General features: G+C 34.5%; 14 protein-coding genes and 1 pseudogene across 20 annotated transcripts in view; 8 read left to right on the top strand and 7 right to left on the bottom strand.

Annotated features, from left to right (window-relative positions):
* Positions 1 to 44668: 44668 nt before the first annotated feature.
* LOC115452132 (E3 ubiquitin-protein ligase CHIP) lies at positions 44669 to 49888 on the bottom strand. Its single transcript, XM_030180589.2, has 7 exons — positions 49579 to 49888; positions 48248 to 48446; positions 47690 to 47831; positions 46983 to 47085; positions 46253 to 46309; positions 45764 to 45880; positions 44669 to 45204 (listed from the first exon to the last, which is right to left on the bottom strand). The coding sequence occupies exons 1-7, from the start codon at positions 49696 to 49698 to the stop codon at positions 45079 to 45081; spliced, it is 864 nt and encodes a 287-aa protein (XP_030036449.1). The 5' UTR covers positions 49699 to 49888; the 3' UTR covers positions 44669 to 45078.
* Positions 49889 to 50374: 486 nt separating this feature from the next.
* On the bottom strand, positions 50375 to 60647 carry LOC115452129. 2 transcript variants are annotated; one of them, XM_030180588.2, is made up of 11 exons: positions 60551 to 60647; positions 59634 to 59838; positions 56472 to 56592; positions 55314 to 55517; positions 54707 to 54808; positions 54022 to 54177; positions 53529 to 53696; positions 53074 to 53280; positions 52411 to 52542; positions 51037 to 51164; positions 50375 to 50560 (listed from the first exon to the last, which is right to left on the bottom strand). In XM_030180588.2, exons 1-11 carry the CDS (start codon positions 60603 to 60605, stop codon positions 50413 to 50415), a joined length of 1626 nt encoding a protein of 541 aa, XP_030036448.1. In that variant the 5' UTR covers positions 60606 to 60647; the 3' UTR covers positions 50375 to 50412. The 2 variants fall into 2 exon arrangements, with proteins under 2 accessions (XP_030036448.1, XP_030036447.1); XM_030180587.2 differs by having other exon boundaries at positions 60406 to 60590.
* LOC115452135 (neprilysin-4-like) lies at positions 60577 to 69924 on the top strand. Its single transcript, XM_037437857.1, has 13 exons — positions 60577 to 61111; positions 61426 to 61560; positions 61958 to 62091; positions 62578 to 62746; positions 62828 to 63666; positions 63746 to 63896; positions 64280 to 64466; positions 64894 to 65012; positions 65557 to 65949; positions 66690 to 66862; positions 67694 to 67878; positions 68372 to 68515; positions 68795 to 69924. The coding sequence occupies exons 1-13, from the start codon at positions 60678 to 60680 to the stop codon at positions 68969 to 68971; spliced, it is 3240 nt and encodes a 1079-aa protein (XP_037293754.1). The 5' UTR covers positions 60577 to 60677; the 3' UTR covers positions 68972 to 69924.
* Positions 69925 to 77436: 7512 nt separating this feature from the next.
* LOC115452131 lies at positions 77437 to 78466 on the top strand (annotated as a pseudogene).
* Positions 78467 to 79007: 541 nt separating this feature from the next.
* LOC119189082 lies at positions 79008 to 91453 on the bottom strand. Of its 3 annotated transcripts, none has more exons than XM_037437856.1 (4): positions 91108 to 91453; positions 90403 to 90482; positions 85980 to 86142; positions 79008 to 79113 (listed from the first exon to the last, which is right to left on the bottom strand). In XM_037437856.1, the coding sequence occupies exons 1-4, from the start codon at positions 91436 to 91438 to the stop codon at positions 79091 to 79093; spliced, it is 597 nt and encodes a 198-aa protein (XP_037293753.1). In that variant the 5' UTR covers positions 91439 to 91453; the 3' UTR covers positions 79008 to 79090. The 3 variants fall into 3 exon arrangements, with proteins under 3 accessions (XP_037293753.1, XP_037293750.1, XP_037293751.1); XM_037437853.1 differs by lacking the exon at positions 79008 to 79113 and adding an exon at positions 83761 to 84089; XM_037437854.1 differs by lacking the exon at positions 79008 to 79113 and adding an exon at positions 83761 to 84089 and having other exon boundaries at positions 85980 to 86070.
* LOC115454943 (prostaglandin reductase 1-like) lies at positions 82879 to 90036 on the top strand. Its single transcript, XM_037437852.1, has 2 exons — positions 82879 to 83034; positions 88700 to 90036. Exon 2 carries the CDS (start codon positions 88725 to 88727, stop codon positions 89730 to 89732), a length of 1008 nt encoding a protein of 335 aa, XP_037293749.1. The 5' UTR covers positions 82879 to 83034; positions 88700 to 88724; the 3' UTR covers positions 89733 to 90036.
* Positions 91454 to 92503: 1050 nt separating the features above from the next.
* LOC115452134 (prostaglandin reductase 1-like) lies at positions 92504 to 93788 on the top strand. Its single transcript, XM_030180592.2, has one exon. The coding sequence runs from the start codon at positions 92718 to 92720 to the stop codon at positions 93720 to 93722; it is 1005 nt and encodes a 334-aa protein (XP_030036452.2). The 5' UTR covers positions 92504 to 92717; the 3' UTR covers positions 93723 to 93788.
* A 287-nt stretch (positions 93789 to 94075) lies between these two features.
* On the bottom strand, positions 94076 to 102596 carry LOC115452133 (histone-binding protein N1/N2). The gene is made up of 9 exons (XM_030180590.2): positions 102401 to 102596; positions 101432 to 101604; positions 101138 to 101238; positions 100795 to 100964; positions 100551 to 100644; positions 100234 to 100374; positions 100016 to 100090; positions 99637 to 99881; positions 94076 to 97382 (listed from the first exon to the last, which is right to left on the bottom strand). Exons 1-9 carry the CDS (start codon positions 102401 to 102403, stop codon positions 97194 to 97196), a joined length of 1191 nt encoding a protein of 396 aa, XP_030036450.1. The 5' UTR covers positions 102404 to 102596; the 3' UTR covers positions 94076 to 97193.
* Positions 102597 to 109082: 6486 nt separating this feature from the next.
* Positions 109083 to 157965, top strand: LOC115454314. Its single transcript, XM_037437851.1, has 7 exons — positions 109083 to 109235; positions 112550 to 112774; positions 137213 to 137351; positions 152672 to 152762; positions 152979 to 153086; positions 155383 to 155520; positions 155944 to 157965. Exons 2-7 carry the CDS (start codon positions 112683 to 112685, stop codon positions 156213 to 156215), a joined length of 840 nt encoding a protein of 279 aa, XP_037293748.1. The 5' UTR covers positions 109083 to 109235; positions 112550 to 112682; the 3' UTR covers positions 156216 to 157965.
* Positions 157966 to 158055: 90 nt separating this feature from the next.
* On the bottom strand, positions 158056 to 170320 carry LOC115451497 (small subunit processome component 20 homolog). Its single transcript, XM_037437736.1, has 14 exons — positions 170158 to 170320; positions 169307 to 169593; positions 168811 to 169144; positions 167424 to 168653; positions 163867 to 167342; positions 163511 to 163675; positions 161989 to 163036; positions 161328 to 161554; positions 160878 to 161043; positions 160411 to 160593; positions 159538 to 160086; positions 159148 to 159336; positions 158666 to 158926; positions 158056 to 158387 (listed from the first exon to the last, which is right to left on the bottom strand). Exons 1-14 carry the CDS (start codon positions 170200 to 170202, stop codon positions 158205 to 158207), a joined length of 8343 nt encoding a protein of 2780 aa, XP_037293633.1. The 5' UTR covers positions 170203 to 170320; the 3' UTR covers positions 158056 to 158204.
* Positions 170321 to 170425: 105 nt separating this feature from the next.
* LOC115451494 (hydroxyacylglutathione hydrolase, mitochondrial) lies at positions 170426 to 172803 on the top strand. 2 transcript variants are annotated; one of them, XM_030179836.2, is made up of 5 exons: positions 170426 to 170781; positions 171156 to 171384; positions 171697 to 171923; positions 172096 to 172328; positions 172528 to 172803. In XM_030179836.2, the coding sequence occupies exons 1-5, from the start codon at positions 170712 to 170714 to the stop codon at positions 172669 to 172671; spliced, it is 903 nt and encodes a 300-aa protein (XP_030035696.1). In that variant the 5' UTR covers positions 170426 to 170711; the 3' UTR covers positions 172672 to 172803. The 2 variants fall into 2 exon arrangements, with proteins under 2 accessions (XP_030035696.1, XP_030035697.1); XM_030179837.2 differs by having other exon boundaries at positions 170447 to 170577.
* A 124-nt stretch (positions 172804 to 172927) lies between these two features.
* Positions 172928 to 174234, bottom strand: LOC115451496 (HMG1/2-like protein). Its single transcript, XM_037437737.1, has 4 exons — positions 173988 to 174234; positions 173682 to 173916; positions 173267 to 173446; positions 172928 to 173099 (listed from the first exon to the last, which is right to left on the bottom strand). The coding sequence occupies exons 1-4, from the start codon at positions 174137 to 174139 to the stop codon at positions 173022 to 173024; spliced, it is 645 nt and encodes a 214-aa protein (XP_037293634.1). The 5' UTR covers positions 174140 to 174234; the 3' UTR covers positions 172928 to 173021.
* Positions 174235 to 174538: 304 nt separating this feature from the next.
* Positions 174539 to 177736, top strand: LOC115454895 (heparan sulfate glucosamine 3-O-sulfotransferase 3B1). Its single transcript, XM_037437807.1, has 6 exons — positions 174539 to 174883; positions 175258 to 175463; positions 175680 to 175760; positions 175849 to 176022; positions 176327 to 176549; positions 176707 to 177736. Exons 1-6 carry the CDS (start codon positions 174773 to 174775, stop codon positions 176941 to 176943), a joined length of 1032 nt encoding a protein of 343 aa, XP_037293704.1. The 5' UTR covers positions 174539 to 174772; the 3' UTR covers positions 176944 to 177736.
* Positions 177737 to 180277: 2541 nt separating this feature from the next.
* LOC115454951 lies at positions 180278 to 188053 on the bottom strand. The gene is made up of 6 exons (XM_037437806.1): positions 187878 to 188053; positions 187606 to 187770; positions 186524 to 186671; positions 185090 to 185627; positions 182863 to 184681; positions 180278 to 181540 (listed from the first exon to the last, which is right to left on the bottom strand). Exons 1-6 carry the CDS (start codon positions 187898 to 187900, stop codon positions 181378 to 181380), a joined length of 2856 nt encoding a protein of 951 aa, XP_037293703.1. The 5' UTR covers positions 187901 to 188053; the 3' UTR covers positions 180278 to 181377.
* A 1620-nt stretch (positions 188054 to 189673) lies between these two features.
* LOC115442790 (caskin-2) overlaps positions 189674 to 252146 on the top strand; it is a 219600-nt gene continuing 157127 nt past the window's right edge. For 2 of the 3 annotated variants that reach the window (XM_037437974.1, XM_037437972.1), the window contains exon 1: positions 190280 to 190585. In XM_037437974.1, the coding sequence (XP_037293871.1) occupies positions 190570 to 190585 (16 nt within the window). In that variant the 5' untranslated portion in view covers positions 190280 to 190569. Of the gene's footprint in view, positions 189973 to 190279; positions 190586 to 252146 lie in introns of those variants that run through there. The other variant, XM_037437973.1, reaches the window with a different exon arrangement.

The raw sequence follows: 252146 nt of genomic DNA, 5'->3' as shown, positions 1-252146 counted from the left end.
TTCCTATTATAGGTAAAAGCCAGATTATCCAGAGTCCAACTATCTAGATGAAACAACTCTCGCCACTTTAAAAAAATAACGCTTTTCATAGGCGAAATATTATTACTTTTTTCTAAATACAATGATATATTTTTCAATGATATTTATAAAACTCAACCCTCTTTCCGCTCCAACGCAGTGGGGCACAGAGAGCAAAGTAACACAAATCAAATGGACAACGTGCAAATGTAACGGAGAAAGGTACCGGCACCCGGGGACATTATTATTCACACCAGTCATGAAGCCGATAGAAATTCAATTTAACAGTTTTGTATCGCGTTTATTTTTAAATAAAGAACGCGTGTCGGCCTCACATTTTTCGTCGTTTTATTTCCCGATCACTTATTTTTAATTAATTATGATAATATTAGCTTTATATTATAATCGATTAGTAAGAATATTATCTACAATCCATAATATTATAAACAATAAACTCCTTTCTTAGAAAAGGTGTGGAACAGGCTGAATATTAAAATTTTAAAATTGGAACACACTTCCTGTGTGCGTAAATAAACAAATTTGCCACATTTAGCAATAAAGTGTATACATGTTTTACCGTCCGAACAATGTCCCACCATACAGAAAATGGCGTACAATTCCCGAAATTGTTTTATTAGCTTTTGATAAACGACTGCCACAACATAACAGGTGACTTGAAATTTTAAACAAGGCAAACAAAATACAGTTGCCGGATGAATATAAAATTCGTAACTTTTTTAGGAAAAAATGCTTTTATGTATGAATGGAAAAAAATAAAAATCAATGACCTGAATCTGAATACTGGAATATATATGAAATATAATTGCGATTTTGGTTTTCAAATTTTCGGTTATTTTTGTTTATTTTTTCTATGTAGAAGATAAAGAGACAGGACTGCATTGGACAAAATGCAGGCAACATGGTGAAACAGAAACATCACCAAAGCCACAAAGAGCAGGCTCGTACAAACTCTATATCACCCATATTCCTTTACACTAGTGAAATTTTCCAAATGAGAACCCGACACGATATATATGTGCGAATATACATAAATACAGTCTGCAAATCGTTCTGATGATAATTAGATTCTACATAAAGGGAAGTCGGTAGGAATCGGGTTATGTGGACCCTTCGCCACTGCTTTACACTGTAGAATAGTAGACGCTGCAAGACATTAAAAAGAAGAAGATAATACTTTAGATATGTGGTGCTGGAAGAGAATGATTATTGTATCGTGAGCCGACTTCTGCACAAATGCCTCGCTACTTCTAGAACTTGGTATCAAGGAACGTATATTCGCTTTAGTACAGTCAATACGTCCAGGACAAGTTTGAAGGCACCGGACTGCGATGAAGAATACCCATACATTGGACCTATAAGATTAAATCCGTGGACTGTCCTCTACATGAGTGCACTAAAACTCTAACAGAAAAATGTGGCGTGAGATCGTGGAGCGTAATACGTATGCTCCAGAAAACACTATATAACGGCTACTACCACTCTGTCAAGACTATTACCACCAAGAAGGAAGAAAAGCGAGTGTTTGTGACATTAGATGCTCTCCTTTGATTATAATAGATATCAATCCTCGAAAGATTGTGGTTGTATTCTCAACTCTAAAGGAATGAGGATTGAGAGCGGTAAATAGTAAATTATCAGATCAGCACTTTGTTCCACCATAGAAAACATTACTGCCATTGGTTTTCTATATTGTAAAGCAACTTTCACTACCGTAATATTCAAATTTCAGTCCCGAACTATATTAGCCCTTAACAACTAACACACAATAATCAATATAATCATTTTCACACTATACATAGACACGCGCCCCTATCGCTCTGTAAACAGTCATGAATCATCAATCAGGGCCGGTGTTAACAGCTACGTACAAAAACAAAATTAACAATACCCTCGTATTGGGAATAATCAATTTATGTTCGACTCTATGCCTATAACAATAATAGCCAATATTCGAAAATTACCTTCGAATTTACCGAAAACACAAAAGGTAGTTCGCCCGTATTGTTTGACAAAGCTAGGTTTCTGTGGCCCGCCTTCCCTCTAATGACTTATGCATTGTCTGTAGGTAGAACGTGGGGCGGTATGCTGATCAGGGGTCTCGGTATGCTGGTTGTGAAATTTTGACGCCTCAGTTGACGCACGCTTGCTGAAGTGGACACAAGCTGATTTTAACTACTTTCAATGTTACTGTTTAACGTAATATAACTAAAATTTTATTTGTTTTACTAAGTAATGTATTTAAAGAAATAGTTCATATTATAGTGCATTTATGGTTTTCAGATTTATTCGTTTACATGTGCTGTAAGACTGCTTGATAAATTTCATGATTCTTAGTCAACAGGAAATATTCTAAAGGTTTGATACCCTTTAAAATCACAAAATACTTATTCGAAACAAACGGTCATATAGCGGGAATTAAAGTAATTGATGAGAAACAAGTAAACGATACATATATTTTGATCGCGCTAACTTCCAAGTTTGATTTTTCCATATCTGAAAGAGACGACAGTCTTGAGTATCTGATATTTCAATTTGGTAACTCTACGCGTTGCTGAGAAAAAGGGTCTTGACAGACAGACAAACGGAACGTGATCCTCCAAAGATTATTTTTTAAGTTAAGGAACACTAAAAACCAAAACTAGAGGCCCATAAATTCATGATACACACCACAAACCCAGGATTTAAAATTTCTAAGCATTGACGTATATTCTATAGACACGAACATCCATATAAACTAATTGTTCAAAATCTGAAATTAGAACTACAGTTCGCTGCAGCGCTAAAACATCGATCATCGTCTAACCAAACTTTAAACATGCAGTGCTAAAGCGCTTTAAATGGACTATAAGTAAAATAGCTACCAATACCGGATTGCAGTACTCTCAGTTAAACACAGTAAGTGTTCGGAACACCAGATGTAGTACATAGTACATATATATCGATGTTTATAGGAAAAAAGTTGCGTATATGGCACCCTAAGAGATTGTACTTTAGGTTTCATAAACAGTTGATACTACCCACAATATCAAAACATAGAATCAGACTAAGCGATACATACGGTTGACTTCTCGCATACAAAATCCAGTAAACATTATTAAATTGTGTTCATTACAAACAGAGAGCCATTGAACGCTATGCACAACAGGTTATAGAGGTCTCTAGGGATGGCTTTTGTGTGGTAGTCAAGAGGTTTCAGTCAAAGAGACTAGGTATCTCTAAGCGACCGTCGGGATAAGTAAGGTTAGCATTCCTAAGATCTGTCCACATTCATGCAATATTCGAGTACGGGGACGATTACACATTTCGGAGTTAAAATAATGGATGCACATATTTTATATACCTAACTTTATACTTCAGATTATGTTCAGTGTTCTTAGCCTCTAACCGAAACAGTCATCTCACCATAATAATCTAAGCAAACAGACAACGATTGATAAATACCGATAAATATTATAACAATACAAACAAAAAGCCTAACGATTAATAAATATCTATTAAATATAATATATTCGAATTGCTCTAATTTGTTTCACAATAATTATAAACAAATTAAAATATAAATATATTTCAAAACATGCAAATTCGTACAAAAATGAAAATTTGCAAATATAAATTCAAGTTAATAAATATGCGATGTACTGTATAATTGAAAGGCAAATAAGCTTTTGAATATTTCGAGTTGTTATTACTGGAATAACATATAATTAAACCTCATATTTTGGTTTTCTGAATTAATGTTTTATACTTTAATCCGATTAAATAGCCACATGATAGTAATCAACCATAAATATTTACAATTACTCAAAATTGGTTACAATAAAGACCTAATAAAAGAAAATCAAATTGTAAAGCAGGAAGAATATTCAAAATACAGGAATTTATTTTGATTTATTCTCGCCAATCATACGAAACTCAGGTCGTTATTCTTTGTCGATTAATAAAGGCATCAAATCAAATTTTGAGTTATAACTTAAACACTGCTCACATAAACGCATAATCGATAAATCACAAACATTCGAGTATATTCACATCTGTAAGAATCAACAGTTGCTCGGCCGCATCATCAATCACTCGATCTTAACGGCCAATCGATTATAGAGTGTTCGATTGTTAACAACGTCTGCATGATGAGACTAACTGATTTTTGCTGACTAATCCGTGATCCGCAGAACCAATTTGTGAGGCAAATGTATTAATTTGTTGATATGTTCGTGCTTTGATGACTTAAGTTGCGTTGAGAAGCGATGCTTTGATTTATTTAGCTTCCTATCTAAGTAATTTGCTTTGTCATTGTACTCCAACATAATTGCGTTTTATTATTTTACGGAACTACGAAGCAATTTGTATAAAGTGCAAGTAATATTTTTAAATCACTGGTATACGCTGTCGTACTTAGTAAGAAAGTCTACTACAATTGTCACCAAAGTTTATTTTTAGTATCGCATTGGAATAAAAAAAAGCAAAAAAAAACGGTTTTAAATCCGAATTTCGAAGCATGAACATTTTGAATCAATTCACTTTTCACAAAAAACTATTTAATATTAGTATAAACTAAAGATATGCGAAATAAACGGTTAATTAAGTTATTAAAAAATTCAACGCAACATAAGTAAACAATTTAAATCAATTAAAAATTATAGAGTTTAATTATTTGTTATTCTGTATCAGGATACAATAAACACACACGATTTAACCCTAATTGCCCCCTTTAATGCGCATCGATACGAGTGCTCTGTTTGTCTGACCGTAGCCTAATAAAGCCGAGGCTCTACCACCCGCCTATATAACTGGCAATTACACGCTCCGTACGGTTGGCACCCCTGCATTCATTAGGTAGCGTTCGTAAGAACCAAGCAGAGCGTGCGATGTAGCGTATTAGTTTCATTAAAAGTTTTACTAATATAATAAATAATGCGACGATACGGTCGTTAAATATGTTTGTTTACTTCGTCGATAAATTAATGTTGAGGCAATATAAAAGTATAGTCGGAAGGTGTTAGATAAACAAAGATCAGACCATTATAGCACACACTAAGAAATAAACAATCATGTTTCTTCTTAAAATATTCTTTATACGCCTGATTTACTTATAGAAAACGTTGGCATCAGAAAACCCTTTGTGTGCATAGTTAGTAAAACTAACGACAGATTGAAGACTAAAGTGTGACGTGGCGTAAACGTGAGTCGTTACGGGAATTATTGGCTTCGTTACACATTTCATACGCTTCGCAGGGAGCCTTTGTGATCTCGATGCTCTACTTAAATGCACTGTGAGTTACCTGCTTTATTTCCTTTATGCATTTTTAAGGTTCCGGATAAAATTGAATAAATATTGGATAGGGAATTGCAATGGAGATAGTGTAATAAGTATAAAATATACTTCGTTAAAATTGATACACATATATGCCTGAACAAATATAAATAAATCATATTTTATTAAATTAAATTGAAAAAATGTATAATTATACTGATAAAACTAATATTGATTAAACTAAGTTAACGGAAAAAATGTCGATTCATGTCTGTGACTTTGTCCAAGAGCTTATTTTCTGTATGATATCTGAATGTATTATATCATAACTATATTAAATTTCATATTTTCAGCCTTTGTAAAAGTTAGGTGTAGGCATTTGTTTTGTTTTTGATTTTGTTAGTTTACTGGTGCGTTACATTTTTTTAACACTACAATGATTGTACTTCATTGATTATAAGAGCAGTAATACTCACATTTCAATGTTTAAACTTGTGCAACGTTCTTACCAAATTGATTGTACAGAACGGAAGTTTTTTTAGAAGGCAAAAAAGTAATTCTTCTTTGATTATAGTAATCTAAGCATATATGTATATGTACCATCAAAGTCAATATCAACCGCTAGCCTATAATTTAATAATTTGAATTTAACCTAATACTGAAAAATAAGACAATTCATCTATTCGTAGTAACTGATAACTATTTCTTATTGCAAAGACTTGACTGATAAGCCTACTTACACTCTGCAAATACATACATAGATATTTGTAATAAAGCTATTTTTCTTTGTTTCAACATCGCTTCCTCTTCCTCGCTTCTTATTAATAAATCCACAACCTAACATATGAACTGCATTCGAGGTCGCGCAACATAGGGCATGCAACAGTCGACAATAAACGGGAAACATTGTGCCCCATGTATAAAAGATTACTGACAAACGTCTGAATGTTCTTAGATCCTATACCACTCCAACCTATCCCCCTTTTAATTTTAAATCTATAATATGCATATACAAGCTGCATTCAAGTTATAGTTTTCAAGGTGCATTGTAAAATTTTAAATTCTCAAAGTTTTTTCAACTTTTCTCAGCTATATTCACCGCCCGCTTATAGAATTACGATGTAACATATAGTAAACGGTACTCAACGTCGCGTTATATTGGGGATGCAAGAATATTTTTTCGGGTACTACACATCTTAATGATTAGGTAAAAGCCAGTGTTTTGATGTGCTTTCTTCTCAAAATAACACAAATTTTATTCAAGCTTTGAGATATGCAATCTAAGTATCATACATTACAAAGGACAACATTAAAATATAACACGGTTTTTTCAAGGTTTTTGTTAGATTAAGCAGACGAGCTAGTGGCTAGCTTAAAGCTAAAGAATTTATGGATTTTGGCAATGTCAGAGACATTTTCAAATCAGCTCCGCTACTCTCTCCGCTCGCTAATAAAACCACAACCTATCACATGAACTACATTCGAGGTCGCGTAACACAGAGCATGCAACAGTCGACAGACGCGAATGCCATTGTGCCCCACGTCAAAGAGATCATAGACAAATGTCTTCGTGTATCGTTTCTCCTTTTATTAAGTATTTTTATACATGACCTACATTTAATGCACAGTCACTATTGAATTAATCTAACATTTTTCGTGTCTTCATTTTAAATGAAAGTAATTGAGTAAAACATAAATATTGTACTCTTTAGGCATAGTGAATATAAAGTTAAAATTACAAAGTATTATGCGGCACTGCACGGCATGGTCAGCCTTAGAAACAAGGGGTTTAGAGCGTGAATCTATCTAAAAAATATATATCTCTAGACCAGCCAGTCATACTTAACCCACAAGTGGACCACCAGACTTAAAAAAATACTATAAATAAAATTTACCCAAGATCACTTGAACTGTTTATGGACCTATTCAAAAAAAATGTTTATTTACAAATATAGATATATTGAATTTTAATAATGTTCTAAGACATATATTCATGTCAATGAATTTACTTTTTGGCCCAGGGTCTATACATCGACGCCGCGCCGTGGCCCATTTAAAATAAAAGTTAAGTGCCGCTGGTCAAGACTATCGAAATTGAAACATCCGAACGCAATATTACCATGTGAACTATGAAACTTTACTTAAATTATGGAACATAGTGCTTAAATCCAACCGTGTTTAGATATGAAATGAAATAAACAGCAATTATGCCATTTATTTTATTTCATACTATAACAATCAGGATTAATGTGGCTTCCTATAAATGAAAAAGAAACAAATCGGTTTAGTAGTTTATGGGATTAGCGCACACAAACAAACTCTTCAGCTTCATATATTAGTATAGTAGTGACGAAAGCTCCATATTACCTGAGTCCTGCCGGCTTCCGTTTCGTAATTTTAGTTAAATGTAATTATCATTAGAATGATTTGCAAAGCTTATTTATGCACATTTAATTTAATACCTATATGTTGTATCGGAAAACATCACCCTTCGCAACTGCAGTATAGATTTAAAGACGACAAAAAGTATGACCGTTAATAATAGCAATAATCCATACACCAATTTTCTGTAGATATATATTTTTTACCTACCAATTAATTGAAAGAGCTCTCGGCTGACGCTGAATGTGATTTCATTGCTTAAAATCAAAATGAAAACGATTCACCAATAAACGTCTCGTTATCTCCGATCACAGGACAGCAATAAAGAGTGGATCAATTTAAAAAATAATAATGATACGTATTAACATTTTAAAAATTAAATTGAACATAAAGTATTTTATGTTTTTATTCCGCTTAGCTGACGTATAATTAGGCATCGACTGTAAATAATGTTAAATTATTTAATTTGTAGTAAGTCTTTAAAACCCGTTTTATTTTTTGGAAAAAAGTTTTTGTATTTAGTTTTTTTATTAAATTAGAAATTAATACATATTCGGCATTACGAAATAGTAGTACTTTTAATGTTCATAATTTATTTTGTTTTAAGTGAATTAAAACGTTAAACTGATGTTGAACTTAAAAAACCTTATACATGCTAAAATTAACAAAAATCAATGACCTAGATACTTCATAAATGATATCTTGAAATTACACTATTACAACTAATAAAATACAACTATATTTTACGACATTAAGAGTAAGAAGGAAAAATATCATTTGAATTTTTACATTTAAAGCTACACTGTGGTGTGAAAAGCATCATCCAAAATCCGTGAATATCTCCAATTAGAGAACACCTGCAAGTGGATCATTCCCACCACCTCATTTTTCAAGAGCGCTTAATTTTCCTTTCGTTTGCGGATTCTTTCATTACTTACAGTTGCACGAATATTTTCAACGTTCACAATGCAAAATAAACTCTGTGCTCATTATAATATTGACTATTATGATGTTTATCTAAATCGATTTATGTAATTGCACTTTCTTTAATTTTGATTATTACGCTTTCATGAAACAATGTTTCAAAGGTTTCATATGTTGCGTAACTTTGGGAAATAGATATTTGAACTAAAAATATGTTTTTAATTAAAACGTTATTAGTAATAATACAATCATAATGGAAAGAAATCTCTCTGAACTGAATATTTTAAATATTGTTAAGATTGGAAAAATGTATTCTAGGTTCTCGAACATTCCATGCACACAAATTAAAATTTCGAAAAGATTTATGTAAGAGCTGTCGGTCTTCCGTGGACAAAAACATTAATCGCCTTGAATACATTTCGGCCGAGGCCAACAAATAAAGATCGGATAATTTATTACACCAGCACCAACTTCGAGGCAATCATGCACTCTTGAAGGTCTTTCAAAATGCACATTAATATGAATATTTAAAAGCATGATTTAAACTTCATATGCATATAGACAATTTAATAGATTTTGGAAGTAGATAAAAGCTGGTCGGCTTATCATCAATGAGGGGACATACACAAGCATATATACCTTTACTGTCCCACACGCTTTCCGCCGTGTTTTTACAGACTGGGCTGATACTGTGTAAAAAAAAACAATATCACTTTGCGGTCGGGCAAACCTGACACACTGCCGCTTGGTAGCAGAAATAGATAATGCATTGAGAGATCTACCATTTTTAATGTAACAAAATAAATATGCACAATATTAACAACTCAATAGAATATCAGATTAAATTTATTAATGCAATCTCCCGCAAATTGTTTGAGTAGGGAAATTAGAAATTCTAAGCGCCCACGGTCGCGGTTATATTGTAGTCTTCAATTATTTCATATTGCAAGGGAACATGAAATAATTGAACGGCCTCGATGGTTTAGCGGGTATGTAACTAGCTCTAAAACGAAACGCCACGGGTTTCAATTTCGTTAATTGAAAATTATTTGGCACACTGTTTCCAGTGTGTAATACAGAAGCCTTTGATAAAGCTAAACATATTACAGGCACTCCTCATGTTCTATACTGTCAAAGTTAATGACAATTGAGCATGTTTTTGTCACCAATTAAGCCATTGGGGGATTAAGGCTTAGACCATTCTAATAGAGGACGGCAGTACTCAAAAGTCAGCATATTATACAGAGTTAGTACTTATTTTTATTATTATTAGTCGTAAGAGGTTGCTGGATGCGGAGCGCTTCCAATAGGTCTTTGGGGAGGCCCATGTTCAGCAGTGGACATCCTGAGGCTGATGATGATTATAAATTATTATTTAATAAGCATTTTTTGTAAAACTATTTGGTATGTAAACATATTAATATAATAACATTACTTACACTTATATTCTAGCTTTCTATCGAATTATTAACCGGCGACGCAAAAACGGCATTATGAATTTAACGAATATATATTATACTCATAGTTAACAAGCCGTAAAATCATAAAATGCGTCATAATAAAGCAGAATACGAAAGGTGCGCTGTAAATGTCAAGTAATGATATTTCATCGTCATAAAGCGGTCATTTTGGCACCGAAATATGAAAGGGCGCATATAATAAACGTAACTGCTTCCTTACCCTTTTAATTCCAGAAAAATAATTGATTAAAATAGTCTCCAACATTTCTATGCAGATAAACGACTCATTAATAATAGTGTATTTGACTATGTTTTGGGCGTTTTTTAATATGTATCAGCAATTAGTACAAAAAAAAATCCTACTATGAATACTGCATCAAAATTCAATAAGAAATGAGAAAGTGATTCAAATTTCAAATATTGCTACGTACAAGAGTGGGCGTGAAGTGGGGATATCGCTCTATCTCTTTCTTACGTACGTATCGTAATGCCCGCTAACATCACATGCAAGTATTTCGTCTCTTTCTCTTAGTTGACACTCACCCCTATTACCAAATTTCAATGGCTTATAACCTACGGATTTTCTATCAGATTTCAATGATTTCTGTTTTAGAATTTATATGACGTACAAATTTTATAAAAAATAAAAAAATAATAAGTCAAATGCCCTATTGAAGGAAGTAGTAAACATATTGATAGAAATTGACGCGATTTTTATTAAAATAAAAGGAGTATCACTGAACACAGATATACTTCCACAAACATTACACAAACCAAACGACCGGTACGACTGTCTATCAACAACTACTCGGTACCAACTGCTAACTACCTCGGTCTGTAAAACGCTCAGTTTTTATAGCAAAACGTGTCACAAATAAATCTAGTGTAACTACTGGACATAATAAGACTTAACACCTCATGTCTCTGGATGGCAAGCGCAGAGGAATACCAAATACTTTGTAATCCAAGGTGTTGGATGGTGTTACTACTGTTTATGGGCGGTCGTATCGCGTACCATCAGGCGAACGACAAACTCGTCATTAAAAGCAATAAATAAAATACCCTCACAAAAATATTTTTATCCTAACAATATGTTGTAAATATGATATATGTTCTTAGTAATTAAATAAAGTTAGTAAAAAGATGTTATTGACATCAGTGTTTATTTCGGACTAAAGAGAAGTAACTATGGCAAACAAAACACAAATAGTTCTAAAAATAGAACATATAAAAAATAATAAGTCACGACGAAGGTTACAATCTCCAACACAACACAATCATTTATTACAATAATAGGAATCAATAACGCAATTCCAGGCAACCGGAGACGCATAACTAGTAAATGATAAAGTCCTATCTGTCCTACGATATAAGTTTTGATGATTGTAACCGCGTTATCATTTCTCAATATAAGCCTAAAGACGGGATTATCTCGTTCTATACCTGATACAAATTCAATTGGCTTTACATAGATTACGGGTGTAACATGAATGGTTTCCATACAATAGACTAGGTATTGACTGTATTTGTAATGAACATTGTGGTTAGTATATCGTGCTAGTCGGCTATAGTTTTGTGCAAAGTGTCTGGTTATTAACCGTGTGGTGCTTCGTTCGATTCTTGGAATCATAAGATTTTCCGATTTGGAGAAACTTATGCGACCTTAGAATGGAAAAAATAGAAATTCGTAATTAGATAGTTAATAATTCGTACTCTCACATTCATACATGTGTTAAGAGATTTCGGAAAACTTAAATTTTACTATTTATATTTATCTACATCCTACTAATATTATAAATACGAAAGTGTGTGAGGATAAATGTATGGATGTATGTATGTTTGTTCCTCTTTCACGAAAATACCAAGGAACGGATTTGAATTAAATTTTACAGTAATATTAGTTATACATCAGAATAACACATATTTGGTCATAATATATTGATACATATCAAGTAAGTCGGAAAAAAAATCCCGAAAAACTCCTTCACACGGGCGAAGCCGCGAGCAAAAGCTAGAATTATATATACGGTACGTACCTCTCAGAATGCACCGACTTTAGATTTCTTTTTCCTTTTTGCTACTGCACCAGTTAGCAGTCACTGTTAAGTAAAATTGTCCTCAGAATATATTTACACGTAAATTCTTTATATTCTTTATAAGCTTCATTACATTATTAACACTTACATACTGCATTATTGACTTAATATTTTTAGTATTGTGAGTACAGTTTAAAAAATTAAGAACACTTAAAAACGCGTAAGTTGACGAACATAATTCCCTCTTTACCATCATGGACAGAAACATCAAAATACCATGGGTGCAAATTAGTATCCAAAGCCAAACCCGATACTTCACCCGTTCCTAAAGAGAATACCTTATCTGCAGACCCAGGCTTAGAATGGATTGTACCTACCTCAAAATTGTCACACACAACTTTATAATCCCCCAGATAAATAAAAAAAAAACACGAACACGTCCGAACTAGCCGAGTACTTCCGTGTAATGAACGAAATCCCTCACGAATATCGTCCCATATGTTTTAATATTTCATAACTTGAATGCAGCGGGCTGTCACTAATCCTCTCCGATTGCAAAAGCAATAAAGCTTATGATACGAAAAAATAAATTGTCTCTGGAAAACTAAACAATCGAAACAAAAGAACATAAACAAGCTTACGTAATTGGACGCTTACGGCCATTTGCAAATGTGAGGGCGACATTTAGATATTGCATGCGACTTAGCTAATTGAATTTCCGTAACTGACTATAGGACCATAATGGGGGTTGAGAGTATGTTGAGAATTCTTTATGATACTGGCCACAAAAGAATTTAAAAGGATTCGTTCTCTTTTTAAATAAATAAATTAAAAAAGTTACTCCTTGTCCATGATCATATTGTCATAGTAAGCCAGATATGTGGTACCATTATATTTTTTTTATAAGTAGAAATCCCTTTTTGCCTTGAAAATTTCATTTAAATCCCAACATTGATTTTTATATCACCTTTTTCCTTGCGCTGTGGTTGAAAAACGAAAAAAAAACAATAAACCATCACAACCACATTGCCAGCCCACAGCGGAAGAAGCGCTGTAGAGCTCTAATCACATTGGAGACCGCAATCAAAAGGTCTGGCCGGATTATTATTTCTTTTATTCTTTTTTTAAATACAAGGCCAGAGATATACAGCTATTATTTTAAAATTATTTATTATCAAGGTTGGTGCGATTTGAAACTAATCATGGGTTTTTTTATATTAATGTATGTTGTCTGATAGGGAATAATTTTGTTTCTTAAAAAAAAGCTGTAGCTCATCGTTAGGTACGGTTAACGGATTTTTATTAGTAACAAAAATACATCTCATCTATACATAAAAAGATTAATAATATAATTACTTAAATAAAAGATTATTCCGCATCTAACTGCGGCCTCACAACTAACTGACCATGGATATCACGATTAACCCTGCCAAGAAGATAAAATTAGTCAAAATATTATTTCATTAATTAATAAATACTAATGAACGAAATTTAAATACAAGGCTGTACGGGTCAAAATTCCTTTGCTTAAATTGAGTAATTTAAAAAAACACAAAGAGAGATTGTTTAGTACATTAGAAATATCCCCTTTTAAATTAAAATGGCCGCTTTAGCTTTTAGCTGTAATAGTAAATTCAATTTTGCGGCGGCAACGAGGATGATGAAAAATTTAAACGCTGCACAATCTCAAGGGAAACTTGCTGCACTGAGAAACTTATAATTTATTTGTCCTCGAAGAAGAATGCTTTATAAAATAAAAACTCCCGTAGTTTATTGAAGAGTGTTTTAATCTGTTGGCTAAGTTGATTTAATTCTGTTATAGGCATGTTTTTACACCGCGTATCATAGTAAATTTTTATTTATCGTCGAATTGAAATGTTTTCATAAAAATAGTAAGTACCGTAATGTTTTAGATTGACATTTTGAGTCTCAAATGGGTGTCTATTTGTGTTATCTATAAATACCGAACGCCTGAATAAGTAATACTATTCTTAGTGATTTATAATATATTTAGTAACTAAAGAATCCATTTTATTAATGATATGAAAATTACATTAAAATTAGGGTTAATTAATCTTTCTAGTTGTTATACGTATGTGCGATACTCAAATATCATACAATACCCGGAACAAACTTTATACGAAACTCGAAAATTGCGCAAGCTCATAACAATAAATGCATTGTTAACTATTTCCTAACTTCATTACAGGAGTTTGCAAGAAATATGACTTGGTGTAGTATATATTGGTATTTCTAAGAATGTTTGAATTTGTTCCACTACTGAATGTACACGGGCACTTGAGAAATTTGCAACTTGCATTTTGTATTACTATTAAGGTCAGGGGGTCATATTCCGTCTACGAGGGCAAATCCGTCTTTTTGCAAATACAGGCTTTTGATAACAATATAGATGAAGGCGCCGTAATATCCCTAATTTACTTAAGCCACATATGAAAGTTGTCATATTAGAAGACCCGTAATTGCAAATAGACGGATTTACCCCCGTAGACGGAATAAGACCCCTAACCTTACCAAAGATTAAAGAAAAACGCCACTATAGTTAAAAAATGTAACGTTTTATTAATGTTAAACATTTATAATTCAGAAAAGGTTTATTAATCGCCAACAAAATGACGAGAGTTCTATGTTCTTAAAGAACTTCATTTGGTACAATCACAAGTTAAATAGAAAAATGGGCATAATAAAACAGTTAAACCTCAACTGCAATTCCCCCAAAAAAAGACATTCGCATTACTCAAATGAGAAAATATAAAACGTCAACAATTTGTATAAACATTTGTAGGAAAATTATTCAAATTCCAACGAGAGGCAATAACTCACGTTTCTGAGGGAAACGCTCGAGATGTAAGTAATCAAGAAATGAGCAAAAAAACTCTTTACATCGCAACAAACAGCGCTGGCGCGTTTAAAAAATGTTAAACGTGAAAAGCTCTAGAGTTTTAAGCCTAGATAATGTGAATTTTTGTTGCGGCAAATGCGCTTGCTTTAAGAACTCGCTTAAAAGTTTTGAACGAAAATTTTTCAGTGGCGCAAAGAGCTCGCGACCGCGCATGATTCTGAATGCATCGTTAGAGTCTCGAGGGCCGTGGCTGAATGAGAGCACAGACGATTTGTACCCGCACCTGACATTTCGATATTTTGCATTATTTATAAACGCTTTTGTTGCCTTGTGTTTTCTGTTACAACGAATGCAGTATTTGTGGAAGCGGGAACAGAAACCCGAGTAAACGTTTCGTTTCGCGACGTTGTAGTGGCTTTCAGCCTTCTTTATCAAACTTGCTGATGTCATATTTTGAAAAGAGAACGTATTTTCTTAAAGAATTCGTTAGTTTTGTGTTCTTTTTATACAAGCTAACAAAGTTGTATACATTTATCGTCTACAATACCTCCTGTTTAAAAACAAATCAAACAATATTTCTCAAGTCCCTAATCATAAGGTAAAAATAATTAGTTTTACATACATGATCATAAAATAATATTATATATTCATTATGTTATTAATTACGTTTTTAAACTCTATGTCCAAAATACACGAGCTGACTTAAATATATAACGCCATGACAAATGGTGATGTAGACCGTACATAACAGTCCTTGGGGGCCCAAGGCTGGTCGGGTATCATTTATTCATCATATTGTCTCAAATGTTTGCACTGGCACCGGGCTTGTAATATATCGCCGCGTATTTTGATGGCAATGAAAAGACTGCTAGTATTTATTTATAAGAGTTTATATTCGACAATATAAATGCTGTTATATAATTCAATGTAAATTGTATTTAAGTTAATTTATATTCGCCACTTTATAATTCTCAATTTGTGTAATTTGTAAAAAAAATTAGGAACCGCCAATCCTTGCGGGGCCCAACAGTCTCCTAATATTATTATAAGATGCAGTATATTGAAAATATATAAATGTTTTATGAATAAAACTACGACATTGTAGCCAGTATAACTGCTGGACATAATAAGACTTAACATCTCATGTCTCAGAATGCCGAGCGAAGTGGAATACTAAACAATACTTTATAATTCACGGTGTTGGATGGTGTTTCTACTGTTTATGGACGGTCATATCGCTAACCATCAGATAAACGGCAAGGTCGTCTCGTCATTAAAAGCAATAAAAAAAAGCATTGTGCATTAATTTAACGAAGAAAGTCTAACAACAAGTATTCCTAGGAGTGTCCCCTAGAACGAAACGGTGACGTCATTATCCTAAAGGCAGCAGAATGGGGAATATTCCGTAATCTAATAGGACATTGAAACTAAATAAATGATCGTTAGTTAGAGTGCACACTGCCAGCAGTAGCGTGGGCGAATGCAATTATTATTTTGAACTTATGTGACTAGTCTATGGGAATTAAAGAGGAAGGTAACTTATATATACGCCTTAGGGTTTTATTATGTTCTAGCTGCTACGACACGATATAATGTAAAAAATAATTCTGACCTTCGCAAGTCAATGTCTCCCTTAATGGTGCGACAATCATGCCGACATACATGACGGTATTTTTATAACATCATAGCGATCTGTCCAACTCGGTATAAAGAGAATATAAAGTTATTCTAATACATAATTTTAAGGGTATTGTAAATGTACCCTTACAATTATGTACAATAACTTGATATGATCGCTCTAGAGAACATATTGTTTTATTTATAAATAAGTTTTTAGAAAAACGCAAATTCTACTTTACATTACAAACATATGCATAACATTACCCTGTATACCTTTGACTTTATTATCACATCGTAGAGATATTATAAAACTTAAAGGAGACAATTATTACACCATATTCTACTATTATCTGAGGAAATTCATCATACCATATACCACGCAAATGAAACATATATTTCAATCAAATACTTTACATCAATAGCTCACAACTTTCAACAACAAACCTGTACCAGAAACAACAAAGAAAGAAAAACATATATCCTACAGCCTACATCTGTACTCTAGGTGCTTATAGTATATATTAATACTCCATCGCCTACATTTATACCCTATAACCTACTTATGCATAATAGTATAAAAATAATAAAAAGTATTCTTTACGCAATTTTGTGCGCAAATCATTGGTCGAAGCGATCATCGGTCATATCATTTTGCCCATTCTGTTTGCATAATGCCCGCTTTAATAAATCCACTTGTTTTTATATTTCCCTTTTTATATTAGCCCAAACAGAAGTTACGACAGTTTTACTGAGCCCGGACATATTTTCGCCATTTCCTACAACAAAGTAGTATATTTAAAGATATAAATCAGTGACTTTCTTTTTATTTGTTACGGGGTTTTTACTTTTATCAGTGACGATTGTGATTTGAAAGTTTGGTTGTAGAAATATTATAATATTCCTTTCGCATACAATTTTATCTCATTCCAAACGATCTGAGATGTGCGCAACACTTTTTTCAAGTGTAATGCAGGAATGACTTGTACCAGTTTTTATAACTTATTTTCGATTTGCCTTAAAAATTATACTTCAAATTCATGGAAATGATTATTAAAATAATTTTAATATTACGTGTAATAATCGTACCAAAAACTTTAACTTACACAGGGTCATTTTGACTTTGCGTTAGTAATATAAATATTATACTCTCCTTTTTAACAATAAACATTACCATAAGTTTCTCTAATGTTACACTTAAAATAAAAAACGTGTAAGTTTTGAACAACATACGTAATTATTAAAAAGTTATTTTAATTTCACATGCCATAAAGCCACTACTACACACGAAGAGAATTTGTCGGAGTAGCAACATCATAACTTCAACCAGAAATACACTCACGCACACGCCATATTCGCACTAAACTACAAAATGATCAAAATATCAGAAATCTTAACCGAAATTTTTTGCGAAAGTATTTGTAATTCATGGACGAATTTTTAACACAATGTTCATAGAGGTAAAGATGTAGATGATGATGGTTCCATTTAGTAACACAATGACAAAATGATCATCCATATTCCTTCCTAGCCGAATTTCGGCTACGGAGGCCAATCTCAACGGAGATCAGCTAAGTACGAGGAGATATTATAGTGCACAAGTGTGTGCGCAATACACCTGGGTATATGCACTCTCTGTTCCTTTACTCTCTTAGTCCGATGAGATGACATAACCGGAGAGAGATCAGGCGCAAAATCAAAGGCTTATTAAATTCAGTGACTACAATATTAAACCAGCTCGACACAAAATGAATCACAAAAAGCCTGAAAGCTCAACTTATTTCTATGGCTTCACTGAATCTATCCAAAAGACGAAGATCTTCGTAGAATAATGCTGATCAAGTCGAGTTTATCGTTTCCTACATTGTTGGCACCAACAGCGTTTGTTAAAATGAATTTCAATGAAAACGGTTCAGTTCTACCGTAATCTTCATTTTCCAATATTTTTTATGGCAAAAAGGACAAGCAAATGGATTAAATGATGGTAAGTAGTCGCTGTCCATAAATATTCACAACAGATATCGTCGATCTGTTGTCGCCCTGTGAGGTAGGAATCGTCGCGAAGGTTCCATGTGAGCCAATTCCTGCCGGCTTCCCTTTCGTAATCTATGTCAAGTCTAATTATCATTAGAACAATTCGCAGACCTCATTTATGCATATTAGTACCTACATTATGTTGTATCAGATTCCCTTCAAAAAATTTCACAATTCGTCATTGGTAGGAATAGCATTTTTATATGCAGCTATTTGCTTGACATTGTAGGCAACTATAGTTCTTTATTGAAGCTATGCTTCTTTGCCAAGGTATGAAAGAGTCGCCGATGGTATTTGTGCAGATAAGTCTTGTCATATCCTCGATACAACTGAAGCATCTTGGAGGTAACAAAACTAATTGTTATAACACAATAGCTTCATTGCCTTAATGTTGATTTCTGTGCGAAAAACTTAAATTAATTAAGAGTAACAAACATAGGAAATCAAATTAATCTATAGATACTAATCCAGTACAAGGGATAACTTTTACGTAACTTGGAAGGCTTTGATTAAGAAACGTAACTATTTGGAGTTCTATCATAAATACGGAACTTTCAGTAAAATACAATACGTATATAACCAGTGTATCTGATCCGGCTTCCGTACAGGTACGAAGCTAGAGGACCTGCAGGGGGAAATAAACCCACTGTCATTATTTGGTTGCTAAGTTAGTTTCATACTATTTGGAATCTATTTAATATCTTAATTTACTCCACTAAAATTACTTCAGCTTTAAATTATAAATGATAGTTTCATCACCCTTATAAAATATGCCATAAGATAAAGAAATTTTTTACTGCCATAGTAATTAACGTCAAGAACTAAACCAGTAAACACGCTCAAATTCTCCCAATATACATTTTTATAATCCATCATGTTAGTAATTATTACTCTAATGGCCTCCATGGTATAAATACAAGGAGACACACGCCTTTAGCGATAATGAAGAAACCGAACAAGGCAATCTGGCAAGTAATCGAAGGCTGGCTATAAAACATATTTAATGTGACCAAAGTGCTAAATCTAAGAACGCCCATGCTCCAGATCTTATAGATTTCTCTTCTTGTTTCAATATATTACTACAATGTTTCAAGACTCAATAATATAAAAAAAATAATATTGAAATCGTAGCTAGACCTCAATATACGTATTAAATTAAATTAAGTTTTGTTTCTTAGCTATTATTATGTTTCTTTAGTAGTTTTTAGTACGTATACGTAATGTTGTATGTAATAGGTATATGCTACTTTAGAAACTGAATGCAATCACGATTTCAATATCATGCAGTTGGCTGCTATCATGTGGTTTCCACGCAACTATCATGCGACTAAAACCAACTTCGAGCTGTTGAGTAAATACTATTTCAGAACTAGATACGTATTCTTGCTTTTGGCGCCGATGATATCACCAACATTAAACGGCCCAACAGAAGACCAGCACTGCCTTTTTTGCCACTATATTCTGAGCCTTTTTATAGCCAATATAGTTTTGAGTACTCTTTGTTAGTTTTTTGTTTTGTATATATCTTGGGTACAATTATTTCTTTCTTCTTTTAAACTGCTAATGTATTGTAGTCGCACAACTCTATAGCAGATAAATTCATGCTATTATATGCGCCGGTAGGAAGACTACAATCTGCCTGATCGAAGCTATGGAGTAACCTATATAAGGTAGCATTTTCAAAGGCTAACAAAAGACTCCATCGCGGAAACAAAGCCGCGAACAAATCTAATACAAAATATTATTTGCTGCCACGCGCGTTTCCTGTTTAAGTAACAAAGAAACTCTTGATAAGGCGCTTTAAATGAACTATCAAAGCATCAAAGGGGCTCGAACAACGCTTTAAGATTAGACTAAGATTAAAGACAAGGAAAATAGGACACAGATGCTGCTATTATGCACAAGCTCTTTAACATGGCCGTTTACTGTTTTAATTAAAAAACTAAAACTACACTATCTAATTACTAATTTAATCTCAGATAGAATACATGTTCAGAAATATATAAAAATATGCTAAGTTAAAAGTATGAATGAGGTAATAACTTAATTATTTAGACCCACACACATGGACCTTAATGCGATCCTGTAACAGTCTGTTTACGTGAAGTGTTTGACCTCCCAAAGCGAGTGTTACAAGTAAATAAAACGAATTTGTCACAGCCATCAGCATGTTATTTGATTACGCAATCTCACGGCAAGAGGATCTATATGTGAGACATCGAAACAATTTCTTTATTGTCGTAGAAGAATCTCGCGTGGCATAGTTTTTATATTCGCAAAATTACATAAGTATCTCTTTAATATTTTGGTGTTTTGATACCTTTTGAACTTTCGCACCTTTCTATTAAATTATCAAAGCTAGGAATTATGATGATATTTTTCTGCTTATAGATCTTTCGTTGCTTGCAGTCACTTGTTACAATTTCCATCTCACACATAAAGAAATTTCTTTCTTAAATGACAAAATATATCTTCAATTAACCTTTATTGTAGAAATCTGTTCTAATTGAAAATCATTTCAAACATCAATAAAAGTACATTCCTAAAAGTTAATACTCTAATTGCATTTAAAAACAACCTCAACACAAAACTTTGGCAATTCAACTAAATTAATCCACCACAAATTCCGAAACAACCAAAACTGCTTCGTCATCTTATCTAAGGGAAGCGCGCGCGATCGCAAATCAGTTAAGCGGAACTGACCACTCATGTGAACAATAACGGGTAACAGCCATCCATCATCGAAGACCTGATAAAACCAATTCCGGCCATTTCATTAGACGAAAATAATAAGTTAAACAAAGTTCGAGAATGTAGGAGTCTTGGTATTGACTGCATTGGTAACGTAGTTGTACTGCGCGGTGCGGCAGCGCTCTGCGGGCCTGACTTCGAATCCCGGGTCGAGCAATGATATTTGGGTTTTTCTGCTCAGTCTGCTCGGAGTCTGGAATTGTACCCGATTTGGCGATAGGCTCGCCCCCAATCACATCATGGGACATGGGATAGGAAAGCATTAGTAATTTAAACCTGACTTGATAAAAACTACCGTAATAAGCACAGCGTAAATACGTTACAGTCTCTGTTTCCGAGATCAACCTATACATACTATACAATACCACAGGCCGACATAATTCTAGTGACCATTGAAGAACCCATCGTCTCTCGTTGGTCTAAATTATATTTCGACTACAATGATCAAATTATACGTTTGGTTACTTAAAATAATTAAGTCAAAAATTGGTAACCTTAAATCAAGTAAGATTTTCATAAAAGAAAGAATTTTAAACGAAAACGAAACCCATCAGTATATTCGTACCTATAAAGTCAAGTTTCCCTTGAACTTCGTTCGCTACTAAAATTTACCTATTTATTATAACACGCCTCCGCTCTTTATAACACTCTAGCACTTTTCGATTATGCACACCTCATCAATCTAACGGCTGAATTACTCCCGAGTGCATTTTAAACTCTTTGGAATGGGTTTTCCGGGGCCATTTACAACAAGGTAAGTTTAACCACTAAGAAAGCGATCTAGAATGTAGTAAATTAACTTTGCCTTTTGCTGGTAACTTTGCCGGAGATTAACGAGCTTTGCATTGCATTTTTTTCTATAAAATTTTGTGGGTGTAAATTGTAAGGTGAATATTCTTTTTGCAAAAAGAATTTGCAGTTGTTGGCAAAGATCGAATATTATTGTTTGTTTTAAACTACTCAAAACTAATATATATATAAAAATGAATCCCTATTTCCCTTGATCACGCCATCAGACGTGAACGGCTGGACCGATTTCGCTATTATTTTTTGTTGTGTTTGTTATTGTCAGGAGAAGGTTCTTGTGAAAGAAAAAAATTAAAAAATTGCGCGAAAAATTAGAAAATTTAAGAAAACTTTACGAAAATCTTAATTTTATATAACTGTCAGTGATTGACAGAATGCGCGCTGCAAATTCATAGTTAAGACGAGACAACGTCTGTCGGGTCAGCTAGCTTAGATAAAGAGATGTCACACATAACCATTGGCATAGCAATACAATGGTATTACACTTATTAAGTTCACAAAATGAATCCTATGCAGCATATAGAGCAGTGGCGAAGGCTCCATATAATCCGATTCCTACCGGCTTCCCTTTATATAGAATTTCTTTAGAATCTTATTATCATCAGAACGATTTACAGACCGCATTTATGCATATGAGTAACATTATTAGTACATATATGTTGAGCCATGCTTCCTTTCAGAAAATTACTTTTCACTACTGATATAGAGTCAAACAAACAAAACTACTCTACATGCCCGTGCCAATATATAACACAGGGGGGAGGGGGGGGGCGAGTTACATATCAAATAACGGAACTCCCCTTGACACCCAAAAGTGAACCACAACCGATTGTCATTAAAGGTTATTATTATAATTTAGGCGATAGTACTGTGAAAATAAACATACCATCTGTCAAATCATTAGAGAAAAAAAAATAACACAAACAAAAAAAACGTTAAAAAATTCAATGGAACAATAACAGTATAGGTTACTCAAAGTATATTGCTAACATATCCAGGCATATGTGAACTTCTCCGCAATTTCTCTCGACTTGAGCGAAGTGCATTACATAAGACGTACTGTCTACACAGAACAACTTACCTATCTTCACCCGTGGCTTTGCTTGGAATATTTATAATAAATAGCCAAACTTGGCTATATTTTCTGTGATACATGAAGTATTCATCGATTATGAATGCTTACAAATAATTATAACTTTGCCTTTAAGAAGATATTTCAAATTCACTTTTACAACTCAAAGTTACATTTTAATATTATTCAAAACTTACAAGTCCCAAATCAAATCTGATGTTTTTCACAATTAAAACAAAATAAAATTACACACTGACACACACAAGTCCGTCTGGAAATCTTTGGAAGAGGCCTATGTTCAGCAGAGGACTTTATTTGGCTGATAATGATGATGATCATCATCTCACAGTAGATAAACAATATTCATATTTCGCTGGCTCACTACTAGAATGCCATATTAATATTTTCTTTTGTCGGAAAAATGAGAATTAAAATGTTCACGGTGGTAAAAAATCATGATGATGACACACAATTATAACTTTCATTTTACTTTACTCAATTATATTTTATACTCAACAATATTAAAATTCCATGCAAAACACCTCCAAAATTATATAAACGTACCGATAAAGCGTCACTGAACTATTGCCAAAAATGTCCCCGAAGAATCAGGTAGTTTGTCGTAGTGGCAGATAAACGCCTGAGTCGTATCCGCTGTATGTAGGTCACTAGTGTCCTTATTCCGAGTAGGGTGACCACGTACGCGTGCGGTCGCGGACATTAAAATTCGTAACGCAAACTCATTTACGTAACGTATTTGCTGTGTAAACGATGTTGCTAAAGAAAATATGGTTTAATGGGAATAGTGGCGAAGGTTAAAAAATTCAAAAGGGCGCTAAACACTTTTAATATAACTGTTGTATTTCTACTATTAGTTGTAAACTATTTAAAATATTCAAGGTTAAGCCCGTACAAATCCTTTTATATTATTTAGATATTCTCATATGGATATTTTGGAAATGTTTATAATAGATTCGAAGGTTTGATTCCAGCGGTAGAAAAAGTATTCAAGTAAGATGAAAAGTGCATTTGAACAAGTAGAATTCACAAAATGCTTTACTTACATTGTTACGTATGAAATTATATGAGCTACTATAAAAAGATTTCATAGTTCAAATTATATAAACTTAGATGCAGTAAGTTCGATAAAATCGAAAATACATCAACCTACAGTCGACATATTACCCTATTATCATCGAAATAAAATCCATTTCTTAATCAAACAAGACTATTGCAAACAAAATCTATATTTTAAAAACTTTGGTTGCCCTACATTCAATACGAAGTTATTGTATACTAGGAGTACATAGTTCGTAGAGTTAAGCCACTAGTACATCGCAAGAAGTGAGTCTTGCACGACACAATGCTGGATGCACTGACAATCTACTGAAATTTGTCCTTACGTATGGAACAGCAGATGCTTTGAACAAATTGGCTTCAAGATAGTTTTGAAGAGGATAGCTTCTTTGACGGTATTTTCGATGATATTTTTACAAATTTGTTTTTTGTAAACTTAAGGTTAAGTCTTCTTTTTCGTTATATATATAATGAACAAATTAAACTATTTACTTTTAAAAGAAAATTATTAAAATAAAATTAACTACTTTATTCGTCACTTAGACGAACAAAGTTGCACTTATGATACGTCAAAAGAATGTATAAAAATAATTATTATTATTTATAAACAACAATTAAAATTACTTATATAACTATGAACATTTTAAGTTAGGGATAAAATTTATAATGAAAACATGGTTCAAACCGAAGTAACTAGCTCTGGCTGGCAGGTAGGGGGAAATAAAAGGACATTCTACTGTCTTTAACACGGCACATGTATTTAAAACAATAAATTTCATTATCCAAATATTTCGTTTGCAAAAGATAATAAAAATAAAATTTATAATTAACAAAAAGCATTAATAATAACAATAAACTTAGTCAAGTCAACTAATACAAAGTTTAATCGAATTATTTGTAGAGTTAATTTTGTAAGTGTCGCGTCACGTGACATAGCCAAGCCATCATAATCAATATCGAATCTCCACAAAACCTATGCGTGAGTGTAACCTTATTTATACAAATAAAATCGATTCTACACCGGTTGTATTGGTGACACGCAATTTGAGTTACTAAGTTTCGCTTGATCGCTTGAATAAAGATTTTACTGTTTTCCACATATCTCGTATGCGAGATTCCGGCTTGATACCACCGTAATGTCTATTCCTACCAAGCATCATTGTGGGCACTGCTACAACTGTTTTATTTTGGAGAACACAGCAATGTAAATGATGGGCATTAACGGCGGTATTAGCAATGCATCTCAGTTTAGCTCTGAAGTGCGATACCAGCTGATGTTCTAGTTTGAATGACATTATAGTCAGTGTAATTGATGGGAAAGATAGTATGCATAGATTAAACTCAGTTTTGACTTGAAGTGCAATATCAGCTGAGACACTGTCTAATTAAAGTCAGCAGTTAAGAAACTCGCTATTTAATAAGCCCACATTAACATGAGCTCATATTATATCTTAAGTTACATAATGTGAACGGATTTTGACAGCTGAATTTTGTTTATTAACTGACTGACTTTGGCTAACTGCTTCAGTGGCGTAATTATACTGCATGCGCGGTACGGCAGCACTTTGAGGTCCTGAGTTATATATTTAGGTTTCTCTGCTCAGTAGCAGCGCGGAGTCTGGAATTTATGACTGATATAGCGATAGGCTCGCCACCTAACACATCGTGGGACGGAACATACTTAGCGAAAAGTATATGCCCTGGGTGCGCCTGTGCATACCCCTTCGGGGATAATGCGTGATGTGTGTTTTTGTTTTTTGTTTTGCCGACTCAACTACGAACATGCTCTTAAATATTTGCTTAAGCTTGATTTATTAAAAAGTTAAATACAATAATATTTATATTATACTTGAAATCCTACTCAAAGGTGTAATTGTTTTATAATTAAGATACTTAAAATCTATTGTACATGTCGTATATTGTATCCTGAAGTACAGGTGTTATTGCTGTTTATGGGCGGTTGTAGCGTTTACTATCAAGCGAATGGCTTGCTCGTCTCATCACTCAGTAATTTAAACCTATTATTATGAAAAAAATATTATTATAATACTTATATGTTTTTATAGTCGGTGGGCCTTATTCCGTTTACGGGGGCGAATCCGTCTTTTTGTAATTACGTATGTCCTAATCGATGGACAGCTTTGATGGCCAGATAAGTAAATAGGGGATTGTTTGACTCCTTTGCCGATATAGGTATAAATGTCCATCTATTCAAACGCCTTTAATTGCAAAAAGATGGATATGCATGCCCCCATAGATGGAATAGGGCCCCTGACTATAAAACAATTTATAGGTAATAAATGATAACCAACACAATAACCCAATGTATTACGAATCTAAACATACAATAATAGTATGTTCTTTTATAACCTCAAGGATGTTCAACCGACGAATTCTTCCAAAGAATATTTAAGCGGTTTATATAATATCGCTTTTCATGTCAAGAAAAATCGTGAAGGAACTCGTTAAAACTTAGTTTTGATGTGTATTTTCGGTTTCACAAAACAAGAGGCTTATATTTATCTTGAAAAGGGACCGTATATTTTGTTATCTATATCTATACTAATAAAGCTATATATATAATATGAAGATGAAAATTTGTTTGAACGCGCTTATCCCAGGAACTACTAAATCGATTTTGAATTTTCTCACTGATAGAAAGCTACTTTAGTCCTGAGTGCCATAGACTCGTTTTATTCCGGAACAATATACATCACGCAAGCGCAGCCACAAAAACTAGTTGAGGTTATGTGTAAAATAATTATACATATATTAGTTTAGAATTACATTTAATTAACAAACGACTGTACATGAAGAACTTTACATATTTATTCTAATAAATCTCAAAGATCTAATGTATTTCAGTATACTATTTTCTTCAATTATTAAAATAGATATTGTGATAATGCGCTACCCAAGCCTTCGTTCTGCATTACAATACATGTATATAATGAAATTCTTAACACTTACCTAAAATGTCAACTAATACAGGATATTTGAAAATTAACTCCCTAAAGAGGTTATCAAAACCCCAATGTTCCTAAACGGCTAATATATAATAATATCAAACAATTTTAAAAACAAGGGAAATATGTAATTTATATTATGATTAAAAGTGTCACAATATCGCTTAATTTGTGCTGTACGTAATTAATTAACAATATCAACTAATTTAATTAACAATTATTACTCATTTTATTCCATATTTAAACGCTATGTATCGAGCAAGCGTCCATAGAGTTAGAAGAGCTCTACATTTTATTGTATAAAAATCAAAATATTTAAACAATACGCAACCTACATCTTATTCAAACAACCTTAATTTATCAAAGAATAATGACCGATATGTCCACATCTGCAATCTCTAAATCTTTTTAATTACAAGAGAGAAAAAACACTGGGTCGACCCATTTCAAACAAATGCGCACAAGAAAACGCCCGAGGCGATCCTTTTAAGGGGGAATTAAAGTGTTCTCTTTTACAACGAGTGGAGATTGAAAACGAATGCCGCTATATCTCGGTCGCGTATAAACACAGACTAATGTGGAATCAGGTTTGTATTGTGGTTTATTTGATACTATACGAAAACAATGTCCATTAGTTAAGATTATGTAAAGTGACCCCGCTGCACCTGATGGTAAGTGGAGTTGGGTCCAGTAGAATGTCGACTGACGTAAGATGATTACCACTCGACTGACACTATTATGCCGGCCTGTTGGAACCGGATATACACAGGCTGATCCCGGAACGCGACACACTTATGTGGGCCATTATGGACGGTTTTAACACCTCGTACATTATACTATACATTATACTATTATTATTACATAGTATACCACTACTGGGCGCTTCTGGTCTACCATCGATATTTGACTGCAGTGGTAGATTAGACCTTCAAAATTCTTAAGTAGAGTTCTCAAATGTTTCAGTTTAATGCTTTCATTTACCACTAAAGCGAGCAATTAACTATTAATACATGCGAAACGACAAAAGATCGTGCCCTAAGGGTGAGGGATAATAATATAATATCGGCCTTGTCATATATACTTTCCAACAGCTAGGCACGGGCCTCTTCTACTGCTGAGAGGTATTAAGCCCTAGTCCACAATGCTGGCGTAATGCGGATTGGCAGACTTCACATAACCTCAAAATATTTATAGAGAACTTATCAAATATGCAGGTTTCCTCACTATGCTTTCCTTAATCGTTAAACAAACAATAATTCATAAAAGATACTCAGAAATAAATAAAAATGTTTTAAATATTTATTGAGTTATTCAATTACTAATCCTTTTAATAGATTGTACAAGTTTCATGACGTCATTAATCAATATACAATTGCCTATTTATTTCAGTATTACAGAACACTGTTACTCTTTATCTGTTTTTCTCTTTTGCCGCACTTCCTTATTGTTTATGTATTTTTTGCATGCCGGTCATATCGATATTTTATTTATTTCATCTATTGACCACATCCATTTATAGAGTAGTTATTCATGACTCCGTATGCTTACGCACTGCACCTGTTCCCAGCTTTTTACATTTCTCTTACAAAAATTACCCTAATTGTCAATTAATGTGTGTGGCAAATTATATCCAAGTGCGATCTGTTTATGACTTTATTTCTACAAACGCATTGTGGATTGTGGACTTATAATGTGGATTAAAAAACACATTAATTAGTTCACATTAAATTTTTTATGACAGAAAATAATCTGCATTTCCATGATATGAATTCCGTATGAAGATAGGACACGATGACGATCGCCACTCCCAGAAGAATACTACATTAAGAATGTGGATTAATTATTAAGAGGCAAACAGTAAGACAATATTAAAAAGTGTGACGACTTGTTAAACCTCCAAATAGCTAGTGTCTCACTGACCCTAATAATAATAACAATAAGCCCCTCACAAATCTAACTTCACGTCCGGCACGAACATCTGATGCCACGCGGGGGGCGGACATTGGCAGTTTTTAGCTATATACTTACCAATGACTAACGAAGCACTAGTATTAAAACAATATACATGCGATGCGTCTAAGAAACAGGACAATACCCCAGGCGGGTACCGGAGCTAACCGCGATGGAGAATCCCGCCCCGGGCCTTTAAGCCCGGGCTGCCCTGCGTATTCTGGGGGAGGGCACCGTATCGCACCAATCTGCCCGGTTTCAAACTGTTGCAGTCCAACATGACCCACCATCATCGTCATGTTCCTCACCAACTTCATTATTTTCATCCATCCCTTCATCACCACCCTCGTATCTTGATAGAATTGAAGAGTCTCATTCATCAAATTCATCACCCTCACCCTCATCATTACTTCAATCCGATTTGGATGTTGTGCAGGAGGCTACTCCAGCCAATGTTACTGCACCCGCCAATGACGGAAGGCGCACGCACAAAAATGGACTAAAGAAATGAACATTTTCATAATGCGCCACTATTTCATCCTCACTGATCTAGAAACAAACACTAAAACTTACCTCACACCATTACACGCACGCTTTAATGCACAATTCCCTAATATGGAAGTAGGAAAACAACGGGTAGGAGATCAACGCCGTGCTATAGTTCAACGAAACTTTTTGACTAAAGAGGAAATTAGAAATATCAAAGAAGAAGTTAGAAATTTACTGTCTAAAAACCCACACTTATCATTAAACACAAACACAGACATACAGCACACACAATCCAATAGAATAAGATGGACCAACGAGTTAAATGAAACTATAATGCGTAGTTACTATAGATTAACAAAGCTCGAAACTGACCTAACTACATACAGACCCCTCTTACACCAAGATATCGTTAGTAAATGCCCTTCAATTTCCCAACTCTCTGCACAAAGGATTGCTGATCAGCGTAGGTCTATTGTAAATAACCGATTACTATCAACTGATCAACTAAATAGAATTCGACAAGAAGTTCAAAACGAACTAATCTCTGACACCGCATGCGCTCTCGAAGACTCAACCCAGCTTGCACAAGACACATCAGTAATCTCTACAGACCCTATAGAAACAATAACCATACAGATAGACTTATCTCCAAGACAAACAACAAATAGCAATGATCAACCAAGTCTATCAATAGAATTACAACAACAATTAGAAGAAATGTTCTGGGAAACATTTCATACTTTCAAAGACACACACCCTACAAATCGACCCTACCTTCCAAAGTTAAAACCTTCAAAGAGACTAGCATCTATAATCAACTACCTCAATACTGATATACTTACAAAAATAGTAACTATTGACACTGATTTTAAAACGACTCATGCAATCATATACTGCGCAGCTTATACTGCTACAAAATTTAATGGCGTTAAAATCCTAGACACATGCAATCTAAACAGTAACTTAGACAGAAAACCCAGGTGGCAAAAACGGCTAGAAGGCAGAATAAGCGAATTAAGAGCAAATATAGGGCGTCTGACAGAATATATAAGGGGCGTCCGATCGACAGCTTTGCAAAAGCATATAAATAAAATAAAAGAACAGTATAAAATCCATTCACAACACGAGACACTAAATAATGACCTTAGCCACTACTTAGATACTCTCAAAAATTAAACGTTCTCGCAAGTCGGTTGCGCAGATATAAGGAGACTACACTCAGGAAAGTACAAAATAAGCACTTTGGTAACAATGAAAAATTATTCTATAGAAATCTCACATCGCCTAATAGCTCGCCAGAAAATAATTCACCTTTGCCAACTCCAGAAACTTTACACGCCTTTTGGTCCAATATTTGGTCGAACCCAGTTGAGCACATAGAAAACTCGTGGATTACGGAAGATAGACAAATACTTAAGAATATCCCAGAAATGGAATTTGATAATATCCCCATAGATCTTTTAAAAGCTGTAATATCAAAACCCATAACTGGAAAGCTCCCGGATCTGATAACATACACAATTTTTTGGTATAAAAAAGTTAACTTCCGTACACTCACTACTTCTAAAACACATAAATTCATTCATCAATTTACCTTATACAATGCCGGCCTTCATCACGCAAGGCGTAACATATATGCTACCAAAAGATTTATCCGATACTGAAAACCCCGCCAAATATCGACCAATCACTTGTCTCCAAAACATTTATAAAATAATTACAGCTTGTTTAAGCGAAACCATTTACAAATACACACAGGAACAACAAATCTTGGCAGAAGAACAAAAGGGTTGTCGAAAAATAGTCAGGGATGTAAGGAACAGCTCACCATCGACGCAGTAGTTTCAAAACAAGCAGTTATTCAAAAACTAGACATCCACACCATGTACATAGATTATAAGAAGGCTTTCGACTCAGTACCACACACCTGGCTAATATATATCTTAAAACACTATAAAATTAACCCTGCAATTATAAGTTTTTGGAAAAATAATGTTAAACTGGAATACTAAACTAAAAATATGTAATTCTGGCAAAACTACTGAAACCGAATCCATCTCCATAAAAAGAGGCATATTCCAGGGTGACGCCTTAAGCCCCCTTTGGTTCTGTCTAGCCCTTAACCCATTATCTAATATGCTTAATAAAAATAATTTCGGATACAAAATTAAACATGACACACATCAAATTTCACTATCTCATCTCATGTACATGGACGATATAAAGCTTTTCAGTAACACTCTAAAGGACCTACGCACCCTAGCTGACATCGTTCAAACATTTTCACACGATATACACATGGAATTTGGCGTAGATAAATGCAAGATTCAATCAGTCCACAAAGGAACAATAGTACCTGCCTCTTATAAATTGGCAAATCAAGAGGTAATAGATGCTGTAGACCCAGTGGAAGGATATAAGTACCTAGGATATCATCAGTCACAGGAGCTCCACCACAAGAACATTAAACAGCTACTGCAACAAAATTTCAGGACTAGACTACATAAAGTACTACACACCCACCTAAATGCTCGCAACACCATCAAAGCTATAAACACCTTTGCCGTCCCTATTCTAACTTACTCGTTTGGTGTAATACGCTGGACACAAACAGATTTAAAAAACCTTCAAAGAATCATTAACACTGCAATGACTAAACATAGAAAACACCACCCAAGAGCTTGTATACAGAGAATGACCCTACCTAAATGCGAAGGTGGCAGGGGTTTAATAGATATAACAAACTTACACAATAAACAAATCATGTCGCTCAGATCATTCTTCCACAATCGTTCACTGCATTCCACACTGCACAAAGCTATCTGTGAAGTAGATAAATACACGCCACTATTTCTCGCTGATCACACAAAAGAAATGCCTATAACCACCAAACAACAAAAGATTGACATCTGGACACAAAAATCTCTGCACGGCCGTCATCGTCACGATTTAACTAACCCTAATGTTGACAAAATAGCGTCAAACGCATGGTTAAAGCGTGGCGAGCTGTTTCCCGAAACAGAAGGATTCATGCAGGCCATTCAAGATCAGGTTATAGACACTAAAAACTATAGGAAACACATAATCCGAGACAGTAGTCTAAGTAGTGATCATTGCCGACACTGTCATAAACACCCAGAAACCATCCAACACATCACAGGCGCATGCTCCTCCATCACACAGACAGACTACAAGCACAGACACGATCAGGTAGCGGCAATCATACACCAGACACTCGCATACAAGCACAAACTCATCACAGAAAAAACAGCATATTATAAATATACACCTCAAATTATCCTAGAATCACCTGACTACAAACTATACTGGGACAGAACTATACTTACAGACAAGACCGTACATCACAACCGCCCTGATATCACACTACACGATAAACATAGTAAGACAGTTTACCTCATAGACATCACAATCCCCAACACACACAATCTCACGGCCACACATACTAATAAACTCACAAAATATGCAGACCTGACCATTGAATTGAAAACTCAATGGAGAGTGCAATCTGTGAAGACAGTCCCCATCGTTATATCCAGCACCGGCGTAATCCCTAAAACACTGCACACTAGCCTGAAAACCCTAAACATTCATCCACTCACATTCACGCTAATGCAGAAGGCAGTCATACTAAACACGTGCAGAATCGTCAGAAAGTTTCTAGCAATAGATTAACATATCAACCGCCGAAGTTGTTTGGCCAAAAGCCCGCAGCTCTGGTGAAATACCCCAGAAATGGGAGAAGTTTAAAAACTTAAAATATAATAACAATAATATATAAAAAATAAAAAAAATACTTTCAAAATAAAAAATAATATTATTAAAGTAGTATATATTGTGCCCCTGCCGGGCAGGGGCCTACTACTGAGCCTAAAAAATTAGGGGCTAGAAAATATCACAATCTTAATTTTGTAAGTTTACAGTGGTTCTGACTACCATTCAAAGTTTTACATAGATAACATCACGCATTTTATCCCCGAAGGGGTATGCAGAGGCGCAACTAGGGCACCCACTTTTCGCCAAGTATGTTCCGTCCCATGATGTGATAGGGGGCGAGCCTATCGTCATATCGGGTACAAATTCCAGACTCCGGGCTGATACTGAGCAGAAAAACCCAAATATCACATTCATTCAAAGTTTTGATAGTTATATAACTGATTATAATTATTTTTAAACACTTTTTGTAGCGGCGATAGCCTAGTTAAATGTGGATTGAACTGCCGAGACGAATGTCTGCAGGTTCAAATCCCAAGGGCCAACACCTTTGACTTTTCTAAAATTATGTGGGTATTCTCTGTGAATTATCGCTTGCTTTAACGTTGAAGGAAAACATCGCGAGGAAATCTGCATACTTGAGAAGTTCACTATTGTAATTTTGAGGATGTGTAAATTCTACCAATCCGCACTAGACCAGCGTGGTGGACTAACGCCTAATCCCTCTCAGTAGTAGAGGAGGTCCGGCTGTGGGACAGTATATAACACTGATATTATTAACATATTACCATACATTATAAGAAGTTTTTACCTTTAACCTGTTTACATAAAGTAATCTTATTAAGTACTTTCGGACATTGTAATACAATATGACTGCTGAAGTAACAAAATTGCCTTAAATATATGCATATTAAAATGTATTATTTTGTTCATCAAAGTGGGTCATTTTTTGTTCGCAAGTGTAGTTAGAGCAATTAATAGAGGCACTTTAATTACATTCGAAGACGGATATGGCCCACGATAAATAATTGACATTGGTAGGTACTGTACAAATTGTTTACACCACGTCCGAATAAACTAGTTTTATTTAATGGGTTCCTTTACATTTATAGGTTTTCAGTGGGTTTTATATGGAACTGTGTAATTATTAGGGGAATTATGAAACTGTAGTCCATGTTTTATAAGTTTTATCACTTTTGCCTTCCCTGTATTCTATTTGAATGTACGCGTAATAGTATGTAAGGAAATATACTTGATTATATATTCACTTTTATACATTTCAATGGATTTATCTAATAAAAATTTAAGATGGCAAGTTTACGAGTGCTCTATAGGACTGTTTCATAGCAATTGGAAATGTTTTAGATATTTGGCATGGTTTTAGACTGCACTAAGCTTAACATAAGAAACCGCTATAATCATTGAGGATAAAGAAATACGTCATGTTGTAATAGGAAAATGCTCGCTATATGAACGCAAAACAACCACATGACGACATCAAGGGTATGTTTTATAGATAAGCAACGCAAACAAGATACATTTTTGGCAACATCCGATCGTTTGTTATCATTTTATGAAAACATCGCGACGCATACCAAGAGCAATTACGAACCTAACGCAAACAGTGTTGATATTTATACGAGGACACTAAGTAATGATGCGGACTGGCATCGATAAAAAAGCCATTTGTAATGTTTTATGTAATGAGCGAGGCGTGCGGAGCCGAAGTCCCGGCGTGGCCCGGCGGCGAACCACCTCGCAGATAACTCCCGATAACAAACGAAACGCCTTCGGTTACGTAAACCTAGACAATTTTATAAATCCCTCACGACTTTGGACGATCGATAAAAAAACCTCCCGATCCGACAACAATTCCCGCAGCCACGAGCTGAAGACATCTTGGGCCCAACGGCACCAACGCTCGCAGTAAACACCACACGGCGCAGTCGCATAAATTGTCTCCGGCTATTAATGCTATCGGAAAAACCATTATTTACTAACTGATTCGGTGTGTGTTTACGCGCTAAGCGTCCGGTACTCACGCGACGGTGGAGGCAGACAGGCTCGCGGGCACCGGCACCGGTCACCTCGGGCAATCCATTGATGAGCGACGACAATGAGCGCGACACTAGCGAGGGCACAGCGTGCGCGGGCGGGGCGCGCGCGGGCCGGCGACCGCGGCGGGACTGCCGCCTGCCGGCGCGAGCGAGCCGTCGCCGCGAGCCGCGAGCCGCACGTGGCCGCTCAGGTATCAATCAATCGATGCGCGGCGGCGGGCGGCGGGCGCGGGCACGGGCGCGGCGCGGGCGCGGCACATTCATCGCGAACAGCTGACGGCCGAGCCCCGTAAACATGAATCGGGCTGCGCCGCTCCTCCGATGTGCCTCCGCCGTTCCGCCCTGACCTACTCTGCGCAGCGCGCCGGGACACCGCGGGAGCCTGGAACTACAGCAGCGCTATGTGCGACATTTAACGAATTCCGAAATCCTTTACAGTCTGTAAATGTAGTGCAGTATTGTTTACTAAAGCGCTTATTAATACAAGTGCTTTTAGGATATAAATTTAGCTATTATTATTTAAAATAATCTTGTTATCGACGTGAATATATTTTTTAGATTATTTTCGTTCACATCAGGAAGTGTAATTTAATTGTGTCATTTATCAGTAAGTAACTATATTTTCAATACCCAAAAACCATGTGTTTGCAAATTTTAAATAAGATTCAAATGGATGTTATTTTTTCAATCACCCCACTAAAGCTAAGGAACCTTTGGCAATGCATTATACAATTTCTCTGAAGTACCATTCACATCGCACCATAATCAAGCCCACGTCCTGTAGTGAAAGGGCGGTGACGGAGAGCGGGGCGACCCAAGGCGCCTGCGTGATACAGGACAATCCTATAGACCTCACACATCTCCACCAATCCAGGAACTACACTCTGCGAGTACATTCAGCTGGTATGCAACTGCGAGAGATGTCGGCCGAGCCAAAAAAGTTTTTAATAAACAGCAGGAAAAAGAAATGATAGTAAAAATAAATATTTGATTTTTCGGTTTACATTACTGACAGCACTGAGTTATGAAATCTTCATAATATTGCTTTTACATGTCATATATTATGTATGATCACGGAATTATAACCACATCAAATTATAAGCCATTTTTAAAGATAAAATTAACTTTGTACAACTCCGATTAAAAGTTTACCGTACAATCAACACAACCGTATTATATGCTACGCCGTAGCAGCGTAGCAAACTCGTAGCTAATTAAAACGATTAAAATGAGTTGTTCACGACATTGTTAATTACATTTTGAACATTTTTTTACAGAGTTATAATATATCCTAAACGTGATGATATAATTTATTATTAAAATTATTTTTAAACAATTTCAAGTTTTATTCTATTCGTTGTAAACGTATTTTTTAAATAATAAAACTTTAATATTTGCAGTGAAATGTAATACATAGTTACAGCCTTCTTTTAAATATAAAGCCACTTTATATAAAAGTACAATATGGTAAAATATAGGCCACGGCCGATGATACAAAAGTTCCGATGTAAGCGTGGGTTTGAGGTCTCGCTGGTTTTAAGAAAAGAATTTATTCTGCTTAACACTTCAACCACACAGCACGTTCTACGAAACACCCACGATGTTGCTTATTTTTCCATTGTATTAAATATTTTCTTGTTCTATTTTTAAAATATTGTTCATCGCATTAATTTCCACTTTTGGATCGTTTTGGACAATAAGGGTAATGAAACCTCTAATATATAATAATAGTATTGTAAGCTTACAATAATCGTAATTATTGCTCACAAAGGTAACCCGGAAAGTGTTTGAGTTGAAATTTGTGATTTTATAGAATTCGATGTGATTTTTCACTACTTTGCCACTTCATAGTAGTGCCACTTCATATCTTTGTCACGCCAAGGTGCTAGTTATATTATCTCAGTACTGAGTTAAAGGTATAAGCTCTCCAAATCTAACGTTTATTTTTCTCAGCATAGTAATCGTAGTATTTATTTATCCCAATTATAGGTTAAGTACATATCTTTAAAGGTGATATCCACACTAGACTATGCCTGTATGATAGACATTAGTTTTAATTTCATATACGTATATGTAGCTATTTTAATATCCTAAAAAAATATTATTCTAAAGTGTTGATATGTGTGAATGTGTGACAGTATGTGAGTGTAATGTTATATTTAAGTCTTAACGCAGTTTCAAAAAATAAATGAATCCTAGCCAGTCCTGCATGAAAATGAAAAGCACTATCTTATATCTTACTTGTTTGTAATATATATATATATATATATATATATATATATATATATATATATATATATATATATATATATATATATATATATATATATATATATTACAACTATCTTATATCTTACTTGTTTGTAATATATATATATATATATATATATATATATATATATATATATATATATATATATATATATATTACAAACAAGTAAGATATAAGTGCTTTTCATTTTCATGCAGGACTGGCTAGGATTCATTTATTTTTTTAATCGTTTTGGACAATATATATATATATATATATAGATATTACAAACGCGAATGTCCCTAAATATATTCATATGTATGTTAGAAATAAAAGCAGTAGTAACCTTTAGATGGTTTGACTAGGCTACTTTCATCCTGATTATATGCTTCCGCGGGAAATATTTCTTTTTATCTGATTTATGAAGTATAAGTCCGTGGCGACGTATTTAACAAGGACTGCCGGGAAAGCTTTTTCAGGCGAACTAAGCCGCGAGCAAAATCTAGTATATTTATAAAAATCATTATCGTACATTTATCACGTAGAGTTTAGATTTTAACTGCTAAAAATACAGTCGCGCCGCGTTAATCCTATATGCAATAAACCAGGAATAACGGCTTGGATTAATCGGTGCAGCAGCTTTGGCACATAGCAAATATTTCAATATATTTGACTAACGTGTTCACATATTTCAGGTATGGATACGGCAATATGTTTTAACTTTTATAATGCAGGCGGTATGAAACGGTAAGTATTGACTATCTACCACTATAAGATTTAAGAAGAATTGTAATAACATTGTAGGTTTGGAGGGGAAACTGGTAGTAATGAATTACGAAAGAGAGCGTTTATTGACTGTATTTATTGTTTAGCTAGTGAAAGGCTGGTAGGTTAGCTAGGTTAGGGCTCATGTCCTCGCCGGTGAGGATCGCGACGCGTTACCCTTCTATTTCCCCCTACTTGCCAGCCCGAGCTGGTTACTTCGGTTTGTACCTTGTCTTTAGTATAAACTTTATCCCTAATTTAAAATGTCCATAGTTATATAAGTAATTTTAATAGTTGTTTAGAAATAATTATTATTTTTATTCTTTGTTTTGACGTATCATAAGTGCAACTTTGTTCGCCTACGTGATAAATAAAGTATTTTATTTATTTTTTTTATTTATTTTTTAGTAATTTTAAATTTCTTTACATTACGTGATCATATTCGTGTTTGAAGAGGTAAATATTACGTTTCATCATCATCATCAGCGTATACCTTTGTCCACTGCTGGACATAGGCCTCCTCCAATTTGCGCCATTTTACCCTGTCTTCGGCCTGTTGCATCCAGTTCTTACCAGCGACCTTTCGCAGATCGTCACTCCACCTAGCTGGAGGGCGTCCTACACTACGTAATATAACGTTTAAAAAACCTATATTAGCCTATTCTTTGACGTTATTAGTTGGAATTATTTCTGATTTGAACTCTATTAAGCAGTAGAGGTGGTACTAATGTTTGCGTACTGTATTACGTATACTTGTCGATATTATTAAAATGTATTAATATTATTATATTTTATATAGTTTTAATGTAATAACCTTAAAATTACATATAAGAAAATGTATAGGTTGGTGCCTACAGAAATGACCTTGACCTTGAAAGGAGTGTGTTGTCATCTGAATGATTTTACGAGCCCACATTAGGGTCAATTTCAAGGAACTAAAATCATTTTTTTTATATAATAGATACCGTTATACAACGCAAATTAATATCGAGCACCTAAGTACATGACTTCTTAGAGTACTGGCAATTATTTTTTAATTTATATTTATTAACTAGGTTTTGCCTGCTACTCCGCCCGCGTGAAAAAGTTACCTGTAGCATTCAAGAGTAATATTAGTGAAACAAAATCAAAATCGGTTTAGCTATTTATGAGATCAACGCGTCCAAACATACTAACAAACTCTTCAGATTTATATATTAGTATAGATTCTAGTATGTACTATGTATCCAATAGATCGATCTGGAAATCTTTGCGTGAGACCTATGTTCAGCAGTGGACATCCTGCGGCTGATGATATTGTATTTAAGACAGTTATTTAAATAAATGACAAAATAATTGCCATGGCTACTATAGGAGCAGTTTTACTTTTACCAAACTTTGTCTAATATATCTGCATGAGTGTTGCCGCGAATCAGAAAACGTCAAAATATCCTCATAAACAATCAACATATTACGCAAAATTTTAACTGGCAAACTCATCCAATCATCTAGAGTATCTAATAATGATTTATTAAGCCGTTCAATTGAAATGTGTCCAATACTGGGCTCCGGCAAACTGCACTGTAATATATAATTGAATGATATCAGTAAACCGCGTTTGGATGGTCGCCAGGCGCAACAGTTCTAGTAATGTACACAGCAATTGTATTATCGTATGAAACCCACAGTGCCAATTTTTTGTTGACATTGCCGCTCATTGGGGGCTTTAGTGGATGTCGGGTTTGAAATTGTAGTACAACTGCCTTTATCCTAAATCGCTGGCTCACTAATACAAATTTCTATGTTAGATTTTGTGCACTAATTGAATTTATTTATCATAATTCTATGTATTTTTGAGTAAAAACTTCCAATAACCCCGAAAGATTTTAAATTTGTATTTTTTTAACCACCATGAACATTTTAATTCTCATTTTTCCGACAAAAAAAATATTAATATAACCTTCTATTAGTGAGCCAGTGAAATATGAATAATGTTTATCTACTGTGAGATGATGATGACGATGATGATGATGATCAGCCACACAAAGTCCACTACTTAACATAGGCCTCTCCCAAAGATTTCCAGACGGAACTATGAGCTTGCTATTCAACAATGCATATAATTTACAATATTTTATACCGTATGCCTTAAGTAGCACGGAATACAGACTATATTCATAATTTTTGACAGGTGGAAAGTAAACGAGTAATGTAGTTATCTTATAGACTGGTACTACGCACCTGGTACATATTTTTGCAATGCCTCCAGTAGTAACGAATGCTGAGATCCCTTTTTGTACCAACGAGTAAATCCACACCTAAACGCTAGTGGCGAAGGACAAAATTTTCCGAAAGAGAACCCGACACAACTTCTAACTTCTTCTTTGGTTCTAAGAATAAGTATAAATTTTGTCTGGAAAACATTCTAATGATAGTGATAATGGTCCGTGGCGGCCTTTTCGATTAGTAATATGTATGCTAGGTTTAAGAGTAATACCTATGTATGTAATATGTTGTGTAATTAATTTTAACATAAAATAGAATAATGATAATCAGATTTTACATAAATTACAAAAGGGAAGCCAGTAGGATTTGGGCTATATGGACACTTCACTACTGTTTACGCCATGTTTGCCTGTAAGGAGTTGCAACATTACTCAAGAATTAAAATTAAAACGCTCTACATGGCACTTAATTATACATATATGCGAAAACTCACAACTAGTTATATATAGCAGTTTAAATTATATTTATTCATTCACTCTTTTTTGCACACGACTATAAATATATGGCACAAAATGAGATAGGAAAAAACATAAAATTCAAATTGGCGCTTTTATCACTCTAGGCGAAATCTTTTCGTCAGCCAAGGTTTGGTTTGATATAAGGAAAGGAGAAAAAGAGCGTCTAGTGAATAGAATAATAATTTGGGTTAATAAAAAAAATATTTCAATTGATAAACAATAATATATATGCACATATTTTTTTTATGTTTTCACTATTATTATTCGTTAAAATTTTATAAGAAATTGTAATACTCCAGTCAGAATATTTGAACTCAAAGACAATTTTATCCTGGACCCTCGTCAATCGCGTAAAGATGATAAAAAATAGTGCGTCTTAAATAATTATGAAATAAAACTATTCTGCGGATTTTATCACGGTTTTTATATTCTAATTTTCTCCCGATGTTTCGTAGACTATGCAGCTTTCGTGGCCACGGGGCGGACTTTGAAACGTCAGGGAAAAAATATAATACAAAAACCGCGTTAAAATAGTTTTATTTCAATGTCTAACATTCGCGTAAACATAAGAACTAAGAAGTCATCATAATGGTTTACCTGAAAACCACTATATCATATTAATTTACTTTAAGTAATCTACACCCGAACTTTAAAGAGTTCAAAGCAAATCAATTATATAGAAGGTAAATGTCAAGCCACAGAATGCAGGCTGCCCAGCTAACAAGTTTGATTACGCCGACGCGACGTCGCATTCTCAAAGTGTTGTCTCCGACGTGATTCGGGCTTTGAGTTTTGATTAACTTCCGAGATTGATGTGTTTAACATGTTAATTGCTGTGGCATGGATGGCTTTCAAACTGAAATGTTGACTTAAGTTATCTTTATGGGTGCAAAATAGTTATTTTTCGTATGTATTAAGTAGAAATTTGCGGAGTCAAACCGTACGCTGAGGAAAATGCGATTGGAAAATAGATAAATGAAAGAATATATTATAGGTACGAGGTAGTAATTAGGCACGAACTAATTAACTACTAATGCCCATCTGGTGGTTTGTTTAGGGCTAATTCTACAACTCTACAAAATCATGATTCCGATTCTTATTGTAAATAATTCATGTGAAAAATTAATATACCAGCCTTCTTACCAAAACCTCAGCTGTCATCTGAATTAAAATTTAAAACTGCATCTGCAGTTCCTGAGGAAACTTAATATACCTCTTGATCTAGATTTTAGAAGTATTCAACTATGAAATAAGTAAATGCAAACTCTTTCTACTTTATATTTACTTTATTAATACCAGTTTCAGTGAATAATACATTTCTTACCATAACGATATAGAAATAAAGTTACATGAAGTTCTATTCTTGGTAAAACATGAATGTATTCAGCCTATTAAGCCTCTACCAAAAGCCTCTCAATTACCAGAAACTCAAATATATTTTTAATGAATTTAATTTCTATTTTTCAATACCGTGAATAAAACTTCTTTAGTGGTAGCTAAATACTACCTTGGTATTTTGTTATGAATACACACAAGATAAGATAAATAAAATATTCATGTTATTATAAACATGTGTTACTTAAAGTTAAAAAATAAAATGTTATTGAAGTTTAAAGTTCCATAATTAGTGTCATAAATATCCATTGATTTATGGTTAGAAGATATAAATAAATAAACTGAACAGCACAGTATAATAGAAAATGACAAGACGGAGAGAATTATTGTAAGTACTTTAATATAAAAACGAGATTAGGAAAGGCAAAATAAATATGCTGTGTTAAAATCTTATAAAAAAATCTAAAATTGATTTGCTTGGGACTTGATCTCCTAAAACGTTGTTCGTAAAAAAACGTTTTTTTTTTCTGCAACATATTTGTTGTGCTGACCTTACATCGCAATGGGATAGGGGGCCGGTTAGAGCTTTTTTTTCAGTATGTATATGTCATGGATGAATGTTCAGCTGATGGTTATTATGATAGTAATAAAATACTCGAATCCCAACTTGTGTACACAAGGTGTAAAACCCACCATAGTAACACCATAGTAAGTGTGTCGTCTTCCAGTAACCGGAGTATATCCGGTTTCAAACACGACGGCATAATTGTGTCGACTGGCCAGGTTTGACCTTTGTCAGTTAGCATTATATCTGGAACCGACTCCGCGCACCATCAAATACAAGAGGGTCGTTTTACCGTGCTTTATAAAGAGAAAAAAACAATACCATTCCACATTTGTATTCCCAGTTGCCAGTTATCGTCTATGGATAATGGAATTTTGTTTCAAACTTCTTGGATCTTGAAGTCAGATTTCTTGCAATAAGCCGCAATGAGCGACTGTGAAGGCGCCATCATTTTTCTTACATTTATGTTTTACACATAAGCTTTTGAACATACATTTTCACATTCATTGTTAACAACAAAATAAAAAAAAAATGCATTTCTTAAATTTGTATCCATTTTGCCAAATTAGCATGTTTTTCAAAAATCGAGATAAAACTTACGCTTCACAGCAGTATCGCTCAAAGGGTGGGTAAAAAAACAACTAAGACAATCACTGGATAGTCTTAAACTTTTTTTTTCCTCACAAACGTAATTATTAACAACGTGCCAATTTTACGAGATTTAAAACATACTTCCAAATGGTATTTATGAAATTGTGCTATTAAATATTACTGGTCCGATATCTCAGAACAATAACTTATAACTTTAGTTAAAAGTGTAAAGTTTGACGTGGTGATCTAAAAAAAACATTTATTAAATTAATATGTCGAATATTTATTCTTCGTGACGTGGGTTACGTATGCCGAAGCATAAAAGTGTGTTTTATTCTTAACAAAAACTAACGTTGTATTTTTTTTATTTACAGGCTTTAGAGGGGGATCACTTGAGCATTTGTCTATGGGTCAAAATGTCCGAGCACCTATTTGTTAAACGTCTTTAATAATAATAAGCAAATTAGTCTCTTAGCGTCTTAAAAAACCTAGCTAAAGTCGCCTTTGCCTACCAAAAGTCGCTTAACAAAGTTAGGAAAATAATACAATATCGGACTCCATTGTTTTTCTTGTCTATTCCTACGCTTAAGATAATGAGGTGCTGACGTGGTCTTTTTCTTCTTGAACGTCTAAACACAACCTTAATATTTAGTTTGTAGTGTTCAAATAATCTATTATATTTACTTTAATCTGCCTCTCCTTTCACAGCAATGCTTAAAAAGTGCATAACAGCCCCAAATAGAAATTAATCATTCCAAATTATCAAACTATATAAATGCTCTTTATGCAGGCATATTTTTTCATCAACAACTGAAATTATGTACGCAACTCTACATGATTAAACTTAAATAAAAAAATAAGTTTTTTTTTTAAATAAAGCATAATAACTCCACATAGACGCGATCCAGATAATTACAGAATAAAACCACACGGACTTGGGCCAATGATAAAAACATTTATTTCTGGATCACGTTACATATCGATTAATAAATACTGCCAAAGCGAAAATGTCACTTTTCATACATTCATGGATAACTTCAAGGATGAATACTTAGTGCACAGAATAAGAAGATGGCTACACATTTATAATATCAATACACATGTTTTCACACAACAATACATTGAGAAAACCGTATTTAAATTCTACTGGACGCAATAACATGAATTGGAATTTAAAAGACAGTTGATCTATTACTAGAACCTTACACCAAATCCTGGACAGAGGGCACAAAATTACTACGAATTGAAAAAAGCGACATCTATCGTGGCGTATTTGGAACTTTATTATTCACCAAAGAGAAGTGACATTTTCGCAATGGCACTAATGAGCACTTTGAGACGTAATTAGTAGTCGAGCGCCCATTCGTTCTCCTGGAGGAACGCGTCCACAACTTCCTTCATCGTGAAGTTGGGTATGAGCTGATCTGCAGTCAACTTCACTCTGGTGACCGGGTCAAAATGACCCACGCGCTGTGAACAAAAATACAATTTATCGCTATTAATAAAGATTCTATTTTCTATACAAATATAAAAGAAAAGTTTCTGAGTTTTTTTGTGTGTTTGCTAATCTCTGAAACTACTGAACCGATTTTAAAAATTCTTCCACTAATAGGAATCTATATTATTCCTAAGTGCCATAGGCTACTTTGAATCCCGAAAAAAGTTTTATACGCGGTGGGAACTGCAGGCAAAAGCTAGTAATTAATAAAAATAATTTAAATGAGGCTAGAACTACTCTTGTAATTATTATACAAATGGGTCGACATAATTTTAATCAATTTGACCATAATAGCTGCCCTATTCTTCCCAGTTGACAATGCTAAGTTATTTATATATCATAATATATCAATGACGCAGGGCGTTTTCCGAAGGGTAACCCAACGCAACATATAGGTACTAATATGCATAAATGAGGTGTGTAAATCGTTCTAATGATAATGGTTTTCCATTAATTACGAAAGGAAGGTCAACAGGAATAATATGGACCCTTTGGCAGTATAGTGTATCATTAAATAAATTTACTACCCACCTCTAAGTGTTCTTCAATGTCCTTCTTTTCATATGTAATACCGCTCGGTGTAATCACTGGCTCGTTCAAAATCTCAAAACTTATCTTGCCACACAAATAATCCGGTACATCGCGTTTCTGTAATAACAAATAAAAAAATAATTAATTACTACTAATGTAACTTAAAACAGAATATAGTAAAGACAATCAATTAAATCGCCTAGGGGCCAAACTAAAGTAACCACCCAGCAGCAAAATAAATAAGGTATAAAAAATACAAAGTTACATTAACATCAAATGTCATAGGCCTCAATGTTATCAAATTTAAATAATAATTTTATGCTTCAGCTATAGGACTTCCCAAGTAATAATATTAGACTTTAGTCTAGTTCCAGAAAATGTAACTGCCATTGATGCCGAGTGGCCTTGGGTACGCGAGAATAACCTTTATAATGCAGATGATATGTCTCACTGCAGAGTCCCAACACCTTGTAAGTTGTATTTACTTACCCTTCTTCTCTCGTCCATTTTAGAAAATAAGTTATTTAGTTCACTACTGTAGTTATTCTGCAACAAGAATTTAAATAGTTCTTAATTAAGATTCAAAAATGCATTGAAAAGTTTGTATTTTAAGCATACTTTATATAATTTTCACCACACACACACTCACGCCCTCTACCCTAGAAGGGCTAGACAGAAATGCAACCAGTTGCACCCACTTTACACCATGAGTATTCCATTCATTTGTGTTTATCGTCTTGAGTATTAAGTAATTTTGTGTTTAATGTAAGTAATGACATATCATTTCCTTCCTCGTGTCGAATAATTTAAGAATCAAAGTGACATAACACTGCTTAAATTTTTCAGTAAGTAAAGATGAAACCACATTAGGTGAAACTACACAACAGCGAAGTCGTTTTACCCAATGTTTTATAGCAATGAGTCATATTGCCCTACATAGCAGTGGAGCGACAAATCATAAGTGAACCAGTTATATCGTCAGACCATCAATTCTCGACGTTATATCCGTTAGTTGTTATAAACGATATTCTTTTTTTTCATATGTGACCTTGCCATTTGGTCCAATGCCATTTAGCGAATTACCACTTTAAAACTCTTATCGATACAACCCAATTAATTTTACTCCTACTCATTTATGTATGAGAAAGTAATAAATCCATTGTCCATATTTCTACAGTTTTAACACTCAACTTTTGAACATTAAATAAATGAGACTTACACACTCCTCTTCGATCTTTGAAGATTTCGCAATAATTTCCTCCTCATTACTGTTTTCTAATTTCAGCGCCTCTATTCTACGTTGCATATCCTCACTAATTAACCTGGAAAGATTCATAAAAATTTTAATTATAGAGAACGAAACTAAACATGCCAAATCCTATAAACATAGCAAGGAAAAATCATTAATATATCTCTTATGTATGAGTATAACTGACACATTAATTATTTTTATTGATTTAACAACTTACAGGGGAAACACTAATTAAAAAGTCATAGAGGAATGGAACAACTATTTATGACAGATATAATACTATTGTAGTTTCTCCTAATAAGCTTGTTATTCATAACTACATGTTGCTGGCGGTTTCGCCTGCGTCAATAAACTTTCGCGCTACAAACTCCTTAATAACTGCAGGAATCCAAGCATCTGTTTGACATTAGTGACCATCGAGACCATCTATTTAAAAAATCTGATAACAAATACAAATATTTCCTACAGGAGCAAATTACCAGAATAAAAAGTAGCCTATATAATAATCAAAGATATCATTTATTTGTGTGCCTAATTTCACCCAAATCCATACAGCAGTTTCTGCTTTTATTTCTAACAAACATACATACATTCACAGGTATATTAGTAAGAATAAAAGTAGAAAAAGGCACACATATCTTTAATTCTGGGTCAAGGCAACCACTAACATTTACCTATTGAGATATGTTTGCAATTCAATCTCCTGTGAGATCCTCTTTTCTTCCTGAACATTCCATCTCTTTTTCCTAGCCAAACGCAGTTGTGCAGCGATGTCATCACCAAAGTTCAACTTCTGTTCACGTGCCAGATCATTAGCTAAAAAAATAATAGAAAATTATTGTCTCAACAGATAACTGTTGCTGACACTAAAGCAAAATCAATTAATTGGATTAGGATCCAATAATATATAATATAAACGGTAGGCTGTTTGAACAATTCCAGAGTGCTACAGGTAGTAAATACTACTAGTGAAGATAATGAGTTTTAATAATTTAAATCTTATGTCGAATATTTATTGTAATGAAACTAGCTCGATTTGGGCATCACATCAAGCTATAAACAATAACAGAAACATTTTCAAGAACACAACGAAGTTTAAGCTAATTTAAGGATTAATAAAGTACATAATAGTAACACATATTAGTCACTCTAGACAATATAATAAACTTAATTACCATAATTCTTTAATATTATTAGCAAAACTTTTGGGATGTCTTAAAATAGTTCATTACCTCTGTGCAAATGTTTTATGGCTTCATCGTAACATTCAAGCTCAACTAACGCCTGTCCAAGAAAGAAATGGCCTTTAACTTGATTGGTGTCTATGTCAAGCGCCCGTCTGCAGTCCTGGCATGTTGCCTCCCATCTCTTCATTTTCAGGTGGCATAATGCTCGGTTTGTGAAATATGTTGCAACTGATGGGTTCTTTATCTAAAAATAATAAATAATATGCTATGTTATAAACTAATGGTATTACCATTACATGGATAAAGGAAAATGGAGTAGATAAAATAATTTGTCAGCAGTAACAGGAATTTATGAAATTTTTGTTCATGATTCGATACAGCAAATATGAATATTTTGTAAAAATTTATATACATATTCAATGATCCAGGCTATTCTATTATTAAATGTAATAATATTAGTGCTTTTACTTTTAAAAAACTAACACCATAAATTTAAGCACAAATTTTGTTAGTATAGTAACTTGATTGCGTTTTTGTGATATTAAACCCATGTTCTAAATTCAAATGTCTGTCCGATACACTTTTATGGCTGATTCACTAAATCAATTTCAATTAATTTTGGTATCTTTTGTGACCCTAAGAAGGGCATACAATACATTTTAACTCGGTAGAATATATAGTGAGACTTTTATACTGAAAAACTTGTTAACACAAGCAGAGCCATGAGCAAAACCAAGTACCCATCTAATTTTGAGTTGTAATATCAAATGTATTACAATATAGTTCTCAGACTTCTCCCGTTGCTTACTAACTATCATGGTTTTTCATGCCAATGTATTGAGAAAATATTTTTCTCTACATATTCTAATATAATTCTATTAGTTACATACTACAATCAAGCAGGTGGGACACTATGATTTCAGATAATCATAATATAATCGTTTAGTGCATTTAAAAGATAACAATATCCTTTTACCCATTTGGCTATAGAATTAGTTCTTTTATTATAAAAAATATAATACAACCTCTCAGTCAATTAAAAAACTGTGACTGACCAAGGTCATCAACTTTGGAATTGAACTCATTATTAGAAGATTATACGTTTATCAATAAAAAAGGTTTTATCTCTGTCTAAAATACGGATGGAATGTTTCCGATTATCATAGTCGAGAAAAAGTTTTTACTACAAGACATCGAAAAACGGGACATTAAATACGATGACATGATTACATCTAAATTGACTTTGTTTACGCTATTGTGGTTTTCTGAATATCTGCATGCAGTTTAGCTATTTAACACAAACTAGGTCGAGGAATTGCAAAATATTTGTATTTATAAGAATACATGACGCAGAGCTATTTTGGTAATATACTCACAATTGCTTTAGTGTAAAAGTTCATAGCATCTTCATATCGCCGTAAGCTAAATAATCTATTGCCTTGCTCCTTCAATTCTTTATCAGTAAGGTTCGCAGTAGAATACATATGCTTACTCATTTTGCCAAACGTAGTACCAATTATTTGTAGTCAAATTCACTTCTGCATTACATTATATGAAGTGTGATTGAAATTTTACGCGTTTTTCATACGTAAACAATTCACGATATCCTTTTCACCCACTTCAAAAAAAATATTTTGATGGAAGATTTGACATTTCTTCAACTTGCAATTTTTTTGACGTATCTGCTGTCACCATTGAGTTTGACACATGTTCTTTCAAGTGGTGCCATCTCGTATCAGTTTCAAGCACAATACCAAACATAAAATAAAACTGCGAATTTATTCCGCTAGAGGTGCCACAGTAATTTAAATAATGTAAAAACTAAAAACGCCTCTATATAGGTTCATGTGGAAAGACATGTATGGATTGCATGTAGTTCGTACTAGGTGCATATAAAGAAACTATAAGTTATATGTAATGCTGCGGGAAGCGGTGTAATCTATAAAATATTGACATTTGGTACAAAGTCTGAATGTCCTATAAGTAGATCAGTATCAGTGTTTTCCTACAGGCCAAGGCTGACCACAGTGCAATACCTTAAATAGTTTGCAGCAAAAAAACTCACACAGTGCACGAATTATCCTTTTTCATTCGACATAAACTTCCTGATAATTATTTTAAAAAACTTACTAAGTAATTAAAAGTAGTTTAGAAACAATGAGTAACAACATAATTGTTTGAGTTATTTAATTTTTCGAAAACGAAACACTTCAAATCGGTGATTGATGTGATGGTATTTTAAAAACAGGATAAAGACCGGAAAAGTCTCGTGTCCATAGACTATAACGCTTATTGCTTTGCTCTTTTGGAATGTGCAATACAGCATCCGAAATATTTCTTTTAGGCTTCATAGAATTACTGAAAATAAGTAATAAATAATATATTGAGGTACATATTATGTAATACGGAACACCTATTTTAATATTGAAAGATATGTATTTAAAAAAACTATTTCAAATTCCACTATATGCAGCGAGGCCCTTGCGATATAATGATTTTTGTTATAATGCACACACTCAAATAGTAAGGTATTATCACAGATTGTGACAGCGCCCGAACCCATAGTGTCATTATGGGTTTCATATTTTTCCTTAGCTTTATTAAATTTCTTTTTAATCGATAGTCAACTTAAGTACAGGTATATCAATATTAGCCAATCACGGCGCCCATATACTTAACACGCTGCGAAGGCAGTCATGCCGAAATTATTAGGAAACAGATTTATATTACACCAATACTCCGTTTTTAGCTAATCTATCTTAATTATATTCGATTCCTTCATTCCTTTTTTTTATTCCTTCTTTTTTAATTAATAATTGCAATTCTTAACTAACGTAATCGCTGGATCTTTGTACAGAGGAGGATCTAGTGGCACTTCTAGGGTTTCTTTCATCATCGGACATGGGAAGTGTACGTTGCCGAGAGACAAAATTCCTTCTTCCGCCTTCTTTTTAGCCTGCAACTATACGAAAACGATCCTGGGATAGGTTTAAATTATAATAATATTTTATAATTAAGATACATAATTCTAAACTATTGATTGGCAATACTTTTAATTTATTCGATGAAAACTTATGTTTTAAAAAGCATCTTGCATTTCTCAGTTGCAGAATTAGAAAATCCATTTATGTTATTAAAGCTCTACGACACCTTCCTAGAGACATTCTATTGATGATATACAAGGCGTTTTCACAGTCTCTGCTGTACTACTGCATTCTTGCGTGGGGTGGTGCGATCAAAACTAAATACATGGAACTCGAGAGAGCTCAGCGATCTGTTTTAAAGGTGATGTTGCGGAAACCTTTAAGATTCTCTAGTCTCTACAGACGAACTTTATTCCGAGTGTAAAGTACTGCAAGTACGCCAAATTTACATACTCAAAGCTGTTATTGCTTCACACAAAAGAGCAAATAACTCTGAGGAATTTGAACACATGTGTCAGCGCCGTATTTATTGTATTCCAACTGTCACGATACACACTGCTTTCATCAAACGACTCCCTTCCTTTTTGCTGCCTCACATCTACAATGAGGTATGTCGCCGAATACCTAACATTAAGCTGCTGCCGTTGAGCAAGTTAAAATCTAAATTAACTGAGTGGCTTCTGACACTGTCATACCAAGTAACCGAAGAATTATTAACTACTTTGGGTGACTAACACACAAGCGCACGCACACGCACGCGCTCTCTCACACACACACACACACACTTACACATACACACACACATACACAATGGTTCTTATTGTCTAACCCTGTCACTGTTTTTTCTACATTCGTATTGATCTCAACAGTTTTGGTTATGTAATTAATTTTAAGAGTTTATAGTCATATTATATTTTTCTAGATGTTAACAGCTAATTCGTGTTGTTTTACATTAGACGTTCATTCTTTATAGAGAATTGTTGTAGTTATTCTTTTTATTGTTATTTGTTTTCTTTTTTGTAACTTTGAGACTTCGAACTAGAGTCTGACAAATTTAATTATTGTTACTGGTTTGTAAAGGATACGCGATACAAGTTCTAAACTTAATGCGCATCTTAACGCAGTTGTAATAACCCACATAATGTAAGTGCTATGATTTGTAAAATAAATAAATAAAATAAAATAGTAATATGGGTAAACCATGCGGCACGAAGTACTAGACAAAATGTTACATTTATTTCTAAGGAGTGACCATTCATAATAGCGGTAGTAATGAGTGCTTACATTTTGCTCTGGATCTTTCTTCACCCGACTCAGTATGTTCTCACACCATTTCCAAATATTTTCATCAGCAGCACCACGTCGCTCTAATCTTTCTGATAACTCGGACATATTGCGTATTGGTGTTTGGTGAACCTCGAAATTGAAATAAACATGATGCATAAGGACACAGACGATCAGGATTCAACAGCGATACATACATTACAATAAGCAACTTATTCTACAATTCTCATGAATCCACACCTTTAGTGAATATAATCTAAAACTACCCACGGAATAAATGGTTCTCTTTCTTCAGAAGTCAGTTATTTCTAGTTACCTTAAACGGCATGGCAATTACAGCCAATGAAAGACCAGTATTATCTATCATCATCATTTGACGTAGCAATTCATTTGCCATCAGGTTGCATAATGCCATTTCGCATCAACGAAGATATGTGATCACCGCTTTTGAATATATATATATATATATATATTGCCAGCGGATTTCCTTTTTGATCGATTTCAATAAACATTTCCTATCACGAACATCGGATGTCCAGAATGAACCAATCGAAATAAGAAACTGATTACCGAAGCGAATGTAGTGGCTGGATCGTTTGTTACAATTAGCCGTAAATAGTCAGCATCTAATGTATGTTTTGACCAACGACAATAATTACTTACAATACCAGGCTTAGACAACTTTTCTTTCAAGAAATTCCTCAAAGAGTACGCGCCACCAGATTTCTCACTTGCTTTCGTGCTTGGCAGTGGTTGCTTTGCTTTGATTGAGGGAACAGTGCTCATAATACCTTGGGAGCTAGGTGGGGCGCCTTGCGTGTCCATGTGGGCTATCAAGTCCATACTAGTGTCGTGGCGGAGCATGTTATCCTGGGAAGAAATAATATAAGGAGACTATTTATTAATGTGAGTTATGAACCTAAAGTATGAAAACAACTCGTGTTACTTTATGGTATAGTAGAGTACTTCATTTGGCAGACCGCGATTCGTCTTCCAGGTGTTTAAACAAGTTTACGTCAAGTTACTATACTCACTTCCAATGGTACCTATTATTAAAGTCCAATAAAGGCAGAAGAAAAAAGATGCATGTACCTATACCTATATAATAAGTTACTTACGTGTAATTTCTCAAAATCGATGGCGATTTTGGCTCGTACAGCGAGCTCGGCTCGAAACTCATCAACGAGATAAGCCCAGTACTTATTGACGCGAGCGTAGTCTCCAAGTTGAGCGCGAGGTAGGTACGACAAAATCCGCTTACCTATTGACGATGGTAGCAGTTGAACCTGTAAATTGTATTCCCATAACTGATAACATAAAAAGGAACCCAAATAAAAACACCAATTTCATAATTTATATTGCAGTGACATGAGATACTTCTCAACAATGAGAACTACTGTTCTTACATTTATAGATTGGCCATAGATTCATATTATCTTTTAAATCTATGACGAGAATGTTCTTAGTAGTAGTAGTACTTTCATAACGATGGCACTATCATAATCCATATTTTACTACATTATTCAATTGGTTTAAATTACTTCCTAAATTCACATTGTTAATAGCATAAGTAGATAATTCATCTGTTTCTAATAAATCATTATCACGTACAAAATCTACTGTTTCAATCGCTTCTGGTTTCGGTCGGTTAACCTTCCAAATCTTACGTTTGGTGCCATCGTTGAAAATCATTTCGAGTTCCTCTAACTTCAAACTATCTCGCAATGATTTGATGGTCGCGTTCCATTGGGCTAGGTGGATTTCCAACTGTAACCAAATAAAAGCAGAAAATACCCTCGTTTTATCGTTTCGGTCTCTTTTATACTTAACTAAATGTTAAAAGTTAACTTTGCACATCGAACATAGACTGGGCTATTTTATATTTCATAAGTAGTAAGACATAAAATAAACTTCATAATAAATATTTTATTTAACTGTAATTAACAAGGATAGATTATTGAAATCTTATTTTACTTCTTACTTTCTTACATATTGTATAAATAGGAAAGTTTGGCAAATTGTTAGAATCTTTGTATGTTTGGATGTTTGTTACAAGGAAACGCAGAAACATCTTAATGGATTTGATGAAGTTTGGCATACAAGTAGACCATATCCTGGCTACTTTTTATCCCGGTAATTTGTACCCATAGGTTTAAATATATGGTACATGTGTCGTAGAATGGTGTTATGAATCGTTACAGTGATTCTGGGACTTTTGTAGTGGGAAAGACTTTTAATGCGGGCAAAGCCACGAGCAACACATGTCAGTCAAAAATATTATAATATTTATACAAACCTCCTTTTGCGCTTGGCCAGGCGGCGGGACCGCTTTTCCAGGATCAGCTGTCGACATTATTCCAGAAGTCTTTCCCCGGGCCGCATGAGTATCCTTTTTAATCTATCATATGTTTAAAACAATTGTAATAGCCAGTTGTTTTATCAAAATCTTAATATCATTTATCAGTCGACCGTAAATGCCTTATTTCAAATCATAGAGATTTCCATTATTAGATACAGTAATAAGTATAAAACGTCATCACTACCTAGTGCGAAAACAAATAATTAAATATGATGTGCTGAATTTTCAAAGAATTCCTCTTTTGGAATTAGTTAACTAATTCTAAATAAGACGTAGGCACATCTATGGTAAATTTCGAATCTCTGGGATTTTTTATACCTTCCCAAGGCAAACAAGCTGACAGCCTACCTGATAGGAAGAGGTTATGGTTACCTATGGAAACTTTTTAAAATCATCAGTTCATAATCGTTTGAAGGACAATTTACCATAGCGCCGAGGAAACACCGGAATTATACAAAACACTATTTATAATCATGGATATAACAAGCACTGACGTATTGTAATTTCTAGAATAAAGCTTATTAAAAAAAATCTTTCGAAAGACCTTTTCTGGTGTTACTGGTTGCGCAGATTGGGACTGTTGTGTCTTTTCCGGAGGCGGGTCGTTGACAACAATACACTCCTGCAAGTTCTGGAGCTGCTGGTTGCGATACCGTTCGTATAGGATTTGCGCTCGTCTGAGCACTGCCCACATGATAGGACCACCGGATATTGTCAAGAGTTCCGATAACACCAATGCTTGAGTCTCCTGGAATGTAAAGGTAATTGATTAAAGCAAGAAGCTTATAAAGGTAATGGATTTCAGGTAGCTAGTTCATACTTTTTAAAGAGTTGAAGGAATAATGAAATTCGTGATGGATCATATCCAATTTATTAACATTTTTAATAAAATATGTTAAAACAAAAGCTGAAAATATTATTTTCTTTACTTATATAATGCGATTCTTATAAACCGATGATTCTACAAGCATAACATTCCTCGCACCTTATGCGAGCATTTGGGAATATTTTTTAAAACTTGTTCAAGCGAGTTAAAAGTAAATCTAAAAGAAGTTATTCAAATTCAAACCATTTGTTGACGCTGATTCTACTGTTTGGAGTACCTATGTAGTATGTACTTAAATAATATATCACAAAGCTAGTATGACAAACTATCTGCTCTTGAAAAAGTATCTTGACCACTAGACCTCTTATAGCCCTCCTAGAGAAGCTATATTTGGAATAAATGGGAGTACTTTGCGATCTCTAATGTAACACAGTTCGCTCCGTAGCGTTTACTGATTCTTTCAAGCATTGGTATACTTATCATTTACTATCATAGATGTTTAAGGTCACCATACGTCTTTGTCTTCCCAATATCGTTTTAATTTGCAGTAGGATTACTTAAAGTAATATTCATAAAAACGAAAGTGATTTGCCTTTTTCATTGTTTTTTTAAGATAGCTAAATAAGTAGGTGTATAATGTATATGTTTCCAGAGACACAGGCAGAAGTCGCAACGGAGGTAAAATTTAAGTAGACAGGTGCATTTTTCAAATAATATTGGTATATTTCAGTCTGACTAAGAAATCCAACCCAGAAACCATAATGTATATTTATTTAAATCTAACCAAAAAATCCCAGAAACTCATGATTTACAAGGCAGGTATGCTGCCTCCATAAATGATATTAAAAATCGTGTAACTTTTCCAAAGGGACTAACCGGGTCTAGCGTCAGGAACCAAACACGATCACTCTTCATAACTTGCGCCAACGTTGTTATGGGTAGAGCGGTCCTGTTGTGATCTATTGGTACTTGGTCGTAGCTACTCCACACATTTTGCCTATTATAAATACATAAGACATCTTTACACCTTTATACATACATACATAGCATCACGCCTTTTTCTCTGTTTAGTGATAGGCAGAGGTATAACGCACCGACATTTCATGGATTAATACCGAGCAAAAACCCGATATCACTACCTGACTCCGAGACCTCAACGCGATTGTCGTACCGTGCACACAATAAAACTACCCCATTGAGACATTCTAGTTTCGACTAATTCTTAATTGAATAAGTAGTGTTAATGAAGGTAGTATTGCTGATCAAGTAAATAACTCAAAAATAAGTTAAGATTTTAAAATGAACAGGTTGAGTTTACTCTCTAACGTATTAGCGACGGGTCCATATAACCCAATTCCTGCTTACTTCCCTTTATGTAAAATTTCTGTAGAATCTAATTCTCATCAAAACTATTTGCATGTTAGTACCTACATATATGTGGGATGTTGAAATTAAAAAATAGCGAACTTCTGAATAATTTTATTATTAATAATTACACATCTTTTTTTTTTTCTCTCTCTCTCTGGCAAGGCGCGGTTTGCGCATCTGCCAAAATTACACATCTTATTCGTCTTATTTTCTTCATACGCAGTCTGTCGCAACTTCATAGTAAAAAACAAATGTATGAAACGGGGCTAAATTTTAATGGCGACTATATTTGTCTCGCTCACTTTCTCAGTGTTCCTCACTCTCTCCACAATGTCATTCAAATCATTCTGTTTGCGCTCTGTTTCAATCAAATCTTACCGGTGGTACCATATTTTTTAGGCGAAAAAGTGTTTATTTACCATGTGTAGAACTGCAAATAGGTGTTTGAAAGTGTTTATTTGGATTTAGTTTTATGCAGGACATTTTATTTATAACAATAGCTTATAGGAAATGTGAAATATGTGGTTTGAGATCGGAGCGTAAAGATGGCATAAAACATTATTTTATTGCTAGATTTCCCCTAGATGAACTTCGGTAAGTTGGAATTTCTTTATTTAACAGATCTTTGTTTTAATTTTCATTCATAAATCTTAGTTTTTTCTCTAATAAATTAGTTTTTGAAAGTTTTGAATCAGGGAAATAGTGTTGGGAAACAGAATATTTAAATTGTCGATATTTTTACTTTCAGGTGTAAAGAATGGGTAAAAATGGCAGGAAATGAGGATCTAGCTTATTTGCCTATTGAAAAACTTCATCAATGAAAATTCGTTTGTGGAAAGCATATTAAAAATAACGATTTTAAGAAAAAAGGAACATAGCTGGAGATGTTACGTGTGACTAAATAAAAATGATAATTGTACTCACTTCTTTATTTTACCTTATACTAGATGACCGTCGTGAAAACCGCCAATGACAGTAGTATTGTCATAGCCTTTTCGTGATGACAATAAAATATATTTTATTTTCATTCTGTTGGATATTCTGGATATGCAGATTATTATCGATTTCGATATTCCTACTAACTGCACATCACTATTTCATTTTTAATCTTATGTTGGTAGCACTTTATGATGCTCGTTATTGTCGTTATGTTGCCTATGCTAACCTAGCCCTGTTTTGACGTTTCTTCCATATATATTTTTATATACAGAAGTCCCGTCTCTTCTTACGTTGTATTTGTATTCTCTTTGTTCATACGTCGTAATTTTTAACTGACAATATTCTCTGTCATTAATTTTCTTTTTTTATAACCAGCCAGTAACTCAAACAAACTAAAACCTTCTTAGATTAACTATTCCCACATAAGTATGTTGTGTCGGGTTCCCTTTAGGAAAATTTCACTGGACTGCGACCTAGCAAACAGCATTCCGAATCGGAAACAAGTTTGACTATTCATAAACACTTTATAAGGAGTATAAACTTATGCATTCCCTATAGCACTTTTGATTTCACAATCACAAGAATTTCATGCTCAGAATAATTGCTTGTTTGAGGCGTACAAAAATTCTTCAAATCATTTTATTACATAATGCAAGTCTTACTATCAATGTCATTATATTATCGATGCATGCTTATTGCTTAGTAGGTGCCTACTAATAATATTTTAAATATACGAGTTTGTAGTGGGAAGTACTTTAGAAGTTTGTGAGATATCGCTAACCTGATTTATATGAAATTTCATACATAGATAGCCAATATCCTGGTTTATCTTAATATAGTCAACTTTAATCCTAATATTTATATCTCACAATAATAAACACGTAGAGAGATTTTATACCGGGAGAATATTTTACTCGAGCAAAACCGCGAACAATACCTAGTATTTTGACAATTAAAAACTAGCGGAAAATCTAGCCAACTAATCAACATTCCTTACTGTGTCATTCAAAAAACTGTATTCAAAAATTAGCAATAATTACATTATTGTTTTGTTACAATAAGATTTCGTCCTTGTAGGAAGTATTCGTAGGCGATGCAAACTATTTTAATTACTGTGTTAATATTATGCTTAATTACGGAATTCAGTAGTTATCTAATTACTGAGTATAACTAGAATTTAAGTACTTATATTTTAGCTCCTTCTTGTCGAACCGTAAGGGTTTTCTATTCAGACACTATATTTACTAAGGCGTGTGCTCAAAGTTTAAATCAACTGCTTCATCTTTAGTATGAATTTGTTTAAACATTTTGAGGGCAAGCATTCACAACGTAGTTTTCACATTGTATAACATAACGTCTCATATCCCAGGATTGCGAGCGCAGTGGAATACCAAACGACACTTTGTAATTCAAGGTGTTGAATGGTTATTCTACTATTTATGGGCGGTCGTATTGTTTACCATCAGACGAACGGGGCAGTCGTATCGCTTACTATTAGGTGACAGCAAGCTCCTTTCGTCATTCAAAACAATGAATAAAAAAAATAAATACAATGTAGTGCCATTAATTTTCTAGATATCTACCGAAATGCTACGGCCCTCTATTACGTCCCACTTATGAAGTGATATAATTCAGCTTAACCACCTCTGTCTACTCCTTCGTATAGAAGGCGTGAGGATGTGTGATATGTTTTAATTTGCAGAAATCTTATTAAATGTTCAATCAACTCACTCGCTAACAGACATTACTGCATCCTTAGGGCGACAATTCCACAAGGATTTCAATAATAAAGAAAGAGCCCAAGCGCTCCTTACGTCTTCTAAAAGAGCAAGGACGTATCGCTTCTTATTTGCCCAGGATATGCGCACAAACCAGTATTTAGTTGCAAGTAAATGTCTGCTGAAGGAAACAGCCTCTTCGGAAGCATCTTCGTTACCTACAAATGAGTTGAAAGATGTTAAGTTTGCTTATTCTCTCCCAACTACCTTTTCCAATTCCAAGGTGGCATAGGCCCTAAAACTAAACTAGCATGTTGCAGAAACGACTTAGCTCGATATGAACACCAGCCGCAAGATGTCAAACCCTTTCTGTAGAAAAAAAAAACCCACTGTAAATATTGGCCGGTCTAGAAATAGAATCCAAAACCTCCGGTACCTTGCAATAAAACTTATAGTCTTGTTAACCGCCTCCTATCACTTCGTATTTGTTCTACTAATACTGTTTTAAAGTCTTAGTTCATTAGTATGCTTTTCTGCTTGTCCCTTTAAGGATGATTAATTAAAGTACCACTGTACATAGAACTTGTGGAACACATTCACATGACATCGTTTTCCGTACACGAAGGTTAAGATGCCTAGAAAACCTACGTTCAATTAAAATATACACAAACATGTTTACGACTTGCAGGTATATAGGTATAATTTAATTAACCCTAATTTTTTTGAATCATAATTAAATCAATTATTATAATTGCTATCCATTTCTATAATCAGTTTAAACTTACCACATGTCATATCAGACAATATCAAATCATTAATTAAATGCACTTGCTTCGTTAACTCGGCAAATGATATCGCCTTCATTGAAAAATGTGTAAATATGAAAAAATCCTATAAAAAATCACGTTAGCATCAAAATTATTTATTTACCTCCGTGCAATTTTCTTGACATTATATAATTGAGAAACAACAAGGTCAATATCATAATGAGTGCGTAGTTCGTATACGATGTTCCAGTTACGAATCTCTGTCGTCGATTTGTCAGTTAGAATCTGCCATGACGCGGGTGGAGACGCGAAGTCCACAAGCCTTATCCGTCAAGACGAGTCAAAAAAGTGCTAATTTCTGTCGATTTCTTACCGCGATCGCTTTATCTGCTTTCCTAACTGCAGTATATTTTGTTGTTAAAAAATCCGACGAATCTTTAGGCGATCCATCTGATCAATTCGTGGTGAAAAACATTCCCAAAGTCTACACTCAGCTAGAAGACATCGATCCTGAGGATAGAGAAGTATTTCAAGGATTTAAAACGTCGTTCTTGCCGCCAGAAGAAATAATCCTTGCTGGCACTAATTCAAAAGTTAAACACGAAGTTTATGAAGGAAATGTTACTAGTGATATATTGATATGGGGAGGTCTGAATAAGCACCATGGGACACCAACTAGAGTTAAACGCCTGAGTCACTTCACATTTACTTCACAAAATTATGAGTAAGTAAGCAAATAGGTTACATAATAATAATATGAAATATTATTTTAAATTTTCATACTGAAATTGAAAGTACGGATTGTGAGATCATGTTACAGTTTGCCGGTTATGTGTTCAAATTTTTAAAGTCATCATAGCTTTTTATTAAATGTTCTTGATATATTGCACTCCTAAATAGATCAGAGCTAAATTTAAGTATTTACAAGCGTGCCCTTAAAATAATACCTTAGAAAATTTTAGTTATTAAGAAAAATAATTATTATAGTTTAGATAAATTCAAACTTTGCGTTTATTTACATTAAAAAGTACGTTATAGCCAAGATGTGTCATCATATCGAAAACTCAAAGATGACGTCCGAGAAGATGTCGAAGACAATGAAAGTGAAATCGACGAGGAATATGAATCATCAGACGCCAGCGAACAGTATGACGATGATGAAAACATTGAGAGGTATTCTTTTATTTCTTAAACTTTATGTTTACTAAATAAAATTAATGGTAAAATTAAATTCGAAAATGATGAGGGATGATGAAAGAACGGAAAATTACACATGGTTAGATAAAATGCGAAAAATAAGTTCTTAACGTAACTTAATCTTAATTTTAATTTGTTTCGTACTCATGTATTATTTTCTTAGTCTAATGTTTATTTCTTTTTATTTTTATTTCACATAATAATTTTTACTGGAATGTAACTGTTGTTCAGACTGGCCGGAGTAAAAAATTATCTCCCAGGCATCCGTAAACAGCCAAACAGATTACTATTATATTTATTTACGTTTCTATTCATAATCATGTATATAAGTAAATGTTTTGGTGAAATTGCTTATTAAATGTTATTATTTAAGTATGGTGCCTGAAACCCACGTAGACCGGGGTCCCTTGGATGATGTGGTAGAGCAAGTTAGAGGACAACCAGAGCTTGAAGAAGGCGAGATGGGATCATCGGCACGACTTTACAAGCCATCGAGATTTTATACAGGTACCTATGGATAGGAACTAATATTTTCACTTTTCAGTTTTTTTTATATCACAACTCTGTATATAAATGGCAATAAAAACATTAAAGAGAAATATAATTTTAATATTATTTTAATAAGTAGGATGGTATATATACCTAAACAATAATATCATTAAGAATTAATACGAAATAGTCTTGTAAATTTTACACCATTTACTACAATAACAGCAAAGCAAAATGGCCATAATATTCTTATTGTTTCTTTAAACGTGCTAATAAAACACGACCTTTAGTTGTTAGTGTTTGTGTAGCGGCATATAACTATATTGACCAATTTATAAACTGTCCCAGCAAATTGATAGTAGTTTGCGAGTGGTAAGACGAATTATTCAATTGACCGTTGACCAAAATGAGTCAAGGTTATTGGTCCATCGATCTGTGCTCCTCCGTAATTATTTTTACAATTAGAATTCCTATTTTATTATAATTATGCCTACTTTCTTACAGGTATTCATGCGTTCTGGAAAGGTCAAGGTGACAGAGAAACAATTAGAAAAACACAAGCGAACATAATGAGGCAATACATGGACGCAGGGGCTGATCCATGCTATGACTTTTATCAGTACGCCTGCGGTAATTGGGCTGCTCTTAATCCCATACCCGCAGACAAAGCTGGGTATGATTAAAATTTATTTTATCTTCAATGGTTTTTTAAAAATAAACCATATACAATAATATATACTTATCTTGATTTCAGGTATGATACTTTTGAAATGTTACGAGAGAATCTAGATACAGTTCTCAGAGAACTATTGGAATTTAAACCGAATGAACGGATCACTAGCATATATCCAGGGAAAAATTTAGACATCCAAAACAATTTAATTAATGAAGTTAACAAAGCTTCATATAACTTTGTCCTAGATGTAATAGATACACATTCTAAAGTAATTAATGATACAGCGGGGGATGAATATCGCTATGATGTTAATGCTAAAGCTGAGAATTCAGAAATTGTAAGTCGTATTCGGCGGTACTTGGATAAAAAATCGAAAGAAATAATGAAACCTATATCGAGATTTAAAGATAAGTTTCACAAAAATAACAGACTAAAGAAAGGAAGGCTAAAGAGGGATACAAGTAATAGTTTTACAAAATATACAGGATCTAGAGACATTAATAAAAATAATGCGAAAACTCAACACACAAGATTTGGCAGAAAGTTGCAAATGTATACTAGGAGAATCAAACGTAAAAAAGAAAGAGAACCTACCGCTCGAAGAGCAGATCATAAACACATATCTCAACACGATCCTGCCAATGGTGACGCTGCATTAAAAGCTAGATTTTTATTCAAATCATGCATGAACAATGAAATCTTAGACAGACGTGGACATCAACCCTTATTAGACTTGCTAAATTTGCTAGGTGGCTGGCCCATATTGGATCCAAATTGGAATGAAACAAACTTCGACTGGCTAGAACTAATGGCGAAACTGAGACTTTACAATAACGACATACTCATTTCTGAATGGGTGGGCCCTGATATCAAAAATTCTGATGAATTTGTCATTCAGTTTGATCAAACAAGTTTAGGTAAAGATGCATATTTTAGGGGCCATTTTTTTTCGAAACCTACGTGTTGTAAGGCATATAATTACATTTATTATTGCAGGTTTACCCACAAGAGATTATTTTTTACAAGATAGTAACAAAATATATTTGGAAGCTTATAAAATATATTTGACAAAGATCGCTTTGTTACTTGGAGGGGATCCTCAACATGTTAAGACCAGTGCAGATGAATTGATTAATTTTGAAATCAAGTATGACTTTTAACCTCTGTCAATACCATATCTTAGTATAGGTAAATACTAGTTATAGTAAAACTAGCAGTAATGAAGAAAATATAATTGTAAAACAGCGAATAATTTATAGATATTGAATAATAAATTACCTACAATACCTGTATTGCAATTACGTATATTAACATAATTTTATGCGACTATAAATTCTTAGAAATCTACAGAATTTGTATGCAGTAAAGATACCAGCCGATAACAATTAAAATTTATTGTAATTGGCATAACTTAGATTACCTAAATAAACAAGTGTGTACACAAAGATATTTATCAAGATGTTTGCACCATTCTTATAAACATTTTTTATGGGTCTAAATCTAATTTATCCACATAATTTTTTTTCGCAGACTGGCGAAAATAACGTCAGCACCAGAGGACAGAAGGAACGTTTCAGAGTTGTATCGAAGGATGCCGCTGCGCAAACTCGAAGAGTTGGTCCCGAAAGTGAAATGGCGTCGATATCTCTGCGTTGTTATGAACAGAACCGTACATTCTGATGAAACTGTTGTTCTTTTTGCACTTAACTATGTGCGGGTAAGTTGTCATCATGGCCAATAGGCCTCTCTCAAATTTTAACGTTAAAGGAAAACATAAAAATGTATGATATATCTTGTCGAATAATCTATCGCTAACATATGCCATTCTCATACATAACGTCAGCGTTAACAATCGTAGGCATCTTATCTACGGCCCTATTTATTTAACCAAAAATAACATTACGACTTGAACAGTGACGTCGCTGTTTTGGTTCATTTAAAATATCATAGCTTCGAAGTCACATTGAATTTATTCCAGATTTCTGTATTTTGTACACAGCCATTAGTATACCATTTCATTTGATATTAATAGCAAAATTATTAAAACAAATACTTTAGATTCAAATGATTTACCTAATAGCAAAATTTAAATAAAAATGATTCAGACTCAAATACTCAGAAACATTTCATTTTTCAAATTGCAGCACTTAGTCCAATTGATAGAGCAAACGAAGTCGAGCACTCTATCAAATTACCTAATGTGGAGATTTGTGAGGCACAGGGTCAACAACCTAGACGACAGGTTTCAATCGGCCAAACAGCAGTGGGTATCACATGATTCCTGTATTCCTGGTAGAAATGGTCTTGATTCGCTTATAAGAGTTAACAATCCTTTCGTTTAGGTTAATTTACTTGAACACTGAACAATGAAGCGAAAAGGTCACTTTGTTCTTTAAGAATTGTATCCCTTTGAATTTATATTTATGCATTATTACCATTTCTTTATTGCTTTGAAAGACTAGACGAGATTGCCGATCGCCTGATAGTAAGCGATACGACCTATAAATAGTAGAAACAATATCCAACACCTTGAATTATAAAATATTGTTTGGTATTTCACTGCGCTCGCCATCCTGAGACATGGGATGTTAAATCTCATTATGTCCAGTAGTTACACTGGCTACAATGTCCTTCAAACCGCAATACAACTGTGACTACACACTGCTGCTTGGCAGCAGAAATAAACATTGCGGTGTTACCTACCCAGGCGGACTCTCACATATGAGACAACTACCACCAGTATACAACACCATATTTAAGGTCGCATTTAGGAACAAAATAAAAATATATTAAACCTCTCCTTACAGGTTTTATTATTTGTTATTCGGCCGCGAACAAGCCCCTCCTAGATGGAAGAACTGCATCTCCCAAGTAAACTCAAACATGGGTATGGCCTTAGGTTCGATGTTCGTCAGAAAATACTTCGATGAAATAAGCAAAAACGACACACTGTTCATGACTAGAGAAATACAACAATCTTTCAAAGAGTTACTACATCGAACTGATTGGATAGATGATAAAACAAAGAAATTAGCAGCGCACAAGATAGATGCAATGATGCTACGGATAGGTTACCCGGACTTCATATTAAATAAGAAAGAACTAGACGAACGGTACAAAGAAGTAATCATTTATCCCGATAAATATTTTGAGAATATATTGAATATATTGCAACATTTGACGAAGATGGAACAGATGCGGTTAGTATTTAACATAGTTTAAAAGGTTATGATCATATCTATCAATATTCATTCCACTATAAAATTAATAAAAATAACGGCGGCATTAACCTTTCGACAGAACTGGAAGGGATATAATTGAGCAAATAATCATGTAAATACAATCATTAAAATAATAACGACGTTTGGCACTAAATAAAACATAATATATGCTCATGTATTTATCCTGCACAGCGACTAAAGCGCTTAGTACGATATAATATATTAGTTATAAGCTTCGCTAATGTAGGTACTTATAAAGAAGTACCTAAACTTATAACTTTGTGGGTTTATAGAGGTAATCATTACAACTAATTAATAGATTATGAATATTATTCCAATTAATGAATGTGTGTTTGTTTGCTTTGTTTTGTATTTAATAGAATACCACCGTTTCACTAAAGAATATAAGCCATATTTTTACTCACACTCATGCTTTTTATACCTGAAGGGTTAGGCAAAGACGCAATTAATGCACCCACTTCCCGACGTATGTATTCCGCCCCATGATGTGATAAAGGGAAGAGCCTATCGCCTTATCGGGCACAAATTTCAGATACTGAGTAGAAATACTCAATATCACTATGTCCGACTCGGAGATTGAACCCAAAACCTCAGCACTGCAGTCGTACCTTAACACAACTACGCCACCAATCTTAGCTACATTATATTTCGACTTAAAACGTATGAATCATAGTACTCATTTTCCTATAACATTCCAGTATCGGACAACCAGTAAACAAGACGCTATGGAACACAGCGCCAGCAGTGGTGAACGCGTACTACAGCCGCAACAAGAACCAAATCATGTTCCCAGCTGGTATATTACAACCGCCGTTCTACCACAGGCATTTCCCACGCTCCCTCAACTACGGAGGAATTGGAGTTGTTATTGGTATGCAATATCTAAACTAGGTGTCAAATCGAGCGCAACGTCGGGGCGCGTTGATGCGTCAAATTGTTCACAAGGTGTACAAATGCATGCGTATTCGCGTGGATTCTTAATCGAAATCGAAAGAAAAGATCTGCACATGCTTTTTCATTTATACGAGTTTATAATATAATAATATCAGCCCTGTATTATATACTGATCCACTGTTGGGCACGGGCCTCCTCTACTACTGAGAGGGATTAGGCCTTAGTCCACCACGCTGGCCTAGTGCGGATTGGTAGACTTCACACATCCTCGAAATTCCTACAAGTTCGAAATTATACGAGTTTAATTTTTTTTTAAAGAACATTTATATTTCTAGCATAACGTCGCTGATAACTAACTCTTTGTCATTATTACGGGCGAAAATAAAATTATCTTCCATATGTTGTTTGCTGCTGCTTGTGCATACCCATGAATTGTACCATTTATGGTGTCATTTCATATGTTATGAGATAGTTATAATATTTCTTTTTAACATTGTCGATCTAAGGAATTGGTATTTTGAATGTTATCTTGATAATAAATCCCAAAATACAATAAATATAACTCAAACATTTTAGTAATTTTCAATAATATTTACATAATTATAAAACATTATCAATATCGCTTCCTTGATAGATAGTAGCACTTAATAAAATAAAATAATCAATGTGTTCAAAATTCATTGTAATATGTAAAAGGGAAAATTAGTAAAAATGTTTGAATGCTTGTTAGAAGTAAACAAAGAAAGCACTAAATGGACTTAGCTCCCGAACGGCAACACAAGTAAAACCTTATAAAAAATTATTGCAGGACATGAAATAACCCATGGCTTTGATGATAAAGGCCGACTGTTCGACTGTGATGGTAACCTGCACCGCTGGTGGTCAGATTCTGCCATTGAAGCGTTCCATCATCGAGCGCAATGTCTGATAGATCAATACGGACAATACGTTGTGCCTGAAGTGAATATGAAGTTGGACGGAGTGAATACACAGGTACAATATGTATAAAGAGGTACTTACTTAAAATTATTTAGGGACGTATGCGTATGTGACGAGTGGGTACTGTAACCGCTCTAGAATTGCATGGTGCCCACCAAAGGATTTTGGGGCAGCTACTACTGCTACTACTATACATTATTAACACGAGCAAAATTATAAAATTATAATTCATATTGTAATATTCCGTAAGAATCCCGAGGCCTGAGACTATTTCATAATGGGATTTGATGGAGCGTAAATAAAATATGTCCGGCTCGATGACAGATGCAAAAAAAGAGGCGCACTAAATTTAACTTTATTAAATAATAAAAGTAAACACAGGATACATTACACATAATATTATTTATTTACTTTAGGACACTGAATAACACTCCAATAGAAAATTATTAAGCTATTGCCGCTAATCTTGGTCTACAGATGAATTTTGCAATGTATGCTATATTGTATAAGTATAATAAAATAGCACCTATATGTGTGTGTTACCCAGGGTGAGAATATAGCCGACAATGGTGGTGTGAAGCAAGCGTTTCGCGCCTACTTACACTGGGTACAACGACACGGCACAGCTGGAGAGACCTTACCCGGACTGAACCACACGCACACGCAGTTGTTCTTCCTCAACTTTGCGCAGGTGAATATGAGTCCTAAGAAGATAAAGTTAAGTTCGCATTACTCTTAAAGCAGACGCGAAAAAACGAACGAATTACTGACCACCCATATTTTCATGATTACCTTTATTTGTAAATTCGATTTTCATTTCGATGATTTTGATTGATTCGGTCGAGGAAGCATGGATGCAAACTGGGTCTGATTACCTATACGCCTATTGCGAGTTAAGCAGTTTTACCATAAATATTTACCGAAACTCTCAATGAATTATATGCTAAGTGTGATTAACATTTTTTTCTAGGTTTGGTGTGGAGCAATGCGACCTGAAGCAATGAGAAACAAACTTAAAACGGCCGTCCATTCTCCAGGACGCTTCAGAGTTATTGGCACTTTATCAAACTCACACGATTTCGCGCGAGAGTTCAAATGCCCGCCCGGATCTCCCATGAATCCCACTGACAAATGCACTGTTTGGTGATCAAGATGACTTATTCTACTGTAAGCGAATACGTAATAAACTAAATCGAAGCAATTTCGGAAGTGGACCAACTATAAAATTTGTTCAATAGCTTGATTTTTAAAAACACGCATATTACTTACACACTTATATAAGATAGTGTTCGGTATTGAAGAGATAAGCTTTGAAGCAGTATGAACTTTAAGTAAAAGAAATATGACTTGAATTACTATACATAATTAAGTGAACATAAAAGCCTGCGCACACCGGAACGGAGAGGCAGAGGAATTCGCCACCGGTCAGCCCACATTAGTCGCTTAAATGCTGTAGTATTCCGGAAACTTACCAAGACACCACAACGAACCGCGGCATTCCACGTCACGTCGAAATATACCTCGACAGCACCTGCTGTCTGATAAACATTTTAGTTATAAGTTGCGTTTGCACGAGTATTGTTCTTGCTTGAAGTTTTAAAATGGTAAATTTTTAATATCGATTATTGCAAATAAAAAAGATGCCCATGTTAATGCTAGGGTTAAAAGATTAGTTGACACTCTATGGAAAGAAAGAAAAATGCACTGCCTCACTTCGCGGCATGACACGGCGTCCTTCGGTGTGCTGTTGCATATCGCAGTGCGCCCCGGCATTCCTTAGCGCACCTTCCAATGCCATGTCAAGAAATCCATTACGATACCACGGAATCAATTTAAACCTTTGAAATTTATTTCGTATTCCTACTAAATAAGTTTGAATGTCCTTTAGTAATAATTTTAATACTCTACCATTCAGACCCGGTGTGCATAGGCTTTAAATATATTAATTACTGAATCGGCAACGTAATCCCGAAATATTTACTAAATATTTTGTAGATCCTATTTAAAGTATAATTCAACAACAAGCTCTATTGTGATTCTTATAGTAAAATATTTAAGATGTTGTTTATAATTATTTACCGTGTTATTTTCAATAAATAATTAAATAATAACTTTTTTTATTGTATCATCTATACTGCAGTATAACGAACAAATTTCATGTGCATGCAATCGGCGTTCGAAGCTGTTTACATTACTAAATTATTGTTTATATGTATTTTTTTAAATATATATTTTTATTACATAACTACTTTCCGGTAAAAATATTAAGTGATTCGTCACTCACTTTGTGCTCATGACTTTGTTCAATAACTGATGGTCAGTGCGAATTTTGCCTCGTCTCTCGACTCACGGATGTTCTATGACCAATAGGAGCGAAGCATTTATAAAAAATGTTGAAAAAACTGGGGAAATTTATTCCTCTTGAGAGCTTCCGTTGCGTGCGCTGCGTAAACGATTAAAATTACGCAACAAACATGTATGATGTAATTGTTCGGCTTAATAAAATTCAGAAAAACTACCCAGCGGATTTCAATGAAATTTGGTATGGAGATAATTTGAGACCCTGGGATATGGCTGGATTTTTATCCCGGAAAACTTTCAAACGGGCCACACCACGAGCAAATGCTAGTTATTTATATTATGGGAGTTACGAGATAACGTCTACCGATAAGAAGCAACTTTGTTGAAGTGAATTGTAGCAAGTATCTATCTTTAACTGAGTTGTAAAAAAAAACAATTTAATAAAGAGAACAAACTTTTTATATTTTTCATGAACTTTCGATGAGACATACTAATTTGTATTTAAATGTTCTACTAAAAGTTCATTTAAATTATGGTTTATATCATCTATAATGTTTATCCTTATAAAAGATTCTTTTAATTTCTAAAATAAAATACAACAACCGAAACAATGATATAAAAATGAAACAGACTACTACCAAAAATATTGTCATAATTACGAGTGTATAACGATATATTGGGACAGTATTAATATAAAATCGACGCCAGTATCTATTTATTTAAGTATCGCAAGCCGTCTCTCGGTGTTAATACAATTGTTCGCAGGACGCGAGACAGACGTGTATTGATCGATTATTTAAAATTCACGTACGTATTTAATTTAAAAAATATATTAAATCTTAGTTTTAGAGTTGATTTTTTAACAGACACCGAAATATTTTAGAGAAAAGTGAAGTTATGATTGAAGTATGATATTTGCTGTATATGTGTTGTATGGTTATATTTTGTAAAATTTCGGGTGAACCCTGTAATAGCTGTTAATGAATCTGGGGTTGGAGGGAGGGTAAAAATAGTTGATTAGTATCGATTATTGTTACAATTTTTATCGATTAGATACATGTCAGGGTTGATAATTAATAGTACCTAAGTAATAATGTTTCAAACAAACGAACCAGCAGCATTGACGTATATTCTATAGACACAAACGTTCATATAAACTATTTGTTTAAAATCTGAACTAAAATAGCGACCGAAACGTCACTGTTATAACTTATTTACTCACTTGAGCAATAAATAATTTTATTGTACTTATTTGGCTAATGTTTTTTATTCTTATCCAGGTTTACACTTAGACTCGAGTTTTTATATCATGAGCGGCACTCCGTACACAACCACAAGCTGTCAATAATGACCTTACTAAAGTAAATTTTTAATAGCGGCAATAGCCTAGTTGGGTGTGGAACGGACTGCCAAGACGAATGTCCGCAGGTTCAAATCACAAGAGCACACACCTCTGACTTTTCTAAAAATCATGTGTGTATTCTTGGCGAATTTATCATTCCCTTTAACGGTGAAGGAAAACATCGTGAGGAAACCTGCACATCTGAGAAGTTCTCTATAGGAATTTCGAAGATGTGTGAAGTCTACCAATGCACACTAGGCCAGCGTGATGGACTAAAGCCTAATCCCTCTCAGTAGTAGAAGAGGCCCGTGCTCAGCAGCGAGCAAGTATATAATACAGGGCTGATATTATTATATAATTTATTATTATAAAGTCACTTTCAATAAATTACAGTTCAATGCAGTTGAACACCGTGAATGTTCGCATCGCCAAATCTAGTACGTAGTAGATATACTTATATAAATGACCAGCACTAATATGTTGTATTCATTTAAACTATACGATATATTTAAAGTATGTACACATACATTTTTAATTTAAATAATTATTATTCTATTTAATTTGTTTGCTAAATCGATAATTCAACGGTCAAGAGCGTAACTATGACTGCAATTGCTCGTTGCATTGTACCACTCAAAAATACAAAATTTTCTTTTAACATTTTCATTAAAGTTACGAAGCTAATTGTTTTTAACAAAAAAGTACAATAATACTGATAATTTTGTTGCAATAAAAAAATCTCGAATAAGTCTTCTACTTTCTTAAAAAGAAAACATTTAATCGTTCAAATCGAAAATTCTCAAAAATTGAGAAAAATATTCATAACTCGAAAACTATGAAAAATCGCGGAACATGCATGGGGGTGATTCGAATACCTCAAGGGGTACTCTATCTCTGGACCTCCGCTTGACACTATTTTCTGGGACACCCTGTATACTTATTGATGTACTTCGATAATCGCGCGCTGTTTAAAAATAAGATGACACCAAATCATTATCTATATATGAAAACCTCGGTTTCTCAATGGCCGATCAACTAGCCAATTTCTCAGACAATTTAATTAAGATTGTCTTAAATCATCCTGCTGATAAATTTGTGGTTTTTGGTGACTTCAATTTGCCGCACATAAACTGGGTCCCGGCAGATGATAGCATCTCTCTGTATCCTGTTAACATCTATGGTCATGTCCAGGGCGACTTCTTTGTCAATCTCAATGCATGTAACTTGTTTCAATACAATTCCTATACTAATTGTAATAATAGGATCTTAGACCTAATTTTCTCTAACAATGATATAAATGTAACAAGTTGCATTGACCCACTTGTTCCCGAAGATCCACACCATAAAGCATTATGCGCCGTGGTTGACTTTGTTCAACTTCATATGCTTACCGAAAATCCACGTGTGAAGTTTTTATATAATTTAGCAGATTTTGATGCAATTTGCACGGAATTAGATAAAGTTAATTGGCTGCAAGAATTTAGTGCGTTGACCTTTGAGGAGTCCTTAACCTTCTTTTATGACGTCCTCTACAAATTACGCGACTCATATATTCCTACCAAAACTATTGTTCCCAAATATAAGTACCCTATTTGGTACAAAAGCCCTCTAATTAAAATTTTAAAAGAAAAAACTAAATACCACAGTAAATTCAGAAAATATGGTAATGTCTCCGATTATCAGTCTTTTGTTCTATTACGTGAAAGAGCCAAGATTCTTGAAAATGAGATGTTCGTAAAATATATCTCACTTATCGAAAATAACATTCGTAAGAACCCCAAGGCGTTTTGGTCCTTCGTTAAATCCAAGAAGCAGTCACATTGTTATCCTTCTGTTATAAAATATGGAGATCGGTCCTCTGAGGATGGAGTGGAGATCTGTAATCTGTTTGGTGATTACTTTCACTCAAATTTTCTCTCATGTTCGTCAGGCACTTACGATATCAATGAGTCTGCCAATGTTTGTGCAGATTTACCATCAATTGAAGTGCGTGAACTTGAGGTGTACAGACTGCTTAAATTTATCGACTCCAATAAATCGGCGGGGCCTGATGGCATTCCTTCATCTTTCATTGTTAAATGTGCGAAAAGTCTCAGTGTTCCTCTCACAATATTATACCGCCGGTCACTTGATCTTGGCGTGGTGCCGAGCATATGGAAATGCGCACTTATTACGCCTATTCATAAAAAAGGAGCAAAAAACTCTGTTGAAAATTATAGACCGATTTCGAAGCTTTGTTTATTCGCAAAAATTTTAGAAAAAATTGTTTATCAACAACTCTACAGTGCTCTCAAACATAGCTTTAGCGATTATCAACATGGTTTTCTAAAAGGGCGTTCCACCACTTCAAACTTGATTCTGTGCAATGACTTCTTAACACATCACATGTCTCGATGTGGTCAGGTGGATGTTATATACACGGACTTTAGTAAGGCCTTCGATCGTATTGACCACAAAATTCTACTGCATAAATTACTATCCCTGGGAATTAGAGGTAACCTTTATAGATGGTTTTCGTCATACGTTGAGAACAGGTGTCAAACTGTTGTTCTGAACGGTTTTTCTTCGAGAGCAATGTTTATTCCGTCAGGGGGTTCCGCAGGGGTCCTTGTTGGGGCCACTGCTGTTCATTATATTCATTAATGACATATCTCACAGCTTTATTCATTCCAAAATATTATTATATGCGGACGACATGAAAATACTTTGCCCAATTGGCTCAGTTGCAGACTCCCTTCGTCTCCAGGACGACCTTGACAGATTTCAAAGTTATTGCTATATCAATAAGCTAGATCTCAATGCCAGTAAGTGCTACATTTGTTCTTACACACGGAAGCATACACCATATCTTCATAACTACTTCTTGTTAAACACCACTGTATCACGTGTGAACTCTATAAGAGACCTTGGAGTTACTTTTGACACCAAACTGTTGTTCGATGCTCATGTTGAGAACATAGTTAGGAAGGCCTCCATGGCACTTGGTTTCGTTTTTAGACTGTGCTCAGAATTTAGTGACATCAAGACACTCAAAATAATTTATTGTTCTTTCGTCCGCAGCCACCTTGAATATGCCTCGCAAGTGTGGAACCCTATATATGATGTTTACATTAACCAAATTGAAAAAATACAAAAAATTTATACGATATTTGCAATACCGCTCAGGCAATTATTTTAATGACTATTTTACTCGATGTAAGAAATTTCATATTCTTCCATTGCAGGAGCGTAGGCGAATAGCCGATCTAGCATATCTTCTCAATATTCTCAATAGCACGGTTGATAGCCCTGAACTATTAAGCAAAATCGGACTGCGCACACCTTGTACTACGGTTAGAAAACCGAACCTCTTGTATGTTCCATTTGCTAAATCAGCATATCGGCAGAACTCGTACCTAATAAGAGCGTGCAGATCATTCAATGATGTTTCCTCTAATGTTGATATTGATCTCTTTAACTTCAACTGTACTAAATTAAAGAAAACTTTGTGCAATGCATTTTTTCACATATCGTAATGTACATTTAAAATATGTAGGTCTCTAGGCTGGTTATCTGCCTATTATTGTTCTATATTATTGTATTGTATTTGTGAAAACTTTTAATTGACCTTTATCTTTTTTGTTATATTTACTACTTTTTGTTATGCTAGTTGTAAGTTTTCCTTAAATAAATAAATAAATAAATAAAAAATAAAATAAAAATAAATATATAAAAATGAATTGCTGTTCGTTAGTCTCGCTAAAACTCGAGAACGGCTTAACGGATTTATCTTATCTTGGTCTTGAATTATTCGTGGAGGTCTAGGGAAGGTTTAAAAGGTGAGAAAAATTCGAATAATTGCCGGGAAAATCCTCAAAACAGCATTTTTCTATTTCCCATACAAACGTTTTCTAACTAATACGTAGAGTCAATTTGAGCTTTATTGCTATTGTATAAAGTTCACTGTTGTCTAAGCAATGTAGGTGTGTTCCTAACATCAAAGCAGTGTGCGTTGGAGCACAGAATATAATAATGTAATGTCGCGTTCTGAAACTCAACAAAAGTGATATCGCGGACCCGACTAAATTGAACAGTCACAAAATTTAATATATCATTAGTTATTTGGTTGGCTTCACGATATTATTTCTTTTGTTTTACTTTAAAATGCCTGTTTTCGTTATGGACAATTTTTGAGCTACTTTTGCATATCTATACTTATAATAAATCTGTAGAGAGGTCAATTCTGTACATGAAATATATTTCCAAAATAACTATCAGAGGGTGATTAGGGATCGATACTGATGCGAAAAATGCAATTAGTAAAATTTTTGTCTGTCTGTCTGTATAACCGTTATAGAAACAAAAACTACTCGACGGATTTTAACTTAACTTGGTACAATTATTTTTCATACTCCTGAGCTGGTTATAGTATTCTTTTCATCACGCTACAATTAATAGGAGCATAGCAGTGATGGAAAATGTTGGGAAAACGGGAGAAGTTACTCCATTTTTAAGCTTCCGTCATTTCGTGTGCAACCTTAATGGTTAAAAGTTCCTTCGATTTCACCAGGATCCCATCATCAGACCCTGACCGGACAATCGGACCACCTGCATACCATCATAAATTAAAAAAACATCCCGACAAATTGAGCACCTTCTCCATTTTTTAAACCCGAAATCCACGCGGGCGAAGCTGCGGGCGGAAGCTAGTAAACAATAAAAATCTATTTCTACCTAAGCTTTACCGAATACCGAGAAAATCGTTACATCCAAACGTATTTAAGCACTACGCACGTTGCAATAGGTTTTATTCTAAAGCAACAATAATTATACAATTGCTGAGATAATATTATATTTAGAGGACCTTGAATTCCCCGAAATACGATTACATCACGAAAACGCGGATGAATTAGAATATTCACGTTTATAAAATTGTGCCGAGTCATCAAGATCATCAAACTATACGCTGCCGTGTAATAGCGGGTATTGGGAGAACGTTTCAAATTGGTGAACAGTCATGTTATCTTTTAAGATCAGACTGTATCTACACAAACAACTATATTGTGCGATAAATGCTGCTAGTGCTAGAACTAAAAAAAAAATAATTATAATGCTTCGTAAGTTGCAATTAGCTAAATAAAGTGCAGGTTTATTCTGACTTTTTCTTCATGTTTAATATACAAAAATAGTAGTTGGAAAGATAGAACATCTATAATGTTTTTTTTCAAATTAGGCTTCGAGCAAACTTTGCCCCGACAAAAACGAACACATCAAAAAAGGTATTAGCCAAATCAGTCGATATTCTCTTATATAAAGAATATAATGTATTTAAGAACGGCTTATGCGGTAATTAACCTGTATTTATATAGATTTCCATGAGATGCTTTATCTATTGTTATGTCTGATCTAGAAGTATCTTGTATGATAATTATAAACTGTGAACCGGTAATGCCTCGGGTTAGAATCGCTTGGAGTTGGGCCACACTTAGTGTGGATAGCACTTAGGACTGGATCCCCCAGAAAAGACGGAAGTCAGACCGGCGTGGAGGTTTACGTTATAAAAAATAAGCTAATTTCTTTCTTCGACATTGTTAAAAAGTATCTTGCGGCGACGCTTGATTATAGTATGAAATGTGATTCATTCATCATTTAAGCAGTATATTTTTGGGTCATAATACATATTTCTATTGACTGTATTAAATTGAAAGACTACTGTTGCCGTTTTTCTATCTATTTTTCTTTTAGAGGGTTTTGTACCGGGAAAGGCTTATCACGCAAACGAAGACCTAGTAGAATATGATGGTAAAAAAGTAGACAGAGGGACTTTTTACCCGACAAGGGAATAGCGCGTGCGGAACCACAAGCAACGCCTGATACTAAACATAGAGTGTAAAAGAAATGATATTATTATCTCTTTGGAAATAAAAAGACAATAACTTAAAATAACTTGTATTGTTTTATTACAGATCCGTGTAAACATCATCACCAATATGGTAAAAGCACGTAAATACGTCGTAAAGAAACTCAAAAAACTTCGATGGTGTACCGAAACGTGATGATTTCGAAATAGTAGAATATGAACTGCCACCGCTTAAGGACGGCGAAATACTTATCCAAGGCGAGTGGGTCAGCGTGGACCCCTACCTGCGGGCCTACAACAGCTCTAAACCAATTCCTTACGACCAGTTCAGTTTTCAAGCAGGAGTAGTAAAAGAGAGTAAGAACCTTACCTACCCTGTCGGCACTAAGGTAGTCACTCACAAGGGGTGGTGCGATTACTGTATCGTAAATCCCAGCTTACCTACGGCTCCAGGCCAAAATATCTACAAAATGCCTGATATGCAAGGCCTTCCTGAATCCCTGGCTGTTGGAGCTATAGGAATGCCTGGTGCTACCGCGTACTTCGGATTCTTAGAAATTTGTAAGCCGAAGCCTGGAGAAACTGTTGTGGTGACTGGCGCTGCAGGTGCGGTCGGTTCGTTGGTTGGACAAATCGCAAAAATTAAAGGTTGTAAAGTAATCGGATTTGCTGGTTCTGACGATAAGGTGCAATGGCTTGAGCAAGACCTTGGTTTCGACAGAGCGTTTAACTACAAAACCGTAAACGTAACTAAAGCTCTTAAACAAGCGGCTCCGAACGGAGTTGATTGCTATTTTGATAATGTCGGAGGAGAAATCAGTAGTCAGATATTAGGTCAGATGAATGTCATGGGAAGAATTTCTGTATGTGGAAGCATCAGCTCGTACAATGAGGATCCTGCTCAGATGCCGAAGGCCACAGTAGTGCAACCGGCCATGGTGTTCAAGCAATTGATAATGGAAGGTTTCATGGTGTGACGTTGGGAGGCGAAATGGCCAGAGGCATTTGTCCAACTTATTGAATGGATCAAATCCGGCAAACTGAAGGCGCGAGAGCACATCTCGGAAGGTTTCGAAAACCTATATGATGCTTTTGTTGGAATGTTGGCTGGTAACAACTTCGGCAAGGCTGTTATCAAAATCTAAACTTTTTTGATTTCAATAAAAATTTTCGCTTTATACATAATTAATTTATTTAAATTATTTTTTATTTACATACACACAACGGCCTTTTTCCCGTTTCAAGAGTACGCGGAGGTGTAACACATCCACATTTCGCCAACATACATTGTAATTTTTTACTTATGTTGGAATAATATCTTGGTCTCTGAGTAGGATCACTTCCGCAATACTATTAAATCACGAATAAATGATAAAACATTATTTATGGAATTTTATTTTACATTTTTGACATAGAGCTGTATACAATCAATCGTTAACACTAACGTTATGTATAAAAATAACATATTCCCATACATTTTTCTGTTTTCTATTAGCGTTATCAATTATAGAAAGACATCTTAGGTACGGCCCCTGTGATACTTACTTATCAATATTATATTGAATCGTAGTATCATCGTATCGTAAGTATCATGAGTTTTATTGAATCTAAAGAGATTCAATAACATTTAAACACTATCAGTTAAGCCTGGTGGAGTTTAATCCATTTATGGAGACATATTATTTTTTAAACAAAATCTACAATTACATACCTGAATCATCTTTAAATCTATGAAGCACATATGTATTCTAAGCTGATAATGACGCGTCGTCTTTTCTTTTCTCTTACGCAAAACTATTATGGAAATCTAAAAACCAATAAATATTTGTTAATTTATCTGCTTTCCGAATTGCCCCTACGAAAGAATTGTAGGCAAAGTTGGTAATCGATAGTAAGTAAAGTTAATGACGAACATAGATGGTAGATGGCGCTCGGTGTAGTATATGGTAAATTTATAGATTACTCGATAAGTACTTGCATACTATTTGCAGCAAAATTGTTTGTAATCTTGGCAACATTTAAATTTTAAATATTGAATGCAATATATAGCTTGAAACGGTAATCCTAAAATTTATAAATAAAATGTACTTAATCTACTAATGTTTTCGACGTTTTATACGAAGTCAACCGGAAGCGATAAGAAACAAACTCAAATAGCAATCAACTTCCGGGACGTTTCCGAATGATTGGCACATTGTCAAACTCGCATGCTGTCCCGCGAGAGTTCAAATGCTCGACAGGTCTCCCATGAATGACAAATGCACTGTTTGGTAATAGGTATCACTTATCCTACTGTAAGCGAAACCCTCACAATAAACTAAGCCGAAGTATTTTCGCGAATAGGTCTGAATGTATATATTTTTTCATAACTTAATTCTATCAGTTTTGTTAAAAAAATTGCAATTTTTGTCATTTTTTTTTCATTTCAATTAACAGCGATGCATGCAGCAGTCGATATAAATAATGAGTGAGCAGCTGATAGTTTTCTTTTAAAAACATTTTTCGTTAATTTCTCACGAAATAATCTTAACAATTATTGCACCAGTGTGTCGTAATAAGTCAATACAATCAGTATTAGTACACGTTAGTGTATGAATGAATTGCCAATTATTATCGACTGTTATTGATAGTGTTACAAACCATTTTATCGTCATCTCTCCACAACACCTTACTACCACATAAAAAGTCCTTTTTTGGTTTCGTGAAGAAAATTATTTACTACTACTGCCCAGTCTGTAATCGCTGACCTTTTGACCTGGCGTTGAGCCGCCCAGAGATAGAAAACGTCGGGAAAACGCCAGACCGAAGCCCTTACACTAAATACAGCCAATGTACGGTAATACCAACTAAACCTCCGCAATGGCTATCTTTGCCGAATTAAGGACGGGTGCGGGTTCCTCTGACGGAAAGTATCTAGTTGTCGTCTACAACCGCCCCATGACGATGCCCCTTTTTGCAGCCTGGCTCTTTTTGTGCGGGTGAGCTTTAAAGCCCACGCGCACTGACAGACGCCCTCGGTATCAACAGCAGTGTGAGGATTACGACCCTCTCTGCTGTGCACCCCGAGGATCACAATAACGTAGACTAAAAACTGGCAATGAACACTAACGACAGACAGCCCCCTACCAGCTGCCTCTGACCCCTGATGGGCCCTATTACCTGCATCTGCGTCAAACGGAACGTAGCGTGCCTCAATGAAGCGAAGACAGGATGTAATAATAGGATAACGCCGTTGGCAATTGTCCAAAAGGTACTTTGATTTATGAAATAGTAATGTATGGAATGGAAAACATATCGAATGTGTAATCGGATAAAAACAATTTTATCACAAGATTTAAAGGCGATTGATTAATTAAAGCGTACAGGCCAATATTTTAAATGAAAATTCGTGAGGCGATAAGGCGATATGTTTAGTAAATTCTTACTTTATCCTGTTATAGTTTTGCTAAAACGATTGCTCAGTATGGTGAAATCGTGAAAAAGGTTAGCTGAAATGTGATGACTTTGTAATAGTTGAATACGAAGAAAAGACAATAAAGACTTGCAACGTTTTATTTTTAACTGAGCATTTATCAGTCAGTTCTGTTTTTGATAAACAATTTAACAGTATCTGCGTGACCCCTTATGTAGAAATATATTTCCGTTTTATTTTATTCATTTCATATTCACGAATATTTGCAACGAGATTAAAACTCACCGTCTACACTGGTTTGGCCATCTTGAGAGCATAGCAGATCGGAAAATAAAGGGTGCATATGTGAGTCGACCAACAGGTCGCCGGCTTGGGGGACGGCCCAGACACTGCTGGAGCGATATGGTGGAAGGTGACCGGCAACTTAAAGCTAGTTACTGGCGAGAGCTGGCGCTGGGCACAAACAGATGCAAGACTCTCGTTTCGGAGGCCAAGACTCACTGAGTCGCTGAGCCACCGGAATGAGTAAATGAGTTCACGCTCACGCAAGTGTGCCACCTTCTGGTATAATCCTGTGTATCCGATTTCGAATAGACTAGCATTATTCTGCCGTGCTAAGCGCAAAACTGGTATGTCAAGGAACCCTTATTTCGAGGTATAAAGTTTTGTAAATATAGTTTTAGAGTTTTGTATGTAAAACTGAGATAGAGAAACACATTTAAGGTTTTTTTTAAAAAGTTCTAAACAAGATACCTTTAATTAGGTAAGTTCATTGTATGAGTATTTCTTTAAGTTATCTGAAGATATAAAAATCAAGATTTACCTTTTTTTTTCAGATACCGCTTTTGAGCTTAGCACGACAGTATTGCGGTCATATAAAAAAGAAAAACAAAATAATTTTAGCAACGACACAAACAATAAGACTTGGTATCCAGGATCTATTGTAAACAAATCTGGGAAAGTAAAATGTTTTTCAACATTGACAAGGTGACACCCCGCCCTTACACGAATACCTATATAATTAGCATTATTTGCAATGAAAATTTCCCTAGTAAATTAATTAAACAAAAGACATTGTAGAATTACTAAAGCGAATAAGCCATTATTTATTTCTATAAAATAAAATTCGTTTTACTCAATATTCATAACTCGCAATATTATCAATATTATCCAATACGATTTATTTTTTTTAAGCCAATTTTATTCCAGGCGCAAATGCAAGTTTTTCTTACAGAAGAGGAATTGAATCAGCGTTTAAATAAATGTATGATAACCCGTAATTTTGTTGCTAAACTTCCCAGAAAGGAGTAATTTAGAATTTACTGTACGTTTGACACCCTGTGGTACCATACATGGGATAAAAAAATACTAAAAAATGCATCTTAAAAGATTTGGAATGAGTTCGAATTTAATTGTTAACTCTAACCGCTCATTAAGATTCTCTCCCAAGTAAACAACTGTGAACATTCGTTCCCTACATTTATGGCGAATGAGTACCGTGCGGGAATATGCAAATATTTACGAATAATTTACATATTTTATAATAATTATAGGTCTTTTCAAAAATTTAAAACATCCAAATTATTCGTTATTGAATTGTCTACCTAAAAGTGTGGGTGGTAATTAGAATAATGTGTACTTTACGAGGTGATAGACGGTATCAACAAGTTAAATGATATTTTCAATAATTAAACAATATCCACATAAAAAAAAATTAAACAACCATTTTGTAAAAATATAATGTTAAATTTTTTCTTCATATGTATTATAAATTTCGAAAAAAACGTTTTCTAAAAGTGTAAAAAGCAATGCTTTGGATAGAACCTCAATCAATTTTCTATTCAATCTCCACGACTCTAAACAATATTTATTTAAATATTTTGCATCTAAGAATTGTCAATAAGTATTATAATCTGACTTTCTATTTAGGTAATCAATTGTTCAGTGATTAATTTTTTTTTTAATATTTGATAAGACATCATACTTATTTGTATTGAAATAATCTAATATAAATATAATTGAAACTATGCTTGATCTGTAATGATTTTTTGACATGGAAAAAGCTTCAAAATGATTAATATAATATTTAAAAAGACAATATCGCAAACATAAAAGTACTTTAAAAATAAATAAAATAAACAATTACTTCCCACAATTATCATAATTACATAATGATAACGTACGTGCAGTATTAACACTGACGCTATAATCAATTCGCTTGAGTATCGTAAGCCGGTTCTCTGTATTCATTCCATTATTCGCAGGACGCGAGAAAGACGTATTATAGGTGTCATCGCTCGACTATTGGAAACTCACGTACGTAATTTATTTTAAAAATATTTAGTGAACGTTTTGGTGTAGTATTTTTGTAGACACTAAAACATCTTACAGATTAGATAAAAGTGTTTATTACTGTAGTGGTAAAATGTTAGTGAATTTGTGTCGATTAGTGTATAGCGTTGCTTGGGTGTTTATTTATCTATATAAAATAGTTTATGATAATTTACACAGCAAAAGTCTTTAAACGACGATAATTAGTTTTTGTGTCGAATAAAATTTGTATAGAATCTGTTGATAAGCAATTATCGTATTTTATCCGCGAGTGTTCGAATCTCGAGATAATGTAAAAATAAAATCACCACAAAACGTTATACGTGAATATTCTTACGAACCAAAATCGTATATCATGAAGGAGACAAGTTCAATATTACAAAGACCGCTGTAGAACAGTATGAGTGTCCGGATACACTCATTTTACTGTTGATTGTAACAGATAGTCGTCAACAAACCACTTGTCGGGCTCTATATAAGCCGGTCGAGTTATAATTTTTCTCCCAATGTTAACGACCCACGAGTACATAATACCTACATATAGATAGCCATATTGTACAATACAATCTATTCTTTACGTATCATTATTTTACGACTAACTTTTGTTCGAAATCGACAGATGGAACCACTGCTGCAAATAATAACATCAACAAACGCACTTTCGTATTTAGGTATAAAATTAATGTACTAAAGAAAACATTGTACTTTAATTTTTTTTAATACTTATTTGTGTCGTTTTATCATACTCAAATGTTATCGTGATCCACGCAATCGTTATCAATAAACAACAATTTACTTTAAAATATATTTTACGTAACAAATCGTGCACAAAATAATCAATATAAAAACAATACAAAATTTAAATAAAGAATATGTAAATCAATAAACGTAATTGCGAACTTCGACGCTCTGCACGTCGTCATTGCTCCACAGAGTCTCGAGTTCGTACTCCGAGTCATGGCTCGGGTCCGCTTGCTCTCGACGATCCCAGCGCGCGCGCACCAGACGAGCCACCTCCAACCACATCCGCGCTTCTAGCACTAACAGATCAATTTATTTACATTTTATATTCCCCTGGCTCTCATTTCTGGGCCAGTTTGGATTATCAACACAGTGCGAGCTGCTGATCTGCGTGGCTTTACTACTAACGTTAACTCATTTATTATGACAGAAGTTCAACTTGCTTCGGTCAGACACACGATGCTTCGGATGTCGTTTACCTTGAGACAAGGTAGGAAAGATTAATGAGTACTTATAAACAACAAAAAAAATACTTGCTTACAATCATAATAACTTAGCCAATCGCATGCTAGCTCGCACTGTGTAGGAAAATATTAATAAATATTAAAATTAAAATTGGATTGCCACGATCGTAACAATTGGCATTGATTTCAGCATGTAAAAGTAAAAAACCACCGTAATATTAATATTAGTCAAATTTTATGAGATAAATTTAGCATCAATTTATAATTTACCATTTTATACACTAAGGAGAGAAGAATAGTGTTGTTCTTCTCTATATTTTAATTTAGTAAATAACACTATCTTATTTTAACAAGAACAGACCAAAACTGCAATAAAAACAAAACAAGCAGGTGTTTTATCGTGATAATAAATTCTTATTTTCCTCGTAAAGTCAACAGGTCACAGAAGTCGAGAGGTTATATTAATTTAAAGCAATAATTGGTATCTTTGTACTCTTTCTTAAATTACATTTGCCTGATATAAACATATTCCATTTATCCCGATACTCAAAGGTCAGCTTCACAGGTCAACAAGTACTTATTAACAACTACAAAAACAACAAACACAAATACAAAAACCAAATACCTTACTAAAATAACATTTATTATGTATGGAGTCGTCATTACACACTATATTGTTTTATGGGTTCAGAATAAACAACCTAGTAGGTGGAAAGATCACTGGCAGAGCTATATTTGTACACCTAAACAGCAAAATGCACGTAAAGCCATAGGTCCTACGGCTAATCTCTCTCCGGTCATGTCGGATTACTCTCTCAATGGATTGTGAGAGTGAAGGAACAGAGAGCGCATGTTTATTGCACACAAACTGATGTACTATAATATATTCAGCGTACTTGGCTGATTTACGTTGAGATTGGCTGTCGTGGCCGAAATTCGGTTAGAAAGGAATCAATTTGTATAAATAATACTGCACGTTGTATTATCAACGAACTGCTAATTTCGATCGAGATCTAACCACAGATCAGTAAATCAATTAAAGTAAATGATCTGTAACGGCAGGTCTCAATAACTTACTAACATATAACTAGTTTGGTATCTCAACTCCACAGTAAAAGTTACGCGAACTGTAACTGCTGTTTCAATATCTAAAACTTTTAATACTTAAATGAGATCAAGGAAAGATAACTCTAGTGAGTGCTTCCGGCGAAATGTTTTATTTTAACAATGAGTATTAGTTATGTAATTTAAAAAAAAATACTAGGTACATTTTATATTTTCAACTACAATTATGTTCACTATTTTTACATTCGATTTTACGAAAAGCAATAAAAATAACACACTGCATAAATTATTATAATCGTTGACAATAACGCACAAATGAAAATTGCATATTCGACCCTCCGAAAGATAGTTAAACCTCACGGACAGTTACCTATACTTATCTGTCCTAGTTTATATAAACTCATATAACCACACACTATTCGTAATCTGGCAATAAGATAATGAGACCAGATGTACTTACGTAAGTAAAAAAAAATACTATTTCTCTATTTTTGATTGGTTCCTTTCAAAAAATAGCGTTTAGAATCATTTATTAATATCGAACGTGAAAAGTGAGTCATCGTTTTATTACTTTTGCATTTATACATAAAAAAATAAGAAAGATAATTATTAATGGTGACTCATCATCTCCATTTCTCCTTCTACTATAACAATACTTACGAAAGAGAAAAGAGAATGCCGTCAAAAACAGTGGGTTGATTTCACCGCTAACCACCGCCGTGGTGTACAGCAAGGCTCCGGCAGTCGGCGCCTGTCGCAGAAACAGCCCCCGCAATGTCATTCCGAGCCACGGCAAGAATAGATACTCGCTCAGTGGTGACCTCTGGGGATGATAACGCGGGTTAATGTATACAAAGCGATACTAACAGAAAATGACTTTAGGGTAGGTCAAGTCAAAATGTTAAGTCATCGACGCACTAGAGTTTTTTTTTATACCACCTTGATAAAACAATTTCACCCAAAGAACGCCTGGTCAGAACTCGATTTTAAAACTAAGACCGTTTGAATACGCGTACCCATTAAAATACTAAGTGACAGTCAAAGTTTGTCACCATCAAACATTGAAATCCATCTGGCCCGAGATGGTTAATCTCATTTAAAATAGTCACCTAGAACAAAATTTGATCATGATTATGGATTAGATATCAGTCTCAAAGTCTCTTAAATAAACACGAACGAAAAATTGTAAACACTACACACGTTACAATAGGAATAAAAAAATATATATTTAGGCGACCTTGGATTCGTCGAAATACGATTGAAGCGCGGAAATACTCCATTATAAATTAGAATGTCCACGTTTCTAATATAAATAGTGCTAAGTAATTTACATAGTCATAATATAGGTATGTTGCTCTCGCTCTTGGCTCTACCCGCCAAATTGTTCCAAATTGCTCAAACGTCAGGCTCTCCCCTTCGATAATATATGCAGAAAATATGATATTAATTATAGTACCATATATTACACAATTGACCTTTACATTATAGATTAAAGCTTGTTTTATTATACCTAGATTAATTTGTGTTAAAAATAAATTAATATAATGTATGATGCATAATGTATGTTTAAATTGAATAACAAATCAGTGCAAAGAACTCTTTGTGGCTGCTTAGCTGACTAAAGAAAAAAGATAATAATTGAAAAGCGAATTAAATCTATAAAAAAAAGAGAAACCACTTGAAACGGTGCATATACGCTTATTGACAAAAGTATGTAAGTGTACCGTGTAATCTAGGTACATTATCTTGGGATTTGAACAATTGTTTTTAAATAAATTTGACTATAATAACAAAATGTTCATTACACACTAGTGAAGTAAAATAAAAAGTGGAACAGATTTGGGTATATTATAATAGAATCGTAGCATCATGTTATTACTAGGGAAATATTAAATTTAAATTGATTACGGAATGGATTTTGAATATTATCAGCGTAGAATAATAGAATGATAGATAAATCTTAGATTCCAATCGAGCATACATTGAAGTCATTCTAGTAATCAAATTATGCCAATTTCCTTGAGTTTTTAAAAGTAGTGGTACCTTTTATGTGATGAGTTAGAATTTTAGGTCGGGAAACGATCTTAGCGGTTTGCAGTGGCGAAGCGTCTATACAATTCGATTCCTACCTGTTTCCCTTTAGGTTTATTTACGTTTGTGTTAATTTTTATTTTCTGTTAAATTCGCCGCGATATGTTAACTAAGGTAATTTATTTTTGCCTTGTGTTATCTTTTGAAAAATTACATCCTTAGCCACTGGTAATTTGACTATTGTTATTTACCTTAGACTGGATAATTTCTTCTAAAATTTAGAGACTATATTGAAGTAATTTAATGATAATATGTTGTTAAGTTTGGTATGAAACTAGGTACGCTAGTTTTATTACTGGACGAGCAAACTACACGGCTACTACTACTACTACTACTACACAACAATACTCTAGTTTACTCCTTACGTAGAAATTGTAAAGTAAAATTGTAGTTGAGATTTGTTTAAATTTCTTACCATTGCGAGGCACAAATTCAAGTGAATTAATAACTGGTGCACTAAGCATTTCGTCAATATGAGTAGTAAAAAATATTTTTTAATAATATAAACTCCAAATTCGCGAACCTACTCCCTTAATAAACTACCAGCAATATTGTAATTAGCGTGAATTAGATTTCTTATTACAGTAAATTGAATGTTTTAAAGTATTTCAAGACATTTATTTAGGTAACACCATTCCATAAGGTGATTTAAGTCTGATTTTATTTTTTCAGTCAGGAATGCAAATCATTCCTCATCACTTGTAGGTATTAACCTCAAGTTGTCTGCAACTACGTAACATTAGGAATATTTAAATAAACTAGTGATGTCCTTAATAAAGGTTAATAAATTGTACCGATATTCGTATCATGAGGTGCATCAGAAGATGCCACATAAGGTTTAGACGCGCAAACATTACTTGAACATCACAGTCAACAGGCTGTGCTACCAAATACTCCAAAAGATTAGAGGTACTAGAACGTTTAACGTGATAGATGATTTGTTAATTTATAGATATAAGGAAATTATCTTATATCAGTCACCTCTTACTAATATAATAAATGCAAACATTTGTGAAGGTGTTTGGAAGACTGAATACAGCTGAACGGATTTGGATGAATTTAGCACTTAGATAGTAGATATAAAGGTAAAAAGTACAAAGAGGGATTTTATCTGGCAAGGAGCTATAACCCGTGTGAAGCCACGATCAACACCTACTTCCAAAATAAAAACAAGTTTATCACTGAACGTAAAATTGCTACTGAACGTAGGATTGGAAAGATAATGATGTTATCTCTTTGGATATAAAAGGACGATAGCTTAAAATAACTTTTAATGTGTCTTGTTACAGATCTGTGTAAATATCGTCATCCAATATGGTGAAAGCGCGTAAATACGTCGTCAAGAAATACTTCGATGGTGTACCGAAACGTGATGACTTCGAAATAGAGGAATATGAACTACCACCGCTGAAGGACGGCGAAATACTTATCAAAGCCGAGTGGGTCAGTGTGGACCCCTACCTGCGGGCCTACAACAGGTTTAACAAAATTCCTTACGACCAGTTCAGTTTTCAAGTAGGAAAAGTAGAAGAGAGCAAAGACCCAAACTATCCTGTCGGCACGAAAGTAGTCACTCACAAAGGATGGTGTGATTACTGTATCGTTAATCCCAGCTTGCCTACGGCTCCCGGACAAAGTATCTACAAAATGCCCGATATGCAAGGCCTTCCTGAATCCCTGGCTGTCGGAGCTATAGGAATGCCTGGTGTGACCGCGTACTTCGGATTCTTAGAAATTTGTAAGCCGAAGCCTGGAGAAACTGTCGTGGTGACTGGCGCTGCAGGTGCGGTCGGTTCGTTGGTTGGACAAATCGCAAAGATTAAAGGTTGTAAAGTAATCGGATTTGCTGGTTCTGACGATAAGGTGCAATGGCTTGAACAAGACCTTGGTTTCGACAAAGCATTTAACTACAAAACCGTAAATGTAACTGAAGCTCTTAAACAAGCGGCTCCGAACGGAGTTGATTGCTATTTTGATAATGTCGGAGGAGAAATTAGTAGTCAGATATTAGGTCAGATGAATGTCTTGGGGAGAATTTCTGTATGTGGAAGCATCAGCTCGTACAATGAGGATCCTGCTCAGATGCCGAAGGCCACAGTAGTGCAACCAGCCATGGTGTTCAAGCAGTTGAAAATGGAAGGGTTCCTTGTGTGGCGTTGGGACGGAAGATGGCCTGAGGCATTCGCTCAACTTACTGACTGGATCAAATCCGGCAAAATGAAGGCGCGCGAACACATCTCCGAAGGTTTCGAAAATCTATATGATGCTTTTGTTGGCATGTTGGCTGGTAAAAACTTCGGCAAAGCTGTTATCAAAATCTAAACTTTTTTGATTTCAATAAAAATATGTGTTCGCTTTTTATAAGTTTATATAAAAATATTCTTTACATGCATACATAGCTGCCCGCCTTTTTCCCCTTTTCAAAGGTAGGCGGAGTTGTAATACATCCACATTTCGCTAACACACATTGTATATTTTTTATTTATGTTGCAAGTGATCTTTATATACACCTTAATAAATGTTAAAAGACATGCAATGTTACCTTCTTTCCAATGCATGTTTTTATGTTTATATACACAAATTTTTTGGGCCGATTTCTCAATAAATGAAATATTTAAATTGAATATTTATTCGTGTATTTACTTAGCTTAGCTAACAATTTCAAAAAAATTTGTACCTCCCTAGTATTCTAAATGTAAAAAATTATGAAAGTGTCTGGATGTTTGTTGCAAGTAAAAGCAAAAAAATGCTTAGTACGTACGTACGTTTTCAATAACGCCTACAAATTAATTATTGGCAAAGTAAGTAACCAATTATTATGTTTTAGTAATATAAATGATAAATACTTCTTTGTTATAATAACAAATTACGACTTAATAGCCGTAGTCTAATGGTTATAATGATGCTCTATCACGATAGTGTGTTTTTCCATACTTCTGAGTATTTCAAACCCAGTTTTAATAATAATACTAAACATATAAAAAGTACGTACAACATTCGATGAGTTCCAAATTAGTAGGCAACTTATAAACAAGACAAGTACATCCGAAGCCTCTATACACCACATGACACCTGGAAATGAATGGATATAAATTTGTACACCCACACATCACGCATTTATCCCCGAAGGGATATGCAGAAGCGCAATCAAAGCATCCACATTTCGCCAAATTCGCTCCGTCCCATGATGTGATAGAGGGCAAGCCTATCACCAAATGGGCACAATTCTAAACTCCGGGCAAACTGAACAAAAAAACCCAAATATCACTGCCCGACCCGAGGTTCGACCCCAGGACTTCAGAGAGCTGCCGTACCGCTCATGCAGTACAACTACGACACCGAGGCAATCAGCATATAAATACATAGAAATAATTACTAAAATACAGAAGCAAATTGTATGTGCTGAGTTCACAAACCATGAACATGCCCCATTAACAAGCTATATGTGCTTTCCGAGGCACGGAGTATCACCACCAATTCCTAACTCCGTGCTGAGACTGAGTAATTTTTTAAGATGGAAAAACCCACTCAATTATTTTCGCCCAACCAGACATTCGAATCTAAGACTTCAGTGCGGTAATTTGTACCGCGTAGCGTTCCATACTACACCACTGAGGCAGCCACTAATACATGGCTAGAAATATACTCTTACGAATATTCAAACCAATATACGATATATCGAAATGGATATACTAACGTGTGACGTCAATATCGTCGATGTACAATTTATCGTCCTTGCTCATAAGCATGAAATGCAAGTCATTGGCCAGAGGCTCTTCATCAAAGGTCACTACTTCGAACTTCACGTTACTAACAAACCCCAACATCAGGCATACCGTAGTCATGAAAGTAGCAGACAATGTTACCCTCGAAGACTTGGCATTTAGTTTTTCAGCTTGGACAAACGTCTTATGTTTTATATATCGGAAGCTGGTTTCTATGAAGTCAACCATTGCCCCAATCAAAGGTAGGTCTGATTTCGCGTAAGTCAAATGTTTCGGTGTATCAGAATTATCACCGCTAGCCATGTCTACCACTTAATTTATTGTTCGAAGAACTATTGTTGAACTATTGTAGTTTTTGTGTAAAATAAAAAAAAAAATTATCAAAAATTTATCAATTGCTGAAATATTGTCATGCTGACATTCACCAGTTTAATCCAAAGAGAATACAAATACTACGTAAGAGTTTAATCTTTTATTTATTTCCATATATATTATAATTCTCTTTGCACAGTACACTCAGATGTCATAGTGTTACTTCTATGCTTGTCATTGTTCTGAGCAATTAGAGCTTACTATCAATAATTTTATGACCATATAGGTACACATATAGACAAATCAATAAAAGAGTATGGTTATTAGCACGCTTAAAACGAGCATGCTCATTCATTTGCTTTTGAAAAGCATCCCACTGAATAAGTATGCTCAAAGTGAATGTTCCAAACACACGCCACTAGCAAGCTCTCTGTCAGTGCAGTGAAAAATGGAAAACCAAGTGAGCTTAATACAGAACTAAATAAATTCACAGTTTTGCTTGCAATCCAATGCATCCAAAGACTTAGCATTACGAAAGAAAAAAAGGAAAAAGAATGATTTGGGTTCGTGATTACATGAGCAGAAGAGAAAATCTTGAAGCAAGTAGGTACTAGATTATCATTTATCACAGGCGTATGTAGAGGGCCGGGTGGGCCGTGGTCTCCTAGAATTGCTCGGCGACTCAAAGCATTTTGAGGCTACTACTACAATATTTATTTAAAACAACCAAATTTAGTATCGGAGACAGAAAATGACTAGTCCGCCCATGTCGATGGTTAGTAAAAATGCATTTTTTGTTCTTCCATCTGTGCCGCAGACAGCATGCGCGAAAATCGAACGACAGTAGACTTTTGAATACACTAGTAATTAGCATGCTTATTTCTAGCCAAATACATACACATATGGTGCTAAGTGGCATTTGGTCATTGATAGTTTTGAGTTAATAATGAACATGTATATCTGTACCTTAAAGAAGTAGAAGTCCTGGAAAATTTCAATGGATGCTCCTATATAATGTTAGTAAAAACCTTTAATAATGTTAAATACAGAATATTATACCCGTGGCATATAGCTATCTAACGTATATTAAAAAATAATTAGGAAATGATTAATTCAATCAATGATAACACTGGCTTATGTAAAATAGATTCCTTTTCGATAGTTTATTTACGTGGTGACTAGTACTTAATAGATAACACAATGCGATATCATATTTTTATTGGAATTATCAAACTCGTATCAGTCTGTTACGATTCTGTGGTGGATAAAGATGGTGAATGCGCGTAAATATGTTGTCAAAAACCTGTTCCAAGGTGTGCCAAAACGTGAGGACTTTGATATAGTGGAATACAAGTTGCCGCCGATCCAAAATGGAGAGATCCTTGTCAAGGTTGAATGGGTGAGTGTAGACCCGTATCAACGTGCATACAATTCCAAGTACCCGACGCCATACGACCAATTCGGTTTCCAAGTAGGCACGGTTGAAGACACCAGAAACCCCAAATTTCCCGTCGGTTCAAGAGTCGTGTCCCACAAAGGCTGGTGCGATTACTGCATCATCGACACCAATAAACAAGGTGCCATGGCGGTGGACCGCGTCTACAAATTGCCTAACCTGAAGAACCTTTCACCATCTCACGGCGTCGGTGCCGTCGGCATGCCTGGAGCGACCGCTTACTTCGGGTTTTTGGAAATCTGCAAACCTGTAGCTGGTGAAACGGTGGTAGTCACGGGAGCGGCTGGGGCAGTGGGATCCATTGTTGGCCAAATAGCTAAGATCAAAGGTTGCAAGGTAATAGGTATTGCCGGCTCGGATGACAAAGTGAAATGGCTTGAAGAAGAACTGGGCTTCGATAAGGCTCTCAACTACAAAACAATGGATATAGGCGCTGCGCTCAAAGAAGCAGCACCAAATGGTGTCGACTGCTATTTCGACAACGTCGGCGGTGAAATAAGCAGCACTATAATCAACCAGATGAATAACTTTGGCAGGGTCTCCGTGTGCGGAAGTATCAGCGCGTACAACGATGGTCAATTGCCGAAAGCGACCGTTTTACAAGTAGCCATTGTTACCAAGCAATTAAAAATAGAAGGATTTATGGTGTACCAATGGATTAACCAATGGCCGGAAGCGTTCAATGAACTGACAAATTGGATAATTACCGGAAAGCTGAAAGTACGGGAGCACGTCACTGAAGGTTTTGATAAGATTTATGACGCGTTTGTCGGAATGTTAGCAGGCGAGAATGTCGGCAAAGCTGTGGTCAAGATCTAACATGACTCAACCGCATGTATATACTAATTTGTTTGTTATTTATTAAATAAACAGATGTATGTTAAATTTGTTTGTCTATAATATTATTAACAGCCACTTTTAATAAACGATCCTAATTTTTATCGTAGCTCCGATCCCGATAGTAAACCAATCAGAACAAGTGATTTGTAAACTTGTCAAAAACCTTTGTTCCGATTGAGTCATTTTCGCGATTGATCGCAAAAGGGATCGTTTGAAAACGACGGTAATTAATTTAACAAAACTGAGTATACCTTAAAGATGAAATTTCCATATAGATCATTGCCGTGTCAATTCAATCCGTAGTAGCTGATATAGCAACAAAAACACTTCAATTATGAAAATTACATTTTATTAAAAGTTGGAGATTAAAATACGATTACATAAATTAACAATATAACCTAACAGTATCAACTTATTAAATCCTCTTAACTAACAGACGTTTTCAATAAAAGATCTCAATCTTCAATCCGATTCCGACAATGAACCAAGCAAAAGAACTCATTTGTAAGTCACAAAAATCTTTGTTCTGATTGGTCAATTTTAAAATAGATCGAAAAAAAGCGATTGGGATTGGTTATTGAAAACGGCGGTATGTCGCAATCGACCAACATTTGTGAATGTTCTAACAGCTAATTACCAACGTTAATTGATTTATCTAATTGTACGTTTGGGTTTTATCTAACGATTTCCTAAAACTAACAAAAGCGTAATCAATTAAGTGCGATAAAAAAAATGTGTATTGACTTAGTCAAATTCAATAGAAATAGCAACACAAAAATCTTAAATCTATTAATGGAAATGAATGTAAAATTACTGAAAAATTATACACCCTTTTGAAGAATATTATATCCTGAATGTATGTTGTATGTTTAATTATGCATTCAACATACAACTTGAATGATTTTGTGGTACATTTCCTTTTAACAAGTATAAGTGCAATGATACTGGTGGCCTACCATGCAAAATATTTAAATAATTACCAACATTCAGATCAATGATTTAGGCTAATAATTGTCCTACATTTTGTGCCGATACACTAGAACGTATTGTATTTCTGACCTGTGGCCGTAACCAAAACGCCTTCCTACAATCATTTATGCTAATAGAAAACAAAAGTGTCTAAGGGAGTCTCATATCGCACCCTTAGAACTAAGATGATCTTACACAAAAAGACAATTTGTGAGAAACTAATAAAAAATATAAAAGGCAGTTAATTGGGCGGTCACGGCCAAAGGAAGAATCTCTTTCTATTTTTTGCCTTTTTCTCGTCATAGGGTTATAGAGCAAGCTTTGGAAAGTAGATTATTAACAAAATTAGAAAATATATACATTTTGGGTTACGTCACTTTAGTTCTAAGGCAGTGCCAAATTATGCTAGCAACAGACTTATGATACATATGGCATATCTATACATATTATTATTTTCTTTTGATATTAACGATTGCAGAAAGGCGTCTTGACTACGACCCCTTTTAAATCCTTAATCAATTTATTATAATTACAGATGAGTTGGAAAACAGTTTAATAATAATTCCAAATAAAAAAAAATAATAAGTTGTTGAAACAGATCTCTAGCCCATCCACCATAAATCTTTACGAGTGATACTAATCAAATAACTTCTATACAATCTTATAGCATATATCTACTTATTGGGGCTAATTTCAGTCTGTCGCTTATTATTTAACGGCAAAAGCGATACAAAGAAAATAATGCGTGCAATTACAATACTAATTAAAAATAAGACATTTCCATAAGTACTAAAGTTCAAAATGGATTAAGTTTTCTTATCAAAGATCTTTAAGAAATGGAAACAAAAATGACGTACGAGTTATAACTATCAACAAGGAAAAATAATATTGGAACTTCGCTATTTACGATTGACTAATCAAATTAATGAATTTACGGAAGGAGAAAGCCCATCTGTGTATGGAAGTCCTGCGTAATTTGATTTTGTATTAAAGTGAAAATTGCATATAAAATACAAGAAATAAAGTACTTTCAAACAAAACATTAATCATTACTTATTATGGGGTTTTCGCATATTTACATTATATGTTCATGTTTATTTTAAACAAATTGTTTTTCCTAGAGATTGGAAAATAAAATAAAAAAACGTCTCATTTAATTGAAAAAATAAACCCCGACATGGATGTCTGTGAAATGAATCTAGGAAATTTCTACAAATATTTCGAAAATTATTAATATTTCAAGGCCATACACCCCTTTTTAATAAGTAGGGCAGATTTAGGCATTCTCCTTTTGACAATACAAAATATTACCGTAGAATTGAATGAAGAGCAACTAACATATAAGGATTACTTCGAAATTATTTATACCAACAATGTTCTTAAATATTGCATGCATTATGTTAAAAATAGTGGGCAGTGTAGATATATGGACCAGGAGGGAATTCTCATCAAAGAAATTTCGTCATTGACATACTAATAAAGTGGCAGTAGGCAAGGTAGATAGCTCGCAGTACTAATGGCCAATGGGGCAAGAAGGTTCTGGAGTGGAGGCCATGAACTGGCAAGCGCAGCGTCGGACGTCCACCTACGAGGTGGACAGATGACCTCATAAAATTCGCAGGAGGTCGCTGGAGGCGGGCCGCTTCCAAAAGGTCGATCTGGAAGTCTTTGGGGGAGGCCCATGTTCAGCAGTAGACATCCTGGGGCTGATGATGATATTAATATTTTTTTTTATTTCGGACGTAATATTAAACATTGCTAGTGATGGACCATGTCTTACATTTGGAATAGGCAAATGCCGTATACTAGATACTGAACAACGAGCATAAAGAATTAAACTTTTTATACTACACCCCCTTTCATTTCGACATAAAGGTATACTTTGTAAGAATTACCCCCAAACTAGTCAGAGCCTGCATTACTTATAATCTAGATGACAAATCATTTCGAAATTACCTACAAATAAGTCACGGAAACCAAAATGAGCACACAAACATCCGTACATATTTCGTCACTGCATATCTTGAGTACGAATATAAAATGATTTTTCAACATTATACCTCAAATCAATACTGGATCCTAACGAGACGTTTTTATTAAATGTTTCGATTTAAAAGACGTATTTTTTAAGTAACTAACGCACCTTTTCCTATAATAGTATTGACCATGAAATGTAGTCGCATTTTGGAACATAATAATTTATTTGAATACCTAGCTGATTCAGTCCATCTACGCAGGAACGATTTTTTTAAAATACATATACAATAATATCTGTTTAAGTTGCCTTGTTGTGCACACCATACCTATGAGGCCGTACCAATGAGCTGCCCAAGATAATATTCCGAAATGGCGAATTCCATTTTTAAAAACAAAAAAAAAATTTGGACATAGAGTCCAACGTCAACTAGACAGCTATTACGGGAAAAGGAACGCATTATACTATTGTCATTCGTTCATTTTAAGACCCACAGCGCTTGTTGTTCACGTGTTCACCCTCTTGGCAGGCGAGGCTCCTTCGTCTTCCGCCTTCCGCTTCCTCTTGATGAGATGCGAGATGTCGGAGGCGGCGGGCTTAGGCTCGGAGCTGGCGGAGGAGCTCGGGCCGGCGCCGTTGTGGCTCGAACTCTCGCCGTTCGACGGGCAGAGAGTTTCGCGTACTCGTTTTATTGTCTGTGGAGATTGGGTTGTTTAGTTGTATGTGAATTTATTTGTACTGAATTGTTGGATAATGTTGGCATTATACTTAGCGTATTTGAGTTACAGTTGACACTCAATTATCTTGAATAATATTAAAAATGGATGTACCTGTTATCGGATTCGCGATTATACTTCCCAAATACGAGTTGCAACGGGATTAAAATTTGTATGAAATTGAAAACGTAACCAATTTTGAAAATTTTTACATTAATAAGAAAATACATTACTCCCGAGTGCTAAAGCCTCCCTTTTATACCGGGAATTATTATTCAAGCGGGCGACGCCGCGAGCAACACTGGTTGATAATAATTCACATTATAAAGACTACTTTTCTTCATTAATTTAATTAACCAGATTTTCGATTATCCGAATGTCTTTTATTTTTCTTATAAGGCTAAACTAGAAATTAAAAAAACTATTTCTTAATAATGTACGCAGGTCAGTACCATTTTTGCATTGTGTACACCCGGTAGTGGTATTTCTGTTTATGGGCTATCGTAATGACTACTATAGGCAGCCAACACGTCGCAATTTCATAAGAAAAAAAATCTTACGTTCAATATAACAGACCAAACCAAAGCATTATATAGACGTTAGTTTCGAAAAACACAAAACATTGCTACCATGAGGATCTCTTTCTTTGCCCTTTCATACATCGTACTGATACCATAAGGAATGTTGTAATTATGTAAAAAAAACTCATGGATTACATCAATGGCCATGAAAAACTACACTTAAATAAACAATAAAACCACATGGCCATTAATGTATTGGGTTTGAGCTGAAATGATACAACAGTGTTCAATTTTGAGCAATTTTATTTCAAGTAAGCATAAACGCAGTACAGAAATGGCCTTGTGGTAATATTACTTACATCTAACATATCAAATTAAATACACAATGATTAAAGTCTGACAGTATGGCATGGTCACAAAATAATTATATAGAATAGGTATGTAACTTAATTTTTTATATGTTTTTAGAAATTCACAGAATAAATAATCCACTTAGAAATTAATTATAGGATAACCTAATTTTTATTTATTTTATTTTTATCATTAAATTTCGAGTTTCTTTTGAAGATATTATTTGTTGTAAATAGTGGATATAAGTTTAAATATACTTAGAATACTTATTATCTGGAACTTGACCATAAAAATAGTTGCCTTACTGTCTTACTTCACTGTCATGTTAAAGTAAAAACATCAAATGTCGATTTTGCCCAACAAAATCACAATCCAAATTAATATTACCATCGCATAATACAAAAATCAGTCTTCCAACAGTAGCAATTAAGGCACTGACATTAATTATCAAAAATTTTAAAATAATACTGGCTTGGCAGTCAAAGATAATATCACAAATTTTGGCAAGTTTAGAATTTGGCACTTATTGTTACAACTTTACCTACATTCTAAGTAAATATTCAATAGCTACCACTACTAAAATTGAGATTTACGATTACAAATTTATTATGAGTATAAAAATGTCGAGTTTAAAATTATGAGTATATGGAATGTAGAACTTAGTACCCTTGGGATCATTGCTAAATACAATATATGTATAAAGAAAAAAAAATAACTAGGTTTACTAATTTTAGATTTTTTTTTTGAATCTAGTATAAATTTGTTCTGACGTTTTTGGTTACTACACTACTATTTTTGCCAGCAATAACTATGTTGCATGACAAAATATGTCTGATTTTTTTTTGTGACTACATCTTCCTCCCACTAACTGTAGCAAACTAATCTACTAAAAAAAACATTGGCCATAAAAATCTACTTTTCTCCACTAAAAGCGGGGCTACACCAACAGTTTTAGTGATAAACCTACTATATTTATGTATCTCATTATTAGTGAAATGTATTATATTTCTTATGAGAATAAAGCTCTTTAAACCTATGTTAGCAACACTTGTCACATTACAGTATTTCAACAATGTTATATGTCACTAAGCCTTTTTGATGAGATGTAAATGCTAATTAAATTTTTGTAATCAGATTTTGTTTGTTTGATAAATGAAGTAACAATATGTCAAATGTGCCATCCACATTTTCACATGTTATGGACAGAATATAAACACTAGCCATTTTATACAACAGCAATGATCCCAAGACACTACTTGAGTAATTTAAGACTGACAGTCGACAAAACACTTATTCTGCTCTTTCAATATCATTCCCCTCAACATTTTCCTTGTCTCTTCAATACAATCACAGGGCCTTACCTCTGCTTTATAATCCATCATATCCTGGATTTTCTCCTGTATTTCTGGCAGGAGCTCCTTCAATTCCTTAATCTCTCCTTCGATGGAATAGAATGGATCAGAAGATTTGAATTTCTTGACGGTCGCGTCTTCGTTGGCTGCGGTGGGATTTTCCAGAATCTTGATCCTCGTCTCCAAGATGTTGGCGGCGTTTTTGAAATGTGTTATGGCGTCTTCGAAGTTTGATGCAAGCGAGTTGGCTAATCCTGCAAAAAGGATATGAACTTACAACATTATTATTACCAAAAAAAAAGAAAAAAATCAATAATAAAATACAAGTCAGCACTTTTATATTGTCCAATTAGGATTTGAAAAATTTTAGTCATAACCAGTCTCATACCAATTTGGTAGTGTGTTTCTGCAATGCGCCTGTCGTCACTGCGATACAATTCCTTCTGGAGGTCCAGGCAGCTTTCTATATAACAAAATATATTTTTTTTTAATATTTACACAAAAATGTATACTACAAAATAATAAAATATACACACACACACCCTCACGCTCTTTTATACCTCAACGAATATGCAAAGACGCATATAAATTGATGGTTATACTCACGCATATCAATAACAGCCTTGTCGTAGGTCTCGCTCTCGAGCGCGACCTCCCCGAGCGCGAGGTGCACGTCGGCGAGCAGCGCGCGCGCCGCGTCGCCGCCGCCCTCCTGCACGCGCCGGTACAGGATGCTGCGCGCCAGGTCTGAACAGTACACATCCGAATAATGTATGGGGACAAACGCATATCAGTTTAAATAGATGATGTGACTATATGTTTTTTATGTGTAAGAAAGTTGGCTGCTAATGGGATGCTTTTAATCATAATATAATATATAATCATTTAGTATCTCACTATTCCAAATGATTTACAAAACTCACCAAGCATCTCCCAGGCGAGTTGCAAATTGTCCACCTCGTCTTCACCATCCACATTCATGGTTGATTCATCATTTGCTTCACCATTTGTGGTACTCTGCAGAAAAAATAATAGTTACAAAACATTGATCATAAATTTAAATATTGTTTAGTGACAATTAAACAAATTGCTATATGTTACACTAACGTATCTAATAAAATTAGGGGATCTAAAATGCCATTTTAGTCAAATTGTACAAGGACTTACTGGCTCTGGTTGGTCCATGGCCTCGCTGCTGCTACCAGCTGCCTCGTCTTTAGTGGTGGACTCCGGCTCTTTTGTAGTTGATTCTGCCTCGCTCTGCTCAACACCATTCTCCTTCTTGGATGATTCTCCATTCTGCTCTGCTGCCTCATTTTCCTCATTGTCATCTTGTTCTAAGGAAAGTAAAAGCAATTCAATAAATCTAACAACTATATTTCAGCTTGACAATCATTAATCATTTTTTAGAAGCAAACACACTTATGTCTACATACACATAGTTTAAATTAAAAAACAATTTGTATTTTATAAATGTTAATATAAAACTATTGTAATTCTTGGATTTTACCTTCATTTTCTTCATCTTCATCAGCATTTCCCGAGCCTGGCATGCCATCACCAAGGACACCACTCTCTTCTCTCGACAAACCTAGTAGAGCTTTACCATACCTAAAAAGTGTAACTAATTAGACTACAGCATTCATATTAAAATAATTAATTCTAAATATTTTTATGTATCAACAAAAAAAATGTTGGCCTTTTGAACTGCATATTTTAGAATGCATTTCATTTTAATACTTACTAGATTTACCTCTCTATTAATAATAAAAAATACATACATAAATTAAAAAAAAACATTCACCATAGATAAGCCTCAGCGCACTGATCTGCTGTATCTCCGTGTTCCTTAGCGAGCAACTCGCAGGCCTTCGCGAGGGCCTCCGCTGCAGCATTGAAGTCTCTCACTGCCAGGTTACGCCTCCCAACACCTAGGAGCTCAGTGGGAGTTGATGTCACTTCAGCAGAGTCAGCCATCTGGTGGAAACATTTTATGTTAAACTACATAAGTTTTTTACATATAAATTATGTCACATTATTATTGACATAGAAGAAAGCAATAACCAGGTACCTATTGCTGGTATAAAATTAATTAACATACTAAAAAGGATGTAGCCTATTGTTATTCAAAAAAAATAAAAACTTATAACTAATGAATAATGAATAATTTTAACCATTTTTAATGGATTGCTTTCCATGCAAAATATGTAAGTATAATTAATTATTTTTCCATTTCATTGCCCTGTTGTTGTTTGTATCTTTATAAACAACCACTGTGCTACAATTTGTATGAATCAATAATATTATTTAAATATAGAAGAAAATAGACATGTACGAAAGTATGTATATTTCATATTGTTTATTGTTTATAATTCATTTACTTTAACATATGTCTTCCAAGTTAGACTTTATCCAACATAAAATCCTATGTTTAATATATTCCGTAAGGAAATTAATGTTCAAGATATTGTTTATAAATATGTATGTGCGTAATGAATTATAAGTATTTTAAAAATATTGTTCTAGACCCACGTTTTCAAACATACACAAAATTCCCCAAACATGTATACATCAAGTGTCTATTATGTTTAGAGTGTTGAAGTGAAATATATGAGGAAAATATAGTTTTCGTTAGAAAAAAACCGGCGGGGATTACTAAACAAAGTAAAAATACCCAAGTTTCAATTGAACAAGATACCGACATGTTTGATTTTCAAACTACAATGACAAGGTAAAAAAGTTTATAAAATATTTAATAACAAAACAAACATACCATTCCGCTAGTAATTCAAATTCGTAGTTGTAAATTATGAAGGAAATCTAGTTGTTTTCTAGAAAAACCGTAATTTAGCAACGTACGCGTGTCCGCCAAAATATGTCCGCTAAATCCGTTGAAAGACAACTGTCAATTCTATACTTAAAATGTCAAAGTAATTAACCACTCCAGATTGTCTATGCGTCTAAGGTTGCCCGCATTTAATCTTCGAGATACTACTGAACGATTACTCGCTTTGCTAAATATTATCTTGGTATAAAATTGTTATAGTCCATTGGTGTGATAAAATAATGAGTCATCATCAGTGCAATTGACGAAAAAAGTGGTCAATTTTTTTTCAAGATAATCACACTTCTTACCTTACTTATTCTGTACCTTAAATTTTTAGCAAGGAATAGTGTAACATACAAATATAGATCAAACACAACTGGATGTTTGTCACAACAGTTACTGCTTTCTTTAACAATTGTTACTTATAAATCAGTTTCAGTTTTTTTGTTTATATTATGGTTTGTTATATTTATATTATGGTAGAACCTAACCCCATTTGTATTTGATCTTTTTTGGGCTTGTTTGTCTCTCTTTTAATTCTTCGATGTCGATAGAAAATTTTCGGTACTAGCATATCACTATTGTAAGGGGCGGAGTCGGCGCCATTTTATGCATTAAATGTGCCGCATGTCACGTGACCATATCACTCATCCTCTATACTCTTTTATCATTGATTTTGGATGGCGCTAGGCTGACGGATTATGATAACTCACTACTTTTTTTAACACGAATGGACTATAATAATATGTTTATCTCATTATAAACCCGTGAGAGGATCCATAGTAGTTCCGATGTCTATTTTCTACCTTTCACAAAAAATCTGACATACGCGACTGAAGCGTTAAAAGAATGTTACAATAGAATTAGACATAATACAAATAAAATACTAATAAACAGAAGCTTTAACAGTAAAGTTAGCAACCCTAAAAGGAACCACAGAGAAATCACGTAATAATTTTTATTTTATAGCTTCGCGCTTCATTAGCCAAAAATAATATTACATACATACATACATAAACATACATAACATCACGCATTTATCTCCGAAGGGGTATGCAGAGGCGCAACTAGGGCACCCACTTTTCGCCAAGTATGTTCCGTCCCATGATGTGATAGGGGGCGAGCCTATCGCCATATCGGGCACAAATTCCAGACTCCGGGCTGATACTGAGCAGAAAAACCCAAATATCACTTTGCCCGACCCGGGATAAATAATAATATAAAAAATAATATTATTTTTATAAAATTAAAAATCATTGAATGCAAGAAATTTATTTTTCTCTAGTCTTTAGCATTCATCATATTTGTGCATTATTCAGTACCTATCAGCTTTCCGTATCTAATAAAATGCTCTTTGAAACTTACATACCCAGTGTTGTGAATTAATCCATTAGTCATATTACTTGTTTCCCGCCTAATCTCTGAAACAGCTGGATGGATCTTCGTAAGACTTTTATTGAAAGTTCAGTTTATAGAAAGTAAGTATCTTATGTTACTTTTCAATTTTAATTTAGAAAATTTTTAGGTCAACAAACCTAAACTTTTTACCCATTTAATTTTTTGTCAATTCCGACTCCTTCTCTCCGAGTCCTTCCCACATCTGTTGAAGAAGGCAATAATGAATATGGATCAATAACCACAAAAAACAGTTTTAAGTGATAAAAATATAATGGATCTCGGAAGTAAACGTTAAGACTAATTAATATTAAGCTAATGTTACTTTATTTTCTTAAATATTAATAACTAGCGACCCGCCCCGGCTTCGCACAGGTGCAATGCTGATACTAAATACACTACAGAAAAACTGTGAACGTTGTATATAAAAACATAGGGGCCCGCTCTGGCTTCGCACGGGTATAACATAACAAAATAACAGTATTTCTCCACTATTTAATGGATGTTATTATACGTATAAACCTTCCTCTAGAATCACTCTATCTATTAAAAAAAAAACCGCATCAAAATCCGTTGCGTAGGTTTAAAGATTTAAGCATACAAAGGGACATAGGGACAGAGAAAGCAACTTTTTTTATACTATGTAGTGATAAAAATTTGATTCATCTCGTTTTTAAATATAGTCAATAATTAACCAACAATTAAATTCACCCCTTGACTGTAACCCCAAAAATATTGAAATCGCAATATTACCTAAACGATAGTTTCTAAAAAAATAATTCTTTTTGATTTTTGGCGTTTATCGGGTTTTTTTTTTCAATGGAATAAATAAAAGAGTGGGTGACAAAATAGCCCCATTATCAATATAACTTTGATGAACAGGTATTATTATTTTTTTTTCTGAAAAAATATTTGCAAATTTATATTTTTTGGTTGCAATAATTAATTTACGTAATGAGTCTACACTACAGTTTTTTTTTTACATTTTTATCGTTGAAATTGCAAAGCGTGGCATCCATTTATAATTTAAAATTAATCAATGTCACCCCGTTTTACGGTACTGAAATCCCCTGGCTTAGCGACTGCAAGGTCTTGGAGGAAACTTGGGATGGGATAGCTGGAAAGGAAGTGTGGGCGAAGGACAAGGAAACCTCTTAGGATAGGACGAGGCTAGGAACTGTTCGCGAGCCCTTATAGGCCTCAATGTGAATTGGCAACTATGGGGTATACACACCCGCTGTGTGTCTAGGGCCGCGACAATTCCCCCCGTGCATGGGCGTGCATTCGGTGTGGAGACCAAGCACACAAGACTTGCCTCAAGACATTAAAAGACGAGACGAGTAGACACGAACGTACAAAGGATAGCCAGAAACTCGAAAGCAGATCAAATCTATACTATTATATAAAGCTGAAGAGTTTGTTTGTTTGTTTGTTTGTTTGTTTGAACGCGCTAATCTCAGGAACTACCGGTCCAAACTGAAAAATTATTTTTGCGTTGGATAGCCCTTTGTTCGTGGAGTGCTATAGGCTATATATCATCACGCTATACCCAATAGGAGCGGAGCAGTAATGGCCAATCTCAGGAAATAACGGTCCAAACTGAAAAAATCTTTTTGCGTTGGATAGCCATTTGTTCGTGGAGTGCTATAGGCTATATATCATCACGCTATGACCAATAGGAGCAGAGCAGTAATGGCTAATCTCAGAAACTAGGAGTTTGAACTGAATAATTCTTTTTGTGTTGGATAGCCCTTTGTTCCTGGAATGCTATAGGCTATATATATCATCACGCTATGCCCAACAGGAGCGGAGCAGTAATCGCTAATCTCAGGAACTACCGGTTCGAATTAAAAAAATATTTTTGTGTTGGATAGCCCTTTGTTCCTGGAGTGATATAGGTTATATATCGTCACGCTATGACCAATAGGAGCGGAGCAGTAATGAAACATGATGCAAAAACGGGGACAATTTATTAGTTTTGAGAGCTTCTGTTGCATGCGCTGCGTAAACGGTTAAAGTTATGCAACAATAATGTATGACGGGATAGTTCCCCTTAAAAAGTTCTACAAAAATATATCATAAAACAAAGTCCCCCGCTGCATCGGTCTGCCCGAACATGTTAAACTCAAAAACTACCCAACGTATTAGGATAAAATTTGGTACGGAGACAGTTTGAGACCCTGGGAAGAACATAGGCTCCCGGGAAAATATATAGCGTGACTTTTATAACGGAAAACTTTAGCCCGAAAAACTTTATAACGCGGGCGGAGCCGCGGGCAAAAGCTAGTAAGTTCATATAGATAGGTACCTACTGCAGTTGCGAAGCGTCCATACAACTCGATTCCTATCGGCTTCCCTTTTAGGTTTATTTACGTTTGGCTTAGATTTTGTTTTCTGTTAAATTGGCCGCGATATATTAACTAAGGCATTTTTTGTCTCGGGTTACCTTTTGAAAAATGTCATCTCTTGCCACTAACCTATTGTTACATTTACTATATATTTTATTATATATGGGTCATATTATATACCTATCACATTATGAAAACTTTTCTACATGCACAATAACTATTATGGTTAGACAGGGTCATCGTTCTAAAAAATATTATTAAAAGAGAAAAGTTCTGTTAAGGATAAAGTAGGGATCGTCTGACAGTCGGTTATACAAATAAGATCCTCTCACGGTATTACTTTATGTATGCTTTCACAAAATTGTAGCAGCTGTATAAGAATTATACCTAGTACTACGTCCAACATACAAACTTAAGGGTAGATACAGACTGTAAAGTCAACAAAGAGTTAGTCTATTATGACAACGTAACTGCTGCCAGAGAAGCACGCAGTCGTCTCCAATGCGCCGAAGAAGTTTAGTTTTAGTTGGTATTGAGCGTAGGGCGGTATGAAGTGTTAGATATTCGGCCGCTTACCACCTATCCGGGTGGCTCAACACTGGCTCGTAAGGCCAACGAACTTGACAAAACCGCTCAGTCGCCCTTTTGAGGCTAGGCAATAGTGGATTGCATATTTTCCGCGATACCAAAAAAACGCTATTATGGTCTTTTTTAAAAACTTATTTAGTCACTATAAAACGATATATGGGCTTCAAAGCCCGTTGCAGGTTATGTGCATTTGTCAGGTAGATGCCTTTTTTACATTAGGTTGTCACACGCCATTTTTTGTCACTACCTTTTTGGGGGCACTCTAATTCTCAAAAGCTGTAAGACCATAATTTTTTGTACCCTCCCTCCTATACTTTATATTGTCAATTTTTGGATATTTTCGAAATTTCCTTTCGGGACACTGTGTGCCCCCGCATGTCCCCCAAAAAAGTCCTAGGTTTACAAAGTATTTGATTCAACATTACAATATTTATTTAACTGAATAAAATTAATTTATTCCAACTCAATATAGTCTTAAAAAACAATGACCATATTTAAACTAATTGAGAAACCGTATAACAGCATCAATACACAACGTTAAAAGTTAGAAGTTAAATTTTATCGGCAATCAATCAATGTAACAATTGGGTCCAATCTCGGCCGACAGCACGTGCATTATGAATGGATGCCGGCACTCGCGTTGACTGATGGCGGGAAAACCGTAAGCTGATGCAAGACATCAGTCAATCCTGTCAATCTTTGTCATGTGCGATATGATCACGTGATAGTTGATTTTGTCTGCTTTTTCGTTCGTTTCGCGGAGTCGATACCTGCATCGGTTTATAATTTTGTCTGGCCCAGAACTTTTATGGTTTTAGTTTTTCAGTCATATAGGTATAGGAATAGATAAATTATAATCTATACTAATATAGAAAAGGTCTTTTTCAAACTAACCAGTAAACTCAGTCCCCTTGTAGTCTATCCATCCTTCGGTTTAAAGTCACCATTTATCACTTTATTAAGCTAAGATAAACAATCATGAAAACTATTCTTAACCCAAACTCAGTTCCTTAACTTGATGAATACCTAACTCTACCATACACACACAAACTCGCACCTTTTATCACTAAAGGGGTAGGCAGAAGCGCAACTGATGCACCCACTTTGTGCCGTGTGTATTCTTTCTTTACCATGATGTTAGGGTAACTCTACCAATCATTTAAAACCGTTGTTTGAACTCTATCTCTCATAAATACTATTTATAATATTTATTCGTCAGTTCGACTGCCTCGGCGGCGTAGTTGTACTGCATGCGCGGTACGACAGAGCTCTGAGGTCCTGGGTTCGAATCTCGAGTCGGGCAAAGTGATAGTTGAGTTTTCTGCATAATATCAGTCCGGAGCCTGGAATTTGTGCCCGATATGGCGATAGGCTCGCCCCCTATCACATCCTGGAACGGAACACACTCGGCGAAAAGTGGATGCCCTGGTTGCACCTCTGCATACCTCTTCGGGGATAAATGCGTGATGGTGTGTGTGTGTGTGTATTCGTCAGTGTATTGACAAAGTATTTTTTATTTCTTTACTTTAATTATTATTTGAAAATCAAAGACTAAATAAGGTTATAATATTGACTAGTCAAATATATATTCCAACTCAATATTACCGATCAAAACAAATCTCCAATTGGTATATTATATGCTCATAAAATAAATCAACAATTTCTACTAGACAATTTCCATTTTCAATAAACGTATGCGGTTCTCGATCGCTGGCATATTGTTATGAATAAATAACATATAGATGTGGCTAATTAATTATGGTGCAGTGTGCATCGTGTAATGACACGAGGTGGTATCGACTTTTCCCCCGCCAGCCCACAGCGGTTGTCCGCCCAATCGACCTCTAGTGATGTCACGCGGTCGGTAAGCGATACTGTCGTATTGTATATTATTATTTGTGTTATTCATGATTAAAGAGAATCAATATTGGTATATTTCTGTGTTATTGACGTCATTAATTAATGCCTACGTACGAATACTTTGATTGTACATCAATTAAAATAAAGTTTAAAAACAAAATTAAGTGTTTTCTATCATTATTCAAACTTTTTGTAAGTAAACATAGGCTTTTTGTTAAGTTCCCTCCAGCTGATATCAACGCTCCAAAATTTCCAAAGCCAAATGATGTTTTAAAATACTCCCAACGCCTTGCTAGAAATATTCCAGATAAACTTACAAAGGGCTGGTATTCATATTCGTCCAGAGATAGAAAATATCTATCGATAATATACGCTCAATCGCTCCCAGGTCTAGATACCGCTTCATTTTCCCATTTACCCTCAGTATGTCTGCGAACTCCACAGAGTGCGGTCACGTCGCGTCTCCCCTTTACACACCAACCCTTTATTGTGTTAAAAGCACGCGATACAATAACTTTGAATAACACGAACTATGTATATGAAAATGTGACGAGCAAGCTGATTTGATGCTCTACACATTTGTTTATTACGTAAGTAATTATATATTTGTTTTGTAGTAACAGGATTGGTGTCTAGGCTTTTAGTATTTAACGTGTGCGCTATTCGAGTAAGGGTAATGAGAAATTCCTTTATATTTTTTGTATCCTGTTTAGATTTTGTTCATTTCACAATGTATAATGTCTTTTATGTGTATGAATTAGAGTAGATAATTAATTTTTAAGAATATCCATTGCGAAATAGAACAGGTGGTCGAACCTCTTCTATAGGTGATATGTATTATAAAGAAAGACTCTTCGCTTGCATATGCCTAAAATGTCGTCTTAATTAATCTAATAAATAAATCATAAAGTTATAAGCTATGTCATGTTACTAAGGCCTACTAACAATATTATGGGTATATCTTGAACTGTTTAAGGGTTTTTGATAAAGTTATACTTAATAGACGGCATTTTATCATTTCAAGCTGTTGATATGATCTAAGAAGCAGCAAATACCACCAAATTAATAACAAAATATTTAATAATCGACTTAATCGATATACAAATGAATATTATCTAAAAATCTTACAACAAAACTAAATCGGAGTAACTAAAATAATATAAGGCGTAAACACTCAGTAGTAGAGGCCCGTGCTCAGCAGTGGGACAGTATATATAATACAGAGCTAGTATTATATAATTATTAAGTATATTTAAAATATAGTTAATCGTGACTATTTTGGTTCCCTTAGAAAACTTATCCAAGAAAACGTGCAATAGAAAAGGGTAATACTCTCGTTTTATACGAAAAATAATTTTTACGCGAAATATTTGGGTTGCCTGGGTTACGAGAGGGTCTAGTCAACGCCCGCATAAATATAACACATAAATATAATTTATGTTAGAGTACCTGAGATAGGTGCGATTACTGGTATTGAAAATTTGATTTATGTGTTATGTCTTGGATTAGATCCTTTGTTTATGTTAAAGAAGAGAAGAGAAGTCGTTAGGAATTTTATAAAATATATTCTGAACTGAATACAGAAATCAAAATGTCAGAATACCACATCGAATACTAAAAACCCAAGTTATTGTTAGAAAACTATTTAAAATGACTTCTCCGAAAAAGGACAAGAAATGGTAAAAAACAAGCAAATACTTAATGATAATATAAAACTATGCATGTTTTAATATTGAACTGGTAAATCTGTAACATGAACTACATCATTTGTGATATAAAAAAATCTGTTTAATATCTTACAGTTTCTTCCTCGCAGCAAAAAAATTTATATGGACGTATATACTTTGTGAAAGTTGTTAAATTTTTTGCTTATATTAATATACTTAGAAAAAATGATTTATGCTTATCACCTTTTTGAAGTTCTAGGAGATGTCTATCAATAAATATGAAATACATTTTGCTAATGTTAATTATTGTCAAATCTCAGCTCGATTTCAAATAATAAGGCATCTATACCACAGTTACCCTAGTAAGCTTACCTATTGTTATTGTTAGTTATTTTTTTATTTAGTAACTAGCTTCCGCTCGCAGCATCGCCCGCGTGGATTTCGGACTTTAAAAATGGAGGAGGTGCTCAATTTGTCGGGATGTTTTTTTAATGTATGGTGGTATGCAGGTGGTCCGATTGTCCGGTCAGGGTCTGATGATGGGATCCTGGTGAAATCGAAGGAAGCTTATAGCATGATCCAGTATTCACGCGTGATGGCTTATTATTAGCGTATTTCATGTATGACTTTGGTCTTTCTATACCGATTTCTATGATTCTTTTTTATGAAATATTTAATAATGTTAACTTTTTTAATTAGGGATGACTGAGAGTGTTATAAACGTAAGAGTAGACAAATTTAATGAGAAAGCTTCGAACTGCTAAGCTATCGGGAGTTACACGTGTTATTGTGAGTCAACCATAAAAGATAGACATATGCTGTCGTGGGATATTTTTTACATAATTTTAAGGAGAACATTTCCGTCATACATGATTTCTGCGTAGCTTTAACCATTAAGGTTGCACACGCGACGGAAGCTTAAAAAATGGAGTAACTTCTCCCGTTTTCCCAACATTTCCCTTCACTGCTCTGCTCCAAGTTTCGTTAAAATCCGTCGAGTAGTTTTTGTTTCTATAACGGTTATACAGACAGACAGACAGACAGACAAAAATTTTACTAATCGCATTTTTGGCATCAGTATCGATCCCTAATCACCCCCTGATAGTTATTTTGGAAATATATTTCATGTACAGAATTGACCTCTCTACAGATTTATTATAAGTATAGAAGTAAAGAAGATAGATAAAGAATGACATAATTAAAACTGCGCTCTAAGCTATAAAACTTGTTCTTACTCATTAGGAGATGTAATACTGAAATCGGCAGGATAAGTAATATACCGACGTTTAATGCCAGGGCTTAGTTCCAACCTTTATAAAAATAGGGAAAGAACAAAATTGGTTGTTCTAAAACACTCGGTTTGAAATTGGTTTTCGTTATTGTTGCAGCTTAATATAGATTTTTTTTTCTTAAAAGTCGAACAGAATTTCATTATGCCGCTCTATTTTTCAATATATTCAAAAAAGAGGTAGAAGAGAATGTTTTTGATTTTTTTTTATCGCCTGCACATTATTGGCTTGCAGTGGCAAAGCGTCCATACAACCCGATTGCTACCGGCTTCTCTTTTAGGTTTATTTACGTTTGTCTTAGTTTTTTTCTGTTAAAGTGGCCGCGGTATATTAATCAAGGTATGTTTTTTGCCTTGGGTTATCTTTTTTTAAATTTCACCATTCGCCACTGTTAACTCGTGCGATTTATTTCTTTTATTTACCATTTAAACGTTTAATAATTAAGTATGTAAACTAGACTACTATCGCATATATGCTGTTGTGTGAGGTCAAAGAATACGTAAAGTATTAAAGTTTATGAGGGTCTACGTGTCCAATATTAGATATTATAGGAGCAGGGACGCCCTTAAAGCATAAAAGTATCGTGGATCTTCGTTGTAAACACGATTTGGTTCTAAATATCATAGAAAGGTGATTTCTTTTAACTACGTCAATGGACATGTGTTATAATATTTGCACGTGTCCACACTCTAGACAACAGCAAACCACGAAAATCTATAGCAAAGAATAACCTTTGCCATTAGTCTTCATAAATAGCGTGGCGGTCCACTTAGCCTTTAACAAGATAATTATGATAATCCGAAAGTATTTTCTTTTATTCACGAAGCAAGGAAACTAGTACTTGGAGGCCTTTACCCAACTGATAGACCTAGTAACATAAAAATACACAAAGAAAGTAATAAACACTCGTATGAGATAGTTCAGACAAAACCATATTAAATTATACAGGTGAGGAGCCCCTACTCCTCGGCGACCAGATGAGCAGTTTCAGTCGGTATCGGTGCAAGAGAAGGCCACGAAAATTGCTCCACACGGCAGTCCCGCGCGCGCGTACATCGCCTATCACAAGCTCGGTGCCGGCATGGAGGCCCAGACCGCCACGCCGCAAGCCGACTGCGAGTGCGGTGTGCATCCATCAATATTCTATCTGCTGGCCACTTTGCTGCTCACCAGGTACCTATAGTTATAAACAGATATATTATTTAACTAGCTTCCGCTCGCAGCTTCGCCCGCGTGGATTTCGGACTTCAAAAATGGAGGAGGTGCTCAATTTGTCGGTAGTATAAGTTTTAATGTATGGTGGTATGCAGGTGGTCCGATTGTCCGGTCAGGGTCTGATGATGGGATCCTGGTGAAATCGAAGGAAGCTTATAGCATGATTCAGTATTCACGCGTGATGGCTTATTATTAGCGTATTTCATGTATAACTTTGGTGTTTCTATACCGATTTCTATGATTCTTTTTTATGGAATATTTAATAATGTTAACTATTTTAATTAGGGATGACTGAGAGTGTTATAAACGTAAGAGTAGACAAATATAATGAGAAAGCTTCGAACTGCTAAGCTATCGGGAGTGTTATTGTGATTCAACCATAAAAGATAGACATATGCTGTCGTGGGATATTTATTACATAATTTTAAGGAGAACATTTCCGTCATACATGATTTCTGCGTAGCTTTAACCATTAAGGTTGCACACGCGACGGAAGCTTAAAAAATGGAGTAACTTCTCCCGTTTTCCCAACATTTCCCTTCACTGCTCTGTTCCTATTAATTGTAGCGTGATGAAAAGTATACTATAACCAGCACAGGAGTATGACAAATAATTGTACCAAGTTTCGTTAAAATCCGTCGAGTAGTTTTTGTTTCTATAACGGTTATACAGACAGACAGACAGACAGACATACAGACAGACAGACAGACAGACAGACAAAAATTTTACTAATTGCATTTTTGGCATCAGTATCGATCCCTAATCACCCCCTGATAGTTATTATTTTGGAAATATATTTCATGTACAGAATTGACCTCTCTACAGATTTATTATAAGTATAGATAGATTATATTAACTTAAAAAGCGGCGATAGCCTAGTTATTTGTGGAACGGACTGCCGAAACGAATGTCTGCAGGTTCAAAACCCAAGGGCACACACCTCTGACTTTTCTAAAACTATGTGTGTATTCTTTGTGAATTATTGCTTGCTTTATCGGTGAAGGAAAACATCGTGAGGAAACCTGCACACCTGAGCAGTTCTCCATAGGAATTTCGAATGAGTATGAACTCTACCAATCCGCACTAGGCCAGCGTGGTGGACTAACACCTAATCCCTCTCTGTAATAGAGGTGGTCCGTGCCCAACAGTGGGACAGTATATAATGCAGGGCTGCGATTATTATTATTTTTTATATATTAACTTTATTGCAAACTTGGATATCAGAAAAAAATATCACATGGTATAATATTCACTAAATAGATTACAACTACATATTTATTTATCTTGTCACTCGAGCTAATTCGAGCCAATCATAGTATGGCAGAAGGAAAAAAACGGGTTGTTGTTTACAAGACAGGCTTCAGGTTTATTCTTTTGTCTCCCGTTTTGCTATGTAAAGCAGTGCAGAATTGATATTTCCAACTCCTCCCTATATTTGTACTTGATCAATTTCGTTGCGGGATAAAGACAGATTAGTGTTCCCTGAGACTTGCCGAACTTCACCGCATCATATAATACATGCCACTCCTGATCCTCGCTTATAGGAATTGTAGTGGTTGGTGTGAAGGCTAGAAAGTCTCGAAAAGAGAGATGTGATCTGAAAACTGCACTTTAAATTGTATTTTTTTTCTCCTCTAACCCAGCAGTAGTCTTAGCAGTAAAATCTCTAAGAAAACCAATATACCGAGGTTTAATGTTAAGGCTAAGTTCCGAAGTTATTATTCAGGGGTACCTTTATTAACACCTGATAGTGATTGATTGATATAGCAAAGATTAAGGTAGACGACTGACCGACCATCTAGCTAGAATACGATTTAACAACCTCGTTTCTAAATGACATTACCTAACAGAGAAACAAATATTGAACCATTAGATGAATATAGTATTAATTTGATTAAAATGTTAAGAATACAAATAATACAAACAGAATAATTAGTGAACTTAACATTTTAAATGAAATACTTAGGAAATTGTTTATATCCACTGTGAAAGAACACAATAATTATACAAGCTTCTGTTCACATTTCCGACAATAACAACAAAGGAAAGCTAATCAAAAACTCTCTCGTTTAATTAAGACTATAGAATAAACATTAATCAACATTAATATAGGTGTATGTTTACTTATACCGATGATTATGCAATCTTTAAGGAGATATATCAGTGGCGAAGCGACCATACAACTATATTCCTACCGGCTTCCCTTTTAGGTTTATTTACGTTTGTCTAACTTTTTGTTTTCTGTTAAATTGATCGCGATGTGTCAATTCAGGCAATTTCTTTTACATCGGGTTACCTTTTGAAACATTTCACCCTTCGCCCCTGAGACTACTTTTGTTCAAACAATAATAGAAAGGTACGAATTGCTATAATACCGCAAAAATCAGCCTCAACACCTTTGTGGTTCAAGCGTTGATAATCGGATACTTACAATGTAACTTGTAAGCTGTCTTTATAACACATCAAGAGTGTCACTAGGGTAATATATTGCACCTGCTCGTGTCATAACGCGTTTGCAGGGCTTCTGTCCGTGCATTTATAACTCGAAATGCACATGTACATACAAGGTCAGCAAGATAGTTGGTAAGGTTTGGATTTAGTCTGGTTTCTTATTGGTTATAGGTTTCTAGTCCTCTAGAAACCCTTTAATCCTTAATGGGTTATGGATTAGTCATATCTTTGAATCGGCGTTATATTTTTGTATTACGCAGCCTTTTTGTAAATATTTAAAATTTTAGGTCAAAGAGAATGAAAAAATCGTTGCTTTTATTTATACTTTTATTCAATATTTACTGCAATTTTGTCCGAACGTTTTGGTAGGATATATTTTATATCCTCCCGGATAGCGACCAACGTACACAACGTACACAAGGTGTTAAAACCCGCCATAGTGACCCACGCAAGTGTGTCGCGTTCCGGGATGAGCATGTGTATATCTGACTTCAACAGACCTGCATAATTGTGTAGACTGACGAGAAGTAATTATCTCTCATGAGTCGGCATTCTATTGGACCTCTCCCATTACAATCCAAGGCAGTGGGGCCACTTTGCATGCACCTAATATTAACAATACATTTTTGTCTTTCTTTGTTCCTATACGTAATATGGCACTGTTAACATGGTCTTATAAACTATTATCTATAACATCAGAACTACTTATATCTACCTTATTGAAGTGATCTATACAGTTACCCATTGATCAAATTCAACTTTTCATATAAAGCCGTAGACGCCTGGAATAAACGTCGGTGGCTCCGTTATCTGATATTGGCAATTTAATTGAAAAAGTAGGGACGGACGCGAAATTAATTTGCAGCGTTTACTAAAGGAAATATGATTCAATTTGGTTTCGTCTTCTTTTCTTCCAATAAAAACAGTTGTTGAACTTTTATTTGATTATGGCTGTATAGTTGTAATTTGTTTTCGTATCAATCTAAATAATATTACCAAGGTATTAGTAACATTCCAGGCACTTCTTTTTGGGTTCTATAATTTATTTTGTCAACATCAATACTGTTCTAATATAATTTGACTGTATGTCAATGGTATAAAATTTATTTATAGTGATTGATCTTAGACAATATTGAACAAAAAATAACATTGTTTTCAGCCAAAATGTAATCGAGTCCAGACGCCGATGGATTTCTTAACACAAATCGGTATTATGATTTACGTCTTCTAACCCTTCAAAGGAAATTACATTGTACAAATCCGTATAGAACTCCGCAATGCACCATTGTAATACCAAGGGAATCGCCAAGGGACCCGCTGATGATCTCAGAACCTCGTCTATTTTATTCAGTTACATTGAAATGCTCGCGTTAACTGAGTTATCTGGAACTTTTAAGTTTGAATTTATTTCTTTTTATGTTTGTCGGATTACGGAGAGTTAAATGCACTGTTGAAGTGATATTGTTACTTTGTGGATGATTCTTCATCATGCTGAAAGTTGGAGTAATGGAGCATATCTTATATAAGAACCTATGAATGTGATTATTTTATAACGAGTAATTTACATAAATATGTTTAGTAGACTCTAAGAAAATTACCAATAAATCAATATTCAAAATAAAAACAGTGCGAAGAATAAAACAATAAAAAATAATAACAGCACTTGACCCCGTTGCCATTGTTGACATTCATAATTGATGAAAAATATCACAAGAATGGAATTAATTCGCGAAACTCGACAGCATTCAGCTCGTCGTAAGGACGTCGTGTCGGGTACAAATTGCCACTTGGCGCCACTTCGGCAGATGTCATATTTCAAAGAATTCATTTAATACTGCGAAATGGTGACGCAGTTAGCGGACTGTATTTTGTCAGAGTCTAAGTTAAGGCATTTATTTTCGCGATAGTGTTTCTTCTTCGGAAGATATCTAAGGATACATAGTTAACTACACAATTATGCGGTTGCCAACTAAATTTATCATGTAAATATAAAGAGATAACCACAGTGTTACGTGGACTTGTCAACTCGACTGATTTTGAAATAAGAACGGTAATTTATAATTTATACTTATCTTTTGCCCGAGGTTTCCCCCGCGTTGAAGAGTTTCGCCGGAATAAAAATCCCGCTTAATATTTTTATGGGTTTAAAAGTAGCCTATGTCCTTCCCAGGGTCTTAAAGTATCTCTAGGTGAAAATTAAAAAAATCTATTCGGTAGTTTTTGAGTTTATTGTGTTAGACAGACAGACAGACGCGGCGGGGACTCTATTTTATAATATGTGAGGATTATAACCAAATTGTATTATTGTGTAACCATAAATAAAGCAAATATAATTTATGCTTCTTTTGGATATGACTACATTTTATTCATAAAATTGAATAAAAAATATAATAGATTGCCTTAACATTATAATAGCCATTTTCCTTAGTTCTGGGTAGTCTAAAGAACACAGTCTTTGAAATATTATTCAGTCCCATTGTAGGACGTAATAACCGTTGGCATATCTCATCCAGCACCTTTCCCGCAGTTGGGAATGGACATGATGAGTCGTTTAAACATTCATGTTTAAGCTTTGCACTTACCTTACTGTTCATATAAACCTTGCACCATCGCAAATGTAGAGAAAAGTAGTGTTTGATGACATCTTATTGTGTCGCAATATTTACAGAGAGTATTGTATTCATATCTTGAATATTTACTGTTTAACTACAATACCATTGGTTTCTTTTACCTTGAACTGATAACTTTATTATTTTTATAGATAAAGGTGAAAATGCTATCAAAATAATCTTATAGCATGAGGTAAATTATCGTGCCCAAAATGCATTTTCATAAAAAATTGGCTATATATAACACGTAAGAATGCATCTAAAGGTAGAAGAACGACTATTGGATAGGTTAGCAATACAATCTTAATCTAAGTTGAATATGCGTGTCCAGTGTTTTGCTTGCAAGACGATAGTTAGCAGAAACAAACTTATTCTCTAAATTACTTTACATCATCTACCAGTAGATACATAATATTTAATCAACTTCGCTATTCCAATAAGGCAAGCCACGCTACTTTTTAATTAAACGGTATTCCAACCGCGCTTCATAATACGTGAGTCGCCATTGCCTTGTTGGTCGGTCAAGATGTACCCGACATGAAGTTAGTTATGAAGTCTAAAAGTCTAGACTATCAATTAGAAATAAGACTGAAAAGAAACAAAATAAAAGAAAAAAACGAATAGAAACAAAACTGTAACATTTATTCCTATACTGATATGATTATATATTAAACATCGATAAATATTCACTTTGACAAGAAACACTTCTAAATTGAGTCTGAGAAGTTTGATAAATAAAAAAGTAACAAAAAACTCAACAAATTCAATAAAACTTTAAAAACTCGAGAGTGGCACTGCAAAGTTCGTATTATATCACTCGAGACGAGAGGTTTTCAAGAGGTTTCGAGTTCTAGAGGAAACAAAGCCCCTACAGGAGGGCCACTTTGCACGCACGGGAACGCTATAAAGCAATATAAGGAATTAATATTACTTTATTGTTCAAAAACTTATGATCCTGGTTCTACTTGAGCTAAAGTTCTCGAGAGCATATGCAGATATTTTTCAAACGATTCAGTAGCTCCAAAGATAGTTATTACTTACGCACAAACCTTATTTCTTTGTGAATAAGGTGGGGTTTCATCCGTGGCCAGGTAAAGTTAAAGCTCTATCACACTGGACAATGGCAAGCGAATTTACTGCGAGGCCAAGATGCTACGCATTCGTCTGTGCTGATAAGAACGTTAATTTTAATTAACCACAAATAAAACAATATTAATACATCTATCTCAACTTAAGTAGGATCTCGGGCAGACCTTTAATGTATTGAACTATTTAATCAACAAAGCTTAAGTTGTTATGTAAGAGCATGTTGTTAGGTGCGTCGGCGTTTCTTAATGAACAAAGCTCAGCTGTCAAAGTCTATAATATGCTGTGAATTAAGATATCAATGAGATGTTATTGATATCTGTTTATAAAATAGCGACGAACTCAAGATGCTGACATTAATTTGATAGCGTCTCAGCTGATATCGCACTTCAAGGCAAAACTTAGTCATATCTATTAATACGGCCCAAGAGTACATAAGACTGTCATAAAGCTGATGTGCAAAACAATCGTAAACATAAGGGGCTTAGGTTAGTTTTACGGTTGCTTCCTCTCCTTTAGCTGTTACGATAATGCTCTGCGTTTTTTTCATGTAATCGCTACGCTTTATTCTTCTTACGTCTACCAGTCACGGATGTTTTCAGTAATATTTATAGACGTGTAAAAATCTCTGCGTGGAAGTAGTTTTAGTGTAATATACGCTTTAGCGGCGTCTAATAGGGACCTTATTTAAGACAGAAGTGTAACGATTTACGATTGCACCCACATTTAATCTAGGTAAGAGCGACAAGGCGGAAGCTCGCCTGATGTTTAGCATAAACATCAGCTTCACACAGAACTTGGGTTTATAAGAAACTACGAGGCACCAAACTGCACGCATCATCATAAAACATCAGATTTGACAGTTCCCAAGTAACTACGGGACATAGTAATTGACTGAAAGTGATTACAGTATACCGATCTGATGTCTTCTGATATAAAACTAAAATCCGATATTGATTACCAAAATAATAGGAAAACTACCCTCAAAAATCCATTAACAGGTCATTTAACCTACGACCGAATATAAATCCATGCTTTCTCGACTAAAACTTCTCATAAATATTTAAGATGATGCACCATTTACGTCACTCGCAAATAAAGCGAAGAAAAATGGCTAAACGCCAAATGTTGCCTTAACGTTACCAAAGCGGACAGCGCTCTTTATTCTCCCGCCCGTCCCCTAATCCATAAAGCTATACTGTACTGTAGTTGTAAATACAGTGAACATTATGTGGCTGCAGTGTTTTGTCTTTATTTATATAACACATGTTGTGTTCACACCAAGGAGGGTACACACTTTAAAGGAAAAGATATTCATTATAATGCCACGTATATAATTGTCGGTGGCACTGTGCAACTCTTTGAATATAATATACAATAAAAACCGACATTCTGTTAATTTATTATGACAGCCAACCATACTGTTCGTAGTCTGATAGAAATTAGTTAAATAAAATAATAGTTAAAATCCTGAATCCAGCGATTTTTATAATTCGGTTATATTCAATGATAATATGACATATTCGACTAATTTAATATGTCAGTTATTAAAACCCAATTTTATCACATGCTGAATCAGAATACGCCCCTATCTCGATGGAAATATTTACTTAAATGTTGTTTTATGAACACGAGATATGAAAGACACCTCTTGCATATAAAATTTTAGTATCATTCTTATCTAAATCACTTTTTATCGATTATATTTTAATGTTTTGATGTGATAATCGATTGAACGGTTTCTATATTATCGTACGAACAAGCAAATGTTTACAAATATCTGTTACTATTCTAAAATTTCCATTGACTTTTTCTATGTCCCGATGAATATTAAGGACACGACTGGCCATTATTAATAGTAAAACCAATCCAAATGTGAATTATCAAGCACTATAAAAATAATTTTAGGTTACTATCTTCATTGATAAGCCCAAGCCAGCATCCCTGAAAGCGTAAGCAGAAGTGTAATTAGCGCATCCAATGTTATACCATCTATGACGATTACAACTACAGTCTATGATACCTACTTGTATTCAAAGAACGAAAAAACCAAATGTAATCAAATGGTATATATTTCAAACATAGATTTTCTTAGATTCTATGAATTCAGTATAGCTATTACTTTTCCATATTTTGTTCACAAAATAAACGTAAGGCGAAGTTTTTAGAATTCATAATTTAATTTTCCACGTTACACAAAATTAATGTGAAAGCCATCATTCGTAATTTTCGTTGTAATATACAAATTCCAAATAAAACATTCAGTAGCCCCATTCATTCAAGGATTAAAAGTAATACGTTTGAAATGAATACAAGCCGAAAGCTCGTTAATGTCGAAAGGTTTTGATCCCTAACCCTTTGTTTACAATCACCACTTCCCACATGTTGACGTACAAAGTAAATTAATGTTGACACGGTGTACGCTTGTTCATGGAAAATATGAGGCTAACCGTGTCCATACAACAAAATTATTGTTTATTTTTCGTGCTATTGATGTTTATTGTTTTGATTTTCATTGTACTACTCTTGTGACGCTCTGACACGAGGGTAAATATTTATGTGTCAATAAGCTATTTAACAGTAAATAAAATAACTTATATACTGCCATACGCGTAGCTTATGAAGTCAAAAAAAAAAATCTGTAACATATATGAAAAGATGATGAATATTTTTATCAAAAAACCTAAATTCAAAATTATTTATTTTTAGTGATTGTAAATGGTTTTCACATGCGAAATATATGATATCACACGCTTGTAAACATCTACTGCCATCTAAACTAATATGTTTAGTGTTTACAAACGTGTGACGTCATGTCATTGAATTAACGCCATATTGCCGCAGATAGCTGAGTTTATTTTAGTGTTTTTATTTTGTCCCCGATATGATGGAAAATCGGCATTACAGTATTGTAAGATATAAGAGGGGTAAATGTAACACGTTTTAATTGAAAACGGCTTAATAACAATCAGCTCTCGCGGCATTATAACCTCTTACCAATTTTTTTCCCACTTGACGGCTTGTAGTCAAATCTGATAGGTATTTGAAAATACCTGTAACAAAACCGGGTATACGTCATACGTAGCATAAAGGGTTCTGGCATTGCTTTTGTCAACAAGAAAAACAAAATCCGTGTTAACAAAACTAAAGTACAACGTTAAAAGTTAGCCTTAATAAATAGCGTACGCTTCGTACAAAAGCTTTAATTCTACACTAATTCGTATTTTCGTCCCTCGAGCTAGATTAAATATTTAGATAGACCGTTGATTTACTTCGTGTTAGGGTTTCATTTGAATGAAATACTTTAAAGGACAAAGCCCCGGTTTGTTTGACTTTGTGTACAGCATAAATAGAAGGGTTTACCAACGAACCAATATCATTTTTATTGCAATTGAAGGATGAGAATATACCAATCGCCTGATGGTAAGCAATACGACGCCCATAAATAGAAGTAATGCCGTACAGAATTTGGATCACAAGTACTGCGTAACATTCTAATTTGCTGGTCACCCTGAGACATAAAATGTATGCCTTGTAGTTATGCTGCAATGTCCTTGAAATTCGAACACAAAATGCATGCACACTGCTGCTTGGCAGTTGTAATAGACATTGCAGCACCTACTCAGATTGTCACGCGGAGACCAGACTACCAGATATCTACTACCAATACATCTTACAGAAAACCATTTGTAATTGCGTTGCGCCGTGCTTTTGCGTTCTGTAGATTTCTGTGATTGCTGACCGACCATCAAAAAGGATGGAGGCCTTTGTGATCGCAACGTATTCATCATTAATCATAGAAAGTAGCTCATTCACCAAGGTGAAACTGCTGATATCCGACTCTACTACATTGAAATAGATGTTTTTATTGTTCAATCCGTCTATATTATTTGAATACCAAAAATCACGATGTAGGTGACTATGCACATGAGTAAGCCGGAAAAATAGGAAACATTTTCTTTCTTTGAAATCCCACGAAATCATTTGTTAATGGAATACCTTTTATGAAATAGCGTAGAATTTCGGCTTGCGGTCTGCAAATCATTCTAATGATAAGATTCTACATAAAGGGAATCGGGCAGGAATCGGGTTATATGGACCCTTTGCTACTGACATCGAAGCTATTGTTTTCAGAGACCAGACAGAAACAAGTGGCATAATGGCAATTAATTGCAGGTCATACAAAAAGCTTAAGCCTGACTGTAGTGCGGTATATTAATGAAGGTGGTATTGATAGTAAATTAAACAGTTATAGCTATACCAAGAAAAGGAATGAATTCTTTATTTATTCTCCAATTTTTGTGGTAGAGCCACGTCGCAGACGGTTTCCTTTGTAGCATTGATTGGATCGACTTAAGCGGGTTCCATTGTCTTAGTTACATCCATTAGCTCCTTTGTTTACATTATAAAGTATTTTACTTACTTACCTACCTACGTTCTTTCTCTTAGTATGAGCCATTCTTTACAGAATATTTTTTATTAGTACATTATTTGAAATGTGTAAAAATAAAAAGCATTATTTTTACTTTACCTTTTATCGGTGTTGCCACAACTAAAAGCTTTCTAGCCGCAAGCGTTTGTTTTTCATTTCCAAATGCTATTATCCGAAAACTGTTATGTAGGATGACAATAATTGACTTTGCTGCCTATTCCAATACCAGGTTGTAAATCTCGATATTAATATCTATACTATACTAATATATAGAGCTAAAGAGTTCGTTTGAACGCGCTAATCTCAGGAACTACAGAACTGATATTGTTTTTTTTTAAATGAATAGGTAGCTCCTACTTAATAGTAGGAGCTACCTAGTATACTGGTATAGAGTAATCTCTATACCAGTATAGGACTCAGGAGTACTGTAGTTTCATATTAGTCAAAGATTTTTTTAAATCGGTTCAGTAGTCCCAGAGATTAGCCCCTAGTCCCGACTAAAAAATAAAGATGAATACTTTTCCTCTTTATAATATTAGTGTAAATAAATTCGTACATTGAAATATTTGAATGTACGTCGAATAACACAAAAAATACATAAAAAAACCGCTATTCACTTAACGAACCGTATTTGTTACGTGTAGCATATGTGGTTCTTTGCGTTACAGTTCGCGACCTATTTCATATTTTTTCCACTTCTCGACCCAATTGCTTTGCATTCATTCGATTTCGAATAAATATAAAAATCTTCCGAATTTATTTCGGTTTGAATAATGGTACCCTCACAGTTACAAGTGGTGGTTCTCGACATAATTACAACGACAAAATTAAAAAAGATTTTAATTAATATTTTACAGCAGTTTGTTACACAAGTACCAGTTTCATTTTTATAATGTTCCTGGATGAAGTTTTGCAAGTCGGTGTACAACTGTATCTGCTTTCTTTATAAGTTTTTTCTGGTTTGGAAATTCTTCTGGTTTTTTTTTTTGTTTGGAATAAAGAATTTTAATATACAAATTGATCCCAGGCAATTTGAATAAAAAATCTCAAGAACAAATCTTCCTATAACAATAAGTATAATCAACTTATCTATTTCATTTGTTAATGTGACATCTTAAAAATTGCCACAAGTTTTTTTTTATTGCTTTTAAACACGAGACGAGCTTGCCGGTCGCCTGATGGTAAGCGATACGCCTATAAACAGTAGAAACACCAACCAACACCTTGAATTACAAAGTATTGTTTAGTATTCCACTGCGCTCGCCATCCTGAGACATGAGATGTTAAGTCTTATTATGTCAAGTAGTTACACTGGCTACAATGTTCTTCAAACCGGAACACAACAATGACTAAACATTACTGCTTGACTGCAGAAATAGACATTGCGGTTGTACCTACCCAGGCGGACTCTCACATGTGAAAGACCTACCACCAGTTAAAGTAGACTGCCAAAACTCAACCGTCATTCCACCTATACCTTATCTGGCCTTCGTCGAAAACAATATAAGAAGCAAAGTATTCGCCACGCCCACAGTATCAACAGAACGTGTCAGACAAACAGTATAGCTTTGTGTACACGCTCGTGTGGCGCGGCCATTAGCATGTACCTTTTTAAAACGCATTAGTTCGACCCACACTCGTGGTTTTGGAGCTTATCGCATGATCGCAATTACGAGGCGTATTTTTTTCTATCTCATTTCGGCGATCAAACGTTTGTATTGTGTCCATTATCTTTAGTGCTTATTCGAAACCGAATAAGATGGATAATCGAATGTGTCTCACAGACAATTGTTTTTATTAATATGCGTGATAATCGATGTGTAAATTGGATAATTATTATTATTATCTCCGAGGTAAAGAAGTGGAATTTATTTTGCTTAACGTGTTTATAACGTTATCCTTTATACTTTCAGTTCAAAAAGAGGTTAAGTTTTATCTTAATCCAATATCAAGAATGCGGGTCGGCTATAAAGCAAAATGGAGCGAAGGCTCCCGCTCTGAAACAATACTAAATAAGATTTTTATTCCGTTGAATTATTTATCCTTGTATCCAGTTAAAACTACAAATAACTTTGAATCTTAAACGAAAGTTTTAAAGATTTTTATCCTATGTTTTTTAAGAGTGCAAACGTTGATTGTGATATTGCCAGGAACGTAACTAGAGCGTGGTAACTTGGCAAAATGCCAGGGGTCCCCTGGCTCTCTCGGGCTCGTGGTGCAGTTTGCAATATGAAGACAATAATTTATTATTGAAATTAGCTTTTCGCACAATTTTTTTTCTGATTAAATTTATATATATTACCAAAAAAAAATTAGTTATTTTTTATCTGAATCAAGAAACCTACAATGATTACTGGTAGAAACTTATTATCCGTCGCTAATACCTTTCAACACTGTCAATAGAAATAAGGCTTCAAAGGCGTAAACGGATGGGTTTCTTAAGCTATTTCCCGACACGGTAAATAAGATTTAAAATGTAAACCTATAAAAGGAGAAACGTAAAGAAATGTTATGTCTACTCGGAGCAAAAAATCTGCTTACCTTAGATAAACCGTAGTTTTTACGTAACAAAGAGACGTGACGTAACCTGGTACATGGAAAGCAAAATGGCAGCGATAAAGTAAATAAAACACGACTGATATGATGAACAATACTTATATATTGCGAAAATGTAAATATTAAACTATACTAAAATGTGATTTCGCATCCCTAATACTTATCGAGAACTAATGCTCATAGAATTAGAGTTGAGACACAATTTGCCGACAATTATGTGCCCAAGGTGGTACGTACACCGTTAATGAAACTATCATCTGCATCTAAATATAGCAGATCACCCCATTAGTCAACAATTCGAAATGCAACTAATCCTCGATTCCATTAACCAGATAACTAAAATATCGGTAAGCTCAGTGAACCGTAAATGAACTACTTTTATTTCTACTAATGGCAAAGGGTCCATATAACCCGATTCCTGCCGACTTCGCTTTAAGTAGAATCTAATTATAATTTGGCAGCGGCGATAGCCTAGTTGGGTGTGGAACGGACTGCTGAAACGAATGTCCGCAGGTTTAAATCCCAAGGGCACACACCTCTGACTTTTCTAAAAAATCATGTGTGTATTCTTTGTGAATTTATCGTTCGCTTTAACGGTGAAGGAAAACATTGTGAGGAAACGTGCACATCTGAGAAGTTGTCTATAGGAATTTCGAAGGTGTGTGAAGTCTACCAATCCGCACTAGGCCAGCGTGGTGGACTAAGACCTAATCCCTCTCAGTAGTAGAGCTGGCCCGTGCTCAGCAGTGGGTAAGTATATAATACAGGGCTGATATTATTATTATTATAATTATAATTTGAACGAGTTGCAGACTGCATTTATGATATTAAAACCTCAAATAAGTGATCTCCCTAAAACGAGTCACTGTATGTCAGCAATACATATAACGTATAAAGAAATTGAAAACTCATTAAACAGTCTCCAAATAAACAAGGGTCCTGGTCCAGATGAATTACCCCCTATATTTATAAAAAGGTGTGCCAAAGTACTTATCAAACCACTTAATATAGTCTTTAACAAGTCCCTAGTTGAAGGCTATTTTCCAGACATATGGAAATTATCTAAGATAGTACCAGTGTATAAATCTGGCTGCAAAGAGGATGTTTGCAACTACCGCCCAATTAGTATTTTGAACTGTTTTGCCAAAGTCTTTGAGTCTTTAGTGTACAAACATCCCTATTACCATTTCAAACAAATAATTAGCATCAAGCAACACGGTTTTGCCAACTCCAAATCAACAACGACCAATCTCCTTACGTATACTAATGTGCTCTGTAAAGTTTTTTGCGTAAAAGGACAGGTAGATTCCATCTACACAGATTTTGCAAAAGCGTTTGATAGAGTCGATCACAATATTCTCTGTGCAAAAGCTGAATACTTGGGTATACATGGCTCTCTACTACGTTGGCTAGAGTCGTATCTTCTGAACCGCAATCAACTGGTCACTGTACATGGTTATGAGTCTGTTCCTTTTGAAGCTAAATCAGGTGTTCCGCAGGGTTCTAATCTAGGACCGTTATTATTTAACATCTTTTTAAATGATCTGCTGGAACTATTCTCATGTGACTGTCTCGCCTATGCCGATGATTTAAAAATCTTTAATATTATAAAAAGTCTTGATGATTGTCATAAGCTTCAGGCTGATATTAATAAACTTGAGACTTGGTGTAAATTAAATAACATGTCTTTAAATATTGGGAAATGTCAGTGTATTACGTTCACTAATAAATTAAAACCTATAACTTTTCAATATAGCGTTAAGAATACACACTTAGAACGTGTAAATGTTGTAAGGGACTTGGGCGTTCTGATTGACTCTAAGCTCAGCTTTAAACTGCATTATGAAACAATTTCATTGAAAGCCAGAAAAATGCTGGGTTTCATAAACAGGGTAACACGCCCTTTCATACATCCCTCAAGTCTGCTTACTCTATACATATCTCTAGTGCGAAGTATACTGGAGTATGGCAGTGTTATTTGGTCACCATTTTATAAGGTCCATATAAATAAATTGGAGTCGGTCCAAAAACGTTTTGTCAAACAGTTGAGTGCAAGATTTGGTTTGAAGCTTCTTAATTATCAGGATAGATTACATGAATTTAAACTAGACACATTAGAGTTTAGACGAAAACTATACGATCTTATGACATTATATAAAATTGTAAATTCGAAATTCGACACCACTTTGTTGGGTCAGGTGTCTCTCAGAGCCGCTAGCAAATCTAACCGTAGACAACACTTGTTCTCAGTACCTGCAGCTACGATCAATGTAGTACATAATAGTCCGTTACGTCGTATGTGTAATTGTTACAATGAACACTGCAAGGAGTTGGATATATTTCACCAGAGTATTTATCACTTTAGAACAAATATAAAAAATTTAAAACTACTTTAAAATTTATATCTTGTATGTACCTTTATCATTTTAATTAAAATTTAGCGATACCGTTTGAATGTTGTGCGCGGGTTTTATCGATGTACAAATTTTAAAATGTTATTATGTAAACCTACTGTATATTAGATGATTAAGTATCTTTGTACATTGTTTCTGTGCCTAATAAATAAAAAATAAAAATAAAATAAAATATTAATACTTATATGTCTGATCGGGTTCCCTTTAGGAAATTTTCACATTTCGCCACTAATTTCTACCTGTCCTTTCAAGGATATGGAAAATCTCAATATGAACTTTCATTAGGCCTAATCTCACATTCATCCATGCGCGCAATTTACTTAAAAAGTGAGAACAAAGTTTTTCTTCACATAAGGTTTTAATAATCGATCTCAATCCTATCCCGAGAATTTATTCTGATTTTAGATGACTTTATTCTGAATGGTAAATTTTTGCAATCGATCGAATAAAGAGATTTAGACTGCTTAGAAACAATGGCGAATATTGACCAAATCAAGCCCCTTCACTAGAAAGTTTTGTATATATTATGACTACAGTATATTCTATACATATTTGAGAAAATTATCTACATTTGGAAAATTGATTACCGAGCGTCGTATTCCGAATTAGCATGTTCACTCGCAATGGCTTAACTAAGTGTAACTAATTACTTAACTATTGCCTCGACACGAACGCGAGGGTTAACTTTAAGAATAGATGCGGCCACACTACGTCGCCTTGGATGTAGGCCAGTTGTTTAGAACTGGTGATGAATTGTTATCGCGCAATACATTTAAAGTTGGTTTTCCAATCATTGAAAACAGACATATATAACGTTTGAAAAATCTGTCCGAGCTATAAGTATAGTAAAAGTAACTTTATGCCATGGTAATAAAAGCAAAGCTAGCCATAACATACGCTGCGGTAATATCTGTTAATATAATAATTAAGGACATCAAATAAAGTCCGATGAACCGATGATACAAAGCAACCTACTTTTGGAAGGAAGGAAGGGGCGGTTGTCGTTCACAAACAGCATTCCATTATGTACACAAAGTAAAAAGCAACATAAAATTTAGGTTTTACTTACCCGAGAAACCTATTTTTTAAGGCCAAGGTATTCTCAGCGTGAAACAAAGCGCTTTTACGTGTTCCACTCGTTGCCGTTTCGATGTAATATTTAATTTTATTATCCAAAATGCTGCAATGTAACGAAATAACGTGAAATCTCCGCCCTTCGTCCGATAAGAGAATTGTAAAAGAAGCCGTTTATTATTTTGTAGATAAGCTTGAAATATATTATTATGGACTCACGAGATATAGTGGTATTATTTGAAATAATTATTGAGTACTAGGTTTCGTTAGCAGCTCATTCTTGGGATGAAAATAAGTTTGTAGTAGAGTTAAAGCTTTTTTTGAGAACTTTTTAAAATGTCAACCATGGTATGACGATCAGATTGATGTATTTAAAAAACAAGGAAACGATCATACTAACATAACACTAACATAACATAATACCTTATCGTTTTTCTAAACGTGGGCGGCAATTGATCCTTCTACTCTTGATGGTAAGCAAAGCGAAGTCTAGATAGAGTCTCGAATGACAAAGAATGATTTTTCTTTCCTAGTAACCATAACTATGTCGGCCTGTTTGAAACAGTATATACAAATGGCTGATCCGGCAGAACGCGACACACTTACGTGGGTCACTATGGCGGATTTCACACGTTGTGTATGGCTGCTATCCCTACAAATGTTTAACCCAATTTTTATATCCCTACCCATAATTATCATTATTTTATACTTTACATATTGTTCTCCTTGTGTCTAAACATGATAAGAAAGTTATTACGGTAACTATAAATGAAATAGTAACTACATACCAGACAGACCCAAGTAATCTTGTAGCATTTGCGCGAACGAGCGTCTGGACTGTCACGAGGGTATTATGAGCTAACAAGACTTGCCAGCCGTAGATCTCTGTCTTAGTTGTCATTATGTTTGTAAAGGAAATAATGTTCCAACTAAACCGTTTTGATTAAACATTGTTGGCTAGTAAATTAGTTAGGATTGATTTGTGTCACCGAAACTTTGTCTATAAAGGTTTATTTTTATATATTGAGGTAAAGTGAAGAATAAGAAACATTTTAAACCCTTTAGTCACTTAGAAAATACCTACGAGACATGGTCACGGCGACTGCCAAAAATCTATTTTTTAAATCATTCAGGAAACCTGAATAGCAAAAATAAATTTGTAAAAAAAGAAATAAACTGTACAGAAGCGTCAAAGGGTTGCAAATACAGGAACTATGTTCAATTTCCTTTGCCTTTGTAATTTTAACGCTATAAACCCTTCGGAACTTATGGCCGTAGTTAAATAACTCTTTCCAGTCCCTTTTCGCCGAATTTCGAAGTAAACACGGTTAGTAACAGGGCTACCAAAGTAGAAAAGAGTTTTCAGTAAAGAAATTGGTAGCGCGTGTATCAGGAAAAACAACAATAATAAAATATCTACAATGCGCAATGCAAATAATTAGTTGTTGAACAATATAATAACTAATTAAATATAATACAAAGATGCAAACAAATTCATGTCTGATCGCAATTACAGGAATTTCTGAACATTGATTAACTTTAACCTAATAATATTCTACAAATTACTTTCCTTTATCAAAACTCTAAACGTAAAAAATATCAATAGTGCCACCCCTAACCTGCCGGTTACGTACACAGGTCACGAAAGCCACAAAGATTCAGTCGAGCTTTATTAGTTGGGCGCGCGGCGTTCATCAAAATGAACGGTTTTCAACCGCGCTAGTTAACAAAGAGATATTAAGGTTGCGGCATCGGTTTTTTGTCGTTAGGTTTACAGTTCCTGGACTAAAGATAAAGCAGAGAATACTATATAGCATATTGTTTAATCAGAATGAGAGATTCTATACTTATGAAACCTTTTTTTTTTAATTTGTAAAAATATTATTGCGTTTTTTTTTTTAAATGCACCCTTCCCTTATTTTTAGGGAGTAAGTATGCCTTTTCTAAAGTTTATCTGTGTAGTTTGCTTTTATTAATTGACTAATAATTCCAAGCTACTGCAAGCCTGCTGACGTTAGGCATGACAGTACCATTATTGACAGTATCTCGACATTCTGTTATATAATTGGGACAGTTAATTAATAAACCGTTTTCCAGTTAGCTGATAATCCGTTTGAGCGAGAATGTAATCCATTCCACGCTGGCACACATTCGATTCACATTAAAGGAGATTATCGAAATGCAACGCAAAACGCTACTATAATATTCTTCTGCAGCAATCTAGAAGGTTGGATACATAATCAATTATGCCATGAAAATTAACACAGAAAAAAATCTGACGAAGAACTTCAGAAGAAAACACAATATAATGATTTGGTTTATGGTAGTATCAATATCACTTGTGATTATTAGAATGTCAAAACATTAAATGGCGAGAAAATCGAAAAATACACAATAACCGTACTCAGTATCTTTAATACTCCATCTGAAATAAAAATTGCGCTTACCAAATGGTTAAATGTAATAAACTGACAGCAGACACACTCGCGGAATAATAAACTTGATCTATGACTCCTCAGTCGAGACATTTTGGCGCCACGCTCCGTCGGCGGCCGATGAGGCTGAAGCAATTATTTTAATTATTTGAGGGAATATAATTGTATTTTCTAATAAATTATTTTAATGCTTAAATACTTGTTACTATTATTTTAAAATAGAATATACTTATATATTTTTCTTTAACGACGAATTTCTTGTTTATGTTCTTCTACTTTACCAGACTTTAGATTGCTTATAATCACCCTCTTGGCTTTTTCTAGTAGATCGAGTTTGCAGTACACGTTTTAATCGTCTATTCCTCCCGTCATCCAATTAATACAATCTCTCTAACTCTATCTTGGTACTCACCATCTATTATATTTGTGCACGATTATCTACATTGTCATTACTAAAACATTAAAATTAAAAATTGCTCAACCAATCCGTCTATATACTTCTCTGTATATAAAGAGTATAAAAAAATTAAAAACCTTTGACCTCGACCTAATAACCTGACTCCGGATAACCCTGTAAAGGCAACTCGCTGTGGTTACGTCACCAATGTGACAGTAACTATCATCGAATGATCAAATAATATACGTTTTGAGCTGGCCTATTACTCTTTAGAGGGCATCGTCCAAATTACCTAGATACAACAATAGCAAATTTAATGGGCAAATCGACACGTTCTGCCAACTTAATGTACAATTGCTAACTGTCTGTCCATCGCCATAATATAACCACATGGTAGCCATTTAGTAAATAACTGGAATCATATAATAATGCCCTAGGGGCCGTTCAAGTATTACGTAACGCAATTTATGAAGATTTATGAGAGCCTCCCCCCCCCCCATGTAACGCATCGTAACGCTTTACAACACCCCCACATCCCCTGAATAGTTAAAAAGACAACAAACTGCCGTGTGCTATTTTCCTTTGCCAATCCACTATAAAGGTAAGCTTAATTATTGGCAAGCCGTATTAACAGCAGATCAGCCATACTAGAGTTTTTGGGGCGAGCTCTACTAAACTATGTGTGCCAAATAAAGAACGACTGTCGTAATTTAGTATTTTTTATGAACAAGCAATTTTTACATTAGATTTCTTCACGTCTACGGCGTAGTCAGTATTCTACCGTAGCGACACATGCTACGGAAACAAAAGATTTGTGGCGTAGTAGATTGCGTTGGTTCGTAGTAAACTGCTCTACGCTGTTATCTACACAGTTTTTATACGCTAGTCGCTACGATGGCAATATTGTCACCGTAGTTACTATAATAATAATATGAGTCAGTGCTAATTCACCCGAAGCAATCTACCGCAGGCAACCAAAAATTGCCACGTATCGATGTAAATTAATTTACTTAATGGAATTTTCAATTAGACTTCTTTCCAAACTAACTCTCAAAGGATTAATTTTAGTATGGTGAGATTGCGTGTTGGAGTTATTTCAAATCGGGTAGATGTTAATAATTTTGTTTTTGTTTGGCTAGACACGAATATTCTGCGTGATATTCATAACGCAACCTCATTTTAAACCGTAATGTAAAGCAAACAATGTAAAATATCAAATGCGCAAAGAAATACCTGGCACATGCGGGATGGTTCCAGTTTACGGAGCAGTAAATTGGGTGTCGGGACTCGGGATTGCGCAATATCCTAACAAAAGGTAAAGGTTCAGCTCTAGGAGTTACCTGCATAAATCAGAGCCTTCCAAAAGGACAAAATATAATTCTTAAGTAGAACAGTTTTGCTTTATGTTTATTTTGTTAGACTATACTTTCCAGTCAGTTATTATTTATGGAGAGCTCTCGTTGAGTAATGACAACGGCGTTGATTAGCAAATCATTCCTAGATTCATTTTTGTATCAATAGCTTACATACTAGAAACTTCTACGAAACATAGTACTTCTACGAAAAATATACACTCGTATGAAGATGGCATAGTTGTAAGGACGCTATAAGAAGGAATGTTTTTTTTATTTGAAAATATTTTTTTATCGTGAGCAGGATTCATTCGTGTAATATAAAACAAATTATAATACATACATACTACGAATGATGTAATAATTTCTCACGCGTGTGTAGAAATAAATTGCGATGTTTGTAAAATATGCAGATTGCGTGCGCAGTACGACACCGCTGAGGTTCTAAGTTTCGGCGAAATGATATAGGGTTTACCTCAATAACAACCCGCAGTCTGTAATTTGTGTCCAGTACGGTGAAAGGCTCGGATCCTATCACATCATGGGACGGAACATATATGCCAAAAAGTGGGTGTCGAGGTAACACCACTGCTTACTCCTTTGAGAATAAAAGTATGACGAATGTTTATAAAAGGTACCCATAATTGAGTAATAATATCCTTATTAGTCAAGTTACAGTGTGTTTAAGCTATGAACTGTGAGGCTCTATATTCGATTTGCAAATAGAAAAAAATATAATATATAAATATAAAGTATAAGCGTGTCAATAAGTAACATTTAGTTTGTCAATTGAATAAAAAAAATACATATTTAGCAGGATGTGGCAGTAGACACTTTTGTCACATCATGAGACGAATATGAACTAGGTGAGGTATGTTTGTATAAATTACTAAACCTTTAGAGGATAAAGGCACGGGCATGTTATGCTCATACAAGAGTCAACACACAGATTTACAAACAACCCTCGTATTTCAGATTTATTTTGAAACATTACCTTATCCTACCTCAGCGTACTCTCAATAAATAGAATTTTAAACAATCAAGTTATATATGAAAAGATTGGAGACAGACAAACAAGAGGTTTCCAAATTACGACACTCCTTTATTTTTCATGTTGTTAACCTTCATGCTAAATTACGTTGAGTAAATTATTACAATTAGTAAAGACATTATGTAAAAGCTCTCGGGACGTTTAATCATGGTAACCTTTCTTACCCAAGAGGGTCAGAATGAAATTGTTTTTTCTTTCATATTTCTACTATAATGTCAGTGTTATCACTCCTACAAATAATTATAGTATAACTGTTTTCTTTTATAGCAGAAATGTTCGTTATACAGGGTAGTTATTGGTAAGTGACAAGCACTAATGAACACATTCGAGGCCGATTTCGATTTGATATTATTCGATAAACGGTGGTTGTGTTTGTAAACTTTTCGGAAAGAAATTATGATTAGGACAGAATGGATATTAGGACTTTGGCAATCAAAACCAACCATGAAAACAAGTGCCACTTATCTTCATGAACCCAAATATGTTAAATTCTTAATTAAGTAACAATCATATCACTAATCAAATGAACGATGACATCAATAATAATCCATGTGGCATGTTTATATTACAAATTTGGTGGCATAGTTGTACGCCATCACTGCCGTACCGCGCTTGCAATCTCAGGTTCTGGGTTCGAATCCTGGAAAAATATGTATCGGGAAAACCGTAGAAACTTTTTCACACGGGCGAAGTAATTGTCCACTACTTCGAAGCTTCAAGCCAGTATTTTATTTACTATGTATGTTCATAGTCTACTTATTTAGAATATTACCAATGCCATTACTCGAACTACATGCCGTTGGTACTTACGAATCCAATATTAGTAAAACTATCGTTACCAATTGGCCTTGAAAATGACAAAGTGTATCCATTAGGTAAGTACCTGACAACCGTACAACGTGAATAATATATTAGAATACATTTATTGTAATATAACAGTATAACGAATATTACGTGGAAACACGCCGTACCCTTTGTATGGCAGTAATTAAGGGCCCTGGAGACAAAGAATTTGTCTGTTTGTCAGAGCGTAGGGTTCGGGTAGTCGCGCATTTGTACAAACTATGTCTCATGGCAACTACCACGGAGTTCTGGATATAGTACTAATTTAGAATGTAGACGTACTTTAATTATATTCAAGGATGGAAACCTGTTTTGAAATGTTTCGATGCTTTCTATTTTACGTAAAAAACTCATCATTTCAGAATATAAAAGATAATTTAAAAAATAACGTAATCATCAATGAAAGCACTCGGCACAGTAATGTTTGGAGGAATGTTTAGAAAAAATTGAGGCAGACGAAAAAGATTCAACTCACGAAATACATTTTACATAACAACCTTATTTATAATCAAAACAAAATTAGATATGCTAATGCCGTACCAATTTTCTTAGAGTGTTTCCATGAGATAAACAAGCTGATATAGGAACGTTCAGGCCAACGACTTGAGATAAAATTACGTAAAATTCAACGACGTAGAAACATAAACAACCAAACAGAACGAAGCGCTTCATTTCAGTCACTGAGAAACATCGCTGGGAAAACGTAGTTTTAGTTCAATAAAACTTTATGTTCTTAAGTATGCCTGCAATTTAATAGTTATCACATCATAAAACAGTTTTAATTTATTAAAACCAACTACCTAAGAATCGACAATTATTTCCTTTTTTTATAAATAATGTTTGTCATCCAAAATCTAGTAGAAAAATTATTTTCATATCCACGTAATAATAAACAAGTTCCAAAACTTTGAAACATGGTGGCATAGCTAACTGTTGAATAACATAAATAACAAACTGTGACGTCACCGAGTGTTAATGGTAATAACCCTGCGTGCGTGAAAAAGAGATAGCGTAATGAGCTTACCACGCACGCACTTTAGGTAACAATAATATTTTAAATATGAATAACTGCTTTATTTTACAAGCAAGTTGGAACGTCACTTCATAAAAGTATTTGTTTTTCGTACTATTTTTTGTTACATATAAAATAATGTACTAAATCAAACATAAGAAAGTAAAGATCCTATTCCAAATACAGCTTCTATCTTACATAACCACATTATGTCCCAATCGTTTCCCATAATACTACTAATATTACTTTAGTGATGCGATATAAATGTAACCAAGCAATTTACGGATGTATAACATTTCTATTCTCAGAATTAAATTACACGTATTATAAATTGGTCGAGCACATAAGATTTGTTTACTATTATGAACTTTAATGAGCAACTTTGGCGGGTTTTGCAGCTTCTGTACCGTAGTCGGTATCTGGGCGGATAAAAATCTTCTACCAGGATAGCATGCATGACACTACAATGTTAAGCCTCCATAATGCTCAGTAAATAATGGCTTTAATACATATGCCTCCCGTCGTTGTCTAAAGCAGTAAATCCACGAGCTCTGTCATCTATACCTTAACTGTGGTTTTGTCAGTGTGATGACAGTTGTTATACTGTTATGATAAACTTATAATAAATATTATATAACTCGTCAACGTGTCCCTGCTTTCTGCTATACTCTCCCGTTGTTGCAGCTGTTCGACGGCGATGCTGTGCGCTGCCATCATGACAGATCACTGGGAGCACGTGGTGTGGGACCGCGCCGCCCTCACGGCGCTCGCCAACGCCTCCAACACGCCGCTGCAGTGGCTACTAGACGAGAAAGTTGCTAAGGTAAATTACATTATATCGACGGCTGTAAAGGTCGGCGACAGCCTAGTTGGTTGTCGAACGGACTGCCGAGACGAAATCCACGAGAACAAATCCCAAGGGCACACCTTTGACTTTTCTAAAATTATGTATGTATTCTTTGTGAATAATCGCTTGCTTTAACGGTGAAGCAAAATATCGTGAGGAAATCTACAAACCTGAGAAGTTCTCTATAGGAATTTTGAGGGTGTGTGAAGTCTACCAATTCGCACTAGGCCAGCGTGGTAGACTAAGGCCTAATCGCTCTTCTCAGTAGCAGAGGAAGGCTTTGCCCAGCACTAAAACAGTATATAATACAGGGCTGATATAATTATTATTATAAGGGTCATCGACTAGACTAAACTCGGTTAAAAAATGCAGTAAAATACACAGATTGTCGGATAAAAACATTTCGCTCCAGATAAATAACTTTACAACCATCGATATGGACTTTTATATAGTAGCGGGGGCATACAAGCATCTAGGTCGCCTGATGATACGTGATTACTACTTCACATACACTTCCACAATACCAAAGGAATAGCGTTACCAATCTTTGCCGACTACTTTTCGTGGTCTTATCTCACTCTAATGGGCGTCGCCGTGAAATATTATGAAACATGTTGAAGAAATGAACAAAAATGACGTGATATAGAAAGAAACGTAGGGATATTGCGATACAGAATTATTGAACATTTTCAATATTATTTTAGAATGCCTGAATAAACCATAACCATCGTATAAAAGGCGACCAAATACAAAAGTCAAGCTCCCTAATAAATAATAAACAAAAGAGTGCATTCATTCATGACTTTTAGCAGGGGCTGATAACATTTTCTTGAACATTTTGAAACAAGCCCTTAATGTCTTGTCCCAAGGGAGTCTACAGTTTGATGTTGTACTCTCGGGATTCAAAAATCTTAATGTTTTTGTTAAGCAGGTTTTTATAGCACGATAATGCTGTCTAATAGTACAATTCTGTTAAACAAAGAGTTCTAAGTCGGTAGAACATACGTCAATGGTTCTAATATTATATAGAGCGTACATTGGGAAGATTGTCATACAAAAAAAAATGTGCTCATGCGATTACTAATCTACTATGAAATAACAAAACACCAATGTAAAATACTTAATATTCTCCATATAGTGAGATGACCGTTTTTAATGAGCATATTATCATATTTTCTGTAAATATGTTATTTTGTATCAATATCTAAGTTATAACATCTTGTCACACGGGCATTTCAAATAAGACAATTGGTAATAACTTTTGGAGCACAAATTTGGTCTTGATATCCAGTCTATAACTAAGTATACTTGTTTAATCTCTTTGTTTTAAAAATAATAGCATGTTAATCTCTGCATAATATGAGCCGAGCTCAATACATTTTTGGTCGCGGGAGTTTTTAGACGACCGTTATATCCGGTGACCTTTTTTCTTAAAGGCCTGACAAAATCATAAAATTGCAAGAGTGCCCTTTAAACAATGACCTTTTTTATATACAGTTATGTGTACGATATATTTCTTCAGCGCTCTTAGTACTTAACTGATTGAAAATATCATTTTTGTGAAAGGAATTTCACTTCTTAAAGCAACCATGGCGGCGAAAATCTTTTATAAGAAATTTCTAATGAATTTCGCGTTGGCAGTTCAGGCACAAACTTTCTAACAAGTTTCCTTGATAACATTTCAATTTACTGTAACTGACACAAACTTTTATTAAATACTAGCTTTTGCTCGCGACTTCGCCCGCGTGAAGGTGTTTTCCAGGATAAAATTCCACTGTTTGATAAAAGTCTTGCTACATATTTTCCCGGTACTTATAGGTTCAAACTAATTTTATCCCCAATCTATAATTTCAGTTCAATCAGTCGAAAATCTAAGAACATTTATACAAACTTTCATCCCCTATTTTATCCCCTTAAGGGTAGAATTTATCAAAATCCTTTCTTAGGGGATGCCTACGTCATAGTAACTTTATGCATGTAAAGTCTTAGCCCGATCCGTCCAATGGTTTGGGCTGTTCCTTGATATATCACTGTCAGTCACCTTTGAGTTATATATTATATTAACAACTGAAGTTAGCTAAAATTGAGTTTCTCGAAGCCGACCACTATTTATGTACTATGTATTTTGAGACTATGCAATTTTGTCGCGTTCGCGATTCACTTTCACTTTTGTTGAGTTTCAGAACGCGATATTAGATCCTCCAACGCGCCCGCGAATTTGAACTTTATGCAGCGGTAATAAATTACAAATTGACTCTCCATTTTATTTAGAAAACGTTTGTATGGGAAATAGAAAAATGCTGTTTTGAGGATTTTCCCGGCAATTATTCGAATTTTTCTCACCTTTTAAATCTTCCCTAGACCTCCACGAATAATTCAAGACCAAGATAAGATAAATCCGTTCAGCCGTTCTCGAGTTTTAGCGAGACTAACGAACAGCAATTCATTTTTATGTATATAGATTTCTCGAACATAAAACAAAAATGCAAAAGAAAATATTATATTTTATTTTATATATTATTTTATATATTTTGAAATAGCAACAGAACATTTACTCATGTTTTAAAATAATACTGAATTATCAATTTCATATATATTTATAAGAATCTCATTTGGGAATGAAATTATTTAGACACGTTCAGTCTTACTTATAAGCTTGTTTTAGCGCTAAGAGGTGGTTAAGAATTGCTTAAATAGCTGTCAAAAACATCACCGGTTCCTAGTTTAAACCTTATTAAGAGCCCAGATGGCGGGCTTGACTTACAGCGCGATCGAGTAAATTTGTGTTTTAACTAAGCATAGCTTTGCAAATTTTTTATAAGACTGGTTATGGTTATGTCATACTAAAATCGGTCTGATAAGTCATTAGTCATCAGCTTATCGAACTTCACATCTCCACAAAAACTCTAATTGCTAATATTAATGTGAATGCTTGTGTGTACACATTACTATTATTTATCGAATCAGTAAGCAACTCACTAGTTGCGAACTCCGCACATTACTCGCACGTTAGTTGCCACGTATGTCGAGTTTTATGATAATTGGAATAGTTTCCCACGAAATGCTGCGGCTCAATCTGAGCCTTAAGGGATATGTAATAGTGACGGGAATAAATCTTATATCGATAATTGTTGAATGGAATAAATCAGGTTTAAGAGATATGAAATGATCTGAAATTTTATGCAGGATAATAGGTAGTTACGTTGACTGCAATTTTTATTTACTATCGATAAACTTACGTAATTTTCTAACCTGACCTAACGAAGACCTACGTGACTTTAATTCACCTTTAGATCGAATTAAAATATTAACCAAAGGCTCCTCTCTAAGGATTTATATAAATCTCTATAAGATGGAATAAGTATTAAATATATTTTTTATAATTTAGTTTCTCGTAACCGATATATCATTTTTTACAACTCCGTCTCACTACATTTAGGTCAGTATCTTCTGCTAAAAATAAGTTTACGAAATGATAAATTACATTTCACCACATCTTTACTTGCCCCTTGTCACTCCGATTCAATTTATTTTCACTTAGATTTCTTTTTTTGTGGATATAAAGGGTAAAAGCTGCGGTAACACGCAAAATCTTACTCAAGAAAATCGAATAATTTCGCTACTTGACACTTTTTGGAAAACTGTTTTATAAATTGCACCTGTTTATTTTATACAATTACCCAAGGGAGGTAGTTGGGGTAGGTAGGTAGAGGCATACCTCTAGGGGTAGGTAGAGATGCAACTAGTACACCCACTTTTCGCCATGCGCATTCTCGATAGACCACAATGTAATAGAAAATAAAACATATTTTATTAAATATCGCGCAAAAACAGTCACGTGGTGTTTGCGTTGTGACGTCATAATTAAACAAAACAAAAGTTACGATCATAAAAGAACGAACATTTTTGTGTTAAATTTAAATCGATCATAGCCATCGCGTTCTGGTTCTTGTAATGAATAGATAAAAAAACCTCAGGAAAAACCGCTATTTTATTTAAAAAAAAAAAACAAAACATTCGTCATTTATATTAATCCAAAAAGTATATACTGTATAATTATTAATAAATATTTTACATTCATAATTTAAAAAATTGTTTACTAAAATCGTAAGTCAAGACTCAAGATTACAGTTATTCGATAAAAATTAACAGTCGATTGAAATTTCAACTCTGTATAAAATACTAAACTAATGAAGATACAGATCAAAACGATAGATTTTGCGATCCACCAACAAGATACGCATTTTTAACCTAAATTCAGTACTTTGGAATAGCATAAGTTCATGATAATATTATGTAAGTACATATGAATCTGATGTTTTATTTTATACTGTATTGAGTGGCGAATTAAGTATTATTAGTTATTTTTGGGTGTTGAACCTGCCAATAACCACTTAAAATCTTTGGCATAACGAACTGCCAACAACTTAATAGTTGCAGAGTCGTGTTCGCTGTAAAATTTTGTACTTAATAAATTAAGCTTAATTTGTTTGTTCAGAACACTTAGTGCAAAAATTAAATCGCTGAAACTTTAAACTTTCGCATTCTCGCATAATGCATTCTTCGACCTAGTTTAAGCTACTCCGAAATAATTTTGTGATCTTACTTTTACGATCAAAAGTTCGTATTGCGCCATAATTTTATTAATACTTTACAACTAATCTTATCAATAATATCTCTGTATAAAATATAATTCTTCATTTCACAATAGAGCTTTGTTTTTGAGGTGCTATAAAACCTTTTAAACTGTGGAAATCATTTTATGGATATACGTATAGGATAATTTATAAATTTTATTAAAAGAGCACGTATGCATCATCTCACCACACAGAAAGGGCAAAAGAAATTTTAAACAAATAGTATATAATATTATACTCTTTGTTAACATTATTGACTATATTTTAAACATTATAGAATTGATATTTGAGCAAATTTTTAATATTCATTTCATTTCATAGTATAGAAAATGTATTCCCTAACTATTTCAACCCTAATACTATCCAATGTACGGCCAATGTTTGTATGATGTGTCCAACGCAGTGACAAGTTCCGCCAACTGTCATATTACGGAAATAAACGAAATAGGGTTTCAATAGAAAATAATATCAACGAGCTTCAGTATTGGACATTTTACATGCTAAGGGTTTGTACTATAAGTTTTTTTATGCAGACACGGAGAATTGGCCCCATTGAACCTAATAGTAAGGAGTAGTAAGATCGTAGTGCTGGGAAAAATTGTTTTTGTATTCTGAAATAAACTATATCATAATTATCTCATTAACTGGTATTGGGAATGAAAAATTGTTACGACTTGCTTATTTTGTCATGAAGTTGGAAATTTTTTCTCACTGCAAAATGAGGATGTGTTAGCGACTAACGCTTTTAATTATAATGTATAAACGTCTATTAAAAAAAATTTCGTTGTAATGGATACCGATGCTTATAAAGCAATCATATCTAAGCGACAAATATACCGAAAATGAGTTATGTACATATTTGGAATCGACATACTTTTCTGCGGCATTTGATCTGGATTTTGTACCTCTAGGGCAATTTTTTATATTATTAGGCTTTATTTTTATACAGTAAAATGTTTAATTGTTATTAATTTTCTTTTTACTCATTGTCGCTTAGATACAATTGCTTTCAAGAGTAAAAACGAATCACAAATTTAGTAAAGGCTTTTCATTACTCCCTTGCTGAAATCTTGAACTTGATACACATTACTTGCTACCAATTAAGGCCCACTTGCTTCAAGGAATATTTTATCGAGTCATAAAAATAAGTTAAATGAGAAATATCGCCATAAATATTCATGACACCTTTTCTTCTACGAATGGCTTATTTTTCAAATAACCTTGACGATGTTTCGCACGCGATCCATTATAATGGAAATTAGTTCAGAAGCGGTAGTTTTATGTTTGCAAATACAGTAATACCGGGCTATAATCGTAAAACTGTGTTCATTCTAAAATTTATTCGCGTCCGAAGACGATCTACTTTGTGTTTTAAACTTTACTGCTACTGCGGTAGACCAAATTTATTGGTTTGTATTTGGTGTTTGTGTTTATAAAAAATATATTACTTAACTAAACCGACATACCGTTATCTCTTTGAAAGTTATCTAAACCCACGTGCCCTAATCTTATCACGTTTCTTCCCACATCCGCGCCTTTCTACAAATAATTACTTCAGAACACGTAACCACACATTCATTAGAGAGAATTCCAATTTCAAACTTCAGAATTGAGTCGTCACATCCCTCTTTTAAATCGAACGTTTCAAACTTCGTCTAATCACCTTGCCGAACTACGTTGGATTTTCGAGCACGATTCGTTACTAGTAAAGTTTTATGTCGAACCTTGAGCTCATCGTGTTCACATCTTTATCAGGTGGGGATATGTGACAGAATTAGAACTTTAATAAAAATATTCAGACCTATTGGACCATTCAAACACATCGGAAATATTTTAAAGTAGTATGAAAAATGATTTCTTTTTATTATATATCCATTCGTTTATAAATCGCACTCTTAATAAAATAATGACCCATTCCAAAATTGCCAATTTGTGGGAATCGTCAAACAACCAATTTCTATTTGCGACCTTTTAGTTTATTCCCTTTTTTTTCATGCTATAGGTTTAATTTTTTACCTATCTTTAATAAGCTCATTTGTATAGCAACTTCAAAAAAATGGTAGCAAACAAAAATTAGTTTTCCGACGACTGCCAAAAATTAACAATTTTGAAATAGATCATTATTTTATTAAGAGTGCGAAATAGTTTAGTACTTAGTAATAGATAGTTAAACTTATGTTTCTTTATATTCTACGATTTATTCTTTAAATTTAATTAAATTTAGAGTTATCTAATAGTATGACAACTTCGAAGCTTCACATACACACCAAAAAACATTAGAGTAATAAATAACTTTAACAAAAACCAAGTATTCCTTAGTCGTAACAGGATAAGCCATTTGACGACACAGTTCGGGATTACCACTCCAGAAATCTAGGTCTAGTTGAGAACAAACGTGACTAATACCCAGGTCGTCGTATTTCTGCGGAAACCATTTTATACGTGTGTTGAACTATTACATAATTGTATTGTGAAGTAAATGCTTATCTTTCCGACCTACTTTTTTAATGCTCTGCGAAGCTGGTGTTGTTGGTTGTAACGTTTATTATAATTTTCCGAGCTTTATGTCTTATCACGTCAGACGTTGAATCAAATTAAGGAATAAAAATTGCTTTTAGTGACATCATTGGACATACAAATAAAGTGCCTAATTGTAATGAAAAATGTTCTATATTTTTTCAATTTAACTCCTAAATCAACCATGTTGGAAGTTAATTTACTAACTTTATATGTTTCATCGAATTTGAAGCAAACTTACGTGTAATAACAGCTTTTATGATGAGTTTAGAGTAGATATCTAAAAAAAACACGGCCTTAACAGTGATCACATAGCATAACAACACTTATTACTCTAACTTAGGAAATAAAATACATAAATCAACCCTAGATTATTTTATAAATTGATCCTATTTCCGTGCGACATAAGCCCTATTAATATTCGATAATAAATCTTCTTGCCTTAAACTCGGTGCCTAAATATTTAATGAACATAAATTTTGTGAATCCAAATGATTTATCTGACTTAATCTTTATTGGACCTATTAATAAAGCTTAGACTTCGGTGACAGGCTCAAAGAATATTCACATTATTTATTTAAAAAAACGATGAATATCGTTTTAAAATTATGTAGATAGTTTAAGCTATTACTCATGTCAAAAGTTATTATTTTCCAAGATGAGTTTTCTAAGCCATGTCCATAACAGGCGATAACTGCGTCATTCATGTCAGTAATAGTTTAAAGTTGTTCCAGATCATTGGTTTCGTGTTTAGTACAATAATTATGCTGATAAAAGATCTACATAGTGTTATTTACCTATAACAGTAAACATACATTTAGTTCATTTAATATGCAAAATGTTAATAGAATTAATGGCAAGCGATGGCGCATTCTAATTAATTGTACTCCGACGTTCGTGTCAAATATTATGCAATCATAAAAATAGGTCACGCCATACACGCCACCGACACGAGTAATAAAAATTAAAAAGCTATAGATTGTTTTTGCTTCAAAGCTTTGATACTTCGCTTTGGCACCGTCCGCGCCGAATTGGCGAGTTTTCAAACGATAAAAACTGTTTCCATTCAACAAACGTTGGATCTGAAGTCTGAACAGACTTGTAACCCATTCAGAATTGATACTCAATGACGTATCTATTGTAACTGTCAATAATAAGTGTCTTTGTGTATTATTTATACTCTCTGTTACGCTACACTGCATCGCAATGACTATATTTTCAAACGAATTATGTATCAATTTTATTATGGACATTAGGCAAAGCTTGGCAATACTGCCTCGGTGGCATAATTGTATTGCGTGTGCAGTAACACCGCTCTGAGGTCCTCAGATCCAATCTCAAAAGTGATATTGGGTTTTGTATTCAATATCAGCCCAGTGTCTTGAATCTGTGCATGATTTGGCGATAAGCTTCCCCATATCACATCATGGGATGGAACACACAGCCGAAAAATGAGTTCCTCTGGCTACCCCTTCAGAGATAAAGGCGTGATGTGTGTGTGTACTTTGCAATAGTTTGAAGTTAAATTTAAGTCATAATAAATAGTATTAAGCTAATTTCGCAATCTCTACTGGAACATCGCCAATGCACAGTTAATACTACATAGTTTAATATTATACATATAAACGAAGTTTGACCGTCTACTTAATATCTGTAACGGTTGGTTTGCTGCGCCATTTTTCAAAAAAGGCAACGCGATATCTTAAGTCAGAATACTTACTTACTTTTTATCTCTGCATAATTATTTTTTCTAGAAACAGACAGACATAACAATACTACAGTTATACCCCACAAAACTGTATTATTTTATAAAAGTGTATTCCTGGCATATACAACTAATTGGCAAAACCTATTAGAGATTTAAAAGACATTAATGACTATAAAAAGAAATTATTTAAAGTTTTGCATGATAAATGTTATATTTTTTAAATGATTATCTTAATGATGCTAATATATATAATGTATTTAGTTTTTCTCCAAAATGTTAAATTATTACATGCTATTATAACGGGGCCATAGCTGTACTATAATTATAAATGTATAACACCATAACTACCTTTGTACCACAATAAATATCATTTGAATTTGAAAGCCTATAAGCGATATTGTATACAAAAGTAACTAGGGCAACTAAAAACTGTTTCACCTTTAATCCAACCCAGTCGAAGTATACCATCAAAATTCCACTATAGATGAAATTATCTTAATTACCATCGGCTTCGTAATTGCTGGTTCGAAGGTGGAACCATAAATCTCCACTTTAGAAGTGGTTGAGGGCACAAGGTCTTCTGCTGTCGCCTTGACCGCTCCGTGAATTACCATGCAACCTTACTGCGCTGACTTTCTTTACTTACCTATTGGTAGATAAAGTTCCTGTTCTGTGGAATCTATTTGTAGGTGTAATAAATTTATTTTATTGTTTAAATGTTTTAAAACCTTTAATACTATTGTTTCGTTTTACATATTACCATGTCTTCTTTTATTGGTAAATAGCAAAACTTCGGTCTAAGTTTTAAAAGTGGTCACTGTTTTTTCATTTCTTACCCATGTTAGACAACGGCAGCCAATGTCTTGGCTGTGATCTGGTATTGCAAATACATGGGCGATGGATGCTGCTTACCATTAAGTGGACCACGTGCTCGTTTGCCTACTAAGGCAATAAAACAACACGTTTTCTTTAAGCACATTTTTAACTAATCACATGACTTTCTCCAACTCTCTTATACCTAGTCATTTATTTAACCATCATCATTAGGCAATGTCTAGTTACCTTCAAACATGACTTAGGCAACTAACGTGTTGTACAAACATAAATGTGGACACATATTAGCTAGAATTAAACTTGTAGAGAATTAGGTAACGTCTCAGTAGAAGAAATTAGCAGAACAGAATTTAATTTACTTTTATGAAACATGTATGTGCAAACTAGATACCAGCATGATAATTTGAAAACATTAATTGAATTACTTTTCGTAGCAAAATGAATGTTAAAGTTTTATAAAACTTCTAATGCTTTCGAAACTCCATAAGATAGACTTCGCAATATGTTAATCGAAGCGTATGAAGTTATATGACTTATAACATATTTATGTGTTAAGTATTTTTTATCCGACTTCAAAAAAAGGAGGAGGTTATCAATTCGACGTGATTTTTTTTTATGTTTGTTGCCTCAGAACTCGCTCATTTATGAACCGATTTGGAAAATTCTTTTTTTATTCGAAAGAATATCTCTAGACACTACTACTACACGAAGAGAATCAGTCGGAGCGACAACATCATACTTTCACTTAGAAATATATACATCATATTTGTACTAAATTACACAGCGAAAACAAAATCAAAGAGCTAAAACTGAGATTTCTTACGCGAATATTTGTTCTTCACAGATATTTTTAGGACAATGTTAGCAGATGTAAAGACGAATATGTGGTTTCATTTAGCAACGTAATGTAAAAATTACCCTTTATAGATTTTCAAAATGTACATCCAACTGCCAGATATATAATTCTACATCAAACAGAATTATAATATATATGGAAAATTCTACATAAAGAGAAAAAATAGTTCCATTTTAAGTTTGGAATCGCTGATTTGATTATCAAAAAATGTTTCTTTTTTACGTTGAAGTAAAAGAAAAATGTAATTTTTTGATTTCACTCTAACCTTTTTGATGTATACAATTTTATTCACCTGGCTGTACCAAGACGTGTACGACAAAACTCGATTTGTAACTCTTTGGAAGCTACTATAGTGAGTTCAGAAAGAGAACGGTCGTGGCCCGAAAGTGAACTAACTTTCGATTTTTACATAGCAACCCTTCTCCGCCATTTGGTAAATGTTAAACTCATTTGTCATGTCATATTGCTTTCTTATAAATGATCTTGCGTGTTGGTTTTAGGGATTTTTGTATAGAAACATACTAAAATTAAACAAAAGAGGTAATAAAGCACAGCAGCGACCTCAAATCCCACGACGGTTCTTGTTCTGAACAGACTATATGATGGTGTTTTCACCACGTGGCTGTCTTTTCACCAGCGCTCTACTTAACTTTACCGTGGATATATTTTTAATTCTAATTTTACTTTATCGCTCATAACTTTGTTTTTTTAATTTTTACATTGAGGGTAGTTTAATAAAATGATGCCGGGTTGTAATGCTTTTTGTTCTCGACATCAGACGCCCGTTATGATGTGATTAATAACGCGTTTGAGTGAAATTGAATTATGAACGAATATATGGCGAAGTACTAAACTTAGCTAAAATATACTTCGTTTGTAACGTGAATAATATTAAAATTCATACGAGATATATTTTAACTAGGTGGATGAGTATAGAACCAAAGTCAAAACTGTTTTCTCGAAATATAATAGGCTTTCCGATAACCTAGACAATGACAATGATTATGATGACAATGATTTCCGTTTAGACGAACTTCAGATATTGAAAGAAAACTATTTTTCGGATTTTGGCCCAGTTTATTTTTTTCTTCGTGGTCATGGGGCGGACTGATTTTATTTTAATAAGTAGTTAATGACAATCTTTTTCTTTTTCTTCTTGGTTGTAACACTCTTAAGGGTTTGTTCATGGCCGCCATGTTATCTCGCGCTGAGTTAATAAAGTAGGTAAATAATAATAATATCAGCCCTTATTATATACTTGCCCACTGCTGAGCACGGGCCTCCTCTACTACTGAGAGGGATTAGGCCTTAGTTCACCACGCTGGACTAGTGCGAATTGGTAGACTTCACACACTTTCGAAATTCCTATAGAGAACTTCTCAGATGTGCAGGTTTCCTCACGATGTTTTCCTTCACTGTTAAAGCGACCGATAAATTCACAAAGAATACACATGATTTTTTAGAAAAGTGAGAAGTGTGTGCTCTTGGGATTTGAACCTGCGGACATTCGTTTGGCAGTCCGTTCCACACCCAACTAGGCTATCGCCGCTTTAAAGTAGGTACTTACTAATAATTCGAATCGATGTCTCTATTCAAGCCACGTAACAATGCCATAAATATGATTAAAATAAATTTAAATAACCAGTAATATTCATTACTTTAGTTTTGTGTTTGAAACAAATAACAGAACATTGTTTAGTCGCTTGCGGTTTACGACCGCTGTAAACCATTAAATGAATGTTTATTAGAACTTTTTTAATTCTAACTATTAGAGTTTTGACTACGGTTTCATACAAAGACTAGTAGAAAATGTTTTGTTCATAGTTACAATTGAGATATAAATTATTCGACATTAAAAGGACCTAAATATTATTTTAATGTGATACAGATTGATGTTTCTATCGATATTTATATTTATCTAGATCCTATATTTTTAAATCCAAGTAGTTTGCGCGTTTAGATGTAAGAAGTTATTTTCGGATTTAGGTATTAATTAATAATCCACTTGAAAGATCATTCACTATTGGTGAAAGGAAACTTCATTCAACATACATTGATATGATTCGGATACCCCAGGATGTGCTCTATATTTGGACCTCCGCTTGACACTACTTTCTGGGACACCCTGTATGTATCCATATAAGGTGACCATTATGAGCAATAAATAAGCTTCTTAAGACTTTCCCGAAAATGTAATAGACATAATAAATACTTAGTTAGATAAGTAACAAGTAAAAGAAAGTGTCTAAGCTTCGTGACAAGTTAGAAAGTAGAAAAACAGATTGATACAATTCGGGCCAAGGCTGTTGTTGAAATGTTAACGTCACTTGTAATCAGCCAATTGTATGCAATGCAACTTAACATGAATAGACAAGGCCGCATAATGAACGCCTTTGACTTGAATAGCTTTTGAAGTCTTTGAAAAGAAAAAAGTTAATGCTTCGTGATTTAAAGTGAAAAGGGTCTATTATAAATATTTCATAAATATGTTAAATATTACCTAGCTATTATGGGGATGAATAAATATGGCTGTAGTGACGAGATATGCAAAATATTTGATTTATATGAAAGCTTTCGTACTAGGTATTTGTTACGTTTCAATAAACGTGTTTAATCAGAATCTTTAATTAATCTTTGAATTTGTGTAATATTTGGTTACATCGTGATTTTCACTATCGATAAAAAAATAATAATACTTAAGGTACTGTTAAACCACGTACTTAATTTCAAAATAATGTTCTTTGAAATAAACATAACATAAAAAATAAAGACATTTCAATAATTTATATTTCAAATTCTTTTAATGGGGCTTGAGCTTCAAGAAATATAAGATAACATCGGAACATAAAAAGATTATTTATAACCTTTCAAGTCAGAATGTTTTTGCAAAACAACAAGATGTACGTTGCAGAAGTTTCAGAAGTTCAGTGAACCGAGAGATTACTTCGATTCGACGCAATAAAAAAGCTTAGAACGTATTTTTGATGTTTTACAGAATACATTTTGCGTAAAACATTTGCCCTGTGTGACAGCGTGCGCGTAGAATGTTGCCTGTGGGATCAACGCCGTAGCTTAAACATTTCTCTCGGAGGATGTGATGTTCAAAAATATATTCTTCTGGGTGGTATTTAGATTGGTAATAAGATTTTGATCTCTATCATGCTCAAATTAGGTTATACTACGCTAAATCAATAATTAAAAACTTGATTTTAATAAATAATACACAATCTAACTTACGAGATGAATAGAAACCTCATTACTTAAGGTATATACATACATACATAACATCACGCATTTATCCCCGAAGGGATATGCAGAGGCGCAACTAGGGCACCCACTTTTCGCCAAGTATGTTCCGTCCCATGATGTGATAGGGGGCGAGCCTATCGCCATATCGGGCACAATTTCCAGATTCCGGGCTGATACTGAGCAGAAAAACCCAAATATCACTTTGCCCGACCCGGGATTCGAACCCAGGACCTCAGAGCGCTATTGTACCGGACATGCAATACAACTACGCCATCGAGGCAGTCATTACTTAAGGTATATATTGTTTATCACATTGCCGAGATGAAAAGTGGAAACAATCCGAGAATAGAAAAGAATGAATAGAGGTCGCGACCCTTTACAGCGAAGAGACGATGCACAAAGACTAATGTGATTAAACCGGGTGTGTTGCACACACGTATGAGATGCATGTATCCGTTGTATTTTACTTTTCAACAAATATTTACGAAAGACTCTGCTGGAGTTAAATTTAATTTTATATTTGCTTAAGTTGTGACCACCAAAAGGGAAGTCTGCACGAATTAGAAGTACTGCATAATCGGTCTGATATAGTATTTTCGTATGTCAAATTCATCCAGACCTATGGATCAATTTCAAAATTTATTTCCATCAATCCATATTTTTTACAAACTTCGCTATAGTAATATTAGATAGGTGTTCTATAAATGAAAAACGGACAAAATTAATCACTCGAAGGTACTATGTAAATAACAGGTATTTTTTCACGTCCCTACATTGTATTAACAATTATGTTAAGATCCCTAAACCAAACACCAACAGTCTTACTTATAAACTTGTTTTAGCGTTAAGAGGTGGTTAAGAATTGCTTAAATAGCTGTCAAAAACATCACCGGTTCCTAATTTAAACCTAATTAAGAGGCAAGATGGCGGGTTTTGACTTACAGCTGATCGAGTAAATTTGTGTTTTAACTAAGCATAGCTTTGCGAAATTTTTATAAGTAAGACTGTAAATAATTACCCCCTTATTCATAGACGTTATTTATCTAAGGACAGAGCATTGCTATGATAACAAGTCTGTTCCTCACCTTTGTTTATCTGACAGCTGGCTGTTTGTTCAGCTTTGTTTATCTGACAGCCAATTAGATTCAAGTTGTATCTCAATATTAGCCAATCACAACGGCTCTATGTCTACGCACTGCTAAGGCTGCCATGTCGTCAGCACTGAGAATCAGACTTACTATCACAGCAAAGATAAAGCTTAGATAAATAACTTCTATGAATAAGGGGGTTAAGCTTTAAATCCACGTTAACCACAACATAAGTAAAATCCTACCTTTACTCGTGAATAGCAGTTTAAATATTCAGGTCCCGAGACTATTTTACATGAAGCATGGCTTTACCATTTAACGCATGAATGATTTATTAATCGCCACCCAGAATGACACGGCAATTCCTTTGATTGCTCGAGTTGGCGTTAAACCATGTTCCTTCGCAGATCGAGGACACGACTAATCGAAAAGGCGGCGGCGGCACGTTTCTAGTGCCAATGAATGGTGGGATTTGGACTATGTGCGTGTCTTTAGAAGGTATTTCCTTTGTTATTTATGTAGTTTATAAATAATATCCTTAGTATAGGTTTAAATATTTTCTAACTAATCCAGTGTAACAGAGTTTACTTTTGTTCGTAGAAAGAAGTACGGATATATTTTTTCTTATTTTATAGAGAAAGCGTTCTATTTTTGATCTTAATAAATTTTTAAATCTATTTAAGACCTTAATGTCCGTGAAATATTCTGTTATAGAGGAGGAAGCTTCGATATTGTCCAGAGTTGGTTTTCCATCGCAGCCGACGTGCACAAATTACCTTGCAGACAGCGATTACGACGAACCCAGGGCTGATTGGCAACATCGTAAGTTTTTTCTACCTTTAGCGATCGCACAGACCCTTTTAAATATAGATATAATACTGTATAAAGGTGTGGCGGTAATAAAGTACATAAAAATCCCCCAAAATCCTGTAATATTTTCCAATATCTTACGTTTATGTGAATGTTAAGACATTGAAATAAAACTATTTTACGGATTTTATTTACAATATTTTTTTTATAATGGTAAAATGTATGTACCATGAAGCTTGCAAAGTTTTCGAAACATCGGTAGAAAATTATTAAAATTATAATATAAATAAGCACGATAAAATCCATAAAATAGTTTTATTTTAATATTCTCCAATTGTTTGTCAGCTATTTTGCACAAAGATTCAACGTAGATACCACGTCCACCCACATGACCTTCTAATATTCTATGAGGACACACATACACATTATACTTTTCAGATACTATTTGATAAACAATTACGTATATAATAATTACAATCGACAGCTTCTAAAAATATTATTTAACTGTAAAAATTTGATACTGAAGAAGTCATTGAGCGCTGTCTTGATAGACATGTATTAGTGGCGAAAGGTGAAATTTTCTGAAAGGGAAGCCGATACAAAATATAGGTACTAATACTTAATATAGTTAGTTTTAGTTTTAGCTATAAATATTAATTATTTATTTATTAATAATATCATTTATTTTAGTAGATTGCTTATATATTACAAAAGGGAAGCCGGCAGTAATCGGCTTATATGGGCCCTTCGCCACTGACATGTATTGTATATTAAACCCTAACGAGTAGTGTTTAAGTTTAGAATTCACTTGCTCGTAGACCTCCTTAAAGATGTAGTGGTGACTGGGTTGGATCGATTGACTAAATTCAGAACCAATCCAAACGTTCAAGACGAAGATAAACTTGAAGGGGATTAGAAATTGCCTAGACTTCGTTAAACGTAGGTATACTGGGTCATTTAGATATTACGTTACTAAATGAAACCAAGTGTTTATGTTCAATTAAATAACAATTTACAATATGTTACTGTAATATCAAATAAAAATTTTAAGTTTTGAGCAAAACATTTAGCAATATACAGTAATTTTAATTTAACAACGCCTTATATCACACGGGACCTACATTCTAAATAAATTATAAAATAAAATTTGATCATCAAGTTTCAGCATTATTTTAACGCTAAATATGCCATAAGCCTTTTAGATACCTTTATGAACAGTTTGACCATCCATGAATATTCAAGGTCATTGCAAATTTCTAATTTGATAAATTTGTCGTACACAACCCTGCATAAAGCGTCCATTATGGAAACTAAATGATAAAATATTCAAGAGTCATAAGTCAAGGAATGAACGATATCGGAGTTAACCCTGAACAGCACTTTGCCATTCCACGTTCATTGTTTTCATATAACTGTGAGAAAAATTAATGAGCTGTTGAAATGTTCGCCAGTTCCAGCGCTGGTAAACAAGCGCTCTCAAAACTGTTTCAAAGGAATGTCTCGTCATTAGAGCGGTGAAAACAAAGCCTGTCTTGTTCATATTTCGCAATTAATGCGCTATCCGTTTGAGATAGCGTCGGTTTTAGTGTAAAATTACAGAATTAATGTTTGGAAATGCGTATTTTATTTTAATTTCTTGTCTGAATTTTTGAAACAAGGTAATTTATAAGTACCATTAGTCGATACGTTATAGTATGTGTACTTTAAGCACCAATAATTATTACCTAATCTATACTAATATATAAAGTTGAAAGGTTTGTTTGCTCGAGAGCGTTAATCTCAGGAAAGTAAACCGACTTTGATTTTTTTTTACTAGTAGGAAGCTATTACGCATGAGTGATATAGGCTACTTTTTACCTCGGGAAAATATAAAGCGGGACTTTACTCCGGAAAATAGCTATAAATAATTTTAAAAATCCCGCTATTCTTCAACGTTATAAAATAATATTCGACAATATCTTGTTCTAATTATAATTTACCGTACCCAATTCCGATTTCTTTACATTGGCGAAGGGTCCATATAAGCCGATTCCTGCCGGCTTCCCTTTTGTTATATAAGCAGACTATTAAAATAAAATATATTATTAATAAATAAATAAATAATAATTGTAGCATAGTGGACTAAATAAAATTATAATTAGTATTAGTACCTATATTTTGTATCGGCTTCCCTTTCAGAAAATTTCACCTTTCGCCACTAATACATGTCTATCAAGACAGCGCTCAATGACTTCTTCAGTATCAAATTTTTACAGTTACCGAAAGGGAGGTAAATGTTACCTTAATAGGACTTACATTGATATTACAGGAATGCAAAATCTGTCCATATCGTGCGCTCTGGTGTGCCTGATAGTGCTCGGTAGCGCGGCTCTGGTCGGCGCCTTCGGAGTCTGCAAGCATCAGATCAGCGCCGTTCTCATTACAGGCGTTATGTACCTTTTAGCTGGTAAGTTACTTGAATGAATGAATGGAAACACTTTATTGTATACACCAAATACAGAAAAATGAATACAATTATTTTCATTATATAAAAAATAAAGTGTACCGATAGTATTGCTAAAATACTTGCTTAGACTCGAAAATAATTTAGGAATATTTGTATGGTTATCATTCCCTAACTTCGACCAATCACGGATCATAAATAACTACATATAAAAATAAGTATAAATCACGCTTTTCTCCCCGAAGGAGTAGGCAAAGGGTACCCACTTTTCGTCATGTGTGTTCCCTCTCATGACGTGATAGGAGGCCAGTCTATCGACATATTTTTAAAGAGACCCCTCTGCACCTGATGGCAAGTGGATGGTAAAATAGCAAGTTCTTGCAGAAATAAATTGCGCAAGAACTTCAAGATGCCGTTCATTTCCAGGTCTCTTCGCGATGTTCACGCTAATGATAATACATTTTAAACGTGTGCAACGAGTTTCCACCCGAGGTAGTTCCGCCGGTGATGACACAGGAGACGGCGTGGTGGGCCCGCGACCACCAGCTCTACCACTTCTCTCGGCACGCGAGTTCTCCACCTCATGGTCTTTGGAGCTAGGGTGGGGCGGCGTGGTACTCGCTACCACCACATCCCTACTTTGGATAATGCTATCGAAAATTATGAGATATAATCCCATATCTGCTATGCTGTTGTAATTCCCTAACTACGGCTTGGTTTCCAGAATCTTCTAGGGTTGTAGTTGGAAGAATTCATTTGTATACAGTTTTGATGATTTATATAATCGATGGAAAATATCTGTCGTGTTAAATACGCACTTGTAAGAGATGTACAGTCAGTCACACAATAATCTGAACAAATTCAAGACTAAAAAGCTTCTACATATTAACTTCAATTTAAATATTTTTCTGTATCTAAAATAAAGTAAAACCCTTGAAGTTTATATAAGCCACGAAAAAAACGATTGCTTATAAGGACACAAAAGTATAACGTCGATTTAAAATTTTTAATTTATTCAGTCACTTTTGTAACTGACTGTACATACCCAAAGCATATACCCAATTCTTTGTAATGGTTAAAAATTAACATTTCTAAATATACGTTAAAGATCTCTGGAAACCATACAGCAAATATACAACGTAGTTGTCAATTAATTTTCAACTTTCCATTTAAAACTATACCGTGACTAAATGTCCCAAACTCAAGTCAATAGCACTAAGTCTTTTAAAGTTCACTTTCCTTAAAGGCCTAATTAGTAATTTGCTGTGCACATTTCCATCCATCCCTTGAGGCAGACTAAACTTAAAGTAATATTCCCAAAAAAAAAAAAAACAATATTAAAAAGTCCAAATTATTTTTTCCATTATGCTTTGAACTTATAGCTTTATATAAACCGCAGAGCTTGCTGCCGTCCATTGCTATTATACTCCTTTCTATAAATTATACCTACATTGTGTACCTGTTTCTAACCAATTCCTTAATTATACAATTTTTATGATCGTTTAAAAGCTTTTCTTACTATATTTGCTTAAATTTCGGAATCTAGGGTATCGGAAAAGATCTGCCACCAGTCAAGAACAAAATCGCATCGAATTGCGAGTCTTTGATGTTCATAGATTAAAAATACATTTGTCATTTTTGAAAATTGTCGTCACTTTTTCGAAATGAAATCGATTAAGATTTAAGAATGACCTGAGACCCTATTTGAGGCTTCACTGAACTCTTGAAAGCTTTGTTAAATTTCTCACTAATGTAGAGTACACAAATAAGTAATTTCTAAAAATTCTGAGTGTTACAGTCGATACTTAAAAATATATGTAAAAATAACAAAAAAATCGGAAGTTGATGGTGCTGCGAAAAATAGATTAGTCAAGTCATAGTTGAATTTAGATGAAATAGTTGAATTATGATAATCAGCGCTATAACCTATCCAATATTTCAATTCTTCAAACACATGCTTACTAAAAATGTACTTTAATGCAAAGTACAAATATCTTCACGCTGTTTATCTAACGTAAATTGTGGTAGAATGTAATTATAAAAATGCTCTAATTTAAATTTGACGTTCTCTGAAATGTGCGTCCGGCATGTCTCTAATGCTAAATATTTCGTAACGTTATTAATAACATATTGTTAATGTTATAATTAACGCACACAACCCTTAATGTTTTCACGAGAGATTTGATAAATCAAAATTATTCTTAATTGCGAGTGTTTGTATTGAAAAAAGATTGTGTGGAATTTATTAAAAACAATTGAATAAGTTACGATTACAAATTGTGCACATATTGTAATTTGTTAAATATATTTTCGGTATACGCTGTAAATATTTTTAAATGTAACGCTTTACTTTTGTAAAAGGTATATTCATGTGATAGTGAAATTAATTCAAATAAATGTTGGATGTTTTATTGTTTATTCTTTTATACTTTGAACGCATAAAGCAATATTATTTTGTATATAAGATGTTGTTTTATTTATTATTGTTAGGAAATAAAACTAAACATAAAATATGGTATGTTTTATTAAACGTAAATCCTATCTAATATTTACATACTTATATTCATAAAATGTAATCAGTGCTGAAAAGCTTATAAAAGAAAACTTTTTTTAAGATATTTATTCTTATAAAATTTTTCATCGTTTATACCATTTTTAAGATTCAAAAGGATATTTATCAGCCATATTCATTCGTCATTTAACAAGACATCTTCAAGATCAACATCTTCGGCCTTGCGTTTCTTGGCACGTGGTCTCCTGCCCTGTAACATTTCTAACTTCATTTTCTTTGACTGTTTCTTCTTTTCTTTCATCTGTAGTTTTCTCTTAGCTGCCTTTTCTGGATTGTTCACTTTTTCTTGCAGCAGTATCTAGAAACAAAGTTTACTTATTTACGATAATGTTTTCATAATAATAATATTTAGGTACACTGCGTTATCAATTATTTTGAGAACAGAAAATATTCCCATTGCTAAAATTGATACGAAACGGGTATTTTAAAATTATAATTAGAGCTTATCGTTGGAGCGACAACAAAAAAAAAACTTTAAACAAAATCAAATCGATAAATCAAAATAGAATCGATAAATTCATCATTAACCGATGTTTTATTACGGATAAAAATGCTGTAATAATTATATCGGCTTACCTTTTTCCTCTCTGCTCTCTTAATATTCAGCCGTGTTTGCACCTCAGCCACAAGTTTACTGTACTCAATGTCTCCTATTTTCCTTCGCAATCGTCTTCCAAGGCCTCTTGCAAGTTGTTTGGGGACCGACGGTGGCGCTGTCGCGTCGCCGGTGGACATTTCCCGAACTATCGGCGGTAGTATCACATCTATTATATTGTTTATGTCTTGAACTTCGAAGGAATTGACCACGTGCTTGAACATTGTGAATATCGCTATTCTCTGGAATAGATTGATTTTATATAGCTTGAGAAGAAGTTTATGTATGTTCGTGTGATCAATTAATATGATTTAATATTGACTATTTTATGACGAAATCTAAAATATAACTAGAAAATTGAAAGATAAAGTAAATTATTATAAAAAATATTTACCATGTGACCAAATTAAATCATTCATTTTAACTTTAGACTAACCTATCAGAATGTATACACCATACTTACTATATTCATAGACGTAGGTGCTCTGGCTACTTCGACGTTAATAGCTCTTCTCAATTTAAACAGAATCCATCTAATATTTAGTTTACCGCCGCCTTCCGCGTCTTCATTCTCTTTGTCTATTTTTTTTCCTAGCTTGAAGTATGGCATAGCGTGAACTAACTTTAATATCAGTAAGAGTACTGCCGTGACCTATAAACATAAAACAAAATTGCAAAAAGGTCTGCATGACCAAATTAAAATTATGTGTGCTACATAATATTCCACATAAATATGCTAGAACTACAGAAAGGCTTTATATTAATTTTAAACGCATTTGAGACGAAACGTCGATATAACCACGTATCTGATGTTAGACTAGTGTAGGCCCAGGATTAGTAAACCTCAACTCACTTGTTCAGCCATATCTTTTGACACCGACGGAGTGTATTGCGCACATAAGTCCAATATCAAACTCCTTAACGTTGCCTCTGTTTCGTTGTAAATAAAACCTCTCTCATTGTCATCGGTATTTCTTACTACTTCCTCCAATTCTGCGGCATCCACTACATTGATTATATGAGTTAAAATCCTTGCAGCTTTAAGCCGCACCCACGAGTGTGGATAAGCGAGTAACGCTTGACATTGCTGGCCTATTTCATCAAATTCAGTAATGAATTTCTTATTCTTCATACTGGACTCGCAATGAATAGTGATTTTATCGATAAGGTTGAGTATTTGTATCAAGCTGTGATCTTTTTCACTCTGTTTTTCTTCGTCGGTTTTTTCTTCGGATTCTTGTAGTTTTAATTTAACGAATCTACCTTCAGTTATATCGTTACTTAGCAGCATTATTCGGCTACTGGTAAGCGATAGTACTGTACTGAGACGGTTCTTGAAGTTTTCACCTTCGACGTTCACAAAGCGTGTGGTTAATTGTGCGGCTAATTCAAAATGCACTGGCTGTGGGAAAAATAAATTGCTAGTTATGATACATACTTTGTAATAAGTTGGTATACAAAATACCAACTTATTACCAAATATGGTAATACAAAAATGCTGGCATGACAATGGTATTCTTAATTGGTTACAGAGTATCTAAAGGTTTTTAAATGAAATATTTGAAACTATATAAATCATCGTAGAAGCAAATCATGTGTGAGGATGGTAACATTTATGTGCAGTTAAAGGACTTAATATTTATCATTAGTCGACAATATTATATTTATACTACACTATATTTAACAACAAATAGTATTATAGACACTTTACAATATATCTTCATACCTGATTATCCTGAAAGAACGTGAGCACCAGTTCAAACAGTTTAGTCCTCTCCGGTGCTGGGAATCGTTTGAGCATCGCCTCGATGCAGTCTGCAGCCGACGAGCGACACTCCGGCGCAGGGTCGTTGACCATGCACGCGCCCAGCGTCAGCAGGAGATGATCACCGAACTTAACGAGTTGTACCTGATAGCGACAAATATATTATTATTTTGTTTATGTACCTTATATACATAATATGTATATCGGCGAACTTAATGTCGAAGGCATTCTCTCCCAGTCAATCAAAAGGTGGTGCAGAGATAAATAAGGTAGGTATATATATCCAAGCTTGAGAGGCAAATCACATCTAACCGACAATTAGGATACTTTTTATTAAAAATATCTGTAACTATTGCCTGTATAAATATAAATATACATACATATTATGTAATAGTTTTTTTATTACATTATTATTAAAAAATACTCACCGACGGCAACTTATTTATGATCATCTCTAAGAACTTGAGCGACGACTCTCTGCCGTGTTGCAGTTCGAAGTTCAGCTGCGACATAAAGAACTCTATGTATTTCGGCAGCCGCTTGCCTTGCGAGTAATTTGTTATGTAATTTATAAATATCACACGCGCTTCTTCCCTGAAACAGACAAAATAACTGTCATTAACAATCATCTTGCGTGGCTCCTTGCATTGTAAATGATAAAAAGCACACAAGTAGGTATACAATAGTCTTAATATAAGTTTTTTTATTTAATTATCTATAATAATTTCTTAGGTTTACGGGAATGTTAGACATCGAAATTAATTTTCGGTTTCGTAGACTGCACCCTTCATGGTTACGTGGTGTGGCTCGTCCAAAAAGTTAACGTTACAATAAAACAACAAACTTACAACGTAAAAAAAAGTATAATTATCGATTACCTGGACTTCGCTGAAACACTCAAAATACAAATCCTGGCCACTTTCTCCATGACCTCGTGCAGTTCTGGAGACACGAGTTTCGCTTCCAATATCGCCTTTAGTAGCGGGAAGGAGTTTACTTGTCGTTCGTCGCTTTGGCAATCTTCCTCCGCGTATAGAAGAAGGACTTTTAATTGATCCGCTTCTATTTTGTGGTATTTCACGTTGCGTATTAATACTGTTACTGCCTAGAAATTAATAATAATAAATATAAATGATTCAATGTTTTAATAAAATTATTATAGTTCGTATATCATCCGAAAGTTAGAGAAAATGTTTGGATGTCTGTAGGTTTTTTAGAAGTAAACTCAGAAACAACTGAACGGATTTGGGTGAAATCTGGCACAAGTAGGCCATGTTCTGTAGCACATAGGCTTTATATCCCGATAATTTACCACCATGGAAAAATAATAGAATTTTTAAATTTTATTTTTTAAATAAATGGCGCTGGTATCTTCCTTTGTTTCAGGAACTCTCATAGTGAGAAAGGTCTTACACGCGAACAACATCTACATAGTTAATAATAAGTTAATTACATAATATAGGAACAAAAATAAAGAGTTTATATGTTGACAGCAAACTTAACGCTACAAAATATTACACGACATGTGATATCACCCACCTTAAAAGCAGTCTTCACCAAATTATAATTATCGTTCTGCTTGCTAATTTCAAACGTAGCGTACTTGTGTAGAATTGTAAATATGGTTTTCACTACATCCTGTATCATTTCCTCTAGAGTCGGTGTGCTAATTCGAATGGTCCATAAAGTCGATATACATTTCAAAGAGACTGTGGTCACTTTAACGTGGTCGCTTTTTAGCGCATCCACGAGTAAGGGTATAAGAGGATCTACAAACGCTTTACAATCCATTCGAGGCACTTTCTCCCTTTTGAGTATTATGTACAGGATGTTCAAACTAAACTCAACCAACACATGGGCATTGGCTTTTCCAGATACTTTTACGTGTTTTGCTTGAGTCTCTTTGTTCCTTTTTGGTGTTTCAGGGATTATGAAACAATCTGGTTTAGCCCTCAGCATTTTTTCTTTCTGTGCTTCAGTTATTTCTCTTTTCGGTGCTCCCAATACGAATTCTGGGATACTTTCTGAAGCTACGCCGTGTAGAAACACGAACAGAGATTCAATGTCAATGAACTTATTAGTAACCAAACCACTAGAGATGTGCATCAATGCCTCTTGAACTTTTAAAACTATTTTCTTCGAATGGTGTTTCTGCAATAAATCTTTAAACGGCAGTAGGAGGTTTATCAAACAACTCTCTGTAATATTCTGAGACACTATCATCAGTGTGACGTAGCTCTTTTTACTCGGTTTCGCTTCTGGCGTCTTGTAATGCAGCTTATCTACTTCCTTTTCTTCAGACAAAGCCCCGAAAAGATCATTAATGCAAACGTCTAATATGTAATGTAAGTTTTGATTCAGTTCCCCTGGTTTAAAATCTGCTTTTAAAGCATCAAGAACTGTGTGTATTGTGGAAACAAGCACATGGACTTGGAAGCCTCTAGTGAGTAGCAAAGTTACATGTTCTAGAAATACTCCCAAGTACGCTGTACCAACTGTCAGCATAATCTTTTTGACGATGTCACGAGCTGCGATACGGACTTGCTTCAGCGGTGATTTTAGGAATGAGCATAACTTGATCATGATCCTGTGTAAATAAATTAAAGAAAAATATAATATTATGTAGAGCACATTTTAGAGGTTAAACTTTTTATGACCTTTGCAAGAATTATATAAGTGCTTTTAACACTATTCATATATTATTACATTACTAAATAAACTATATCTATACTAATATTATAAAAATGAAAAGTTTGTAACTTTGTTTGTTTGTAGGGGCTAATCTCTGGAACTACTGAACCAATCTAGAAAATTCTTTCACTAATAGAAAGCTACATTACTCTTCACTGTTATAGACTATCCCGGAAAAATGTTGATTACACGGGCGGAGCTAGGGGTAAAAGCTATTATGCAATAACTGTATAGTAAGAACTATTAAGAGCCAATTTTAAATTCATAAAACAAATGTAACAATAGTTGATGTTGTTGATGAAAATCAAAATACCCTTAACAAACATTACATAAGGCGACGCTGTAAGAATTTGTTTATCTACAAACTTACCCAGGCAGTTGATGCCGCAACAGATCGCCGGGCAGTCGTTGCAGCAGTTTCACCAACGCTAGCGCTATCGGGACACGCAACATATCCTCTTCTTGTCTTTCAAACCCTGTGCGCCGTCGGTTCACTTTATGCGATTCTTCGTGTTCGGTCAGTTTGCCTATCGCCCTGAAATATTGAATAAATTCAGAAATTGCTAACAGTTTCTCAAAAAGATAGGTAAAGAAGATCCATTCATAAAGTTAATTTCATGCATTTAAAATAATTTCTGCACAGAAATTTGGAGTAAAAAGCAACCGATTACTAACGATATCATAAATTCTTATTTAAATTATATTCAGAAAAAAATATTGACTTACCTGTTCAATTGCGGAAGGAGTCCAGCTGATAAAGACTTGATAATTCTTTTAGCTACAGAAGGTGACACGCTCGTCACTCTTTCAAACGCAGGAATATTCGCCACTTCTTTAGAAGTCTCATCTTCCGCAGCCTCTTCGTCTGCTGCTTTTAACTCAGTTTCTATATCTTGTTCTGTTTCCCCATCATTTTCTTTCGTATCTACCTCTTCAGTATCTTTAACGGTCGCATCATTTTCTTCTACCTTTGGTTCATCTTCAACAATTTCTTCGTCTTTATTTATAGTGTTATCATCTTTTTTGTTCTGTTTAGATTTATTTGTTACCACGTTAACAAGCAATGATTTTGGCAGTTCAATATTTTTTACCTTCGAAAAATCAAAGTGGAAAGCGTCTATAATCCCAACTATTATACGTGTTAATTGCTTCTGATGTTCAGTAGAGTGACGCATTTTGTTCAAATATAACTTAAGTATGACTTCGTAGTGATACCACGGTAATAATCTACAGCACGTAGATACAACATCTATGGCAGCATCGATCAGAGTATTCTTATCTGTGTATTTGTCATCACAGAGATATGTGGAGGCAAGTGGGAATATAAAATTAGTTAAAGTTCTTGGTGATGGACATTTCGACATTTTCTTTGCAACCTTGCAGAACTTCAATAGCGCTCTAACACGGCGATGCATTTGCAAGTGACACATGTTTTCGAAGAAATCTACCTCCATATCTTGTTTATTAGTTAAATGAGCTAAATCTGATAGAACTACATCTGCATCAGGACACTCCCGTGCCAACTCTCCGAGTAATGCTATAGATTCATTTTTCAGTAAATCATTTTTAACATCCCGTATACCATTGGAAATAAGTGATAAAACTGTGTCACGAACTAAAAATTGGCCATCTGTTGCCGACCGATACTTCATCAGCAACTTTGGCAAGATTCTTTTCAAACACAGTCCTGCACTATCTCTCAACCCAATATCTTTTTCGGTACGGATGAAATAAAAACAATTGTTCACTATTAGTATTGTTAAATCAACGTCCATTTCACCATTGTCTACAAGCTGGTATATTTGCTTATATGCATCAAGTCGTCGATCAAAATCAGGCTGTTCAATCCATCTTTTATTATAAGCATTCATTTCAGTGACAACATTTGCCATTCTAATTAATACTTCCTTATTAGATGGCGCATTATCGGCAATAGATGTAAGCAATTTTATAAGGAGCTTCCTAATCTCGACAGGGTTGATTTTATTGAATAGAACTGCAATATTTTTTATATAAACTTGTGGGTTTGAGCTGTGTCCCAAGAGGTTTATGATTGTGTTGACAGCGTGTTCCATATTTTCCTCTGCCATATTCGTACACACTTTCTTAACTAAAATTGGTAGAAGTAAATTCAAAAGTTCGTCACAAATTTTAGGATTAGCAACCAATTCCGTAACTCTGGATAGAATCAATAAATCTCTTTTATTGACCGTGTTTGATTTAGCGGAGTTCGCCATTCTTCTCTTCATGACTTCCAGTATACTTGGAATGTGTGGTTCCAAGATCTTACTTCCAAAGTTTATGTTGTTGACATTGCATGCTTCAAGGTTATCGACTTCTAGAGTACAAAAAGAATCAATCGGTGTTAATTCTTTATCTTCTTCACTTTCCGTTAACATTAATAGTTTTTCAATCATGTCTAGAATCATGTTAACAACTCCAGGTGTAGTTTTTGGAGCCAGTAATAGCTTAAATATTGCTGGTAAAGGACTTATAGAATCCCTCTCTGATTTTGTAACCAGTAGGATATAGTATCTGGGATTTTGACACCATGTGTTCAATAATTTCAGAAGAGCTGTTGGGCTGTGGATGCCTTCAATGTGGAGTTTTGGGATCAACGGCCACAACAGCGTTTCAAAAACCACGTACAGTTCATCTTTATTCCAAGGGTATTTATCGAATTGCTCAAAAAGCTTCTTCGTTATACCGAGCGCAATTGTCCGCAGATTTTTCATCACTTTGATATACCCAACATGAACTTTATCTCCTTGGTTCAACACGGCAGCGAAAGTTGAGCAAATTGCGAAGAATATCGTAAATAACTCCGATAGTAACTGTTCTTTCATGTATCCTCCAAAATATTCACGTACTACTTCGAAGAGATTTAAAACACTATGTAATTTTCCTGGACTTGTAATCGATTTCAAATCTAAGTTAGATACAATATTGTCGTATATTTCTTTAGGTTTCATTGTCATGTACTGTTTGAAATGTGAAAAGGCCATTTCTATGAACATTTTGAGTTCATTTTCATTACATCCTGCTAAATACCTCATGACTAGAGATCGTCGCGTTTGACCCCCGCCCTTTTTATCTGCTCCCAATTTCGATGTCATTTTACCATACAAGATTCTTAAAATTATTGGCACCACATGCTCTCTATCTTCTGGTTGTATACTTTTAGCATCTTCTGTTATTTTGAATAATGCCAGTTCGTCTTTAAACTTTTTATCATCCACTAAATTGTACAAATTACTTTTATATGGCGTTACACTTTTGTTCTTATAATTCAAAACACAATCCAGTGCAAATTTTTGGAGGCCTGGATTTTTGTGCTTTAAAAACTCCATATAAAGTTCCCAAAATATTGGTTCTTTATGTAACGCTCTAGGGTTTTTAAATTGCGCTAATACTTGCATTACATTTATTAGTGTCTTAAATACTAATTTTCCGTTAATTGTATCTTTAGGTTCTTCATATTCGAGCATTTCTTCGGTATTTTCAGCATCTTCTTCAATATTTTCTTCATTTACGTCCATTTTTTTATCATGAAGCTCGACATCTATTTTTAAAGCATTCGCATTATCGTTCCTTCTATACTCTTCGTCGATGAAGTTCAAAAACAATATTACAACATCGCGATTCTTTGCTTCGCAGACTTGTATACAATTTGTCATCACTTTTAATAGCAAGTTTCGGTAATTATATAAGTCTGGTCTTTCTGCAATACTGTTATAATCAGAATATAAATCTTTTAGCGTCTCATAATCTGTATCAACTTCGTTATCAAATTGAAAACGCTTTAGATTTCTCTTTGCATTCAAAAAGGCAGTTTGCAGAGCTGTATGGAAAGTAGGCCAGAATTCATCAACTGTAAGAGTATTACCAAAACCAGCTACAAATTCAGATACTGGCTCCCACAATAGTTTGAAATTAACATACAAAACCCCAAGCATATAATTTAAAGGAAAAAGATGAAATTCCGTGTCCTTTGCAAGTGTATACTGTGTTGTGTTGAATGTCATCTTTTGTAACATATTTATCTGAGCTCTGTATTCTTGGATAGACGGCGACATTGATTCAACAGCGTAACATCTACTAAAAATGGAGAATCTTTCTTCTTCCCCGCCCACAATTACGATTTTGTTGAATTCGCTTAAATTTTCAAATAGTTTGTATATGTGCGTTGTTAGTAAACGTACCTAAAAATTGAAAAATATGGCATATTACTTATTTTACTTAATATAGAGAAAAATAGCATTTTCGAATAACTAGATACTTACGATATGAAAGGGCGACGATACGTTGTTCTTCAAATAAGAATCGACTAAAGATAAGAATGGGAAAGTTAATCCATTTTCTTGCTCATATGCTGTCAAATATAAATCAAGCAAATGTAATGCGCATAAATAGTTAGGATCCGCCGCACAGGGGAGAATTGTCGGCAAGAGTATGTCAATGTCACAAATCTGACTCAATTTCTTGCAGTTCGATATGTGAATTGCGCTTTCCATTGCATTTGCTAATATAAAGAAGACTTTTCTGGCGCATCGAGATAGCGCGTTCGTCTCACAATGATACTTGTTTTCCTCAGTTTGATTTTCAAGATTGTAGCTTTTCAATACTTTCAGCAGTTTCGACATCAGATTACTCAGTTCAGTAATGCAGTAATCAACATCTACCTTTTCTACATGAGGCAAACAGAATAACACATTTGCCAGTTTTACAGGATTCTCGACAATATTTTCAATGTCTTCATTAACAACTAATTGAAAATGTTCCATAAAATCAGGTAAATTTTTACCAAAATCGATAGGATATTTCACCCATTCAAACAATTTGATACCATTCATAGAAAGAGGTGACTTTCTCAAACATATTTTGCTTAGAGTACATATTGCTTCATTATCAAATCCTGATTGAATTACATACTTTACAAATGCAGGCAATATGTGCATATCAAACTGGGAGTAATCTATTACATTTTGCACAAAGTTTATCAAAATGTTTGGGAATGGTAAAGGCAATAGTACTTTGACAATAATTCCAGCATGCTCCTGAGAAAGGGACAAATTAGGAGATAAGAGTAAAACAGCACCAATCTGCGAACAAACTTCGAGAACACTCTCTGATGACTGTTCACATATTACTTTTACCAACAAAAGCACGAACTGTGGCGGATTTGCTAAGTATTTGCCTCTTTGATGTTCAATGACTTGACCTGCAAGTCTTAGAACATATTCCAAACCATTACTTTCACCATCATCATCCTTTAGGATTTCTTCAGTGTATTTCGTCACATTATTCCAGAATACACCAAACTCTTTATGTGAAATGGTCTGTAAACTGTCTTCTACTGTTTGTGTCAGTACTTTGAATAGCAGCTCTTGATGTTCCTTCTTTTGTTTAAAATTTTGAAGGAGTAGGGGCAGAAAAGTTTCTATGCAACTATGGAATTTGCCAGTCACTCCCCTAAGTATTTCGAACATTAGATGACCACATCCTGTTATAGCCTAAAAACAAAAATATATATTCGAGTTGTAAAAATACTTTGAAATAATCCATCGTAATGCTTGCGATGATAACTATTTTTTATTGTGAAATAGTAAAAAAAATAATTTACCCAGAAAGAGCTTATACTACTGGAAAAATAAACAAAAACACACTCACATCTTCATTGTCTTGTAAGTAATTGAGCACCAGTGAGATAAATTTATTCTTATCTCTTACATCACGGGCAACAAATGCAAAGCTCTCTGCAGCAAAGTTGTTTATGTATTGTGGATGACTTTCACTCAATAAAGGTATAATCCTTTTTAAAACAACAGCTAAATCTTTCTTTAAATGTGGTTTCAGGATTTTGAACAAGAATGCAAGGCAAAGTAATGTCCATTCTAATCTTTCGGCATCTTTTGTGTTTAACAATGATATGAGTATATCAAGAAATTTAGGAAAATAGGGATAAAAGTCTTCACGCAAATCTTTTGCTACTGCTACCAAAATTCTGAAAAAAACTTAATTCATAGTTAATACTACCATTAAAAATATAATTTCATTATTTATGTGTGTTTAAACAACCTTAATATTTACAGCAAATTGTTTACATATAATTACTGTGTATAATTAGTTTAGTTACATGTTTCATCATTATCATAATAACACTTACTCCAATAAAGGTTGTAAGCACAACTGATCCTCCAATTTCAAATATCTCTCCAATATTTCAAGAACTATATCTTTCTTATGCACCAGGTAAGGCACAGTCACAATACCAAATACTTCACGCCTAAACTTCTTGAAGTTTTCTGTCAAGTTGAGTGCGTACCATTTCCGTATAGTTAGGTGGAAGTGTGTTACATTCTCCTGTGGGTGTTCTGTGTTTGCATGCTCAATGTGGTAGAAAGCTGCATGGCGGATGTCTATGGAATTTATCCGTTCCGCAAAAGGTACAAACTGTAAAATAACAATATATTCTTACCTTGTAAATATATTTTTGTGCTTATATGTGAGAATTAGTTTGTATTTATTTTATTCAATGAAGCTGTATTAAAGGAATAATTTCATTGTTTACGATTTTGTTATTATAAAGGATAAAAAGTTTTTATGAGAAATCTTATTACATACGACTATTTATAACATGATGTGGAGCAAAAGATAAGTAACTCAATCTTTGATGATACTATATCTATTACGATCATTATAACACTCCAGGGTGTGGGGTAACGTGTCGATGTAATACATATTTTGTTTGGAGTTTATCTATTACCCAGATTAAAATATAAGAAAAATACGAATCTAACCTTAAATTATACGAAACTAAAATCTCTTTTACTCAGTGGATATGCAAAGGGACTCTATTTCATATTTCATAAGGGCCCATTTTGGGCAGTGTGAATTTTAGTGCCCCCGCTTATTTAAAAGTATTTATGGGCCAAGAGGAGCATCTGAAGATCGGGGACCCAGTACCACAGATACGGGTGATACAGCAGTACCTAAGCCCCTGCTGTTATTACTCACCCGAAAAGTGTTGGTAGACTTGTGTTTTACAGGTTTACTCTTCATTTTGCTATATTAAATCTTTAAATGATTAAAAAATAACTTTTTTCATCACATCAAAATAGTAAATAAACCCACATGCAAACTTACACATGACTTTTTTGACGTTTCTGTAATATACTTTTTTGACGTACGTAAACACTACTAAAATAAGGATGTTTAGAAAGAAGTCATAGGTAATGCTTGAAATATATATTTATTTCAGTAAGGACACGGAACATACAATTTCCAGAGATGAATGATAATAAAAATATTTATATTACCTACATACCTACTTTTTTTACGAATTATAGAGCATTGGAAAACCTTATTCCGAAACCCGGCTGTCAAAAAATCAGTTAAAATAATAATTTGTAGAGTTAAAAGAAGAAAATCGAATAGGTACTTTGTTGTTTTTTTTATATCTTCGTTATCAATAGCAATAAATAATGTGTTTGTACTGATAAAACGCACAGATAGAATTACTTAACACTTGTAACATTTTCTTTTTACTTAGAACTTATTTATTTTGTTCAATGCTCGCTAGAATCGTTAATTCATTGCCGTTTGGGCTGTCGCAACAAATTACCAAACTCTATTTTCAAGGTATGTTTTTGTTTTATCGAAGCTTGTACACTGTTGATAATTTTATGTTACCGTAAATAATTTTACACATGAATTCTTCCTATTTTTGGAACATAAACCCGAAGGTTTATGAATATTTTGCAATTTGAAAGGAAGTTGAAAATCGGTCACAAATTTAAAGTAACCTTTGGGTTGGCGTGTTATACTATTAAGGGCCTAGTAATAATTTTTCATCTGGGAAAAGTTCGCAATAGCATTTTGTTGAAGAACAACACGTTCTCGTTGCCGCTGTGGTGAACAACAGCTGGTACCTATCTTATAAGATGGTTGTGTTTACATATAGATAAATTATCATTTTTCAAAAAAAGGTAAAAATGTAATTTTATTTTTCAAAGCGCTTATTCGCAACCAACGGGGTGCTCATAGCAGTCAAGAACACTTTATATACAAAAACATGGATGTTAAAATATTGCCAGCACTTCAAGACAATTACATGTACTTGATTGTGGACAAAGCTACAAATGAAGCTGCCATTGTCGATCCCGTTGAGCCTAAAACTGTTCTTGAAGCAGTTCAAAAGCAAGGAGTTAAATTGACCACTGTACTAACTACACACCACCACTGGTAATTGACTTTATACTTATTCTAATGAGCATACCATGAGAAAAGTTTTTTAAATTAGAAAATAGCATAATTATATATAATAGTGGGTTTATTCTAAAATGCATGTTGTGTCTGAAAATCTGTTAATTATGAAGCATTCTGTATTTACAATAAATACACACCTTTTTGATTCCAGATATAAAAGGCAAATATGACTATCAAGTAGATTATAATATATGAAATGATTGTAGGTCTAGTATAGATTGACTCAAATGATGTATCTAGTTGGTAAATTTGTATAAGGTTAAGACTTAACTTCATTTAAATTTACAGGGACCATGCAGGTGGTAATGAAGACCTTGTCAAACAGCACCCAGGTCTGCAAGTATATGGAGGTGATGACAGGATCGGTGCCCTCACACAAAAAGTTCAGCACAACTACAAGTTTAACGTGGGAAACCTTAACATACAGTGTCTGTTTACACCATGTCACACATCTGGACATATCTGTTACTTTGTCACTGCTCCAGAAGAAGGCAGTGAACCTGCTGTATTTACAGGTTATTACTTGTCCAAAATTTAAAAAAATATATATTATTAATCAACTATAACAATGTAACGAATTTGTCAGTAAATTTGTGCAATTACAAAATGTAATAATGAATAGTTTTAAGAAATGTACTCAATTAGTAGCGTTAATTAATTAGTATATTTTTTATTCTACATTTTCAGGAGACACATTGTTCTTAGGTGGATGTGGCAGGTTCTTTGAAGGTACTGCTGATCAAATGTACAAAGCTCTCATCACCATTCTGAGCAAACTTCCGGATCATACCAATGTGTTTTGTGGCCATGAATACTCTTTACAGAACTTAAAATTTGCTTCCCATGTGGAACCACATAATGAAGAGGTCCATAAGAAGATTGCTTGGTCGAAACAGCAACGAGAAGATGGAAAGCCTACAGTATGTTAATTGCTGATATTGGGTATAATATCTTAGTTTCAAAGTAGTCATGGAGTCTCAAAATTAAAATTAGACCATATGAGTTTGAGATAACTGCTTTTTAATAGCCTCAAAAACAATTAATGACCACTTTTATGTGCAATTTGTTATGAACTTCATATTATAAAATGAAATAATGATATTTTTGAATTCATTACAGGTGCCTTCAACTATTGCTGAGGAAAAGTTATATAACCCATTTATGAGAGTAACTGAACCGTCTGTACAAAAACATGCTGGTAAACAAGACCCCATAGAGGCAATGAAAGCCATCCGCCTTGAGAAAGACCATTTTAAGGGTTAAAAATAGTCTATTGTCTATGCAATAGATTCATCAATCTTTCAGTTATATTGGTGTATTGTGTAATGTGGATTTGTATAATATTATTTTAGTTTCTTATATTGTTATGTTATTAAAATAATGTAATGTATAAAATTAATTTTTATTCATTCTAGTCCTGTTTGTATGAAAATTGGGGCACATTGGTAATACTCAGAACATCATTGGTTGGAAATATTTTCACAATATTTACAAAATATATATAAATTAAAAACATGTATCAATAAAAATACTTATAATTAGTTTGAACAGTATCCTAATTTTAAAGCTGACTATCACAAGAGAACTTAAGAGCTAGTGTTGTCTGATGACTGTCATTGCTCCTTTTTAATGTATGCTGACATCTGCTCTACATATTTCTCCTTTGATCTCTCAAACATAGCCACATATACCTGAAAATACAAATCAGTTGATATAAGTAGAGTTCAGTAAAAAAGCATTGTTCTTTGTCTACAGAAACATAACTTATGGTTGATGACAAACATAATTTTACTTCAGCTACAAATCATGCAATTATTTTATCTTGCTGGTTAATGTAATTATTGTTTACAACACATACCCTCTTCTCATCACTGCTTAGTGCCCTCCATCTTGAAGCTAACTGCCTTGTGACTTCCTGCTTAGATGGTTCGGCACCTGTGTCTGAATTTGACTCTGCTACTACCAATGGCCTTTGCTCTTGGCAGAATTGGAAAAATGCATTACATGGCTTCTTGGGTGCATTGGGGTCCTTTTCAGGCTGTAAAACATTGCTAAGTTAACATATTGGAATAAAGGAAAATAGAAGGAATTCTCTTGTGAGTGTAAGATGCTTCATATTTGACACAGATTTCATGTGTTGCAGTTTTGAACAAAAATTAAATGTTAAAATATAGCCCTAAAAACAATTGTAATCATTGTAAAACAACACTAAAACTTACATACCAAATAACTGATCTACAAGAGAAGTTAAAATATCCTTTGGAAGATTTTACCTTGTCAGCTTTACTCTTTCTCTTTGAGGCAGCTTTTTTTGTGGTAGCATTTTGTTTTTCCTGTTTAACTGGCTGTGTCTTAACACTAGGGCGGCTTGGCCTGGTATTCACATCAGACTTCGTTTCTATCTCCAGAGCGACTGTTCGGAAAGGATCACCATGTCTGTCCAATCGAGCTGCCAGTAACCTGATATCTTTACGATATCGTTTGGATATCCTCTTCACCTCGTGTATTCTGGAACAACACGAGTGCACATCACACACAAAACACATAAAATAGCACCAATATCGCGTCTCAACACAAACCTATTTATGATTCTTTCGTTATCCTGTTGCAATACTTCACATCGTTCCAATAACAACTGATATTTTCGCCTATAAATCTCCTCCTCAGATGGTAAACTAACCATATCATCAGAGTCGTCAGAAATATTAGAGTTGAGCTGTTGGACTGTCATTTTAATTTATTTCACGGCTTCAAAGTTCAACGCGATCAAATTTCTTTATATTTTCTTGCGGCTGTCAAAGTGTTTTGCTGCGTTGTTATGTTGGTATTTTTTACTCTACGCGTGTTCATAATCTATGGTTTCTCAACAAACTGAAACTATGAAATACCCTAAATAAAAAAATGATAAGAATTTAATGAATTTAATAAATAATTAGGGGAGCTATATTGGCAGAGGTTTATAATAACGAGACGAAACAATAATACTAACTGATCACTTGCTTGTTTAATCTTATAATAAGGCCCTCTACTGATTTATAAATAAAAAAACTTGAAAGTGTTTGACAACCCTAACTTGGGAAAATTTTCTTTCTACCAACATTTAAGTAATCTGTAAACTGTCACATAGTTTTCCCGGAAAATTTCATTCATCGATTATCGTTTTACGACTGTGAAATTGATAAACATTACATTTATATCAACAATAATTTAACATTCCAATGAAGAAAATGTTCAATTATTTTCTCCAAATAATTAGTTCGAAGGATTTCAAATGAATAACTAGTTTTCTCAAATTTAAATTGCGTAAGTGTGGTGAAACTCTGCGAGCACAATTAATAAATACTTCAAATGAATCAAAACAGAAATGAAATGGGTTCCAGTGCTCTCGAAGCGAACTATGTTTATATATTTCATATTATTATTTCTATTATATTCATTATATGCACTGAATACCTGTTTAGTTGACGAAACGAGGGTGAGTATAATTTGTTACATTTAGTGCGAACATTTTACCATGAATATATTTGGTATGGTTTTAAATAATGTTTAAAAAAATATTATATACATGTATTTATTTCTTGTATACATTTAGCCTGTATTATAGACTACAAGTAGCATACCTTTATAAACCAACCCAAATATTTGTTATTGGTAGAGTTAATTATTAAACCTCTTTAATTTTGTTATAATAACAGTTGAATATATAGAAAGACTTTTAAGTACTTACATTATAAAAAAATCTGATATTCTGAGTTTAGAACAATAAATTGTTCCTAATAATTATACTAGAGTGGAATTAATTTGGCAAGAGAAATTAAAATATGTTATTATGAATATTCTTTTTTCTAGTTTTCTCTAAAATATGTATATTTAAAAAATCACATATCAAAATACAAGAGTGCTACTTTTCGTTTGGCTTCCCTCCTTGGGTTTAACTTAGAAGAGGACAAGTATATGAGACTGAAACGTAACTCTGTGTCAGTTAAGAGATTACCGGACGCACTCATCATTGGCGTTAAAAAATGTGGAACTAGAGCACTGTTGGAATTTTTAAGGTAAGTTATTTGGTTATAGCGAAATAATAAAATTTACATTAAAAAAAGATAGATTTATTACAAAAAAAATAAGCTATTTTTTTTTAACAAAACATTTTCTCAGACTTTATAATTACACTAAATGTATAATTTATTCAAAAAGGGACCTTGTTATTAATAAATTTAAAATATGAAATAACAGTATTGTAAAGAAAAAGTATATTACATAATTTTCAGACTTCATCCTGATGTTAGAGCTGCAGGTTCAGAAGTGCATTTCTTTGATAAATTTTACCATAAAGGCTTTGAATGGTATAGGTAAGTTTTAAATTGTTTAACCATTTTTTTTATTTATTTATGTGGCATCTCAGAAATTTAAATTAATTTAACTTATTCCAAATTCTAGGGAGAGAATGCCACCTACATTGGAGGGTCAGATCACTATGGAAAAAACCCCATCATACTGGGTGACTCGATCTGCACCAAGAAGAGTTTATGCTATGAACCCTTCCGTGAAGTTGTTAGCTGTTGTCCGTGATCCTGTCACGCGTGCCATAAGTGACTATACGCAGTCTGCAAGGTGATATTTTAATAAATATTTATTACATAGTCAGATAACAACAAAATTGTGGTTTACGTAGGCGCGCATACGCCAGTGGCGTAACTATAGCGCGGCATGACAGGCGAAATGCGTCGAGCCCCGTGGCTTCAGGCAGATATTTTTCTTTTAAATGTATTAAATATTTTTGTTTTTTGTTTATAGGTACCATTCTTTTTTTTTTTTTTGAAACGGTATTCATTAGTATAAAGCAGTGTGTATATACGAAAACAAAATCCCATTCTTCCTAATCAGTCAATTGACCATGTGATTAATTTCGTTCTAGTAAAAGACCTTCTTTGCCGCGTTTCGAGGAGTTGGTACTGATTAACAGATCGGCGGGGTGGGACGGCAAGACTGCTGTGGACGCACTCTGGGCGCCGGTGAGGCTTGGGGTGTATGCGAGGCCATTGAGGAGATGGTTACGTCGGTTCCGTCGTCGAAGTCTGCTGCTGATCAATGGGGAACAACTTATCAGTGATCCCGCAGCCGAAATGGCTAAAGTTCAGGTGAATCTTTTGCTTTGATGATAAACAACCCATTAACAAAATAGGTTGCATTTTAAAAAACAAACGCGACAGGTATTCTTTTATTCCTTATTATACTGTACCCACAGTGTCTCACAAAACTACATCTGTGGTTCTCAAACACTTTTGTGGTTTTCAGGAGTTCCTTGGTCTTAAAAAGGTGATAACGGAAAAGCACTTCTACTTTAACTCGACAAAAGGTTTTCCATGCCTTCTGAAATCGGAAAGCAGATCTACTCCACACTGCCTGGGGAAAACAAAAGGCAGGAGTCACCCACATATAGACCCAAAAACTATAGAACAGTTGAGAGATTTCTATAGGCCCTACAATGAAAAGTTCTACCAACTGGCAGGGATTAACTTTGGTTGGCCTTGATATATGTCTGTATGGTAATGTATTTGTTACACACAAATTAATTTAAGCGAAACACTATTGTTATTAAATATTTATTTATTTTAAAATTATTTATTAATATGTTATTTATTGCATCCAAAATATAAGAGAAAATGTTGGACTTTAGTTGAATGTAAATCCTGAAAAATAGAGCCATAATTGCATAATAATTTTTAGCTTTAAATTGTCAGGATTAATTTTATTAAGAATCATCGGGTCGATTACAATATAAGTACAAAGTTACCAATGTTTTATAAGTTAAGACATGATTTTAATTAATGGATCTCTATTGCTTTATAATTATGCTACTACTTATATATATTTACCTACTTACTATATCTTCCACATAATCACTTAAATTAATATTTAAATTATAGTTTGCAAACACACTATAGTGTAGACGCTTTCCTGTTCCTAATTTAAATAAAAACGTTCCTACTTGTTCCATATATTATCATGCTTCATAATTTATACGATTGTGAAGTTTCGTTGAGTAAAGTATGGGGTTTATTCAATAAAAAGATTATGGTCATTTCGGTCTAAAAAGATGTCCCTGATATTCTGGTTTATACTTAAAAGTTTTATGATACGAGTGAAGTAAAATCTGAAGCATATTCAGAAATAATCTTTTCAAAATTTGTGTTTAATTTTTACATCAATATGAGAATCATTTAATTGGTCTAAAGATGTTGATATTATAATATAACCAATGGCGACGGGTTAAGTTTTCCGAAAGGGAATCCGACACAACATATAGGTACATTATATTTAACACAAATTAAGAAAGGGAATTAGCGGCGATAGCCTAGTTGGTTGTGGAACGGACTGCCGAGACGAATGTGCGCAGGTTCAAATCCCAAGGGCACACACCTCTGACTTTTCTAAAATCATGTGTGTATTCCTTGTGAATTTATCGTTCGCTTTAACGGTGAAGGAAAACATCGTGAGGAAACCTGCACATCTGAGAAGTTCTCTATAAGAATTTCGAACTACCAATCCGCACTAGGCCAGCGTGGTGGACTAAGGCTTAATCCCTCTCAGTAGTAGAGGAGGTCCGTGCTCAGCAGTGGGCAAGTATAAAATACAGGGCTGATATTATTATTATTATTTATTATTAAGAAAGGGAAGCCGGCCGCGATCGGATTATATAGACAATTCGTCACTGATGTATAATTCCTACTGTGAATTAGCTGCATTACAGATGTAAGGTACAATTTTTCATGTAATCAGTGAGACGATCTAATGTACCTACTTGTAACAATTGTACTTTTTATGGCAAAATTCAAATATTATATTAAACATTATGTTAAACATTCGCTAAAATTAGATCTGAGGCGTAAATCGATCTGAATAAGTTAGATGAAGTAATCGAATACAATCAATCGTCGATTGTTGATTGATCTATTATAATATCAAAGGAATTTGAAACTTGAGTGAAATAATGTGCTAATGTAATTTAAATAAGTTTTATCTAAAAAGCATATCTATAGGCAATGTTGCTAACATAGAATAATTGTTTACATGGCAATGTAATTAACAAGCTTAAGAAGACTGAAACTATATTATGTCGCTTATCAAGATGGCAATGAAGAAATTGATGGGATTGTGATTCAATCATATTTTATATGCGACGTAATACCCTTTGTGTTTGCTGTTGTCTAGCTATTGATTTTATTATTACAAGATATTTGTTTTATATTTTATTTTAAATATAAAAAAAAACTATTTTGCATTTAACGTTACCTACGTAATACACTTCTTAAAAATATAATTACCTAATCTTAGTTGTTTTTCGTTAAATATTATCAAACACATTTAATAATAAAATATATTATGTCTTAATTTTTTAATAATAATTAAATAAAAAGGACACAATATTTTATGAATCAAATAATATACAGAGTGTCTTCTGCACCAAAAACTGTAATCATTCCTTGAGAGTATCAATTCTAAAATGAATATCCTATTATAAAATAGTCCACATCCATGTACAATATAGATCAATTGTATATAAGTGTAGGATAGATTAAATAGTCAATAATAGTGACATATGCCACATTGCTGTTATATGCAATCAAATATAAGATACAAGTTACAAAAAAATATGTTATTTACTTATTAGAAACATTGTGCCAATAAACTTCGCCGCGCCTTATGAATTATCATTGATACCGCTTTTTACAACACCTGTAGATGAGTTTACAAATTGGAGTTCTAATTGAAACTAAAAATAATTACACTATTACATAAAGCTTGTATATACTGTGTGAAATAGCAGCAGTTTCATAAATTTTATTTATTATTTAGAAGCCAGTGGATACATATTGTCACTATTATTGTAGTTGTTTGAAAGTTTTGCTAAATGTATTTAGCAGTACGATGGTTGTGTTATGTAAACGATCAGTATTGTAGTCTAAGTATAGTGCCATTTTAAGGGTATAGAATTGCCTCACAGACTAGTATGTAGCCTTAATTATATCTACCTACTTAATAATGTATTAGTATATTAAATGTGATCAAAATATGTTATAGTATAAAACAATTCAGAATGCTTAAATTTGTTTGAAATTTTAAGTAGTTAATTAATCTGTGTAATTTTTGTTTATTTGCATTCTAAGTCCTACCAAAATTATTTTGTGAGTGGACTAGAGATGACGCTTTCTACCAAAGATGTTAAAGGGAGCTCTAACAAGCTGTTCCAACATGCATGGTAACGCTCTTAACGAGTTTGACTTTCTGTTAATCCCTTTGCACCAGAGCTACGCTAAGCATTGGTAAAATAAGATGATAATATTGGTGGATTTGTCCTAGGGCAATGCATAGCTACCTCTCATATCTGTTGGATACGTTCCCTAAATGGTGTAAATTCTAATAGAAAGCCAAAAGGTGCAACCATTTTAATATTGATGCTAAATAAAAACGTGTCTATGGTCTTTGATTTTGATAGTGCTATTTTTAACGGACAGGATTTCATTATACTTGGCTGTAGCCTCCGTCCGCCGCAAAAGAATTGGTTATGCTTAATTGCAGAAAGCTTTAAGTATGATGTAGGTAGTGCAATATTCTCTGTTTTAGGTGTTAAGATATTACAAATAAATGTTACAAGTAAATGTGTTATTATAATTTCCCCTGACTTGCATGAAATGCCAATTAGTTACCTAAAAATATTGATCTCTACTCCTAAACCGATTTTTCGAAAACAGGAGTCATATCATCTATAAAATGTTTGTAGGTATCCACTGAAATAATGTTTTTTTTTTTCTCAAACTATATTTCTAGGTTATACAGTAATGCGGAATATAAAATAAATAAAACATTTTAAAATACTTACACACATTTATTATCATGGAATAAATAATTTTACATCAAAGATGTAATCACTAATGCCTTTGTTAATCTATAGACACAAAAGTAAAGTTGCAAATATTTTGGCAACATTTATAATAAGTTAATAATAAATGCCCATTCCTTGCAAACTTGGGATTAAATTACTCATAATAATAAATATGGTTATTTATTGCTTACGCTATCTGCTATATGTAATGAGACAGTAATAAATCAAATATTTAAATAGATTTAACCTCTGAGGTCGGAAGGAGTACGATAGTAATAAAAGATAATGATGTAATCTCCATTTTCGACTAGAACATCAAAAATCTTCATCTTAAAAATGTAATGTGGTAGTAAATATAGTATTGAATAAGGCCAGCTTTCCAATCTGTCGTTTTCACATCTCTCAGTAGTGGATACAGGAAAAGGGCTAAGGGGCTGAAGCCGCCCATCAAAATAAACCTGACGAATTTTAAATTTAATTTTAATTTTAACCTACATTCTTAGTGCTATAATTTTTACAGCATTATTTTCATCAGTCCACTTTCCATATTTAAAATTTTAAATTTCTATAACAAGGTGTTTATCGGTCAGGCCCTTTGCAATCCTGGATCCGCCACTGTCCTCTCGAATCAATTATAACTAACAGGCCTATTCAGATTTCAATATTCGTACCATTCCAGACAGAGAAATAACGAATTTAACATACTGTGATTCGTATCAAATACTAGTAAGCAGTACTTTATTTCAGCTCCGGACTACATAGAACTTGGTGGTAAGTACAAGCTTATAAAATGTTATACATCGAGAGACATATTGCTCGACGCTTGAAGAGACGATAGCTGCCTGCACTTTGTTTCTGAAATTAATTATAGGACCGCTACATTCGGTATAGAGTTCAAAATTAATGACCTTACAGTCGCGAATACTACGCCTTCCATTTCTCCTTGTATTCAAATCATTCATCCATCCATACCCACACTCAATGGTTACTGCTAGCGGCTACGAATATTGCGTTTCTGAATAGGCCTTAACACTTATCATAATTAGCTTCGAATGTTGTAGTAGGAAAATATCAATAAAAATTCACTGGATGTTGGTTGGTAAGTATACGGGTAAATCAACAGAGTTGATTTGTAAATATGATACTGATCCTACACCCACAACAGCGAATACTGTAGGTATTTTGTCATCATACTTGGCGTGGAGGGAGGCTATGTCGCTTCCCGACGGTAACTTTGATGAGTCACTGAAAGTAAGAAAATGACTTGCTATTTTATTATGTAACAAAATCAGAGAAGTGCGAATCGGACACGGGCACCGAGGATTCCCTAAAAACTTATAGGTAATGTATATAAGTGAAAAATTGACAAACTGAACTTTACCGATCGATGCCTAGACACGGTTATTGCACTAACCGAAAATATAACTTAGTAATAGTAAATTAGCTTTTTTGTTAAGTACATGGTTACGGTTTTCAAATTTTTACATGTGCTGTAAGATATTGCTACTTCCCATGTTTTATGATTCATGACCACGAAACCCTTAAATTTAAATTCTCTTTGTGAAAAAGAAGTTCAAAAATATGCGCCATAAATGGTCCCATGTTTTGATCGCATTGACATAAGTTTCATTTTTTGACAGCTGCAAGTGTCCGTCCTCCACTCGAGTATTTGATAAAAATTTCAACTTGATAGGACTATGCGTTCCTGGCTTAAAGGGTCTTGTCTAACAAATTGACGCATAGATTAGCCAATAAGGGTCCCTTTCGAGGTATGGAATCCTAAAATCTATTAATCCATTACAAACTCAATAGCAATTGCGATCGTTACAACACATATTTACCCAGTAGGGATAAACTAAGCGTATAATGAATACACGTCTATGAAGCTACGCCGATGTGGACAGAAGGCCTAATTGATAAAGAGCTTTATATATTCAATGTTACCATACAGCAAAATCTGATTCTTCAGAATATAAAATAGTTAAAAAAAATCTCATCAGTTCAACAAAGCTATAATACTGAAAATGCTGTGCATAAAGCTCAATGATTATGCTGTAATGTACCGCCATTTTGCATAAACAATCCCAATCGCTTTTTTCGATCTATCTCAAAAATGGATCAATCAGGATAATTTTTTGTTTGACATGCTTAAAAATACGTTATTTGGATTAGTTCATTCTCGGAATAAGATTGAAAATTGAGATTGAGATCGTTTATTGAAAACGGCTGTTAACAGATTAACCCCCTTATTCATAGACGTTTTTTATCTAACGACCGAGTAAGGCTGTGATAACAAGTCTGTTTCTCAGTGCTAACGGCATGGCAGTCTTCGCAGTGCGTAGACGTAGGGCCGTTGTGATTGGCTAATATTGAAATAGAACAATAATAACCAATCACAACGGCCCTATGTCTATTTCTCAGTGCCGTTGGGCACTGAGAAACAGGCTTATTATGACAGCTTTACTCCGTCCTTAGATAAAAAAACGTTTATGAATAAGGGGGTAAGTTTCTAGAACTTAATACAAACACCAAATATAGTAAAAGAGAATACCATCAACAGTACTCACCTGTAACAAACAACCCTGAAATGTGGCTTTGGTAGATTAGACTTCCTAAAATTTGGTACATCTCTATTATAAACATCGAAGTCAATCTTAACATTACTCTCTGCATCCACCGATCTGTTAGTTTTAATAATTCTTAACTTTTTTAATAATGTTGGCATGTCTGAGCAGTCTTCTGGGCCTATTATAGAACGTAAATTAGACTGATTTTCAATTGTCATGGCTAGGATATTTGTATGTTCAGTCTCATACTGTTTATTTATTTGTTTTAAATATTTCGCAAACGCTATTTTAATTTCAACCCAGTCCTGGTAGTTTTTCTTATGACTTTTCAAAAAATCATACAGAAGTTCATCTTCTTGATATGTCACGCATAAATTATCTTCATTGTTTGAACATAATTCTGCTTTGGCGAGTTTATTGTCTTCAGTCCACCAAGTTGTATCGATTTCTTCATCCATAGAATCCTCATCACATGATGATGTCCTTTTATTGGTTTTGGCTACGTATTCAAATTCAGATTCTGTGTTATCTTTACTGGTACTAGCATTTCCATTGCTTTGTTTTTCAGAAAGATGTTTTAATATGTAAAAAGGATTCTTCAATTTCTTTGTTTTATGACTTTTCTTATCTTCCTGCACAACACATTCACTATCGGAACTCGAGTCGAGCGTTATGTATCTCCGATCGATCATTTCATATTTATCATTTAAGTAAACATCGGCATTGTATGATTTGTTGAATGTTCTAATAGCTGCAGATAAAGCGCGCCTGTGGCTTGATGTAGAAATACCCGTCATTTCGAGATTCCTTAATTTCTGAGCTATCAATCGCAATTTGTTGAAGTTCTCGTTAAATGTATCTTCTTCCAATCGTGGCTTTTTACTTTGTGTTTCTTCTTCAACATCTAATTCTATTGTTTCTACAACATTTGTTTCATCTACTAACTCAAATTGCGGACTAAGACGTAATTTTGCATTAAATTTTACATTATAGGCATGCAAAAGCTTTTGTAGCGCATGAACAGTATGCATTTGTGTGTTGCCAGGCAATACCAAATTTCCTGACAAAACATGGTTTTTCACTTTGGCAGCAAGATTTGTAACTGCTTGCAAATGAAACTGCTTAGCATTTCTTGGCCTTTTCGGCGCTCTACGGAATGAATTATCGTTAACATTATTTGAATCTAAGATGTTTACGTTTGGAAATGGTCTTAAAAACGGATTTGGCCTATTAAAAAAATGTAATCTGGGCGGAAATTGGCTCTGAAATCTCTGATGATATGTGTTAAAGTTGATGAAATTGAAATTAGTTTGCGGCCTCCACAATAGAAAGGGTCGAAATTGCTGGTTGATTCTTGGCAACCTTAAATGCGGATATAGTTGTACTATATTATTATTTTGCGGTGGAACAGATTCAACATTCCTTAATTTTTTAAGACATCGTATTTCATCTTCTGAATCACTGCCTGACGAATTTGTCGACAAAGATTTCAACCTCTTTCTTTTAAGATTTTCTAAATTTAATTTGTATGTAGTTTTGTTAACAAAAATATTTCTAGGTATATAGAAATCCTCAGGTGTGTTTACATAGACGAATTCTTGTCTCACCATTTCAGGTAATTCGTCGTAAAACCTATCGGTATCTTTAACGGCTCTCAACGTTCGACTTTGATGTTTTTGTATTTTCATTTCAAATTTATTTCTTTTGTTACTTTTTTCTGATTTTGATGTATTTGTGCTCTGATTATGTTGTGAAGTTGTAATATTATGTTGAGAATTATTTTCAACATTACTTACTTCAAAATTTGGTGTCTTTTCACCTGTAAATATTTTATAAAATTAAGAAATATCAAATGTAATATATTATTATAGCTTTTTGCATTATGTTATCTACTTCTCATGCCAAATTATTTTTTTTTATATAAGAAACTCTCACAAGAAGTTTTTTCTGACAATATTATTATATTGTATTAAAATGAACAAGAAGTTTTCTAAACATTTACTATTACATTTATGGAACCAAAGCAGTGTATCTTGCAGTATTAAGTACAAATAATATTTTTTTTATATATTTTTTTATAATTTACCTAAAATTGTAAGGGAATATAATTTGCGACTGATTATAACACCAGGAATTAAAGGAAGCGCTGCATGTGGATTAAACACCACGAAGCCTTCAAAACGAAATTTGGAATAAAAAAAATTGTTAGTATTTGTATCATTCATACCTGAATTGTTATTATTCTCTGGTGAGCTTTGTTTATTCGTTACTGTACTATCCTGCTCTTCATTACTGTTACTACTGGCACAAGGACTTTGTGTACCTTTTTTTGTTGTTGATTGATTATTTTCTTGTACAGTTTTTTCAGTAAGTTCAGTACTATTTTCTTTTTCATTAATATTTTCCCCTTCAACATTCTTGTGAGGTTTTCCAGCTACATCTAAAATGATTGTAGCTTCTGCACTTTCTTGTTCTGTAGCTATTTCAGTACTATTTTCCACCTTATCAAATGCATTTGATATGTCATCTTCATTTTCTGGACTGATACCTAGTGAATCACTTTTAGAAGTCCCTGGAACTGCTTCAGATTGTGTTTCCTTTTCACTAGTTATATTTATTTCTCTGTGTCTAAATACTTTATAGCCCAACCGACTTAGGGAAGCATACACTTTGTATTGATTTATTGAGAATTCATCACCAAGCAGCAAAGAATATGCTTTCTGTAAGGATACTGTAATTTCATTGTGCTTCAATTGTAAGCAATTCTGGAAACAAATGAATTTATTGCTTATTAAAATAATCATGTTTTAAAAGATTACTATTGATCTAAAGTTCTCATTTTTTGTAATAAATGTTATTGTCGGATGTTATGGCTTTTATTTCTTCAAATAAATCATATTATACCTAATATTTCCCCGATAAAGCATTACAACACAAAAACAAAGTAAAATATCAATTTATACAAAAAAAAAATTCGTCATACTAGCACCTGACATAGATATATAACATCTTTGTGAGTATGAGGTTCTGGTGCAAGATTATGTCATTTTATAAATCTTATGGAACATGGAAGGTTTTGATGGTCATTTACACTTAATTTTATTTTACACAAAACATTTGTTAATTTGGGTCTTTCTTATCAGTAATGTGAAGTAGTCAATGAATTATCTTTTAGTATTTGGCAATATTTAACTAAAACCAGATTTTAAAATTTTCAATATTAAAACACTGCAATTACCCGTAATAAAAAAAAACTATTTTTTTTTATCAAACCTCAGGTTTCAAAGGATAATAGTTAAATTAGTTTTAGATAAAAAGGCAAATAATTGGCCCCTTACATATAATACATTATTTATACCTTATATAATTGATGAACAATAAATTCAAAAAGCCAGCGGTTTGATTGTGATTTAGGTTTGGTTGTGAATTGGCTTGTAGCCTAGTTGGGAATAGAACTTATATAATTGTGCAACTAAAATTATCTGAGCATTGATAATTATACTGTTAAAATAATTAAAGCAAAACACTAGGCAATTTGAAAATCTTTCTTCATTATTCATCATATCTTATGTACAACACTTTAACACTAAGTATGGTGTTTTGAGATACCATCAATATTGAAATAAACAAAAACATTTTTACAAACACTTATAACACTTACAACTTCCATTAAAAATAATGCTTCTTCAGATCTGAGATACAACTTTTTTCCAGCATTATGTCCAAAGAATTGCCAATAGCTTCCCGTCTGCTTTGTTACTTCGGCAAGTTTTAGATCATCCCTCCATTCTGCCTGGCTTAATGTACCACTGTAAATTATTTTTACCATTTTAATAATCCATATTATGGAAGGGATTGGGGCAATACACTTTTTCAAGTATACTACGGAAAGAATTTCCTTTGATTTTACGACCAGACGCTGAAGACTGTCATGCACACCATGTTATGGAATAAGTCCAGAATAAATTGTACAATATATAAAAAATAATTGTAATGTAGTAAAAAATAATTTTAAACAGGACAAATATCATGCAACACTTCTCAGATCTGGTTTGAAAGGCATTATAGCCAAGATGTTTATCAAAACAGAAAGCATATAACATACAACTGATATTGATAAAAGGCAGACCGCTTTTAGTATGTTTTGAACAACATCAAACCAAACACAAATTTATTGGATAATAAAGGGGCAAAACTATGGAGCTTGGAATCATTAAAAGAATAATTTTAGACCGCTCCATGCAAATATTATATACAATATGCACTAGGATATGATTCTCATTCCTATCTGTATGTTAGTTTTATTTGCCTACTAAAGTATATTTATTAATTTTTGCACAAGTTTGCAAAATATCAAAATTAAGTCTGTCAACTTCTGAACAAGTTGTACACATGTGTTACAGAAGTCAATATCCTCTTCCTTTAGTTACAATTCTCCATGTGAGGAATAATAATATTAAAATAAATTACCCAAAAAAAAAAAACTACATAAATATTTGTATGATATTTTGTTTTTTGACAGTATGCAGTGCATTTAGAACAAAGATAATATGTGCTAATAGACAGTAATTCCATAAACATAATATCACTAATCATGGTATTGTTCTATCTGCCGTTATATCATTTCAATATGGGGTCACATCACTTTTTCCGCATATGTTGCAGAAATGATTCAGCTTAGTTTACAGAATTGACCATAATGTGGTCATGATGTTTAGCATATCCTATAATAATATTACTTACAACTTCTCTATCCTTTCTACTTCTACCAAATGTTTTCTTGCTTCTAAAGCAGCTTGAATTTGCTTTTGCTCCAACCACGAACCATTAGGCGTCACATCTTTCGCTCCAATCTCGGGGAGACTACCAAATGTTTTCGTAACTCCCCTGGTTACCAGGTCTTCTCCTCTAAAAGGTAAATATACCATTTTACATGATTTTAAATTCTTCCCAGAAATTGTGAGGCTAATTATTTATTTCTTCGTAAGTAGCATTTATTAGTTTCAGTTACTTACGATAGTAGTTTTGGAGTATCCATAATTGTTCAATTTATATTCTAAGGCTTTTTATCAAAACAGTATGGCCCTATGAAAATAATCACAGTTTGCCATCAGATAAGATATTCTTGCGTGTGTTCAGTTATGATTTATGACTGCCGTTTCGATATCTCGATTGACCTGTGTCAAATGACAGCACTCAGAACTACTCAGAAGTTAGTAGCTAAAAGCTGGTAACTGTAACATAGGCTGGAACACAACTAAGTGACAAATAATACCGTCAGCCACGCAACAGACAAAGATAGAAAATTCATTGCATAAGAATAAAACTATATCCTTTATTGTTCGATTGGGGATATATATATCGATAAGTTGTTAATATTGAATAACTATTCGATATAAAGGGAACACCAAGTTATTATTTTGTGTCACAATTATTCCATACTATGATACAAATTCAATTATGCGCACATTTAGCCATTAAAACTATTTTGAATAAAGTGGACACTTAGTATCTACTTATATAAACAGTCTAACTCGTCTCGGGAGTTTTTAGATTGCTTTAATTTGCGAAAGATTTTATGTGGGTATTGAACGCAAAGGCTAGGCCCTGTCTGATTTTCGAATATAAAATTTTATTGAATCTTATTTATTACCTAAATAGATACTTTTAAATACTTACATTAAAGTCTTTAATATTTATATATGCCTAATGTCTAGTTTCAAAGTACCTATAATATACTTATACCTAGTCACAGCATCACCTCGCTCCAGTATCGTTAAAATGAAATTAGTCCCAAATCATCTTTATCTATCCAGAATTTAGTTGTTGTTTACGCTTGATCGAGAGTCAAAAATGTATTATTATTATTATATTGTTCATACGACAACTTCTAAACTTACTTGGTTAATACTTGCAGTATGTAGCGTAAAGCGAAGTCTGTCTTGTAGCAGTAAGCATAGGTTGTAGCTTAGCGTAGTAGCTACGTCGCGTCGTAACGTAGCATGTCGGTAGTCAGAGATGTACCTGACGCGTATCGATTAGGTCCCCGGAATTATCCGAAGCCGTCCGGTCAAAGCCGAGCACCACCGACGTCAGCCGAGACCCACGTCCATACATAGCGGAAGTAATGAAATGTACAGAAAGATATGAACCGGAAAAATTGTCGCTCTCTTTTTCTTCCCGTTGTTTCTTATCCCAGTCCCTAAAAAGGTTTCCTGTGACGGTTTTCCCTTTCAGCGCACTTTGCCTCGAGCTGTACAAATGAATGTTTGTATTGAAGACGATGTTTTATTGGCGATGATTACATTTGCGTGTTAATTTTTTTTTATTTTAACCCTATCATCCACATCTTAAGTAAACATTACACACACAAAAAAATTATGAATAATATTACATATAATGAAGATATTTTTCTTATAGGGTAAAAATACAAAAAAAGGAATCAAGGTGTGGAAGAATCGAATCTTGATAAAGTTTCAAAAATTTTCTAAGGTAATGTAATAAGTAAAATATATTATCGGATAACAAATTCTATAATTATAAACTCGAAATTCCTTTAGATATTCATAAAATATTTATAAATGCCTCCCGGTTACGATTGGATAGATATCGTAATTTTATAAAATTTAAACATGATATTATAACTGAGCTAAGGTTGTTCTGTTTACACCACAGGCCATTGCGGGGGTGTGAGTAGGGTGTCCATAGGGTGGCGCACCCCGCAATACGTACCACGTTATTTATGGTATATTTTGACGTGCAGGCTCGCTGCTAACTTCAAGTCGCAAAGGATAATGGGGTGATGGATAGTGTTATCGGGCGCTTTTCATGGTGTGTCCCGTTGAAATTGTGCATTTTATATTGCAGTGCTTTGTGGAAATCCCCGTAATATGCCAACTATGGCAGAAGCGTTGTTCTTATAGTGTCTTAAATTGGTTGCGACCGGCGTTTCATTCAATGCAGTTGTACGTGTACGTACTGAGAGAACTATTACTGTAAGCAGCACGATGCTTAGTTGAATAAATGCAGTATTGTGGTAAATGTGAAGTGCATTTATTTTATTATTTCTGCATTCACAGTGAGTTTTTTCGACGCTGTTTAAATTATAAGGTAAGTTTCCGCATTGTATATTTTAATTCATGGTAATTTGTTTGCAGTGATCATTTTGAGGGCACGAGGGATCTTATTTTTATTTTATTTTTATTAGCTATCTATGAAAAATTATAAATAACACATTTATTGAATTTAATAGGTAAGTTTCCTTATAAAACAAGTTTTATTTTTCATTAGCAGCAAAAAAAATTGTTAGTAATGAAGTAAACATTAGGTTCATATTGAGTATAACGCCATCTGTGTAAGAATGTGCTTAAACATTTCGAAGTTCCTTGTTACACCGTTAGTGACAGCGCCAAAGTGTCAGCCGGCGACACGCCTGCAGTCACGCGGCGTTGACGCGCGTCGCAACATGTTTGCGTGGGTGTAGATCGCTTCGTGATAAACAATATAAGTGTTTTCTTTCTTATCAACTAAACAAAATTGTGTACTATTGTTACCTGTATGAATAAAACGCGATCGTTCCGTACAGTTGAATGTTTACAAAAGTGTGCATTGTGGCGTTAAAGATAAGTGTTGACTGGAGTGCATGTTTTGTTGTTGCCGACTCAAAGGACAGGATTTTGGCCGTGCTGTTGAAGGTCTAGGGCCGGCATGAGGAAAATAAACGGTGAGGACCTAGACTTAGATTAGGTTTAACAATTTGTTTAACTTTTTTTAAAAGTTTACAACTGATAATTGTGTCAAATGTCACTGGTGTTTAACATCGTTTTAAAGTAAAATAGGCATCGAAAGATAAGTATCGAGGTCGAACCTGAGGTGAAGGATGATAACATAGCATTTTTGGAGCGAGTTCAGACATTTTTTTTTGCAAAGCGTGCAAACAGGGTAGCCATTATGTCGAGAAAACTGGGCGCTTGTAATTTAATAGGGGAGCACCTTTGGTTATAATAATAGCAGGGGTCACTTTTGAGCAGTGAAATAAATTATTATCCACGTCCCTAAAAGACTCGACGAGATTTTAACCGACATTTAACCAATGTTGTTGGTGTATTGCAAGCCATACTTAATTATAAAACAAACCATACACTTACTTACCTCGGTACCTGGGTTCCATGCTTCAGTGTTCGAAATAAGCTAAAAATGGGCGTTACACATAATATAAGGAGAAGAATCATGATAAAAAAATAATAATAAATGATTTACAAAAAACACCTAGAACGAGAGGCGAGGACGCAGGATGATTATATGGGTTTGAACAGAACTAATTAGTAATTGTATATCTTTTAATAACAGTTTAATAGGTACCTAGAATCATGCTTTGTAAATTTTCATTATCTTTACAAGTTAGACTATCACTTTGGCATACTTAGAAGCTTCCGTCAGTCTCAATGACATCACTTCAATGTGACGATCTGCGTGCGTATCAGACATGTAGTCCATTGGAAACCAGTTTTTTCGTGCTAGCAAAGGACAACACGGACACCCGATAATGTCGAATATCGACATTGCGCCTCTCGACGGTCGTAGGAATTATGACGGCCTTTTCCATGGAATGTATACCTGCTGTCACCGGAACATGACTCATCATGACCATTATGCTGGTTTTCACCACGTGTATGGGTAATGTAGTGTGTTACTGGGCCCTTATTCTGTATGATAGTGTAAACGCGTAACGCGGCCGTGTCATGTTATCTTCGAGAAATGTGCGTGGAATGGTATTCTGTAAGCCAAATTTCTATAGTCCTAAACATGATGCGTTGTGTTACGTGCTTGTTACGCACTGTTAAAATAACGTGCGGGATAGAGAATAAGGCCCCTGGTTCGACAAACATTTGAGAAATGTTTACGGCAAGCTTCCCTCAGGCGATATAAATACCTGAATGCCTAGTAGGTGTTGGCGTACTTTTATCTGATACGACCATAATGTGAACTGCTTTACAGTATAAGTTATTTCACAACACGGGGTCAATAACTACACATCGAAAGTTGTGAAAAGAAAAATTCGTGATCGCCGTAATCCGAGTCGACAAAAGGTGCACCGGCACCGGGCGCGCATAAAAACTTATTAAGTAACTGTGTATCGAAATAGAATTGCCCAAGAGACGGCGGAACGGCCGAAAATCATTAACCGTAGCAGATCCCATACAAATGGTCCATAAACGTAATCCGACGATGGTTGATGGGCTGCCGACGCGGCCCGGCAGAGGGCCGACTTGCGAAATCAGACGACTGCATCTGTCTATTCAACGTAGACAAAAGGATGCCTCGTGTCGTTTTAGATGATCCGAATATTGAAATTACTATCTTGTTTACCTTCCTAACTAATTTACGGACGTGTTCTTGAATTTTATAGTCATTAATTTTGTGAATTACTGGGTTTAAATTCCTGACTTTAGCACACAGGAAAGTATTAAAAAACGCTATGCAAATCTACAAACAAGCAATAGACAGCATGGAACTATCCATTCTATAATTCCGGTATTAAGTATTCTATTTGTATGTATGGTTATACATTAGTCATGTGTTTTGTGAATGTTTGTCTATGTATTAGCATTTAAGTGTGAATGATAATGTCATTATTGTATATATATTTGTTGCTAATATATTCTATAAACATACAAACGACCAAATTACGACAATGTAGTTTATTAAGGCTATTATCCACAATCAATTAAACATTTAATGACAAAAGAGAAAAAATATTCAGCCACAATAAAAGCGATATAATTTCGCAATCGGAGAATCAGATGAAGTGAACGGTTGTCAAGGTTGACAGCGCGATATTAAAAATAATAAAAAAATAACGTCTTATTGGATACTCGATGGAGCAATCGCATCTCCCTTGTTTGCGGGTACGGGTTTTAATTTTCGCATTTCTCGTTTCGCACTTCGCATTTCACGCAGTGCGTTGGCAATATCCATTTTGTGAGTGTGACACGTGAGCGGCCGTTTTCGGTCTGAGTACGAAATTTATTGTTCCAATGATTGCGACACAGAAAACGCACAGTATAACTATTTATTTTAATAACACGGCTCAATGAAGAACCATTTGGCGTCTACGTACAGTCATTTGTCATTTTAAGTCATTGTCATCGTTGTTTTGATGTGACCGTCTGGAGCGAGGTTGGAGCTTGTCTTATTCGTAATTCAGAATTAAATACAAAGGCCTTCACTGATGGAATTATTATTCCATCGAAATTAATTTTGTAGATTCGGCGTACGCTTGCATATTTATAGATGGAATCTTGTTTCAAGTTAAATAGTTTTTTCTGAAGCAAAAACTGCGTAAGCCGTAGCATATGGTCACGTAGCGACAATTAAAAAGAATCATGGGGCGTGAAATAAAACACGGAAACAACGAAACGTGCGATGATTTCGTACAAATGAGCAGACGTCTCAGGTTACTGACCGTTGCTTAGTTAATACGCTTGCACGTACGTTGTATAAGCAGAAAATCAAATAAACAGACGCTTTCATCTCCGGTTTATCGGCGATGCACTCCGCAGACCGTAGCCTTGCACTTTGTGTACTACTGTTCGTTTGCAGCGACTACGCAGGCGAGCGGTGCCGACTCAATAACAGTTCCTACATTATTCAATTTGCATTCCGATGTGGGAAATACATACAATGTTATGTCGCGTGGCTGTGACGTTAGAACCTTCGGATTTTTATTTATATTTGCGTAATAGTAATTTAGTGCTTAATATAATATATTCGATTATTATAATAATATTATGTTCTACTTTTGTTGCCAATAAGCCTGATATTGTGATAGATCTATTTTCACGCCGAGCAATCATAAGCCTCGCCATTGGAGGGTGATGCATTTTTTATATGTTTGTATGCTTTAAGATATGTAAAAATACTAACTTTAAAAATATAAGAATAATAATTAATGTTCTAATATTTCGTTTTTATATGCTAAATTCCGCTATGAGATAAAACGACGCTATTTCAAATGCAAATAATAAATAATTGACATTCCGCTCAAACAAATCTATAACAAATTTCCAAGAACAATTTCACGTGGGTACTCAAATCCGTCAACGCTCATTTACCTCGGCAATGTTGGCAGCGCGTCGCTCCCGTCGCGTCGCCGTGTTTGTTATTCATTAGCCAGTAAAACAATTTCAAGCAATCATACGTCTAATAACCGATAATGGCTCTATTGATTTTACCAGTGGTTCGGCACAGCACTCCAATATTGACAATGAGCGGTAGTTTAGACGCGTCTACGTGCTTCGGCAGCTGATGAGGCCCCTACGTGACCGCCAGTTCATTGCTCCAGTTTTTTGCCACTTGATCTCGTGAATGAGTTCGCCAGCTCCGGAGACATGGATTTTGGCAGGATTTATGGCTTGCGAAAACACTAAGACGGTCAACGGTTCGTTGGACGATAAAAAGTTTGCCCCTTTATTGAAGGAAATGAGAGAAATTGGATTAAATAATTTGTGTGCGGAAGTTATCGGTCTGGTGTCGTTGATAAATTATACACGTGCCTTGTACACGAAATAACGAGAAGTATGTGTCTGTAAATCTGTCTTGTAGTTTAAAATATTCGCGTAAACAACAATCTGGGCTTTAGTTCTTATTTGTTTTTAATAATTAATGTGGGTATCATTAACATCGTTTTCAAAATTTCTCACGAGAACAGAAAGGTCAAAATTAGTGTCATACAGTCAATAATAACCAGTTCCGCACAGTCGATTTCCCACTAGCGAGAAGACCGTCGAAAAAGGATTTCCTCTATAGCTTAGAAACGTAAACTATCGCCAGCATAGATCATTGTCGAGAAATCAACGAGCTAAACTGGTCATGCGGTGTGGATCGCTGCATGAATGTTGATGGCCACGATGGCGTTGGAACTGGATGTGGCGCCGCGCGTGCTCCTCATGACGATGGAGCTAGCACGTATGTCACAAATTGTCGCTCCAATTCGCGTGTGACGGGAATAATGTTCGCTGCAAATAATAGGTGTTAACGCGTGTTGTTGCAGCTGTTTTGGACTTCGAATGATTCGGTTTTCAAAAACGTGAAGGATTTTTGGGTTTTAAGCGTGGTAAAACTGTTTTGGAATTAGTCATTGTCTAAAAAGTTGTGTGCAAGTTGTTATTCAGGTTGGTTACCACACCTTTTAAAAAACATTTTACTTTTAGGTACATAAATAAAACGTGCACATAACGCTCGCAAGGTCATTGAATTATTTTCGGTACCCGAATAAGCACCCTCTTTTTAAGCATCGTTCGCGTTATGGGGGAAATTATGCTTAGTTTGCCGTCGACCTCTCTTAAGCTGTCCACTCTGTTTTTCTCTTAAGTGGTCACCGACTACTTGACTTTAATAAAGTAACATACTCGTCGGATTTTGGTTCACTTAAGCGCTAATAAAATCACGATTAATCGAAACCAGAATTAAATTCAATTCGGTTTGATCCCTATACAAGAAACGATAATGAAATCTATCTTGTGGCTTGAGACAAGAAGTTGTATTCTCGCCTCTTCACAAGCTACCTAATCAAAAACCTTAAACGAAACATTCATTTACTTCCTAATGAAGATATAGTAATTTATATTCTCAATCAGGAGCAGGTAAACGCGAATACTTGGCCTTTCGTTTGTACGGAGGGGTGTGATATATTCGGGGCCCATTTAAATATTCCCAAGGGTGATAAGACGAAGGGATGCTCGTCGGTTAATCAAGTAACGTGATCCATTTATCTGGAGCACACTTGATATGGTGCCGGTGAACTTTGGAATATTGTAGCCTCATTTCGGTGCTGGGATTGAGATATTGAACAGGATCGACGGCGCGTTGTCGAGTGTTAAACTGATTATGTATCTGTATGGGTTTTTAATCACTTGGAGATGTTTGGGACGGTGCTGGTATGAGTCAGTTTTAGGTGTCATTTTCAGTATAGCTTTTTTTGTTTTGTAGCTTATGTGTGACTTGAAACTATGGACTAAACTGTTAGTAATGGTTTGTAAGGTGTAGTCCAAAAAAAGGTGAACAATGGTGCTGTTTTAACATTGTTAAAGGCTCGTGGTTTTTGTTAGATTACATTATAGAGTTGTTTGGTATACAAGTATTGTTTAACAATGAATTTCGAGTCAAGTTACCTATACTTTCCAGTATATGCAAATCCATTCATGCCTGCCGATTCCTACAGCTTTATAATTTATCATAAACGATTTCTCTCAGATTCTATCTTTGCGCGTTAAACTAAGTTTCGCTTAACCTGGTTTAGCTATAAACTAACTATACATTCTGTAGTCAATAACAATGTTTCAAAAATTATAAGCTCACGAATTAAAGTGAAATTTTGTACTCGAATTAAGGATTTACATTTCGGGCTGTTGCCCTCGCGAGTTTTAATTATAAAACTAATTAAGTAAAGCCTGTAAGGAACTTTCTCATTATTTAAACGTTTCAAGTAATCGCAAGACATTTATATTATTTCCCTTACATCTCAATCACTTGATGCCTGATTGTAGCGGTTGGTCGGCTGTGCGACGAATCATAAGACGATTCTTAGTTCTGAGTGGAATACATGATTTTTATGGTATGGTTTACAGAGGAATTATTTGGCAAGTAATACCTTCGTATATGAACATTGAACACTGATGTTCTATTACTCTAGCCCCTAGAATTCAACATTTGCGCCACTTATGACAATACTTGGGAATTTCACATAATGCGACGGAAGTACTGCGCGTAAAATGTTATTTCGTTCGTTGCACCTCTGCCTATCACTTCAAGGATACGGCCATAACGGTGTTTTATTTTTTCGCCCGAATTCCGGATGTCGGTTTTGCCGCATTCACATCGGTTACTAGTTTGACTGCCGCGGGGTTTGCTCTCTTTTTTATTATATTAGCTATTTATCTGTCACTTTTATCGATGACTTGTCTATATTTATTCATGGATAAGTTTTGCATGCTTGTTAGTAGATTCCCACGCTGTCTTCATGTGTGACATACAATTCGACTAAATTAGAAACTACCGCTACTAACTTGAAATGTGAAATTGTGATTTCTATTAACGACATGTCCTAATTGTAAAAACGAATATTTACGTGTTAAAAATATAATATTTATCATTTTCGATTTACTTCAATGTAACAATTTAACTGTAGAAAACCTTACCGAACTTCGTTCAGCAAATAAAAATGTTGGCCGTTTTATAAATGTAAAGCCGTTTTTCCGCTTCCTTGAACATCCTAAGCCACAGCCGTGGAATTCTATCGATCGCAATGCAGTGGAAATTGGAAACAGCCGTGTGGCGGTCCGGCTGCACTGTTTTACTGCATTCGATCTATTTACGGTTTTATGAATGTCGATAAACTAAACGCGCGTTGAACCATGCGCCGGCCTGTGTACATCTGCGTTTAAATTGACACCTCGTATTTGTCGATACGATGTCGATATCGGTGCTAGTGTTGTACATTCACTTCGATAACGCACAGTTGTCTTGTTTATTATGTATTAAATTTGAATTTAAACGCGTAGTTATGTGTAAACGTTTACGTTTTATAAATATGGTTATATGTAACATATTTTTGAGAATGGATCGGAGTGTGGCGTTTGTCGATTTATTCATTTTTTATGAGGCTTTTTGTGAATGTTTAGAATTTTATCTCCTGTACACGTTACAAAGTGAGTGAGAAGGCCATCTGGCATTTTAAATGTTGTTAAACCTGTTAAGTTATAACAGTCTTGTTACCTAGTTGTTATATAAAAAGTTGTAAGTAAAATGCGACAAAGAATGAAACAATATACTCTTAGGTAGTAACTGAAATCATACACAAAAGCATTTTTAAAATGACAATTCGAGTTAATAACTGTCCATTCCTTCGTTGTTTGGAGATATAAATTCCCATTAATTGTTGCTGTCTTTTGTGTGTTGAGACTTCATTACTCATTAAAAAGTTCTTTGGATCTGCCTCGACGTACAATGGAAGTCGCTCTTACAGATTGTGATTTTAAGTATGTTTGAAATATTATTTACAAGTAAACTCATAAACCCGATATTACTAAAATTTTACGCACATATATTAAGTCCTGGATCAACATTATATAAGCTAAATTTTATACCGGGAAGTTGTATTAAAGAAATTTCTCACAAACGAAGCGGCGAGCAAAAGCTAGCTAAAAGATCTGCTCTATTACTGTTTAATATGAACTAGAAAAAATCCTATGCATTTTTGTCTTTATTGTCAGTTTAGATTTAGATAAATGTATCTAGACCCTGAAATGTTAGTCATTCGCGGCCGTGGCTCACTTTCGCTTGTTTTAAGCGTCGATTCACACGGAATGCAAATGAGTTTGTGTTAGTTCATCAGTATTTTGGACGGTCGACGTGAGTGCAAAAAGATCACACTTCCAACGAGGCTTTTATCGCTGTAAGGCTGTGTGTGGAGCATTCGGACATAAAATTCTCAATAAGGCACCTAAGGGCTGCATAAATAGCACCCGCCTACGTCGATGTAATATCTGCGAGGATTTTCATGTGCTTGAAGAGGTTTGATTTGTTATTAAATACTATATTGTATGTAATGTATTCACTTAGAGCCTGTACAGGCGGCGATTACGTTCATGCAGACAACGCGCTTTAAGCTCAATTAAATTGCAATTCTATAGACATATTAATAAAGTCGTAGTTGGGCAATAAATTTGATGGCGCATGTTACATAATGCCATGTCACTAGTCAGTTATAATTCGACTTGCTTTTATTCCTTTAACACGTTTTAACTAAAGCTACAAAAATATAATCCTTTTTAATATTGAGTTATTTGAAAGTAGAAATGATTAGTTGAGCAGTTTTAATTAGTTAATCAAATAATAAACTAAAAATCATAAGTTGTATACAACAATGTCATAGAAGAATTAAGATAAATATTCTTCTTTTTTGTTTTATATTATGGCTGCCACCGTCTATACCGAGTAATACTTAATAGCAGATACGAAACAAAAAGAGACTATAAAATCCAAGATAAATATTAAATATGTACGTTAATTATAATGTCAATCAATATGCATAAGTTATGTTGAGGTTTCAATCCCACAGAGAAGTAAAGATTTGTTTACACGTGACACAAATGTTAACCGCAACCAAATGTTCATAACGATACCGGCTTGTGTTACTCGGTAATGCTTAAATTATATTTAATTAAACAGTCTTCAATACCGAGCTGAAAATATAAAATAGCAATCGAAATTGGTTCACAATTGTTGTGCTTTAAATCGCTTTCAATGGTGGTATGATATATTTTATCTCCGCCCGGATAGCGATCACTGTATACATGGTGTTAAAACCCGCCATAATGACCCGTATAAGTGTCGCGTTCTGGGATCATCCTGTGTGTATCTGGTTTCAATAGGCCGGCATAATGGTGTCGACTGTCGAGGGGTAATCATCTCTCGTCAGTCGACATTCTATTGGTCCTCTCTCCACTATCAGATGCAGTAAGGTCACTATGCTAATAGTCCTCACTCCACTAACTATCAGGTGCAGTAGGGTAAAAACTTAAATATATCAATGGAAAATGAAAAATCTTCAACGCAACCCTCTAAGTGTTATTCATTCACAAGTGAAGGAATTTATCCGTCAATCAACAGTTAAAATTAGTACCGAGTTTAATCGTTAAAACCACTCTAATACCAGTTTACACAGCGTGTTATCGGCACGAATGCCGCGGTACAGTGTAACCCGTTCATCGGCCCAGGAAGTGACGTCATGCGGGCGCTTCCTGCAACTCTTCTCGACCTTCACCTAAAAGCCTCTTTGGCCTCTTTGTGCGGTTGTCTATCGCACACGCGTCTTTTGTCTCTGCCGGTTTAAGTACAAAGCTTTTTATGGTTGAGGCCGTCAGGTGAGAAGTGGGATATCGCAAAGTGTGTCGTCAGGTGTTTCAATTTCACGTACGTGTGCGAATTGTGTCTTTGTTTTGCAAAATATTTAAGTATTTTTTTTATATTTTAAATATAAACAGGCTTATAATATTTTAGCGAAGTTTTTTACCCCGCTTAGATTAAAATGCGGTTTGGTTTAGTGTTAGTTTCGCCAAACTTTGCATTAAAAACATATTAGACACCGCTTTTGTCACATAAAACGGCGCAGTAGTAAATTATTAAAGCTTACCATTCAACAGGTAGAGATTATTGCTTGACATTTAAGTATTTCTAGTATTTTTATATTTAAAAATTCACGATAACATGTCACTGGTTGCAATGTGGGCGTCTAAGCCTTTAATTAATTCTTTTATGAATGAGCCAATTTTTTTACTAACACGATATTATTAGGCACGATTATTGCACGATTTATCGGTTACATTAACAGATTTGCACTAATAAGTCGTTGTTATTAATGTGCTTATTTATCAATGACGTACTAGGACGTCGACCTTAATGTCGGTAGTGACGTGAAATGACGGACATTTGTTTATTCGAAAGGTTGTGGGAGTGATAGTGAAACGTAACCTCGTTCAAGCCCTGTTCGAATTATTCGGCATTGATTTAGAAAAATCGATTTATTTAATTATTTTAATAAGAGAATGTTAGTTTATTATTATTGTTAATTTTAGCCAGAAATTCAATTGCTAAGTAAATTTACATTGTGATTTTTTTAGTTTCTTTTTTAAACAAAAATGCACACGAATAAATCGTTTTAATATAAACATATATTCATTTATAACTTGTGATTTTTTTCATCTAAGTAAAATAAAGTATTGTTTTTATCAGATGAACAATTAATATCTGCATCAAATATTAATCCTTTGGAACGTTGTACCCATCACTATTTTAGTATGTAGGTCTCGGCTCCGATAAACCTCTTGCGATCGTTAATGGCGAAAATCAATGTCGGCGCAGACAATGCGGCGGACTCGGAACGGCGACCTGTGGGTCATGTTAAACAAATAAATAAGCATTTTGTATGACTTTCGTTGGTTGATTAAGCGTGGGTCGTGACTCACGAGGTTGTCTCGTCCCATCTCGCTACCGTCCACGGCACTATGTTATGGTCCACTAACAATGTGTGCCGTTTCGACTCTGGATCTTTGTCTTTAATGGCGACGTCAGCTGTGTTTCATTCAGTGTTTGTTTGTGTTGAATGTGTTTTGGTGTATTTGCTAATAGTTTTACTTTAAACAGTTCTGGTTTGCCTTTGGATTATTTTGTATTTCCTTACTGATGACAAGGGGAATTAGGTTTGTAACCAGCCGAACAGTTTATTTAAAAATAATTATAATTGATGTAAAATTATTATTATTTTTTTCCAGTTGTAGGACGTATCTTTATAACTCACAACTTAATTAGTTAATAAATAAAAATATAACCCCAAAAGTGCTAACAATGTGTCCCACGAAAATCTATTTGAGAACTTATCATTCCTCCGCCCAGGTCCTAAATGATAATTAGAGAGAGTTAATCACGTACATTGCCTTGTGCTTCCCACGTCCGAACTGAAACATTAACAATCGTCACAATGGCGAATTCGCAGATATTTGCATTAAATTACCTGCTAGTTTCGTCTACGAGCTTTGTTTGCGACTTGTCAGACGAGACGCTTTATATGGAAATTTCGAGAATTATGTGACACTTGTGACATTACGTAGGATACTGTTTTAAAAATCGATAGACGGGAAATGCGTGATTTATATCTTGTTTACGATTCTGTATGTTTGTTTTTAAATAGTATTTTGTATTTCTTTGTTTATAAAATCTTTTGTACAATTCATGTTATATGTAAATGTGCTATTGGAATTTTTAAACTTTCGTTGTTGGCGTAATATTTCGAAGACAAATTGACAGCTATATTTTGCGCTAATCCTGGTGAAAATATAATATAATTATAGTCCACAAATTCGCTTCTAAACAAATATACATTTATCGCACAGTAGCAGCCCTGCAAAAGTTAGTGCAACTTAAGTCTTTGACGCGGAGTCTCAAGTTGTTGAGACAGCGACACCCACGCGGCTCCACTGAGCCTCTACCGTTACTTTTTAAAGCTACATTCGCGTTACGATTTGAAATCGAACAATTATCAGAAATTTGTAATTTTATACAGTTAAAATGTATGTTAAGTGCTGTTTGCAATTTTGTAGCTTTTAAATGTATGGATTTAGAGTTCTTTTTTCGTAAGCGAATTTTATGTATGACGATCAGGAGGATCAGATCCGCTAGCGAAAAAGTAGGTTACTTGACCGTGAGTAGTTACCACCACTGATAAAGATTCACAAAGTTAGAAGAAAAGATGCATGCGGTGTTGAGCTTTTAAAAACATACAGTCGAATTGAAAATCTGCTTCTTTTTTTGAAGTTGGTTAATAGGGAATCGATATTGAGAGTCGAGGAGGTCGTCACTGCATGTCCAAGTTGCTATATTAGCCTAAGAAAATAAAACTGACTCCTACATCTAGCGTTGTAGAAAAAATTGTATCATTTCCATTGAGTCGTTTTTCAGTAATCGTGCTATTTTTACTCATCGCATATTTATTTATTTTATTTATTACACTTTATATACAAAGAGTATAAAGGCGGACTATTAAGTCCGCCTTTCGACTGGTAGAGAATGCCTTCGGCATTAGCCGAAGGCATTCTCTACCAGTCAACCTTTAGGTGGTGCAGAAACTAAAGAGGTAGGTGTACACAACGAGAGAAGGTAGTGGAGAGAACATTAACAAACAAGACTGAAATCAATTAAAAATATAAAAGGTACGCCATATAAATATACCCACATACATACATACGTACATACATATCGGTGGCAGATTACAATAAAAGTCCTACTATATACTTTGCAGGATAAAAACTATCTACGTGCATAATTTCACCAGAATACGTTCAGCGCTTTCCACAATCGATTTAAATTTGCGCATTTATGATATCAAGAGGATTTTACAAACTAGTCGATAGGTATTTAGATTTTATATTATCAGTACGCAAATTCTAAACGGAAACAATGAATGTCAAGTAAACGTTGCACACTTACGTAGTGTTTCAAGTAAATTATTTCGCCGGCAGTATTGCAAGAACGTATGCATGTGGTTGACAAAGCGTTGCGGATACGCGTACTGTTTCAAACAAAATTACTGTTTATTTTATTCAGTTAGAGTTGCTTTGTGTGTGTTTACAGTTTTTGTAGGAAGGATTTGAATAAAGTATCTAAATTAGTATTTAGTAGGAAACGGTATGTTTTTTGTAAGGGGGGTCTTCCAGGTAGTACAGTCATACTTTTTGGTTTGAAAACAGAGTAATCAATGTAATTACAAGTATTGTAAGTATTAAAATTTGATATCGTAGGATAAATAATGCAGCATATATTGTGTATTATACACTTCTGAGAGGTACTGTATAGGCAGTTAGAGGCGTTTGCCATGAAGTGAATAATTATTTACTCCTCTCTTCGTTTAGTTGTAGGAAAGGGATTATCTAGCCAACATAAAAATAAACTCTAAGTCATTGTGAGAAGTTGTCGTATCATATAACACGAGCATTTACTAGCCTACGAACAATACATAATTATACAATATTTAATTAAATGTTAGTCCGGCCGCACGTAGTTGAGTTTAAATATTACTTCCCTAGTAAAGTTTGCATGTTTTGTGTTAATAAACTAATTCCCGTTAGAGTTACGGCCCAAAGAGTAGTAAACGATCAATAAAATACTAATAGAGGGCGTCCGAAGCGTCATTAAATAATTTTATAACAGGATAAGCCGTTACTAAAAAGGGATTTGTAATGGTACAATCTTGTGCAAAATGTGTCTTACGCATTGTTTTCACACTACGGATTGAATATTAAAATATTATGATAAACTTTGGATTGTTCTTTACTATTCAGTAACATTTAAGCTTTGATCGAAAGTAAGAATTGATTTTGAGACAAAGCTGTGTGGTCTCTAGGAGTGACCTATATGTGTCTAATGCGTGTTGGGAGCAATATAAAAAGCTATAAAAGAAATTAGTTTCGTTTATGAATTTACGATAATAACAAACAGAAAAGTGACCTGACTTAGATACATCATTTTTGTATCTTCCAATGCACTTTATATAACCATGTGGTGTCTGCTATGTTTGGTATATTTCCCGAGGCGGATCTACGAAACGCTTCTGTCGCCACATATACATTGTAAGTTGTCACTTTCGAGTCGTGACTCAAAGACAACGGAGCGAGCTTTCGTTGCCTCCTTCCACCACGCAGGCAGGGTCACGTTGCCGTCATAAATTAACGATAGTTGGCTTTTATCCGAGCTCCTTTATCTATAAGGTGCAAATTAGCTGTGAAGATATCCCTTGAAATATAGCTTTAATCTCCTTATTAACAAACTGGAGCGGCTAATTTTTAAAACTGTCACTCGAATGTTGGCGATGTTCGATGTTGGGACACGACTTTTCGATTATGAGTATTAAATTTTTTATTGCTCGACATAATCGATTTGGATTAAAAGATAACGAATGAATTCGGTTATCGACATGAACTGAAAGCATTTAATACGATATCAATGAATAAATTGGATTTGGAACAATAAAAGTCTTAGCAGATTAAATGAGATGTAATGATCGCTTATAAATTTTATGCTTAAAAGTAGTACTTATACACGTAAATATTGTAACCATATTCGCTTGTATTTCGGTTATGCGATTAAATAAAATCGATTTATTTTGCAATTCCTTTGCATGCTTTCGCCAACGAATTTTCAATAATAGGCAATATTCTCTTTCATTTGCAATTAAAGTATCTCGTCCCTTCCGATTGCGTTTCGCTCGCTTCGAAAATACCCCGTCGACAATTTTCGATCATGTTTCCGAAATGATGTTTATCTAAAATGCAAAGTCATAAAACTTTTCTAATAACCATCTTTGCGTGGCGTGCGAAATGGCGAGTTCCAACGTAAATAATTTCCATCTCAGTTCTATCTTTGGCTTCGTAATCACATTATATTGTGGCGCCAATGGTAAGGCAATAAGGTTTGACGTGCCTTGGCCGGGACCATTCCAAATCCGTAAAGTACTTAATGTTTTCAATTCAGCATAATCGGTTTAGAATTTCCAGAGTTCCGCGTCCATAATTGGATTGGCCGAAGTTGGCCCCAGTCTGGGGTGAATTTTTCAACGGACTTAACCGCTACTCTTGCTTACGATTTGTTGAGGCTATGTTTTAATCTCTGTAAATAAACTGCTATAGATTTTGTTTTGAGATAACGAGTTTGGAATTTTTCAAGTTATTTGATGGAATTAGAGGACAGTTTAGTTAAGTATTATACGTATTATTTTACCACAATCGAGTCAGTAGTCCTCCGTCACTAAATGCTCGGTGGCCACGTGATTATGTTAAATGATCTCATTATATTTTTGCTGGGGTGACGTGAGGTACCAGATTTGAATTAATTGGTAATTGAATATAGGCATGCCAATAAATCGGAATGGTTATTAACCATGAATTGTATATTACGCTAGACAAGCAATGATATCATTCCCAGGTTTATAATGGTTACATCACCTATATAATTTTGGTGATATAATTCATTGTTTTGTCAATTGAATTGGGTCTCCTTTCATGAGATCACAGCATTGTGCGCTAGAAGTTAACTTTTCGAACCGATTTAAGATCATAGATTTGGTGGATATTAAGTTAAATGCGTACCTAAGTTCTCATGGCATTCTAAAGTTATAAATTGTGAATGGTATTTTGTTGGGTTTATGTATTTGTTTGCGATTGTCCAGTATAAATCAGGATATGATAGTAAGTCTTTTAGGAAGTCAGCCTCTGTGATTTAGTCGATAAAGAGAACATAGATGTCGCGGGATTAGACCGTCGTCTCGGTATTCTAGAACCTAAACTCCTCATAGTACTTGACAGTTGCGTCACAGAATTTACATAATAATAATTGGGGTCAAAACACACACATAGTCTGAGTCAAACGGCTTAGAAGTTAATATTATCTATCAGTGAGTTGGTATATAAATTGGCGTAATAGTTATGTTTTAATCACAATAGCTTGTTAATCGACTTTAAGAAAAGGAGGAGGTTCTCAATTCGATTGTATTTTTTTTTTGGTTGTTACTTTTGACTGGGCGAACCGATTTTGATGATTCCTTTTTTATTTGTAAGCTGGTACTTCCCGTGTGGTCCTATATAATTTTAGTTTCTGTTGGATCCTTGATACATCAGAAAACTATTAAATGATGCCATCAACGTATACTGATTTTTAATAATACAAAAAGCTAAAAATAAAAACTTTTTAGCAAAAAAAAAAAACATTAAAAACCAAAAAAAGTTAACATTATTTTTCAAATTTGCTTAGTATTAAGCCAGCACTAATATGTGAACTGTTCTATATTTTAAAACTAGTTCAATAATGTTCAACAAATCGTCTAGTTATTCACTGCATCTATTATTTACGGCGTGCAAAGTTTCACGACCGACAGAATAACGTACCGAGTTTTTGTCAGGTCTAGTTTCGTGGGAATACAGAGTATTATTAATGAAATTAATGTTGGAAGTTTCGTCCGCAACTAGCATGAGTGGCCGCTTAACTTAGCCAACTTTTCTCACGGCTGGCGAGATAAAACGGTGATTTTGTGAACCCATTCCGGGTTGTAAGTTTGTTATGAAAATTACTGTATGCGGTTTTGTGCGGTGTGGATTTGGAGGTTCTTGATGATAAGTCGTTTTTTGAGGTGCGCTAATTGTAGTTCTGTGACCGTGGTCTTCTATTTGGTATCAGGTCAAAGCTTTTACCAAATATTTTCTTGTTTTACTCTTAAATCTACTCGTACAATCTTACATGCAACATCTCCAACAGCAAGATCACAAATTGAATTGATACCACATTGATGCCGTAGTGATACCTTGGAGTTCACAAGGCAAAGTTAGGAAAAAGCTCTTCGCAAGAATGGATAAAATTATTGAAAGCTTCAATTAGGTCGGAGACGGCTCACTGCAATGCCAATTTAGTGGAATATTTTCCAACTGAACTTATTTTTATCTTTATTAAAATCCGTTCCCTTCTCTAGTCCAATATAGACGAGGTATATGAGCAAATTAGAAACATACTTCGCTGTGCCCCGGTAATATTCCCCCTCGACAATACCTTTTTATAAACTCGCACCCACTCAGATGTTTAATATAGGGGGTTCAGATGTTTGAAACCTTTTACTCCGCTCGCATATCACTGGGGTAGGCGCTAGCTGTAATGTGCTCTCTACGACGTGCGACAAAATGTCGAGTGCTCTTCAACGGAGCGTTTGAGAGACGCGTATTTCTTGATTTACTGTTAAGATTACTCGCGTCTAAGTGTTCTGCGCGTAATGGTGAATGGAATGATGATGAAAGTCGTGTAATGTTTTGAGCTTGGCTTCGTACGTTGTTGCCTCGGTTTGGCGATAGGGGATAGTTGTTGGGATGTCTGTTTTGGACTTGTTAGTGACGTTTCCAAAAGGTTACATTTTGCCGCGTGCATGATATTTTATTTCCACTTTACAAAGACTCGGTTCGCACAAAGTTGTATTTTCTTACGTCCTAGAAAGCTATTGATTAATTTGATGGGATGTGGCGCCAGGATATGGCTTTTATCCTACGCATTGAGAGGTTATCAACAACACTATAAACATTGAATACAGTTCAAACAAACTTTCCCAATATGTAGCCATAATGCGTATATAGAAATTGTTAGTATGTAATCCGAAGAGAATTATCAAGGAGCAACCGTTATGCTAATTAACCAAGGTTTTGTTTGTTTGACTTATTGATAACTTCGCTTATCAGAAACTACGCAAGAACGCATACTGATTACATAATGTGGAATTAACCAGTTTGTGTTCCAAGATGTATGTTTATGTTGGTTTAGATTTGGGCTTTGAAGCTAATGCTTCAAAGCGTATCAGATGGCTCTGATCTTGTGGGATGGTAATACACATTCAAATTAATTTGATCAAATGTTCAATTTGATATTAATTTAAGTTATGCGTCTTTAGTTTGTACGATTCAGTCCAAATATTTGCGCTTGTTATCGAAAATGTTAACAACATAGCGGTTTCGGCATATCATCTTATTTAACCGAACAACTTCAACATCAATTTTCGAGACAAATTTTTATTTTGTGAAGATGTTTAAAAATCCTCACTATAAAAAACTTAGATGAAACCTATATTCTGAAAGATAACATTGAATTACAAAACGTCTGGATGTGGCGTGAACTAGTTCATGTTAATGTCAACCGCAGAGATTAAGTTGCCGACGAGAATAGTCGTCCTCGATCGCGAAACGTCTCAAAATTCAAACTTTTAAAATGAAAAATGTCTCGCTGTAGTTCGTGGGTGCGCGACTCGCCCCTTGTTGCAAATATTGTTATCGATTGGTACCAGTTTCGGAGAGAAGTTCAAAGAGCCGTCTTTGGCGTGCGTTTAGTGGGAAATACTCAAGACCCTTTGGGTAAGTGTGGGGGCAAGGGACGGGATTTAGCAAATTAAAATTGTGCAGGCTTTGTTACAAAGTACTGAAATTATAGTGTTAGATTAGACGTCTGTGTAGAGGATTAGTCTACCCACGGTTATGAAATTCGTTAGTTGAAGAGGTAAACCAAGATAGAAATTTTATAGTGGAAGAGTTATATTCACCGTAATAGAATATAAACAGAATATAGACAAGTATGAAGTATGTTCAAATAATAAGATTAAAGACATCACGGAATGAGAACGTGGGTACTTATATATTAGCTTGATTAATATAGTTTTGCCCTTTCCTATAGTAAAATTTAGTAGAAGTGTATAAATTTATACCTCACATGTGTCTTAAAGACTTCACTAATCACATTACGTGTTACACACCGCCCCAGTCCTACATTACTTGCTTCAACTGCCTGTTCTGGGTCGTTAACTCGGTTGATTATTTCGTCTGTTTGTCACGAGGCACGTGTGATCGATATGTCTTGACTTTTCTCTAACCTTGTTATTTTCTAAGTGCTCGCTCGCTCAGCGTACCGTGAATGTTGTTTCGCTCGTGAAATGTGTATCCGATCTGCGTAGATAGGTGTAATTATTTATTAATTTTGTGAACAGTTCGTTTTTTAACCGACTACAAAAAGAAGAGGTTATTAATTCGATGTGAATTTTTTTTATGTTACCTCGGAACTGGGTCATTTGCGAACGGGTTTGGATTTTTTTTATTTTGTAGTCTTTGCACAGATGTATTAGATATATGTTACGCAAGATTTAATTTGGACATTGATATTCCAATTAGGGTGTATTTTCTTGATGAGACATATACGTGAACTTGACACATTAATTAAAATAAAAGTTATTCCTTGGTATGTACGAAAATATTTCCTGCAACGAAATTGCCCAAATATTCCCTTATTTCGGCATTACCCTAGCCTCGGTCCCTTCACTTTTAATTCAACACCTGCGAACATACGGAAAGTATACAAATAGGGAACCCCTTGCGAGCCGCGTCTCCGCCTAGCCTCTCGAGGAACCCTCGCAGACGCTCAGTAATTCATATCTTTTGAATTATTACCACCTACTAATTACAGGTGATGATGCCAAGTTCAAGGGAGTCCCGACACGTTTCAAATATTCAGTGCTGCGACCTAATTAGACGCTCTTGTCGAGGATTATTTATGGCTAGGGGAAGTCCGAAAGTCGTATACGGAATGCGGGAGGTGTAATGTATGTAAGAGTCGGACGTTAAGCACCCTCCCTTCTTGACCGGATTGAATTACAAGCGAGTAGGGACGTGCGTTGGATGTATCGATGAAATTTTCATGTAATATTTACACTGCATTTAATTCGTAGTACTTTTAGTTGTGATAATGTGTGTGTGATTGTTGTAGTAAGCTGTAGCTGTGTAATTTTAAGTAAATAAATTATTTTGAAATGGTTGTCATTATATTTTTAACGTCAATCCTGTTTTAAACTCTAGAATAAGTAAATAAAGGAGAGTTTACCTCGTACGCCTCACCCACTATCACACGTTTTTAATTACCTACACATTTTGTTATCATTGTACACGCGAACTTGTTATTCGTTTTCGACCATCCCGCGTGTATTCTAATTACCATAAATTAACACAATTACACCTGATGTTAATTGTTACATGTGGGCCAATGAAGTTTTGGATTTCGTAATGGCCACGTGCCGTATTGTTTCTTCTGATTAAAATCAATGTCACTATTGTGAAACCCCTATTGTAGTTTCGCTTTAATTAATTATTATGATTTTACAGTTGTCAACAAATGGAATCTACGGCTTAATAAGTTTTAGTGAGTTTTAGTTATTAATCGTCGTCGAATCCAACGCGGGGTTCTTTCCCACGACACTCCTGCGTAATTTGCTATCAACAGAACTGTACTGGCCTAGATTTCCTTTGTTGACACCTCCAGGCGTTTACTTGTTTGTTAAGTCCAATCGACTAATTGCTACAACGTAGTATGTGTCTAATTGAATTGTTACAAGTGTTTCGTGTGCGCAATTTGTGATTCTGAACGGCTACTAGCGGAAATGCGTGAATGTACCTGTGTTTACATGCGTCGACCGATTTGTTATGAGAGCCGAGAATGTATGCGTTTGTTCTTGGTCGTAGGTTTGTTGTAGTTTTATGAATGGACGTTTGAAGTGTTTATTTTATTGGTTTAATTTATATTAAATAATAATGTATTGTTCATCATCTAAGTACTTCCTGATGTACTCAGGAGCGGACTTGCTCAGTTGCAATATAATAATTTTCATAAACTAATTCCCATGATCAAAATATGTAAACCACAAAAATGTTAGTTCATAATATAAAACGTCATAACCATGCCAATATAAATAATATCTTTAGAACTATACATACTAGATTTAAAAAGATTCATATAACATTTGAAAACCATCGATAATATCGATAGTTTCTATCCCGTCACTAGCCTGCTCAGCCCCTGTGTTACAGGGCCGTGATCGACGATGGCCAGTTACATTATTTCCTTCTCGACTCTACACTGACACTATCTCGACTTGTTGCGTTTTACAACTACATACTTCGTTTAAATTATTTACTTCGCAGATGTGTTGTTTAGCTTCTTAATCATCAGTCAATGGATATTATCATTAGACATTAATACTTTGATTATTGAAGTATGGTCAGTTCTATAGATAGTGATGTGTCGCTTCTGGAGTTATAAGGATGTGAACGATGGGGTCTTGTTTAAACCATTGTCTCTTCAAGGCACACCACTTATGCGAGCTTGCCATAATGTTGAGTGTTTATTCTTTGTTTTTATTTTCTATTTTTTATTTAGCAAAGTATATTTGCAATTCTTTTTGCCTGTATAAAGAAATCGATTTAAGTGCTCATGAAATTATGTGGTCACATAACTTTTAAAAATTCAATTAATTTGGTTTACAGACAATACTGGCATTAGCAAATTTGTTTAGCCAAAAACGACGTGAATAACTAAAAACATGTTATTAAAATATTCATAAAATCCGTCTACGCGAGTTTTTGTGGATTCCGAAATGTGTATAGAAACAAAAATCCAATAAAACGGATGCGAGACACAAGAGTTGCGAATTTTTTAGCGCAAATAGAAATACCGTCGCAAATATTTGCTCCGTACATGGCTTTGGATATATTAATACGAAGTTGCACCTCGTTGTGTACGTTTTTATTACTCGTATTTTAACGAAGTCGGCTTGGCTAATGGAAAAATTAATATTGTGTAATTAGCTTCACATACACCAGACAAATGGATGAGACTTTTTCTTGTAACATTGTTTAATGTATGTCGAGTTCTTTTTCTGTTCACTACACATTAGCTATGGGTTGGATTATGAGCTTACAATAATATATTTAGTATAAACATATTGTATCGTAAAATTTTTAATGCATTGCTGAGTTTGCCTAATGACTAGCCATTTGGCATCAAGCGGGCGCGGGGAGTTATCGCATTTTCCAAGGCTCGAAAGGCTCGGAACGTTTGTTCGTTAAACATGGTATCTTTGCCTCCGTTCATATTTTCTATCGCACAGCAAAGCCTCGGCCACGGATTATTTAAAATAATTCTATGTAAGTACACATACACACATTCACGCCTTTTATCTCCGAGGGGGTAAGCAGAGGCGCAACTGGGCCACCCAACTTCCGTCGTATGTATTTCATCTCATGATGTGATAAAGTTCGAGCTAATGGCTACATCGGAGTGACTGACTGATACCGAGTAGAAAACCCCAATATCACCGCTCGACCTTGGGATTGAACCCGAAACCTTAGTGCTGCATTTGTATTGTAATACGACTACGCCACCAAGGCAGTCAATTTAAGTACTTTTAAAAACCGAATCTATTAGTCCGATTTACTAATACACTATTAGTGTAAATGGTAACTTTATTCGCATTTTTAATACCAAACAATACTTTATAATTCAAGGTTTTCGATGATGTTTCTACTGTTTATGATCGTATCGCTCACCATCAGGTGAACGGCAAGCTAGTCCCGTCATTGAAATTAATACAAAAAAAATTGTGGTGTTACGTCCCAAATCGACAATTATCGAATAATTACATCACTAGTCCAATTTTTGGCGACAGGTGTTTTTATACGTAGACTAATGGGACGGCTCTTACAAAAAGTTTCCCGCTCCTGAATTATATATCAAGGGTTTAAGGGACGCCGCGTTCGCCGGACAGATTACGTGAGAATCTCGCTTGAAAAATATATTTTGTCGACAAGTAATTGTTACGTTCTTGACAATTTAACGAGTCACTTGAACCTTTCTGGGCTAGTAGTTTATGGTTTTAAAATATTAACAACTGAGGATATTAAGGAGGTATTCCGAGTTGTTTAAGTAATTGTATTAAAATGTGAAATTTTGATAATCAATTATTAAAACTATATCAAATTAAATTTAAATTAATATAATTTTTTATTCAAAACATTACCTTCCATTTTTAGAAGTCACGGACAACAATAACGTTTTTTCCAACACTCGGGAATTATGGTAGGGAATAAAAAAAAATCTCGTTTACCATTCAAACAATGGTCGCGGCTGAATGTTTGCGGTGCGATTAGTATGTTTGAGGTTCTCGTGTGATTCATTCATGCGCTGTTTCTGTCACTTGCACTTGTGTTTGACTATGAGCTCTTCACCGAATTATCGTTAGCGTATTTTTTATTTTAAGTTATGTATACATATTATGTATATGTATTCTAGCACACATAGACACTAACGCCTTTTATAGGTAGAAGTGCACCTACTTTTCGCTATGTTATAAATCGTCCCATGCTTTTATATGCGAGCCTATGGGCACCAATTCTGGACGCATAGCTGATACTGAGAAGAAACATCCATGATATAACTTTACCCGATTGGGAATTAAATCTGCGACCTATTTGAAAACCTTTTGCTTATAATAATATCAGCCCTGTATTATATACTGTCCCACTGTTGGGCATAGGGCCTCCTCTACTACAGAGAGGGATTAGGCCTTAGTCCACCACGTTGGCCCAGTGCGGATTGGTAGACTTCACACATCCTTGAAAATTCCTATAGAGAATTTCTCAGGTATGTAGGTTTCCCCACAATGTTTTCCTTCACCGTTAAAGCAAGCGATAATTCACAAAGAATACACAAATATTTTTTTTTTAGAAAAGTCAGAAGTGTGCGCCCTTGGGATTTGAACGTGCGGACATTCGTCTCGGCAGACCGTTCCACAACCAACTAGGCTATCGCCGCTATTCGCTTTTGCTTATTTAATTTAAATCACATGTTTTTTGAGTTCGGACAATGTTGGAAGCTAAGTGGGTGGTCTTGCTAATGCGAGAGCTCACAGCCTGTCTGAACAGATAGGTGCGACGGCCTTTTCTATGTCCATTGTGAAACAGTTAAATGCAGTTATGGTCTCGTTTGAAGGACACTGAAGCCAGTTTAATTACGCGGTTTAGGTGATTTAGTATGTGAGCCTAGTGTTGCTGGGAATTGTTCTAAAATTTTTAGTATTGCTGCTCTTTATAGCCCGTTGTGACAAACCTTTAGCAACATTATCTGGAAAGCAATTCGGTCGAGAGTCCTATGCATTATGCGATTATTGAGAATGTTAGAAACCATTTTCTTTATTAAATTTTTACGTATTTTTATATTCCGAATATATTTAGGATAGTTAAGGAATGAAGACACTTGATGGATGTTAGATATTCTTCTAAATATTTTTTTCCCTGTGTATTGTAAACGATGTATTGATTAGTATAATCAAGTACTAATTCTTCAGCAACATTGAAGTGTAGTGTTGTAAAATCAATAAAACAGAAATATTGTGAGGTATTTACTTGCGTCTGCGCAATGCGTAGTTTAAAAAGCTTCGTAAATGGATTTCAGTAATAAGACCATAAGTACATTTTGATAGAGGAAGTAATCTTATGTTAAACTCACAAACTTTATTTCTTTATAGTTTTATGAAAGTAGACAATTTTATAGTTATCCGGTCTTTTACGGCATATTTATAAAGAGAAATGATCTCTGCTATATGTTATCTTATGGTTAATATTGGTATTTCATCATCAATACTATGTTTTCTTTGTAATGTATCAATTATAGTTTTGTTAACAGCATTTCTTACATGTTAGTTACATATGCAAAGTTAATTCAAATATTTTGAGAACACATTCAGTGTTATTAAAAAGCAAACATTTGCTGTTTATCTACGTAACTATGAATCATACGTAGTTCTAATGAATTTTATCTTAACGTAACAGTGTGTTTAACGAGGACTTTGCTCTTGAACTATTATGATAATTTCTATAAGTGAAAATGTTTACGTTTGTTAATAATACTTGAGCGAATATTTAAATATTACTTCATTTGCTTGAAAGGATATTTGTTCCGTATCATAGAGATAATCAATTTGTTCAAAAATATGTAACAAATATTTTACATATAAATTTAAAATCACTTTCCGGTGGCCCATCAATTAGCATAATATCTTCTCCATTTGCCGATCATATGGGCCTATCCTTATAGGTAACAAACATCTTGAACTTACACACAAACGTATTTGTTTCATAGATCAAAAGCAATTGTTCAATTGTCTAAATTGTCCAACTAAAGGCGTGTTACAATTATGACATTGATATATTATTTTACAATGGTCACATTGGAGTCATCAAAAGACGATTTATTTGGTAAACGGCTCCACCCACTTACGTGGCGGTGGTTTATTAATTTTAATGGTTTTCGGATAGCAGCCGTGCGTGGTTCAAGATCCCTCTCTATCTCAATAGTTTATCAAAATTATGTTTATGTACGTAATAGGCATAGATGGCGTTTATGTTATTGACATATAATTTGCGCTAACTGTTTGCAGGACTTCAAAGGAATGGCTTAACGATGACGTCAGGTTTGCGTTGTTCATTATAATTTGCGTAATTCAATTTGATATTTAATTAAAATAGCAATGATGAAGCATAACTATAAAAATACGTCTAGAATGTTCTGTACTTTTATTTATTATATTTATAGTTACATAACCTAAGTTTCCTTCACATTACGGATAGACAATTTATGGGATGTGGAAAAATTACGCACCAACACTTCCTAGCTGTATTTTCTGCATAAGCAACGTTCAAGAAATACCGTGCAAATTGAGAGACATCTGTATACAAGCACCATTAGACAGCGTCCAAGTAATTTTTGTTACCGTTACTGGGTACAAGTTTAACGTAATTTCCCTGGGCAATCGCCAATCAGCCGGCAACTGGCAACTTGCAACCGGATCGTTCCCCGGCCCGGGTGTCGGCGTTAAATACAGATCGAGTCGGACAGGTGGCGGGACACACGCAAGATGCTAAAGATAATGTTGTCACCCATTAATAACACGTCGCGTGCAGAAACATGGGGAACTCTTAATGTTATGGAGGAATGAGAGGCGACGCGCTGCGGATGTTGATTATGAAGTGCATTTGTTGGTTGTCGCTTTGGGTGCTTTCATTGTAGATGTGGTTATACGTAATCGTCCCTGGTCTAGGTGTTTGGACTCTGTTGGAACAAATGTTTGTCCAAAGTTATACCTATATAGTTTGTTTATGTTATTTTGTTATCATTGTATCATGCGTAGTGGGAATTAATAAAATTTCGTAATCAGTTTAACGTATTTTCTGGAACCTAATTATAATGTTATACAAAAGATAGGAGGTTTTAATTAATTGAGATAAATTTGCATAAAATTTGCGTAAACAATGTTTTGTAATGGCGTAGTGCTGATTTTACGTATTACAAATTGGAACAAATATACCACCGGTGCAATCAGCACATTGGCGATTGCTGTCAAAGCAATATCGATGCTAACAAATAATGGTTACACGATCCCATTAAAAGGAACATTTAGGATAAACGCATATACAACTTTATTTTATACGAACCTATACGATCAATTAAAAGTATGTTCATTTTAGGGGTAGTTAATTTAATCCTTTCTTAGTGTACAAATTGTATAAGGAACTCAAAATTAAATTTCACGTTTGTATCATAGGTTTAAGAAGTGAGATATCTGCCAGTCAGTGTTAAGAATATTTATTTAATAAATTTCTAATGAAGTCATGTTGTGATATTAGGACGTTACTACATACACTGACCAAGAAGAAATTATCGCCATTTTGTGCGGAATTAATTTCTTGTACTGACCACGTGAACTTGAAATAGTCAAACTAGCTCCCCCAAAGCAAGTTTTTTATTTTCCTGGTTCATTTCTAGCCATAAATGGTCATGCTTTTGGGTTTAACTTCCGCGAGTAATTAATAGCGCATTTACATAATTCTTTTTTTTTACTTTTCCAATTATAATTACCAATAACATATCTAAACTACTACAAGGAACTCGATGCAAGATCAAAATACCGTATTTTTTTCCTTTTATCGCATAATTTCCAGCGAATAATCAAAGTGAACGGACATGACTGTCGGTCCTTGATCGGTGACCGATGCCAAAGAAGGATAGACCGCTTCTAGCTTCTAGTGCCTATTGAACGCTTTTTATTCCGCACTTACCAGCATTAGTGGACGTAATAAGGAATGGGAAGAGTTTAAAAAATACACAATGGGATGCCAATGGTGCCGGGATTGCGTGCATGCATGCGCCGCTAAACGGTTTGGTAAGTGTTGAGTGGAAGTCTAAGGTTCGATTTTGAGGAAATCTCGTAAAATGTATTTCGACTTGTTTTATGTTTGACTAGCATTTGTTACTATGTTTTAGAGTGTCTTGTTGTGATTAGCTCTTGTGAACGAATTTTGTGAAATTCATCTGTCAATATTATCTCCTACGTCTGTATAATCGAGTATAAAATATAAAATATTAGTTATTTATCGAATTATACAAACAACTGTTATTCTTCACAATAGCACACTATTATTCAGAGTGCAGTATAGCTAAATGTTAAGTACTTATATAGGTAGTTTTACTATGTTCATTAAATTTCTTATTACAAACCCATCGCTAAAGAGATGTTAAATACTAACTAGATAGGAGCTAAGTATCGTGAACAGCAAAAACATTGTCCCGTGCACATGAAGACATGTGGATGAATATCACTTAATAGTTTCTATGGAACATTGATGTACGGACCGACGGGAAATAGCAACAGCGTTTTAATGTAAGTTTTTTTCTAGCCGAGGTTTTATCTCTACAGATTAGGTTTAGATTTAATCGATGTCTCTTCCCTTATGAATGATGTTTGTCGGTTGTGGTGCAGCGTAAAAACTGGGATTGTAAATGTAAATTGTATATTTTTTATTATTATTTTGATTTTCTTCTGCAATCTATCGAGATGGCATATTGAGGTATATGTTTCAGAATAGAGGATCAACCAATGATTAGTGATGAATCTAGTCAATAATTGCAGTTGATTTATGCAGTTTGGTTAGCCGTTAATACCGCTTAGTGTTATAACATCTCTTCCTTGTGTAAGATGTCCAGACCTGTCGAACTTGGCTTAGGGGTGTTAAAGTGACGGGTTAGAGGGTAGGATTGTGTCTATTTCTTTATGTTTTAGTAGACAGTACCTACACGCTGATCGATTAGGTTTCTTACGGAAGGAAGTATCCTTCCGCCGCCTAACTTAGTAAAGTTAGGCGGCTTACGTAAGTCAATCCTTGAAAAGCTTTAACCATTTTATCATATTTCAGTCACATTACCAATACTGTCCGTTTTCTTACAGCAAATACCAATACAAGTTTATAGTTCAAAGAAGTACGAAGGCATACCTTATCGGTTTGCGGTCAGGCGTCGCGACCGTTCCGTGTCAGCGGTGCTAGGAAAAATGTTTGCGAGCGGAAAACCATGTCTCGCCGCGGCCTATATTCTGACACGGCCGTAATTCTGTTCTCACGAGCCTTGTACATTGTTGCTATGCAGCCTCACCGGGCTGGGTGCGAGGCTTCGGGTACCGTAAAATGAGTGGCGCCTTGGTGCTAATGGAGGTTGTTCGCGTTTTGATTATGATGGGAATGCATAGAGAAGGAACTAAAGTTTTGTCACATTTTAGTGTTGTTTGTAATTTAGGATTGATATTAGAATTAACGTAGGAAGTCTATGTCTGCTGTTTCAAAGGGGTAGGAAGAAGTGAAACTACTGAACACGGGGTATTACTGTAATAGACTGTCGATAGTTTTTTTTTTGGAAACAATGTTTTTTTTTCTTCACAAACTGAAACCCGTGATTTGAATTAGAGTTAACAGATAATCGTGTCTTTGGGATGCTTTCTGAAACAGTTGGAAACTTCAGCGACCATATTGAACATATTTCTTAAACTTGAAAATAATGAAAGTATCCAGTCATACCTGTTTACTGAATATCGATACAAGTGACTGACCAGAAATGTAATTTTTAGGCAACTTGATTATAATCGAAATTCAGTGTCGATTAATTCGAACCCAATTGCAATACAAATAAGCCGTGTTCAAGTTAATTAAGACCTTAGTTCGGTGTGTAATTAAGTAGGGGGCGAATGTAATGTAGTGACAAGTTGTCATTAGCCCATTAAAGTCTCCGGTTATCGATGATTGATGCGCGGCCATCGGTGTTTTATGTGCCAGTACAGTGTTTTATGTAAGGCGTATATTGTGCTTAATAAAAACAACTTATGTAGTCTTGGTCTAGGTAATTAAATTAATTGAATATTCTTGTGTTTTCCTTATTCTTTACTAACTATGCTGGTGGTGGGATATATTTTATATACGCCCGGTTAGTTACCATCATACATGAAGTTTTTAAAACCGCCATAGTGGTCCACGTTAGTTTGTCGCGTTCCTGGGTCAGTCTGTGTAGACGTATCCCGTTCCAACAGGCCGGCATTATTAGCCATTAGCGCCATCTATTTAAAAATCAGATTAAAAATTTAAATACTTTCCACGGGAGCAAATTATCGCGATAGAAAATGGCCTATATGATAATCCAAAACATGATCTATTCGTATGCCAAAATTCATTCAAATACGTTCAGAGGTCACTTTCGCGTTTACTTCTAACAAACATCCATACATTTTCAAAAACAAATAATCAAATTAAGTACTATCTCGAGATACCTAAAAGGCACATCTAATTAATAGAATTCCTACGTCATTTATAAACGTGTTTCATTATGACAAAAAATTCAATCTATCGTACAAAAACACGCATATATCTGACATGACACAAATAATCCGATGCAAAATGTAATCCCGCACGTGTCGGCTTATCACGCATTGACAAACAAATGTAACGAGTAGCGTGACGCGAGCGTCGGCTCATCGGCTGCGCTGTCACGCGAATCACGCCGAAATAATCGCGTGTTTTGTTGGCGACGCACGTCAAACATGTGACACGCGTGATAAAGACGTGTCATTGTTGAAGACGGCGTGTTTTGAGAGTTGTGACGCGAATGAGAAAAGATATGTGTAGGATTTGATTGACCCTTTTAAGTCTATCTTTGTGTTGACGATTATTACTGTTAGGGTCTGTCCAATCGGTAATTATACCTATATTCTAACTTATACATGATTTTGAATTTCAATACACGACACTATATCAAATAAAACCAATAGATACTTATAATTGTAAAGAAAATGGAGCTTATGCTCTAATTAGACATACGCACTATTTCCATCGAGCGATACACTATTACAATTTCATAACAGTATTCACTAATGATGATGTCAGACATTTGTGTACATGTGCGAAGCGTGTTAGCGGGTCACGTGGTACATAAAGCGTGTTACAGCGCGCTTCCGACGCTGACGTGTTGCGAGCGCGTATAACTGACGACTGACGAGTACGCCTCACATGCTATATACGAGTATAAACAAGGGTGTACATTTTGTTACCACACGCCATACTGCGACGGGATAACGCACGGATCGTGTTCAAAATAAACAGATTGTGCGTGAGAAATATACATATTCCGCAGTGTTTTGCAACTTTCTATATCGCCGTGTAACGTTTATCTTTAAAATGGATAGACTGTGAAACGGTGTGCCATGATATGGATTTCATTTTGGAATTCTTTCTATTTGATTTGTTTTTAAGGTCTTGTAGTAATATTGTTTTTAGCATAAGCCTGCTAAAGTGCATGTGGGTGATTTAGTGTTAAGTGATCTGCACCATCCTATAAAAAACTTCAGTGATAAAGCTAGATTTCAATCCTTGAAGACAATGGATATAGTGATTAGGGTAGGATTCTACGGGCTGTGAAAATCTCACTTATGAGTAAGGTGGAATAACTTGTAATAAATATACGATCAACAAATGTAAGAATCTGTCAAAGAAAATACTTGATGAAATTTGTATCGTGGTTTTCCCTTTAACAAAAAGAAGCTCATCAATATACGTTCATTAGAAGTGTAAGCAAACATACGCAACAAAAACTATTTTATTATTTTTTCTACCGGGAAAATGGCCGACGTGATAATTTAAACATCGTTACACACGGAATTGGCGCCGTCGTCTGTTTTATTTTATATCTGTGAAGTACAAAAAAGGTACAGAATTTCTTCTACTTTTTTGTTTATAGCGTACCTACATTTTAAGCGAGAATTCTTAACGGTAAAATTTTGTTGTTAATTTATTTTCAGTGGTCACTTAGTTTTTCAATATTCAACATGGAAAAGGAACAGAGAATGAGTAAGGATATGAATTCGTAAATATTTGAAGCTGCCGAATAACCCCATACCATCTGCAATACGGGAAAAACTAATCAGAGCCGACCTAAGGCTAGCGAGATCACGAGCATCGGTCGAGGCAATGAATCGTTCAATTGATTTGTACCGACTTATGAATCGGTTGTGATTGAAGGCAGACGGACCGTGATCATTACCCCGCCGGCTTTCACGTGGCACGGACACATTCCCAATTGATTAACTGCTGGGGCCTCGTTTCGCGCCGTTTGTTAGTTTCTACATCGGGGAATATGTGGGTTTCCCGCTTTGATGTAGCTTTACACCACGACAAACTAACGTTTGCTAGTGTCTCTTTAAAACTGTTTTGCAAAATGATGGTTTTACTGAATTTTGTTGGGATGAGCTTTCGAATATTGGTCCCTTTGTGTTCATTGGCTTTCAAACAACTTCAACAAGTATTCGATGCCAATAAACTGTTTTTATTGATATGCCTTTTCTACTTTAGTAGTACCTACGAAAAATTCTGCATTGGCAACAAATTGCGATATTCAAACAAAAATTCCTCGCGAATGTGGAATTTCCCGACGCCGTCAGCCGCAGCCGTCCATCAAAACCAGAGCACAATCCTTCCACTAAACTGCATTCGTATTCACGTCGGTCGCTTCCGTCTTTCGTCACATCATCCGAAGAGCTTCACCAAAGTTAGCATTCCCGAGTTGTTTGTGGCGCTTCATCGCTTGCACTTTGCCGCGTCATGAATTAAACATCTCTGTAGCTTTGTCGCCTAATGTGTGGGAACGGTGTGTGGCTCGGATCGGCTATTTGTCTAATTAAGATGTGATGTGCGTGCGATTACCGATTTTTTTTTTCCTTTGTGCAAGTGTGGATGGTAATGAAGTGAAACGGCCAGGGGCATGATTCTCTACGACAATGTCGATCTTGTAACACGGCGTGTTTCGTTAACTTCGTGTTATGACTGTGTAAGAGTATTCTGGATGCTAATTTGACATTTCATGAACACGATGAGGTGTGACACATCCGCCTTACGGGCATGTTACGAATTGTCAAAATAACGTGCGGCAATCCATCGCGTCTATGCGCGTTTAGACAAATTAATTATTTAGATACAACGACTGTATAATTTCTATTGACGATAGTATCCTCTTTACATCGTGAAAACTCAAATATAATATTCTACCTTATCAGAAACAAAAACAAACATAAATCCTAAATAATCGAATTAATATTCAAACCTATGTTTTTGTATCTTGATAGTCAAATTTGTGTTATGGGCTCAGCGGTGAAAAATAAGCTACTTTACTACTGGCAACCCGACTTTTGACAACAATTGAGGTTAATCAAGTTTATTTTTATTACTTCGATGTAATATTTCTATTAGTAAATAGATAGGCAAACAAATATAAAACACTAATGAAGGTATCTTTTTAAACAATGTTTTCTTAATTATGTACATTACAATTAATACTATGTAGTTTCTTTGTGGTGAAAGTTTTGTACCTATAAAGTTTGATAACAATAAAGATTATTGAAGAAATTTTTACTAGTTATACATTATTGTTGTTATAAGTAATTGGTAGACGTCTTAATCAAGGGTTTAGCCAGCTTTAAATTAAATATCAAAATCTTCAAAATGTGAATATCGATCCAGGGAAACAAAGCAAAAATTTCATGTAGGTAATCCCAATCATTTTAAACAATTACATACAAAAGTATGTAATCATGTTGAATCTAAAATTGTTTGTACAAACACTTCCTTTTTTATTTTAGGAGACCAAAGGCATCTTACATTGAATACTAATGTTAACAAAACTGATAATATCAAATGTAATAATAAAATTATTTACTTTTACAGGATAGTGAATGTAATGCAAGATATTCCAAATAAATAATAGTAAAATATACTCAGTTTTAACAACACATTATCTTTGTTTTATTTTTTATTTGTTGTTCAGTCTTAGATAACATAAGTAAAATTTCTATACATGAGTTTGAATGTTTGTTAATTAATCAGTTTCACCTTAGTAACTAAATGAATGTGTATGAAATATGGTACTCAGACAGTGAGCTGTGGATTGAATAGAGTACTTTTATTCCAAAAAGAGTAATGCCGGTTGAGCGGCTAATAGAAGTTACTAGGTAATAGAGCTATAAATTTTTAAAAATAACGTTTAATAGGCAATATACACTTGTTTTAATTATTGGTGGTAAGTCTGTTATATGTGAATGTCTGTCTTGATAGTTATAAGGTGTCTACGGCAATGTCTGTTTCTATAGCCAAGTTAAACTGTGTCCATGCACTGATGTGTACTTTATAAGACCTAAAATCTTTGTCTCATTCTGAAAACCTACTGTGGAACGTCACATAGTGCTTTGCAATTCAAAGTTCCGGATGGCATTGTAACTTTTTATGGGCGGTCGTATCGCTTATCATCAGATAAACGGCATCCTAGTGACATTATTTAACTAAATAAAAAAAAAATGAGTGAATGCCTTAACGATTTTGCAACAAATTTTATGATGGAAGGTCCGTAGAATTCCTCTTAATATACGTTGTTAGCGCCAATTTAGCACAAACTGCATTAGCACAACAGCATTTACTATTACTCATATAACAGCAGTCGACTGCCTCGGTGGCGTAGTTGTATTGCATGCCCGGTACAATAGCGCTCTGAGGTCCTGGGTTCGAATCCCGGGTCGGGCAAAGTGATATTTGGGTTTTTCTGCTCAGTATCAGCCCGGAGTCTGGAATTTGTGCCCGATATGGCGATAGGCTCGCCCCCTATCACATCATGGGACGGAACATACTTGGCGAAAAGTGGGTGCCCTAGTTGCGCCTCTGCATACCCCTTCGGGGATAAATGCGTGATGTTATGTATGTTATGTATGTATATAACAGCATTCGTTTAAAATCTTCAGTAGCATTAAATATATCAATTCAATTCAATTTTTAAAATGTGGCTTTAGTAAACAAATCAAGTAAATAAGTCTATGACATTGACATTTGACAATGATTTTGAAGTTATATTTTTTCGTTTGAAAACAATCACAGTCTACAGAAATTTCTTTAAATTATTTTTATCTTCCTTTCATGTTTCTTACATTTAAGTATATAGAAAAATGGGATTAAATAAAGTTTGGCAGTGATTTATTCGAGTTACATCATTTAATATCACGAATACAAACAAAAAAAAGCCTTTTCAAAAAAACCGATACTTGCCGATTCGAGGGGATGAAAGATTTCTGAACGCATTAACACATCGTTATATAAAAATATTAAGCATAGACAACCTATCGTACGGCATACACAATACCTATTTTTCAATTACACATCGTAGCGCGTGTATGAAACGCGTTTGTGTTTAGAGCTTGTTTTGACAACACGCGTTTACGGTGTGTTATCGCGAGTAGCATAGGGAATCAACCTACAGTACTGATTCTGGAGTCTCGCTGAATGGCTAGTTGATGTCGCATGTTTGCTAAGGTTTGATAAATGTTCGAAAATGAATGTCAGAAAATGTTTCATATCAATTTCTCACACTTATAAGGATATAGATTTTTATAGGAATTAAAACAATAAAATAATTAGGAAATTACTTTTGACTTATCGGTCCCATCTTAATAAAAATATTTTTCTAAATATTATGAACGAGTTAAATGTCACGAATTAACACTTTTCTTTTCTTTCTACTTCTAAGACAGGCAATGTGAATAATGAATGTTTACGAAGCTAGAATAAAAATATTCCTGCAGAACCCAATTATTGTTTACCCGTATAAGTTTCGACGAGTTTCGGCTTATAAAAAACTATTTCACCGAAGTAAACTAGAAATTTACATACCCATTTACATTTATTAGCGCCAAATTATTTGTATGAGTAGAATAGTAACACATTGTTCTAGAAAAATAAAACTAAAGCAGCTGCCATATAGTATCAAAGCGAGGCGTTTCAGTGGAAAATCTACCCTATTCATGATTTTATCTGAACGTATCTAGATTGAGTCCGACCGTTGGGTTCGGCGTTAGGTTTTTTCAATTTCATTGGTATTGCGGCTTCGATAGTAACTGATAACTGGAGCTGTTGTGATACTTCGGTATTTCGTTTTTTAAGGTGAAAGATTTTTTTGCTTTCTGAATATTTTTCTGGTTATTTTAGTAGGGCAAGCATATTTCAGTATTTCCAAAGTGTGAGAAGGAAGCTTTAATGTGATGAAGTAATCCACAATAAATTTTAATAACTTGTATAACATTGCGGAAGCACTGACTCTATTTTGATGTAAAAAAAACGGGCAAGTTCGAATTGGACTCGCGCACTGAAGGTTCCGTGTAAACCTGTTGGTAAGATATCAAGTATATATATGTAAGTTCAAACTTGACAAAGTTTCCGATCCCTGGACACACGCACCCCTTTTTGCACTAAGCACAAATAATAAGTTTGTAATAGTAAATTCGCTTTTTTGTTGTTAAAGTACCTATACATATTTACAGCTTTTATCTTTTCCTTAACATATGGTCTATGACACTGCTTCTTGCCAAATTTCATGGTTCTAGGTAACGGGAAGTAGGTTTTGATTCCCTTGTGAAATCGCGAAATATGCGATACAAGCGATCTTTTGTTCGCGTTGAATTACAAGTTTAATTTTTCACAACTGAAAGAGATCGTAGTCTCCAGTATTTGATAACAATTTCAACCTTATACCTCTAAGCTTTCCTGACAAAACGTCTATTGACAGACAGATAAACAGACGGACAGAAAGTGTTCCTGTAAGGGTTCCTTTTGAGGTACAGAACTATAAATCATTAAAAAAACATTGCACATCCTAACTCAAACTGACTACACTAATACGCGATATTTTTACTAATTTCCTTAGCTGTAGAGTTTGCTTTCGCGCCCATGCGCAAATCTATCCATAAACCATCACATTAGGCCATAATGGAATCTATCAATTTGGTAGCCTTGTGTAATTACACCTGTGTTTATTGCATACTGTATCGACGGCCATGCCGCATATCTACCACCCGTATGTAGCATCAGTTAGCGTGAGACATTATGGTAGGTGACTTTAGAGTTTAAAGTTTAATACATATGGGTTAGGAATGAGACGACGGAATATTTAATTGTACTGTTAAATAAATAAGGTGTTGTAATCAATACGTCTTTTTACAATCTTTTATACTACAATAAAAATATGATGGAAGAGCCGGTAGGGGTCGACTGCAGCGAACCTTCGAATGTCAAATATCTGACGTTCTTAGTAAAGGCCAGGTCAAAAGTACCCGGAACCGGCAGGAATGCAAAGATTGATGAAGGTAGAGGAAGCGCGAGAAGTATGCCAGAATTATGCAAAGTTGCAATCCATAGTCTGCCTACCCCTATGAGATAGGGCCGCCATACTATGTATGTATGTATGTACAAAAAGATCAGCGTTAACGAATGTAGAAAGGAGTCTAAGCTACATCCCAAGGACTATTGACGAATTGAGCGTACGATTTATAAATAAATAAAATAAAAGTCTCACTATTTAATATGATCTGGTTTCATAATCAACAAAATAAGTTTAATTTTATTTGAGCGGTGTTTATATTGATTCGACATTTATGTTACATTGTCATAACATATTAAAGGTTACTAGAAAATGTTTCATTATATTTGCTATTACATTACTTCTATCTCTATATGCATTTACGTGACATTTGAATTATTACAAAATACATTGTCTCCGTTATTAATTTCAATAACATAATGTATCCGTTATCTTAGTTAATGTTTGTAAACTGAACCGATGCTGCTTCTGGACCTTATCTCGGTACCTTAAGAATGTTATGATATGTCTTTACGTTTTATAACAATGTTTATTATGAGCGATAGTGTTTCCATCGTGGTAAGTTGCGTAAATAATTTACTATTTACGTATTGAGGAACTTTAAAAGGCTATAACGTAGAGTGTTTTGTCGAATTGTGTATATGATTTTTTCGTTAAACATACTATAACACATGTTTTTTTATTTGTTTGAATGATGAGACGAGCTTGTCGTTCGCCTGATGGTAAGCGCTACGACCGCCCATAAACAGTAGAAACACCATCCAACACGTTTAATTACAAAGTATTGTTTAGTATTCCGCTGCGCTCGCCATCCTGAGATATGAGATGTCCAATCTTATTATGTCCACCAGTTACATGGCTACAATGTTTTTCAAACAGGAATACAACAGTGACGATACACTGCTGCTTGGCGGCAGAAATAGACATTGCGACCTTAGACAAAGACCTGATGAGAGACCTACCACCAGTTGAGAATAATATTGAGATATAAGTGCTATTACAACTTCATATACAATTACTTTTCCTATTTCAATATTCGTCAGCTCAACGGTCAACGGTTTTTGGAGCAGTTATCTAAAATGTATATTTGTCTAGTTGCATAGAAAGTATTTACTCGTAAGCGGTTACTAACGCTATCATATCGGACATGTCAGGATTTGACAAGTGATAAGCGTTTGAGATCATAATAGCAACGAAATATGGGTTACCTCCGATGCGTATAGAATTATAGATAGATCCATTACTGCACTCTGAAAGTTGATTGATTGTTTGGTGATGTGGTAAATGGATAAAGATTGCCAAATTATATCTTCAAAGGATATTTGCTTGTGAATTACGTAGTTATAATGGTGTCTTGAAAATCAGAGTTCCTGGTAATAGATTGATCTTTAGTTTTATCTTTATATGGATTAGCACTCCAAACCCCCGGAAAAGCAGTTCAAGTATTAATTATACTATTTTTTCTATTTTATTTTGGTTATATTCTTTTTAAATTAATAATTTATTTATCAAGTTTATCCTATCTACCTTTCAAGTGGTAGAAGCAAAATGTACTCCATCAACCGATGTAATTGTTTGAACAGTACTTGTTTGCAAAACAATACACGCAACCAATGTAATAATTGTACATTTTATTTCCTCGATAGTATAGAATATGAAGCCACGGATAGTTTGATTTTTAATTCCTTACGGCTATTTTATTTTCATTTGTCTAAACTTTAGAGTTTAGACACATGAAAATAAAATAAAATTGTGTAGATTCATATATCTTGTTTATGGCTCATAGCTTCAATTGGTTTCTAGGAAACATGTAATAGGTTTGTTTAGTATATTAAATCGAGATTCGTTTATGTTCTTTATAATTGGTCACTTGTTTATAGAGTCCGTAAATAATTTGATGACTTCTGTAAGATAATTAGAAATTTAATTGAAACAAATCTTAGCTAGATTGAAAGATATAAAACTATGGTCATAAATGTCTATGGCATTGAAAGGTCAAGGCTTTCTATCTGCTGACTTGTCTCTCTTTTATGTCAGGAGGAAATATTACCTAAAGTTCTGGCGTAAAATCGCTTAGATGCTATAAATATGTACTATCCTATGGAAGTCAATTTATTAGGTACGATGTGTACAAGTTCTTTTTATATTTATTTCATTCAAGTTGCCTTTTTAAGCCCGCTGAATTATTTCTGATAAATAGCTACCAGTGTTTATATCAAATGTGTTGAAATTCTTGGGAAGATCATTTCTCTGATGACATCGTAGAATAATTGAGGCATAAGAATAAGTAGACAAAACTCGAAAATGAAAACAAGTCGATCGATATCAGTTAGAAAAAAATATTAGGATTTTATCAACCCTCAATTTGTTCAGATTTACTATTTTGGCTCATGAACTCTGTTAAGTTTCCTTCTACGATTATTGTTACCGAATAACAGACTTCGGTGGTCAATCGCCCATTTGTCTACCGTGAAATAATATATGGCTCGATGCCAAGTGGTCCGCAAATTGTGCCATACGCAATACTATAAACTGTAACAAACTCTCAGTCTGCGTCGATTACGACCGAACAGAATGATCTAGAAAGCAAAATTAAGCATTATTTGTGGTGTTCCAGAATTTTATTGGGACGGGATAAGATAAACTATATACTCGGAAATACAATACTTTTAAAAGGAAGGAAATTTGCCGAAATAAAATCCAGTTTGTCATTGTTTGATTATGTACGCTGTATTATAAAGCGGCTTTTAAATGCAAATAATGTATAATGAGCGGAAAAGAAGTACGTGAATATTACTAATTAATTCCTTCCATCAAAGCCAAGAGAAAAACCGTTACAAAAAAGCATTGGCCAATTGCTTCTCATGTCCCTTCAATAAGTGACCCTTATATTAACAGCAGCGCTGTCGGCAATCTATCGGAATGATCGATTAATTCATGCGCCGCCATCGGTGGTCCGCTGGTGATGCAACACGCGACAATGCCGCGCCCGTACTCAGAATTTAGATACGTGATTCCTTTAGTGCACCTTTTTGTAACTTCTTGATGTTTATTTTTTGTGGCGATGCACGAATATTAATTCCATTCACAATCATATTCTTAAGCATCTTTTCCATTTGAATGGAGAGGCAGATGGTCGTTCACCTTTAAGTTGAGCAGTTAGTATTTGTTGCAGAGTTGAGTATTACAGAGCACCTACAGCGTGAACTACGCTGTCCTTGTCATCAATTTAATTCCAAGAAAGTAATTTCACTGATTCAACTACACCGTGATTTGCGTGCAAAATATTAAGTGAAAACATAGATTATATCGTGTTGCCTTTGTAAGAAACCTGTAAGGCATGATGCCCCATTGAGATACAAGGCTGGCGAAGCGATTAAGGTCACCCGTTGATCTATTTTTAAAAATCACTTATGCGCATTCTATTACCGTCAAATTGTGTTTATATTTTGGCCGGTAGCTTCCAACCATTTTACATTAAACTTATCGGGACCAACCACTTAACTATTCTTGTACCGTAAACCGCAACAGTTGCTAAATGCCCGTCATGAAAGCTTAACTTTTGTGAAATTTTGTATGGACAATGGTTTTGGGTGTAGCGAAACAAACACAAATTGGTGTATGCAAAAAAGTAGTTGTAGGAATAAAAGATTCGTAAGTTTAAATGATTTAATTTAAGTAGAATTTGTTATTAATAGGAAAGTTAATGTGATAACAATCAATGAACCTGCGATACCTACGCAGTACAGCTGTGCCTTGACATGGTAATGGTTTCATTATAATTATTGACATCCAGTATTTCATTTGTTGGACATGCAGATGAAATATCAACACGTATACCGTAATAAACCTTTCTTAATTTTCTTACATATTCTTCTGGCCTCACCAAAACATTGTTAACTATTTCGTTCCAAGTGCCAAATAATAATATAAAAGATGTATAATATCAGAGCCTATTTTTATGGACATGAACACCAGACGAAGCGTTACATTACTGTCTTGTCAGGAACGTGGCCAAAAATCCGTGGCCTTGCTCCAATGTCTTACGTAATAGTCTAGATGGATACGCATAACGTAGAACGAGTGCTTCAAATTTATTTGCTCGCACTTACGTGTGATGTGTGTCGTTTGTAGTTTTATTTTTATGTGTTATTTTCGTAAATTCGTTAGTTGTCATAAAATATTTTGCTTCTGTAAGGATCTCATTAAACGTACCTATTTGCTTTCTTCTATATTGTATTATAGAACACCGATTTTAGTTAGTATATCGTCATCGCCTTTCGAATTAGTCTTCGTTACAATGTCCTTTACCGTTTCCCTTTCTTCGTTGCTTTTTTACCATTCTCATTTTTTTGGCCTTTATCGTACTATACAGGTCGACACACATATTTCGCGTAATGACTTTTATCACGTAGGCTTGTCCGAAAAATTAAAAACTAAATTTAAAAATAGCACAAAAGAAACCCGCGGTCCAATGGATACGTGCCGTCGAATGAATTACTAGCCAGCGCTTTTTGGACAAAAAGTCGCAGTCGCGAATTCAATTTGATGTAAAAAAATGCGTGACAACAAAATAGGTTTTGTGTTTGGGAAATCGTGAAATTCAATGTGCGACTGTGATCGGGGCGGATTGTCGGCACCGAGTTAGTGTTGATATAGTTCTGTGATTGTTATGTCCGGGTTTTAGTCAGATACTTACTAGTTTTTGTGTTTTTTACTAGTGAATTAAATGACTCGAATTCAAGGTTATGGAAAAAAAAATTAGAGCATTTTGATTCGCTTATGAATTCAATTGACGTAGTATGGTATGTAATAATGTTTAGTTTGATGTATTATTCTCATTGATGATTAAACAATAACAATTTACCAGAAAAATATAAAATTTTAATATATTTCAGAAAATAATGAACTGTTTAAAATTCAATACAATGTTTTCGTCTACTTCCTTAAATTATAACAATAAACAGGAAAGCTTTTCTGGCTGTTGTTTTGTTAAATATTGAACAGATTTCTTACCTTTAACATAAAGCGAATCATCCTTAAGCAACTCTTTAATTATTAAGAAAAGAAAATTATTCCTGAGGATTTCCATTGTCAAAATATTCTCGTAACCACAAGCAATTTCAAACTTTGTTTTCTACTTCATATTTTATTCCAGGGGTTAGCAACAATAGACTCTTCAGACGTGATTTTTAACGTATCCATTGTGTCGTAATTCAGCCAGTCTTAGGTCTAGACCGGTTAATGCATAACAAAGAACGGGAATTTCGCCTGGCAAGTTAATAAAGACGCCCACAAATGTTCCGTGATCTATGCGTAGGGGCGCAGTCAGCTTTTCTATAGGGCACCAACAAAATTGTATGGTGGTCATAATTTATACAGCGTGTTTGAGTTCTTGCCAGCTGCTGCAGAATATGGTTTTTATATTGGAAATGCACATTCTGATTAAATATTTTTTGTGTATTGTTAATTTAAAATGAAATGATTTATTTGAATCTGTAAAATGTTATACATTATTTAGACTCCGTCAATATTAACTCTACCACCAGTTCGGAAAGCAGTTTTCACCAGAGAAAAACGGGCAAGAAACTCTGGTGTTGCTCTTTTTAATCAGTTTAGGGTAAAGACTACAAGTACATGATAAAGTGGAAAGAGAAAAAAAAAAGAAAACTATTTCGCCCGATAAGCACTGCCATGATTCTGGTATAAAAGTCTTATTCTAACTAACCTTGTAAATAACAATTCCAAATGTTTTTGTTAACTTCCTCGACAATGATGAAAGTTTAAATCTCAAACCTAACCATTAAAATTTCACAACGTCCGAAACTTTATGTAACCGTGACGATTATATCAATTTGTTTTTGAAAACAATGTACCAGATGTCGGATATTTATCTTTGTTGCAATCGCACGACCCGTAAAAACGTTTGTTCCGCGAGTAAAACATTAATGACGACAAAAAAGATTGTAAAAAAAGGTTCTAATTACGGGGGGCGGACCCATCACTCGCTCGACAGAATACATATCTGCTGACAGACAAAAGAATTGTTTCGCTTTACATCATATACTCGGCTTATTGTTGGGTTTGCCCAGTAAAAAATACATTTTCAGCAAACAGAGCGGAAAAATATATCATTATGGGTTTTCTTGTTTTTTCAGGTCGGTTGGGGAATGAAAATAAAATGAAAGTGTGTTATGAGTGTTTGTGATTTTTATTTTATGTTACAAAGTGATTTTTGGGGAATTAATTGTTCTTTTTAATGTGATTTTTCGGCTTCGTAAATTTGTCAACGCTCGTAGTATGTAATGTATTTGTTTTTACTCCGTAGCGTTTAGTAGTCTTCTAGTGTTCACTAAGAGAAAAACATAAAAGTAACAGATGGTGCGCAATATATTTGCATTGTCGTTAATTTAGCGGCTGTAGGTTGAACATATCGCAGTATAGTTTTAACATCGGTATTGCCGGTGGTAGGATATATTTTATGTCTGCCTTGATAGCGACCACCGTACACAAGGTGTTAAAACCCGCCATAGTGGCTCACGTAAGTGTAGCTGAAATCAGCCTATGTAGTGTGTATATCCGGTTTCAACAGGCCGGCATAATTGTGTCGACTGTCGAGGGGTAATCACATCTCGTCGACATTCTATTGGACCCCACTCCACTTACTATCAGGTACAGTGCGGTAACTTTGCCGTGCCAGAGACATTACTCGTTCTCAATTGAGTTAGAAATATATCGAAAAAGCTATAAGAAATAAATATTCTTGTTTTTTTACAGCGACCTTGTTCACTGAGTAATGGATGTTATTATCTTAGTATTTTTAGGTCGTGGAGTTTTGTCGCAATCCTTTGTAGTATATTGTTTTAGGTTCCAATTGGTTGAGCAATAAATAATTAAACTTTCGTGTTTCAACACATCCATTACTATTGTTGTGGTTATAAATTAGTCTGCAATAATTTAGTTTACAAATAAAGTTAAGTACGTCCTAAAAGTTGTTAACTTACTGGACTTGTTAATTGATGGATTTTTTAATGATTGATAGTTAGTATCAATGTTAAATTTAAATTTGAACCATAATTATAGACAACACAATTTTATTAAAAGTAAATATTACAGAAGTAATTGCCGAGATAGCACATCTGTTTCAAATTACGGTCCTGTCGTAAAAAGAATCAATAATTCCGCTGCAATGACACCAGTAATATCAAAAATTTGATTAACTTTGCTTTACGCGCTGTCGTATAAAACTCATAGGCTATAAAGTTTAAATTATTTTATTATTAATGTATATTAATAACTTGTCAACGCAATTTACCTCGTGTTTATTAGCGGTTTCTTAACTGACTACTGTGTGTTTCTCGTTTGTGTATCCATGGAGGTTGTAGTAAACAGTTAAAATAACAGTTATGAATTAATCTATCGAAAAATTAGATAAAGATTTTCAAATTATATTTTTGCGGTAATAAATATTACATATATTAATACTACTTTGTATTAATCCTTTATGATATAATTGTGAAATGTGATATTTAAATAACGGTTAGTTTTAACGTAAATATACCTATATGATATACCGATACATAACTATCTGTATCTGAATTGGCTATACGACAATGTAAATATAATCGCATTAGCTGTAACTCATGTAAGATCATATTTAATAATAAATAAATAAATAAGGTTAATTTTATAGTGAGCTCAATCTTCATGTGTTAAACGAATTAATTTAAAGCGAAATTTATCTAATTTCTCAGCTTTATGATCATAGGAGCAAATAGAATACTTAAACATTTATTGAATCAGATATTCAATACAAAATGTAAACACAGCGTTAACTCACAAGAACTCGTGGTAGCAACTAACGCGACAAACATCGTATTAGTTCTGTCTCTCATGTTACCCAAACGTGTGGTTTCCTCTGAGGTTTTATGGATATTTATTTTCGAACACTTATTTATAATAGCATTGAAATGCGATACACTATTTGGATTGGTTATGTTTTTTTTATGTCAACAACTTGCGTGTGAACTGTGAAGGTATCTTTATACGTAATTTATACTTTTATGTTTATTATAGTTATTATTAGTAACCAATTTGTCAGCTTTTTAAACTTAATATTGAATATTAATTATAGTTATCGGTATTTATGATTCTTATTTGATATTCTTCTTCATATGTTAATAGCTTACGAAGTAAATTGAGTATGTTACTTAAAAAATATTGTGCTAAAAGCATTTTGAAAACGCAATAAGTACTGTAATAAAATAGAAAAATTGTTGTTCAAGACGTTAATAAAGTATTTACCATGCGTATTTTCTCTACAAATTGTTAATTAATTATAATCAGCATATACATATTCGAATGTTGCAAAGAACTTCCCTATTCCCAGAGAAACTAACCAAGATAAACCTAACTAAACAACGTTTATCATTGTAGTCACATATTTAACAACAAACGATGTACACAAAACCATTTGAAACCCGACGACCAGAAGCAAACCTGATGCAAACAGAACAAATTAGTTTTATTAACACTAGATAAAGGTGAACAACGATGTCGGTCTGCACTTTATTATGTATAAACGCGATAGTGGTTAAGGGAAATCATTGCGTTCGTAATCCCGCATAAATCGTAATGTCGACTGGTTCACCCACTGTAGAGTCGACTTCCTAACCCATATCTCAGGTTGGAAATTGCGATATTTGCATCTGTGACTACTGTTAACAAAATAGAAAATGGAAGATTGAGTCACATAGTTTTAGAGGCTTGTGGAAAGTTGGCGTGATCGAATTTTAAGGCTGTTTGCGTGAAATTTAAAAACGTTACTTCTTAATGTAAATATTTCTTAAAGATATTCCCAGTATCTGTGGTCTTACAAATGTATTTAACACCTTAATTGATTATTGGAATTAGTGTTTTTTAGCTGAGTTTCAGTGTTGTATTAACGGTTACAGTGATTGAAATTGTATTGATTTTTTTTTGTTGTTACAGGTCAGTATTGCGAAAAAGAGAGATCTCAAAATATTCCATCCAGTTTAACTGAATAGGTAAGACTTTTTCTAGACTTGGCAACAATGGTTCATCGGTGCGTAACGTGATCACATTTACTGATTTTTTCGCCCATCATCCCAAGAACCATTGAAATACAATAAAATCCTTTGTAATGTTTGGAAAAACCAATGTCATTCGATCTTTGTTGGTTGGAAATTCCAATTATCGTTTTTTTGTGTGTGTGTTAGGTGCATCCGCCATTTAACGCGAAAGACCAGCGAGTCGATTACCACGCCACTACAAACCGCCGATTGTCGAGGTGAACATAATTCGATCGCGGAATGTAGTTGGTATTCTAAAAACAAATACAAATATATTTTTATTTATGCGTATCGTGTATCAGAATTTGTGTACAATTTTTCAGAATTGGATATGAATTGTTTTTACTGCGTCGAAATGGCGCAGTTACGTTTCGAAAATGGAAGTTTGTGAATGTTAAACATTCGGGAAACGCCGGCCATTTTTTATGACGAGACGAGCCGGTCGCTCGACTGATTTATAAATTGATTAAATGTTATGAATTTTTAACATTCTCCCGAGTTGAATAGAATCTTTCGCAATTGGAATTCTGTTCCTGCTACTTTTCTGAAATTCATAAACAGCCGCATTCCGTTTTCACCAAGTAGTCTGCTATATATTTTATTACCTTTGTGTGTCAAAATACAAGTACTAACAAGTATCAGCCAGGTCACCTCGCGGCTGTATTACATTTGTTTTAACACTTTCCACGCAAATGGACACGTCCGAATGTACGAGTAGTATTTGTATTCTAACACGTATTATCTATCGGGGCCGCTTGATACCGCGACAGCTGATATGAATTCTGTGACCTCAGTCGCCTGTGCGCCAGATAGGTAAATGTGCAATGAATCACTTACATTCCTCACTAGAATGCTTCGTCTGACCTGACTAAATACATTCATCATCACGCATTTATTCCCAAAGGGGTATGTAGAGGCGCAAACAGGGCATCCACTTTTCGTCAAGTGTTCCGTCCCGTGATGTGATAAGGGACTAGCCTATCGGCATACCGTGTGTAAAACCGAAATATTATTGCCCGACCTGGGTGGAATTCGAACCCAGGATCTCAGTGCGCTGCCGTACCGCCAATGCTGTACAACTACCTCGTTGGCAGACCTGACTATATAAATCTATTTAAATACAGTGTCAGTCGTAAAACCAATTTTATAGTCCAGTAAAAAATGGATCCAATTGTAATTGAGCAGATACCGAATATTTGAGCTAGATTGCAGTTTAGAATTCATAACCGCAACGCAGAAAATTGGCTTTTTACTCGATATTTGCTTTTTGCACATAAACGTAGTTGATAGTTTTTATTGTATTCAAAATCATGCAAGACATTGTTAACCAGATGCTTACGATAGTAATATTATACGAAGATATTGTAAAGAGGCAGTCGATTTCAAGAATATTTGTTACTTTATAGCTTTTCTTAAACCTTCATGTTTTCAATAGGTATAATATTTTTCAGCTAAAAGTCTTTGCCACCATGCGAATTCATAGTCCATGTATTTGTCTCCAAAAACCGATACTTTACCCCGCAAATAAAATGGCCGTCAAACATTCCGCCGTCTAGGGTGGTCATCAGTTTGACAAATGTGTCAATTGGGGGCACCGGACGCGCAGGGTCAAGTCCCGGATAAATCGCGCGTGTCAGCCCTGACGCTGGGACGCACGCTCGTTTGTGACCCCGCCAGCGGACATAGTTTGCGAACGGATTTAGGGTTGGCACTTTGTACATAAACGTCGGCTTTGGTTGAATGTTGATTGATAAGTTGTTAGATTGGATGTTTCGTTTTCGGGCAGCACCTACTTATTGGACATGAATCCGAATTCGGCCTTTACAAAGTATAAATTTGTTTGAATCGTTATATATTTAGTCTAGTTACTAAAGTTGCTTAGTTCTGTATGAGCTAATTTGCAAATATGGTAATAGGTTGTTGTTGATTATATACGAGATCAGATTAGGTCATGGTGAAACTGATACAGATATCGCAGCTTACGTTAATAAGATGATGTAATTGTTATCATTAATGTGTACAATTGTATTATCAGCATTACCTACATAAGTGTTAAATCAATGATAAAAGCAATTGTAAATATTGAGACTAAAGTAGATCTGACACAGATTCAAGGTAGTTGTGTCCTGCAAATCTTAACGTTAAACTCTTTTGTCCCTCTCTTCTTAGAAAAATACTATTTCTACTTACTCTTTCTAATTACTATTGATCGTGTATTGGCCGCGCGACGCATGTAAAGTGCTTACGCCTAGGAAATGTACATGCGTGCACTGTACATTTTATATTAGGGAATACAAAAATTTAAATCTACGAAACTAAAATATGGAACTATTGTCAACCCTAAGCCCTTTCCGTCAGCCCATCACTAGGGTCGTAGTACACGAACAGTTTATTCGGAGACGGATGCGACGAATGTCGAGGGCGAGATATGTTCACACGATTATGAGGAGCTAAGCTGGGAGTCGTCAAGGACTGTTTTATTTCGTGCTATGTGTTCTATCTGCTATACCTACCTTATGTTTTACTATTTACACACACACACACATCACGCATTTATTCCCGAAGGGGTATGCAGAGGTGCAACCAAGGCACCCACTTTTCGCCGAGTGTGTTCCGTCCCAGGATGTGATAGGGGGCGAGCCTATCGCCATATCGGGCACAAATTCCAGACTCCGGGCTGATACTGAGCAGAAAAACCCAAATATCACTTTGCCCGACCCGGGACTCGAACCCAGGACCTCAGAGCGCTGCCGTACCGCGCATGCAGTACAACTACGCCACCGAGGGCGTCTGTTTTACTATTTGTTATGTTATAATTTTGTATTTTAACCAGTTTATGCGGCTGCTAAATTTCATCCACATTTCGCTAACTATGCTAGGTCCTATGTAATAGAGGATGACCCTATCAGCATTTACCATGCACAATACCAGATTCCAGGCTGTTAGTAAGTAAAAAGCTTTATACCACGTAACCCAATTTGGAATTTGGAATGGAGAATGGTAGAAGAATTGGAATCCTAGCCTTATTTTGGAAAATTGCGTTCACTAAAAATACCCAGTGACGAAATAAACAAATAATATAGGTAAAGGTATTTTTATGTTTGCACCATATTAGTAGTTTGCAGTTTCTACTTATAGAAAATCAAATTAAATTAAGTATCATCAATCTGAGATCCACACTGCCCATACTACGCAACAAACTAATACAAAGCGAGCGTCATTAACCCATTTCAGTATCTTCATGGACCAATGTCTAGATTACAGTAGAAGTCCAACCTTCGTCTCGTCCCGACCACTCTCAGCTGTAGTAGCAACATCGATTTGAAATCGGCCACTTTCATCTCGTCTTGTAATGCATTTCGCTCTATTGAATACACATAAATAAACCCATATCACTCAACTGGCGACTAGTGCGTAATTGATCCCTTTATACGCCATTCCAACTTGGGTACTTATCATAACGACATCGCCTCTCCGCACACAAATACAGTCTTTAGTACACAAGAAACAGAGTTCAATTTGTCGTTCTCCGTCTGTGGTAAATTTGTAAACTTTCTGTATATCGAATTACCGAGGAAAGAAACGAGTTTAATATAGTCTGTTGCTATGGTTATATCGTGTTTGAAAAAGTTCACAAATTGCCTCGGACACAATAGTTTCGTTAAAGCCCTGTTGCGAACGCTGTCTGATTGGGTCTCAGAGTTTAATAAAGTAATGGAAACGAAGGAAATACGCCGGTGGATTTATACACGTCTAAAGGAATGTTCGACGAAGTTTAGACAGCTATCAGAACTGAAATCAAATAACCGAATATCTGAATTTTGATGAAATTGTTACAAAACTGACGGTTATGTTATTTTTATGTTTAGATTGAACGTATTATACAGATAGTTTTACAGATAAATATTTTCATGATGATTTAGATTTTGTGAAAAAGTCTCGAGGAATATTCTTTTTCATTTGTGACGTTTTAAAATATGAGAGTATTTCAAAGGAAGTTAAGAAATATTGGAAATATTATAAGCTGAGATAACTATAATTTTTTTTCTCCGTCAACAAAGAAAATATTCTCAACAACGAGGTCACATATCATTTAAAACTAAACTACTCGAATTGTATCATTGTCATGGAGCCAACTAAGACAACACAACAGTCCCCAATGGATGGTTAATATGGACTCAAACTAATACAAGTTTCATGACCCGGACGTGCTTGCAAGCGCATCGCGCCGGCGAAATCCACAAATGGATGTTGACAGACTTCCTAGACCATAATAAATTCTTATATTTCTACACTATCCTTGTCGCACTCGCCAGGTCAGTCGATGGTTAGAGGGAAACGGAGTCTTTTGTGTACATGCGGAGATACTTTAAATGCAAGCACTGTATGAAAGTTTGTGATTGCATTTTTTGAAATAATTATATTTGTTGTAAATGTGTATGTTAGTGTACAGTTTTAATTTCTAACGTCAAGAGCACAAGTTTGTTCAAGCCGTGTTGTTTTTTTTTCGCTAGTGGCGGTCTTGTTTATAAAGGTTTCTGAGTGTATTTAATTCTTACTTCAAAGTAACATTGGTTAGTGCAGAATAATAAATTAGTTTTGCATTTAATTCGTTTCATTTGCACTCATTGTTTGGATTATGGGTATGATGGACGTATTTCTCGTTAATTTTTCGCAATTCTGAATTTCAATGTTTTGTAATTTTATTAGACATTGTAAATGATAATTCCTCTTTGCCATTTTCAAATGAAAAATCAAGTTTCTAGTAATCAATTCTTTTTTCTTACGTTTTGAGTATGCCATTTACAATATAACAATGATCCCAATTTTTGGTCTAATGTGGAAATTAACGAATCGAAACATTTTTTTGACATGTTTACAAATTTTGACTGATTTGATCACGAGATAGGATCGAAGATTAAGATTGGGATCGTTTATTGAAACCGTTAAAGCAGTTAGAAAAGTCGAAGCCGACATGGCCGCATAGCTCCTAACATTCAGGTAAGCGGTCACGAATGTTTTGGAGAATATGTTGTTATGCATGTTGTAAACGTGCGCGGTGAACTCACGAACTGTCATTCACACTTCCTTCATTTCTCCGATAATATAACGATATGTTTTTTACTTCCACCAGTGTGGTCTAAGCATGAGGCGGTTTTCGATTGGGCGTTGAATCCAAACGACTGTTTAGTGTGTTTGATTGTTCGGTTGTTACGAGAAGTCATTGATGTTTCGGATTGTATTTAATTTTGGAAATGGCTGGGACATTTTTTAATATGTTTGTTAGGGTTTCTGATGAGTTATTTAAAGAATGGAAATGAGGGTGTAATGTAGAAACGATATTGCGCCCCCACGATTTTGTGACTTTTTTCGTCAATTTTTCACTTTTATTTGGAACATACGAAATAATAATCGCATCCATAATTACTTCGAATTAAATCGTCGCAGGTAATTTATAGTTTTACCCCATTTTCAGACGCCATGTTTTATGAAATCTAATATATTTTTATAATCTCTAGCCTTTGGAAGTCCACTGCTGAACCTGTGTTGGAAAGGCTACATCTCCCTCAAAGATTTTCAAACCGATCTGTATAATTTTTTTCTTCAAATGCCTCTTCATTGTTGATGTTTGGCAGCTTCTTGTATTCCTCCTTGTCATTGGCGAGGCGGAACAGTTGCTCAAATTTCTTCATCGCTGAAGTTTATGAATTGCCCCCATAAACAGTACTAGATAGGGAGAAGCAAGGATAATTTGCGATTTGCGACGGGCAACATCGTCACGCTGTCTGCCACTTTCACCGGAGAATCAACATCTCGCCACACCACCGATATCTGTGCTTTTGTTTTGTGTCAGATACAAATGCCATAGTCTATGGGCTGATGAATTAAATGGTACTGCAATACTACTACTAATATGGGTAGTTTTGGCTTAGTGATTTGGTTTGGTAGGTTCAGTATTGGATTAGTTCATGATGGTTCAAATGGTTTAAAAGCAACTCTAAAGGCTAGCCATTTTTTTGCTATAAATGCTAGAAAAATCCTTATTCTGTGGTTGGTAAGATTGCTTGGAGTTTAGTATTGTGGTCAATCATAATATTTTGGCGATTGCCTACCAGAAAATAGCTCTATAGCTTCCAAATTTTCTAAACTTATTTCGATTTTAAGTTTAATTTCCATATTTCAATGTCAATGTTTAATTATAGATGTTATCTCCTTTCAAAATAATCATCCGAGACTTGATCTACGTCCGATACGTTACAAATGCATCACATTATACTATCTAAACGCGTAAACTAGATTAATATTACTGATTAACAGTTCCACGTAACTGTTTCACCTGTCTTGGGTTTCAATGTCGTTAAACACGGGTCATTAGCCGACTATATTAATAACCAGATACATTTACGCACCAATAAAATTATAATATTAGCATCGGTGTAGTTTAAAAAACCATCAGGATTACCAATAGGTGTTTATTTTTATTAATCATCAACTGGTTTCGGTGAGTTGTGTAACTTTAATACTGGAGACAATTTATTTTTTGTGATGAACGAGAAACTGGTGTTTGTATGTCAATTTATAAGGTTTTTTGTAAGTGTCTTTTTATTTAATTCTATAAATAACTTGCTTGGAGTCTCTTTAATGTATACGAGATGCAAATTAACTTAGTTGCCAGTGGTAAACGCGAAGCAATCTTATATCTAAGGTAAGTTATTGAGGTAGCCATGTCATGCTACCGCTGTAAATAGCTTTATATAGACTGTCTATCATCACTGTTTGAGATGATATCATTTTAGTATCGGTTCCAACAAGCCGGCATAATTGTGTCGATTGCCGAGGGATAATCATCTCTCGTCATCGTCGTCAGTCGACATTCTATTGGACCCACTCACTTACTATCAGGTCCAGTGGCGTTATGCCATACCAATATAAAAAAGACGGTATCCCAATCTTATTGGTTCCGATATAATATCAATATTTTCTCTTTTCTCCATAACATACACAATACTCAAACAATAACGTGAGATCCAATATAAATTCTAATATGGAAGCGAACCAAACATCTATTTTGTTTAAAATATATTGGCAATTAATCATTTGAACACAATTGTCGCGGCAGTAGACCGATTCCCAATAGTGCCATAGCAATAATAGTTAGTAACAATTTCCACAGTGTTACTATTCCTTTGTGTTAAATTGGGTACGAGTATGAAGTTTAGTTCAGTTCGGGGCCTTTTTAAATGTTTTGTTATTGTCTTTATTACATTTCAAAGTATGCGTAAATCGTATTGGAATAGATTCCATTCGTTTACATCGCTGTAATGTTTACTTGCAATCCGAAAGGTTAAAAAGTAATGTTTAGAAGTATGTCCCACGGCTTGCATGTTGAAGTGTGTAGTGATTATTAAAAATGGAGTTTAGGTATTATTTTAAGAAATAAGTCCTGTACATATAAAAATCATACTACGCGCCGGCGTATACAAGTTAATACTGCTCAAAAATATTCTACACCCTAAAACAAATATGATGTTTTACCAAAATAAAATGAAATAACATCAAATAACGCCGAAAAGTAAAGTTTCCTGCAATACTTAATAACACCCTACGTTTTTTGATCATGTGTTAATCGTCAGTTTTTCAATGATTTGTTAATAGAGTGTATAACAGATGACCGAATCCATTACGCACTACATACGAGTAAAGGCTTTTTGTATCGACGCAATGGCGCGTTTGCAACGATCTGCTAACATTGCAACATAAAAGTGATGGCATTGACTACGCAGCAACACAATAGCGTTACTGTATTCGAACTGGGGATAGTTAGGGTTTAGTTGGTGATAGTTCAATAATGTTTGGTATATGGCCGGCATAATTGTTTCGATTGGCGAGGAATAAATAGTCGTTAGTCAACATTCTATCTGAGTCCACAGTTACTATCAGGTGCAGTGCGGTAATTTTATCGTTTCCATATAAAAAAAATTACTATGACTGTATTAAGAGAATGACGAATGTATACAATTTTTATTCTATCTTGTCATAATGCATAAATAATTTTCAGCTAAGTTAAGGCAATGATATTCAGAAACTCATAACGTTTGGTTGTAGATAAACTCAACACCATTATTCCAATCTGCAGATAACTTCGATAAACCTGAACTTCCGAATCGAAGCGAAAATAAATAAATGACAGAATGCAAAACTTTTTTAATTTATTGTGTTGTCGATGCGCAAAAGGAATACCACAGAGTACAGAGTACTTTGTGAACTACAATGCGATGTGTCTAAAGTATTTTGTTTGTATGTTTTGAGGAACTACGTAATATTGCCATGTTTTATTACAGTAATAGCAATTTAAAAAAATGATATTTTTTGTATTTTTTATTCAAAAACACATACAGCATTTGTGCAAAACAAAACGAATTAATTTGAATACTTAAGGTTCCTTTGAACTCAAATAAGGTGAGAGCTATTATTTATTTACATATATAACAGTTATAGTACTAAAGCTCTGTTAGACAGACAAAGTAGGTATTAATTTTAACAATAATGTAAAGTGAAAACGAAGCTACAGAAGATAAGCAAGTCCAACTAATTGTAGATGTAAAAAACCACGTAACAGTTGCTAATAAAAATTCCAGAACGTAGAAGATTAATCCTCTCACATCGTGTTAGCAATTAACAACTTCTGGTAGAATTAATCTAGTGCGAGTGAACATTCGTCTGAAACTTATTTAGTGGCAACATTTCGTGCTTGAAGACCGGTAGTGTAGAGTTGCCATGTTTCCCAACATACCGGGACATGTCACCGGTCTGTTACAGCCAAATAAAATAAATTGGAATTGCATTAAAAAGACTGTCACCATTGACGTATATTCTATAGACACCAACGTCCATATAAACTTTTTGTTCAAAATTTGAACTAAAATGGCAACCGAAACGTCACTAACATAACCTATGTATTCACTTGAACAACAAATAATTTTACTTATTAGATAATTTTATTTCACATCCAGGTTTACACTTAGACTCGAGTTCTTATATTATCAGCGGCACTCCGTCAATAACCATACACTGTCAATGTTGAAATCATACTAAAGTCAGGTATACCGATTGCTGTACAGTTGAGTCGAACACGAGTGCACGCAACGCCAGATCTAGTACGTAGTACATATATATCGATGACTATCACGGTCTTCCCAATTAATGTTTAAAACGTTTCTGAATTATACCTTTAAAAGGTGGGTAACACTTCGCGAACACATAAAGACTAGGACACTGTTGTTTGAACACAAAGAAAAAACTTCCGGATTTTTCCATGAGTCAAACCTTAGTCATAAAATGCTTAAAATGTCCCGGTTTGGTTTCAATAATTCATGGCCATCGTACGGTAGTGAAAACTTTCGAACAGATCCGGTGTCTGCGGAGCGCCGGCTCCTGCAACCAGTTTCCCCATTAACTGGACATGAGTTGGCATAATTTGTATTGTTTTGTTTGGAATTATTTGGCTGACTTAGTGTTGAAGTTTGTTTATGTTTTCATTTTAGTGGTGTTAGATAAAGTATGTAGGCCTAGAGCTAAAGTTTTATTTCAGTAAATTGCAGAATAAGTAATTGGTGTTTTATACGAATGTTTTGTAATATTGTTCTTCGTCCAGCAAACTAGAACAAATCCGAGGCAACTATAGCGACTCTTGCTGACTTGACTTTCTTACGATATTGACCGTATACATTTTTATTCAGAGAATGTGAATTCTTAAATTCAGATCAGCTTATGCTATCGCTAGTAATATCCAGTAGAAATATATTTCAGAACATGGAATAAATATGAAAGGCAATTTCCCAGCGTCTGTTACAGACGGCCATCACAAAATCAGCAGACAGTAGAATTTTGCGTGTATGCAAAAACTTCCACAATATTTACCGAAGGCCGTAGTGATTCTGTAACGGTAATAGTTCGAACTTTCCTCTCGATTTTGCGATTCAGATTTAGTTCGTGAGTGGGTCTGACGATCGTTAGGACATGTCCCAACACTGGCCAGACCTATTCCTTTGATATCGAGTTGGCGAGGAGTGCTGCCGATGTGAAACGTAGACGATTTCTTTTCAGTTATTCTATTTGGACTCTGGGCTGAGTTGTGTAACGGTTATAGCGTCTAAGAGTTTTGGGATCGGATTGTTAGTTCTGAAGACGATTGCAAGCTATTTTTTTCGTATACATTCAACTGATTGTAAGAAATTACTGTCAGTTAAAAGACTTCATTGTCGCTTAATGTAGGACGATAATGAGTCAGAGTGAAATTCGGAAGTCAATAAAATGTTTAAATGATGTCAACTTGTTTCTCCGGATTTATATGTGGAGAGAATAAACTGATCATTTTAAATGATTTTATTTTAGTAATACTGAGAATGATATTCTATTTGTAGAACTTTAATATGTAATCTAGCAATACACTTGAGTATTATAATGTTCAAAATTAGAATATAATTGCAAACCAAGCCAATATTTCCTCAGATTTAGATCCGCTTTGATCGGCGTAAAAATCCAATGTAATGATTTCTTGTCAAAGGCGTGTAGAAAGGGAAATTTGAAACATTCGCGACCCTTGCGAAACCTGAGCGGTTGTATATTCGTAGCTCTCAGATTCAAACGTCCCAAGAACTCGGCGCAATAAAAACAACAGTTAATAAGGCACACAGGTTGTCCTTGGCAAACATTGAAAAAAAATCTTATTAAAATACGACAGTATCAATAAGTATACAAACCAATTGTTTTACTTTACGGGAAAATATGCTATTTCACACCACTCATGTACTATATTAACTGGTTTTGATGATATACAAAATTAAATGCAAGTGGCCATCCTGTTCAGGGATAAGCGAGCATTTTTTCCTTGTGAAACTGATACTATATTTCGTGGGAGTGAACGCGGCGCGAAACAGATCTATAATTATGGATCATGGATGGAATAATAAATGGCGGTAATTAATATCGGATGCGCAAGGGCGACGTGAATCCGAGAAGCTAATGCGTTCGATAAACACGAGTCGGTGTGTGCGCTTGTAAACTGCGACCTGCCTGTTTGAGTTGACACCGCTTACTGCGTACGCTCTGTGAGCCGTTGCTGGCTGTATGCGCCGAATTTCGGGAGGGTTTTGATATTTTTTTTTGTGGTTGGAATAGTGAGTGTAATTTATTTTGGATTATAGGTAACGATAACATAAAATTCTCTAGGGATTTAAAAATGATGATACATATAGAGGGGAGATGTCGTGTCGTAACTTCAAGTCTGTCTGATGTGTAGTCTCTACAGTATAAGTGTGTTGTTAACAAATAAAAGATGACGAGCTTATCTCCATTGCTAAAATAAAACCATGCTGTTCTACTGACTGTAAGATTGCACCACTGGCTTGTGTCTTAATAATACAGACAAATAAACAAAATCTTATTATAGACGTTATATGATTTTCACTTCATACCATGATGCCGAGTCATAATGTGTAACGTAAGGTTGACCAACATATACGGATATTTACACAGTAAAAAAGCAAAGGCATGCAGCATTTGAAATGTGGTTGCTTAGTAGAATGTTATGAAACCTGTTACTCACGGAATAGCTGCTCTAAATGCCATTGAAATTGCAAAAACAAAAACAAATCTCGTCTTTGAACTTCCAAATTCCAAATGGCAGACGGCACCCTATTACTATGAAAGTTTATAAATAACCTCATAAGTTTAAAGCTAATGAAACTAAGGAAAATATACAGTAATAATAATATCTCTATAAATATTAAAGTTTAGGATTTGGACAATAGTTCTTTCAGTACTTGGTTACTCATCGAGTATACTTTTACATTAGTGTCGATTAAAAAATATTCGATTAACCGTAACCGTTTTGTAATTATTATTTATTGCATCGTATAAAAGAACATTCATTCTTAATTACTTTTTATTATGAGAAGGTATTAATTAAATGCAACCAATAAACATGATGGTATTAGTATATCACATTAAAAGTAGCGAATCGTAAATTCTCAAAGATAATCGTCGCATGCAGACCGCAACTTTCTTTTCTCGCATAACCTACACACTAGGATCGGTGTCTCGTGATTAAAGACTTTGTGAGCTTGTAATTAAGTTATTAATCGTTTGGCCCGGTGTAGGGCAGTGGGCTTTCTTCCACCGATGACCCTTAATGAGTTATTGTTCCTGCACATTTTGTAGCTTAATTAATGTGGAGGTGTGGGTGGGCTTTAGTGATCTTGACCTCGTATTAGGACGTGGGGTTGTGGATGATTAGTTGGGGTTTAGGTAATTACCTTGAACGAATGGGTATTAAAACTAACTACTGTAAAAACCGGTTATCAAATGGATCACGGAATCTAGACGCTATATCCGATAGTCGTTATAAACGATACGATTTTTATATGCACTTATTTAAAGAGACGTTATGTCCAGTTTGTACTGTACTTTATAATATAGACAATATTTATTTATCTATTAACGTATCTGACAGCGCTTAAAGACGAACAGAAGAGGTGCAGTAAGTGTTGCCGTGAGTATGTTTATCAAATATTATTATGTTATTGTTAACCGTTGGTAATATAAACATATTTATAATCAATAACTATAACATTTTAACTCAAGTAGATTTTTTGAAATATTCATTAGAATATTATAATATTATACTTATTAAAGTCTTTCTTAGTATTCGATATTTCATACCAAATAAATACTCTTCATTTTTTTTAGAATGTATAAAAACCTTCCAGTTCTTCGTAACAAGTTGTTAGGCTTTGGGGTTGACAACCTTTTAGTATATTAATGTAAGGAAGTGTAATATGTTACATTTATCTTGGCAGCTTATTTGTTTTCCTCTGAACAAATGAGTATACCCTAGATCTTAGGACACTTGTAGATACATACAAATAATTATAATGTTGATATGACTAGGCTCGGGTCTTATTACATCCTCCATTACATAGTATTATTCATTGACGTATATTCTAGAGACACGAACGTCCATATAAACGATTTGTTCAAAATCTGAACTAAAATGGCAACCAAAACGTCACTGTTATAACCTATGTATTCACTTGAAGAACAAATAATTTTACTTATTTGACTAATTTATTTTATTCAAATCCACGTTTACACTTAGACTCGAGTTCTTATATCATGAGCGCCACTCCGTATATAACCACAAGGTGTCAATATTGACCATACTAAAGTCAGTTTGAATGGATTGCAGTTCAATTCAGATGTACACAGTGAATGTTCGGAACGCCAAATCTAGTACGTAGTATATATAATATATCGATGGTTTTATTAAATGCGACGACGATTTGATTTTTTTCAAAATTATTAGTTAAATTTAAACTCAAATAATCATGCGATATTTTTTCACATGTGATGTACAATAATCCTATAAATATTTTACATATTGTTCCAACTTTCTCTACACCACTCAAGGAAACAGACTACAAAATACACAAGAGTCAAATAACATCGACAGCATATGGAACGGGCGGGATCCCGGTAACCGCGGCCCGCGTACAACGAAACCCCAGCGATCAAATATCGCATAACACGATTACTGTTTCGCTTTCCGCTAACTAATGGATAAGAGTGTGGATGCGACGCGTGTTTACATCTTTTATAGCTCAGAACAATGGCTCTTTTCGTGAATTTTCCGCGTACGTGAGGCATATCATGTTTGCGTGTGTTGCCGGCGATATGTTCAGCCATTTTGTATATTGCCTTTGGTTAGTGCATACGGTGTTAGGGGTAGTTGTTGTAAGGAATACTTTTGGTAAAATGTAAACGCATTTAACCTATAGAGAACTAGGTTTTGTCAGCAGTTCCGCCTCCCTGAAACTCCAACTGCGCACTTTTCACGGGTAAAAAGTAGCCTAAGTTTTAATCCGAGACATGGTCTTTTTCTGTGCTATAGTCCGGGAAATGGTTTAATCTCTGTACCAAAAATTTATCTAAATCTTCTTCGGGTTTTGTGTCTACTTGTAATATAGGGCCAAACAACGAGCGCCCATATTTAAAAATAGCATCATAGAAATGTAAATCTAATAAAATTTTGAAAGCAAAATTCAAATAACCTAAGCTAAAAAAAATGTTTTATTATATAAATGCGAATTGTTTACATTTGTTGACTAATGGAATAGGTATCGAAAGGTTTTAGGCTTTCTAAACTACGTCTAATTTTATACATCACATATAACACACGAGATAACGAGATCAGCACGCGCCTACAGACATATGATAAAGGCCACGTTTAAAATCAATACTATCACATGATATGATACAACGTGGTTACAAAAATACATGATAACATGTATTTTTGTAACCACGTTGATTCCGGTGCAGTGTTTGCGTCAATGAGCTTAGTTATCTAAAAGAATATGCGATATGATAATGGAAGAATGCAATAAGAGATTAATTACTGCATGATCATTTAGTAACATCATGTTCTAAGGTCAAAGTAAGTTATAAACGGCTAATCATAACGAACACTTTCTTATGATAGTATAGGAATGTGATAAGAAATTGCAATTGCATACTTTAATTATATCCTGGTATTACATGATAACATTATTATATCGTAGGTCACGTTTCGCAAATTTTGGCTGACGTGAATTAAGACTTATTTGTTTAAAAAAATTATAATCATAGCAAAATTTTTATTATTTTTAACCGACTTCAAAAAAAAGGAGGAGGTTATCAATTCGACGTGATTTTTTTTTTCTTTTGTATGTTTGTTACCTCAGAACTCGCTCATTTATGAACCGATTTGGAAAATTCTTTTTTTATTCGAAAGAATTTCTCTCCAGATTGGTCCCATAAAATTTTCTTCAAGATCGCTTCGGTAGTTTGGTTTTAAAATAAAAAAAACTAGAATAATTATGTCGTCCAAGAACACGGAATCGCGAATTTAGCTTTCCTGTGACGTATTTAGTTATGTTTTTGCATTGAATTTGGTTGACTGTACTTCTCACATACTTATACATGTAGCATAACATCTTTTCCCCGTGTCAGGGGTAGGCAGAGGCGTAACATTTCATCGCGATAGTCGTACTGTGTGTGAAACATATCAGTTGTGTTTTTGGGTTGGGTTTAATTGACTCTACTTCTTACATACATACATATATGTATATAGCATCACACCTTTTCCCCTTTTTAGGGGTAGGCAGAGGTGTAACATTTCAGCGCGATAGTCGTACTGCGAGCGAAACACATTAGTTGTGTTTTTGCGTTGGGTTTAGTTGATTCTACTTCTTACATACATACATATATTATATAGCATCACACCTTTTCCCCTTTTCAGGGGTAGGCAGAGGTGTAACACCACAGCGCGATAGTCGTATCGTGAGCGAAAAACAACTATGCCATTGAGACGGTCTATTTTTTATTTATTACTAACACAAAAAAGCAAAAAATAAAAATAATTTTAACAAAAAATTAAACCGCCTTCAAAAACCACTCAAAACCAAAAATAATTTCACATAACAAGTATATATTGGATACCAATTTTGGAGTCGGTGCTTAATTAAAATTGCTAGTTAAGCTAGATTAACGAATATACGAAAACAATGTGCTGCCAGCGTACAAAGTTAGCAAGTCAGATTGTCACCGGAGATAAACACATCGCCGCAGCACAGCAAATGGAAGCTATTAAGAAAATATTTAAATTTGTGAACTGTACACTACCCAAATTCTTCCCCTGTTACATATAGCTGGTCAAATGTGGGTGTATTACAGTCCCTGCCTCGAAAAAAGAGGAAATAAAAAGATGAAACACTATACATGTGCTTGGTATTACACCTTTCACTGTGTATGCTGTAGTACGCGCAAACCTACTCCTTTTAATTGATTTGAAAGAAATTTAGCTCATAGACGGATTATGCAACAAATATAGCTAACTAGCAATTTTAATTAGGCACCGACTCCAAAATTGGTATCCAATATATACTTATTATGTGAAATTATTTTTTGGTTTTGAGTGGTTTTTGAAGGCGGTTTAATTTTTTGTTAAAATTATTTTTATTAAATGTCTATTTGGAAAATGATGAGTTAGAAACACGGTACATGGCGTCTCAGCATTTAAAAGAATAATTTGATTTATGACACGTACGATAATATGCTAGCAACTGGATGCTGCTGCCTAACACACTATTTCCGAAGATTCCCAATGCAATCTATTAGAAATGCACTAAAAATGTATATAGAAAACAGTGTATATAAAATGATATCAGGTCCATATATATAGTGTTAAACATACAGAAGTTTACATTTATGCCATTTAAGCTAAAGATGTGAAACTGTTTTACTAAGCGACGTCAGGAAAACGAATCATGCATCAAACGTGACATCTCGCCTCCCACGACAGAAAACATCTATTCCTGTTTTAACTTAACCACAAGTTTAACGACTCGTTCCATCCGGTCAGTTCCGGGGTGTACACGTCGCCACACAAATCCTCCTTTGATCAGCTCCGATTCCCTGGAGACGGGGCCGCTCCTGCCCTCTGAATTTAATCTCGGATCAGGTGCGATCTAAGTTTTGTTTATAATTGATCGAGTGCTTCAAGTAATTTAACTAATGGCCCGTCTTGGGACAGTAAAGTTGTTTTGTTCTACGGTTCGGTGGACTTCGGAGATATTGTTTATAATGCTG

This window comes from Manduca sexta, chromosome 12 (genome assembly GCF_014839805.1).
Source record: "Manduca sexta isolate Smith_Timp_Sample1 chromosome 12, JHU_Msex_v1.0, whole genome shotgun sequence".
NCBI lineage: Eukaryota > Metazoa > Arthropoda > Insecta > Lepidoptera > Sphingidae > Manduca > Manduca sexta.
The sequence above is the reverse complement of the archived record's forward strand: the minus strand, read 5'-3'. Positions and strand labels throughout refer to the sequence as shown.

What these genes read in the sequence shown, in the direction of transcription:
- LOC115454943 (XM_037437852.1), top strand. Translation starts at nt 88,725, where the DNA reads ATGGTGAAAGCGCGTAAATACGTCGTCAAGAAATACTTCGATGGTGTA.
- LOC115454895 (XM_037437807.1), top strand. Translation starts at nt 174,773, where the DNA reads ATGAAATGGGTTCCAGTGCTCTCGAAGCGAACTATGTTTATATATTTC. An exon ending in GCACTGTTGGAATTTTTAAG is followed by an intron (nt 175,464 to 175,679) that starts GTAAGTTATTTG and finishes CATAATTTTCAG; the next exon opens with ACTTCATCCTGATGTTAGAG. An exon ending in CCGAAATGGCTAAAGTTCAG is followed by an intron (nt 176,550 to 176,706) that starts GTGAATCTTTTG and finishes TGTGGTTTTCAG; the next exon opens with GAGTTCCTTGGTCTTAAAAA.
- LOC115454951 (XM_037437806.1), bottom strand. Translation starts at nt 187,900, where the DNA reads ATGGATACTCCAAAACTACTATC. An exon ending in GTAGAAAGGATAGAGAAGTT is followed by an intron (nt 186,672 to 187,605) that starts GTAAGTAATATT and finishes AATAATTTACAG; the next exon opens with TGGTACATTAAGCCAGGCAG. An exon ending in CATTATTTTTAATGGAAGTT is followed by an intron (nt 185,628 to 186,523) that starts GTAAGTGTTATA and finishes ATTTGTTTCCAG; the next exon opens with AATTGCTTACAATTGAAGCA.
- LOC119189082 (XM_037437853.1), bottom strand. Translation starts at nt 91,438, where the DNA reads ATGGCTAGCGGTGATAATTCTGATACACCGAAACATTTGACTTACGCG. An exon ending in CGACGATATTGACGTCACAC is followed by an intron (nt 90,483 to 91,107) that starts GTTAGTATATCC and finishes ATTCATTTCCAG; the next exon opens with GTGTCATGTGGTGTATAGAG. An exon ending in TTTGGAACTCATCGAATGTT is followed by an intron (nt 86,143 to 90,402) that starts GTACGTACTTTT and finishes TATCATCCCCAG; the next exon opens with AGGTCACCACTGAGCGAGTA.
- LOC115452135 (XM_037437857.1), top strand. Translation starts at nt 60,678, where the DNA reads ATGACGCGGGTGGAGACGCGAAGTCCACAAGCCTTATCCGTCAAGACG. An exon ending in TTGATTAATTTTGAAATCAA is followed by an intron (nt 63,897 to 64,279) that starts GTATGACTTTTA and finishes TTTTTTTCGCAG; the next exon opens with ACTGGCGAAAATAACGTCAG. An exon ending in TCTTCCTCAACTTTGCGCAG is followed by an intron (nt 68,516 to 68,794) that starts GTGAATATGAGT and finishes ATTTTTTTCTAG; the next exon opens with GTTTGGTGTGGAGCAATGCG.
- LOC115452134 (XM_030180592.2), top strand. Translation starts at nt 92,718, where the DNA reads ATGGTGAATGCGCGTAAATATGTTGTCAAAAACCTGTTCCAAGGTGTG.
- LOC115452129 (XM_030180587.2), bottom strand. Translation starts at nt 60,484, where the DNA reads ATGAAGGCGATATCATTTGCCGAGTTAACGAAGCAAGTGCATTTAATT. An exon ending in AACCAGTAACACCAGAAAAG is followed by an intron (nt 54,809 to 55,313) that starts GTCTTTCGAAAG and finishes AACATATGATAG; the next exon opens with ATTAAAAAGGATACTCATGC. An exon ending in AGAAAGATCCAGAGCAAAAT is followed by an intron (nt 51,165 to 52,410) that starts GTAAGCACTCAT and finishes GTTTTCGTATAG; the next exon opens with TTGCAGGCTAAAAAGAAGGC.
- LOC115451496 (XM_037437737.1), bottom strand. Translation starts at nt 174,139, where the DNA reads ATGACAGTCCAACAGCTCAACTCTAATATTTCTGACGACTCTGATGAT. An exon ending in AACGAAAGAATCATAAATAG is followed by an intron (nt 173,917 to 173,987) that starts GTTTGTGTTGAG and finishes GTGTTGTTCCAG; the next exon opens with AATACACGAGGTGAAGAGGA. An exon ending in GAAAGAGTAAAGCTGACAAG is followed by an intron (nt 173,447 to 173,681) that starts GTAAAATCTTCC and finishes AATGTTTTACAG; the next exon opens with CCTGAAAAGGACCCCAATGC.
- LOC115451497 (XM_037437736.1), bottom strand. Translation starts at nt 170,202, where the DNA reads ATGAAGAGTAAACCTGTAAAACACAAGTCTACCAACACTTTTCGG. An exon ending in TGGTGAAGACTGCTTTTAAG is followed by an intron (nt 161,555 to 161,988) that starts GTGGGTGATATC and finishes ATTAATTTCTAG; the next exon opens with GCAGTAACAGTATTAATACG. An exon ending in TCATAAATAAGTTGCCGTCG is followed by an intron (nt 160,594 to 160,877) that starts GTGAGTATTTTT and finishes TGTCGCTATCAG; the next exon opens with GTACAACTCGTTAAGTTCGG.
- LOC115452133 (XM_030180590.2), bottom strand. An exon ending in AGAAACACACTACCAAATTG is followed by an intron (nt 99,882 to 100,015) that starts GTATGAGACTGG and finishes TCCTTTTTGCAG; the next exon opens with GATTAGCCAACTCGCTTGCA. An exon ending in TGATGGATTATAAAGCAGAG is followed by an intron (nt 97,383 to 99,636) that starts GTAAGGCCCTGT and finishes CAATCTCCACAG; the next exon opens with ACAATAAAACGAGTACGCGA.
- LOC115451494 (XM_030179836.2), top strand. Translation starts at nt 170,712, where the DNA reads ATGCTCGCTAGAATCGTTAATTCATTGCCGTTTGGGCTGTCGCAACAA. An exon ending in CTAACTACACACCACCACTG is followed by an intron (nt 171,385 to 171,696) that starts GTAATTGACTTT and finishes TTAAATTTACAG; the next exon opens with GGACCATGCAGGTGGTAATG. An exon ending in TGAACCTGCTGTATTTACAG is followed by an intron (nt 171,924 to 172,095) that starts GTTATTACTTGT and finishes CTACATTTTCAG; the next exon opens with GAGACACATTGTTCTTAGGT.
- LOC115454314 (XM_037437851.1), top strand. Translation starts at nt 112,683, where the DNA reads ATGGAGGCCCAGACCGCCACGCCGCAAGCCGACTGCGAGTGCGGTGTG. An exon ending in TAGACGAGAAAGTTGCTAAG is followed by an intron (nt 137,352 to 152,671) that starts GTAAATTACATT and finishes GTTCCTTCGCAG; the next exon opens with ATCGAGGACACGACTAATCG. An exon ending in TATGTGCGTGTCTTTAGAAG is followed by an intron (nt 152,763 to 152,978) that starts GTATTTCCTTTG and finishes ATTCTGTTATAG; the next exon opens with AGGAGGAAGCTTCGATATTG.
- LOC115452132 (XM_030180589.2), bottom strand. Translation starts at nt 49,698, where the DNA reads ATGAGTAAGCATATGTATTCTACTGCGAACCTTACTGATAAAGAATTG. An exon ending in CAAAGATCGAAGAGGAGTGT is followed by an intron (nt 46,310 to 46,982) that starts GTAAGTCTCATT and finishes TTCTTGTTGCAG; the next exon opens with AATAACTACAGTAGTGAACT. An exon ending in ACATTGAAGAACACTTAGAG is followed by an intron (nt 45,205 to 45,763) that starts GTGGGTAGTAAA and finishes TTTTGTTCACAG; the next exon opens with CGCGTGGGTCATTTTGACCC.